Source organism: Misgurnus anguillicaudatus, chromosome 2, assembly GCF_027580225.2.
Source record: "Misgurnus anguillicaudatus chromosome 2, ASM2758022v2, whole genome shotgun sequence".
Taxonomy (NCBI): Eukaryota; Metazoa; Chordata; class Actinopteri; order Cypriniformes; family Cobitidae; genus Misgurnus; species Misgurnus anguillicaudatus.
Window position 1 is genome coordinate 44,917,656 of NC_073338.2, and position 288,358 is coordinate 45,206,013.

Consider the following 288,358-nt stretch of genomic DNA (forward strand, 5'->3'; position numbering starts at 1 on the left):
ATCTGACTTTTTCCATGTTTAAGTGCTATAATTGGGTCCCCAGTGCTTCTATCAACCTGGAAAAAGTGCAAAAGAACAACCCAGTAACTTAGTTTTGGTAAACCATTCTCTGCAAGCATGTGGAAAAATAGGTCATTGGAATTTTGCTTCTCTTGTGATGTCAGAAGGGGATAATACCACCCCGCCTTAACCTGTACTAACCACAGCACTGCCATTTAGTGCAGAAATTAGCTCATTTGCATTTTAAAGGACACACCCACGCTCGCACCTACAAACTGTCAATTTTACAATGCTATAATGAATTATCTATATGGTATTTTGAGCTAGAACTTTTCATACGTATACTCTCTCTGGGGACACCAAAGATTTACTTTACATCTTTAAAAAGTCTTGTGAAATGTCCCCTTTAAATTCCGGTCGTTTTACGCACTTCCCCGAAACAGCCACTCTCTTACTATTTTTTTTTTAATTAGCCTTAATCCAAATATTAGTATAATGCTCAGTATAATGCTTACAAACACTCTTAATCCCCACTGAGCTGCAGATGAGCGCGAGACTGGGCGGGTTTGCGTGCTCGTGTGCGCGGATTGGTGGAGCGCGCAGAGGAAGCTGCTTGCTTGACAACCAGCGAGCGGTTGGGACAACAAGAGAGACGGCTCGCTCGGATCACGCGATTAAACATCACACCGCGCTTGTCAACACACTCTCAACACCCCCACAGAGGATTTCGGCACTTCGCGTATATGTAGAGATCAGCAGGTGAGATTTAAATGGCTGTTTTGGTCGATTATCAGTGTTGTTTTGAGGAAAGGCGAGGCCGGGGAGGCTGCTGCTACTCCGCCCGGATGACTCGATCTCTCTCCCCGCGCGAGTCTCGCGATATACTGGCGGTGGATCTGGGTGGATATTCCCGTTGGTTTATTATTTAGTCAGTGAAGTAGGGGCTGGCGGGGTGTAACGGGGCTTATTTAGGACCTTGTATATGTAAGCGGCCCGTATGTACGTTTAGATGAATGCTGGGTAACGGACTCCGACGGTGGGAAAGCATGAGAAAGCAAATCTGTGTTTCCCATGGTTAAGGTTTGGGGGTGGTGCGACTCAGTGTTTAAACATCTCGGCTGGTTTAAACCCCCAAACAGAAGCTGCAATTGCACCCCTAAGCAACGCGCTTAATCGTTGCTTTGAATGGTTTTATTACAATAAAAGTGTAGTTACCACGTTTTGGTTTGATTTATCGGTCATTGATTTGATTGAACCTTTGAATTTAACCTTTCTGCTTAGCTTGGTTCAATCCCCATAGAGTTACAATTCAAGTATCTTCTAAATGATGCATTTTGTGCTTTCAGTCTTTGACAGCTTGCCACCATGACGGCTGAGGAGATCATAAATGTTAAGGAAGTGGAGATCATTAAGGTGATCTTGGACTTCCTGAACTCACGCAAGCTTCATATCAGTATGGTGGCCTTGGAGAAGGAGAGCGGTGTTATCAATGGCCTTTACTCTGATGATATGCTCTTCCTCAGGTACATACACTGCATGCACACCTGATCCTCAGATAGAGTCATGTCAGTATAACAAACAGATGAAAGAAAGATTTGGGTCTGTTTCTGGATGGCAGAACATATAGAAATATTATTAAATTTCTGATTTGTTGCTGATTTGATCCTGTTATCTTATCTTGCTTGAGCTGAATGAAGTTTTACTAGTAGCAGCTTAAAACCAAAGTAAACTGTTGTGATGTGAACCTGAGGGCTGAATCTTAAGATTTTTGATTAACCAACAGCCCACTACTCAGTTATTAGTAGATTTGGCAGTAGGCATGGGTCGGTGTGAGATTTTGGCGGTATGATAACATTAAGCATAAAATACCATGGTGTCACCGTCCTGCGCTATTGCAAAACTAAAATGTGTTATTATCAAATCTCTGCATATACAAATAACTAATTTTCAACTGGACACACATTTTTATTTTTATGCAACATACAACAGATATGCCAGGTGAAAATAAATATAAATATAATAATATTCTTTCAAAAAAATAACCGGCCCATGCCTACTTGGCCGATACCTAATCGGTGCATAAGAGTTTGAGATGAGTTTTTTTTTACCTTTTGTTTTTTAAAAATATTTGAATATATTTTGACTATGTGATGATGATGACATATTTTCTTGTAAAAGAATTTACATGGCACTCCAAAGTACTTAAAGAAAACCATGGTACTACAATTGTGTCCAAAACCCTCTAAGTGCATCTGCCATGTTTTTCTGTAAATGAGCATTTTTATCAGGCTCTTATGTTTATGTTTAATAGTTTCACTTTAATGGCAATAAAAAGATTATTGGTCAGTAACTGAAATGCTTTATATTCACAAATGTCACTTTTCTCACATATTTGATAGTCTTTCGCTGCAAAACCCTCTATGTGCATACAAGCTTCTTTGGTAAAAATCTCCAAAAAGTCTCCAGTCACTCTTCATTGTCCTTTCCAAACAAAGGTCAAAAATGCAGTCAGTATCCTAATTTATTCAGTAATCCTCCTTTTAACCAGGTAAAATAAACTCTTGCATTTATTTATCCAATTCTTCTTTCATGCACTCAGAGGATATTGCTGACTTTGCTCTGTCAACAATTATTTCTGAATGGCCTGAGGCCAGGATTAAACAGATTTGAAGTGAAAGTATTTTATCAACGTAAAATATGTGCTGAGAGAATTCGGTCATTATCAACCGGAGTTTAGCGACTTTTGCATCTGAGCTCTTCGGTTGTATTGCCATGGTTCTTTTCTTGTTGTCCTTAAATATGCTATGAGTCAAAGTGTCTGACTATACCTTCCAACTTTAGACACTCTCTCTCTCTCTCTTCTCTCTTTCTCCCCCCCAAACACAGGCAACTTATTCTAGATGGACAGTGGGACGAAGTGCTGCAGTTCATTCAGCCTCTCGAGGGTCTTGATAAATTTGACAGGAAAAGGTCAGCCCCATTTGTTAATTTAGGATCTGACAAGTTCAATGTTCTTAATAGTTTCCAAATTGAAATCATTATGCCTTTCGTCTTCATTATCACGGACGTATCACCCGACTTGTCAGTGAACTATGGCTCTGTGTAGTAAATGCCGCTCCATCTGAAAGCAGCTTAAGTGATTTACTACTAATTAAGGAATCGGCTTTACTGACGAAATGCGCATGACAATCCCACCCAATATATTGCCCAGTCCTACACTATGGTTAATAAATAGATAGGATGGGATTGGGATGTTTCTGTAATACAGCCTATGATAACCAAATTTACTTTTCTTATTATTTTGATTTCTAGAGGTTGTGAAGATATGATATTATAAATGAATAATGAATTAACTTATTTGTACTAAACCAGACACTTACAGTAGTTTACCGTGTTTTTACTGTATATGGTCTCCTCTCAGGTTTCGCTACATTGTTCTAAAGCAGAAGTTTCTAGAAGCTTTGTGTGTGAACAACGCCATGTCTGCTGAAGATGAGCCACAACACGTAAGTGATAACAGTGTCACCATGGTAACCGGTGCCGTGTAAGATGAGTTGTCACAGGTCATCTCTGATTCGTTCTGTCTGTTATGATGTGGCAGCTTGTTTTTCTTTCTTCAACTTTAAATTAATTAAATTATAGAAAATGTTAAAAATAGTTACCTACACTGAAACTATAGTACAGTGTAGGTTATACAGCACTGCTTAATAATAAATAAGGTATAATGTACATCCAGCCTGTGGTTATTGCAGAATACATCCAGACAGATGATCAGGATGACATATGTGAGGGGTCTTGTATCACCCCGAAAGGAATTTTTGCAACAACAACCAGGCTGGATGTACATTTTCTCACTTATTACGTGGCTACTTGTCACATGAGTAAGTATATGGCCACAAAATATTGATTTATTAGCTAATTTGTACAAAAACCTATAAGATGACATGCAAGTTCAAAGATGCATTTTGTTCAATCGTAAATAAAATCTCTTATATGTTATTAAAAATGGATATTTATATTAAACTACACCTGTCAGGATGTCTCGCAGTAACCGGATGAAGCATTCCAGAGCACCATGTAATAATTTTATATATACCACTATGGTATAAAAGTATTTACATGGCATTACCATGGTGCAATGTCCAAAAATCATGATAGTTTCAGTCTCTCAGTCAAGCCTCTTTCTCTATTATTTATGATACAATTCAGTTGGAGCTGACCATGCAGGAAGCCGTGAAGTGTCTTCATGCTCTGGAAGAGTTTTGTCCATCTAAAGATGACTACAGCAAGCTCTGTCTTCTCCTGACGCTGCCTCGCCTCACCAACCACTCTGAGTTTAAGGACTGGAACCCAAGCACTGCGCGCGTCCAGTGCTTCGAGGAGGCCTGCGGCATGGTGGCGGAGTTCATTCCGGCCGATCGGAAGTTGAGCGAAGCCGGGTTTCGCGCCAGCTCCAACCGTCTGTTCCAGCTTCTGATCAAAGGCGTCCTGTACGAATGTTGCGTAGAGTTCTGCCAGAGCAAAGCCACCGGAGAAGAGATCACAGAGAGCGAGGTGCTTCTGGGTATAGATATGTTGTGCGGGAACGGTTGCGACGACCTTGACCTCAGTATGCTGTCTTGGATGCAGAACCTGTCACCTAGCGTCTTCTCCTGCGCCTTTGAACAAAAAATGCTCAACATTCACGTCGATCGGCTCGTGAAACCTGCCAAGACCGGCTATGCCGACCTCCTTACTCCGCTTATCAGTAAGCTCTCTCCGTACCCCGCATCCCCTCTGCGACGACCGCAGTCGGCAGACACCTACATGTCCCGCTCTCTGAACCCGGCGTTGGATGGGTTGTCCTACGGCCTCTCTGGGCAAGAAAAGAGGGGGCAAAGGACAAATGGAGGGCAAACCTCACCCATGTCGCACTCATTTGCTAATTTTCACCACCTGAACCGTAGTGTGATGATGGACAATTCAGGATGCCATAGCATCTTTGAGGAGTCACCTGAGAGGTAACCATCACCTGAACATCTACACCACCTCATATTTCTAGGCTGATTTTGGTTTTCAAATAAGAATTAAGAATTGTGGCCTTATTTAAAACACCTTTTGAAAATATATTTTTTTGTGTGATTTGCATGGTTAAGATTCTCAGTAATGTTTTCAGGTGGGGCTGAATGCCTTCAAATTAGAATTTGTTCAGAACATATTTAGCACAATAGCTGAGGTGTGTGCTTCCCAAAATAAAGTGGACTCTCTGGTTTTGCAGCTCCAGAACTGAAACTCCATCTGATAAAATGATGAGCTCACCTGTTCTTCAAAACTCTCGCCCAGCCTCTGCCCCGGGTGAGGACGCCCCAGCACCCGGTTCTTCAGAGAAGAATGAGGTACTTATTAGACAATTTGATATTCATTGAACAACAGTATATTCCAAACTTATTTTAGACTGCACCTGCCATTTAAAAGTCACAGTAAAGATATGAGAGTTGGCCATCTGCATAAACATTGGAAATACAATACGCCCATCGGATTTTGAATGCTAAAATCACATAGTGCTACAAAATATGTGACTCTGCTTGTGATATCCTAGCTAGAGTGAAATCATCTTACATAATGTAAACAATATTCTGTGAAACTATAACCTTTATGTCTAATAATAGGTAATAATAACTAAGAATAATTGAAGTAAGGTCGTGTCAAAGATTGAAATAAATGTGAAAGCAAACTTTGAAGCTCAAAATTAGATTGAGATTTGGCCTGGATTTTACACAATGTAAAAAAGTACTTTTTTTTCAAATCAACACACATGTATGGTACTTTAACTCTTTCATTGCCATTGATGACTTAATTCATCAATTAAGGGAAAACGCTTCCCTGCCAATGACGCGTTTTTCCGTCAATACGCGTATTTTCCTATTATCCATCAGGTGGCGTCCTTACCCAACTTATAAAACCCGAAAGCAACCCCTCAGGTCAAACAGTTCAAACTCTGTGTATGTTTTGATCATCGCTCTTAATTGGATCTCTATCAGAAGTCTTAGCTTATTATTTAATTAATAAAAGAGTAAGTAACCTGGTTCGCCTTAAAATTTTGAGTTGATTCAACTTAAAAATATTAATTACAATAATTTTACTCAATTTGTTTAGTAAGCTAATATTTTTAAGTTGAATTAACTCAAAATTTTAAGGAAACCAAGTTGTTTAAATTGTTTAACCAACAAATCTTTCTTACATTGTATTTAGTGATGTCATTATTTACTTTTTTAAGTTGGACCTACAAATTGTTTTACAGTGTATTTAGTGATGTCATCATTTACTTTTTTAAGTTGGACCAACAAATTGTTTTACAGTGTATTTAGTGATGTCATTATTTACTTTTTTAAGTTAAAACCAACAAATATTTCTTACAGTGTATTTAGAGATGTCATTATTCACTTCTGTTGGTTGTTAATTAACATGCTGTGTAACTAGCTCTTAACATAATCTGTTTTAGCATTACATTTTAGCATGTTCTAAAATATTGAGCATTACAGGTTGTTTGTAAGGTTGTAGATGTTGAGATTAGAGATTGTTATTATGAGTAGGCTTGTTTTTTTGCTTATCTGGAAGTCGGATTATTCTAATGAGACGTCAAGAGGGAACCCACAGAACCAACAGTCTCATTTTTTTCATCTCTAAGGGGGCGTGCACACCAAAGCTTTTACATGCGGCTGAAAATGCCAGGTGGACGCTGAATGCCAGCTTGTTTCAACCGACTGCCAGCTTTCTTCAGCTGAGCGCTTTGGTTGCTGTGATACTTCTACGAGCTGATATTTTCACCCAAAGTGGAATTTTTTTCAAATCTCTGCGCTCAGCTGAGTGCCGGCTTTCAGTGCGGGAAAAAAGCTAGCTGCTGTCTTTTTTGAAAAACGCTGCACTTCCATTGGAAACAATTGAAAACATACGCCGGCTGTGGGCGTAAACGCTTTGGTGGACACGCTACCTAAGTGAATATTTTAAAAGATATGACTCCATCTGTGGTGAGTGGGATTTGTGTGGAACTGGTAAGTGAGTGTTGCTTTGCTTATGTTTTGGATCCCAGCTGTCACTGCTCTTCCAGTTTGCCATGAATCAATACTGACTACTGCCACCTGCTGGTATGGAAAGATATCTAATCTCACGTAGGTGCAGTACGAACATGCTACTTCGCCAATGTCCTTTTGGTGTGTCAGGGCAACTTTCACAGTCTGGGCTACTTTGTTGCCGTCGGTTTGGTGTGTCCCTTCCCTTAAATGCTGACCATTAGATATCATGAGTAGGTTTGGTTGAGTCTAATAGAAGTTGTGGTTGTTAGTAATGTTTTTAAAATGTTCACCATTAGAGATTGTTATTGTGAATAGGGTTAGGTCCATTAAAGCGTCCATAACACACGCTGTTTCTGCGTATCTGATGTTAATCTGGAGTACCTATAGAGTAGTATTACATCCTTTATATTTCCGAAGAGTCTTTAGTTTAATCAGATTTATAAAAGACAGGTCAGCTTTACAGATTCTTTCCGATAACGTACGAAAACATTTGGAAGGAGTTACTAGCTGCGGGAGGGGCAAGTCCGAGTTAACACTTTATACAACACTGACGGGATAACTTACGATTCACTACATGTTTGTGTCGTTTAAATATATTAATATGCACTTACGCACCTATTTCCAACATAACACAAGTATTACCGTATGCAAACTCATGACCCGGAAGAGACTTTTCAATGAAATCCAGCGTTAAACAAACACACACGCAAAACTTTGCTGCTACCTCGGATAAACAAATTATATCAATTGTTTCCATAATGCTGGCTTTCTTCTCCTTACATCCAAAAACACACTTCTTCTTTCGTGCCATTGTTGAGTCTTAATATAAAACAAAGCTGTAGCGTGAAGTGATGCCTGTAACTAAGCGTCCTCGGCTCTCCCCCTGATTGACATGTGGGCGTGGTGTTCCGGGGGAAGTTCCCATAAAAACAAGTGATACGTATAGCGTACCCATGAAACGTCAGCTGAACCTGTAATTGAAAAAAACTTTCAGAAACTTGTACGAACTCTGGCGAAGTGCATTTAGCACAGAAATACTCTGTAACACGTCCCACTGCTTTTATGACACTTTGCATTTATTAGGCATGAGGAAACCAAATCTTAAACTGTGTTAATAAGTCAGAATGCATAAAATACTGTTGAACCCCCCCCACCCTTAAAGGTTCTGGTTGTAAAAAGGGTATTAGAAAGTTGAGATTTAAAGATTTATTATAATTCTGACCTATTGTGGAATCCCACTTATCTTCCTTTATTCCCTGTGGACAAACACACACAGACTCATAGGATAATATGAGTTATGACATTTATTCTCCTTCCATATCCTGTGGTTTTCCTAAAATTCCTGCGGTCTATCCAGATAAGATTACGTACATTCCCTATGACTGTAGGAATCTAATTTGTACAGTTGTGTAAGTTCAGATATTTTCAACTTTATGGAAATAATTCCTAAGGGTTTAAATAAATGAAATGTAAATTACCTCAAAACATCAATTGTATTAGAAATTGTATTAGTAAAAGAAAATATGCTATTTTATTGTATAGAGAAGGGTTCACTATGCTTCAGTTAAACATCTTTGTCTCTGTGTTGTTGTTTGTGTAGCTGCGGGACTCCACAGAGCAGTTTCAAGAGTTTTATCGCCAGCGTCTGCGTGTCCAACAGCATCTCGAACAGAAGCAGCAACAGAGGGAACTTTACCAGCAGATGCTGCGAGAAGGCGGAGTCCAGCAGAATGAGACCCCGCCCACAGCTAAGCCCAATCTCACAGAGACCTTCCTCACCAGGTCAGTCAATTTCTACATTATCACCACCATAACTAAAGTCAAGAGACCTGTGTACTGAGATTGGACTGGAATCCAGCTGAAGTGAACAAACACAAAGAAAGAAAAGATTTGATATCTGTAGCTGCTAACAGCCAGAGAGAGGAAAGTTTGAATAACAAATTAAATGACAATGAAAGTGACCTCAGGGTTTTACAGATGGTGCAGCGAGCAGCCGGGACAGTTGAAGTGGGTAGAGAAATCCCTAAGGAGAACGCATCTATGCACACTGACGTTCTGAGACCTGTTTCACATCTGACACATTTGCATAGTCATTGTTTAAGTACCAGACAGCACCGTCCTTTGTATTCACGTGGCCTGGGGCTATGTTTTTATTGTTGGGCCTTTACCTCTGCAGCCCACAAGGTGCAAACCTAGCTCTGGAATATACTTTTTGTTGTTGGTGGACACCATGTTTTCGGGAATCCTCTCCGCCTCCTCTTCTGCTCAGCTCTGACGGTTCCTTGTTTTTTGTGTTACTGTGGTTACAGAGAAATCTTTAAGCAGAACCATAACAAAGAGAGGTTGTAAAACTGTGCCGTTCCACTGGTGATGTCATCATTAGAGTCGAGAAGCATAAATAATGAAGCGTGTCGAAGGGGAGGGGATGCAGAACAATCATTCATTGTTCAGTCAGGGGAATCAAAAGAATATTACTCACATTATGAGTTTAAACTAAATTTAAGATTGTATATGCCAGTTTCAGTAAACTTTTATTCTAAAGAGTTTTTGTGGTGTTATAAAAATGATTGTTTATACTGTGTGCCTATTGTGTCCTCATGTCACTTGTGTGGGTTTTAAACAAACCGCCCCCTTGACAAAAGGGAAATGACCAGTTATGGTAGTCGTGCTTTTGGGTGGTGTTTTATAGACACGGAGGAAAGGATGAAAAGTTAATAAGGCTTCTACAGATGGTGCAGCGAGGGTGGAGGAGTCCCTAAGGAAAAATTTATAAATATTTAAAGGGATAGTTCACCCAGTAATGAAAATTATTTAATCATTTACTCACCCTCACGTTGTTTTAAACCTGTGCGTTTTTTTATTTTGATGAACACAAAAGAAGATATTTTGATAAATGATGGTAAGCACACAGTTGATGGTACCCATTGAATTCCATTGTATTTGTTTTCCTACTATGGAAGTCGATGGTTACAATTAGGGATGCACGATATATCGGCCGACATAACGTTGTCGGCCGATAACTGCTTATTTTTAATATTATCGGTTATCGGTCTGATAACAAAATTAGGCCGATAAATGAAAGCCGATAAATGATGGATTATTTTGGTGTGTTGAACCACTTCACTTGCTCATTGCTGGCCATGTGGAGTTTTGATTGGTGCTTTCTGTGACATTAAGATGACACGTGTTGCGAGCTTAAGAAGAGTATGCTAGTCTAGCGCAAAGACAAGATGTCCGTGATATTTTCATTGTGAAAATAATATGAATATTTATCGGCCTATATATATATATATATATATATATATATATATATATATATATATATATATATATATATATATATATATATATATATATATATATATATATATATATATATATATATATATATATATATTGGTTATCGGCCCCCAAATATAAAGAGTTATCAGTATCGGCCAAAATTTCCATATCGGTGCATCCCTAGTTACAATCAGCTAGGGATGGGCGATATGGCCTAAAATCCATATTGCGTTATACATTGCAGCCTCTTGCGATAGCGATATGTATTGCGATATAATAATTTTAATAGACTCATTTCAGAACAGGTTATATAGACCCTTAGAAAAGCCAAACTGCTAAAACAGTAAAAGTAAACCGTTATAGCCAGATTAGTCTTGTTACCTCTCTTAGCTGGAACTTTTGCCTGACACACTCAACAGCAGGGGTGTCCAGACTTTTTTGTGTGGTGATCTACTTTTAAAATGATAAAGCCGACAAGATCTATCTGCTAAAAAACAGTTAATTATTTTTATAACACTAAACACTTTAAATGCTTGTGAGGACTATACTGCATACATATTGCATATATATATTGCATGTTTCACAATTACTAGACCATAATGCTAATTTCGCGCGTGGAGCAGCAGTTAACTTATGTGCGATCTACCAGCATTGCCGTATTGGACACCCCTTGCTCTACAGCAGGGGTTCTCAAAGTTTACATTCAAAGGTCCAAATCTGAATTCTCATCATTTACATAGGTCTGGAAAAACTTTATGTAAATCATTTGTTTATATAACAAATCAACACAAATAGTTTGGGAAAAACATAAGTGTATTTTGTATTTAAACTAAAAATAATTTTTTAAACATAAACACAAGAAATATGCCAAAAGTAACCAGGTGCAAAATACAGAGCAACCTAATTAGAGAAATGGCACAGTTTGTTCTCCATCAGATGCATAAACCATGGCAAAAAAAATGTGGTTGGTAGGCAGAGACACAGACCTAAATTAGGGGTGCACCTATAAATTGGCTGATAATGCTTACTATGCTTCTCAATAAATTACGGTGAAATGCCGCTACATCCAAAAGCCAGGGGGCGCTCTCTGGCAGAAACTTAATATGCGCTGCAGACGAAGAACCAGACACACGCAGCTCCAGGAAATGTCTTAAGGATATATTTATATTGCTGTTCTTCAAACCTTTTCAGGTATTTTCATTATAATAAAGAACGTGTATAGTGATTATGTTTGACGAGTGTTGCTTTTTCAAATGCATGTTTATTCGGCTGCAGCTCGTGGCTCTAAAGTTCGCGGGTAGATTGCGTCATCAACACGCATTATCGCGATAGTGCAATAGATTTAAAATCTCTATCGTATGCCAATTTTGTATCGTTTATATTGCATATCGTTTATATTGCCCATCCCTACAATCAGCTGTGTTCTTACCATCATCTATCAAAATATCTGCTTTTGTGTTTATCAGAAAAAAATTTCATACAGGTTTTGAACAACATGGATGAGAAAATAATGACAGAATTTTCATCCCTGTAAAGCTTTGTGTAGTTTGATTTGTGTACAAATGTAAAAATTAGCCATACAGTAAAGTAAACAACGGTCTTTCGATCAAAGTTAGTAGTCATGTAGCAAGACTTTTATCTCAGAACTTCATAGTTCACTGTGTCACTTCTGCCTCTGCGTTGTGACGTATTTCCAAGTGAAACAGAATATTACATAAGGAAAATAGTGGACATCAGTGATGCGTGGGTCAATGAATAAACAACTCGCACCCGACCAACGTTTTTAACTAATCCGCCAGCAACTCAGACCGCAAAAAATATATAAATGTTGTACCTGGCCCACATTTTTTTAAAGTAGTAATTGTTTAAAATAGTAAATTGGCATCTTTATTTCAAACGACCTGATCGACCGCGACCCGAATATCATTAAGAATATTTTTGGATGACTCGTAATCATGGGTAACCGCAGACACACGCTCATTTTGGATCAACCCAGACATCACTGGTGGACATGGCTTGTGTTTTCCACTGTACTTTGATTGGATATAAAAAGTGGTAGTTTATAAAAGAGAACCAATGAAGATAAGATAAAACTGGGGGGTAAAGAGTTAAATTGTGCAAACATAAAAAATCTGCCAAATGCATTAATGTAAATATACAGTAAACACGTCATGTAGGGTATGATGCATGAGGTCAGTGTATGGTCCATCCATGGCCATCTGAGATCAGAGATTAAGGTTGCTTCTCAATATGCGTTCTTCAGCGATCTTGCATCCTCGTGTTCTCACTCTACATCATCATTAACCGTCGAAGTTCAATTCCAATTCTCAAGAAGGCAAGTACAGAGGATGCATGAAAATACACACATCTCAATTCTCACAAGTGCGTTCTGTGTTCTCATGACCTTCTGAGTTCGTTCTTCTGAGGTCGCCTGGCAGGATCTCCACGAGAACGCAAGTCCATTCTTTGCGTTCTTGGAATTGAGAAACAGCCTAAGTTGACGCAGATGTCACGTGTCAAACTTATATTAGGTGTGAAGCTTGAAGATTGAATCCAAATCCTAAAGAAGTTATTTTGTATTTTTGCAGGTCTATTCAAAAACTGGAGGAGCTGAATGTGGGAATGGATGATTTAGGAGAAGAGGTGCAGGCTCTGTCACAGCAGTGTAATGGAGGCAGTAATGGCAACAATCTATCAAAAGAAGCTTCGGCCGCACCACACACACAGGGAGAAGATGGAGGTGTAAGTGATGTGGTTACCAGCACTCCACAGAGATCAGCAGTGCAGGCAGCCTTACCTACACCCAGCCAGTCACCTGTGCTACCCCTGAGGTGAGGCCACAGACGTTTCTATCTGGTTTTGAGGTTCTTGGTTGCCGATTGCATAATCAATCAAAACAAACACAAATTATGCATTTGATATACAGCCTTTGTTTTTGTGAATTAAGCTATTACTTATTAAAGCTGCAGCCTCTCTATCGCCATCTCTGTCTAAAACATAAAATATCAGTCATTTGCAGTGTAACTTTTTGTACATGCGTTGTGCTTCACCCTGCAATATTATAGAATATGAATCTCACTTTGCGCCATTGTGGCCACCCTGTTAGAATTTATTTTAGAGTAATAATGACCTGATAACTGAACATTATCATACCTGATCTGTAGATAGGGTGGCCATTCGTGCCAGTTCCGCCGGACACGTCCCGAACATGTTTTCTGGTTCGTTCTCCGGAAGTCGCGTTGGTCGACCGCACACGTCATCAAGGTTTAATATTTCGGGTTTAATTTCAGAAAAGCAACCGTTACATTTCAAGGTAAGAATGAAACTACAATGATTATATGTCTTAAAAGAAATAAATCTTAATTTTCTAATGTATTTTAACTGAAATCTGAGAACCTCGATGACGTATGCGATCAAGCAACGCGACCTCCGGAGAACGCACCCGAAAACATGCTCGGGACGCGTCCGGCGAAACTGGCACGAATGGCCACCCTATCTGTAGAGCTGGCAAAAAAATCGCCTGCGATTTTCATGCGTGTCTCATCAGTAAAGCCGGTTCGGTGATTAGTAGTAAATCGCCATCAGCTGCTTTCAGATGGAGCAGCATATATTACACAGAGCTGTATTTCACCAAGAAGCTAGGCAAAATCGCGTTCATAATCGAAGACGAACTTTCACGATTACGAACGGGATTTTGCATAGCTTTCGGTGAAATACGGCTCTGTGCAATAAATGCAGCTCCATCTGAAAGCAGGTGATAGCGGTCTACTACTAATCACCGAACCGGCTTTACTGATGAGACACGCATGAGAATCGGACAATCGCAGACAATTTTTTTCGCCAGCTCTACTGATCTGTAAAATTTTACATTGAAGGTTTATTGTGAACAGTTTTTAAACATAGATCATCCATCATACTGATTATCAGTCAGTACATAAAAAATAATAATTGGCTATTGGTAGATTTTTGGTAGAATTGTCAACCGGCTCTGTCCACAACTCACCCCTCACTTTCGAAATGCATAGAGAAGCTATGGTAGACGCCACAGGACAAACACGTCATCGTCTGAGACAATGGACGCGTACACACTGCAAACTTTCGGGAGCGACAACCGCATTTAAATTCGGGTACAAGACTCACTCCTGAAAATGTGATGATTGACACAGAGATGACCATAGCAAGGTTCTGCCGTCTTGCAGCGTGCTTATCACCCACAGCTTTGTAAGGAATAATTGACGACGGGCCATTGAATTATAAGAAAATAATGCACACCAAGGTGGTAATGCGGCACGACGCGAAGCGGAGTGCCGTTACACCGCAGGTGTGCATTATTTTCAAATAATTCAAAGGACCGGAGTCAATTATTCCTCTTATGCCACGGTTACCACAAACATTGCTCTGGTGCCTATTTTTAAGACATTTGAAAAGATAGGTGTGCGGTTTACAGAAAAATAATCAACACCCATAGAACATTTCTCAGCCAATCAGAATGCAGCATTCAACAGACCCGTGGTATAAGACCAAAATAATTTACTGTTACTGCGTTATGTTTTGCAGCGTTGTGTATTGTACGCATTTTTGAGGCTGCTCCACGGAGCGGTCTTGCAGTGTTGCCAGGTCCTCGTCTTTTTTGAACTTGCATACCGTTTTGGCGCTTAACCGTTTATGGTCTTTTGGCTCATCAAGTTTTTGGTGTTATTAAAGTTTGAAGGTACCGGTCACAATATTTTGCATTTTGCAATATATTGCATTTTTGTCAAGAGATCCTTCCAGCAGGTTACACAATGCACCTTCAAGTGAGGCTTAATGCTTAAAAATTAGTTCTGCCTAGTAATGTTTTTTTTGGTCAGTATTACTGGTTGAATTCACATGGGTCAGTGGATTAGGTTCTTATGAATAGTTTGTCTCTTTCTGCAGCACTTCCCCCAGAAAAAACACTGAACCCAATGACAGCAGCTTGATTCGCTCTAAAGGCCCAGAGGTACAGCGCCCCCTACAGCTCAGCATAACTAACATATATATAGTACATGTGTATCATCACACACATTTAATCTCTTACTCTCTATCTCTCTTTCAGAAAGAGAAGTCTAAAGCTAAGTTTGTGATGGTGAACACTCTGGAGGACACACAGGCGGTGCGAGCCGTGGCCTTCCACCCCACAGGAACGTTATACGCTGTCGGCTCAAACTCTAAGACGCTGCGTGTGTGTGCCTATCCTGATACACTGGACACAAGGTCAGCTGCCCACACATACTACGTTAAACCTGCTTAATCAGTAATAAATTGCTTTATGTTGTTTTTTAAACAACCACATATTCATATCTGAATAAGAAGGTGTGGAAACTCTGTAAATGACAGATTAGTGATAAACAGACATCACACTCTTGTTCCCTCTACACAAACATTTTATCTCAGCAGCCCGGGTACAAGCAAACCTCCTGTAATCCGCTTTAAGAGAAACAAGCATCACAAAGGCTCCATATATTGCGTGGCCTGGAGCCCCTGCGGTCAGTTGCTGGCCACCGGGTCCAACGACAAATACGTCAAAGTGCTGCCCTTTAACCCTGAAACCTGCAATGCTACAGGTAGGAGAGATGTATTACAAATAAAAAGAGCTTATAAATCTCAATAGAGGTTAATTTCATATTTATCTTATCAGTAGGTGCAGTACTGGTATATCTGGGATTCAAACTGTTGCCTTTGGTGTTGTTTGCATGGTCAGTGGCAGATCGTGACTGCTCATCCGAGGGGCGCAAATTCAAAATAAGTGTTCGGAGTGTCGTGTGTTGCTTGCGTTTTCAAAATATGTATTTGTTGCGTCATGTGAACCATGTGCATCACGTGTTTTGTCAAAATAAGTGCCTGCTGCACACGTGCCAAAACCGTTTATGATAAAAGAGACGCTCACAAAATACACGCAAGACACTCATTAAACTCTAATTACGCATGAGATTATGCGAGTTTCTGGCGAACGCGAGCGTCTCTTATCATAAACCCCTTATACACATCTGCAGCAGGCACTTATTCTGACAAAACACGTGATGCACATTCACACACTCAATGTGCAGAACACATATTTTGTAAGCACGCACATGACAGGCTACATACATGTTGTAAGCAACTTCGATCGAGCACCCACTAAAAAGTCACCAGCCGCCACTGGTCATGGTCAACCAATTGGCTGCAGGTATATTTGGGTGATTCTCACGAAAACTTGGTTTTAAAAATGTCAAGCATGAAAATGTAAAAATTGCTTAAATTTACTTTTTTTCACACCAGACATTGAAAAACAAAGTCTGGAGTAAATGGGAACATTACTTTAAAACCTTTTACTTATCATTTAACACTTTTTGTAACATAATTTAAAAAATTTGTCCTAAAAAATCTCATTACCGCAACAGTCAGAAAACATCAACACTGACATATTTTCAAAATGACATGACAAACCTGAAAGAACATAATTTGGAGATTCTGCACATGCATTTAAAATCAAAGTATTATGCTTCTATTAATTAAATTAACATTTAATAAGCATCTGTTGCGGTAATGATAATCAAAATGTCGTGTAAGCATTCTGACAAGACAATATTTCAAATTAATGATCTTACCTGGTAGCCATCTTGAAGTAATTGGTCCATGTGCTTGGTCACTCAAAATCAAACTTTATTAAAATTCTGTATGTGTGCTTTAACTGTTCTCAAAAAGTGTTGCGGAGGATGAGAACATCAGGCATGGACACATCATTTTCCTAATTTTTCTTCATTATTATTATACATGAATATTCAGTAAATATTTTTTCTGTCATCTAAAGTAGTCTAGCAAAACATCCATTTATTTTTTTTCCTTAATATTTTTGTGTTACTTTGATTAAATTACAACATAACGCATGTTCAAACACAGCCGGACACATTGCGGTAATGAGAATTTCAGCAGAAAATGAGATAAAATTTACAATTATAAATTCTTATGTTGAAATCACACATTGTGCAGGGTAGAACACAGTATTGTGTTAATTCTGATGCTTTTTAATGTTACAAATTTTATATTACAAATTTTAAAGCTAAAATCATTAGTGTCGTGGTGTTTCAATGGTTTCGTGACAATCACCCATTTATGCCAAATCTTACTCTCTGTGCTACAGGTCCAGATCTTGAGTTCAGTATGCATGATGGGACTATCAGAGACTTGGCGTTTATGGAAGGCCCTGAAAGCGGAGGAGCCATTTTAATCAGCGCCGGCGCTGGAGACTGTAACATCTACACAACAGACTGCCAGAGAGGACAGGGTCTGCATGCGCTGAGTGGACACACGGGTACAAAACCATACACACGCCAATATTTAAAGGGCGGTTTCCTGTACTGGGTTTAGATTAATCCAGGACTAGACCTTAGTTATTTTAGGACATTTAAGTAGTTTTTACAAAGAAACCTTACAAAAAACAATACTGGTGTGCATCTTGAGACAAAACAGTGGTACTGATATATGTTAAAATACGTCAGTGCAAGGTGTTTTGAAATTAAAGCAGCTCAAACATGCGTTTTAGTCTGGGAATAGGATAAGCTCTGACTGGGAAACCACCCCTGAAAGGGACAGTTTGCCCAAAAATGGCAAATCTAATCTTAAGCGTTCACAAACACAAACAACATCTATGTATATTATACACCTATATCAGTTTCTGTTCAAATATAAAATAGGCCTTCAAGCATCTCAAACACCTGCAAACACACCGGGTGCACTTACTGTATATTATTTGAGTCTCTAATGTGATTTGTCTGTTTTCTTAGGCCATATCTTGTCTCTGTACACGTGGGGGGGTTGGATGATAGCATCTGGATCACAGGATATGACGGTTCGTTTCTGGGACCTGCGGGTACCCAGTTGTGTAAGAGTGGTGGGGACGGCTTTCCATGGCTCAGGTGAGCTTAAATTCCTCTGTATTTACAGTCAGTTCAAAAAATGTTTGATCTGTGGTAGAGGTCTTCACGGGTCCACTTAGATACGAAAAACCCGAGGTCCGACCCAAGAGTGGGTTCAGGTCTAAAAGATAACTAAGGAAAACAAATGGAGCATGCAAGGCCAACAGGGTTTCTTTCCGTCTGATTGGTGCATGCAGGGATGCAGACTGCACACATATCGATCTTGTTTACATTCGAGTCCAGTCAAGTTAAAAAAATTGCCACTGGGCCGGGTCGGACCCATGTCTAATTTTCTTGGGTTTGTCTCAGGTCGGGTCTTTCTTTAAAAAAAATATTATATTTATATTTATAAAAAGTGATTCGGGTCATTTTGGGTAGGGTACATTTCTTTGGACTCGAGAAGACCTCTAATCTGTGGTCCTGTTTAAGTGTAAAGGCTTGTTTCTGTGAATATGTGGTTGTGTGATCTACCTTGTTGTGTATGTGTGTGATCTACAGGCAGCCCTGTGGCGTCGGTGGCGGTTGACCCGAGTGGGCGTCTACTAGCAACAGGGCAGGAGGACAGCTCCTGTATGTTGTATGACATCAGAGGCGGACGCATGGTTCAAACGTACCGGCCGCACTCCAGCGACGTCCGATCGGTGCGCTTCTCACCCGGGGCCCACTACCTGCTCACGGGATCATACGACTCCAAAGTTATCGTCAGTGATCTGCAAGGTGAGATCTCATCTGAGTGCTATTAAATTGGATTTATGAAACTAATCAGTTGAAATAATTTTACTACTGTACTGTTTATCATTTAGTTACATCCCTAGATTGCACCCGTGCAGAACTGCCTAAGATGATATTTTGTTATTTGTATTGATATTTTTGTTGCATGTATTGATGTACATAATAGACATGCAATACGCAATAGCACGCACTTAAATGGGACATTTCATGAAAATGTTCCATGTTTAAGTGCTATAATTGGGTCCCCAGTGCTTCTATCATCCTAGAAAAAGAACAACCCAGTAATTTAGTTTTGGTAAACCATTCTCTGCAATCATGTGAAAATTGAACATTTGGCATTGAAATTTGGCTCCCCTTGTGATGTCAAAAGGGGATAATACCGCCCCTTAATCTGCACTATCCAACCATGGCACTGCCATTTAGTGTAGAGAGAGAGAGAGAGAGAGAAAGAGAGATAATTAACAACACAATTGAGTTTCAATTTCATCAAACCACCATTATGGTGATCAGTGTTTGCATTTCATCAGCTCATTTGCATATTTAAGGACACACCCAAAAACGGCTCGCACCTAAAAAGTGCCAATTTTAACATGTTATAATAAATTATCTGTGGGGTATTTTGAGCTAAAACTTCACATATGTACTCTGGGGACACAAAAGACTTAATTTACATCTTTAAAAGTCTTGTAAAATGTCCCCTTTAAATTTAAGCGCATGTATGTTGATGTGCATTTAAAATATCTTAATGTCTTTGCTTTCCAGGGGACCTGACGAAACCGCTGCCGTTGACTGTAGCTGGCGAGCATGCTGATAAAGTAATTCAGTGCAGGTGGCACACACACGACCTCTCTTTCATCTCCTCTTCTGCCGACCGCACAGTTACACTTTGGACACAGGCAACATAGGGTCAGCGCCAGCCACAATGCCAACAGCACACACACAGACGCACACTGCAAGAACAAAGAGTCTGGATTATGGGAATCTAACTTGCAGAAAAGTCTGTGGAATTGGTTGAACAAATATGCGTGTTTGTGTTGCGAATCTATCTCTATGTTGCGATGGTACGTGCGTGCTTGTGTATGATTTTTATGGCGGCCATGAACCATATTGGGATTGATGTATTACAGTATACTTGGCTATATTTGTGTCATTTTATGAAATAACCTTTATGCAACACTGTACCGTTAATCCATTCAATACACTCTGATAAACACAAGACTCTGTGATGGCATGTCATCTTCTGTATACCGTGGCCTTCCTCGGATTTTATAACGTCCCTGCCTAAACGTCCACTCTTTGCGATCACAGCGCTTCTGTACAGTACCTTCTTAAATGTTTAAATCCAGCATATTTAATGTTTAGCGTCCTTCAGTATTTATTATTTAAGTTAGTCCTTTCTAATGTATAACATGCTAATTGCAACCTTGCGGATGAACGTTTGAGTGACAGGTGTCTCCATGCTTGTGTTTAGCTGAAATACTACATCAAAATTAAGCTGTGCCGATTTTAAGGGAAAGTCAACGTAAAGCGGCTGCCATTGTACATGATATTAAGTAAGTGTTATTTAAAATCTTTGTTTGAATGCTTCACTGCGTTCGCAGTCCTTGTGAGAGTCTCTTACAGTGACGGCATGGAGAAAAGTATTGCATTTGAAATTGTTGTTGTCTGTCAATAGTGCTTAAATGTGTTTGGGCATTGTTAAACTTACACAACATTTAACACGAAATATGACAGTTAATACTCTCAACTTGCACTTTTTTGTTTTTCTCATCTCTATTTTGTTTGAATTGCACTTTGTTATGGGTTGTCCATGTTGTATATGTTGTAATGATGTAGATTTTATTATTTAATCTCATTAATTTTTGTTGTTATTTATAGTTCTACATTTTAAATCAAAGCCAAACTAACATGTTGACACATTTGTGCTATGAAACGGTCACTAAAGTCATATTGTAAAATGTGTTGTTTCTGCCTCTTTTTTTTTTAAAGGGTAACTCTTTACAATAAGATTGCATTTGTTAACATTAGGAAATGCATTAGTTAACATGAGCTAACAATGTCCAATACTGCTGAAAATCTTTAGTAATTTATTTATCTTCGTTTATGCAAATGCAATATTATTCATGTTATGTATTGTTCACTGTGGATCAACTAATCTTAACACTTACAACTTTTGACTTTAAAATGTATTGGTAAATGCTGAAATTAATGTATACATTTTTTAAATAATAAATGCTGTTGAAGTATTGTTAGTTAATGTTAGCTATAATGCATTAACAAATGTAGGTTAAACAAACATTTTAAAATGTTACCTCAAGTGAATGAGAAACACGCAGTTATATAATTAAAAGCTTCCATCTCAAGTTTTCAAAAGTCTTTTGAGTCGTAGTCGTACATTTGAGAACTATATTTAAAATGCAAGTTAAATGTGTGCCGATCTGAGATCTCTTTCCCATTTGCAACAGATGTTTTCCAGATGTTTTGAAATAGTGAAGGCTTTCGTAAGCGCAGTATTCACATCTCTGGTTTGGTTTTGACAATGTCGTCCTGGCAACAAAGAAACTGTATAGCTATCCGATGAGTAAAACACATTAAATTAAGCTACTGTAGCCTATACTGTCTGTAACCTCTGATGCACAGCCTGGTTAATGTCCAACCCTCTGACGCGACGAAGTTTCGTTTTACTTGGCGGAAATCCTTCATATTTTCCTAGCTGTGAAGTCGTTTCGATCTTTTGTTAGATGCAGATCTGCGAATTAAAGTTGGGTGATTAAAATCCCGTTTTATCATCACTAAAACAATGAACGGGTACGAGGAGAGCCACTCATGCAGAGGTACGTTATCTGATCCACGTTATATGCCAACAGTCGAATACGGCTGTACGTTTTTTACATTAAGTGCTTGCGTACAATATTTAGACGTGTGCTATGACCAGTCAGTGTGACGTATTGAATGAATTAATAAAACCGTTACAAGAGCAAGATGTTTGAAAAATAAAAATGTTATCTTAAGAAAATGAAAGTTTATAGACGGTTTAAGCTAACAGCGGCTTTCGTGTAACATCCGGTAAACTTTCGCAAAGAAACCTGCTAAAAAAACAATAGATACCATCACAGAAATTCTATTGTTTTTATTGGGAACTTTATTGGTTCTAATGGAATATGGCCCAAAACACACTACAGTGTAATGTATTGGTCTTTGTTGGCCTCTACTGGTATGTATTGGTTTAAATGGAATTTGGCCCAAAACACACTACAGTGTAGTGGTTTTAATTGTAAAAGCTAATGGTTCCTATTGGTATTTTAATGGAAACCATTGGAATTTTCTGTAATGGTTTTATTGTTTTTTCAGCAGGGAATCAATAATAAAAGATTCATGGGGGTGTATTACAGAAAGCAGGGTTACAGTAATTTACCATCATACATTTGATTTACCCAAAACTTGCTTACTCGTGGTATGTCGGTTCCAAAACACAGTTTAGAGGTAGTTCAGTCAACACGTGAAAGTAACCCAAAGGAACAACATCAGAGACTGCAGGCAGGGGTAACTTCTGTCCCTTAGTAAATAATCATTTAATGTTATTATTTAGCACAGGACTGGCATCATGAGTTGATATACCCATTTAGCATTTGAACATTGTCACTTAAGTAACGTTAAAATGTCTGGCTCAATAATGTATTTGCACACACATTTATTATAAATTGAGATTCATCTCGCTAGTAGGCAAGTGAAAGACAGTGATGAGTTTATTTATGAATTGACAAAATTGATATGGAAATGTACTGTTAACATAAATAACTGATAGAATTGTGTTTGATATGTCCACTAATATTTGGAAATATTTTAATAATAGTCATAATTAAATGTATATTTAGTCCAATCACACTTGTGTACGGTACATCCCTTCATGCCCCCCCCCCCCCAAAGAACATTTATATGACATAAAACATTCCAAAACTTGAATTAAACAAAACATATGTATTGCTGTGGGTTAGTAGCCTTTTTTCTGAGGTTTAATTACACAGAATTTATGATAAATTAATTTATTTTATGATATAATGTAATTTACCTGGGGACCCCCTGGCACCACCTCACGGCCCCCAGTTTGAGAACCACTGACTTAAAAAAATCTTAAAAAGTTATCTCTGTTTTTGGAATTGAAAGCAGAGGTTATTCGCTTATTCAAAAACTTACTCGGGTGAGACACATAACCTGCTTTCTGGAATACCCCCCAGATTATTTTGATTCCAAATAAGAGTTCAATCAACATCCTAATGGTAACCGAGAGTTAATGCGCGCGCACACACACACACACACACACACACACACACACACACACACACACACATGAAATACATAAAGACTTGTTCAAATTCAAACATACCCGGGTATGTCACATAACCAGCTTTCAGGAATACCCCCCAGTTTAGCCATTAGCCAGAACAATAAATGAACAGAGACCGGAAGTTTAAGCCCCGCACTTGAAAACTAAAAAGAACGATGAAAGCCTTGTTTTTTTTAAGCTACAATGTGATATATTTTATTTATTTCCAGAAATTTCCAAGTTTGTAGATCAGAACTATGCACAGCTTGTTGCAAGGGTCAATTCAGTGATGGCAATAGCAGATGACTTAAAAAGTAAGAACATGCTACATGAAGAAACTTACTCGGATATCAAAGCAGAAAATACCAACCACAAAAAAATGAGGAAGCTTTTTGAAGCACTGAATTCTGGAGGAGATCGAGTTAAAACAGCCTTTTTTAATGCACTGCGTATGAATGAACCATTTCTCATCGAAGAGCTGGTAGGAGAATCTATTGACAATTTACACAGAACTAATAAGAACTAACAGTGAACTACATGCACAGTAGTTTATGTTAAGTTACCTTTTATAAAGTGTTACCAAATCTATAGTAGATATTAATGAAATGTGTTTATTAGTGGAAGACCTGGACCCTCGTCGATGACTAATACGCAGTGCCAGCCAAATGTGAGTAGGCATACACCCTGATTTCTGTGTATTAAAAAATACCACGCTTGTACATTAAACATGTACAACACAAACATTAAATGTTGTCAGCTCTACTGATCTTTTTTTCTAAAGACACTTTCTGCACCCAAGCAGGGATTAAGTGGCTACACTGATTAATGAATTAATTCATGCATTTTTTACCCAATCAAAGTGCACTAACAGCCTATCATTTTTCTGCTTTCAGTGTGCTGACATGGCAGGCGCCATAAGTGTCATCCCACAGACTCCGCCCCCACTGGATTGTTCTGACGGATCGAAGAGGATTTATACAGTTTTTTAAAAAAGTGGTCATATTATGAGATTTTTTAAGATGTAAAATAAGTCATTGGTGTCCCCAGAGTACATATGTAAAGTTTTAGCTCAAAATACACCACAGATAATTTATAGCATGTTAAAATTAGGGCTGTCACGATTATGAAATTTGGCTGGCAGTTAATTGTCTAAAAAATTATGACGATGAATTGTCTGTTTTATTGTTTTGACATTTGATTCTCATACATTTTTTTGGTTTGTTCATGAAATAATTTTTACATAAATATATCTTTCAAAAACTGAATTTTTTTCATGAGAAATAAACACAATAAAGTGTCTGAAAAATAACTAAAAATAAAAAGGCAATCAAAATAAACTGACTATACCAGAACAAGCCTTAAATTGTAGCCAGTCTGATAGGAGACCTCTAATACAGTCTCTTGCCTGTTTATACAGGCGCTGCAGCTCCCCCTTGTGTTTTTTAAAGAGATGTGCAATCATTGCGGTGATCTGAAATCATCTCGATGAGACGATTATTTAATCATTGTGACAGCCCTAGTAAAAATTGCTACTTTGTAGGCTTCAGCAAAAATGTGTCGTTTTGGGTGTGTCCTTTAAAATGCAAATGAGCTGATAAAATGCAAACTCTGATCGCCATGATGGTGTTTTTTTTTTATTGAAATTCAATTGTGCTGTCAATTACTTTTTCTCGCTCTCTTTCACACTACACTAAATGGCAGTGCTGTGGTTGGATAGTGCAGATTAAGTGGGTGGTATTATTGTAATAAGACTTGCTACCTACCTCACAAAACAGGCGAAATCTGAACGACCTCATTTTTCACATGCTTGCAGAGAATGGTTTACCAAAACCAAGTTTACCAAGTTACTGGGTTGTTATTTTTCATGTTTTCTAGTTTGATAGAAGCACTGGGGACCCAATTATAGCACTTAAACATGGAAAAGGTCAGATTTTCACGCTATGAACTCTTTAAATAAATGTTTCATGTTTTATAAGTTTGTTTCTGAGTATTTCTGGAAAAAAACGGAGGAATCATGAAACCAAAAAGTACACCCAAACATTGGGTGAATTGTCCTAATGTGGGACACTTTTTGAATTTCAGACTTCTGTGATTTGATGATTGCTCCACCCTCATATATGACTGGACATTTGAGAAGTCATGTTTGGTTTTTGTGATGCCATAGTTTCACTGGCATTCATGTATTTTGGGGGGGACCTACTGTACAAACACTAGACTTTAGGAGTACCACATTAGGCAGTGTCCCACTTTAGGGCAATTCACCCTACAAACTATTTACTCAAAACACTGAAAAAATTATTAATTGAATTTAATACATGTTTTAAGGTAAGTGGTTGCAATCAATTTATTTAAGCTACATTTAAACAAAAGTTTTATATTTTATTTTACTTTACTAATCTTTTTTGTTTAAATAGCTTAAATAAATTGATTGCAACATCTTACCTTAAAAAAATTATTAAATTCAATGAATCATTTTTTTTCAGTGAATGGGTCACCTTTATCTGCAATGCAAAATGCTAACTGAAGCTGGTATTTTTAGGGTATTTTTCATTTCTGCTACACAAAGGGAGACATTTAGAAGAATGGTCAAAAAACAACCGACTGAGCTGCAGAAAATATATTTAAGCTCTTATTGCTTAAAATGCAAAGAAATGAGGAATATTTAAAAGGCCAAATTGTAGAAAAGCTAACACTACATCGACAATAGGCCTAGGTCCTCGTGTTCAGAGGTGGACAATTTTCTAAGCATTTCTACTTGGAAAATTTTTACCTTACTAAAGCATAGAATATTGGATACTAAATTTTATTTAATACCTAATACCTGAAAATGTAATGCTTTTTGTACATTTACTCATATAAAAGTAAAGGAAGAAAGTACTTTTCGTCTTTTGTAATGTATTTGATTTTAGTAATGGTGGTAAACAAATGATCCTGTTTCACAGTGGCAGCCCGTGACTTCTCTTCTGGGGGGCAGGAATTCAAAATATGTGTTCGGTGCATCATGTGAACCTATATGTGCACCATGGGCCATTTCACACAATACATGCCTGCACATGCATCGAAGGGGTTTATGATAAAAAAGACACGTTCACAAAATACTCGCAAGACACTAACTTAACACTAAACTTTGATCATGCATGAGATGAAGCGGGTATCTGGAAAATGTGAGCGTCTCTTTTTTCATAAACCCCTTTTAAGCGTCTGCAGCAGGCTTGTAAGAAGTTTCAGCTTGAAATACCCCAAATATAATTTATTATAGCATGTTAAAATTGCCACTTTGTAGGTGCAAGCAAAAATGTGCATGTCTCTGCATCACAAGCTCCACAAAAAAACAACCAACAACATCTGTACCAAGCGCAATATACAACACAACAGCAATGTTATTCTCTTTCCAGCATCTTAAAATCCACTCTTGTGGTCTTGCACCTATGAAGAAGACTTGGATTAAAAATGGATGCATCACATGATCTGATAATTCTGTGTTTGGAAATGTGTTTTCTTCCCTCTAGAAATCATTTACTTATTTAGCTAATTTTTTGTTCCTTGCAAAAAATCATCCGAACGGCTACACATTCACGGCCACGTTTGAACCATCAACTGAGAAACATTTTGTTTGTTTGCATAATATTGTAGTTAGAGCACATGCCAGCAGGGGCTACAACAGCTTAATCCCACCTTCCAAAGCTTCATACCTTGACACACCTAGAACAAGGAAATTCCTCCTTTGCGAAAAAAAAGTCCTGCTTGTATGGGTTTATTAAGGGATCCAAATATCATGTCGGGTGGACACGTGTTTTTGTATGGTACCTATTACACATTCTTGGGATCAGTTGCAGACAAATCTTTTCTTAGGACCAGTATTCAAGAATAGTTTGTTTTTTTTTACAACCCAGTCTCATGTAAAAACGTACCCTGACTACGTTGGTCCAATTTGCAAAACGTAGAGGAGTTACAATAATGGCCCTAGAATTGTATGACTGTTACATTTTTTTTCGCCTATTCTTTTAATGGCCCTTGAATTGTATGACTCTTACGTTTATTTTTTCGTCCAAGTCACGTGACTTTCAAGCTACCGGCCGTGAGAACAAAAAACATGGCGGACATTCTCTCATTTTTAATGGAAAAATCTATATTTTGAGTTAGTTTCTGAATAAAAAGAAGGTTTGATTACATTTCTAGCGAGAAATATATACTTTATTTTCATAATATTCACTCAGTGAATTTACATAATCATCGCTTGCTTGATTTTACGCAGATTTTCCAGATCTCGCCAGAATAATGTGAAACTGATACGTTTTGGTTGCTATGGACACTGCCAGGGCTCGTCACATGACGTCTTTTAAAGACTTTATTAAAAACGCGTTCAGCTACAGGTAAAACAACATTCAGAGGTGATTTTAACAACGCTCCACGGCGCGTGAGAGTAAGCATTTTAAGCGTTTTCTGATCATGTAGGTAAGTGCTTTTATTAGACGTGATGCATGCTGGGTGGGAAATTATTTTTTATCAAAGACTCGTTGATGGTAATTAATATAGATATGAATATACATTTTGCAACCCTGTATCACATGAAATACGTTCTGAGGAAACTATTTTGCAAATCGCAATTACGTTACATGCCAACATATAAGCAGTGCTATTACGTTGGTCCTTAACCTAATATGACCCGTCGCCATGGACACAAGGGGTCGGATATCTAAAGTTAAATATTTTTAACTTACGCGTGAAATGGTTGATTTTAAAAAAATATATATTCTAAGTAAACAACAACAGCCCAGGTTTAGTAAACATTTTTTTATTGAAACTATAAATAAATATTCTGCATCCATTTTAGGTGTGCCACTGTGGGTGGCTCCCGCACACCCCCGTGGCTACGCCCCTGCCGTGACCCAAATCTCGTTCTCACATCATCGCGATGTTTATCATCTATTTACAAACGTAGCCAGTCGCCACATCTTTGTGAGTATACCATTAAATTTCTGTTTGTTCGATATTAAATTCATTATATGTTTTTTATTAAGCCAGATCGGCTTCTAAATGTTGTCTGAATTGTATTGGTCATCTATATTACATTCTTTTTGTTCAAAATAGTGATTAGCGCGTGATTAAAAGTCACGTTATGTTTGTTAGTCACCATTAACATAACGTGACAGATCCTAGATCATTTTATTATATTCATATTTTTGGAATTAACTACCAATGTTCTTCTACTGTGGTATTTTGTGTTTATAGTACACAAATCATACCTTGTTTCTACCGCAGTTAGTTTACTTCTACTGTGGTATTTTGTAGTACAGTAACAGCAAACCTTATGCTTTTACCACAGTAGTTCAGCCTTTTTATACATAGTAAAAAACAGTAACAACAACAACACCATGCTTTTAATACATTTGATGTACAATTCAGAAATCTTTAGACATTCAGATCCTTCTTTTTTGGTCAGTTTTAATCTATTGCCGTTTTATTTATTTATTTATCTTATTATATACGTTAGTCTTATGATAGTGGGCGGATTTTGGGGTTTGTTGTAAATAGTTATACACATACAATGTTTAGTAAATAAAGAATTTTGAAATATATATATATATATATATATATATATATATATATATATATATATGGGCTTTAACTTATTTATGTCATACTATGTTCAATCAGAAATCAGGGGAGGGCATATCACACAACATTGCCTTGGCCGTACCAGCATTTCATGTTTATGGGCACAAATTGCCCTGCCAGGTAATTCATTGACTTTATAGGGATATCAGGATAACACACATCATTCACTCCCTGTTTGGCCTCAATTTTTCCTGTCTATGCACTGCAAAGCTGAAATTAGCCAGAAAGGCCTAAAATAATCTTTAATCTAACAATTTTCCAACCTGACGTTTGTCTAAACTTGTTTCAGAGATGCAATGTATAAGACAACCCAGTGGAAACCGTTTATCTCAAATCTGTCTGGGTCAAACTAAACACTAGAAGCAGAGGATTGTTATAACCAAATTGGTTTCCTTTGTTTCTTTTTATGCAGATTACCTAATTTGTATAATAATTACAGTAATATAAAGTAATAAAAAGAACAGCTTTGCTATTTTTACAAATTAAAAGATAAAATACCTTAAGATCACTATAAGCAGTAGGGTCATGCTTTGTGTACATTATGTGATATTTTACCACTTTGCTTTAATCATAGATCAAGTACAGTACCAGATGGCTTGATGGGTTTGGGCTCACAGACGGGGAAGGAATGGAAAGGCTGGCTATGGTCTTTCCTCCAAAGATTTGCCAGAGTCACAAAGGAGATGACTCTATCTCATCGCCTTGACCTACTGACTGATGCCCTTTTGCATTAGGGACGGAGGAAATCAACTGACCTAGGTCTGTCTACTGCTGTATAAACTTTCAAAATTCTGTGCTGGTGGTTCAGTGTTTATACATTTTATATTTTCTGGAGTGAAGCCGATCACACACAAAATGGTAAGCATACTATTAGTAGGTTAAACTGTCTTTTCATAGGTGCAGCTACTGCAAAGAGTAGACAAAGCAGAGAAAATATTGATTCTTGATTAGGAAGATATCTCATGTCATCAGAGAGGCACCAGGTAAACAATAAACATAAGAAGCAGGTAACAATTAGTTGTAGATGAGAGAATATTACATTCCATTTATAAGTGCATTTTGCACAAGAGTATTTAGGATTGATGTGTGTCTTGTTTTCTGTTATTGTTGTTGTATAGTGTTGATTTCTGAAGGAGACATGGAGAGATGGAAAAAGCTAGCCCAACAGAAACCAATAAGTAAGGAACTAAAGTTAAAGTCTTAAATACTGTAAGAATGTCATGAATACTATTAACAAAGAATATTGCAAATGTAATACTTACCTTTCCGTGTACAGTAATAAAATATAATCATGTTAAGAAGTAACATGAAATTACTGACTTTATTAGAGTGGTAGTAATGTCGTCTTTTCTTCAGACACTGTCTGTAGATGGAAAAGGGACTACATCATCAGACTGATTCAGTTCTACAAGTTCAAGTAAGAGTTTAATGTTTTTATGTAAGACTTTGGTAATTACAGACGTCTTTAAAGGAAAACACCACCGTTTTTCAATATTTTACTATGTTCTTACTGTAGCTCAACTTGGATGAATTAATGCATACCTATCTTTATTCAATGCATGCACTTTTAGTCTTTGTTAAGCACTTTGTGAATGCGCTGGCATTCAGCCCAGCCCCATTCATTCCTATGGCTCCAAACAAAAGTTTTATTTTGTGCCACCATACTTACTCGTGTAAATACATGGAAGTGTTTGGTGGCTTCTAAATTCATCCCTGCCTGGAGCCATATGAACGACCGGGGCCAGGCCAAATGCCAACACACCCACAAGAGATCAAAAGATTAAAAGTGTACAAAGACCAAAAGTGCACGCACCGAAAAAGATAGGTATGTATCAATTCGTTTAAGTTGAGGTAAGAACATAGTAAAACAGGGCTATTCAAATCTTACCCTGGAGGGCTGGAGCACTACAGAGTTTATGTACCATTAAACACCTGTGATTTTGTAGTGATCATGAAGACCTTGATTAGCCTGCTCAGGTGTGTTTGATCAGGGTTGGAGCTTAACTATGCAGTGCTCTGGCCCTCCAGGGTAAGATCTGAATGGCCCTGTAGTAAAATATTGAAAAACGGTGTTGCTGATGTGCTTCAACGTGTGATTTATAGTAATGGCATAGTTTTGAAGGAAACTGTCACCGTGGTTATAAATTAAAGTATTGCAGCATTATTGCAAATTTTCATGTGGTGTAATTAGTAATCTAATACCACCAAGGCCTTACTTGTAACATATGTTTGGTCGGGTGTACCACGGTAATGCTTTCTGCTTGCTAGCTACTTAACTTTTGTGCTGTACTTTTTGTAATGTGTAGATATGGGACTCGTGAGTCACACAAAAAGGGTGAAACAGTAATCTGTCTGTTACTGTTCTCTGATCAAGTGTGTACATAACGTTTAATACTAATTATTTGCTAACCATTGTAGAATTGAGGACTCTGCTGAACATTTAGGAAAAAATACCGTATCGGGAGAAGATGGCAAGAGTCTGATTCAAACTTCCAGTCTACCCTTAAAGATGTGGACCGTGAGCTCAGAGTCCAAATGCAAGGCTAGAACTGAATCAAGGGAGAGAGCAGTCCTCCTCCACCAGAGAAGAATATATCCAGCTATAGTGCTAAAAGTGGATAAGAAGATACAATATGACATTATAGGTTTGAACTTAAAAAGGACTAGAATACAAACTAATAGATTCATTTTTTTGCATGTGTGTTTCCTAGCTTTGCTTCAGATGGGCAGGGCATTGCCATTAGACTCTCCAAGCAGGTAGCCAATTGATTTTCAGGAATCATGTGATCCCTCTTGGCATGTCTACTTCTGCTTTAATGACACTGTAAGTATAGTTACTTAACCCTAGTAACCACACAGCAGTCACTCTAGTAACCATCTGACAAACTAACTACCTGCAAATCATATTAGAAACCACCTGGTAACATAACATAGCATTTTGTTTTCTTTTGTCTTCTAGATTGAAGAAGATGATGTTTCGAGGAGTCTAAAAAGGCGAGGGATTGATGCCTTACATATGAAGACTCGGGCAGCTGAGAAAAAGTGCGTGCTTTACCAGGAAATGAGAAGTCTAAGGGGCCAGTCACACCAAAAGCGTTTATGGCAGTTGCAGGCGCCTTTTTTGAATGATATTCTATGGGCAGGGTGCGTCTGCGCGCTGTTTATGTGCGCCGAGCGCCTTGCGGTTTTTTGCCGCCTGCCGCGCACGCATTTTTGAAGGAGCGCTGAGAGCAGAGAAGCGCCCGACGTCATTCGCGTCTTTCCATTGTCCAATCGAATGAGGGGAGAGGCGGGCCTTACGTTGTGGTGAGTGAAGTTTACAGTTGCTTTGAAGAACCGGACTCCACTCGCTCACTCTCTCCTGCGTGTTTGTGCACCCCTCACCCTCAAACAAGGTCAGAGCAAGCGTCCTCTTTTTAAAGTTTCTGCTAATATGACAGTTAACAGCAAAAGAGCGCTCACGCTTCAATATTTGATTGACAAGACAGCTGACTCGGTGGTTGCTTAGCAATATGAAAAGCCGCGTCGCACTGCTCTTTTTTTAAAAAAAGGCAGTGCGTCGCGCCTTGCGTTTGCAAGCGTTTAAAGCGCTTTTGGTGTGACTGGCCCCTAACTGAACACCCCATCAGCAGCAGGCCTCTAACATTTGTGCTCTAACATCAAAGACACTGAGCAGCCTGGTGCAAAAGCTGCTCTCATTCAACACCTGGAAAAAAAACTACATCAAGCCATTGTGATGTTTCACCCACATCTATCGGACATTGTTCCTGCAGACAACCCCCACTTGTGTCAGGCCCTCCCCATGCCAAGCATACAGACACTGGTATACAATGATAAGAGTGATAATGATGAAAATGTGGATAAATATGATAACTTGCACTACAGATTTTTTGTTAATTTTTAGTCTGATATTGTATTCTGTAAAAAGAAAGATGTAAAATGGTTAGTATATGTTGCAGCATATCATAGAAACCTTTATGGTGGTGTAATATAATGTTCGCCTTACTTGTGCAAACATGATGTTTTACTAGATCTGATTTATTATTAAATGTAGGTACTGTTTTTAAGCACACATATTCACACTAGTCTGTGTGAGGACAAAATTGTGTGTTTACCATTGTGATGTTACTTATTTACAGTAATGTACAAATGTGGTCAATGTGTGTAAGGTGTTTTGTTTTTGAATCCTTTTAAACAAATACTGTAAAAGTTTGTAAAAAATAAAAAGTTTTCCACAATCAGTTATAGTCATGATTTTAGCTATTGTCACAGCATACTTTAAAGGTGAATGAATAGTGATGAACTTAATAAATGACTTATACAATGATTTTACAGTCATAATCCACAAGACAGACTGCCACATACATGTTCTTACATAACCATTATATTGGCTTAAAATTCTCCCGAACTAAATTGATGTGGATTAATACTTTTTTCTTCCCATTATATTACCTTTAGTATTATATAGTTCGTTGCTATGGTGGTTATGAGGCTGCTATCACTGAAACCACGTAGCTTGCATGACGTGTTTTCTTTTTAAATGACATTTAACATTTTCCTACAGAAAACAAAATTTGATAACTCAACAATATGATAATTTTCAACAATTTCTCATTCTCGATTTTGAGAAATTAGTTTTTTTTTTGGTAGCAGAAGGTTACGGAAGTGCATTGTGTTGAAGGCGGGGTTTGCGTGTTTTGCAGTTTCGGCGTTGTGGCTAGAAGGGATACAGCAACAGCAAAATCTCGCGGATGAGCGCTGTTATTATCCTAATCCTATCCCCAAAACCTAACCCCAAACCAAACATTTCACGCGATTTAAGACAAGTTGCATCACATCTAGACAGATCCGCTGTTTCCATCCAAATTCTACCCCAAACATAACCCTAAATTGCGTAGCTGTATCCCATCTAGCAAAAAAACACTGTTTCTGCTAAAATATCTTAAAAAAACAACTTTTTTACATTTTCTTAACGTAGATCATCTAGATGCAGCATAATTAATAGTTTGTCTGAACTAGGTGTTTATATATTCAGTAGATATATGTTTTTACAACCCTACTTTGCAAACTAGAAAAACTACAATTTTAGTGCTAATTTGTATCAAGCTGCATTAGACACATGTAGGGAATTGTAGTTTTTTAAAAACATTTGTGTTTTTCTTATAATTGGAGGTTGTAAATAGTGAGTTGAGAGTAAGGTTTTAGGGGGATTGTTAACACACTTATACAATCAGATTTTTAAATATTTAATTGTTAAATAGGTTTAAATTAATTTTAACCATATTTGACAGTGTCCCAAGTTGTTGACTATATTGACATTATAACTGAGGCCAAGAGCTCTCATTAAGAGTTTGTCCCATGTCTATAGCCCCTTTTGTTGCCTTATTATAAGCCTTCAAAAATGCACCAAAGTGATGTTTCAAAGGTCCGTATTTGAAAGCAGGAGCCATGTAGATTCTTTATACTGACATATCTTATTCTGCAGGTCAAGACCTTTCTAACGATGTATTAGGCTTAGCTCTACAACAAACTTTTCATGTTCTCATTTCAAGTACACAAGCCATCTCATGTTAGTGTCAGAGAGCACTTTGAAAGCTCAATAAGGTTAGATTTAGATAAAATAAAGCTGTTTGTTTGTTTCTGGCTGTGTAAACAGACCCCATACCTTGATCTGGTGTTGGCCACACACACAAACTGTGCATTTCTGTTTGGGCTTATATGCATATGTTAATGCTGCTATGATAATTAAATTAAAAACATACCATTAATAAATAAGACCATAGTCTGATGGGTAGTCGTCTCCGATTGTAGGCTAGTAGATGATTATTAGGCCTATTGGTTGTCAAAACCCAGATTAGCAAACATTATACACAATGTTTGCTACATAATGTACATAATGTATGCTCTCTTGCATCTTTTGTAGCTTATTTATTTTTGTTTAAATGTGTTCTTTTGAACTCAACTAAAAATGGCAAACGGGCCTATTTAGTTTATCCATTAGAGTACCATTCCCCTCCTTCCAAACCTGTCACTTTAAGAAACATTTTAGCTATGTGTGCCAAATACAGTATAGGAAGCCTATGTATTGTTTCATGTTCCTTCTTTCTAAGCAGAAAGACAGGCCTGAGCAGTATGCAAACTATATCGTGAATGTATGTGGATCAGGTGTGTCAGTCCAGTCATAAAAATTCTGCCCACATAAAAAGTACTAAAGTAATTTATAGTAAATACCCATTCTATAGTAAAGCGTTGTATACAGTTTATATTATTTCAAACTTTCTTAATGAATGCTACAGCATACTTAATAAATACACTTTAAAAACCGATGTGTTAAAACAACACAATCAGTTTGGAACACCAAATTTTGTTAATTGTGTTGTCACTTTAATTTAAAACACAAAATGACACATAATGTCAAATTACTTAATCATTTCAAAAAAGTCCTTACAACTGAGCATAGCCAGTTTTCTAACTCATGGTGGGTTTCTGGTCTCATTTTTTTTTTATTACTTTCAATTAATATATAAATATATATTTCTGTCATGATGGTTCTTTTCATAACATTAAATGTGGTAATAGAGATTTGCTTAAACTTCATCTGTATGATGGAGGAAAATCACTTTGATAAAGCAGATACACATAACATCATCATCCTCATCATCGTTCATAGCAACCATTATATTTAAATTGTACTGTTCAGTTGTATATCAAAGTATCCACAAGTATCACTACTGCTCTGACATAAACCAACTTTTCAATATCAAATTTGCCAAATACCTCTCAGTGACAACAAGACTGCGAAAAAGTTGTTAAAGTTATGTAAAGTATTTAATCATAACATGAAATCGATCTTTGACTCACTGTATTGAAAAGTATGGTGAGGTCCTTGCCAACACCCAACCATACCGAAGCATTGATAAAAGATGAAACAATAGGCTACTTATCATTTACAACATGTGGCCTAAATTCAGTACAATAGATATTAATTGGTCCCCACATGTCCCAGGTTAAGGGACCACACTTATGGTGCCAACAAATGACAACAATAAATAAAAATTAGAGTGAATTTAAAATCTGTTTTATTCTTATAAGTGTAATCATTACAATACATTTGCATGAAAAATATTAAATTGCACCTAATACATAAAAAAAAAAAAAATATGTGTGTGTGTTTGTAGGGATGGGGTCATGAACAAAATAAAAACAACTCAAAGTTAAAACATAAAACATTTTGTGTAACTAGCATGTTTTCTATCACTGATGCATCGCTACAGGCTGTTTGCATTGTGTCTTGACATGCAGTGTGTGACCATGATTGGCACACTGTGCACTGTGACCATGAACACCACTTCTCTGAAGCATTCTTCTTCCTGTCATCGAAAAGGATGCGGCAGACACAGCACAAATGGCCTCCATCTATCAAAACAAATATATTTAAGTCAAGCCAGTTAGTTGAAATGAATACTCATGAGCATATTTTAAGTAACATTTCAAAGGCAGTTTATTCATTTGTAACTATTGTCAAATTAAAATGTGGGTATTGCTGACGCTCAAGCAGGTCAACAAAGAAGAATTCCTGAGGCAAATTTCAGAAAGTGGAAACAAGGAAAACTCTGGGTTTTCCATTTCAGAAATGTATGTAAATCAAACATGATTCAGAAGTGTAACTCAATTTTAACAAATCTCACCACCACTTTATTCTTCAGTTTTAGCATTACTAACTGTAATGCCATAACTCATACAGTCGTAGGTTGGCCATCGTTTTAAAACCAATTGTTGGTGTGCTCACCTTCTATCTCTGTTTGTAATTTAAGACAATGTCCTGGACAACACCCTTTAAGATGTTTTTATACATTAGGTCCCAAATGTATGTACAGAACTCTGTTTATGTATTCTGCATGTTCTGCCTGGAAACTGCCCCTTGAAAGGGTCACAATGTGTCACTGTGTAGTGGATTGGTCTATGGTTCTGTTCCAATATCTGTTCTTGTTAAAGTATTGTAATCTGTTGAAACTACCAAACCAGGTCTACTTGGCCTGGTCTACTATGAGGAAGAGCTTATTATTCTCAATGGGACATAAAAATCAGCACAATTTGAAAAGATACCTTAATCTGCAGTCATCACGATAGCTACAGCGGTGGCTGTTTGTGAGGACTGTTCTTCCAGCTCTGTAGAACATAAAACATAATAACAACTTTCTTAATACAACGTTTGAATCTAAATTACAAATTCATAATGCAATGTGTCAACATTTATACTGTCAATAGTTAATTAGTAAATTGTAGGTTAAATACAGATACAGTACAATTCATTGTTTGCATCTAAATATCAACAGCCAATTCAAAGTGTAAAATATCAGAATACCAACCATATAGACCATTTTGCAAGATGTAAACAACACTGGTCCAGAAACACTTCCTGTTTCAGTTTGTAACTGTTTTCTTTATTTCCCACATAAAGAAAACATCTTAAAAAGGTTTCTTTAACTTTTTGATTAAATTTTCTATGTCCTGTTGGTTGTATTTTATCCCAACGTTTATGATGTGTTAAGAAACTGATACAGAAAGTGCTTCTGGACCAGTGTTGTTTACATCTTGCAAAATGGTCTATAGAAGATGTTAAATGTCACCTGAATAAATATTGTATTTATAAATTGTAATTTTCATACAAGTGAGGTTTTCTCTTTGTGTCCAATATCAATGGCAGACTTTTCAGAAGAGTAGTTTTAAGCTTGAACTTAAGCAATACCATTCAAAATGTATTACAATGAAAAGAAATACAATTTTCACACATGGCCTCTAAACTTTCTTGGCAACATCTGCTGTGTCTGTTGATTTGAAGATACTTCACACACAGTTAAACTATCACACACAGATTTCATCTTTTGATTTGATTATTGTTTTAATAATGTGTACAGTGGTAAAATGTACAGTTTAATGACCACAATTACATATCTAGTAAACTATGCTTCTTAAGTTTAATGTTATATATTTATTTAAAGATAAAATAAAAACAACTCAGCGTACCTTCTGCGTCCATCGCCTCTGACATTCCTTCTGCTTTGTCAGTGGAGTTGCATTGTGCTGCATCTAATTAATGTATAGGGAAAAAAGAAACACTTAGAAGCATAACAAATAACTGGTCTTAAATTCTGCATCACACAGCAGTATTAATGAAGAAATATTATTTTATAGATAAAATTCAACTGTTGCCAAGGTCTATCACAATCACTCGTCAAATTCAACTAAACAGCTATAGGATATTCTGGAGAGGTGCCTTTTTAGAACATGTGTCCACTGTAATGAGGAAACTGCAACTGAGAAATAGTGTTACATCCCTTACAAACTGTCATAGACACATACAGAATCTATAACCGTAATCTGTTTCAATTGAATTACATTTAATTTTTAAAGTGCCAATTCATAACAAAGTTACCTTACAGCACTTTTCAAACAGAGTAGGTCTAGACCATACTGTACTCTTTATATTATTAGGCTACAAACCCTCAGGAAAAAGGTACATGAAGATAAAAAAGTTGACATTGGGGCAGTACCTTTTCAAAAAGTACACTTTTGTACCTAAAAGGTATACATTGGTGCCGCCAAGCTACATGCTGGTATCTCATAGGTACATATCTGTACCTAAATGGTACATTTTAGGACCTTTTTAAAAGGTAGTGTACCAGTGACAAAAAGGTACAACTTTTATACCTTTTTTTTCTGAGAGTGCAATGGCAACTTCCTTTTAATATGCAGCAACCTCGAGCATGGTTTATAATGGGCAGCCATTTGCCTCGACTGGTTGAGGTGAGGGGACATGGAGAAATATAGTGGCCCAAACTTTAAAAATGTCTGGGTTCTTTCTTTTACACATGTTGTGTAAATATTGGACAGAACACCACTGGGTTAACATTGACCCAATGCTGGGTTGTTTTAACCCAACTGCTGGGTTATTATACCCCATGGTTGCATAACAACAATCCAGCATTTGATCTATCCAATATTTCCTCATTATGGGTCAAAAATTAACCCAACCAGTGCTGCACTATACAAATACTCACATGTAGGCCCGTATTATTGTTTAGTTAACTTATTTTTCCCACTTTGCATAGAGCCAAATGATCTGCCGAAACTCAGCTGGAGAAACAAAACCACTGTTAATCTCACTTACTGATTTCAAATAAAATCTCCTCAGCAGCTTGCAAAATGGCCTCCAACTGGTTCCTTCCATAATAGGATGGCTTTTTGAGGCTGTTGGGCAGTCCTGCAACTTTAACTGTCATGCCATGATTTACCAGGGATTGGTAGGGGAGCCTTCCAGTACCTCCGGCATCCTCTGAAAGACACGGGCAAACACATGCATGTACATGTTACACATTGTAACACAGTTGGACAATTGTGACTCTCCCATCCCGTTAAGAGCCAGTGTACAGGCTGTAAACAGTCGGTAATGTGTCATAATCTCATGGTTGATGGACACAAATAAGTTATTGATTTGATAATAATGCCATGAAAACATGAAGGTATATAAGGTTATCAAGACTTAAAAAGTGTTTGGACATATGCTTACTATATTTTTGGTTAAATAGATCTTGCACTTTCTCAGCAGTACATTGACTTCAACTCTGGTTCTCAGTGTTGCGGCTGAGAAGCTGGCTACAGATGTAACAACAGACAACAATCAATTTTATAAAACTATATTATTTTATAAAACTATATTATGTATATTGACACTATTACGGACCTGAGTCCATTTCTGTGGATATACAGATATTTTATATAACCAATATTACCTTTGAAATGCAGTGCAAAGTTCACTGTGTCTGTTGAGTCCAGGAAATCACTCGTTTGGTCTTTTTTTTCAGCTGAAAAAACAATTCGAAATAAACATGTTAAAATAATGCTAAAAGTGATTGAAAGTAAGGACTTGGAAATCTATGAACAGATAAAAATATACATGTATTAAAGCAACTTAAGTGTAAATAAAAAATTAACCAAATGAAGAAGAAAACTGAAATGTAATTAACTTTACCAGTGGAGGATTAAACATTTGTAGAATTTCTTCAGCCTCCCTGGTAGCTGCTTCAAGTTCAGCATTGTCAGCTTTCATTTCAAGATGCTTTGAAATAGTTGCAGCTTCCTGACATAACTGGTCGAAACCTGAAGATGCCATATTGAAAGAATGAAGAATGCAAATAGAAATAGGCAAAACAAATTGAAAGAGTGACAAACAAAGAGTGAGAGTGTGTGTGTGTGTGTGTGTGTGTGTGTGTGTGTGTGTGCGCGTGTGTGTGTGAGTGTGAAAGCGTAGGAGAGTAGGGCTGTGCAAAAAAAAATCGTCTGCAATTCCCATGCGTGTTTCATCAGTAAAGCCGGTTCCGTTTAGATTAGAAGTAAATCGCCATCAGCTGCTATCAGATGGAGCGGCATTTATTACACAGACACGCAGTTCACAGAGAAGCCAGGCAAAATCGGGTTCAAATCGAGGAAAATCGACTCCGATAATCTATGCAATTTTGCCTAGCTTTTTGGTGAACTACGTGTCTGTGTAATAAATGCCGCTCCATCTGAAAGCAGCTGATGGCGATTTACTTCTAATCACGGAACCGGCTTTACTGATGAAACACGCACGAGAACCGCAGACGACCTTCCTGCACAGCCCTATAGGAGAGTGAGTGAGTGAGTGAGTGAGTGAGTGAGTTGGAGAGTGAGTGAGTGAGTTGGAGAGTGAGTGAGTGAGTGAGTGAGTGAGTGAGTGAGTGAGTTGGAGAGTGAGTTGGAGAGTGAGTTGGAGAGTGAGTGAGCGAGTTGGAGAGTGAGTGAGTGAGTTGGAGAGTGAGTGAGTGAGTGAGTGAGTGAGTGAGTGAGTGAGTGAGTGAGGAGAGCTTTTGCAAGTGATAGCTCTTAAAAGAGCCGTTGGTTTAAATGTTGTGGAGCGTGTAGATGGAGGAGTATGAGATGTATGTGAAGAAACTGCAAGACAAAAAAATTGTGAATTACAAACTTTGGATATATTTTTTTAATTCTTTATTTACTAAACATTGTATGTGTATAACTATTTACAACAAACCCCAAGACCCGCCCACTATCATAAGACTATAAGATAAATAAATAAATAAAACGGCAATAGATTAAAACTGACCAAAAAAGAAGGATCTGAATGTCTAAAGATATAAAAAGGCTGAACTACTGTGGTAAAAGCATAAGGTTTGCTGTTACTGTACTACCACAGTAGAAGTAAACTAACTGCGGTAGAAACAAGGTATGATTTGTGTACTATAAACGCAGGGTGCCACAGTGGAGGAGCATTGGTGGTTGATTCCAAAAATATGAATATAGTAAAATGATCTAGGATCTGTCACGTTATGTTAATGGTGAATAACAAACATAACGTGGCTTTTAATCACGCGATAATCACTATTTTGAACAAAAAGAATGTAATATAGATGACCAATACAATTCAGACAACATTTAGAAGCCGATCTGGATTAATAAAAAACATATAATGAATTTAATATCGAACAAACAGAAATTTAATGGTATACTCACAAAGATGAGGCGACTGGCTACGTTTGTAAATTGATGATAAACATCGCGATTATGTGAGAACGAGATTTGGGTCACGGCGGGGCGTAGCCACGGGGTTGTGCGGGAGCCACCCACAGTGGCACACCTAAAATGGATGCAGAATATTTATTTATAGTTTCAATAAAAACATGTTTACTAAACCTGGGCTGTTGTTGTTTACTTAGAATATATATATTTTTAAAATCAACCATTTCACGCGTAAGTTAAAAATATTTAACTTTAGATATCCGACCCCTTGTGTCCATGGCGACGGGTCATATTAGGTTAAGGACCAACGTAATAGCACTGCTTATATGTTGGCATGTAACGTAATTGCGATTTGCAAAATAGTTTCCTCAGAACGTATTTCATGTGATACAGGGTTGCAAAATGTATATTCATATCTATATTAATTACCATCAACGAGTCTTTGATAAAAAATAATTTCCCACCCAGCATGCATCACGTCTAATAAAAGCACTTACCTACATGATCAGAAAACGCTTAAAATTAGGTATGTTGCTAAAATTTTTAAAATGGTTAAATGCTAAAACGAGTTGTTCAGATAGAAAGAGATTGAAAAAAGATTTTAAATGAGACCAAGATCATGTATATGGGTTAAAGAATAACAAAATACTGGCCATTTGAAACTCGAAAATCATCACTTTATTTGGTCCCATGTTTTCCATTAAAATTCAAGAAAATGTGTGACCGAATCATGAAAATTATGAAGTTTTTAGCTATAACTTTTTAAATCGTTAAGATATTGACCTGAATCTTTCAGGATAAGCTGTTTGATATATCCTCTACATATTCCACTTCTGAAAAGTCAGATATATAAAAAAACAAACCACTAATTACACCAAATAACACTCTTTATTCCGTCTATATATACAGATATCATCTACATGGCTATACGGCTGCGTCCCATTCTTTACCATTCAAGCAGATTTTGGTAGAGGTAAAACCACCTTTGGTAGTCGGTCAAATTTCTTAAAGTTTCGTTCACTTGTAGTTTAGCAATTAAACTAAATGTCTTTACAATTTCAAGAATGTCTTTACTCAACTTCAGCAAAAACAACGACTATTTTTCAAACAACCGACTTTGGCGAGCTCGCACGGCCAGTGGTTAAACATGAAAGGTGGTGACTGAAAACGAGAAGGTACCTATGGTTCTTCCGGTGGTGTTAACAATAAAAACTCAGAAATTTCGCCATCAACAAACCAACAGAAGCATTATTTTCAACAGCACCGCGCGCCGCTTGAGAAAATCTTGAGTTTCGCTGAGTGGAACCAAAACGTCAGCCGCGACAGCGGAGTTAGCAACATACCTATTAAAATGCTTACTCTCACGCGCCGTGGAGCGTTGTTAAAATCACCTCTGAATGTTGTTTTACCTGTAGCTGAACGCGGTTTTAATAAAAGGTGTGTTCGACTTCATGCGGCGCTGCGCAGACCGATCGGCGGCTGACTTGAAGCAGTGCATTTTGGTTAGTACTTTTGTCCGACTTCAGCTGGCGCTGCAGGCACGTGACTGTGTCATATGGTTTTTAAGTACCGCGAGAGCGTTTCGAGAGTAGCCGGCTAGCTCAGCCGGTGCAGCTTCTCCAGAGCGGCTGCCCGGAGTTGTGATGACGTAACAGCTTTACTTGATTGGTCGCCTCATTGACGACAACGATCACGTGCGTTTCAAGTTTAATCCAACCTTTAGTTTCACTAATAAGCATTATAATTTCATGTTTTAAAACAGGAAAAAACACTTTAATATCCTTAAATATGTTATATTGTGTCGTGTAATAAAATAAAAATGAAAATAACATACTCTATTGGTATTTTAATAATATATGCTTGTTTCCCGTTATTTTCGGGTATACAGTATAAGCAGCAATTAAAATATTCGATATAAAATGTTTCTGGTTGCAACTTTTTATTAAAAGGTTTGTTTTTATCAAATTCAGCATCTAAGTCACTTCATTTGCGATTACAAACAAGGAAACACGGCGCACACGTCACTACGGCAAGCAGCAGGTGTCCGGCTTGACGGCTCCGTCTTCAGTTCCTCCCTCGACTGCAAGCGGCAAACCTCGCCGATCGGTCTGCGCAGCGCCAGATGATCTCGAACACACCTAATGTCTTTAAAAGACGTCATGTGACGAGCCCTGGCAGTGTCCATAGCAACCAAAACGTATCAGTTTCACATTATTCTGGCGACATCTGGAAAATCTGCGTAAAATCAAGCAAGCGATGATTATGTAAATTCACTGAGTGAATATTATGAAAATAAAGTATATATTTCTCGCTAGAAATGTAATCAAAACTTCTTTTTATTCAGAAACTAACTCAAAATATAGATTTTTCCATTAAAAATGAGAGAATGTCCGCCATGTTTTTTGTTCTCACGGCCGGTAGCTTGAAAGTCACGTGACTTGGACGAAAAAATAAACGTAAGAGTCATACAATTCAAGGGCCATTAAAAGAATAGGCGAAAAAAAATGTAACAGTCATACAATTCTAGGGCCATTATTGTAACTCCTCTACGTTTTGCAAATTGGACCAACGTAGTCAGGGTACGTTTTTACATGAGACTGGGTTGTTTTTTTACCACTAGCCGAGCAAAGACAAAACTCCAATCTGTTCCTTTCTGTTATGCTGGACTTGAAGATGTGGAAAATGACATCTATACTCGGAGAAAGCACAAAACTGTCAAGTTCTTTATAGTGTCTAAACTTTCACTGCATCATCTTAAACATGAGGATAAAGACAAAAGGCACAATGTGACAAATCCAACTGGACAACTCCCGGATAGGATCTGCTATCAACGTTGAAAACTTCAAGATTTTTTGTTATACTGATCCACAGTGCAACTATTAATTTGTATACAATGGACGAAGACAAAGGCCGTCACACTGCATTTTCTGCAAAGATAAAGGGAACGGTAAAGCATGAAATAGTATTTTACTAATTTTATCACTAATTACTACAAATTCATGCAAAATTTTTAAAAATGCATGTTAAAATTGATTGCAACTTTGTAGGTGTAAACAGAAATGTGCCATTTTGGAGTGTATCCTTTAAAAAGCAAATGAGCTGATGAAATGCAAACACTGATCACAATGATTCAGATAAGCACACCAAACATTAGAAAAAAGCATAATATGCAGCCAAAGAAAATACGTTTATAAAAGTTCAAATCAGAGCATTAAAAAATGAGTGTAAGTAATTTAGTTTTTCTTACTGTTCAATCTGCAGGACACAGGGGAAATGGCGATCGACCAGCCCCAACCCAAGATGTGTGGGTTAGGTGGGGTAACACTGGCATGATTAACTCTGTCAATTAACTCCAACTATGAACCACAATTTACTCTAAATATGTTAAATTTACTCTTTAGGTATTGAATTCAACTAAGAAATGTCTAATTTCTAATCTCTAATTTTTGCTGTCTGCTTCTTCTAAATATACAGTAATAGCAATGCCCGAAAAGTATTTAATAAGGACGCCTCCTGTTGAACTAAAACCTGCTTATCAACATCAAAAGGAACAAGATAAGACGAAACACAGAGGTAAGGGTGTTTTTTTTGTATGTATGCTTATAAAATAAACGTTATTGTAAGTGTGCAATGTGATAAATTCTCATAAATCGCATAAAACCATCCAACGTTCTCTCTACAAACAAAACCATTTATTTTAATAAAGGATTTCAATATGAACTTAAAGAGCACCTATTGTCAGATTTTTCCATTTCCTTTGGTGTGTAAGTGTGCATTGGTTTATGTTGATGATATGCAAAATGTACAAACCCCAAAGTAAACTATAAGGTGAGTTATTGTTTCCAACATAAATCTATTTTTCTTGGCCTACAACAAACACACAAGTTGTAGGCAACAGTTTACTTTCTGGGCCGGTTGACGTGGACATGATGGTCATTATCATAATTCCACCCGCTTATGACTCACAGCCTGTAAGTTAACTCATGTTAGAATTGCATTATGAGCTAATGGGCTTGTTTAATGAGATGCGACTCACCTCGCCTGAAATTTAGATGAGAGCAGACGGTTAATGTGGAAAATAGTGTGTTTTTGGAACCATACACCACCAAACACATAGAATAAAATAAATAACACTTAAAATAACACTAAAAAAATTTAGACATTCCACACTGTTCAGAGTTTCAGGTTTAACAATTTAGATAGAACTAGTTTAACACAGTACAGAGCATGGGCGAGGCTAGCCCCTTTTTAGGGGTGCTTCAGCACCCCTAAAAAGGAGCTCAGCACCCCTAAAACTTGGGGCAAGAAATTTAATTATTCTAAAATGTTCGTTCGTCTTTGACCAGGTTAAATAATGTCCAAAACATACTCCGTAGTTTGTGGTTTAAAATATATAATAAGGTAGAAAATGAAAACCTCCCCGCTTAGCAAATGGTGTCATCCTGTTCTACTTCTCTGTACCTGCATCGCTTAGCCCGTCCGTCATTCAGCGTGAAACACACGCAGAGTGAGAATCAGATAGTGTTGTGATGCAACTTTTTTGTTCAAATCTTACAAAATGTTTACGTTATGTTTATAATGAGCGAGTACACCACGAATCAATCTTTCAAGTCGTGTTTTTGTCTTATAATGAATCACCATGGTACACGTATAATAAGTGTTTATTTTCGGATTATTTAAGTCCGGCGGGTACCCGCGCGCTGCGGAGTAGCACAGTACCTGGGTGACTCGTCCATAGACTTAAACGGAGAGAAGTAGCGCCGGTTACAATGTTCTTCCGCAAGACGCATGCAGTGCGTCTCAGTGGGTAGTTGCATACGTGTGTCTCCGTTGTTAAAGTTTATTGTATGATTTATCGTTAATTTGAGACTTATTTTAACAATCGGGAGTCATCTAAACATGACATCACGTGCGTCTTTTCTGGTCAGTCGTCATGAAAACATGGCGTTTGGAACAGAGTGAAAACAAACTACATATCACTGCAGGGCTCTCAAGTTTTGAAGACAGGCAAGAGTGACACCCCTCCAAATACTCACCCCCCCACCACCCAAAATATTATTTAACTATTAGGTTGTATACTACTAACCTTATTGCAATCCACTATTCCATTGTATTCCCTGTGTGTCATATATGGGACTAATTTTCATTTGGGAATGGAGATTTTTTTACAATGAAGACTTCCTGATTCATTATTCACTGTGTAAATATACACGTACACATTTCCAGTACAAACACATCATTTTACTGTTTGCATTTCTATGCTCACATAGAAACCTTAGCCAAGGATTTTTTTTGACAAAATAAACTTTTAACCAGAAAATAAGATAAATGTGTGTGTTCACATAAATGTAAACATAAACCGGATTTGCTAATCTTATAGGTTAATATTATTAGTTGATAGCCACTGTGTTAATCTGGAAATTATACAGATCTAAAATTTAGAAAAGGGGACTGACCAACAAGTGATCTACCTTAATACTGAGTTGTCAAGATGCATTATGATGTGGTTTTCAGGACAGGGTTTAGATTAAGCCAGGACAAGGCCTTAGTTATATTAGGATGTTTATGTAGTTTTTACAAGCACAAAAATAGTACAGGTGTGCATCTTGAGACAAAACAACGTGACTGATGTATGTTAAAATATGTTAGTGCAAGCTACTTTTAGTTAAGAACTAAAACTCAAACAGGCATTTTAGTCTTGAACAAGACTTAAGCCCTGTTTGGGAAACAGCCCCTATGTCTATACTGTAGGTCAGGGGTCTCCAACCTTTTTATAAGCAAGGGCTACCACAATGGATAAAACAATCTGGATGGGTACTTACTACTTTCTGATATAGTTTAATCAAATCAAAACGTTTTTCTTTTACTTGTTGTTTTATTTTACTTTACTTGTTGATACGTTTTAGTATTGTTTAAAATGTTAAGATAGGTAAACCAAGCCAAGCTAATATTAAAAATACCATGTTGAACCCTCAAAAACGTACTAGGAATACACATTATACTACCATACCAAAGACAAATACACAGGTGCCTTACACTTTTTAAAAGGAAGGAGTTCAAATGTTAAAATATTAATATTTTAAATGAAATGAAACAAACATATTTAATAAGCTATAATTTAATTATATTATTAGATTTTAAAAAAGTTATTTTACTGCAAATATAAGGTGAAATGCCTATTAAAGCTCAATTTGCACGTTTGATCCAGTTTTTCCACAAAAAAAAAAACTAGTTTTATAAAAGGATACACTTCACAATCACCTGGTGTTTCGCTGCATGAAATGATCTGCCTGATGCGTTCAGTACAACAACTGTACATAATGCAATGCATCACGCCAGCACATGACTTTTAAACCTGTTACGTTAATAAGCAATATATAGACGCGTGCTTTTAGTGGTGACTGACCTGCTCCCTTCCTGGAGAATATTTCTGTGATTGATTTTGCAGCATCTCGCTGCGTCTGTCTCTCTCTCTCTTTCACATGTCAACCTGAGATGACTGCACGGCGGGTCAGAACAGCCGCCAGGTCAACATGGCCAGTCCGCCCTGCACACACCTTGTACTACTGATGTTCGCTCTGCTCGGCCCCCTGCGGATTGATAAACGCGCTTAATCCATGCTGCTGACTCAGATCAGGGGAGGAGACGAAACTTGACGCAGCATGCCGCCTTTCATTGGTTGTTGCGTTAAATCTTACCCAGATACAATAGTGCTATTTTCTGATTGGCTATTGTGTAGCCTATTTCTTTTTTTTTGATTGGCTGATAAGTGGCAGGCTCTAGGGGATACGCGCTTGATTCCTGCCGGTTTCCATAGTGAGAACGGCGCGACCAGATAACTTTTGTGCGCTGCGGCATATATTAAATATATTATAAATAGTTTTTCTGCGTGAGAAATACAATGTGTGGCGGGAGTGCGTGACAAAAGACCGAAATGAGTGACTGTCACGCTCAATGCGTGACACTTGAGAGCCCTGTCACTGTATACCACCAGTAGGCTACCGGTAAGTTATGTGTGAAATCACTAACTGTCTGACTATCAAACTAGACAATAAATATTTTTTTTAGTTTGTCACATGTAGACTAATATGAAGGTGATAACGTCTTTAACCCTTAGTGCAGGAGTCACAAGTGTTTTGTTTTAGACATATAGTAAAGGTAATGGTTCAATTAAAGGACTGTTAAAAGAAAAGCTGCAAATTAACAAACTATTAATAAACCTACCATATGTTGTAGGCATAAAAGTTATAAATTAGGAGATTTGTCATTTCGACAAAGGCAAACAATACACTGTATATTCACATAAAGCCATACCCACACTGCTGGTGTAGCCCACCTTTTGTCCTGAGACTTTAATATGGCATTAATGGCAAAAATGTGCTAGCTCACCATTAATTAGAAATAAAAAGGTTGGCAAAAAATGCATCTGAAAACTCACCAGATTGATGCTTTAAAATATGTAATTTTAAAAAAATTCTAAGGGGGAGCATGCTCCCGGACCCTAGGGGTAATATTCTTCTCATCTTTTTCACCCCTGACCCATTTTCATGCCTGAAAGGTCTCCAAAAAATCTTTATTTTGGAGTTAGTTGAACCAATGTTAAAATGAAAGCTATTTTACAATATACATATTATTGGTTTCTGTAGGAAAAAAGAGCGGGTGGTGGCAGCGGAGCTCATTGGGTGCTCAGCACCCCTAAAGCTCTAACCCTAGAATCGCCTCTGGTACAGAGTTAAATATTTAGCACAATGCCAGAGTTTCTTTGTCTCACAAAGTATTAATGAGATTTAAAAAAAAATGTAAAGTAAGTCTTTGGTGTCCCCAGAGTGCGTATGTGAAGTTATAGCACAAAATACCCCACAAATAATTTATTACAGCATGTTAAAATTGCAACTTTGTAGGTGAGAGCAAAAATTTAAAAGGCAAATGAGCTGATGAAATGCAAACACTGATCGCAATGATTCAGATAAGGACACTGAAAATTTGAAATAAGCATAATATGCAGCCAAAGAAAACACGTTTATTATAGTTCATAAAAGTTCAAATCAGAGCATTAAAAAAATGAGTGTAGATAATTAAGTTTTACTTACCGTCCAAACGGAAGACTGAAATGTGTGGGTGGAGTGTAATTACATCTCTAAGGAGTTGGGTCAACACTGGCATGATTAATTAACTCCAAATCTTTTTTTTTTTTTTTGCAAACAGACAATTACAATATTTACAGATTAGAAGTGAAATGCAAAATACAAATACATAGACCCACAAAACATACATAACAACCAGTAAGTGTGTGTGTGTGTGTGTGTGTGTGTGTGTGTGTGTGTGTGTGTGTGTGTGTGTGTGTGTGTGTGCGTGTGCGTGTGTGCGTGTGCGTGTGTGTGTGCGTGTGTAACTGTAAATGTAATTGGATTTAAGAGTGGAAAATTTTTGAATAAAAGAGCATAAGTACAACAGACATAATTAGATGTAAAAAAAATAAACAAAATGGATAAGGAGGGTGATAATAGCAATAATAATAATAATAATAATAAAAATAATAATAATAGGAATATTATTAACAACAACAATAATAATAAAAAAAGAAATCATATAAATAATAAGTAATAGTAGTAGTAATAGCAATAATAATATAGTAATAGTAATATTGATAATGGTAATCTTAATATATCCAAAAATATTAATGATAATAGTAGTTGTAATAGGGATGATGAGTAGTAATAATATTAATAATGATAGTAGTGACAATGGTATTAATAATGCTATATTAATGATAATATTAATGCAGATATTAATAATAAGGTGTTATAAAACTGCCTCTGACTCCCTCATGGCCCTGGCCAGTTAACTCCAACTCTGAAGAACAACTTACTCTAAATACAGTATTGTTCAAAATAATAGCAGTACAATGTGACTAACCAGAATAATCAAGGTTTTTAGTATATTTTTTTATTGCTACGTGGCAAACAAGTTACCAGTAGGTTCAGTAGATTCTCAGAAAACAAATGAGACCCAGCATTCATGATATGCACGCTCTTAAGCCTGTGCAATTGGGCAATTAGTTGAATTAGTTGAAAGGGGTATGTTCAAAAAATAGCAGTGTGGCATTCAATCACTGAGGTCATCAATTTTGTGAAGAAACAGGTGTGAATCAGGTGGCCCCTATTTAAGGATGAAGCCAACACTTGTTGAACATGCATTTGAAAGCTGAGGAAAATGGGTCGTTCAAGACATTGTTCAGAAGAACAGCGTACTTTGATTAAAAAGTTGATTGGAGAGGGGAAAACCTATAAAGAGGTGCAAAAAATGATAGGCTGTTCAGCTAAAATGATCTCCAATGCCTTAAAATGGAGAGCAAAACCAGAGAGACGTGGAAGAAAACGGAAGACAACCATCAAAATGGATAGAAGAATAACCAGAATGGCAAAGGCTCAGCCAATGATCACCTCCAGGATGATCAAAGACAGTCTGGAGTTACCTGTAAGTACTGTGACAGTTAGAAGACGTCTGTGTGAAGCTAATCTATTTTCAAGAATCCCCCGCAAAGCCCCTTTGTTAAAAAAAGGCATGTGCAGAAGAGGTTACAATTTGCCATAGAACACATCAACTGGCCTAAAGAGAAATGGAGGAACATTTTGTGGACTGATGAGAGTAAAATTGTTCTTTTTGGGTCCAAGGGCCACAGGCAGTTTGTGAGACGACCCCCAAACTCTGAATTCAAGCCACAGTACACAGTGAAGACAGTGAAGCATGGATGTGCAAGCATCATGATATCTCCTACTATGGTGTTGGGCCTATTTATCGCATACCAGGGATCATGGATCAGTTTGCATATGTTAAAATACTTGAAGAGGTCATGTTGCCCTATGCTGAAGAGGACATAAAATGGTTGTTTCAACAAGACAATGACCCAAAACACACTAGTAAACGGGCAAAGTCTTGGTTCCAAACCAACAAAATTAATGTTATGGAGTGGCCAGCCCAATCTCCAGACCTTAATCCAATTGAGAACTTGTGGGGTGATATCAAAAATGCTGTTTCTGAAGCAAAACCAAGAAATGTGAATGAATTGTGGAATGTTGTTAAAGAATCATGGAGTGGAATAACAGCTGAGAGGTGCCACAAGTTGGTTGACTCCATGCCACACAGATGTCAAGCAGTTTTAAAAAACTGTGGTCATACAACTTAATATTAGTTTAGTGATTCACAGGATTGCTAAATCCCAGAAAAAAAAATGTTTGTACAAAATAGTTTTGACTTTTTACAGTCAAAGGTAGACACTGCTATTTTTTGAACACACCCCTTTCAACTAACACCCCAATTGCACAGGCTTAAGAGCGTGCATATCATGAATGCTGGGTCTTGTTTGTTTTCTGAGAATCTACTGAACCTACTGGTAACTTGTTTGCCACGTAGCAATAAAAAATATACTAAAAACCTTGATTATTCTGGTTAGTCACATTGTACTGCTATTATTTTGAACAATACTGTATGTAACTGTTGTTCCCTGAGAAGGGAACGAGACGCTGCGTCTCCTTGCCATTCTTCCTGTGTCCCTGTAACGCCGTCTTTGGCAATATTTCAGATAGTGATATACTTCCTGGCTCCCGCGTCACCCTATCTTTGTTGTTAAGCCTCACCATTGGTTGAATTTGATATACACATTCAGACGCACTTGGAGGCATCTCCAAAGTGTCACTGCAGTGACACAGCGTGAGTTCCCTTGAAAGGGAACTGTAACAATGTATCTTAAAAGGTAACACGATGTAACCTTGCTCTCACTTGAAATGTGTCCCCACATTTAGTCCTTGAATTTGAGGGTATTGGACCTGGAAAGTCCTTGAAAGGTCCTTGAGTTTAAGTTAACTAAGGTGTGGAAACCCTGTCGCACCTACAAAGTGTCAATTTTAACATGCTGTAATAAATTATCTTTGGGGTATTTTGGGTTAAAACTTCACATATGTACTCTTGGGACAGCAAAGACTTATTTTACATCTTTAAAATGTCTTTCAAATGTCCCCTTTAATTTAAGCACATGTATGTTGATGTGGATTTGACATATCTGAATGTCTTAATGTCTTTGCTTTCCAGGGGACCTGACGAAACCGCTCCCGTTGACTGTAGCTGGCGAGCATGCTGATAAAGTAATTCAGTGCAGGTGGCACACACACGACCTCTCTTTCATCTCCTCTTCTGCCGACCGCACAGTTACACTTTGGACACAGGCAACATAGGGTCAGCTCCAGCCACGATGCCAACAGCACACACACAGACGCACACTGCAAGAACAAAGAGTCTGGATTATGGGAATCTAACTTGCAGAAAAGTCTGTGGAATTGGTTGAACAAATATGCGTGTTTGTGTTGCGAATCTATCTATATGTTGCGATGGTACGTGCGTGCTTGTGTATGATTTTTATGGCGACCATGAACCATATTGGGATTGATGTATTACAGTATACTTGGCTATATTTGTGTCATTTTATGAAATAACCTTTATGCAACACTGTACCGTTAATCCATTCAATACACTCTGATAAACACAAGACTCTGTGATGGCATGTCATCTACTGTATAACGTGGCCTTCCTCGGATTTTATAACGTCCCTGCCTAAACGTCCACTCTTTGCGATCACTGCGCTTCTGTACAATACCTGCTTAAATGTTTAAATCCAGCATATTTAATGTTTAGCGTCCTTCAGTATTTATTATTTAAGTTAGTCCTTTCTAATGTATAACATGCTAATTGCAACCTTGCGGATGAACGTTTGAGTGACAGGTGTCTCCATGCTTGTGTTTAGCTGAAATACTACATCAAAATTAAGCTGTGCCGATTTTAAGGGAAAGTCAACGTAAAGCGGCTGCCATTGTTCATGATATTAAGTAAGTGTTATTTAAAATCTTTGTTTGAATGCTTCACTGCGTTCGCAGTCCTTGTGAGAGTCTCTTACAGTGACGGCATGGAGAAAAGTATTGCATTTTAAATTGTTGTTGTCTGTCAATAGTGCATACATGTGTTTGGGCATTGTTAAACTTACACAACATTTAACACGAAATATGACAGTTAATACTCTCAACTTGCACTTTTTTGTTTTTCTCATCTCTATTTTGTTTGAATTGCACTTTGTTATGGGTTGTCCATGTTGTATATGTTGTAATGATGTAGATTTTATTATTTAATCTCATTAATTTTTGTTGTTATTTATAGTTCTACATTTTAAATCAAAGCCAAACTAACATGTTGACACATTTGTGCTATGAAACGGCCACTAAAGTCATATTGTAAAATGTGTTGTTTCTGCCTCTTTTTTTAAAAGGGTAACTCTTTACAATAAGATTGCATTTGTTAACATTAGGAAATGCATTAGTTAACATGAGCTAACAATGACCAATACTGCTAAAAATCTTTAGGGATTTATTTATCTTAGTTTATGCCAATGCAATCTTATTCATGTTAGTTCACCGTGCATCAACTAATCTTAACACTTACAACTTTTGACTTTAAAATGTATTGGTAAATGCTGAAATTAATGTATGAACAAATTTAATAATAAATGCTGATGAAGTATTGTTCATTGTAAGTTCGTGTTAGCTAATGCATTAACTAATGTAGGCGAAACAAAATTTTTTAAATGTTACCTCGAGTGAAACACGTTGCAGTAATATAATTAATTGAAAGCTTCCTTCTCAAGTTGTTTTCAAAAGTCTTTTGAGTGGTAGTCGTACATTTGAGAACTATATTTAAAATGCAAGTTAGTGTGTGCCGAGATCTCCCCCATATATACTGCAACAGATGTTTTCCAGATGTTTTGAAATTTTGATGGCTTTCGTAAGCGCAGTATTCACATCTCTGGGTTGGTTTTGACAATGTCGTCCTGGCAAAAAAGAAACGGGGTAACACTTTAAAATAATGGTCAATACTTAATAGGTAGTTACACAGGAAGTAATGCAGAACAAATGATTAGCGCTGCACCAACACCGTTATCACCACTGGTAACCAACAAAGAAGAGCGATCAACCAATCAGTAGTTAATAGCACACCAATGTTTGGGTTAAGCAACAACCAGTTACCCATTACTTATTTAATAGTCATTATTAACTATTACATGTTGAATAAATCCTGGTGAACAATACATTAATTAAGACATATTTAAAAAAAACTATAAATTAACTACATATTTACAGTTGGTGTAAATTAATTATGATGTGTGTGCGTGCGTGCGCGTGCGTGCGCGTGTATAAGATATATGATCACATTTTGATCCTTTATGTTATCTATATTGATTTATGATTAAATCAAATCCAGAACGTAGAATTAACGTAAGACTAGAAACGTAAGAATTAACCCCATCTTAATTATTTAATTATTATCACTTGCTTTTATGGTAAATAGTTAATAAATCCATGTTTGATTTTGAACCCATACGCTGTCACTTTAAGGAGGAGGTGCATGACGTCATGCGGAAGTCACTCAGACAGCAAGCGCGCGCTGCGGCTAATATTAGAGTTGTTGTATGCATGGGCGAGGCTAGCCCCTTTTTAGGGGTGCTTCAGCACCCCTAAAAAGGAGCTCAGCACCCCTAAAACTTGGGGCAAGAAATTTAATTATTCTAAAATGTTCGTTCGTCTTTGACCAGGTTAAATAATGTCCAAAACATACTCCGTAGTTTGTGGTTTAAAATATATAATAAGGTAGAAAATGAAAACCTCCCCGCTTAGCAAATGGTGTCATCCTGTTCTACTTCTCTGTACCTGCATCGCTTAGCCCGTCCGTCATTCAGCGTGAAACACACGCAGAGTGAGAATCAGATAGTGTTGTGATGCAACTTTTTTGTTCAAATCTTACAAAATGTTTACGTTATGTTTATAATGAGCGAGTACACCACGAATCAATCTTTCAAGTCGTGTTTTTGTCTTATAATGAATCACCATGGTACACGTATAATAAGTGTTTATTTTCGGATTATTTAAGTCCGGCGGGTACCCGCGCGCTGCGGAGTAGCACAGTACCTGGGTGACTCGTCCATAGACTTAAACGGAGAAGTAGCGCCGGTTACAATGTTCTTCCGCAAGACGCATGCAGTGCGTCTCAGTGGGTAGTTGCATACGTGTGTCTCCGTTGTTAAAGTTTATTGTATGATTTATCGTTAATTTGAGACTTATTTTAACAATCGGGAGTCATGTAAACATGACATCACGTGCGTCTTTTCTGGTCAGTCGTCATGAAAACATGGCGTTTGGAACAGAGTGAAAACAAACTACATATCACTGCAGGGCTCTCAAGTTTTGAAGACAGGCAAGAGTGACACCCCTCCAAATACTCACCCCCCCACCACCCAAAATATTATTTAACTATTAGGTTGTATACTACTAACCTTATTGCAATCCACTATTCCATTGTATTCCCTGTGTGTCATATATGGGACTAATTTTCATTTGGGAATGGAGATTTTTTTACAATGAAGACTTCCTGATTCATTATTCACTGTGCAAATACACGTACACATTTCCAGTACAAACACATCATTTTACTGTTTGCATTTCTATGCTCACATAGAAACCTTAGCCAAGGATTTTTTTTGACAAAATAAACTTTTAACCAGAAAATAAGATAAATGTGTGTGTTCACATAAATGTAAACATAAACCGGATTTGCTAATCTTATAGGTTAATATTAATAGTTGATAGCCACAGTGATAATCTGGAAATTATCAAGATCTAAAATTTATAAAAGGGGACTGACCAACAAGTGATCTACCTTAATACTGAGTTGTCAAGATGCATAATTATGTGGTTTTCAGGACAGGGTTTAGATTAAGCCAGGACAAGGCCTTAGTTATATTAGGATGTTTATGTAGTTTTTACAAGCACAAAAATAGTACAGGTGTGCATCTTGAGACAAAACAACGTGACTGATGTATGTTAAAATATGTTAGTGCAAGCTACTTTTAGTTAAGAACTAAAACTCAAACATGCATTTTAGTCTTTAACAAGAATTAAGCCCTGTTTGGGAAACAGCCCCTATGTCTATACTGTAGGTCAGTGGTCTACAAACTTTTTATAAGCAAGGGCTACCACAATGGATAAAACAATCTGGATGGGTACTTACTACTTTCTGATATAGTTTAATCAAATCAAAACGTTTTTCTTTTACTTGTTGTTTTATTTTACTTTACTTGTTGATACGTTTTAGTATTGTTTAAAATGTTAAGATAGGTAAACCAAGCCAAGCTAATATTAAAAATACCATGTTGAACCCTCAAAAACGTACTAGGAATACACATTATACTACCATACCAAAGACAAATACACAGGTGCCTTACACTTTTTAAAAGGAAGGAGTTCAAATGTTAAAATATTAATATTTTAAATGAAATGAAACAAACATATTTAATAAGCTATAATTTAATTATATTATTAGATTTTAAAAAAGTTATTTTACTGCAAATATAAGGTGAAATGCCTATTAAAGCTCAATTTGCACGTTTGATCCAGTTTTTCCACAAAAAAAAAAACTAGTTTTATAAAAGGATACACTTCACAATCACCTGGTGTTTCGCTGCATGAAATGATCTGCCTGATGCGTTCAGTACAACAACTGTACATAATGCAATGCATCACGCCAGCACATGACTTTTAAACCTGTTACGTTAATAAGCAATATATAGACGCGTGCTTTTAGTGGTGACTGACCTGCTCCCTTCCTGGAGAATATTTCTGTGATTGATTTTGCAGCATCTCGCTGCGTCTGTCTCTCTCTCTCTTTCACATGTCAACCTGAGATGACTGCACGGCGGGTCAGAACAGCCGCCAGGTCAACATAGCCAGTCCGCCCTGCACACACCTTGTACTACTGATGTTCGCTCTGCTCGGCCCCCTGCGGATTGATAAACGCGCTAAATCCATGCTGCTGACTCAGATCAGGGGAGGAGACGAAACTTGACGCAGCATGCCGCCTTTCATTGGTTGTTGCGTTAAATCTTACCCAGATACAATAGTGCTATTTTCTGATTGGCTATTGTGTAGCCTATTTCTTTTTTTTTGATTGGCTGATAAGTGGCAGGCTCTAGGGGATACGCGCTTGATTCCTGCCGGTTTCCATAGTGAGAGCGGCGCGACCAGATAACTTTTGTGCGCTGCGGCATATATTAAATATATTATAAATAGTCTTTCTGCGTGAGAAATACAATGTGTGGCGGGAGTGCGTGACAAAAGACCGAAATGAGTGACTGTCACGCTCAATGCGTGACACTTGAGAGCCCTGTCACTGTATACCACCAGTAGGCTACCGGTAAGTTATGTGTGAAATCACTAACTGTCTGACTATCAAACTAGACAATAAATATTTTTTTTAGTTTGTCACATGTAGACTAATATGAAGGTGATAACGTCTTTAACCCTTAGTGCAGGAGTCACAAGTGTTTTGTTTTAGACATATAGTAAAGGTAATGGTTCAATTAAAGGACTGTTAAAAGAAAAGCTGCAAATTAACAAACTATTAATAAACCTACCATATGTTGTAGGCATAAAAGTTATAAATTAGGAGATTTGTCATTTCGACAAAGGCAAACAATACACTGTATATTCACATAAAGCCATACCCACACTGCTGGTGTAGCCCACCTTTTGTCCTGAGACTTTAATATGGCATTAATGGCAAAAATGTGCTAGCTCACCATTAATTAGAAATAAAAAGGTTGGCAAAAAATGCATCTGAAAACTCACCAGATTGATGCTTTAAAATATGTAATTTTAAAAAAATTCTAAGGGGGAGCATGCTCCCGGACCCTAGGGGTAATATTCTTCTCATCTTTTTCACCCCTGACCCATTTTCATGCCTGAAAGGTCTCCAAAAAATCTTTATTTTGGAGTTAGTTGAACCAATGTTAAAATGAAAGCTATTTTACAATATACATATTATTGGTTTCTGTAGGAAAAAAGAGCGGGTGGTGGCAGCGGAGCTCATTGGGTGCTCAGCACCCCTAAAGCTCTAACCCTAGAATCGCCTCTGGTTGTGTGATTAATTGAACACATCGATTCAACAAGAAATTTGAGTTATCTTTTCACAAACTGCTAAAGCTACAGAGAAGAGAAACGGAGAAGAGAAGCAAAACAGAGAAGAGATTTTGCTGCGATGCAAAGAAACAACCAAAGCCAGGCACATGGATTAACAGTTGCCATTTTGTGTTAAATAAGTAACGTTAACGTTAGCCTTTCTGAGTAAAATCTTATGTAAAATATGGCACTGACTACTCATAAATTAAATATTTAACATTTAGTAATCTGTGTAACTATTAAGTATTTTTAAAGAATTTATTAAAAATATATTAAATATGATGAGTCGTATGTTACTACATGGATGCAGACAAAGGTCCGCTCTACTGTTTGTGTTGTTTCTCGCTTCCGTTTGCATAACGTTACTTTATGCCTTTACAGTACCATTTCTTTTATTTGTAATAGTGTTGTTATTATAAAAGTACAGGATTGTGTATGTACTTTTACCTTAGAATACAATTTCTTATAATTAATTGTGCTAATTACTAGTACATTGCCGTGTTTTTCACTTTAAAATAATGGTCAAGATTTTAAGATTTATGTCTTAAGTCCTGAGTAATTACTAATAAGTTACTGTGTTTTTCACTTTAAAATAATGGTCAAGATTTTAAGTAATTTCTTAAGATTGATGTCTAAAGTCCTGAGTAATTACTAATAAGTTACCGTGTTTTTCACTTTAAAATAATGGTCAAGATTTTAAGTAATTTCTTAAGATTGATGTCTTAAGTCCTGAGTAATTACTAAGTTACTGTGTTTTTCACTTTAAAATAATGGTCAAGATTTTAAGTAATTTCTTAAGATTGATGTCTTAAGTCCTGAGTAATTACTAATAAGTTACTGTGTTTCTCACTTTAAAATAATGGTCAAGATTTTAAGTAATTTCTTAAGATTTATGTCTTAAGTCCTGAGTAATTACTAACAAGTTACCGTGTTTTTCACTTTAAAATAATGGTCAAGATTTTAAGTAATTTCTTAAGATTTATGTCTTAAGTCCTGAGTATTACTAATAAGTTACAATGATTTTCACTTTAAAATAATGGTCAAAATTTTAAGTAATTCATTAAGAATAGCGTGGTAATACTTGAATAATTACTAATGGGTTACCATGATTTTCTTAATATTAAGTCAGTCTTCCAGACTTATAAACGTCAGTAAGGAGGAATATATCTAACAGAGGTTGAAAACATGGAATCTGTATTTTGTGAGGTAAGTTAGTTAGAGATTAAGAGATGTATTCCTTAGGTTGTTTATGGTTAAATCAACAGGATAAAAAACAGAATAAAAATGCTAAAAATTAAATGTATATGGTAATATAAGAATTGAATCCTAAAGAGTTACCATATTTTACCCTTTAGTGATGATAGGTAACATGAGTAATTCAAAGTAATTAAGTAAACATATTTTTTTCGGATTGTATTATTTATAGTTACAGCAGTGGTTCTCAAACGGGCCCCCAAATTTTATAACATTTTGTAAAGTACATTATCATAAATTCTGTGTAATTAAACCTCAGAAAAAATAGCACGGAATTGTAGAATTTAATATGTTTTGTGTAATAAAAAATAAATAGATTTTACAATTTCGGTACCTTACACAAAGGGGGGCGGCACGCCGAAAAAGTTTACAGGATCAGACTTTATTTATTGGTATGTGACTGTTGATATGTATTTAATTCATAGTTACTTGAAATAAGTCTAAGTTAATGTATTGTTCACCAGGATTTTTCAACATTGGAGTAGTTAATATGTAACTAGTTGTTACTTAACCCAAACATTAGTATGCTATACCTACTGATTAGTTAATCGCTCTTCTTTATTAGTTATCAGTAGTGATTTCAGTGTTAATGCAGCACTAATCATTTGTTCTGCATTAGTTCCTGTGTAACTAACTATTAAAGAGTAACTAAACCCTTAACCAACTTTTTTTAGTTAATGATCTGTAAGAATAATGCTTTATTAGTGCTGTTCATTGATTTTAGTAAGTTTTTTTCACATTTGGATATAAAGTGTTTCAATACTTCAATATATGGTGTAAAAACGTCTGAGTGCTGCCCTCTTCAGGTTGAACGGTGGCTACTGCAGTTGAATTTTCCTATTGGATGTTGGGTCCAAAAAGTAACTCGTGACGTAAGCAGGTTCAAGCTCACCACGCCCTTTTTACGATCTCACCACATGCTTGGTACGAGCTTAGTTCGTCCCCTTTATCTCCGTTGGGATCTGCCCACTTTTCTTGCATTTTTCAAATATTGCCAGTGGGTGGAGTCAGGCTCTGACCAGGGGTTTAGTTACGCTTTAAGTATTGACCATTATTTTAAAGTGTTACCAGAAACTGTATAGCTATCCGATGAGTAAAACACATTAAATTAAGCTACTGTAGCCTATACTGTGTGTAACCTCTGCACAGCCTGGTTAATACGTCCAACCCTCTGACGCGACGAAGTTTCGTTTTACTTGGCGGAAATCCTTCATATTTTCCTAGCTGTGAAATCGTTTCGATCTTTTGTTAGATGCAGATCTGCGAATTAAAGGGAGCAAGATGGCGGAGTGAGCAGATGTAAAATCCGCAGGGTCTGACAGAAAAAGTGATTTTGACAGATAAATCAGTTAATTTTGAATAACAGTTACCCCTCAAGCCGTTGTAAGGTAGTTAACACTCTTATGAGACTATTGTGAGTCACTTTTTTGATAAGAAGCACAAAATATTACGCTTGGAGAATATGGCGAACGATCAGGATCAAGCTAGACGTGTCGAACATGACTACAGCGAGGATGGATTAGGTGAGGCATGGTTTGAAGAATGTGTAGATGAAGAGATGCAGACAAAGATGGATAAATCTTTGAGCGACCACACTCCGTTACAGAGTCCACATCCAAAGAAAATGAAAAGGAGAGGCGAAGCAAGAGAAGTAAGCATGGAAAGCATTTATGATGCTATTCACACCCTGTCACAAAGATTTGAGGAAAGACTAGACGCGTTCGAAAAAAAGTTTGAAAATTTTGAACAGCGCATCCAAAATAACGAGAAAGTGGTGTCAGAAAATAAAAATGAAATAATTCAACTCAAAGAGCGAGTTGATAGCGTGACAAAAGAAAACAAGGAGTTGAAGGAAAGATGTCGGGAAATTGAGCGATACGGAAGACGATGGAATCTCAAATTGATCGGGTTACCGGAGAAAGATAACGAGGATACTAGAGAAATAGTGATTGGTATTCTCACAAGAGTGATTCCAACGTCAGTGGAAAAACTACGAGACAAGGTTGATACTGTTCATCGACTGGGAAAGAAAGATGATCCCGCCTACAATATGAGACCACGTCCGATCATCATACAGTTTGGCATGCGAACAACAAGGGATGAGATGGAGAAGGTCGAGGGAGGCCAGAGTCTGCAAGGAGATGCATGTTCATTTCAGACAAGACTGGTCAAAAGAAGATCGGGAAGCCCGGGCAAAGCTGTATCCAAAGATACTGGAGGCCAGACGTAATGGGAAGAAAGCATACTTAAAGGAAGGATATGCTATTATTGATGGAAAGAGAGTGGAGGCACCTGTTACAGGTTAAATATACCTGGTTAAATACCAGGTTAAATATATATGTCATACCTTGATTTGAATATTCCTGATTTGAAAGTTTGATTAAGGGGACTGTTACTAAGAATGTCAAAGTTGAAATGTATGATAGATTGTTCATTCCTGCCTTAATACTATTTCTAAAGCTCATTTAAGAGCGTGCACTTTGGTTCATTAATATGTCTATTGGTTTTAGTTCTTTAAATGTTCGAGGGTTAAAGAATAACATTAAACGTAAGGCAGTTTTTTTATTTTGTAAGGATGTCAAAGCCAACCTTATTTTGTTACAAGAGACTCATTCTAATAAGGACGATGAAAAATTCTGGAAGCAACAATGGGGAGACCACATTTTGTACTCACATGGAACATCTCATTCTGCAGGAGTGATGATTTTGTTTTGTAGGTTCATAGGGAAAATTATCGATTATAAAAACGATGAAGCAGGTCACTGGTTAATGGTTGTGGTGGAAGTATTTGATTTTAAAATTATTGTAATTAATATTTATGGGCAGGGCCGTGCACAGACATTTTGAGGGGCAGTGGCCCAAACCAAAAAGGGGGCAAGGGGGGCACAATTTATATGGTTTTAACAATATGATGTGTTATAGATTAGTATCAAATAATATAAGTGATTATAATGGAAAATAGACTTTATAACAAGATTTAGAGTGTGACAAAACTTCTTAATATTCTATATGATTTACATGCTGAAGCTTTGAATCCATGTTTGCAATTTTGAAGAGTTTTGCAGCCTCCCTTCCAACTCTGTCTTTTTATTAAAAACATTGTTTTTTTTTTTTTTTGTCGACAAAGTGTGCCAACAACAGCAAATTTGGTGTTATTTATATTAGATCTCATCGGGTACTCATTAGACAATCACTGTAATTCTTAAAATGTTTGCTACGTTGGTAGTACTTTAAGAAGACAGAGAGCAAATCATCCACAGAAATACAAAAATATAGGAAAGCCGAGAGAGGTCATCCATATTTTTATTTTTGCTGCTTGTTTTCTCATGATCTCGAGATAACAAAAGTTGTTTTCTAGCTATCCAGACATAATAATCCAAATGCCATAATGTAATTTCCTGTCCATAATATTTCATTTAATTTGAAGTGGACTGCTGATGCATACGGAGTCTTCCCCGATACCATGCGTAGCTAATTGTCGATAGACTTAATAAATAAATAAAGTTTGATGTTCGTGAATTTAGGGACCATCTCTAAAGTGCACTGTACACGTTTCTATCTTCTATAGTATTTAACAGTTTACTTCAATAAATATAAAACATCTAAAAAAAAGTGTGCATTATAGTTGACAACCACGAACACTTTACAGTTGGTTTTGTGACTGTTTGTTGACTTTAAGTTATTCCATTTTAATGCTGTTTAAAGTAGAAACGTAAGTGGAGTACTTTAAAGACGGTCCCTAAATTCACCGCGCTATCAAATGGTCAATTATTGGCAAATCTGTTTCATCTTGAGCGAATCCCTGAAGTAAAATCTAATTTGTTCATCCATGCTAATTTGCTAAATATGCTTTTGCTGTCTAAAAATTATGTTCTATTGAGTACACGTAGGCTAAGCTTTGGTCACATCACAAGAATGCAATTTTTGTCATGTCGAGATCACGAGAAAACAGCAGCTTGTTTTCTCGTGATCTCGACATAACAAAGGTTGTATTCTTGTGATGTGATTAAAGCTAAAAGATAACGAGAAAATTAAGTAGTGAACAAAAGCAAGCAAAAATAAATATAGAACACAACCTCTCTCGGCTTCAAACTACCAAATTACTAATTGAGCAGCTCAACAACTGAGGTAATGTAATGAATCTACCTGTTAATACAACAAACGTCTTCGCCCTTCAAAGAGTGGACACAGAATGTGAGAGATGCTGCGGAGCGGGCGGGAAATCACGAAGTGGATTACCAGAAACAGTGGATCTTTAGACGAGCGGTAACAGAACACTTTGACTGAGGTTGGTGAGAGGGGCACCTGAGCCGATTAGGGCATAAGGGCAGTTGCTCTAGCCACCGGGCCACCCCCCTGTGCACGGCCCTGTTTATGGGTACAATAATAGGTCTCTGAATAGAAATATGATGTTAAAGTTAACTCAAGCTATTAGGGAATGGAGTGCAACTTATGGCACGGAGAACATAATAGTAGGAGGTGATTTAATTCCTGGCTTGACAGAAAACCTCCTAAAGGATTACAACCAGAGTATGATGACATGTTTAACAATTTTTGTTTATCCAATAACTTGGTTGATTATTGGAGAGTAACACACCCCACAACAAAGCAATTTACATGGATTAGCCCAGCAGATATTAACTTATGCTCAAGATTAGATTATTGGCTTGTGTCACCAAATATTACTATTCTTAAACCAAAATGTGATATTCATTCATCTCCTCTCACGTACCATTGTCTTATTGGTTTGTCATTCTCAATCGTCAAACAAAAACATAAATCAAATAATATTTGGAAATTTAACAATACCTTGTTGCTAAATGATGAATTCTGTAGCCAAATTAGATTATTATGTCTTGAAATTAATGAAATGGATTTATCAGATGTAAGTTAATGGGAGGGGTTTAAATTTCGAGCAAAGCAACAAGCTATTGAAGCTGGAAAGAAAATAATCGTGAACGTAAACAAAAGGAAATAGTTGAGAAGATTTGTTTATTAAGTGGAAAACCTAACATAACTGAAGACGAAACACAAGAGTTGCACACACTACAAAATCAACTGGATGATATATATATGAAAAAGGCAAAAGGCGCCTTTGTAAGATCAAAAGCCAAATGGATTGAGCAGGGGGGAAAAAATTCAGCATATTTTTATAGCCTTGAAAAACGGAGACAGACTAAAAAATGTATAACAACATTAAATATTAATGGAAATATCATTCAAGACAAAGAAAAAATAACAGAAGTATGTAAATTTTATAGTAATTTATATAAGAAAAAATTGCAGAGCAATGATTGTGATGCCTTTATGAAAAATGTTAACGAAAGTGTAACAAAACTAACAGATGAAGATAAATTGTTATTAGAAAAAGATATAACTTTAACAGAAATTGAAACAGCTTTGAAACAAATGAGAAACGGTAAATCACCGGGCATCGATGGTCTATCTATAGAATTTTTAAAGACCTTTTGGACTGATATTAAACATTTATTATTTAATGCGTATCTCGACTGCATAAAAAGTGGTCAGTTATCCCCAACAATGAAAACTGGTGTTATAACTTTGTTGCCCAAACCTAATAAAGACTTATTATTATTAGATAATTGGAGACCTATAAATTTACTTTGTACACTCTAAAAAATGCTGGGTTGTTTTTAACCCAGGGCTGGGTCACTATTGGACAGAACACACTGCTGGGTTAAAATGACCCAACTGCTGGGTCGTTTTAACCCAATTGCTGGGTTATTGTCAATCAACGATGTTGAAACAACCCAGCAGTTGGGTTAAAATAACCCAGCAGTCGGGTCATTTTAACCCGGCAGTGTGTTCTGTCCAATAGTGACCCAGCCCTGGGTTAAAAACAACCCAGCATTTTTTAGAGTGTAATGATTATAAACTACTAGCTTTGGTATATGCTAATAGAATAAAAAATGTCTTGAATAAATTAATAGATGATTTTCAGTCAGCGTTTATCAAAGGTAGACAAATTCATAACAATGTGAGATTTATTTTGGACATGATAGATTACCAGAGCCTTATTAACACAGAAAGCCTAATATTGTTTATTGATTTTTTCAAGGCATTTGATTCCTTAGAACACGATTTTTTACTGAAATCCCTTAAACTTTTTGGGTTTGGTAACAATTTTTGTAAGGTAATTAGAATGTTTTATGATCAAATATATAGTTATATTTCATTACAATCTGATATCACTCCTAGAATAAATGTCTCTTGTGGAATAAGGCAAGGATGCCCAATTTCACCAAAATTATTTATTATTTGTACGCAGCTTTTGGCATATTTTGTAGTAAATAATAAAGATATTGAAGGGATAAATATTGGTGACACCGAATTGAAAATAAGCCAATTTGCTGACGATACAGTGATATTTCTAAAGGACAAATCAATTCTACAGAAGGCTTTAAATGTGATTTCTGCTTTTTCCAAGGCTTCAGGCCTTTGCCTTAATTTAAAAAAATATTATGTGAAATATTACCTTTATATAATTGTATTGAAACAAACTTGGAGATGATTCCAGTTAAGAATGATGTAAAATACTTGGGCATTCATTTATCTAAAAATCTGGCAATAAGAGAATCTAAAAATATCATTGGGAAATTTGAAGAAATAAAAAGGAATTTAAATCATTGGCTAACAAGAGATTTAACTATTTTAGGACGTAACCTGTTGTCAAAATCAGAAGGGATCTCTAAATTAATTTACCCATGCTATTCTCTTTATATTAGTTCACATAATATAAGAAAAGCAAATACTATAATTTATCAATTCATCTGGCGTAATAAAACTCATTACATCAAAAAATCACAACTTGTAAAGGATTATAGTAAAGGGGGGTTGAAAACAATTGACTTTGAATCTTTGGTTGGAGTTTTTAGAGTTAACTGGATAAAAGCTTTTTTAGATAAACCTGATTCTATATGGTATCACATTTCCAAAAATATCTTTGATAAAGTGGGAGGTCTAGAATTTCTTTTAAAGTGTGATTTCGAGGTTTCCAAATTACCTGTTAAATTGTCTGAGTTTCATAAACAAGTTCTTAACTATTGGAAGATGGTATTTACTCATAATTTTACACCACATGGCTCCACCTTGTGGAATAATAGAGTGATAACAGTAAATAGGAAAACACTTTTTCTGAGAAATTGGTTTGAAAAGGGAATCATTTTTATCACAGATATATTAGATATTTTGAAATGAAATTTAATATACAAAGTTCAAAAAGAGATTATAATAAGGCATGTAAAGCAATACCAATAGCTCTATTAAATATGATACAAAACTATCTACATTTTTCAAAATGTCAAATAAATTTGCCTAAATTGCAATTAAATCAAATTCCCTTAAATAGTAAAAAATGTAACAATAATTATATTAGCAAAATATTCAAAGGTAAATTATTTTATGGTTTTGATCAAAATATAAAAATAAGGCATTATGATGACAAAATGTCAAAAAAATACATCAAATTCATGAAATGGCCTATTCACCTTATTCCGCCACGCCCCTTTTTAATTCTTCGCTCTTCCGCATTTTGTCAACCGACTTCCGCTGCTAATATGGCACAGTGCATTCGGTGGTTAGTTTGGTGGTTAGAAGATTGTTTGTAGTTCACTATAACTTTAACGAAATGACAAATATCATGCTGTAAATGTTTTAAATTAGGAGCACGGTTAAAACTTCATACGACGCTCGGATAGTCTTTTATTGTCCCATCAATCGTCTCGTGGTAGACGATATGAAGCGGCCGCGGCAAGTAACCTGGCATATTTAATTACCTCGTCCTGTCAGGAGTTGATGGAGCAGCATTGAAAATTATTAAAAGTATGTCCACCAATATTTACAGACTGATTTCGTCTTTTTTAAAGCAAATGTGCACCTTAGCCAGTCCAATAACTATTTCGTTTTTATGTGGTACCATGATATAATTCATTTGCAAACTTGCCAACACTTATTCCTTCAAATCAGGAGACTTAAAAAATCCTTTTAAGTGGAATCTACAAAGCTCACATATGGTTTAAGAAATTACTTACAGATAATATCTGATCACATTGTAAAGGTTTATATAACTGCATGACAGGTAACAGCTGATCACATAGTAAAGGTTTAATATAATTGCACAACATCTGATCACATAGTAAAGGTTTAATATAAATGCACAACATCTGATCACATTGTAAAGGTTTAATATAAATGCACAACATCTGATCACACTGTAAATGTTTAATATCACTGCATGACATCTGATCACATATGAAGGTTTAATGTAACTTTACAACAGGAAACGCAAGACCACCCTGCAATAAATTAAGACACAGCTTTATCGGAGTCATCGGGAGCTGATCCCAAGTGTTTATCTGGAAGCTGTTGGTGTATGTAAAGTGCTTGGCGACTGTGTAATGGATGCAATATCAACCCTCTGTAAAGCTGAACCAAAGATGGTTGTTTCTCAGTAGAGTTATGTACATTTGTGCCAGCTCAACACATTGAAGCAGTTTCTCGGACAGGGTTTACAGGACTAGGATTTAATTATATTAGGACATTTTAGTTTTTACAAACAAACCCTACAAAAAAACAAGACTGGTGCGCATCTTGTGACAAAACAATGGCACTTATATATGTTAAGGTATGTCAAAGGTGTTTTTATATTATTGTAGCTCAAATATGAATTTTAGCCTGGGACCAGGATAAGCCCTGTCCGGGAAACCGCACCATTGTTTTCCCATATCAGATGTAGGTTGCTTCAGGTTGAGTTGTGATTTTAAAGTGTAGTTGTGGTCAGAGACGGATGGATCCTCCCATTGTGTTTCTGCATCACAGTTTAGGAACATGTTGATTGTATCATCCTCACAGTTGTCCACTGCATCACTACACATCAATGCATCTGTGAAAACAATATAACCATAAACATTTTTATGTTAGTATTTAAAATAAACTTGCATCATGAGAATTAATAAATAAATGGTACCCATACAGAACAGTGTGTAAGAGAGAGATGCATTAAAAAGAGACAGTAACATTATACACACAACCTTTAACTTCAGTGTTAAATAATACGTTGTTTAATAGGTCATTATCAATATCTGAATGAGGAATGAACTGACATTCTAGCATCTGAAATCTCAGTAACTTGTAGGAATCACGTGGGCTACTGTAAGAATGCAATGTACTATAATATCTCGTTGTACTATCGTAAATATAAAAATATAGGTGGACAATTAAAACCATTCAAATAGTTGCATTTTATAAACTAACGTTACTGATCTTTATTGTATTTGTAGAACGTACTTCACAAATCTAACTTTAGGCGAACGAGCACAAAGTTAGCTAAGATAGCTTACCTGAAACTGGCCACCTTTTCAACACCCGGCGTGGTTTAAAGTTACCGGAACATCGTAGTCGAACCATTACTTGGGGTAAGGGTGTTCCTCAGTTGGCTTAAAATTGGTAAGAAAGAAACATAAAGGAGCTCGAGTGAGCTTTTTAAGCTTAACGCGTCGCCTTCAGTCACTGCCTCAGCTGCTCATCGTCTATGCGGCCGGAAGAACGTTGACAAAATGAGCGAAATGGCGCCGCCCTTGTTGTCGTCAAAAATAAGGTGAATACCTCCTAAAATTAAAGAAATGCAATTTAAAATTATAAATGGATATTACCCAGCAGCAGAAATGCTTAAAAAGAGATTTGGTTTTGAAGTGGAGCCATGTGTGTTCTGTTCCCAGGAAGACGAAACTATTGAACATTTGTTTTTCTCTTGTGTAGTGATAAAACATTTCTGGCAAGATGTCATGAACTGGTTGGGAACAAAAATGGAGAGAATTACACAACTACAGTTAAAACAAATTATTTTTGGTAATGAAAATCTTCCCAAAGAAATGTTTAGAATTTATAATATTATAACAATTATGGGTAAATATCATATTCACAAATGTAAATGGCAAAACAAAAATCCATCCCTAATGGTTTTTATAATTGAATTGAGAGAATACTTTGCTTCTTTGAAACTTCTAATGAATTCCAGTGATAAGATGTACTCTCTATGTGAAGATGTCTCAAAATATTTGTCATTATAATTTAATAAGCTTCCATGTAACTTTATTTTAAGGAAAATTGTAGACTGAGAACAGTATACTTATGTGAATAACTTTGACATGCCTTATGGACTGAAATGCCTTAATACCTCAATGCTTATTTTATTTCTGTTTTTTTTTATTTACTTTATTCAGTATTATAAATGTGTTCAATTTTGTTCTACACTGAAGTCTCCCAGCGAGAGTTGTTGTAAATTGTATTTGTAAAGAAATGTGAATAAAAAATAAAAAAAATAAAAAGATCTGCGAATTAAAGTTGGGTGATTAAAATCCCGTTTTATCATCACTAAAACAATGAACGGGTACGAGGAGAGCCACTCATGCAGAGGTACGTTATCTGATCCACGTTATATGCCAACAGTCGAATACGGCTGTACGTTTTTTACATTAAGTGCTTGCGTACAATATTTAGACTAGTGCTGTATGGACAGTGTGACGTATTGAATGAATTACTGTTGAAACCAAGGGCAAGATATACGTTTGAAAAATAAAAATATTAACTTAAGAAAATGAACGTTTATAAACTGTTTCAGCAGTAACAACGGCTTTCGTGTAACAAACATAACATCCGGTAAACTTTCGCAAAGAATAATAGAGTTATGGGGTGTATTCCAGAAAGCAGGGTTTTACCATCATTGACCCTGAACTTTGGTTTGATACCCCAAACTTGCTTACTCGTGGTATGTCGGTTCCAAAACACAGTTTTAAGAGGTAAGTTCAGTCAACCCGCTGAAAGTAACCGAGAGTTAACGCACGCTCAGGTAAACAACATCAGAGATTGCAAGCAGGGGTAACTTCTGTCCCTTAATAAATAATCAATTATTATTTATCACAGTCATGTGTTTCTTTTTTGTTATACCCATACTGTAGCATTTAAACATTGTCACTTAAGTAACATGTTAAAATGTCTGGCTCAATAATGTATTTGAAGACACTTTTATTATTAATTGATAATCTCGCTAGGCAAGTGAAAGACAGTGAAGAGTTTATTTATGAATTGACAAAATTGATAAGGAAATGTACTGTTAAAGGTGCAGTGTGGAATTTTTAGAATGATCTCTTGACAGAAATGCTAAATAATATACAAAACTATATTATAAGGGGTGTATAAAGGCCTTTCATAATAAACCGTTATGTGTTTATTACCTTAGAACGAGACCTTTTTATCTTCATACACCGAGGGTCCCCTTACACGGAAGTCGCCATTTTGTTCCGCCATTTTTCTACAGAAGCCCTTAGCGAACAATTTTTTTACTAAGTTGTCTCCGACGATGACATGTTTGTCCGGTGGCAGCTACTGTAGCTTCTCTATATGTTTCGAACATAGATATGTTTATAAAGGCTAGATGGCTCGTCCGCGCTGCTGGCCAATTGAGTGCAACGTCCGCATTTTGGCGGCCATCTTACGACAGGGCGCTCGCTCACTCGTAGCATTGAGTTTTAATGATGGAGGTACTTTTAAATGACCATAACTTGCTTAATTTTTTACCGATTTTCAAACGGTTTGGTTTGTTATAAACGTCAAAGATGTACCTATGACACTGCATACCTATACTAAAAATAAAAAATAAATTCATGAAACATGTTAAAGCATCCAGAATTATAGCCACGTTAATAACGTTTGTAGAAACCCAGAATCGGTAGAAAATTGAGCAAGTTATGGTCATTTAAAAGTACCTGCACCATTAAACTCAATGCTACGAGTGAGCGAGCGCCCTGTCGTAAGATGGCCGCCAGGTGATGCCATTAGGGACTCCGCCTTGAGCCATCTAGCCTTTATATACATATGGTTTCAAAAGCGAGGGGTGAGCAGTGGACTAAACCGTTGGTTGCAATTCACAACATCACCACTAGATGCCGCTAAAATTTACACACTGCACGTTTAACATAATTAACTGATAGAATTGTGTTTGATATGTCCACTAATATTTAGAGATATATTAATAATGTACATAATTAAATGTATATTTAGTCCAATCACAAATAGCAATACATATTTTTAAAAAAGAAAACATCAATGGTTTTGATGCTTTTTCAGGATGCCCCTTCCTCTTGTGTACGGTACATCACTTTATGCCCCCCAAAGAACATTTATGACATAAAACATTTCAAAACTTGAATAAAAAAAAACATATCGAAAGTAGTGCTGTGGGTTAGTAGCCTTTTTTTCTGAGGTTTAATTACACAAAATTTATTTATAATAAATGAATGTATTGTGTAATATAATGTCATTTACCTGGGCCCCCCCTGGCACCATCTCAGGGCCCCCCGTTTGAGAACCAGACTTTAGAAAATCTTAAAAAGTTATCTCCGTTTTTGGAATCGAAAGCATACTTATTCAAAAACGTACCGGGTAAGACACATAACCTGCTTTCTGGAATACCCCCCCCCCAGATTATGTTGATTCCAAAACACCTGATAAGAGTTTAATCAACATCCTACTGGTAACGGAGAGGTAATGCGCACGCACACACACATGAAATACATAAAGACATGTTCAAATTCAAACATACCCGGGTATGTCACATAACCAGCTTTCTGGAATACCCCCCAGTTTAGCCATTAGCCAGAACAATAAATGAACAGAGACCGGAAGTTTAAGATCAGAACTATGCACAGCTTGTTGCAAGGGTCAATTCAGTGATGGCAATAGCAGATGACTTAAAAAGTAAGAACATGCTACATGAAGAAACTTACTCGGATATCAAAGCAGAAAATACCAACCACAAAAAAATGAGGAAGCTTTTTGAAGCACTGAATTCTGGAGGAGATCGAGTTAAAACAGCCTTTTTTAATGCACTGCGTGTGAATGAACCATTTCTCATCGAAGAGCTGGTAGGAGAATCTATTGACAATTTACACAGAACTAATAAGAACAAACAGTGAACTACATGCTCAGTAGTTTATGTTAGTAACCTTTTATAAAGTGTTACCAAATCTATAGTAGATATTAATGAAATGTGTTTATTAGTTGAAGGCCTGGAACCACGCTGATGACTAATACGCAGTGCCAGCCAAATGTGAGTAGGCATACACCCTGATTTCTGTGTATTAAAAAATACCACGCTTGTACATTAAACATGTACAACACAAACATTAAAACGTTACAGCCTCCATGTTGTCATCTCTGATCTTTTTCTCTGAAGACACTTTCTGCACCCAAGCGGGGATTAAGTGGCTACACTGATTAATTCATTCATTCATGCATTTTTTACCCAATCAAAGTGCACTAACAGCCTATCATTTTGCTGCTTTCAGTGTGCTGACGTGGCAGGCGCCATAAGTGTCATCCCACAGACTCCGCCCCCACTGGATTGTTCTGACGGATCGAAGAGGATTTATACAGTTTTTTTAAAAAGTGGTCATATTATGAGATTTTTTAAGATGTAAAATAAGTCTTTGGTGTCCCCAGAGTACATATGTAAAGTTTTAGCTCAAAATACACCACAGATAATTTATAGCATGTTAAAATTGCCACTTTGTAGGCCTGAGAAAAAATGTTTTACGTTTTGGGTGTGTCCTTTAAAATGCAAATGAGCTGATAAAATGCAAACACTGATCGCCATGATGGTGGTTTGTTGAAATTGAAATTCAATTGTGCTGTCAATTATTTTTTTCTCTCTCTTTCACACTACATTAAAAGGCAGTGCTGTGATTGGATAGTGTAGATTAAGGGGCCAGTATTATTGTAATAAGACTTGCTACCTACCTCAAAAAACAGGCGAAATCTGAACGACCTCATTTTTCACATGCTTGCAGAGAATGGTTTACCAAAACTAATTTACTGGGTTGTTATTTTTCACGTTTTGTAGTTTGATAGAAGCACTGGGGACCCAATTATAGCACGTAAACATGGAAAAGGTCAGATTTTCACACAATGAACCCTTTTAATAAATGTTTCATGTTTTATAAGTTTGTTTCTGAGTATTTCTGAAATCATGAAAGCAAAAGGTACACCCAAACATTGGGTGAATTGTCCTAATGTGGGACACTTTTTGAATTTCAGACTTCTGTGATTTGATGATTGCTCCACCCTCATATATGACTGGACATTTGAGAAGTCATGTTTGGTTTTTGTGATGCCATAGTTTCACTGGCATTCAGGTATTTTGGGGGGGACCTACTGTACAAACACTAGACTTTAGGAGTACCACATTAGGCAGTGTCCCACTTTAGGGCAATTCACCCTACAAACTATTTACTCAAAACACTGAAAAAAATGATTAATTGAATTTGGTAATTTTTGGGGTGGGTGGTTGCGGTCAATTTATTTAGGCTACAATTAAACAAAAGTTTTATATTTTATTTTACTTTACTAATCTTTTTTGTTTAAATAGCTTAAATAAATTGATTGCAACCTCTTACCTTAAGGATTGATTGGATTCAATGAATCATTTTTTTCAGTGAATGGGTCACCTTTATCTGCAAAAAATGCCAACTGAAGCTGGTATTTTTAGGATATTTTTCATTTCTGCTACACAAAGGGAGACATTTAGAAGAATGGTCAAAAACAACCGAATGAGCTGCAGAAAATATATTTAAGCTCTTATTGCTCAAAATTCAAAGAAATTAGGAATATTTAAAAGGCCAAATTGTAGAAAAGCTAACACGGCATCGACAATAGGCCTAGGTCCTCGTGTTCAGAGGTGAACAATTTTCTAAGCATTTCTACTTGGAAAATTTTTACCTTACTAAAGCATAGAATATTGGATACTAAATTTTATTTAATACCTAATACCTGAAAATGTAATGCTTTTTGTACATTTACTCATGTAAAAGTAAAGGAAGAAAGTACTTTTCGTCTTTTGTAATGTATTTGATTTTAGTAATGGTGGTAAACAAATGATCCTGTTTTCCAGTGGCAGCCCGTGACTTCTCTTCCGGGGGGCAGGAATTCAAAATATGTGTTGCATCATGTGAACCTATATGTGCACCATGGGCCATTTCACACAATACATGCCTGCACATGCATCGAAAGGGTTTATGATAAAAAAGACACGTTCACTAAATACTCACAAGACACTAACTTAACACTAAACTTTGATTACGCATGAGATTAAGCAGGTATCTGGCAAACGTGAGCGTCTCTTTTTTCATAAACCCATTTTAAGCATCTGTAGCAGGCTTGTAAGAAGTTTCAGCTTGAAATACCCCAAATATAATTTATTATAGCATGTTAAAATTGCCACTTTGTAGGTGCAAGCAAAAATGTGCCTGTCTCTGCATCACAAGCTCCACAAAAAACAACCAACAATATCTGTACTAAGCCCAATATACAACACAACTGGACAATGTTATTCTCTTTCCAGCATCTTAAAATTCACTCTTGTGGTCTTGCACCTAAAAAGACTTTTTGGATTAAAAATGGATGCATCTCATAATCTGATCCTTCTGTGTTTGGAAATGTGTTTTCTTCCCTCTAGAAATCATTTACTCATATTTTAGCTAATTTTTTGTTCCTTTTTTGCTCATAATATTGTAGTTAGAGCACATGCCAGCAGGGGCTACAACAGCTTAATCCCACCTTCCAAACTTCATACCTTGACACACCTAGAACAAGGAAATTCCTCCTTTGTGAAAAAAGTCCTGCTTGTCTAGGTTTATTAAGGGATCCAGATATCATGTCGGGTGGACACGTGTTTCTGTATGGTATCTATTACACATTGTTGGGATCAGTTGCAGACAAATCTTTTCTTAGGACCAGTATTCAAGAATAGTTTGTTTTTTTACCACTAGCCGAGCAAAGACAAAACTCCAATCTGTTCCTTTCTGTTATGCTGGACTTGAAGATGTGGAAAATGACATCTATACTCGGAGAAAGCACAAAACTGTTGAGTTCTTTATAGTGTCTAAACTTTCACTGCATCATCTTAAACATGAGGATAAAGACAAAGGGCACAATGTGACAAATGCAACTGGACAACTCCAGGATAGGATCTGCTATCAACGTTGAAAACTTCAAGATTTTTTGTTATACTGATCCACAGTGCAACTATTAATTTGTATACAATGGACGAAGACAAAGGCCGTGGCAATGCATTTTCTGCACAGATAAAGGGAACGGTAAAGCATGAAATAGTATTTTACTAATTTTATCACTAATTACTACAAATTCATGCAAAATTTATAAAAATGCATGTTAAAATTGATTGCAACTTTGTAGGTGTAAACAGAAATGTGCCATTTTGGAGTGTATCCTTTAAAAAGCAAATGAGCTGATGAAATGCAAACACTGAACACAATGATTCAGATAAGGACACCAAACATTAGAAAAAAGCATAATATGCAGCCAAAGAAAATACGTTTATAAAAGTTCAAATCAGAGCATTAAAAAATGAGTGTAAGTAATTTAGTTTTTCTTACTGTTCAATCTGCAGGACACAGGGGAAATGGCGATCGACCAGTCCCAACCCAAGATGTGTGGGTTAGGTGGGGTAACACTGGCATGATTAACTCTGTCAATTAACTCCAACTCTGAACCACAATTTACTCTAAATATGTTAAATTTACTCTTTAGGTATTGAATTCAACTAAGAAATGTCTAATTTCTAATCTCTAATTTTTGCTGTCTGCTTCTTCTAAATATACAGTAATAGCAATGACCGAAAGGTATTTAATAAGGACGCCTCCTGTTGAACTAAAACCTGCTTATCAACATCAAAAGGAACAAGATAAGACGAAACACAGAGTAAGGGTGTTTTTTTGTATGTATGCTTATAAAATAAACGTTATTGTAAGTGTGCAATGTGATAAATTCACATAAATCTTATAAAACCATCCAACGTTCAAAGAGCACCTATTGTCAGATTTTTCCATTTCCTTTGGTGTGTAAGTGTGCATTAGTTTATGTTAATGATATGCAAAATGTACAAACCCCAAAGTAAACTATGAGGTGAGTTATCGTTTCCAATGTAAATCTATTTTTCTTGGCCTACAACAAACACACGGGTTGTAGGCAACAGTTTACTTTCTGGGCCAGTTGACGTGGACATGACGGTCATTATCATAATTCCACCCGCTTATGACTCACAGCCTGTAAGTTAACTCATGTTAGAATTGCATTATGAGCTAATGGGCTTGTTTAATGAGATGCGACTGACCTCGCCTGAAATTTAGATGAGAGCAGACGGCTGCAGTGATGTACATAATGTGGAAAATAGTGTGTTTCTGGAACCATAAACCACCAAACACATAGAATAAAATAAATAACACTTAAAATAACACTAAAAGAGATTTAGACATTCCACACTGTTCAGAGTTTCAGATTTTACAATTAAGGTAGAACTAGTTTAACACAGTACAGAGTTAAATATTTAACACAATGCCAGAGTTTCTTTGACTCACAAAGTTTTAAAGGGGTCATATTATGAGATTTAAAAAAAATGTAAAGTAAGTCTTTGGTGTCCCCAGAGTGCGTATGTGAAGTTTTAGCACAAAATACCCCACAAATAATTTATTACAGCATGTTAAAATTGCAACTTTGTAGGTGCGAGCAAAAATTTGCCATTTTGGGGTGTGTCCTTTAAAAGGCAAATGAGCTGGGCTGCGTTTCCCGATAACGTTGACTCTTAGCGCGCTACGAAGACTCTTAAGTTAAACCTTAACTACAGGTTTACCTTTCTAGGCGTGTTTCCCGAACTGTACCTTAGCAGGTTTCTTAAGGTATTCCTTCTTCATGTCCAAAAGTATAATGCATAAACTGCTCCAATTCATCCATTATTCATTAACTTTAACGGATAATTTATATTAGGGGTTCCCAATAAATGCGTTGCCAACATAATCGTTGCACAGGGGAATAAGGTGGGTCATGCAAGTCACCTGGCTTGGCTGTGCATTACACTTAAAATCAACCCATTCTCACCAAAAAGCGTACAAATGACACGCAGTGTGATTATCGTGCAATTGATACGCCAAATTCCGATTTGGAATTAGTTTGGGTCTGTAATGCCTTAGAAGCTTCCTAAAAACCTCTCTCAGATAGCTCTATTAGGGTGGGGGATTTTAAACAAGTGGTTTTGCACCTATTTGGCTCCCCCTACTGGCTTAACTTGGAATCTCATTACTGATTGGCTGACTTTGCTGCCACTCAAAAAATGTAGCCAATTATTTTACGCCAGTCCTTCCCATTCACTTATATGGCGGGTCGTTTCGTGACGTTTTGTTTGTTGTTTTCTCGTTTGTTTTCTGTTTTTTTTTTGCCATTTTCGCTTTGGTTTAGGGTTAGAACAACTTTTTGTTATATAAAAATTACATCCTAACCCAAACCCCAACTCTAACCCCAACTCCAAGCGACCATGGCTAGATAAAAACATAGAGAAACCTGTATATTAAATAACCTGCTTAAACAAATCTGAAATCTGGCCCTAGGCCCAAGCGAAAATGGTTTAAAAAACAGAAAACAAATGAGAAAACAATAAATAAAACGTCACGAAACGATTCGCCATATAAGTGAATGGGAAGGACTGGCGTATCATATGCACGCAAAATCGGAATTTGGCGTATCTATTGCACGATAATCACACTGCGTGTCATTTGTACGCATTAAAATATATAAAAACAAATTGTTGTTCATTAGTTCACGCGTTTATTGTGCTTGGACACTGGATGTTTACAATGCGGATAAAGCTTAATGGACGCATTTCTGGACTGGAGCCGCGCCTGTCTGTTTACCTTAATATAACATTAAAATATGTGATATATAAATATATATTATGATTGTTTTAGATTTTAGCCTTGATTAGTTTTAATGTGGAAAATTTGTTGACCTTATACAAGCAATAATCAAGCGGAGCAGTTTCTTTTGAGTGTTTATAAAGAATATGACATGCAGCTGCCTCAAAGTTAGAAAACATTAAAAAACTTCGATGCAAAGTCGACTTAACATCAATAATAATAGTTAGGAAAATCAACAATTATGATTTTGTGATGAATGTGGCATGCGGTTTTACTTGATTTGTTTTTTTGCAGCTAAAATAGCCGGTAAACTAAAGATTTAACGTATTTGAAATGCACAAAAGAAATATTAAGATTCGCTGTATATCTAGCTGCCACCTATAACTCCTCCAACCAAACTCTTTTTTTATAGTTTCTTAAGCTTGTAATAATAGTTCGAAGCTGATGTTCCTTTGGAAAAAATATTAATCTAACAACCATCAGTGTAATAATGTCTAATTATGTTTCATTCTTTAAATAAAAAAAGCGTAATTTAACACGCAGTGTACTTCAACTTTTTTTTTTACAGATATTTATTTATATAGACTGCAATCTACACAAGCTTTTATCACAGTCATGGCCCCTAGCGGAGTCAAGTAGGATAAGGTATAGTTAGAGTCCTCCAGACCAACCTTCCGAACGAATGACTTACAGAAGGGATACGTAACTAAGAACGTTTCGAAAAACACGTATTAACGATAAGGTACAGCTTAAGGTACAACTTAAGAACGACGTAGAGCTAATAAGGTTTCAGGGAACGCAGCCCTGATGAATGATTCAGATAAGGACACTGAACATTTGAAATAAGCATAGTATGCACCCAAAGAAAACAAGTTTATTATAGTTCATAAAAGTTCAAATCAGAGCATTAAAAATTTGTGTAAATAATTTAGTTTTACTTACCGTCCAAACTGAAGACTGAAATGTGTGGGTGGAGTGTAATTACATCTCTGAGAAGTTGGGTTAACACTGGTATGATTAACTCTGTCAATTAACTCCAACTCTAAACAACAATTTACTCTAAATAGGTTGTTGAATTCAACTAAGAAATGTCTAATTTCTAATCTTTAATTTTTGCTGTGTGCTTCTTCTAAATATACAGTAATATACACACCTGAAAGCTGTCGCATAGAAGTTCCTGGACTCTATAAGCCTTCTGAAGAAATACAGAGGTCTTCTGGTGAACTTACATCGGCCGATCAACATCAAGAGGAACAAGATAAGACGAAACACGGAGGTAAGGGTGTTTTTTTGTATATGCTTATAAAAGAAACTTTTTTGTAGGCGTGCAATGTGATAAATTCTCATAAATCTCATAAATCCATCCAACGTTCTCTCTACAATCAAAACAAATTATTTAATAAAGGATTTCAAAATAAACTTAAAGAGCACCTATTGTCAGATTTTTTTTCTTCTATTTCCTTTGGTGTGTAAGTGTGCATTAGTTCATGTTAACGATATGCAAAATCCCATAAATCATCCAACGTTCTCTCTACAATCAAAACAAATTATTTTAATGAAAGATTTCAATATGAACTTAAAGAGCACCTATTGGCAGATTTTTCCATTTCCTTTGGTGTGTAAGTGTGCATTAGTTCATGTTAACGATATGCAAAATGTACAAACCCCAAAGTAATCGATGAGGTGAGTTATCGTTTCCAACGTAAATTAATTGGCCTACAACAAACACACGGGTTGTAGGCAAGCAACAGTTTACTTTCTGGGCCGGTTGACGTGGACATGACGGTCATTATCATAATTCCACCCGCTTATGACTCACAGCCTGTAAGTTAACTCATGTTAGAATTGCATTATGAGCTAATGGGCTTGTTTAATGAGATGCGACTCACCTTGCCTGAAATTTAGATGAGAGCAGACGGCTGCAGTGATGTACATAATGTGAAAAATAATGTGTTTTTGGAACCTTAAACCACCAAACACATAGAATTATATAAATAACACTTAAAATAACACTACAAGGGATTTAGACATTCAACACTGTTCAGAGTTTCAGGTTTAACAATTAAGGTAGAACGTGCGTGCGTGCGTGTGCGCGTGTGTGCGTGTGTGCGTGCGTGCGTGCACACGTACACGTACACCTGGTAATTATCACGAATTGTCCCCACAAAGATAGGAATACCAGTGTTTTTGTGACCTTGTGGGGACATTTTGATGTCCCCATGAGGAAACAAGCTTATAAATCAAACAGAATTATGTTTCTTGAAAATGTGAAGTAGGTGAAGTGTTTCTGTGATGGTTGGGGTTAGGGAATGGGGTAGGTAAGGGGAACAGAATATACAGTTTGTATGGTATAAAATGCATTACGTCTATGGAACGTCCCCACAAAACATGGAAACCAGAGTGTGTGTGTGTGTGTGTGTGTATGACTGTAAATGTAATTGGATTTAAGAGCGGAAAATTTTTTAATAAAAGAGCATAAGTACAACAGACATAATTAGATGTAAAAAAAATAAACAACATGGATAAGGAGGGTGATAATAGCAATAATAATAATAATAAAAATAATAATAATAGGAATATTATTAACAACAACAATAATAATGAAAAATTACATTAATATGAAATTACAGATAGCAATAATAGTAATGATAAACAAATTAACAAAAAATACAAATTTCATCCGGACTTAGGTGGAGGGTGAAGGATCAGGAAGAAGATAAAAAAATAAATCATATAAATAATAAGTAATAGGAGTAGTAATAGCAATAATAATATAGTAATAGTAATATGGATAATGGTAATCTTAATACATCCAAAAATATTAATGATAAGTAGTTGTAATAGGGAAGATGAGTAGTAATAATATTAATAATGATAGTAGTGACAATGGTATTAATAATGGTATATTAATGATAATATTAATGCAGATATTAATAATAAGGTGTTATAAAACTGCCTCTGACCCCCTCATGGCCAGTTATCTCCAACTCTGAAGAACAACTTACTCTAAAAAAGTTAAATTTACTCTTTAGGTATTGAATTCAACTAAGAAATGTCTATTTTCTAATCTCTAATTTTTGCTGTGTGCGTCTTCTAAATATACAGTAATACTCGATAGCTGTCGCATAGAAGTTCCTGGACTCTATAAGCCTTCTGAAGAAATACAGAGGTCTTCTGGTGAACTAAAATCTGCTGATCAACATCAAGAGAAACAAGATAAGACGAAACACGGAGGTAAGGGTGTTGTTGTTTTTTTGTATATATGCTTATAAAATAAACATTATTGTAAGTGTGCAATGTGATAAATTCTCATAAATCTCATAAATCAATCTAATGTTCTCTCTACAAACAAAACAAATTATTTTAACAAAGGATTTCAATATAAACATAAAGAGCAATTATTGTCCGATTTACGATTTTCTATTTCCTCTGGTGTGTAAGTGTGCATTATACATGTTAACGATATGCAAAATGTACAAACCCCAAAGTAATCAATGAGGTGAGTTATTGTTTCCAACGTAAATCTATTTTTCTTGGCCTACAACAAACACACGGGTTGTATGCAACAGTTTACTTTCTGGGCCGGTTGACATGGACATGACGGTCATTATCATAATTCCACCCGCTTATGACTCACAGCCTGTAAGTTTACTCCTGTCAGCATTGCATTGTGAGCTAATGGGATTGTTTGAGGTGCGGATCACCTCACCTGAAATTTAGATGAGAGCAGATGGCTGCAGTGAGGAGAGGAGGGAAAAAAGAGCTTTTTTTAAAAGGGGACCTATTATGAAAATCTGACTTTTTGCATGTTTAAGTGTTTTACTTGGGTTCGCAGTGCTTTTATCAACCTAGAAAATGTGAAAAAATCAACCCAGTAACTTTTGGTAAACCATTCTCTACAAGCATGTGCAAAAATAGGTGATTGAAATTTGGCTCCCCCTTGTGATGTCAGAAGGGGATAATACCGCCCCTTAATCTGCACTATCCAACCAGGGCACTGCCATTTAGTGCAGAGATCAGCTCATTTGGATTTTAAAGGACACACCCAAAATGTCACATTTTTGCTCACATCTATAATAAATTAACACGCTATACTGTATGAGGTATTTTAAGCTAAAACTTCACATATGTACTCTGGGGACACCAACGATTTATTGTACATTTTTAAAAAGTCTTGTGAAATGTCCCCTTTAAGTCGGACACTTCACCAGTCTTCACTCAGTACAGTCAACCACATTCGCCAGCAGATGTCAAAAGACTGCATTCGCGTATTTTATCGCAGATGAAATAGATGCTACTGAAATACAAATAAATGCATTTACATGAAGATGTTTATAACTAGAAAAGGCTACTTAGTAAATGTTCTGATGTAGAAATCTAAGTCTAGTGGTAATACAAATTATTTTCTGATGTGTTTAATATAAACAGCTCACAGTACAAATAATTCAACATCAATACAAAAGTTTAAAGGAATTAAAATAACTAGTCAATAACAAGTCAATAACAACTACAGGAAGTGGAGTTTTAAGAATTAAGAAGTCATCAGCTGACATCCCCAGGCCAATGAGCATTAATCTGTGACTTCAGCAAATCTTTTCCCCTCGTGCTTTTCATTAAAAGCCAACTCTTCCACGTCTGGTGTGAACGCACAGTAACACTGGCATGATTAACTCTGTCAAATATTTCCAACTCTGAACAACAATTTACTCAAAATATGTCACATTTACTCTTTAGGTGTTGAATTCAACTCAGAAATGTTTAACACTGCAATTTTATCTCTCTAATTTTTGCTGTGTGCATCTTCTGAATATACATAGCAATAGCAATACCCAGAAGTGGTCGCTTGATAGTTCCTAGAGAAATACAGAGGTCTTTTGGTGAACTAAAATCTGCCTATCAACATCAAGAGAAACATGACAAGACGACACTCAGAAGAGGTAAGGTTACTGTGGGGTTTTTTTTGTATATTGGATTATAAAATAAACTTTATAGTATGCAATATGATAACTTCTAATAAATTTTGATTTGATTTGATTACTTTATTAATCCCAAAGGGAAATTTAGAATGTCACAGCAGCAAGTCTCACACAACAGTAAAAAATACATTTAAGAAAATAAAACATAATAATACATCATAGAAATAGCATTCATAACACACCATCCAATTTTTGTGAAGTATCAATTTGCAGAGCATTATTATTATTTGGACATCTACATTATTCCATAGGGTTCTTCATCTTATATACCGTTGATTGTACATTCTAATAGAAGTAGGTAAAAAAGACTTTCTAAATCTCACTTTAACACACCGGGAATGGATTAATCTTACACTGTGGGAACTCATTTGAGCTTTACCATAAAGGGGGTGGTCCTTTTGGCTCATCATAGAAACCAATTTATCACACATTCTACTCTGAGATATCTCCTCTAAAGTGGGTAACACACACCCCACAACCGATCCGGCCTTTTTTATGAGCTTATTTAATTTGTCCTTTTCCTTTTCCAACAGTCCCCCTCCCCAACAAGTAATGGCATACATAACAACAGATGATACAACAGAGTCATAAAATCCATCCAACGTTCTCTCAACATTATTTTAATAAAAGAGTTCAATTTGAACTTAAACATTTCTTACTAAATCCTTAACAGTATCAAGCTAAACTCTTAATGATAACGTTTTTTTTTTTTGGTTCTTGGCCAATGTTGATATTTGAAATCACCTAAACAAACACGCCCCTACCCCAATAGAATCTGGACCCACACATACGCAACCCGGCATTTGATTTGATTTGATTGGCTATAAGTGTGTTTTGGTAGTCGGCCCGTCTCCTTTTCGAACGCGTTTTTCAAACATCGTGGACTCCGCCTTTAACTTAAAAAAAACTTTTTTGACTTTATTATTTTCTTTGTCACCGTTTTTGAGATTCATACTCTGATTCTGTTTTGCTGCTTTAGTAATTTTTTAATTTTTTTTTTATAAGATCTTTTGAGTAATTAAACCCAGCTGTCTCCTTCAGCGTATTGTTGTTTTTCTGTGTGTTTTCCTATAGACAAGAGCAGCATGATTCAGCAGTACAAGACATCAGTCAGTAAACTATGTGAGTTCACGTGTAACCTTCCCTCAGATGAACGTGTGCACCTGGACGCTTGTTATATTGAACCAGTGATCTATCAGAGGCGAAAAGAGCACCAGCACAGTCAACATGTTCAAACTCAGTTGTTTTCAAATGACAACAATCAAATCATCCGACTCGACCAACTGTTCAGTCCTGACCGTGATGGGAACATACCAAGAACTGTGATTCTCAGTGGAGACTCTGGAAGCGGCAAATCCTTCATGTTACAAAAGATCATGTTCGACTGGGCCTCTGAAAGACTTTTCTGTGAATACTTTGAAGTCGTTTTCCTTCTGAAATTTGAAATGCTGAAATGTATGAACTTAACTGAGCTCTTGAGCGAGAGTTGCAGTTTAGCATCACAGGAGGTCACACATATACTGGAATCTTCAGGAAAAGTCCTCTTTCTTATTGATGATTTTGAGGATGAGATATTTTCTCTTCACAGTCAGATACCTGCACAAACTAGTGTCACATACAAAGTATCAAATACCTCAACTATTGATGCTTCTTTTAGGAAGCTCTTGATGGGATGCTTGCTGCCAGAATCGTATCTTCTGGTCACCACCAGATCTGCAGTTACAGCAAACAACCTTCTCAAAGGAAGACAGCGTTTCACTGAGATAATGGGCTTCTCTATGATGGGGATTGAGGAGTACTTCAGGAAGTGCTTTCACGATGAACAACTCTTCTTGGAAGCGTACGAGTGTTTGAAGTCAAATGAAACCCTTGTTAATGCCTGCTCTGTTCCTTTGCTGTGTTGGATTGTCTGTTTTTGTCTGAAGAAGCATGTTATACACAGTAAAAGAGTTATGAAGGAGTTGGAGACAACTACATCCATATACATGCATTTTGTATCTGCTGTACTAGAGGACCATTGCAGGAGTCAGTCTGTCCTCACGCTGAAGAGATTGGGTCAGCTTGCAGGGAAAGGCGTACCAGAGAAGAGAGCCCTGTTTGATGCAGGGATCGTGTCTGAGACCGGCTTAGATGCTGACGGTTGTCCATTTCTCAACAAAGAAATTTTAAACAGAAAACAAAGCTTCAAGTTTGTGCACGATAACTTTCAGGAGTTCTTCATTGCGATTAACGTTGTGTCCCCCTATGAAGAAGCATACAAAAATAAATTGAGAAAGTACCACTTGTCTTTCATTTTGCACCATAAAAGGTCAAATCCCATTTCTCTCCTGTTCCTCTGTGGACTTTGTAGTAAGGAGGTAAGCGGCTCACTTTTAACAAAGTACAGCTGGGATGTTCCTCACCCTGTAAGAGATTGTGTAGAGAACATAGTCCTGACCTTTCTTCAAAACTGTCCACATGAAGATAAGATATTTGCTCTTCAGTGCCTCTATGAGTACCAGGATGTGGGGTTTACGAGGAGAGCCCTTGAAAGTTGGGAATCTCTGGATTTGTCTTGTATTTCCCTGAAGAGACTAGACTGTTGGGTGCTGCTGTACTGTCTTCAGTGCTGTCCACACATTACACAACTGAACCTCACACAGTGTTGTTTAACAGCTGATAAACTCTGGATTCTTCAGCCAGCGCTCTCTAAGTGTAAGAGTCTAAGGTTAGTATGTGTGAGAGAGTCTCACGTTAGTATGTCTTGATAGAAAGGTTTATGTTGAAACTCATAGGTGTTTTGGATTCTTGTTACCATACTATTATTGCTCATCCACTTTAAAGTAATGCAAAAATATTATGAGACTAGTAATTTAACCATTTTAATTTTCTTTTAAAGGTTGACAGTGGATCACCTGTCAGAAGTTGAAGATTTGATCCGAGAGATTGGTGCATCAAAGATGCTGATTTGTCACAGGCAATAATCCATCTTTAGCTAAATATCTAAAATCGTGTGCCATTTTAAGTCTTTCATCTTACACTGCCATCAAAAAATGGCCCTGAGCTGTCATTGGTACCCTTTACAAATGTAGCCTACCATTTAAGTACAGATATGTTTATATTTGGTACCAATGTGTAGCATATCGAGGTACTAATATGAACTGTATAGGTCAGTGGTTCCCAATTCCAGACAGTCCTCGCCCCCCCCTCCCAGAATGTTTTAGATGTCTCCTTATATGAAACACCTGATTTCACTCATCAGGCTCCTTAATTTACACACTAACGAGCTGATGAACTGAGTTAGGTGTTTTTATATGTGGAGACATGTGGAAGGTTCTGGGAGGGGGGCCGAGGACTGGAATTGAGAACCACTGGTTTAGGTGGACTTCTGGGAAGGTTACTGTCCCAGTGACAGCTAGAGACCATTCTTTAACTTTATTTCTGACAGTGTATAGGGCTACAGTTCCTTACATATGCTCTCTGGCTCTTTGATGGTCAAACACCTTAAATAAAGAGTTTTCCCTAAAATTAAAATCACCCTCAAGACATCTTAGGTGTATATAGACCGTTTCAGCAGTAACAACAAAAACAAGCGGCTTTCGCGGTACGCACGTAATTTCCGGTAAACTCCGCTAAGAATAAATAACAACAAAGTTCTTTAAACGTAGTTTATTTATATAACAAGCAAAAAAACAACAACACATAGATTACCTATAGGAAACCAAACATTTGTTATTTTCGACGAGGCATTTGTTCAAGAGATCAGTTTAGCAACTAGTCAGACCATAAAAAAAAAGAAACCGGAAGTAAGGTTCGGATCCTGACATGTATCACGTGCGTCCGATGAAACCGTCTATACACAGCAAAATCCATAGAGTTACATGAACACTTCTGGCTGTACATGTTGTCCCAATCTTGCAGAGAGTTGAAAAGTAACACTGAAGCGAAGTTAAATGCTGCAATCTGTTACTTTATCCTCTCTGTCACCATCTCTTTTTGAAACCCAAAATTGCATTTTACATCTTACTTGTAGAGTTTGTTGGGTTTCAATGAAAGTCACCATTATGGTGATCAGTGTTTGTTTTAGCTGGGCGTTTAGCTTGTTAGTTCCTTTTTACATAACTTTATGTGTTTAAGGGATGTGTTTGTGTTTTAAATCTGCTTCAGAGTTACTTTTTGACACACTGTCAGATTGGGACAATATGTACATCAGCGGTGTTCATTTAACCCTTGTGGGTTGTTCAAATTCACTACCCTTTTGGGTTGTTCGTGTACAATATTTTTTAATATTTTTTTCATAAATCTGTTGATCAATCTCAAAACTGCCAAGTGTTTACAAAATTTCCATGATTTTAACTCTTTAATTGCCAAGTTCATAAGTGGTGTCACTGATTTGATTAAAAAAACACACAAATTGACAGATTTTCAATATAAAACGTGATTGTGGACTGGATTTTTTTCCCTTTTTCACAGTCTTGGGCATGCCGGAGATTTGTGGAAGCATTGGCTTTGATGCATTTTTGGTTTTTGTGCAGGATCAGTTTTTCTCCCTCATTTAAAGTTTTTGCCCCCATTGACTTCCATCATAACGACATTTTTTGATTGCAAAGCCATGACACCATATAATCATGCATTCTTTATTGTTGGCGGTTTTTCCTTTTGATAAGAGGTAAAATTAGTCATTTTTACTGTGGGTGCCACATGGAAGCCACAATGGAAGTCAATGGTGCAAAAAAGCCACAAACAACTAATTACAGAGAGAAACTGATGCTGCACAAAAACTAGAGATGCATCAAACCCAATGTTTTTACCTTCTTTGACAAGCCCAAGATTGTGGAAAAGGTTTAAAAAAATTAGTCCACAATCACTTTTTATATTGAAAATCTGTAATTGTTTGTGTTTTTGTCATCAAATCAGTGACAGCACTTATGAACTTGGCAATTAAAGAGTTAAAATCATGGAAATTTTTTAAGCATTTGGTGGTGTTGATCAGTACTGAGGGAGATTAACAGATTTATGGGAAAAAATTGGATAAAATGTTCATCTGATAAATTTTTACAACCGCTTAATTTAGTGGCTTTTCTGTACACGAACAACCCGAAAGGGTAGTAAATTTGCCCACGGTATATTGTTGGTTTTTTGAAAAATGTCAAAGCATTTTCTCAAAAATATGTGTCAATATAAGATTTGTCACCAAAAATCATTCCATTTGTTGAAACACAGAGAAAGTTGTGGCCAAAGAATGACAAAAATGAAACAAAAGAAAACAAAAATGGCCAAAAATGGCCTCAACAACCCTAAGGGTTAACTCTGGGGATTTGCTGTGTAACTTTCTTCTTATAACCAAACACAGAGTTATATTAAATATCCTGGCAAGGAGATGATAACTCGGGTCATCATAGACTTTGGGATTTGTAACTTTGCAGATTCTTAACATGTGAAGAGTTTTGTTGCAAAACGAGATAAATCCGTTTTTTAAATTGTTCAGAAATCTCGTTTTTTGGTTGTGCATTCCAATTTATATCAATTCAACTGCAGTTGGTTTGTTTTGATTTATACCTTCATAACTTAAAAATTACAGCTAAGTAGCACCATAAAACAAAAGAATAACATGATAACATAATAATAAACATGTTTTGACAAAAATGTAAAAAAATGGATTTATCTCGTTTTGCAACGCAACTCTTCATGTATTAACATACACTTACACGCCAAAGGAAATGTAAAATCATGAAAAGGAAAAAAGGGCTCTTTACCCCAGCTTCATTTGAAAGGAAGAAATTCATATACAGGATGGCTTGATGGTGAGCAAAATATTGGCTAATTTTCATTTTTGCGTGAACTATTGCTTTAACTTTTTAAATGCATGCAAAATGTTAAACCCTCAAACAACAAAACAAAAAATCAACCTAAGGCAACAATTTAAATTTAGCATAGTTATATTAGAAAATCGAGGCATTCCACAATTATATCACTGACACAATTTATATTTGTCTGCTGTTGACCCTGGTTACACAGACAAAGCTTAAGGCTAGCCCTAAAAGACACATATTTGAGCTGTCTCAACAGAAAAGAACTTGCACAGACAGATCTTAAAATATGCCAGTGCCATTGAATTGTCTCAGGATACACACACCATTAATGTCTTTTCGTAAAGGATGTTTAATTAAGATGCTTAAACTTCTTATTTTAACTAAGGCCTAGTCCTGGCTTTAGCTAAGCCTTGTCTGTGAAACCAGGCAATAGTGTGTTTAATCTTAAATTTTACAGTCAAAATTGTTGTTTAAGGCTGGGAACACACATGAAGGTTTTAAGCGCAATTTGCACCCTCTGGAATCGAAAGGGGGAGTGACCAGATTAGTTTTACTGCAACCGTTTTTTGTCAAAAAAATAAATAAATACTTGATCGAGCAGCTGCAATATGACAGCTGCAATAGCCAATGATACTTAGCAAGTTGTAACTGGATGTTGTGTGCTTTCATAGCTGAAAAAGACACCCACAAACATGACATTAAAGATGATTTTTGAGAAAGAATATCAACTTGTACAGCTATGGCAACAGTACATGTATTTTTATGTGTCATGCAAAAACTATCACAACATTTATTTATTTCAAGTCACGTTTGGTCTCATGTTTTTGAGAGATCTTATGTCACTTTAAAATCTTTACTAGAGTCATGGGCGTTGAAAACGGTACGTAATATAACACGTGCTCATGTTTTGTGAGTAAAAAACGCAATATTTTTCACACAATTTACTTATCTCTATACCGCAGTTTTCACGGTCCTAAAAACGGGCTGATGTCTTCCTTTGTTTATGAAGTCCCTCATTCAGAAATACGTATTGAGTTCTGATTGTGTAGTTTGTTTAGTGTGTTGTTTAGTGTGTTCGACAGCAGCTTAGCTTAGCAGAGCCATTTGAGCTAAAGCTGGTGACTGACGTATTCCTGTGAGCGGAGTTTAGTCGAAAACTTGGGCCCTGTTTACACGTACATGTTTTTTTTTTAAAAAACTGAGACATTTCCCTTCGTTTGCACCCTTCGTTTACACGCAAACAGGAAAATCGCCTCTGAAACCGATTCTTTCTAAAAACGTCCAGAGTGGAGATTTTGAAAATCTTCAGTTGCACGGTTGCATGTAAACTGAGACAAATGGATGTTTAGGCAGCCAACTTCACAGTATGCACCACAGCTCGCACCTACGCCAAAAGTGCGACCTTGTTCAAAAGAGGAACAGGAAGTGATTAGTTGCTGTTTTCAGGATTCTGATTGGCTTACGTGGGCTTTTAAAGCCGGAAAGGTTGAAATGTCTGTTTATGAAAATACCCGCCTACGTGTAAACGTAGTCTTGCTTTGATGTCATTCAACCGGGAAGTAGAGGGCTGTTGTCCAAACCGGACGTTTACTGTAGTAGGCTTTGAATCGGGGAATTCTGTTAAAGAAAATATATCGCCTGGCGGGACCTTTAAAACCAATGATATCGGCCCTTCTCACATTTTCTCCAATTTAGCGCATTTGTCTGTTCACTTGTCAGAGTGCTTTAAAATTTTCATAGCATTAAAATCTTACGTTTTCCATGTTTATAATTGGGTCCTTCTACCAACCTAGAAAATGTGAAAAAGAACAACCCAGTAACTTAGTTTTGGTAAACCATTCTCTGCAAGCATGTGAAAAATTAGGTCGTTCAGATTTCGCCTGTTTTGTGACGTAGGTTGCAAGTCCGATTACAATAATACTGCCCCCTTAATCTGCACTATCCAACCACGGCACTGCCATTAAGTGCAGAGAGAAAAAGAGAGAGGAAAGATAATTGACACAATTGAGTTTCAATTTCAACAAACCACCATCATTGTGATCAGTGTAATGGTGCATTTACACCAACCGCGCTAGAGGCGTGAAGCGCAAGTGATTTCAATGTTAAGTCAATGTGGAGACGCGTTGACGCGCGTCAGGAGGTCCCGCGGCGCGGAATAGGCGTTCGGCGCGGAGCGGAAGACGCGTTTCCGCCTCATTCGCGCGTGAGGCTCGCGCGAAAGGCGCAAATTGAGCGTTGTGCGCAGTACGCGCGAATGGTGCTTTTGTGCATTTTGCGGTTCACGCGAATTTGCGGCTGACGCCCGAGTTGAAATTTGAACTTTGGCGGAATTTCGCGCTGCGTTAACCAATCAGGAGCCTGCCTGCTGCTGTGGTGGCAGCCCCGCCCAGAGTCACTCATTCAAGCAGTCACTCGGAGCTGTATGATACAAGTTCTTATTTCTATAGGATACAGGAATAAAAAGGACCTCGCTTTGAAGAGTGTCAGTAAGGACTTTGGGCAACCTGGTAAGTTGTAATACACACTTTACTTTTGAGTTAGGTTACGTTTATCGACCCGCGCCGTTTATTTTCCCCCTATAGTAAGGTTACCCAATACAAACTGGTAACTCTCTTGATAAATGCACAATCAACATCAGTCATCTTGCAAACAGACACTCGCACAGCAGTTGCCCCTCCCACAAGAAGCGGATTTTGCCTCGGACGCGCGTCAAATGCTTGCTTTTTCCGCGCGTCAACTCCGCTCTACACGCGCGAATGCATTAAAAGTGTTCAAGCTGCAAACTAGGCGCGGTAGACGCGATTTTGACGCCCAAAACGCGTTTGGTGTAAACCCTGCATTAGCGTTTCATCACCTCATTTGCATTTTAAAGGACACATCCAAAAACTGCACATTTTTGCTCACACCTACAAAGTGGCAATTTTAAGATGTATTAATAAATTATCTATGGGGTATTGTGAGCTAGAACAATTACAATTAAAAAATAATTTTATTTAAAAAATATTCATAATATGACTCCTTTAAATTTTACTTAATGTAATTAATGAAAGTGTGTGATGAAAAGGATGATGAATTGTCTTTTATTTATTGGCAGCAAACGAGGAGATGAATACAGTGATAGCTGCTCCAAACTGGTACATAACAGATGGCCACTTGACCTGGCAGTCACAGAGAGAGATTTTCTGTAAGAAATGTCTCATTAAACTTACATCCATGAAGTGGTGAATTGAGCTGGGATGGAGGATGAGGAGTTCTGTCTTTGCTAGGTTAAGTTTTAGGTGTCGCTCCTTCATCCATGCCATGATGTCCGAAAGGCAAACTGAAATATGTGCTGAAATCATAAGATCGGCCGGCTGGAACGACAGGTGAAACTACACAATGAGCATTGTTTAGATAACCTAATAACTGTGCAGTATTTTTAGGAAATGTTTGTATTTATGGCTGTTTCAGGTTACATGTGAGCCTCTCGAAGATGAATCCACCATGTTCCTCGCTCTTAAAAATCACTCTTACGTGTCCTCACTCAGAGATATCCAGAAATGACTGGACAGTCTTCTTACAGAGACTCTGCAAGGCAGAAAATCTAGCAGAGGAGTAAGAATATTTGTCCACATATCTTATTATGCTATTGGTATGACACCAGCTATTCAGATATTGCATGTAGCAGCCTTATATAATGTCTTTTGCAGTTCTCCAGACGTCAGTTCACTCCTGTCATGGCTTCACTTTGTGGGTCTGAAGACGCTGGATGTGAAGGTGGTCAGTCTGACAGAGACATGGGCTAGAGGGATCATTTCCATCATCCAGACTTGCACAAGTCTGCAGCAGCTCAGGTTTTTATTTATATTATTAAAAAAAGAATGAAGAACAGATGGTTGACATTGCTTTAATGGAGAATGACACAATTGAATGTTTCCATTAATGACGTTTGTGTGGATGTAGTTTTGATATTTTGCATTCTTGGTGTTTTCTGTTTGCCAGTATTGAAGAACAGAGAGGCAGTCGTAACAGTCTTTTCTCATCACTCAGTTTTTTAGTTTGTGATCAAGATATCAGGTACATAACTTTACACACACACAAACTCACACACACTGGGCATTTGGTAATGTTTTTTTTTTTGCATGTTTTTAGTCTGGCTGTAAGGCTCAGATGGAAGATGGAGGCTCTCTCAAGAATCTGTCTCACTTGTCCACACTCGACGTTAAGCAGCTCAAACTGGAGAGTCTTCTTCCAGAGATTTCACAAAGTTTCTCAATACCAATCAGAGTAATTGAGCATGTCCAGTATTGCATTAAATTCCCAGGTTTGGTCAGTTTTGTCATTTTTATGTGTTTTTATTTGTTTCCGGGCAGTTCTTCTGAAGATGTGGATGCTTTGTTTGCTTTCTTGCGCTCTGTAAGTGGTTTGAAAAGGTTGGAGCTGATGATATTTAACATGAATAAATGCTGGGCCATCTGGATTCTCTCCCTCATCCAAACCTGTACCAGTCTCCAAGAAATCTGGTAAGCCTGAGACTTAAATTAGGCTACATTTATTTACATGTATGCATTTTGTATATGGGTCATTCTACAGAAAAGGTGGAATTCGGGTGATGTAAATTTGCTTAAATGAACTTCTTTTAACATACCTAAAACTTCTTTAATAGCATTAATTAACTTGTCAAATCTATTAATCCGCAAAACGGGGAGCTTAATCTATTTTTAACCTTTTAATACATTTTAATAAAGAATCCATGAGTCATTTATTTGTCATTGGTGTTACCTGTGATTTAAACAACATTGTGGCTTCACAGAGGGCGTGCTAAGGACGTCGGCAATTTGGCGGTAAGCTGTTTTAAAAAACTTTGGTGAAGAAATGTGGACGTAAACTTCAGGTGTGCTCAACTTTCAAGCAGCATGTGTGTGGAAACGTCAGTAAACAGTGCGGGGGTAAACGCGTCATCTGTATTAAAACGCTATGATTGGCCCGAAGCTGTCAGCACGGTCTGACGTCGTCCGTTCTAAATGCCGGTAATCTTATAATTTTCGTTCACACATAGCGCTTACCGGTAAATTACTGGTAATCTTACAACCTGTCTTACTGGTAAATTGGGAGCACTGATTTACCGGAAAGGTTCTGTTCACACATGATCTGTTAACTGCAATTTACCAGTAAATTACCAGTAAAGACTGTATGTGTGAACGGGACTAATGTCTTAAATCCCATATCAACAACAAAATATTACTAGAAAGTACAAGAAAATACATTCATAACACCAAAACTTGGTTTAACACCAATGACACAATGTAACACCAATGACACAATGTAACAACAATGTTAAAGGAATAGTGCTTAGGAAGTACTCATTAGAGAAGTAACACTAATGACGGTAACACCCAGTGCTTTAAGTGGGCCGGAACACGCCGGTACTCAGTACCGCCACTTCTAAATATAGCTCTTGAGCGTACCACCACCCCTCCGTGAGCCCAGAACGTGCTTTTAGCGTACCGGAACGCTCATTTGCAAATTTGTTTAAATCAGAGGTTTTGATCCCTTGGCTGCGCTGACGCTTTTCAGAGCGCTCTTCACAATGTACACTTACTAATTCGTCCCACCGAGAGCAGAGACTAGATTACCCATACACCCTTGAGTTTACAAGTTAAAAGTGCATGCGTCGCCTTTGCTGTCAGTCAGCCTCAACGTGGTGTGGAGAGGTGTGTGTTTGTGTGTGAAACGCGCAACCATAGCTGCTCGGTTAAAATGAAAATACAATGAACGCTTAATATACCCTTCTGGCTTTAGACTCTGATTAGTAAAAGAACAATGTCAGAATCAGAGGACTCGCTGGCTGACATCCCACCAAGCCAGAATGATATCACTGCAGGTCAGACGCAAGCTTTCTCTAATACCCTTCTGTAGGTACTGTACGTGTTAATCTCCGCTGTCGCGGCTGTCAGTTTGGTTCCCCTCGACGCAACTTCGGATTTCCTCAGGCGATGTGCAAAGTAAAAACATTCTTGAAATTGTAATAGACATTTAGTTTAATTGCTAAACTACAAGTGAACGAAATTTCGATGAATTTGAACGACGCGCACAGTAGTTTTACCACCCGCAAAATGGAAAACAATGGGAAAAAATAAAGCGATGACTTTCTAGTTTCAAATGGCCAGTATTTTGTTATTCTTGAACCCATAGACATGGTCTTGGTGTCATTTTAAAGTTTTTGTTTTTAAGCTCTTTCTATCTGAACAACTAGTTTTAGCATTTGACCATGCTGAAAATTTGACTTACATATCTACCTTTTGCACATTTTATGTATGTTCAAAAGCTATTTCTAGCTCAAGCAAATCCACAAACTTATATAAGGATTTATTATTTTTTACAAGGTCGTCTGTTGACTGCTGAATATAAAACCCCTTCAATATAGAAGTCCAGTCAGCCAAAAAAAACAAATAAAAAAAATATAGAGTACCGGCACTTCTTTTGGGCCACTTAAAGCACTGGTAACACCAATGATTGTAACACGAATGACAATTTACAGAAAAAAACTAATATTTTAACAAAATGGCTGCCATTAGCCATGTGTCATTTCATCAGAGATGTAACAATCACATACTTATTCAGTATATTGTATTTTGATGTAAAGATCTTAACACTCCCACACTGTAAAAAAAATCTGTAGAAATTGCAGCTGCCAACTTACCATAGATTTAAATTTATGTTATTTACTGGCAATGTTTTGTTCAAAGTTAAATGAACATTAAACATTTACAAGTCTTTGTCTTTACAGAGTAAAACTAAAAAAACTGCATCAACATTCTGGTAAACAAAATCTGAAGCAAAAAACAGAAAAAGGTTGATGATGATTTTTGGTTCCCAGAATGCTTTGCATGAGACTGTTATTGTATAGTTTTATTCTGTAAAGATAAAGACGTGTTAATATTTACATTTTTTAACTTTGAACAAACTCTTGCCAGTAAATCAGGCCCGGCTGCAGGATGAAATGACTAAGGGGGCATGTGAAATTGTTGAGGGGGCTTAACTTTATACCATCAATGATACACTGAGATCTCGCTTTGAAAAGACATTTTTAAATGCAGCGGTCCATAAAACACTCCATATGCAACTGCACAGCACAGGTAACCACATGGCCGCGGAAAAAATCTCCCTCTCGCCAACAGGGGGTGCTGCAGCACCCCCAGCACCCCCTGTTGGCGAGAGAGGAAGATTTTTTTTAAGTAAAAATATTTTGCACAATTAAATATTACTTAGGAATATTTTGGGAAATTATTTTTTACACACGTAGGTTATTAAGTGTATTTTGGATTTTAATTTCATTACTGTCTGTGCCTACCCATCTCCGTGGCCTCATCCGAGCGCACTTTCTCCACCTTGCGTCTTTTGAAGACATGGGTACGCAGCACCATGACCCAGAAAAGACTCACACACCTTTGGCTGATGCATGCCCACACAGAAATTCTGAACTCCCTGGGCATTCGTCCCCTAGCTCATGCGAGACTTTAGACTTTATTATACAACCGGGGCAATGCGCGACGCGAGTGTCTTTTGCTAGAGTAAAAATCGCGTTGATAATATGCGCAGTATTAAAGGGATAGTTCGGCCAAAGACGATATTGAACCCATGGTTTGCTCGCCCCCGGGCTGTCCGAGTTGCATGTGTCCATCGTTTTTCAGACGGACACATTTTCGGATATTTTGGAGGGTATTTTGGATATTTCTGTTCATTGGGTGTTGTGTTGCGGGGTCCAGCAATAGGCCCCGACCTACAAGCCCAAAAAAGTGCGTCCATCCTACACAAATTACATCCACACGGCTCCAGGATGATAAACAAAGGTCTTCTGTGGGTAATCCGTGCGGTGTTTTTGTAGAGATATCCATATTTGGAATGTTGTTGACTTTGTAGGCTGGCTTCCGGTAGCGCCGCCATTTTGGAGTGATGCGCATTCAGGATGAGAGCTTACGCAGCGTACAGAGTTTCTCTGCTGCTGCTCGGTGCCCCCGCCCTCCGAATTTGTCATACGTCACTAAGAAAAGTGCGTACACTACGCTAATCCTCTCTCCTGAGTCTAAGATGGCGGCGCTACCGGAAGCTAGTTTATAAAGTTAATAACATTTTAAATATGGATATTTCTACAAAAACACCGCACTGATTACCCACAGAAGACCTTTGTTTATCATCCTGGAGCCGTTTGGATTTAATTTGTGAAGGATGGACGCACTTTTTTGGACTTGAAGGTCGTGGACTATTTCTGGACCCCGTAACATAACATTTAAGAACAGAAATATATAAAATATTTTCTAAAATATACGAAAATGTGTTTGTCTGAAAAACGATGGACATATGCAACTCGGACAGCTTGGGGGTGAGTAAATCATGGGTTTAATATCGTTTTTGGCCGAACTATCCCTTTAACGGGATGACAACGCGGGTTTGCATACATGGATGCGAAGCAGCACAAAAACGCGTTTTAATATGAAATATTAAATGATTAAAATGTAAAAGATTATTATTGAGTCTCTTGGACATAAATGATGACCGATTATAAGAACGTTAGAAGGCGCAAAGAGCTGCTTCATCTGTAGCTAAGTAAAATAAATGCTTTGCTTTAAACAAATGCATCTATTTTTAAATGTTTTTTTTTAAATGCAACCCCACGAATTTATTGTAGCCTATATAATGACTCTGTACCTGTGGATATGGTGAGATAAGAACGCTTGTAAAACTTTATCTCTTGTTTGTAACAAATAAAGTATTTTTAGAGTACAAACCTTATACACTCCTGAACAAAATCTTAAGACCAGGAAACACATTACAAGTATTCGCATTTTGCGCTAGTGGATCATAACCAGGCTATAAGTACCTCTTCAAAATCTCAAAAGAAGAAACAGGAGCAAGAGACAAAAAGTATAGATTATGCCATTTATTGAAAATTGCATTTAAACTCAAATAGGCTGTTTATCAGCTGATCAAAAGTTTAAGACCATAGCTTTAAAAAGTTTAAATATGCACAAAAAATGGCTTTTATGTCATTGTCCTTCAGACAGTCAAACTGCAATGGCAAAGGCAAAAAGGTTGTCTGACTTTGAGCGTGGCAGGATTGTTGAGCTGCACAGGCAAGGGCTCTCACAGCGTGCCATTGCTGCTGAGGTTGGACGCAGTAAGACAGTAATTTTAAATTTCTTAAAAGATCCTGAGAGTTAAGGGACAAAAAAGTCAAGTGGTAGACCCAAAAAAATTTCTCCTGCACTGAGCCGGAGGATCCGACGGGCTGTTCGTGAAGACACAGGCCGATCCTCAACCCAAATTAAGACCCTTACTGATGCTGACTGCAGCCCAATAACCATTAGACGGCATCTGCGAGAGAAGGGCTTCAAAAACAAAAAGCGTCTTCAAAGACCACGTCTCCTCCCCCACCACAAACTTACTCGTTTGGAATTTGCAAGGGAGCACCAAAAATGGGACATTGAAAGGTGGAAGAAAGTTTTATTCTCTGACGAGAAAAAATTTAACCTGGATGGTCCTGATGGCTTCCAACGTTACTGGCATGACAAGGAGATCCCACTGGAGGTGTTTTCTACACGGCACAGTGGAGGAGGCTCCATCATGATCTGGGGTGCTTTTTCCTTCAATGGGAAGATGGAGCTTCAGGTTGTGCAGGGGCGTCAAACGGCGGCTGGCTATGTGGACATGTTGCAGCGGGCATCCCTCTTGACTGAGGGCCCTCGTCTGTGTGGTAATGACTGGGTCTTTCAACAGGACAACGCTACAATTCACAATGCCCGCCTGACAAAGAGCTTCTTCCAGGAGAACAACGTCACTCTTTTAGACCATCCTGCATGTTCCCCTGATCTAAATCCCATTGAGAACATTTGGGGATGGATGGCAAGGGAAGTTTACAAAAACGGACGTCAGTTCCCGACTGTAGATGCCCTTTGTGAAGCCATCTTCACCACATGGAGCAATGTTCCAACAAGCCTCCTGGAAACAGTTGCATCAAGCATGCCGAAAAGAATTTTTGAATTGATCAATAAGAATGGTGGGGCTACTCACTACTGAGTCCCTTTTGACACCTTTAGTTTTGTTATGGGGTATTTTTTGGGTTATGGTCTTAAACTTTTGATCAGCTGATAAACAGCCTGTTTGAGTTTTAATGCAGTTGACAATAAATTGCTTACTCTCTACTTGTTTTCTCTTGCTCCTGGTTTTTCTTTTGGGATTTTGAAGCAGTAGTTACTGCCTGGTTATGATCCACCAGCGTAAAATGTGAATACTTGTAATGTTTTCCCTGGTCTTAAGATTTTGTTCAGGAGTGTATAAAGCCTAATATATTCTAAAAATTTAATTATACACCATCATTATTTATTGCCATATGAGACGTCCATTGCCGTATATAGATTCTCTCGTTTAATATTCAAATAATTTGCGGAATAATGTGTGCATCTTTGAATAACTGTCAGAATACAGTTCCTTTAAAAATATATTTTTATAATAAATACATTGAGTTTCACTACTTTATTGTCATATAACCGTATATGGTGACCATGTATTTCTTTATACAATATCAGAACTAAACCCATTATTATTTTAGTTCAATTTATGAATTATTTATAAGTTTAAAAAGATAGTACTAGTACTATTTAGTAAAAAAAGAGCTATATAAAAATATACAAGGTATGTTACTGTGAGAATATTTTACCACTGTTAATCGACGTGTGATCCTAACTTAAAAACGAAAGTAAAATATGTTCGTCCGCATGGACATTGAAAATACGTTGTTATAATATTATATGTTGTATGTATATCTGAAGTTGTAATGGAAATAATTTCCCCTGGGATTTTTAAAAGTATTTCTGTTTCTGATTAATAGCGCATATATTCATCTGAGAATGGTCTGTGTGTTTCAGACCCTGCTGTGTGCACTGACTGAAGTGTATATGACAATAAAGTAGTGAAACTCAATGTATTTATTATAAAAATATATTTTTAAAGGAACTGTATTCTGACAGTTATTCAAAGATGCACACATTATTCCGCAAATTATTTGAATATTAAACGAGAGAATCTATATACGGCAATGGACGTCTCATATGGCAATAAATATCCACATAGGCTATAACTTAACATAACAGCATAATGAAATGAATAAACAAACAAGGAAGCAGGATTGACGTGTAAATCTAAATTGTATATTATTACTGGAAAAACAGCAATATTACTAAAATAAACTCTGAGGTATGTAACCGGTCCTTTGTTGACCGCCGTTACGGTAATCTGCGTTGTGTGTAAAAGAAGCCCAGGACACGTTCACTTCTATTCACCAGGAAGGGATTTATTGACAGCCACGACCAGCATAAACTTCACACTGTGGATTAACATGAATAAAGTTTATATCTCTCTCGTGGGCATTCCATAAAGAGACATTCCTCTCCCCAGCATAACCAATGCAAACTCATGTAACGTTATGTGACAGTTAAAACAAAATAACATTAACATTAAAACATAGTATTAACACAATACAAGATTATAAAATGACATAAAAGCCAATAAAGAGAGAAATACCTGTGGATTAACATGAATAAAGTTTATATCTCTCTCGTGGGCATTCCATAAAGAGACATTCCTGTATGATAAAACATGTTAGCTAATTAATGACTCAAAACCAAGCGATAAACATATCATACGGCCCACACGATATAACTTCACATTTCCAATCCACTCACAGATAAAACACACAACAGAACACTGCATATAGTCTCAGTAACGTGTAGAACAAAATACTTAGCTGATTTATACATCTTGTAACTTAATTTACTCATTTAAAATGAAGAGCTCTGAAAAAGCATACCTCTCCCCAGCATAACCAATGCAAACTGGTGAGAGGTGCGTGATCACTTCAAAATGGCGTCAGTAGCGCGCCAGGAGCAAATATCAAAATAAAAGTCTTTAAACAATGAACAGTAAAATTAACATACATTACTCAAAGAGAGTCAGAGATAATTAATACTAAATACAATAGAAAGATTTTGGTGAAAAAGCAATGCTTTACATTCAAATTGTATTTACTATAACTCGTTACATTCACCCCTTCCAAATTTCACCAAAATCTGTACTGGATTCAAACCAAATGACTGGTACAGGTCTACAATGAAATATTCATTAGTTCAACTAGTGAGTTACCCACTATTAGGGTCAAGAAAAACCTCAGGGTGATCAAACCTAAGATCATCTTGGAATATTACGATGCCTTGTACACCATAATATGACCTGCCCCTTACACTTCATATTTTATCTCTTATCAAATTGTCTCTTCACTTCATACAGAGAACACAAAGAAATTCTTTAGAACAGAGAAAGAAATGACCCAGTTCTCTTTTTCAAATTACTGCCCACACTTTGAATGTAAAAGGGTTTCTGAACCATTGACTCAATTAATCTGTTCACTTTCTTAACAACTCTACCTGCTCGTGTCTTAACACCCTGAATGTCAGGAACCGAAACTTGGGTGTCAGTATGAATGTCAGCATGAGTGTCAGCCTGAACTGTGTATGTATCTGAGTAACAATCTAAATTAACATCAAGAGATGTTGGGCTGGTTTCAACTTTACTCTTAAGAAGATTTCGGCTACTGATCTCTTGAGTCTGCAACTGATCATTAGACTCTTTTTCATTGGAATTGAGATGGTCTGTTTCCAAAGGCTCCTCAAAAGCAGAGTCTTGAACTACAAAACTTTCAGACTCTTGACCTACAGGGCTTCCGGTGTTCTCATTTACCCATCTCGTGGTCCTTTCCTCCACGTCCATCGGATCAAAGTCTTCCACACAAAACTCACTCTTGTTGCTGTGTGTCTCGCACTCTGACTCCCCAACAGGAGATAAAATGCTTCCCTTTCCATCAGGTGACTCAGCAGGTAGGAAACTAATATCCAACAGCAGGTTCCTGTGCACTATCCTCACACTTCCTTTTTCATCCTTCAGCTTGTATGTGTGCGTCTGCAGGTTTCTGTCTACCACAGTGTACACCACAGGGTCCCACTTATCAGCTAGTTTCCTCTTTCCTCTTTCTCCTTTATTCGCCACCAGCACACGGTCCCCAATATTTAGAAATGTACCTCTGACTTTCTTGTTGTAACCTTTTGACTGTTTCTGTTGCTCTTTTTCAGAATGTCGCTGCGCGATCTCAGCTGCTTCGTGGAGGTATGACAACAACGACTTCAGGTAAGTACCATGATCAACAACTACAGGGTCATGTAGTACTTGTCTGAACATCACATCCACTGGTAATCTCGGTACACGGCCAAACATAAGCTGAAAGGGAGCGTACCCAGTCGTTTCATGAACCGTAGCATTGTAGGCGAAGGTCAGTGTTTGTATTTGCTCTGGCCATTTGTGCTTTTCTTTCAAAGGCAGGGTACGGAGCATGCTCCCCAAAGTTCGATTAAATCGTTCTACTCCTCCGTTTCCCATGGGGTGGTAAGCGGTGGTGTGAGATTTAGCGACCCCTGATAGCTTCAACAACTCCGCTAGAAGAGCACTTTCGAAGTTGGCTCCCTGGTCAGTGTGGATACGACTTGGGAATCCGTACACACAGAAAACACGGTCCCACAACTTCCTCGCGACTTGTTTTGCAGACTGATTCGGACAAGGGAAGGCATGAGCTAACTTGGTGAAATGGTCTGTCACAACGAGCACATCAACTGAGCGTTTCTTCCCATCCTCCGCAGTCCAGAAATCCAGACAGACCAGCTCCATAGGCATAGAGGTCTTAATACTTGCAAGTGGGGCTCGTGCAGATGGTTCAGGAGCTTTGGCCAGGATGCATCTTTGACAGCACTTGATGTATTCACAAACCTCTTTCCCCATTCCCGGCCAGAAGAAACGTTGGCGGGCTAGATGGATAGTTCTCGCTTGCCCTTGATGACCCGCTAATTCATGCACGCCCTTCAAAGCTTGACCCTTGAGACTAGAGGGTAAGACCAGCTGATACCGCTTTTGTTTACTGTGCGGATCTTGTGTGACTCGATAGAGGATTCCATCCTTAATCCTTAGTTTGTCCCATTGTCTGAAGAGAGCTATTGCTTTGGAACTCATGTTGGCCTTTTCTCGTCTCGATGGTTGACGTTTTAAGTTCAAAAAGAATGTCAATTTTGAAATGACAGAATCGGCCTCCTGCAATTCACGAATCTCCTCTGCAGGGATTGCTGGAAGGGTATCAACACCAGCTGGGAATAGATCTTGATAAGACTGAATTAGTTGCACAGCTCTTGCTTTTGATGTCTCTTCCCATTGATCATGTAAACTTAAACAAGCTTTGACAGTGGAGCTGTCAGAAGGGAAGGTAAGACAGGACTGGGGGCAGGTCTGTAAGTTCTGAGCTCCTTGACGAAAAGCATCTTGAACTCCATTTCCATCAACCTCCTCAGCCTCCATTAGTAAATCACAATATGGCTCCTTCATCAGCCTGCTGCTCACAGTTTTAACAAAAGGGTCTCTACTTAAAGCATCAGCCACTACATTTTTTGTCCCTGCTATATGCTTCAGCTCAAAATTGTAAGCTGCCAGTTTTGACACCCAACGTTGCTCACAAGCTCCAAGTTTTGCCTTGGACATAACGTATGTGAGCGGACTGTTGTCTGTCCAGACCGTGAACGTTTGACCTTTTAACCAATGGCTAAATTTCTCGCACACGCTCCATTTGAGTGCCAGAAACTCAAGCTTATGAACTGGATAGTTCCTCTGTGATTTACCCAGGGTCTTACTCGCGAATACGATAGGACGGGCTCGCTCTTCCCCTGCTGGCACTTGGGATAATACAGCTCCCAACCCGTCCAAAGAAGCATCAATTGCAAGAATCAGAGGTCGAGTGAAGTCAGGGTGCGCTAAAACCACACTTTTAAGCAGGCTCTCCTTGAGGTTACATAACGCACGGTCACATTCTTCAGTCCAATCGGTAGGATTGAGTTTCCTGTAAGTTCCTGCTTTAATTTCTCCTTTGCTTCCTCTTTTTCTTTTCTGCCCAGCTGTGAGAGCAAAAAGTGGCTTTGCCAAAGTAGAGCATCCAGGAATGAAATGTTGGTAATACAAGATCATACCAAGGACGGATTTAATTTTCTTCACTGATGGAGTACATCTGTCATCTTCCATCAAATCAAATTTGGACAGCTTTGAGATGACTTCAACTTTAGCAGGATCTACTGAAACTCCATCTCTGTCTATGATGTGACCCAGGAACTTTACAGAAGCTCTAAGTAGGTGGCATTTCTTAGGACTCAGCTTTAGATTGTATTGCCTCAGACGACTGAACACAACCTCCAACCTTTCTAATGCTTCCTGCTCATTTGGAGCAAACACCAACAGGTCATCAAGATAACATAACAGGCTGCTGAAGTTTAAGTCTCCAAAGATGCCTACCATCATCCGCATAAAGGAGGCGGGGCTATTGCAGAGGCCCTGCGGCATGCGATTATATTCGTGTAGCCCCACCGGGGTCGTGAATGCAGTAAATTTCTTGTCCTCTTCAGCCATGGGTATGTTATAAAATCCTGATGTCAGGTCCATAGTGCTGAAAAGTGTGTTTCCGCCCAGAGCAGCCAAGCAGTCAGACTGGTGTGGAAGTGGGTGTGCATCCTTTATCGTCCTCGCATTCAACCATCTGAAGTCTGTGCATAGCCTTATACTGCCATCTTTCTTCCACACTAGGACTAACGGTGAAGCATACTCGCTTACAGACTTCCTAATTATCCCTTGTTCTTCCATCTGGGATAAAACTTGCCGCAACTTTTGGTAGTGTGCTGGCGGCACCCTACGATAAGGTAATCTGAAGGGGCGTTCATCCATTAGCCGAATGCGGTGAACAAAACCTTTTACCTCCCCACAGTCCAATGCGTGCTTGGAAAACACATCATTGTATCTCTCCAGCAACTGTATTACCTTCTCTTTTGACTCATGACTGACAGAGCAAGACTGGATGTCAAGATCAGCGAGACCAACGGTTTCCAATCTATGCTTGAAATCTGATGATGAATCAGATGAACATTGATTCTCCTCCGTAACCCCTTCAACTTGATTCAGCCCTTGGAAAAGTTCGAAGTCTTCCAAAGCAACACATGGGGACACATCTGCTAATTTGCGGTTTCTCTTTAAAGTGACTGGCTTGTCCGAGAAGTTGGTAACTTTTACAGGGACCCAGCAATCACCCCATAATGGAGTGACAACACAGCCGATCATGATGTCTCGTGATACTGACTTCGAAGTTGTTGGTTCCACTACGACGGTGCTTCCTGGGGACATTGGGACATTTTTTGGCAACTTCCCCCATACAAGATATTCCTGCTTTGCCAAGAGGGTAACACTCTGCTGTAACTTGACAGTTCCCACCTTGTCTGGCAGCTCTGATCCCTTCCACCGACTTGTGTTGGCCATAACATCCAAGAACTGCTCACATCCTGCCATCGATTCTACACTGTGATTAGAAACAAGTCTCCAGTAGTCACTGCTACCTTTCATGCGATGCGCAAGGAATTTGATGACATTAGTACCAATTATCAAATCATCACGCTGGCCGGGTACAACGAGAATGGGTACCAGACAGCTCTCTCCATAAACTTTCAACTCGACCTCATACATACACTTTGGTCTTGTAACCTTGCCGCCGCATCCTACTAAGATGACTTCCTCTCGAAGTGGTGTGGCTAATGGCAGTACATTCTCACTTAACATCCTCTTTTCTACTTTGTCACTAAAAGTGCATGCCATCGAACCTGTATCAAGCATTCCCTTCAACGAAAACACATTATTTACACTGACTGGTGCATAGAACAAATCATCGAATGCCTCAACTGCCTGGACATTTTGTGCTATCACTTTGGTTCCAAGGGGAGATTGAGCACATGCATTCTCATAAATCTGGTAAGGATCATTCTTTTCTAGGGGTTCTTCATTTACACTCACGCATCCCCCTTCCAAACGTGAGCCATCTCGTTTAAATTTGGTGGACCCCGGAGTGGTGCTGGTCCAGGCCTGGACCTGACAGTTGTACATTCCCTCTTACTATGCCCAGGCTGAAGGCATGCAAAACACAAATGTTCTCTGCGACAGTGTGCTACAGTAGAATGATCTTGGGATTTGCATACTTTGCAGAACTTGCTTTGAGGCTGATGGGATGGCATTTGGACATTTTGAGACAGTGCACGATCAAGAAGGTTGATTAAAGTCCTCATGCAATTGTCATCACTTTGTGTGGTATGTACAGGGCTGACTGTGGTACACTCACCTAACTTAATTGGAGAGCCGACATCTACTTCCTCATTTTCGTGAGAATTCTGAACATGTGAGGTGACATGTCTTGTAGCAGTGTGACGTTTAGGCTTGGTTGACATCCGTTCTTTTAACTCTGTCTGGTAACGATCAAGCTGCTCTTGGATCTCTTGTGCAGCCCATTTTTCTGGTGCTTTAAAGCGAAATACTGCAGCAAGAGTGGGATCAGGACAGTACTTTACAAACATCATGGCCGCTTCTTGACAAGGATCCTCCATTCGTCGACCAAGCCTCCTTAAAGCTTCCTCCGTAAGATCCACTGCTTTATTAAGCCTCACCCAGTATTCAACGGGATCTTCTCCTGCTAATGGAACAGTGCCGTAAAAGTCAGCCAAAGGCATGCAAGAATAAGTAACATCGCTAAAATGCTGTTTCAGGATGTCCATGATAGCTTTTGGATTCTCAACTGGGTTTAAAGCTGAATTGCAACGGAGAGTAACTTTGACGACGTCTTTTGCTCTACCCATCAGTCTGCTTAAGATCTCTTGGTGCTGCTCTGTTATGGGTATTCCCCTTTTTCTCAGATACATGTCCATTAGCTCCTCCCATTCATGCACACTAATCTTGTCTGATGCATCACCGCGGTACACGGGGGGCTCTTTTGCTTCACTCTGCATGACCAACCTCACTCCAGTCAAGTTAAGTGAAGGTATTTCTGAGAAAGTCTTGCTGGTACCTAACCCTTGTGTATATGCACCTCTATTCTCTTCTTTAACATAACTAGCCTCTTTATGAGATGCTAACAGGGTCTTCCCCACTTGTTGTGCAATGTGTGTTATCAAGCCTTGCGAGTTTGGATCTGTTATGTCTGGAACAGCTAAGGGTACAGTGTCAGCTACATCGTGATCAACTACACGTGTGGAACATAATACAGGAGATGTTGTTTTCAATTTACTTTCCCTCACAATTGGGGTAACTGGGGTTTCACCAAAAAACTTCCCCCTCCCAAGACCTAGACCTGTCATTGTTTCAAATGCATCAAAATCATCTCCTTTTAAACTGAATGCCATGTTCAATTTCACAAAAAAATACAATTGAAGATAAATTTATAATCAGAATAAACACTTTTCAAAGAGATCAGAAAATATGAGAAAAATAGTCACTTAAATGGAAGAATGCAAAAATCTGTTAATAACACTAAATGTCCATTTGTGTTCTCCCAGTTCTTTACTAATGAAAACAGTGAACCTCAATGCAGCGTCCCTCGGCGACCCAACTGACGTAGATCTGGAAGCGAATCTTCAAATCCGGGTCACGGCACCAATGTAACCGGTCCTTTGTTGACCGCCGTTACGGTAATCTGCGTTGTGTGTAAAAGAAGCCCAGGACACGTTCACTTCTATTCACCAGGAAGGGATTTATTGACAGCCACGACCAGCATAAACTTCACACTGTGGATTAACATGAATAAAGTTTATATCTCTCTCGTGGGCATTCCATAAAGAGACATTCCTCTCCCCAGCATAACCAATGCAAACTCATGTAACATTATGTGACAGTTAAAAAAAATAACATTAACATTAAAACATAGTATTAACACAATACAAGATTATAAAATGACATAAAAGCCAATAAAGAGAGAAATACCTGTGGATTAACATGAATAAAGTTTATATCTCTCTCGTGGGCATTCCATAAAGAGACATTCCTGTATGATAAAACATGTTAGCTAATTAATGACTCAAAACCAAGCGATAAACATATCATACGGCCCACACGATATAACTTCACATTTCCAATCCACTCACAGATAAAACACACAACAGAACACTGCATAGAGTCTCAGTAAATTCTAGAAAAAAATTCTTAGCTGTTTTATACATATTTTAACTTAATTTACTCATTTAAAATGAAGAGCTCTGAAAAAGCATACCTCTCCCCAGCATAACCAATGCAAACTGGTGAGAGGTGCGTGATCACTTCAAAATGGCGTCAGTAGCGCGCCAGGAGCAAATATCAAAATAAAAGTCTTTAAACAATGAACAGTAAAATTAACATACATTACTCAAAGAGAGTCAGAGATAATTAATACTAAATACAATAGAAAGATTTTGGTGAAAAAGCAATGCTTTACATTCAAATTGTATTTACTATAACTCGTTACAGGTAGACTAAATGCGCAAACACGCTGTTAACCGCAAGTTAATAAGCAATAAAAGTGGATAAAACATTATTATCTCTTAGAACTTTATATGAATAAAATGATATTTAAAGGAAATGTATTCTTACAGTTATTCAAAGATGCAAAATTATTCCATATATTATGTCCTGTTTAAGAGTGCGTTCGTCTTTGGCCTCGCTCTGTTATAATAGCTGATTGACAGATGCGCATCTCCGTCTTTCAAACAAGTATCATTGTAACCTTTATAACAGTAGAGTAAACTTTATAGTTGCTTCCACTGTGTTTGTCTGATGTGAATAACACACGTCGGCAAATTATTATTATTTGAAAATAATTTGTATTTATTATTTGCAAATTATTATCTTATTTGAATATATTTGAATTGCTGCTTCCACAGACATCAGGGTGTATTTTACAAACTATAGGCTATTGTTTTACCAGTGCTTATGTGTATTTAAATGTCTGAAATCTAAAATAAACATTATGAGGTTGAAAACACATGCATAGTGTTGATATATGACAGCGCTGAGCTCGTCCATCTGGCTCAGCGTCAACCAACGCGAAAGACATTTGAATCTGATAGTAATGTCACGTCACTGAACATTCTACCCATATGAGGATAAGGTTAAATTATTATTTAAATCAAAAGGATGAAAATTTTATTTGTAACCATGAATAGAAAAATAAAACAGAGGGGGCACAAATCAGATCTGAGGGGGCAATGCCCCCTTTTGCCCCCTCGTGGCGCCGGGCCTGCAGTAAATAACATAAATTTAAATCTACGGTAAATTACCGGCAACCCAGCTGCAATGACATTGTAATTTCTATGGAATTTTTTTACAGTGCAGCTATAAAAAAAGAGTAACACTAATGACATCCAAAAAAATCTTATCTCAAAATTCTTAGATATATCATGATATTTTAGACATATAAGGTAAGACATCTCACAAACCTTTTGCCTTCCTTCACTGCACTTCTTTCACTGACCTCTTGACCCATAAAAACTTCAAAGAGCTGATGCATTGTTTCAAAATAAAAGTGCTTTGGGTAGGGCGACACCAATGACATAAATTTGGGGGACAAATATTTATTTGATATTATTCATATTAATAGTGTATTTTTACCATTTCAGTGTTGTAGTAAATTCATACAGGATTAAAGGTAAATGTAAATTTGATTTGTTTTACAAAAAACATGGTTTTAAATAATATGTACACAGTTCAACTTCCATGTATGATCAAAGGGACAGGGCGCTTTTCAGGACCAGACATTTAAAAAAAAGAAAAAAAAAAGAAAATTACATAAATAAACTCATCATTTTAAGGACAGTCTATATTTATTAAATATATCTCATTAGGGTATTATTGGGTCAAATTAAATGATTAAGGGGTCTGCAAAAGCAAGGGACAAGCATTTCCACCTTTTTTGTAGAATGACCCAGATGCCTTTATCTAAGAGGCTGTGTACACCTTGTATTAAGATGCGCTTTGGTCGTGATGACGTAAATATAGGTGTAAATGGGGTGTAAAACATCCACTTTTAGCCACATTCAGAGGTATTCGCAAATTGCATTTGTCCGGTTGCTTTTGTGGTGTAGACGCACATGTGGTCGAATGTGTTCGAGCAGCCACAATACACTGCCTTCACTCTCCTTATTGATGTGAAGTGTATTGATCACAATGTTTTAACGTAGGATACGAGTTTTAGCGCGAACACACAGTATAAAGCGGTATCTTTAGGCATTCATTAATAAAACTGGAGCAACGATCCGCCTCTTATTTTTTTGCAGATTGCGAGTGTTGGAAAGTTGCGTGAGCTTATTTTCATAAATTGCTCTGAAATATCAGAGAAAGCTCTCATATTCACGTACAAAAATTGGAGTCATTTTAAACCCTTAATTTTTCCAGTCATGTTTAAATGTAAAAATCAACAGTCAAGAGTCCAACTAAATCAGACACTGATCACCATAATGTTGACTTCAAAGGAAACAATAAAACATCAACGTGTGCTACACTGTAAAAAAAATCCGTAGAAATTGCAGCTGGGTTGCCGGTAATTTATCGTAGATTTACATTAATGTTATTTACTGGCAAGAGTTTGTTCAAAGTTAAATGAACATTAAACATTTACAAGTCTTTGTCTTTACAGAGTAAAACTAAAAAAACAGCATCAAGCAAAACATTCTGGGAAACAAAATCTGAAGCAAAAAACAGAAAAAGGTTGCTGATTATTTCTGATTCACAGAATGCTTTGCATGAGGCTGTTTTTGTATAGTTTTATTCTGTGAAGATAAAGACTTGTTAATATTTAACATTTATTTAACTTTGAACAAACTCTTGCCAGTAAATAACAAAAATGTAAATCTACGGTAAATTACCGGCAACCCAGCTGCAATAACATTGAAATTTCTACGGAATTTCTTTACAGTGTATAGGTAAACCTTTGTTATTTCTCTGTTTTATATATTAGATCGTTTATACACATATGAAACAAACATAACATATGTTTATGTTTTCTACATAAGGTTCATTTGTGCTTATTCAAATGCTTATGCAGACAAACTTAGTGCCCATACTTCTAACCCATATGGTGCATACATTGGCTTCACCAAGAAATGTTTATTCAATTTTTTTGTAGTTGTTGTGGTTTCTAATGGTCTTTTCTCTTTTTTCTTTTCTTGTTCCACTTTACTGATTCTGTTTATTAACAGCAGATGTTTATCATTAATGGTCAATCATTACTTCTTTCATCTTTTCATTATCTCATTAACTTTATCACTTCTTCAACACAACCACACCCATACTTGGCTTTGGTTTAGTCCACATTGGCTTCGGTTTCTACATAAGGTTCATATGAGCTAAGTCAGATGGGGCCAGCATCAAACCTGTGGACAAACCCACTTAGGGCCCATACTTCAAGCCCATATGATGCCTACATTGGCCCCACCGAAAAAGTGTTGGCTGGGTTACAGGACATAATTGTTGTATTATGTGACAGCATCATATATCATTGTGGGTTCCATGTATTTACTTGTAACATTCATTTATTGTAATTTTAAAGACTATCTTCAAAATGTATTTCTAAATGTTTCTTTACGTTTCTATCACTAAATTATATTTGTATTGCAGTGTCAGTGTTACTGGGTTGCTGGTGACGGAGGCACACATGTTACTACAGAAATCACTGACGGATCCACACTGCACTGTGATCATTAAAAGGTTTGTGTGCTTGAAACTATAGCTGTGATGTTGACAGCTGTAATTTACTCTATGTCATGATAGTATTGGGAAGCTCATAACTGTGACCAAAACCACAAAAAGCATGTTTGTGTTGTGGATAGGAATTATTTTGCAGAGAAAAATTTAATTACACAATTTACATTTATGCATTTGGCAGACACTTTTATTCAAAGTGACTTACAGTGCATTGCAAATCTGTTAAGCTAAAATAAAATATTTGATTATTGAATATTTGGGATAATTTTGTATAAAATGATTTTATTTTAAATTTCCCATTTACATTTCACACGCAAGCTATGTAGCAATTTATTATTTGCAAATGGAAATTTTAAAGCATTTAAATGCATGTGATGTTATGTTTGTTTCTGATTCTTTATAAAGACTTAAGTGTAGTACACCTACCCACCAGTGTACAGAGAACTGGAGTCACATCTGTCATGAGAAAGAGGAGATTTGCTTTAAACCAAAAGTAGTAGAAAAGTGAGTATATTTTAATGCTTATAATTTCTTAGTACTGACTTAGTTTAGTGTTTATTTTAAGTCACATCTGCATTTGCATCCATATGTGTGGATTAAAAAAGCACATTTTACACAGATTTCTTTCTGTTCTCTAGGCTGATCATCCCTGAACTCACTAGTATGAATCCTCACACACATTCTGTCTGTGAGTGTTGTGTTGACATAGTTGATTCTGATCAGTGGGTTCAGGTTAATCCATCAGTCTGTAGAGATGAAGGAGAGTCAAAGTTCAGGATCAGCACTGAGCCGGGTCATTACGAGTGCATCAAAACCAGATTGCGATGGGTTTGTGATTGTGATGTGACTCTTCAGTATCATACAGTGGACGGACGTTCCCTCACTGCAGAGCTGGAAAGACTTCAGTATGAGCGAATTGGTCCTGTGATTGATGTGACGGTGATCTCTGGGAAACTGAAGGAGGCACATCTCCCTCATTACGCCTGTTTAGCAGAGTCTGACCCCTCGCTCAAAGATGCTGTGAAGGTCCTCAGCCAAAAAGATGAAGGGGTAGTTTTACGTACTGTTGAGCTGACCCGCTTTCATGCCAAAATAGTCAAACCGTCATTTTCCATCACAACTCTCGTTATAAGTTGGCTAATGCAATGGGAGGAACACTGCGATCTTCTTCTTTACATGCGATGTAAAAGTCCTCTCATACTTCATGTCTACTTCTTTCCATTGAATGATAATTGTTCAAAAAAAAAGGTTGAGCAGAATGAAAAATCAAGCCTTCAGATCAGCCATCCCAGACCTAACAGGCCTTTTCGGATGAAAACACCTCATCTTCTCGAGGTTCTTGATGCTTCTGTACATCCCATCGAGGGAATTTCATTTCAGAGAGACATCCACCCAAACTTCTTCAAGGTTAAGCAGGATCGAGATGGTGATGTAGAAATGACTCTTATTAGAGAAGAGGATCGCACTACTGTGTGGAAAGCAACAATTTGGAAAAATGAACTTCCAAGGCAAATTCAAAATGAGCCACAGTGGCATCGTAAGATTGATACAGATCAGTTTGTTCATAACCACTGGTCAAAGCTTGTTAAAGGAGTTAAATGTGTGAAGAGTATTGCAGATAAGCTGCGTGAGCAGAAAATAATTAAAGATGAACTGTACTCACAAATCACACATATGAATTTAACTAGTCAGGATAGCATGAGAAAGATCTGTTCCATTGTGGATTCAGGTAGTAGGCTTGTCAAAGACAAATTTATCTCTATTCTTCAGGAAGAGGAGCCCAACCTTTATGAAGAACTGATGTGTCCTGATTGAGCTGAATGTAAAACAGCAACTACAGAGAAGACATATGAAAGCAGGTTCTTCAATAAATAAGAAAACATTTCATAAAGTAATGTATAAATAATTTTTCCCTTTTGGTTTTAATTTTGTGACATTTGAAAAAATGAAACGGTTGTCTTATAGTTCCACATTTCATACAAACTAATGTGTTCTGAATGATGATTTTATTGCGTTACAAAAGAAAGATAAACATAGGAAACCGGCTCTATGGGTTACTCATATTACTATACTGTATTGTATAAAAAAACTTTTAAATAATGTTTATTATTGAATCATGTTTGAGTTGGAAAAATATACAGAAATTTAAACAAAAACTACAGCAAAACATTTTATGGTCTGATTAAGTCTTGTCCTAGTTTTTTTCTTATAGTTTCTGCATGGTTGTAAATTAATTTTTTGACATTACAAAAAGAAAAGACTTCTTATAGGTACAAACCTTATACTAAAAGGTAAATCAAATATTGTTAAAATGTTAAATTCATATAAACAAACCTGCAATTTGTATAATACATTTGTGATTAATTGCAGTGTTCATAAATACAAATGGCAGCACATCCATAAATTGTGGGGGAGAGAAAAACATAATAATCTTCTTTTCACAGAAATGGTAAAAAAGATAATTGAAATGGGCATATTTGTGTGTGTGTGTGTGTTTTGCAGCAGTATGACAATGTGATGCTCTGCTGTTGAGGTCTACAGCACAATCCAAACCTACATTTTACTACTGTGTGTATCCCTGTCATGCGTAAATACGCCCAACCATTCAAACGGCTTTCGTTTTCAAAAGCAGAAATCCTTTAGATCTTAATGTGAAACTGTTCAGACAAATCCGTCATATGTGATAAAGATAAAGTTCTAATTTGTTGGACAATTTATTTGTTTGTTGGCCATAAGTTTGTTACAGCAAAATTTGTGAATTTTTGTTGTTTGTTTGTTTCATCCATTAGTTCATGTTAGGGAACATTTTGTAAAGTGTTACCAAATTATGAAAGAAATATATTTATATAATCTAAATCGTGCAATTTTAACTCACACACAGAGACCGCTGGTAAAAACCTGACAATCCAGAAACTGGACAGCTAAACAATAAACTTTTGACAGCAATAAACATGACAACATTCGTGTGACAAAAAACATACACGCACAGAGGAAAAAAACAACGCTTTGATTGACACGTCGTAAAACAAGCTCCGGACAGCCGCTGTCCTAAAGCTATAAAATATGACAGTCCAGAAACTGGACAGCATTTGCAGCTTTTGATTGATAGTCCCGCCCCCTGTCAAAGAGGGTCATAAATCAATCAAATTTGACAGATGGTGGGTTACTACTTACTACTGTCCAAAGCACAGCCCAGCCCAGCAAACAGTTAGTGAGTCCAGGACCTATGAATGCTCACCCTTAACGGCAGGAGTGTGGGCAGGGCTCTCCTCGACATCCTCGAGGACTCCCACTCCCACGCCGGCTCATGCACCTGGCCAGGGGAGAGGACTTCCGGGATCTCTGCCTGTGGTGGGCACAAGCTCCGCGGTGCTTGATGGTGGATGACTGATGTCTGGTTGTGGAGTTGGCTGGCGATGTCCTCCAGGATGGCATTAGAGTTCGCGCAAGCCATCACTCACTCCACAAAGGCAGTTAAGTTTCCTTCCAAACTCATTCAAGCTTACTCTGTAGAACACACAGAGTGTGCTATCCAGATAATGTGTCTGGCGTACCACGTTGATGAAGTTGATGAACAATCCCTCTGCTCCAGGCAGAGGAGGATAACGTCAGGAAGGTCCATGTGTAGGGGGAAATTAACTAAACAATGAAACAAACGGAAAAAATAAACACTGCATTGGAAACTAGGACGCCATTAAACTTGATCGGTTTGGTATTCTGCCACAGTATTACTCACACAAAGGACAACGAGATATTAAAAACTCCCCTCCAAAAAATACCTGGGTCCGTAAGGACTAGGCCCAATAGACCTCTAACAGATGGTGGTTTGTTGAAATTGAAACTCAATTGTGATGTCAATTGGTTTTTTCTCTCTAAGTGCTATAAATGGGTCCCCAATGCTTCTATCAACCTAGAAAACATGAAAAAGAACAACCCAGTAACTGTTTTGTTGAACCATTCTCTGCAAGCATATGAAACATTAGGTTGTTAATATTTCACCTGTTTGTGACATAGGTAGCGAATCTTATTACAATAATACCACCCCAGAAATGCATTATCCAACCACGGCACTGTCATTTAGTGCAGAGAGAAAGAGAGAGAGAGAGAAAATTATTGAAAGCACAATTCAGTTCCAATTTCAACAAACCACCATCATTGTGATCAGTGTTCGCATTTCATCAGCTCATTTGTATTTTAAAGGATACACCGCAAAATGGCACATTTTAACACGCTATAATAAATCATTTGTGAAGTATTTTGAGCTAGAACTCTACATACGCACTCTGGGACCAAAGTTTAATTTTAAATCTTTAAAAAAATCTCATAATATGACCCCTTTAACACTCTGATCTCCTGGAAAGAGCTGTGGGAGATGGAGGCATTCAGGGCAAGCTTTACCTTCAGGGCTGCCTACAATGTCCTGTCTTCTCCTGCAAACCTAAGCCAGTGGTATGCCGAGGACCCTGTGTGCCCTCTATGCCCAAGTTTAGCAACACTGAAGCACATTTTAGTGGGATGCAAGATCAGCCTCACCCAAGGCCGTTACACCTGGCAGCACAACCAGGTGCTGAAATGTCTTGCTGCAGTGTTGGAAAGTCGATGGACAAGTGTGAATGCCCTTCCTCCCCCATCATCCCAGTGGCAGCTAACACCATTTGTTCGGGACGGTGAGGGTCAAGCCAACCTCACCACCATAAGATCACACTCTGGTCAGCTGGGCAGAGCACGGGACTGGAAGCTGTTAGCAGACTTGAACAAGAAACTCTGCTTCCCATCTGAAATTGCAGCCACCAACCTGTGACCAGACCTTGTTTGTGGTCAGCCTCGCTCAAGCTTGTCTACATCATCGAGCTCACCAGCCCTGAGAGGGTGTAGTGGAGGAGGCCTATGAACGGAAAAGGTTGAGGTACGCTGAACTTGCAACTGATGTACAACAACAAGGCTGGAAAATGAAGGTACGCCCAGTGGAAGTAGGTTGCAGAGGCTTCATAGCCACCTCAACATCCAGCCTACTCAGGGAGATGGGAGTGCGAGGAAAGGCCCACCGGCAGGCAGTTAAAGCCGGTGGCTGTGGGTGAAGAGAAAAGACTCTGCCTGGGTCTCACTTCAAGTGAGTTGATGGGACCTAGAGAGTGGCCTAGGAAACTGGGATTCACTGCTGAACCCTCTGGAGGTGTTGTGGGCCTATCAGTGAAACATCCAGGAAGGAGGGCACCCACTTCCTGCTGAAAAAAACAGCATACCAGCAAGACCAGCATATGTTGTGTTTTGGTGCTGGTTTGCTAGTGAACACCAGCTAAGCCAGCATCAAACCAGCATCAGCACCACCATTAGCACCAGCTAAACCAGCACCAAACCAGCATTAGCACCAGCTAAACCAGCATTAGCACCAGCTAAACCAGCATTAGCACCAGCATCCCATGCTGGTCATATATGTTGTGTTTTGGTGCTGGTATGTTGGTGACCACCAGCTAAACCAGCATAGACCAGCATAATTCCCATGCTGGTCCATGCTGGTTTGATGCTGTTTTTTTCAGCAGGGTTGACAACCCAAAGTGTGTCATCACTCAACTGACCAGCCCACGGAGTCTCAACGATGCCTCAGGTAAGTATTAAGGAATATCAACATCAAGTCTGTCACGGCCGGGGCGGACCCGAATTTACCAAAGGTCACGCCCCTCTCAAATTTTCCACCTCGAGGAGGTTCCCAAGACCACCCCAATGACCAGACAGACGAGTAAACTACAATTTAAAACAAACTTTATTTAAATATTTAAAAGAGGAAAGGGGAAAGGGCAATTAAAACTAATGTGGCTTCTTCTCGCCTTCAGGGCCGCTTGGGACAGGGACTAGGGACAGGGGCTCCTTTATGGCTTTGTCCTAGTATCCGTGGCGCCCTCCGCTTCTTCCTGGAGGCAGAATCAAGAAAATACAGTTGGTTATTTGCTTCGGTGCGGTACACTACTGGTCTAATCTCTGTTCGTCTCTCTCCTCTGCTTTAGGTTTTTCCCGAGGCCTACTATGTCTCCCGACTCTGAACCAGAGGCCCGAACGAAGTGGTCGGTACTGCTGTGAACAAGGGTAGGTTACACACTACCAAGGTGAGTTACTCACGGAACTTGAGGTCCCCGCCCTCCTCAGGACGTTCACTGAAACTCAGAGGAGTGGTTGGCCAGATCGACTCCGTTCGTTCTTTTTTCTTCTTCAGACGATACTGGAAGCAGAGATAGTTAGCATGACACTAAGTTACTTACAGCACTAGGGGTCTTTGTTCACGGTGGAGCATTCGCTGGGGCACAGGTAAGGGGTTGCTGTCAACACAGGTAGGTATCACTACACAACGGTAAGTTACTCACACGGCCTGGGCGTTGCACTCACTTCGGACATTCACTGGTACACGGGGAGGTGACTCACACAATTCACACACTTCGCTCTTCCTCAAAGCTTTGTCTTAGACAAGGGAAAGTGTCGCAACACACAGGTAAGTTACTCACAGCACTGGGGGTCTTCGTTCACGGTGGAGCATTCGCTGGGCCACAGGTAAGGGGTTGCTATCAACACAGGTAGGTATCACTACACAAAGGTAAGTTACTCACACGGCTTGGGCGTTGCACTCGCTTCGGGCATTCACTGGTACACGGGGAGGTGGCTCACACAATTCACACTGTTCGCCACTGTCCGCTCTCTAGGGGAGTGGAGCTCTCGCTGACACACCGGGGCAAATAGCTTTATTTCCTTCTCTGTAGGGCTCGGGCCACAACGTGTGTTATCGTCTCACGACTCGTCCGGAGCCGGGCAGTCTGGTCGCTACAAGCACAGCATACACACAGCAAGCATAGCGTAAACACCAATGATAAGTGAAACTCACCCACAGCACTCTTATACACACTTCACGTGATTTTCAATGGACTTGGCCGCCTGGCCTCGGATCCCTCGTGAGGGTAGTTGGGCGATGTTCTTGCCACCGAGGAGAATAGGTTGATTCACAATGATAATACTCACAGCCCCGATATGTTCTTTATTACTTCTCTGGCTCATCCACGCTCTCTGTACCCGCAGGGCCAGCTGACCTGATGGCAGACGGTTTTCCCAACCGAAGTGTCTCGTCCGTGCTTCCGGTCGATCCGCGGCTCGCCCACGCTTTCCTCTTCGGTGGGGCCAAGGACCTTAAACACACATAAAACATACACCAAGCAACTCCTTTTCTGGGTACTTCACATAACACACAACGGTGGTTACTCACTCTTCGTTGTCAATATATTCCTACATCAATGGACTCAATGACTCTGTATCTGCCCACTCACGAGTGAAATCGCCCAATAACTCTTCGCCCGGTCGCCTTCCGTCTCTTATTTCCCCAAGGGACTCGATCAAGGCCAGCACAAAGCGTCTGCACAGCAGTAACACAGCGCACACAAAGTACACCAAAAGCACCCCGTTTGATGTCTTCAAAGGTCTTTTTATACTCTGCCTCTCTTCCTTATTGGCCTATCAGCAACCCCTGCGTAAATCACTCTCACCTGTGCGTAATCGGGCTTGATTTCGTGATCGGGGAAACCCCGGAAATTCCGGTGTTCAGAGTAATCGTCCGGGCGGAACCCCCGTCGGGCGGAACCCGTCTTCCACACTTTTGGTTCCGCCCTCACAGATCGTCACCTGTGACAAGTCCTATACAATAGACCAGTGTTGTTGGGTAATTGCGGTAGATAGTTTGCCACTGTATGCCACTGAACCTGCATTAACAACCTGGCCTTCGTCAAACGGTTGGTGTGTATGGTCAGGTTGTGGTGCGATTGTGGTGTTAGAGATTGAGGTTAGGTAATGTCAAGGGTTTATGTACTGAGTTACAAGAAAGGAGAAACCTCAGGAGATGAAAGGGCTGAGGAGTAGTGTGGCAGAGGGTCACTCAAATGACCATTCCACAGAGTCTCATCGGTGCCTCAAGTATGCATTAATTTTGATTTGATAATTTGATTTGATAAACTTTATTAATCCCAAAGGGAAATTTTAGGGCTGCACGATTAATCGTTTTTAAACCGAAATCGCGATGTGAATGGATGCGATTTTCGAATCGCAAGAAATGCGATTATTTCGATTCAAAACTATTAAAAATAACAATCATCTAGTACGCAGTTTTTGACAGTTCGCTTCATGCGCATTTTACGTTTGATGCAGTTTAGACCAATAGAGTGCATGAACACTGAGGTGCTGACTACACGTCATCACACCATTTGGAAAACATGAGCGCGAGCAGCAGTTCAACTCCTCAATAAAGTGTACGGCCATATGATTTCCGCGATGCGGAAAACACGGACAGAATCGCGAAATGCATACAAATGGAATTAACTGCACAACGCGGAATGTCATGAAGTTGGCAGATTTTGGATTCAGTCATTTTAAAAACGCATTATAACTCATTAACCGGCAAATGAAAGGACAGAAATGCGCGAAAACATTTCGGTCAGGGGATCTCTGGATAATCCGTAATTCGTTTGTAATTAAAAAACGAAAATACCGCTTTTCTGTTTTTTGTTTCAAAACGAAAAACCAAATAACCGTTTTTGGTGTCAGAATAAAAAAACGAAAAACCAATTAAAAACGTCCCGTTTTTCGTTTTTTGGCGATCATTTTATCGTTATTCTTTTTTGAACAAAAAATGAAGAGTGTCTTTGAACTTCAGTCAATTCGTTTTTCGTTTATTGCAAGTGGTGCCCGCTGCATAGCCAAATGGGCGGAGCTGGAGCTCTAGCGAGGCGTGGCACCCTCGCTGGATCTAGTGGGCGTGGCAGCATCAAGTGCGCAGGCGCAGATAGAGTTTGTTTAAACTTCCTGTACAGCCTGTATCAAGTACTCCGGAGTATTGCACGGGAAGAAAACGGTAATTTAAAGATAAACTGAGCTTTAATATGTATATTAAATCTTAATCTTACAATTATCGCTGTCTCGACGTGATTTTCGGGAGGAGTTTCGCGTTAAACACTAGATAGCTAATGTGCTAACATTCTCCCGTCCACCACAAGTGGTACGTAGTGTTTTTATTGTAGTTTTTATTTTTTGTATTCAAATATTTGTTGAACCTGCACTGGTGCACCAGACAATACTTATGCGAGGACAGGATCTTCTGCTGTCTATATCACGGTGCCTACTGTAAATAAACATTTACACGAGCTCTGAAATCATGCAGTTCAACAAAAAGGTATGTGTGTGAATTAAATATTTTAATTATACTGTGTGTGATAAACATCATGTTTGTTGAACCTTTCTGTTTGTGCACGTCATAGTAATATCTTTCTTGCATTTAAAACTAAAAACATACTGTTCATTTAATATTTTCTTGTGTTGTGAAACCTTTGGGATGTCTGAATTTAAACTACTTTATTTCAGTTGTTATAATAGTTTTTCTACGTAGCATTACTTATGACAAGTTAAAAACATGTATATAAATACTCTTTATGTTGTGCTCTTGAGCAAGGTGATTCATCACGAAAGCTGTTTATATGCAATGCACTGTACAAAACATGTAAACAAGACAATGATGCTAATTTATTCTTTCTATGTTTTAGATTTTATCATCATCAAGCGTGTTCTCAAGTCCAGACGATCCCACACTTTCACTGCTGTTACCGTACATCAACATTTTTAAATGTGTAAAAATCCAGCCTCTGGACAACCTTCCATTGGCTGCAGCACCACCTTCATCCCCAGCATCAGCATCCCCGTCTTTATTTCCCCTCGACATTGGAACATGTCTGTACTGATTTTGAGGTACAGCTTTTTAACTTCTTGCTGCTTGTAAACTTGTTTAAATATCTTTAGTGGAGTATTAAGAAAGAACAAAGTACACAATTGTCACAAATAACCCACTGAGGGTCAGTTAAGTAAACCAAGTACACGTTTTTAACAAAACTGTAAACAAACAGAAAGACTTAACTTAAAAAAAAAAAAAATCCCTAGATGTGACAGCTATATACTGTATTAATTGTATATAGTCTAATTCTATAGTTAACAGTGTGCCCCTCTACAGCTAGGAGGAATTGATTGTGGGGTATTTATGTTGATGGTAAGTGGTCTTTTATTTGCTGTACACCTGTCTCTGTGTACTAAACACAGCATTTGTTAATATTGTTTTGTTTTTTGTATGCACTCTATGTTATGACTGTGAGTAAACATAAAAAAAGAACGATTAAGATTTTCGATTGCTATCTTTTGCCAGTCTGACACACCAATAATCATGAAGTGGTGGTGCTCAGTTAATTTAGACATTTCCTCTGACAAAGTATGATATTAATAACTATACTTATGATAAAACCTCCATTCTGTGCATTTCCAGTATGCAGACAATATATATAAATAAAGCAATGCATGCCTAAAAACATTCTAATGTTTGTCTCTTCGTACAGTCAAGTCCCACAACAGTCTCACCCAGAAAGTAACACATGCAGATAACATGAAATTCACTCCACCTGAGTCAGATGTCATGGAGATCACCCAGACACCAGAGGAAGATGTATGTAGCAGGAATGTTTATGTACTGATTGACTTGTTTAACTTGTTAATGTGTGTATTAACCTTTCCTCTTTCATGAATTTGTTTATGAGCAGTACATCATTTTTAATTATATTATTATTGGAATTCTTATATAGCACACAGGACTCAGCGATGATGAGAAACATTCAGCTGACCTGTGAGTGGCTAAAGGAGACCACTTGCTGGGAAGATGAGCTGCAAAAGATCTAAAGGATGATGCCCTGTTGGCTATAACAATGTTGGACTTGTTTATAAACACCATGTTTTATGAGGGTGAAAGGAATGAAGAAAAAATGTTGACTCCCTTCCCTTTAATATTTTAGAGAAGAGCAGGAAATATATGAGACAAAAGAGTTATTCGTGGGTTTTGTTTACACAAAAAACCCTGTCTTGTGAATCTACTAGTGGGGATAGACTAATGTAAATATTGATTTTTTTGATTGGTTCTGTAAAATACCATTTAACGTTTGTGTGAACTGTAAAGTGTTGTGTTCTTAAAATAAATGTATAATATTTATTATTGTATCTTATTATACCATTAAAGTCTTGTGTTCTTGAAATATTCATGATATTATTTTATATCTTCTTATTATAACATTTTATATAGATTTCTTTTATGTTAGATGCATATTTTGCTAAATTTGGGTTAATAGAAACCAATAAATACACTTGTAGGACAGTGGAGTACAACACTTGTACACCTGAGTATGTGACTATTAAATTACATTTATCTTCTACAAAAATGTAGTTGAAGCGAATGCTTCACTAATGTCAAAGCACATTGTATATCCTCTACTGTGGTAAGTCACATGTTTGGTTTTAGACTACTTGTCTGTTTATTCATTAAAAATAGCATAATGCATAGCCTATCACATAAAGGTTGAATCTTTTCAAAGTTACAGTCAAAATTTCATTTAAATTTGCAATATCATTTTTACACCATATGCTTTCACATTTACATACAATAAGGGCAGGTAACCTAGTCTTATTTATTATTATTATTATTATTATATGTATTTATTTATTTATTTATTGAATTAATCAGATGATTTCGTAATACAACAAGGTCGTATTAAACATTGGTCTTTCTGTTTGTTTACAGTTTTGTTAAAAATGTGTACTTGGTTTACTTAACTGACCCTCAGTGGGTTATTTGTGACAATTGTGTACTTTGTTCTTTCTTAATACTCCACTAAAGATATTTAAACAAGTTTACAAGCAGCAAGAAGTTAAAAAGCTGTACCTCAAAATCAGTACTGACATGTTCCAATGTCGAGGGGAAATAAAGGTGGGGATGCTGATGCTGGGGATGAAGGTGGTGCTGCAGCCAATGGAAGGTTGTCCAGAGGCTGGATTTTTACACATTTAAAAATGTTGATGTACGGTAACAGCAGTGAAAGTGTGGGATCGTCTGGACTTGAGAACACGCTTGATGATGATAAAATCTAAAACATAGAAAGAATAAATTAGCATCATTGTCTTGTTTACATGTTTTGTACAGTGCATTGCATATAAACAGCTTTCGTGATGAATCACCTTGCTCAAGAGCACAACATAAAGAGTATTTATATACATGTTTTTAACTTGTCATAAGTAATGCTACGTAGAAAAACTATTATAACAACTGAAATAAAGTAGTTTAAATTCAGACATCCCAAAGGTTTCACAACACAAGAAAATATTAAATGAACAGTATGTTTTTAGTTTTAAATGCAAGAAAGATATTACTATGACGTGCACAAACAGAAAGGTTCAACAAACATGATGTTTATCACACACAGTATAATTAAAATATTTAATTCACACACATACCTTTTTGTTGAACTGCATGATTTCAGAGCTCGTGTAAATGTTTATTTACAGTAGGCACCGTGATATAGACAGCAGAAGATCCTGTCCTCGCATAAGTATTGTCTGGTGCACCTGTGCAGGTTCAACAAATATTTGAATACAAAAAATAAAAACTACAATAAAAACACTACGTACCACTTGTGGTGGACGGGAGAATGTTAGCACATTAGCTATCTAGTGTTTAACGCGAAACTCCTCCCGAAAATCACGTCGAGACAGCGATAATTGTAAGATTAAGATTTAATATACATATTAAAGCTCAGTTTATCTTTAAATTACCGTTTTCTTCCCGTGCAATACTCCGGAGTACTTGATACAGGCTGTACAGGAAGTTTAAACAAACTCTATCTGCGCCTGCGCACTTGATGCTGCCACGCCCACTAGATCCAGCGAGGGTGCCACGCCTCGCTAGAGCTCCAGCTCCGCCCATTTGGCTATGCAGCGGGCACCACTTGCAATAAACGAAAAACGAATTGACTGAAGTTCAAAGACACTCTTAATTTTTTGTTCAAAAAGGAATAACGATAAAATGATCGCCAAAAAACGAAAAACGGGACGTTTTTGATTGGTTTTTCGTTTTTTTGTTCTGGCACCGGGGACGGTTGTTTGGTGTTTCGTTTTGAAACGGGGAGCAGAGGAGCGGTATTTTCGTTTTTTAATTGCAGGCGAGTTGCGGATTATCCAGAGATCCCCTGACCCATTTCCCTTTTGTGTAATGTTGGACTTAAAGAAAGGTGTATATACGTCAGTTTCTCGTCATGCATCGCAAACAATGACAAGCGCCTCTTCAGACTATAAGCAGGTTTCATTAAAGCCCGGAACACAGCAGACGAAAGAGGTACATTATACTTTCTTGCATGTGCACATCTGCACCGCTTTGAATATTTACAGGCATGAGGGTTCATGAAGCGCACACACACAGAGCAGTTAGCACACGCGTGATCACTAAGTTTTCTTTCTTGTCTAAGTGAACATAAACAGCTGGATGTTTATCAGTACATTAAAGCAGAGCAGTTTTAAAGCTGTCTTGTGTCTTAAAGTGACAGTAACCTGGTGCTTTCTGTGTCAGAAATGTTTATTACACACCAAAAATTTAAATCACTCCTTACTCTTAACTGAACAAGCTTCTGCAGCTCCACATTTAAAATCCTACAGTGAGGACTGTGCAGTCTTTTATTTGTATTTTTTGCTTATGTTAAATCATAGATTCTAATAACTAATATATTTACATTTATTACAGATGCCTGAAAAGTAAAACAAGATGAGTATAATCTTATGATTAAAAGAAAAACTAAACATTTGCTTGTCAGATGCATTGTTGTAGTGACAGCCAAAATACATTGGCCTATATGTTATTTTAAATAAAACTTTCAAAAAAAAAAATTTAAATTGTATTTTTTTTTTATGTTCTTAGATTTAAAAAAAAGTTTATCTGCAGAATAGCAAAGTCCTGCAGACAACTTGGTACAATGTTTAAGAGGTTTTAAATAAACAGTAGCACAGCATCTTTCTTTGGTGCTATTAAAACCACCACAACAAACCTGGATGTACCTCTTTTATTATATACTAATGAATCGCACTTTAAATCGCGAATCGCAATTTTGATCAGAAAAATCGCAATTAGATTTTTTCTCCGAATCGTGCAGCCCTAGGAAATTTAGCATGTCACAGCAGCAAAAACAGTAAAAGTCAGCCAAACAGTTTAGAAATAAAACATAATAATACATCATAAGAAAGAACATTCATAACACACCATCTGTTGTATAGGACTCGATGTTGATAACCCAAAGGGATATCAACATCAAGTCCTATACAACAAATTTGTAATATTGGGACAATATATACAACCAGCCGTGTTCTTTAACTCTGGGGATTTTGCTGTGGGGTTCAGATAACCGAACATTAGAAATAAGCATAATAAGAAGCCACAGAAAACAAGCATAGAAAAGTGTATATAAATTCATAAAAGTTCAAATCAGAGCATTAAAAAAAGTGTAAATAATTTAGTTTTACTTCCCATTCAATCTGCAGGAAACATGGAAAATGGCGGGCGACCAGGCCAAACAGAAGACTGAAATGTGTGGGTGGAGTGTAATTACATCTCTAAGATTTGGGTTAAAACTGGCACTCTGTTAATTAACTCCAACTCTGAACAACAATTTACTCTAAATATGTTACATTTACTCTTTAGGTGTTGAATTAATCTCAGAAATGTTTACCAATGAAATGTTAACTCTACAATTTGCAGTCTCCAATTTTAAATAACATTTAAAGAGCACCTATTGTCCAGTTCACGTTTTTAAATTTCCTTTGGTGTGTATTAGTACATGCAGTGGTGGACAGTAACGAAGTAAATGTAATTTTTCACGTATCTGTACTTTACTCAAGTACTTTTATTTTGGGAGACTTTTACTTTTGCTTTACTACATTTTAAAGTCAAATATCTTACTTTTAAGTCTGCTACATTTTGAAAAATCTGTCAATCCATTTCATAAAAAAACTTAACTGGACAAACTAAGATAAATGCGTGACACGTCAAGCCACCAATCAGGGTACAGTATGTGCTTTGTTTTGAACTTGTTTTTGGTTGCCCTGCAATGTTATACACAGTTAAGCGACACGTCAGTCCTATACGGGGAGGCTGCAGACCTGGAGCAAGGCAGATTTACGGCCTCAGGGAGATATACGGCCCAGGCAGTTTTACGCTACTGTTGTTCCTGCTGCGTCCAGTAGGGGGAGAACAACATACGTATGTACGGCAAAACAACAACACATTTAAATAAACAGTCAAATTTGACCATATTGTCCATTGAAATGGATTTATTTAGGATTTAAGTGAATTTAAAAATAAAAAAATTACATTGACATATAAGATTAATGACCAAATAGTAAAATAAATGTAGATATCAGGGTTTGGAGTGAGATTACAATTCTCAAGTTTTTGCTAACAGTTTAATTTTACCTAATGTTTTGTAAACAGATAATGAGAAAAAGAATACTATGGAAGTCAATGGGGCGTATTGAAGTTGGTTACAAACATTCCTCAAAATAACTTCCTTCGTGTTCTTCAGAACAAAGAAATTTATACAGGCTTGTAACAACATTAGAGTGAGAACATGATGACAGAATTTTTATTTTTGGGTGAACTATCCCTTTAAATTGCCTTGCTCTAGGCCAGGTGTCTCCAACCTTTTTGTGAGCAAGGGCTACACAATGGATAAAACTATTTGGAGGGCTACTTTTTGATATAGTCTACTCAAAACGTTTTTCTTACTTGTCGATTTTATTTTATTTTACTTGTCGATATGTTTTAGTATTCTTTACAATGTAAACATATGTTAACCAAGCCAAGCTTATATAAAAAATATGAAATAAATCAATATTACAATTGAGACAGACTCTGTGCGGCCTACCTAGTGCTTATATTGACAAGAAGTGAAAGTCAATAGAACGTTCAATTGCAACACCAGCGCCCAGCAGCATCCCTACAAATCCGCCATTTTGGAATGAAAGCGACTCGGGAGTCAACTAGAAGTAATGGCATTACTTTGTACATTAAAAGATCAAATTCAAACTGAATGATGATAACACAGAATAACATACAAACAGACCAGTGATCATTAATCCCTTTTTACAACTTATTTTCAGATATTTAGACAAGTCTTCCACTTTTATATAGGCTAAACATACAAACATACCGACACAAACTCATCCACACAAAATATTTTGGCTCCCTATACATACACGGATATAGGGGATAAATATGTACAAAATATATTTCATACCTAGTTGTATGAAAGTTGGTAACTAATAATAATAGTAAATGTGTAAAGTAGCATAAAATAGAATTACATAGCAAAGCAAGAAAAAAACTACCTCAAATGTGTATCTATTTAATGATTGGATTCCACAACTGATAACAACACAACACATACATACAAGACAATACAGCATTTCGTGTAGGTGTAGCAGCAAGTGAACAAAATTTTTATTTAAGAAACTTACTATTGCGCTTCTGATTTGGCTGTGAGATTCGCTGAGACTGAATTGAGAATGAATTGGCTGTGAGAATTTTCATTCCAAAATGGCGGCCGCGCTACTTTTTTGTTGCCAAAAAAGAAAGAGAGTTTCCCCTCTTGTGCTTCTATACTCTTTGCTCTAGGTCTGCTGCAGCCTTCTACTTCTCCGTCAGTGCTGCATGATCAGCGTATTTTTGGAGAGTGAAACTATAAACAAAGGAGGAAATAACGGTCTCGCCACAACACCCAATGCCTTTTCACGACTTTTTTTAAGTCGTTGAAAAGAAGAACGAGTCCTTTGTGTATTCTCTGCCTGCCTTGAATCTGTGTCTTTTTTTTTTACAAGAATTCTTATTCAAATCTAAGGTAAGCAATTTTCATTATTTTGCTAAAATATATACAACGTTATCATTAATGAACAACGCGACAGCAAGTTAGCAAGAGCTATTTTAGTTGTATAGTTAGCTGTTTCACTAAAGTTCATTGTATTTAATACTCAATGCTCTGATATTGTGAAATGACAATTCATCGCTATCAACACTGTTGTAAAATATAAATTACATTTTGAAGTGTATGATGCTTAAACCATAGACTGTAACAAAAACAGGCTTAAACAGGCGAAATATATCCAGCTGCAGCGCCACGATCCACAGGGCGGAAGTCGAACCATATATGGTTTGGCGGAACCGCTCTTACTAGAGTCGTGAAAACCAAAATTTCTTTGCGTAATTTTTAATTGTCTCATGGATTTTGATATAAATACTAAACATTTAAATTAAATGTATGGTAGTTAAAAACAATACATGGAAATTCACTAAAATATATAGCCAAATATAAATATTTCTTATTAACATACATTTGAATGTAGATAATTAAATAATGGCACTACATACCTTTTCATTTGATATAAAGAAATTACAAAATAAACATTGACACAGAGCATAATTTTTAAATGTCCAATACACTTTATACCACATAAAATTATATTCTGTAAGGCTTATTTTTTGTCAAAGAAAAGGAGATTTCTAGATATTAATTTAATGTTTTTAATCTTTTCGTTTGCAGAGAAAGCATGGTAGCCAACATTAAAAGGGATGTTGTGTAAGAGCATCAAGGAAAAGAAACCTGAAAGTGAAGAGGCCCCATCAACCTCCAGATTTTAAAAGAAAACTCCTGTGAACCCGTGCTTAATTCAAGTTTTTATTACACTTAAACTGTTAAACTATTTAACAAATAAATCTTGAAATGAGACTTACTGCTCTCAAATCCTGTTATTTCATTTGGTGCTAAAGGACATTTTTTGGCTTTAAGGTTTTAGGCTTATAAACATTTTAATAGACATCCGTGTTTGATTAATATCCAGTTCTATTAATAGATTGGTGAGCCAAGAAAGTTTTTTTTTTTTTTTACATAATTTGAGTTTCGTGACTAAAGTGACATAATAAATCACAGTACTTTTGTACCTTTAGTACATTTTAAGGGCTAAAAGCTTAAGCAAGTACTTACCCTGGGTATCTTCACTTTTACTCAAGTACATGATTTGTGTACTTGGTCCATAGTTAACGATATGCAAAAGGTACATATAAACAATGATGTAAGTTATTGTCTCCAACGTAAATCTCTTTTCTTGGACTACAACAAACACACGGATTGTAGGCAACAGTTTACTTCCTGGGCGGGTTGACATGGACAATACCGACATTATCATAATTCCTTCTGCTTGGACTCACAGTTTGTAAGTTAACTCCTGTCCGCATTGCATTGTGAGCGAATCTTTCAAACATGGAAAGGAGCGTCACATTTCCGGCTGACGTCAGAGGTGTTCAGGCCAATGACAACGTACAGATTAGCCGGTCAATCAGAAACACAGAGCGTTTCAAATCAGTCCGTTTAAGGAAGAGAGTGAAATCTGCTACAAAAATGTATGGTATGTGGAAAATAATGTGTTTTTAACCATAAACCACGCGGACACATTGTATTATACCAAATAATAACTTTGTTTTTTAGCAATGAAATAGGTGCACTTTAACTTTATTGTTATTAGTACAAGTACAGAGTTAATGAAATGCAGTTATCGTCTAATCAGAAGTGCAAATAACAATTTACTCTCTTTCTTAGATGCTGGTAGGACTTCTTTATCACGTGTAATGAGACAAAGTAGGCGGTCTACAAGCCTTCGCTGTAAGTATTAATTCACAATGGCTCCTAATTGTCGTTTTGCATATGTCTAATTTTCTGTTTACATACATCTAATTGTCTGTTTACATACGTCTGAGCAGACTGATGTCCAATATAAAATAATGTTTTTTTTTTGTTTAAATGCATACATTTTATATGTTCTCATATACATATTTTCAGAACAAAATTGGTTACACGGGTAAAACAGGAGGATCTATACTGTCAGGAATTATTAACGTCAATAAAAAAGTGTATTTTGCGTAAACGTGTAAATGTATTCATTTAATTACAGTTTTAGCCAATGTATTAATTTTAATTCATTTAACTTCAGTTATGATTTTGTTTTCTGAATGCAATCTTGAATAAATCAATCGGAACTCAAATGTAAGTGTGGGAAATGTAAACTAGGAAATGATTTAATATGAATGCAGCAATCACAAAATATTGGGTGTTTGATTTATTCATTCTAAAAGTTCAAACGACACCATAATCCACTGTGTAAATCACATGAGATTAGATTAAATGTAACTTTATTGTTATTGTACAAGTACAGAGCTAATAACATGCAGTAGCTATCTAACCAGACGTGCAAATAGCATTTCCTCTTTTTATTAGATTCTGGAGCTTCTTCAAAAAGTCAGAGCTCTTCAATATGTGCAATGTTGGAAGAGCTGGACATATCCATTGACAGTAAGTATAGATTCACAATGGCATTAATATATATATCTGTATCCATTATTGGAGATCTTGAGTTACCAACCAAAACAATTCAATGACTATTTATTATCCCTGATCAAATCACATTTCTGTGGCACAATTTCTCATAAAATGAAGCCTTTAACATACTGTAGTGTGGACCTATATAAACACTGAGCAGTATTTATTTAAAACTGAGCAGTATTAATTTTGCTGTGTGCCCATTCTGCTCTAAAACCTTAATAGTAAAACCGTAAGTTTAATTCACAATGGCTTTGCAATGGCAATAATACAGGTCATGTCCTGTTCTCATGCAGTTCCCCTATTTAGGATTAAAGATGACTTTTTGTCTTCTTTGTGGTTTCATTTGTGTTGATTAAAAGTTTGTGTTCAACATTTGTGTTGATTGAAAAACTTTGTTACACACTATCAAGTTTGCATGTACTTTTATGAATACATTACACATACACAGCTACAGTAATATAAACTGACATAAAATATAGAATGCATTAATGGCTATTCTTGTCATACTGTCTGTGAAATAGTAATCTCTCTTTCTCTTTAGGACCTGCTGGTTTGAGAAGGTATACTGAAACAAAAAGAAGAGGATACCACTCACACCATAACCTGACTGTCAGTAAGTTCAAATTTATGATGGCTTTATAATTACTACAACATTGGCAGATTTTAAAACTAACAAGGAATGCTTTGTGCTTTCATAGTAATTCATGTATTCATAGTAATTTGTTTGCGTTGATGATGAGTTCCTTTAATGTATTTGTACTTAAACAACCCATATTATGCTCATTTTCAAGTTCATAATTAAATTTTTTGGATTTATATCATAACATTTAAAAAAACATGATTTTTCTCAAACTTTAAATTAACGCTTTTTACATTCTGCCTGAAATGCACTCTTTAACATGCCAACAATGGTTCATTTAACTGGAAAGTGAGACTTCAGAGCAGCCATGTTGAGCGTTGCAATGCCCCCCCTTTTCATAGTAATAGCAGTAATCAATCTTGTTATATCCAGAATCTTGGGTATAGATTTTTAAATCCTAATTGTTTATTTTCAGACACCTGCGCACATAGTCAAATATTTAAACAACATTGCCACCTTGGAGTAAAAAATGTAAAAAATATAATATTAAAAAAGCACCATCAGTTATGTAAAAGTTAACCAATTTGTTAATTTTCTTCCTTCAAAGTACAAATGATAACTTTCCCAAAACTAGACACTGTTCATATCTGTTTGCAAACCATATTTGCCATAATGTTTAAATTGACTATATGTTTTCTGTTTTCTGTAGATCAAAAATCTGTGATTCTACAGTATAAGAAGTCTATCAATTTTAACTGCCAATATGTGACAGAGTGTGACCCTTTACGTGATGAACGTGTGCTACTGGTCAAACGTTATGTTGAACCAGTGATCATTCAAAGGAGTACAGAGCGGAGTAGGATACACTTTTACAAACACGTGATGTCTGATTACTTTAGAACAAAGCCATTACCTCAGGTTTTTAAGAATCACAACATTAGGATGAACAACCTCTTCAGTCATGATCAGTCAATGTCTAGTCATTGCTCATTCAATGATGAAGAAATACCAAAAACTGTGATTCTCAGTGGAGACTCTGGAAGTGGAAAATCCTTCATGTTGCAGAAGATCATGTTGGACTGGGCATCTGGAAAATTTTACCATTATTTCTTTGACGTTGTCTTTCTTCTAAAGTGTGAAGAACTGAAGTGTGTCTCTGAGGATATGAGCCTGACTGAGCTCTTAAGCTGGAGTTGTGGTTTAACGTCAGATCAGATCTCACAGATGTTACAGTGCTCACCACAGAGCTTGCTCCTTATTGATGGGCTTGATGAGCTTATGTTTCATCCACACATTAGAGATAGATCACAACCTGCTGATCCATATCAAAGAGCCCCACCTGTGGAAATTCTTAGAAACCTTCTGAATGGACACATCCTGCCCACTTCCTTCCTTCTGGTCACCACTAGAACTGCAGCTACTCATACAGTAAAGAATCTCCTCAAGGGACCACAGCGTTTCATTGAGATCATTGGCTTCTCTGAAAGCGGAGTGGAAGAGTACTTCAGGAAGATTTTTCAGGATGAGTCACTCTTCAAGAAAGCATATGAGTGTGTGAAGGCAAATGAATACCTTCAGATTGCCTGCTCGGTACCTTTGATGTGTTGGATTGTTTGTTTCTGTCTGAAATATTTACCAAATGGTGAGAATGTGATGGGAGAACTAGAGACGACCACCTCCATATATGCACACTTTGTGTCTGTTCTAGTGGAGCATCATTGTGAGAAACCGTTTGTTCCCAAACTGCTGAAAAAATACGGTCAGCTGGCAGAGAAATGCATGTTGAATCAGGAATCTCTGTTTGATGAAAGGACTATGTCTGAAACAGGATTAGATGTTGATGGTAGTTTGTTTCTGCACAAAGAACTTTTGAACAAAGAAGGTGTCCATAAAATGTTGGTCTTTAAGTTTATGCACCTTTGCTTTCAGGAGCTCTTTTGTGCTCTTCATTATATCCTAATTAATGAAGCAGACAAGAAACATCACCCCTTTTTTGAGAGAGATGAATTATTTTATCCAGCTATACTGTTCCTCTGTGGTCTTTCAAATAATCAGATGAGCAGCTCTTTAGAGCTCTTTCAACCTAACTTGACTTTTCCTCAGTCCATAAGAGAAGACCTAAAGAACATAATCCTTCATGTTCTAAGGAAAAATTTGTATCTTACAAGGATATTTGCACTCCGCTGTCTCTTTGAGCTCCATGATGATGAGTTTGTAAGGAAGGCTCTGGAGGCTTACAGATCCATGGACTTCTCTTACGCATCCCTGAAGATGACTGACTGTTGGGTGCTTTTGTACTGTCTTCAGTGTTGTACACAGATCACAGAACTGAACATCACACACTGTGATTTAACAGCCGACAAACTCCGGATTCTTCAGCCAGCACTCTGTGTGTGTGAGAGTATGAGGTCAGTACATGTGTGAGAGTCTGAGGACTGTACGCGTGCGAGAGTGCGAGGTCTGTACGCGTGCGAGGTCTGTACGCGTGCGAGGTCTGTACGCGTGCGAGGTCTGTACGCGTGGTCCGAGGTCTGTACGCGTGAGTCCGAGGTCTGTACGCGAGTGCGAGGTCTGTACGCGTGCGAGAGTGCGAGGTCTGTACGCGTGCGAGAGTGCGAGGTCTGTACGCGTGCGAGAGTGCGAGGTCTGTACGCGTGCGAGAGTCCGAGGTCTGTACGCGTGCGAGAGTGCGAGGTCTGTACGCGTGCGAGAGTGCGAGGTCTGTACGCGTGCGAGAGTCCGAGGTCTGTACGCGTGCGAGAGTGCGAGTTCTGTACGCGTGCGAGAGTGCGAGGTCTGTGCGCGTGCGAGAGTGCGAGGTCTGTGCGCGTGCGAGAGTCCGATGTCTGTACGCGTGCGAGAGTCCGAGGTCTGTACGCGTGCGAGAGTCCGAGGTCTGTACGCGTGCGAGAGTCCGTGGTCTGTACGCGTGAGTGTCTGTGAGAGTGTTTATAATTTTTATTACTTAAAATAATCAAAAGTTCAGTTCAATGGTAATGATTCTTATTTTTGACTCAAGGTTGACAATGGATCACCTGTCTGATATTGGAGATTTTATCAAAGCACTCAGTGAATCAAAAACCTTGAGAGAACTAAAGTAATTCACACACATATTGCTATGTTTTGTGTGGATGCAGTCTGTGGATCAACAATTATATTTGACATGTTAATTCTTATCTTTGTTTCTTATATTTGCCAGTATTGTAGAAGAAAGTGACAAACATAACACTCTCTTCTCAACTCCCAGTGTGTCCATTTTGAATGGAGAAATGAGGTATTGATTTTAATATTTTGTGTTTTCAGTATTTATATGGCACACTAAGCATAAAGAATAATTGATGACGGGCCATTGAATTATAAGAACATAATATACACCCAAGGTGGTAATGTGGCACCACGCGAAGCCCCAAACATATCAACACCTGAAGCAATAAAGCTCTTCTGATTTGATTGTGTTTTGTATATAATTTTTGACAGAGGTGGCATTTAGCGACTTTTGTATCTGAACTTTTTATATGTAACCTGCATATTTTAGACTGGATGTGAAGTACAATTGGAGGTTTGCATCTCTCTCAAGAGTCTGTTTCACTTGTCTACACTCAGCGATAAGCAGCTCTGACTGGATAATCATCTTCCAGAGATTCCAGAAACTTTCTCAATATCAACAAAATTCACAGGAGTGTAATGAGCATGTAGATGCTCTGTTCTCTGTCCTGCTCTCTCTTTGTGGTTTAAAGACGTTGGAGCTGATGATACTCTGTCTGAATAAAACCTGGTCTCTCAGGATTCTCTCAATCATCCAAACCTGTAGCAGTCTGAAGGACATCTGGTAAAAAATGGCTGGTTTTAGTCAATGTTAAGAGAATATGGTAGAGGCAGTAAATTAAATAGATTTTTTTTGTGTTTGTATAGTATCAGTGTCACAGGTTTGGTGCTGGAAGCGGGACTCGCATTACTACAAGAATCACTGACAGATCCACACTGCACTGTGACTATTGAAGGGTGCGTACAGCTCAATAGCCATACATTTTATTTAACGTTTGAGGATTCTAAGTACATCTGACATGTTTTCTTGTTGATGAGCATTTTTTATCAGGCTCTTATGATTAGGTTTAGTAATTTCACTAATATGAATGTATTTCCCTGCAAAACCTTTTTTGGCAAAAAAAAAAAAACACTTCTTAGTAAAGATATAGTAAAGAGTTACAAAACACTAAAGATCCAACTAGAAACATTGCAATTAATACTAGTTAGAATGCAAAACAAGAAACTGAACTACATTTTGATTCTAAGAAAGCATCAGTTTTACAAACAAATGAGAATCCTAATCTGGAAATGATAAAAATTATGCTGCATAAAAATGCTGAACATTTTCATGGCTGAAAAAATGCTTAATGTAAATGAATTAAATTAAATAAATAATGAATTAAATTAAATAACTAGTTAAAAATAATTGTTTTTGCATGAAAGTTGTTTTAAAACAAGCTAGAATGCAGGTTAAATATTTGGTTACACTAACTCGTTGTGGTGATCTTATTGCTTAATAAAAGCCCAAATTTCTTCATATTATGATTGATGTTTTTTGATCTGACGTGTTTTGCATTTCTGGTATCTGTTCAAAGGAAAAAGTGCAATAAACCCACTAAACCGTGCACTGAGGATTGGCATTTGACTTGGAGTCACAGCTGTAATGAAGAAGTTAAGATTCACTTCAAACCAAATGTTCTGGAAGAACTGAAAGCGTAAGATCATTTTTTTTTTATTTTGCATGTTTTATTATATACACTGGAATCAAAGGAATATTCCACTTTTATAAGAAAATCCTGATAATTTACTTACCCCCATGTCATCCAAGTTGTTTATGTCTTTATTTGATCAGTTGAGAATTTTTCTCAATAGACTTTATTGGACCCCAACAGTTCACAGTTCCAATGCAGTTAATAAACCAATGAGAGTCTCAGCTCTCGTCCCCTTTAAAAGACAGTTGCGCTGGCGCTATGTCTAATCCCTATTTAGATGACGGACTTTAAACTAAGCGGAGGAAGAAGACCACCAGTTTAAGATTAATGTTAAATAATTGTGTTGTTTTTCACTTGTATTGAAATTGTTATTTGTTAGATTAAAACCTTTAAAACGCATTTTCTTTTAGTTATGGAAATAAAAATAGCAGGCTTTTAATTGCTTTAAATGTATGGCTATCCAATATCATCAAAAAATTATTTACAAGTATGTAAGAAAAGGTTTGTACTCTAAAAATACTTTATTTATTTACTTACCAGGCTGCAGATGAAGCTGCTCTTTACCCCTTCTAACATCTCATAATCGGTCCTCATTAATGTCCAAGAGATTTAATAATAATCTTTTATATTTGAATGCTTTACTTTTTCATATTTAAAAGTTTTTTTGTACTGCTGCGCATCCATGTGTGTGATAAGCAAAACCGCGTTGTCGTCCCGTTTATAGGCGCATAAGCATATTACTAATGCGCTCTTTAAATAACAAAAAACACTATTGCGCCATAGACTTTAGACCAGGTTTTACTTGGTCAATGGCGTAGTCTATTTTAGTTGCCTCAAAATAGCAACGTGCCAACAATGCGCCTGAACACACGATCAGAAAAATGGGCGCAAATGCATTTGCTATTTAAGCAATGTGGCACTAAACTTGACCTTTTGATGTGATTACTTAATACGTCAGGTCGCGCTGGCGCGTCACACAGCTAGTGCAAGATGAAAAGTTGTGGTTAAAACGTGCATACTTTTTATTTTTCTTGCCGAAAATGACTGTCGTTTTGCTAGATACCGGTAAGACCCTTATGCCTTGTTTGGGATTATTTAGAGCTCTTTGAAGCTGTGTTTAAACTGCAATTTTAAACTGCATGGAAAATGTAAACTTTTGAGGTCCAATAAAGTCTATTAAATTGGATAAAATCCTGAAATGCTTTCCTAAAAAAACTTTATTTCTTCTCGACTGAACAAAGAAAAATAAAAACATCTTGGGTTTTTATGAAAGTGAAGTATTCATTTAACATCTTTCTGCATTTTGTGTCTGTATATATTGCATGATATCAGTGTAATATATCTAATAAAAATTGAGGGGTTCTTTTATAATCCTTGCAATCACTAGTCCATCACCATGATTTTGCATTTTGAATTATCACATCAAAAACGAGTGATGAAAATGCCAAGTTTCTAAAAAAATCCCTTAATTCGCAAACATGTTTTTACGCTCACTTGAAGTGTTTTTTTACATATGCGAAAAAGACTAAATGGGAATAATGGTAGATAGAAACGCATTTGCCAAATAAATTCCAATAGTAGTGAACATTAAACCCACTGGAATGACTGTCTAGCTGTTTCCACTGTCATTGTCTTTACCATATATGGGGCTTGACCTCATTTTAATGCCCTTGCTGCTAGTGCCTGCATCAAAAATGCAGCTTGTGTAATTAACCATAAATAGAACTTATTAACTAAAATAACCCCTCTCAAAAAGGTAAATTAGTAGTCACCCCTATCTCAAAAGTAATGAATTTTATAAATATCCATTATTTCATATTGATTTATCTCTGTCCAACAGGCTAAAGGTTTCTGACTCTGAATCTTCTGAATTGAGTCTAGAATTCTCTGAACTGAATCTCGATTCACATCCTGTCTGTGAATCTTGTGTTGACATAGTTGATTCTGATCAGTGGGTTCAGGTTAATCCATCAGTCTGTAAAGATGAAGGAGAGTCAAAGTTCAGGATCAGCACTGAGCCGGGTCATTACGAGTGCACCAAAACCAGAATGCGATGGGTTTGTGATTGTGATGTGACTCTTCAGTATCATACAGTGGACGGACGTTCCCTCATTGCAGAGCTGGAGAGACTTCAGTATGAGCGAATCGGTCCTGTGATTGATGTGACGGTGATCTCTGGGAAACTCAAGGAGGCGCATCTCCCTCATTACGCCTGTTTAGCAGAGTCTGACCCCTCGCTCAAAGATGCTGTGAAGGTCCTCAGCCAAAAAGATGAAGGGGTAGTTTTACATCCTGTTGAGCTGACCCGCTTTCATGCCAAAATAGTCCAACCGTCATTTTCCATCACAACTCTGATTATAAGTTGGTTAATGCAATGGGAGGAACACTGTGATCTTCTTCTCTACATGCGATGTAAAAGTCCTCTCATACTTCATGTCTACTTCTTTCCATTGAATGATACTTGTTCAAAAGAAAAGGTTGAGCAGAATGAAAAATCAAGCCTTCAGATCAGCCATCCCAGACCTAACAGGCCTTTTCGGATGAAAACACCTCACCTTCTCGAGGTTCTTGATGCTTCTGTACATCCCATCGAGGGAATTTCATTTCGGAGAGACATCCACCCAAACTTCTTCAAGGTTAAGCAGGATCGAGATGGTGATGTAGAAATGACTCTTATTAGAGAAGAGGATCGCACTACTGTGTGGAAAGCAACAATTTGGAAAAATGAACTTCCAAGGCAAATTAAAAATGAGCCACAGCGACATTGTGACATTGATACAGATCAGTTTGTTCTTAACCACTGGTCAAATCTTGTTCAAGGAGTTAAATGTGTGAAGAGTATTGCAGATAAACTGCGTGAACAGAAAATAATTAAAGATGAACTGTACTCACAAATCACACATATGAATTTAACTAGTCAGGATAGCATGAGAAAGATCTGTTCTGTTGTGGATTCAGGTAGTAGGCTTGTCAAAGACAAATTCATTTCCATTCTTCAGGAAGAGGAGCCTGACCTTTATAAAGAACTGATGTCCTGATTCAACGCCTTGAATTGAATATAAAGCAGATTCTTTAATAAATGAGAAAACATATTATAAAGTCTTGTAAAATATTTTTTCCTTTTATATTTTAACATTGAGACATTTCAAAAAGTTAAACGGTTGTATTATAGTTCCAAATTTCATACAAAACTAATGTGTTCTAAATCATGATTGCTTTACAAAAGAAAGATAAAAAGATAGGAAACAGACTCTCTAAATAGTTACTATATATTATTATACTGTATTGAATAGAAAAAAATCATGTTGTCATCTTAATTGTAAAACTCTGAGTTGGAAAAATACACGAAAACATTTTATGGTCTGATCAAGTCTTGTCGGTGTCTGTACATATTGTCCTGAATAGTTTTTTCTTTTCAGCATGGTTGTAAATTAATTTTGTGACATTACAAAAAGAGTTTTCATAGTTACAAACCTTATATTAAAATAAAATGTTAAAATTAAATAAAAAACAAGCAATTTTGTATCATACATTTGTGGTTATTGTAGTGTTCATAAATACAAAATGGCAGCACATCCTAAACACAGAACCAAAAAATAAATGCAACACTTTTGTTTTTGCCTCCATTTTTCATGAGCTGAACTCAAAGAAGACTTTTTCTATTTACACAAAAGGCCTTTTTCTCGCAAATATTGTTTACAAATCTTTCTAAATCTGTTAGTGAGCACTTCTCATTTGCCGAGATAATCCATCCACCACAACAGGCTGTCATATATGCCGATCCACAGCATCCCAAACATGCTCAATGGTTGACATGTACGGTGAGTATGCTGGCCATGCAAAAACTGGGATGTTTTCGGCTTCCAGGAATTGTGTCAAGATCTTTGCAACATGGGGCCGTGCATTATCATACTACAACATGAGGTGATGGTCGTGGATGAATGGCACAACAATGGGCCTCAGGATTTAGTCACGGTATCTCTGTGCATTCAAAATGCCATCAATAAAATGCACATGTGTTTGTTGTCCATAACATATGCCTGCCTATACCATAACGCCACCATCGGCCACTCGAACCCAGATCATCAAGCAAACCACTCACCCTCACAACGCTATACACGTTGTCTGTCATCTGCCCTGTATAGTGAAAACCGTGAGGAGAACACCTCTCCAAAGTGCCAGATGCCATCGCCTGTGAACATTTGCCCACTCAAGTTGGTTACAATGATGAACTGCTGTCTGGTCGAGACCTCGATGAGGACGAAGAGTATGCAGATGAGCTTCCCTGAGACGGTCACTGACAGTTTGTGCATAAATTCTTTGGTTATGGAAACCGGTTGTTGCAACAGCTGCCCGGGTGGCTGGTCGGACAATCTTGGAGGTGTAGATGCTGGATGTGTAGGTCTGGTTACACATGGTTTGGAGACAGCTTATAGTAGAGACATGAACATTCAATTAACAGGCAACAGCTCTGGTGGACATTCCTGCTGTCAGCATACCAATTGCACACTCCCTCAAAACTTGCTACAATGTAGCATTGTGATGTGGGATAAAACTAGGGTGACCATACGTGCCATTCTTCCCGGACACGTCCTGGCCAGGATTTCAAGTGCGTCTTCCGGAAGGCGGATTGTCGACCGCATAGGTCATAGAGGATTATTATTATTATTACAGAAAAGCAACCGTTACATTTTAAGGTAAGAATAAAACTACGATTGTATGTCTTATGTTTTTAACTGAATGGGTTATGCAGTCAACAAACATGAGAACCGAAATCTTGGCCAGGACGCGTCCGGGAAGAATGGCACGTATGGTCACCCTAGATAAAACTGTACATTTTAGAGTGGCCTTAATTGTGGCCAGCCTAGGACTACCTTTACACGTGGGCGGCTATTTTCATAAACGGCCCTTTCAACCTCTCGGGTTTCAAAAATAACTTTGTGCACACATGTCAGTTTTCCAAAAAGTGTTAATTGACACGTACCCATGTATATATGCCGTCAAAAGCATGCCAAACCTCTAGGTGGCGGTGTAACGCCCACGTAAGCAAATCAGAATCCTTAAAACAGCAACAAATCACTTCCTGGTCACACTTTTAGTGTAGATGCCAGCTCTGGTGCATACTGTGACATTGGCTGCCTAAACATCGTTTGTCTCAGTTTACATGCAACCGTGCAAACAAAGATTTTTCAAATCTCCACTCTGGACTGATTTTTTAGAAAGAATTGGTTTCAGAGGCGAGATCTCCGTTTGCGTGTAAAGGAAGGGCGCAAACGAATAATAATGTCTCAGTTGTTCAAAATAACCATGTAAATGTAAACAGGGCCTAAGGCACAGCTGTGCAATAATGATTCTGTCTAATCTGCATCTTGACATGCTACACCTATGAGGTGGATGGATTATCTCGGCAAAGAAAAAGTGCTCACTAACACAGATTTAGACAGATTTGTAAACAATATTTGAGAGAAATAGGTCTTTGAGTATAAGAGCTGAACCCATTTAGGAGGACAATGTGACGCTCTGCTATTAGGCCTACAGCACATGCAAAAAACCTTTACTACTACGGTGTATATCCCTGTCGTGCGTAAACACGCCCAACCATTCAAACTTTCGTTTTCAAAGGCGGAAGTCCTTTAGATCTTTACGTGAAACTGTTCAAACATATCCATTGTATGTTACATGAAGTATATGCACTAAACATTTCTGGACTGTATAATTATATTTCGAAGCTCGTACTTGAAAAATGAGCGAGGACAAGCCAGAGGCGCAGGAGCAGGACTCTTACAAAGGTACAGCATCTTTGATCCAGGTTGATGCAATGTTAAAAGTTCAAATATTTGCAAGAGTCATTGATATTAAAACTTTTAAATGATATCAATTCTTTCTAAAGGTATACCGAAATTTAATTTACAATTATTTATGTTGAGCCCTAAATGAAAGTTTAATGAAAGTACAATAAAAGTTTACATCTACGATACTTTTAACTTCAAAGGTACCCTGACTTTGAAGACTTGGATGCTATAATACTTTATATTTGCCTTTAAGTACAAAAAATTAATAATAGAAACACATTAAATATTTTCATTATTTCAAAAAAAAACAAACAAAAAAAAAACATGTAGCCTAATACTCATTTTAACCTATGGAGGATGCCATTATGTTTCATTTTCTGAAATTTTTGATGTGAAATGGTTGTTGTGAAATATTACTACAGTTTACTATTGTAAATACTATGGCATCTTATATAGTAATATATAGTTTTTCATATGATAATTTTTTTATTTCCCACTCACACATTCTTACCTCTCAGATCGTCTTTATTTTGATCTTTTATTAGTATGTATTATTCTTCACGTATGTTACTCTCAGTGAAAGGGCTGAGCAGAAGACCTGATGCTGTATTTTTAATAAAATTACTTGTTTATCATGTTACCTAGCTGTAAGGTTAATAGAACGGGTTTAATTGCAACCATTTGACATCATTATGTATAGTGATACTAAACATGGCAGCCTCTGATAATTTTCTTTAAGTTTATAAAACCTGTGACATTTATACTGTTTTATTTTCACATTCTTTCCCAATCCCAGTGTATATCAGACTAAAATGCATGTTTCCGTGAGCTGCCTTAATTCAAAAACATCTTTCACTGACGTATTTTAACATATATCAGTGTCATCTGTCTCAATTTGCACACCTGTACCCTAATGTTTTTTGTAGTTCTTAAATGTTCTACTATAACTAAGGCCTGGTCCTGAATTAATTAAAAACCTGTCAGGGAACAAACCCCTTTGGATAATTTTATTTTTTCCAGAGGCTCAGTTTCTACAAGAAAACTATGCAAAGCTTGTTGCAGGGGTTGAGGTAGTGATTTAAAAAATAAGATACATGAAGAAACTTACTCAGAGATCACAGCAGAAAAGACCAGTGAAGGGAAAATGAGGAAGCTTTTAATATCAGTCCGCAAAGGAGGAGACAAAGTTATAAAAGCCTTTTATAATGCACTACATGAACATGAAAAGAGCCTGTTCGAAGAGCTGGGTAAAAGAGTCTACAGTAAGTTTTAATAGTAAAGTTTTGTATGAGCTCAGTATTCAATACAGAGAGCATGACCTGTCCTATGGTTGTTATTTACAGTCCCTAGAAAACGCAAGCTTTCTGATACCGAATGCCAAGTACAAGCCAAAAATAAAAGTGAGTACACTCTCTTTTCATTTGTCTCAATGGTTAGCATCTTACTGGGGGTTACAAATAATCATGTATTACTACTGTACAGGATCTGGTAAAGCCATGGACTGATCAGAAAATGATCAAATAGCTTTCTAAACGTTAATAGTATGCTAAAGATGACTGTTCTTTCCAGTTGCTAGGGTTATTCATTCCATTTGTGGTTAAAGTTTTTAATTAATTCCTGCCTAGTCAATTCCATTCCAATCATTACTTTATGTTTAAGCATTCATGTATACATATCAATAGAATATGTACTGTATGTCACTATGCCATAATTAAATACTGTTTATGTGTTTTCCGAAGAACCTAATACTGAAAAGATCCCCACTGCACCCAAGAAAGCATTGAAGCCCGCTGCCACCAAGAAAGCATTGAAGCCCACTGCCCCCAAGAAAGCACTGAAGCCCGCTGCCCCCAAGAAAGCACTGAAGCCCGCTGCCCCAAAGAAAGCACTGAAGCCCGCTGCCCCCAAGAAAGCACTGAAGCCCGCTGCCCCCAAGAAAGCATTGAAGCCCACTGCCCCCAAGAAAGCACTGAAGCCCGCTGCCCCCAAGAAAGCACTGAAGCCCGCTGCCCCCAAGAAAGCACTGAAGCCCGCTGCCCCCAAGAAAGCACTGAAGCCCGCTGCCCCCAAGAAAGCATTGAAGCCCGCTGCCCCCAAGAAAGCACTGAAGCCCGCTGCCCCCAAGAAAGCACTGAAGCCCGCTGTCCCCAAGAAAGCACTGAAGCCCGGTGCCCCCAAGAAAGCATTGAAGCCCGCTGCCCCCAAGAAAGCACTGAAGCCCGCTGCCCCCAAGAAAGCACTGAAGCCCGCTGCCCCCAAGAAAGCATTGAAGCCTGCTGCCCCCCAGAAAGCATTGAAGCCCACTGCCCCCAAGAAAGCACTGAAGCCCGCTGCCCCCAAGAAAGCATTGAAGCCCGCTGCCCCCAAGAAAGCACTGAAGCCCGCTGCCCCCAAAAAAGCACTGAAGCCCGCTGCCACCAAGAAAGCACTGAAGCCCGCTGCCCCCAAGAAAGCACTGAAGCCCGCTGCCCCCAAGAAAGCACTGAAGCCCGCTGCCCCCAAGATAGCACTGAAGCCCGCTGCCCCCAAGAAAGCACTGAAGCCCGCTGCCCCCAAGAAAGCATTGAAGCCCGCTGCCCCCAAGAAAGCACTGAAGCCCGCTGCCCCCAATAAAGCACTGAAGCCCGCTGCCCCCAAGAAAGCATTGAAGCCCGCTGCACCCAAGAAAGCATTGAAGCCCGCTGCCCCCAAGAAAGCACTGAAGCCCGCTGCCCCCAAGAAAGCATTGAAGCCCGCTGCACCCAAGAAAGCACTGAAGCCCGCTGCCCCCAATAAAGCACTGAAGCCCGCTGCCCCCAAGAAAGCATTGAAGCCCGCTGCACCCAAGAAAGCATTGAAGCCCGCTGCCCCCAAGAAAGCACTGAAGCCCGCTGCCCCCAAGAAAGCATTGAAGCCCGCTGCCCCCAAGAAAGCATTGAAGCCCACTGCCCCCAAGAAAGCATTGAAGCCCACTCCCCCCAAGAAAGCAAAGAAGCCTGCTGGACCCAAGAAACTGAGTTGCGACTTTGATAAAGTTAAATTTTTTGGTGAAAATTGGCATAACTTTATTAAAAGGGTAACAAAAGTAAAGGCTATTGCAGATGAACTGCTTCAGAAGAACATAATTTATGAGGAAATATATTCTGAAATCACACATTTAACCAATGAGGAAGGCATGAGAAAGATATGTGGCTTAGTTCGTAAAAGTAGTGATGCTGTGAAGGAAGCTTTCATCTCTATTTTGCTGAAAGAGGAACCCAGTCTTTTTTAATAATCTGCAGTCATTCTTACACGAGTAGTACAAAAAAAAAAAAAACATTTTGCATTTGGCATTGCACTGTTGTGAGTTTTGGAACAAAACAACTAATTCAAAAAAGTATATGCTACGGCCACATGTATTTAAGTAAATTACTGTACATGACTCAAAATTATGCTTATGTTGGATTTTGCATTTATTCCTCAAATGTGCCTGCAGGGTACTGTAAGGTGGGCTAGATTAACCAATACCAATTTAGGAATGGCTTCAAGGAAGCTTAATTAAAGTCCGAAACGTGTTGACAATAAATATATGTATAAACATTTAGGGGGTGTGCACACCAAAGCTTTTACGCCCGCGGCCGGCACATGTTTTCAATTGTTTCCAATGGAAGCTCAGCGTTTTTCAAAAAAGCAAGCAGCTAGCGGTTTTCTTCCATGCTGAAAACCGGCGCTCTGTGTTTTTTCCACGTCAGCGCTGAGCACTGAGATTTGAAAAACATTCAACTTTGGGTGAAAAGCTCCGCTCGTTAATGTCAGTTGTCACACGGCCGTCCAATCAAAGTGGAGGAGGGAAAGACATTACCACAGCAACCAACCGGCTCACAGCTAAAGTATCACAGCTACCCAGTGGTGTAGTGGTGCCTAGAGAAGTGGGTATACTCTTAATTTTGCCCCCATTTTTTTTTAAAGCGTCCCAGCAATAGATAAATGCCCTTTGTTATAAACGGCATGTAAATATTCTTGCAAGTAGATCACCACAAATGGGCTAGTAGTATTTTCACATTGTCACTTTTTTCTGATGCTTGACTTCTTAGAGTAAGGATCATTATGAAATTAAAGCCACAAAGAGGTGCAGATTTTTCAGAAAATAGGCTCACAGACTATAGGAATAGACAACTAATTATAAATTGTGAGTATACTTTTTTTAGTCTGTTCACATAGTCTGGTCTAGTAGTTTCTCTTGTAAACTATCTTTTGGAACAGCTGATTTGCAACAGATAGTGTAGGCCAGAGTATGCCAACATTATATATTTAGGGGGACATTTTGCAAATATTACAGGTAAAGCATTGTGTTTTAAGAGATTAGTTCATTGTAATTAGTTTATTCGTTTTTTTTAACAAACTTTAATATACTGTATATTTTGTAATGTCATGGTGTAAAATGTTGTTTGTTCTGAACAAAAAAAGTTTCAGTAGTTCGCTTCATCTTTACTATTAATGATGGTATGCGTGAACCAGGTAGTGATTGACAGTTCTCTAATCCAATTGCGTTGGGCATTGTCAGATTGACGGCAACCTAGCCCAATGGCGTTCAAAAATTGAATTGAAAATTGAATTGAATTTAGGGGAATCATATTTAAAAAAATATCCGGTGCCTTGGTCCTCCTCGCATAAGTAACTCATTTTACTGAGTGTTTCAGGGTATATTTGCGTTTATTCACATCATGCGATTGGATTAGCTACAAGAGAAGTGGAAATACAGCGTATACCTGCATATACCCTCACTAAATCTCTGTTTAGAAGTGGGTATACGCAAATCCGACTGAAAAAGAAGTGGGTATACGCCGTGTATACCCTGGACTACAGCACTGCAGCTACCAAAGCACCCAGCTGAAAAACAGCTGTCATTTGGTGTCCTCCAGGCGTTTTCAACCGTGTTTGGTGTGCATGCCCCCTTATGGTAACAATTTACAATAGTTAATTACATTAGTTAACATAAATTAAAACTGAACAATACTTCTCGGAAAGCTTAATTTCTTTCTTTTTAATGCATTTCCAAATGTCCATGGTGAAATTAGTTAATGCAATATACAACCTTGAAATTATGAAATGTTCGTAGCCTTTGTGTTTGCTTTTAGTAATACAAGATATTTTACGTAATGGTGGGGGACAGTGTTGCCAGATAGCGTTGATAGTTTCCAGCGCAAAAACAGTCCAAACACAACATTTCAGTTTAATTTGATCACTTAACGTAGTTATTTAAACTGCCACAATTAATGCACTATAATATAGCTAGCGATTAAACACCAGGGGCCCGTACCATGAAAATGGTTAAACAAACTCAGGGTTACAGGATTAGTTTCAGGTTGACAAAACCAAGCCAATGTGCAGGCCTTGTTGGTAAAAGCTATTTTCATGGTACCCAAAACCCAGGATTTGCACAAACTAATCCTAAACAAAGCTGGCTAACCAACTAAACCAGCTTCATGGTATAGGCCCCAGCAGCTAGAGAACCACAATAGCAAAATGACAACATAACTCGTTTACACAGGGCTCTCAAGTTTTACCAAAAGTTTGGAGTGAGATTATCTGTCAGGAGAGGGGGTATTTGCAGCAGCGTACCCCTCGGCCCCACCCAATTCTCAAGTTTTTGCTAACAGTTTAATTGTATCAATTGTTTTGTAAACAAACAACCGTTAATGAGCCCCATTCACTTCCATAGTATTATTTTTCCTATACTATGGAAGTGAATGGGGCTCATTAAAGGTCTGATTAAAAAATTCCTCAAAATATCTTAATTCCTGAAAATGATGACAGAATTTATATTTTTGGGTGAACTATCCCTTTAAAGTGCTCTATTTTCACACACTAGTTTTGTACATAATATACCAAAAATTCTTTAGTACTTACAGTGGTGGACAGTAACGAAGTAAATGTAATTCGTTACTGTACTTAAGTAGTTTTTTCGCGTATCTGTACTTTACTCAAGTACTTTTATTTTGGGAGACTTTTACTTTTACTTTACTTCATTTTAAAGTCAAATATCTTACTTTTTACTCCACTACATTTTAAAAAATCGGTCGTTCCTTTTTATTTATCAGTGGATAAAAAACGTAACTGGGCAAAATTAAAGCTGCACAAAAAAACTAAGATGCACACGTGATGCGTCAAACCACCAATCAGGGTACAGCATGCGCTTAGTTTCAAACTTGTTTTGGTTGCCGCGCTGTTTCACGTAAGCTACGCGAGTCACGCGAGTGCAGCAGCCAGCCAATGCATCGTTTGGAGAATGAAACTGCTTTCAAAAACAACGGAGGAGATAACTGACCCGTCACAACAACAATGGCCTTATTTACGCGCGTTTTTTAAAGTCCTTGAATAAAAGAACGAGTCCTTCGTGTCTTCTCTGCCTGCCTTGAAACTGTGCTATTTCGTTTTAAAAGAATACTCTTTCAAATCTAAGGGAACGCGTAGAGGTAAGCCATTTTTATTCTGGTTATATTTTTAAATGAGCAATCTTAACAGTAGCTTGCAGAAAACTGTTAATTGTGTTGCTAAAATATATACGACGTTATCATGAATGAACTTTAAGCTATGCAGACTGAAGCTATTTTTAGCCGTATAGTTAACTGTTAGCTGTTTCACTTAAGTTCATTGTATTTGAAGCTCAGTGCTCTGTTATTTTGAAATGACAATTAATCACTATCAACATTGTTGTAAAATATAAATGACATTTTGACTATGCAGTGTATGATGCTTAAACAGGCAGGTGGATTAGAGTGCTCCCTATTAACTGAGATTGTTATTAATATTTTCATATAATAGTTTTGCTTCCAAAATATATAAATACATTTAATTATGTATTACAATATACATATGACATGCTAAAGCACATGAAACGTTTCTGAAATTATATTCTGTAAGGCTTGTTTTATTTGTCAAAGAAAGGGAGACTGATTTCTAGATAACGTTATGTATTTAATGTTTTGAAAACTATTGTGAACCTGTGCTTAAGTCAAGTTTTTATTACACTTAAACTGTTAAATTATTTAACAAATAAATCTTGAAATGAGAATTACTGCTCTTAAATCCTGTTATTTCATTTGATGCTCAAGGAAATTTTTTGTTTTTAAGGTTTTAGGATTATGATAATTTTAATAGACATCAGTGTCTGATTTATTAATGTCCTTCTATTAATTGATTGGTTAGCCAAGAGAGTTACAGTATTTCACATTATTTGAGTTTTGTGACAAAAATGATACGGCCATAATAAATCACAGTACTTTTGTACTTAAGTACATTTTGAGGCAGATACTTTTGTACTTTTACTCAAGTAAAAATTTTAAGCAAGTACTTCTACTTTCACTTGAGTGATATTTTACCCTGGGTATTTTACTTTTACTCAAGTACACGATTTGTGTAATTCGTCCACCACTGAGTACTTAAGATAATCTTAAAATACATACAATCTCTGTAGTATTACAAAAATGTACCACTTGTAGTAAACTCCTTTGTATGAAAGATGGGTTCAAATTTACATTATAGAGTTTTTTGTAAATTGAAGCTTTAAAAATGTTAAATGAAAAAATAAGAATTACAATTCATGTTCTGGATTTAATAATCTTGTAAAATATATAAAAGTTCATAAATAGTAAAATACTTTCTGTTTGTTATGTTAAAGAAATGTGTTTTATAAATAATTAACTTTGAAACTTGTTTTACTTTTATACTTTTGCACCACTTCTGCAAATGCTTTGGAAATACAAATGTAGTTTTTGTCATGCCAATAAAGCACACTAAAATTGAAAATGAGATCCATATCTATATAAAATATAGTATGGTATTCTTCATATGGGTGCTTTTATGTTATTTAGAATGATAAATAAGTGGTTAACGTGTTGGCACGTACGTCCCCTGTGGGAATATACTATTGATCCCTGATAACTGATCCTAAATCAGCGCTGTCCCATCATCCGGGTGGCTGTTTCTCAATCCGAAGGCTGCAACCTCAGTAGGATACTGCATGCATTAAGACTATCTTATTTCAGAATATTAACAATTTTAAAGTTGACTATTATTCTTAATTAATCGTAAATTCTTGTAATATGCTTATGACTTGCAAATGTAATACTCATAGCTGCCAACTCTCACGCATTCACCGTGAGACTCACGCAATTGACCCCATTCTCACGCTCTCACGCCACACATCCATTTTTTCACGCAGGCTCGTGCCCACCATTGAGATTCCCATTGAGTTTAATAAAAGACATTAAATAATTGCCTAATATACCTAACTGTAAATACTGTAAAACGCCTATCTCTATCTGGCGTGCCTCAAACAGCATAAAACGCTCGTCAAAGTCAAAATGATGCGAAGGCCAATCAAATCAAAGAAGGTGAAGTTACTGTTTACAGATGCCGAAGCGCCAGCTACAAACCAAAGAGAGCGAGTGCGCGGCTTTGCTGCAAAGAGTCAAAGAGCATTTCACTTTATGTGGCGCTGCGCAGGAAGTTCGGCAGCGAGGACATCAGAGTACCGCGAGAGCAAGTCGAAATGTTACAAAAGGGTCGGCATTTAGCTTTGCTCTCGCGTTACTCTGATGTCATACGCCGATCAATCAGCTCCGCACCAGTCGAACACACAAAGCGTCAAGGTCTGGATGAAAAGCAGAGAATTGCCCGGATTCCACGCACGCAGAGACCCTCAGAAAACAGCAATTTTAATCAACCATCACTCGCGTCACGTGTGCATGTTTGCAAGCAGTACAAGCCTGCGTGATGTTTGCTGTGACAGGTTTTAATAAAAGAGAAAAAAGTCAATTGATATTTGACATCTATAAACAATAATATATACGAAATATAATTATATGGTCTTGACATGCACATTATCTGTTGCTTTAGTTTAATATAAACTACTCATTTGGTTTATTTGTTTGTGACAGTCTCTTTATCAGAAATCATCACTTTACGCTTCTCTTTCTCAATGGATAAACTGAATCAAAGCTGCTGTTATCTGCAGTTATACATTTTACAGAGACCTATTCATTAGATTTTAAGAACTTTTTTGGAAGGAACTTTTATCAGAAGGAAAGCATAATAGAATTGTATAAAATAATGGTAAAGACTCTAATCTAAGGCATTTAAACTCAGTAAAAGCTTTTTTCAATTTAATTTCTAAAATATGATTCGATTTGTATTGTGAACCATTTTAACGCAGTCCTTTCCAACTATTTAACACAGAAATAGCTCAAATCCACACTATTATCTATTGGCAAATGGTTAGGACTTATATAAAAAAATTACCCCCCCCCAAAAAAAAAAAATCTCACTCCAACATGAACTCAGAAGTATGCAGCTCTGGATTACTTAAATAAACCAGGCTTGATCCCGTATGCAGCCGGCATATGCAACCTCCGCAGGCTGCAGCTTTCGTATTTAGAAACGGCTAGTGAGTCGCCCGTTCATTCACATTTGTGCAAACCGATCGAAGAACAGCGCAGGCGGCGGATACAGTATCCGGTTGTGGGGGTGATCCGTGCACATCGTGGTCTCTTGTGATTGGTCGAACGCGTCAGGCTGTCGACCAATGAGAGGCAGACATCTGTGCAGCCACGCGCTTCTACTGAGCTGCGGATAGACAGAAGTGGAGCGCGAGCACGGGAGAGGGAGTTCGTGCAGGGTTTATTTGTAAAATTAACAAAAATGCAGATTAAGATGTTGTGTCAAATTGTTTCTGTTGCATTGTTGGCGCTTTCTGTCAATGCAGCCGTCTATTTTCAAGAGCAGTTTCTTGATGGAGGTGAGTGGATTATTAACTTGCGTGTTGTAGTTGATTTGTATGTCACAGCATTAATGAATCACATTAAACGTTATATTATTATTTTTGTATAAATGCTCTGGGTTGCCTAATAACACTTTTGTAGTTTATCAACTAATCCTATAACTTTAAAGCAATATTAGGTATTACATTGAAATTACAGCATAGTTTCTTTTTTATTTGCAATATGGCTGAATAATGCAATGCATTGATAGTATAGTTTACCTTTAGTTTAAGACCAAATATAGTTGCACTTTTTTGCCATATTTTAGGTAATTTTTACACCATAAAAATCAAATGTGTCTTAGCAGGACACTTGAAACTATGAAAAATGTAATGACAGCCACCCATATACATTCTATAACTATAAGTCAGATGAAATCTTTATTTTTTGTGACTTTTATTATGTTTAAAGTTATAACTATATATACAACAAAGTCCAAGATCTGCCTGGGATCATGAAAGGATAAAGATAAATAATTACAATCAACAAAATTAGTAACAAACCTAATCAAAAGTTACAGAGCAGCCTTTCTGACTGGTTGTGCGTGTGTTTAAAAGTTACTTTGAAGATGTAATTGTATCAAAATGGTAAATGTTTTAAGACAGGTGAGCAAAATGAAACCAAATCCTGCCAGTTCCTCAAGTTTTGCCAGAACAGGAAGTTTTGGCCTAATTTAAGTGGTAGTCAAGAAGGCATTCCAAAAACTTCCTTAATCATTAAATAAGTGTTGAATGTGATCAGACTTGTTACTCACAAAAATTTATTTCATTACATTTAAAAAGTTCTTATAATGGGGCCTTGTATGATTTGGTTGAGGAAATCCAAATGCTACTTTATATAGTTTTTTGTCTCTAATTTTATTATCTGAATTTTTAGATGCCTGGAAAAGTCGGTGGGTGAATTCTGAACACAAATCTGATTACGGCGAGTTTAAACTGACTGCTGGGAACTTCTATGGGGATGCGGAGAAAGATAAAGGTAAGTACATGGCAGATGCTTTTTATACATGGCAGATGCTTTTATCCAAAACGTCTTACAGTGCATTACAAAGTATATTTATCAGTATATATATATATAGTCCCTACAGTTGCATGCCTTTGTTTCACTGTTGTTATGCTTCTGATCACCAACAGGTCTGCAAACCAGTCAGGATGCCCGTTTCTATGCCACCTCTGCCCGCTTCGAGCCCTTCAGCAATGAAGGCAAATCCCTGGTGATCCAGTTTACCGTCAAACACGAGCAGAAGATTGACTGTGGTGGTGGATATGTTAAAGTCTTTCCTGCTGATCTCAACCAGGTTGAAATGCATGGAGACTCCCAGTATTACATCATGTTCGGTCAGTCTATCAAAAGTTCATAGCTAATGCAAGTGGAAATGGATTAATCGTAGTTTATGTGTCTTTAAGTGAAAATATATGTAGTATTTATTACAGTAAATGGGAATTGAGGCGTTTTTTGTCACATTTATCTAAACAGGACCTGATATCTGCGGCTACAGCACTAAGAAGGTTCATGTTATCTTCAACTACAAAGGGAAGAATCACCTTATCAAAAAAGAAATCAAATGCAAGGATGAGTTCCTGTTTAACCATTCATAATAAAACCAGTTTCATGGTAATAGTTGACCCAAAAAACTATTAGAAGATTATGTCATTGAATCATCTATTTGACCACAGAATACCAAAGTTGCATAATGTAGTGTTAAATACATTATTTTACCCAAATAACACTATTTGAATATTACATAAGATATACATTTATTCTATCGAATTAATATTTTTCTTCCGTCTGTCCAGGATGATGAACTGACTCACTTGTACACACTGATCCTGAATCCAGATCAGACTTATGAGGTAAAGATCGACAATGAAAAAGTGGAATCCGGATCTCTGGAGGAGGATTGGGACATCCTGCCCCCAAAAACGATCAAGGACCCCAACGCTAAGAAACCCGAAGATTGGGACGATCGTGCAAAGATCGATGATGAGACTGACACCAAACCTGAGGACGATTTGGTATCATCATTCTGCACACCTGTTGGTATCTATCAGCTGCATGTTTTAATCTGGTCTCTAATGTGTTCAGGACTGGGATCAGCCTGAGAATATTCCTGATCCTGATGCCAAGAAGCCAGAAGACTGGGATGAGGATATGGATGGCGAGTGGGAACCTGCCGTGATCCCGAACCCAGAGTATAAGGTAAAGATAAGCATGCTTCTCTGCATAAGTTATGTGCAGACTGTTGTTATTTTAATGTTTTTTTTTATTCTTCTATGCTTAACATATTTCCCTTGATTTGCAGGGTGAGTGGAAACCAAAACAAATCGATAACCCAAACTACAAAGGAGTTTGGGTGCACCCCGAGATCGACAACCCCGAGTACACCGCCGATGCCGAGATCTACAAATTTGACAACATTGGAGTACTTGGGTTGGATCTCTGGCAGGTACTTTAAGAAGTTTGCATAACTTTCTTCAGCAAAACAAGGGTTTTGTCAAGCTTCAAAACTGACAAAAGAATCATACGTTGACCATAAGTGTTAATGTGACTGTTTGTCAGTAAATGTGTCAAGAATGCGGTTGACTGAGGCATGCGTAAAGTTGCTTATCTGACTTCATGCAGGGTATGCACATGATTAACCCATCACTAAGAGGTGCAATTGTCACCCCGGCCACAACCTATTTACACTCTTTCCCTCAGGCAGACGTTGCAGATCTCTGTACACAAGAACGTCTAGGCATAAAAACTGTTTCCCCCATGCTATCTCCACTTGAACAATTAACACAGCATTGCCATCTGTCCCTAAAGCATTATCATCCCTGTCCTGAATACTACTGAATGAGCCAATAACACTTTTGATGTAAATAAATACATATTCACACATTTATTTATACAGCTGTATATACACAATAATGCAAGTTCACAGATATATAACACTACTATTAAATTTTTTCCCTTACTTATTTAAATGTTCTTCTGTATGCATGTATATACCCAGAGCTTCTGTAAAAAACACATCAAAATTTCATAAGTCAGGATGCATGTAAACGCACAGACAAAAATGTATATTCATTATATGTTAGGATTGACAAAATAGGAACCTATGAGGAACTGTGTGTACTATAAACCACTTAACATGTTTTGATTTTTTGTTTTACATTCCAGGTGAAGTCTGGCACTATTTTCGACAACTTCCTGATCACAGATGATGTGAAGGCGGCTGAAGAGTTTGGAAATGAAACGTGGGGTGCTACTAAGGTACAAACTGCTTGTACAAACTTAAATAAAACCTACCATTATAAGAATTAAATGTCAAATTTTTAAACTAAATGCTGCTGTCAGTAAAAAAACTTTTTTTTGCACTTTCCATTGGCCTCCTAAGGCAGTCATTGAGTGCGTTTACATGCACAGTCTTACGCCGATTATGCTTAATAAACTGATAACACGTTGGGTCATGTGAACGCGTAAAACGGTTTTCTTTAATCGGGGGAAGCCCATAAACGGCGTAAGCAAAAACCGATCGGCACAGGAAGTTTTTCGCTCATTACCCAGATTTTGCGTGGCATGTAAACACCTTAACCGGCTTTCTCACGGTTTTGTCCATGTGTGCATGTCTCCGCGTGTGAAAGACGCGGAAGTAAGTGTAAAGTAACGCATAAAAGTCTCTGCTCTACTAAAGCAGTTGGCAGAGAAACTTGAAAATAAAAACTGATGTTATATTTACAGATTCTAGAGACACGAAATGAGAGAAAACAATATAGCTTAAGACAGATATGCCGTCTGCGTTTTGATCGACAATTATGTACTATACGTCACTACCTACGAAAAAACCTGACAAATCTCCAAGTCCCATGTAAACGCATTTGTCTGCATAGCCGGTTTATTGATTTGCATGTAAACGCATAAAAAACGTTTTTTATAATAAGCAGATTTTTAATAGTTATCTGCTTATTCTGTGCATGTAAACATACTCATTTTCAATCTGTTCCCAGAGGACCCACTGCTCTGCACATTTTGCATGTCTCCCTTATCTAACACACCTGATTCAGATCATTAAGAGAGAGATCCATGAACAGAACTGGGTGCGTCAGTTAAGGGAGACAAAATATGTAGATGGTCCCCTGGGACAAGATTGAAAACCACTCTCCTAAGGAATAATACTAACCCATTTGGAATCTGATATGAAATTGTTTTGATGCACACAATCATCCATGCAAGGCTTGCCTGAAGACATGCTATATATCACACACAAATATTAAGTAAAATAATCAGTTTTTATTCAGATTGACCCATTTTTTTTTTCAGAATTGAATAAAGTATAGTTTGGATTTCCTGTGACCTTGTCTGTCATCTTAGGGCGCACTCACACTATCCAAACCAAACTATGCCACAGCACGATTGTCCCCCCACCTTACTGCCCTAGACGCAGGCCCTCTCACTGTACTTTTATCACTTTTATCGATCCAAGCCTGGGCGTGCTTTTATCATCAGGATGTAATTGTTTTGAACAAAGCGGGAAGTAAAGCACTCTTTTAACACTGGAACCTATCGTAATGTTAAGTTCCGTGCCTGAGCCCAAGTGAACCGTGCACCAGCCCACCTCTGCAAGTGTGAGTGCGCCCTTAAACGTTTAGGGGTAGGGACCGACTCCAATGAAGTATCACATACTTTGGCTTTGCCTCACATTGCCAACATTTTGGTTGTGCCTGGGTCCAAAGTTGCCTTGAAACGCCATACAGATGACAGCCAAGTGGCACGTCCGTTCTGCACCTGCATTAGATATCTTTCTGTACCAGTAGGTGGCAGTAGTCACAGTATTTCCCATACATTCATTTATTTGTGGTGAGATCCATAGACTGTAAAAAATGGACGTAGTGTCCGTGACGTCACCCAGAGGTTTCTGAAGATCGTTTTTGAAGCCAATAGTAGGCGGTGTCAGTCGTCGCCATCTTGGCCGCGCATCACTCGCGGATATTTGAAAATGGGTAAAGAGGCGGGACATGGGTGAAGCTGAGGTGGCTGGTTGCTGAAACCTCGGCCCCTAGCTCAACTCTAGTGACATCAGTGGCTGTTCAACCATCACTCAAGTGGCCACGCCCTTAATTATGCAGAACTTTTAAAAAAAATCTGCTTTTCAGACCAAAAAAATGTTTTGTACCAGGCTGTAAACATAGTATTTACTGCTGTAAAGTTGGGCATTTTAACATGGAGGTCTATGGGAATTGACTCCCTTTTGGAGCCTGCCTCTAGCGGCCAGTCAATGAATTGCAGTTTAAATCACTTCCGCATTGGCTTCATCAGCTCCGCACCCGAAAATGACTGGCAATAATCAAAGTACTGTGTGTGTTGTGTGAAATTAACCATCTTCTTGCCTTCTCCCTAGGGTCCTGAGAAGAAGATGAAAGAAGAACAGGATGAGAAGAAAAGGAAAGAGGAAGAGGAGAAAAACAAGGAGCAGAGCACAGAAGCTGATGATGATGAAGAAGAGGAAGGAGGAGAGGAAGAGGAGGAAGATGAGACAGACGAGCTTCCAGAAGAGGAAGGAGATGATGAGACAATTCCCAAGGATGAACTATAAAGCATGAAGGGATTAGTCGGCTTCGGTGGTCGCCATGAAATCATGCAGTGCATTCATTCAAAATGTGATGTCCTTTGAAATGGGACTCGACCCCACTCATGATGTCACAGGGGGACCAAAGGCAGTCCTCAACCCATAAGATTAATTTAATTTAAATGGCATAATTTCACGTTTTTATCTCTTGCGTCCAGCCGCTTAAAGAGTCAGATTTTTTTTATTCTCTCTAGTACCAGAAGTCTGATGTTAGTGACCTACGTGAGTAATCACCTAAAATCATTTTTTGTGCCTTACGTAGTTAAAGTAGATGATTTTAAAAGGTGGGGATTTCTCATGTATTGTCAGTCTTTCTGTACGTCTACATTAAGGGTGATGGTCTCTGTTGTGTTAAGCTGGAATGAAGGAACTAGTCTAAATTACTAAAGTTTACATTTGTGCTTGTAAAAAAGATTACTGGACAGATTTTACACAACTCACAGCCTGCGTAGTTGTTCCTCCACATTACAAAGTTGTTGCAGCTACAATGAAATGGAATTGGGGAAATTTTTCCCCCTGTTATTTACAAGACAGGAAATTCATTCTGCTTGTATTTCATGAATGGACCCAGTAAGTGTTTATACTGTAGTGCAAATGTAATTTAATTTAATTTAATTACATCATGTTTTTTTGGCACTGATTTTTTTATTGTTTTTTTTTTACTGGATGCTGTGGTTATTAATTTCCTAAACAAGATGTTCAGTAAGATTCCTTTTATTTTCCAGCTCTATTTATTACATTAGACACATAGTTTTGCGTTACAAATGGTTCTAGGAGTAACATTAAGTAGCTGATGCAGTTTTTTTAAATACATTATTTAACTTTGTGTTACTTGAAAGTCAAATCATATGTATAAAAGGGAAGTGGTAAGACACTTTTAGAGATTAAGACCACAACAAAATAATCTAGTACTCTACACACTGTGAACTCAAAATGTTAATATTGAAACGATACTGAAAATCCTGTTTAGTGACATTAAACTGCCTTTTTTACACATTAAGAGTTGTAATTAATGCCAAAGGTTTAATAAAGAAATTTATTGAAAAATCAATTGCAATATTTTCTAACTTTAAATAGTCAAAAAAGCATAATACTCCACAATTCTCACTTTGGGTTTCTTATGATTGTTTGAGTGTCCTTATATTTTATAAAAAAATCATTAAATTACGTTTTATTAAATTATTTTAACATCATGTGCAACTGAACCTGTAGATCAGCGTTGCCCCTAGTGGTTCGCCGAGGAACTGCAGGGGTCCGTGACTTGACGAAAATAATCAATTATAATTAAATAATAAAATATAAGTAATTATTTTTCAATTAAAAATCTAAATAAAACAATAACAAAATATATATTATATTTTAATATGCATATCATGTGACAATTACGCAACGCATTAATAAGTGGGAACTCATGCAAAATTGAGAAGTAAAGCAAAGAAAAATACTTTAACTTTTTGAAGTTAAACATGTAAATGTGCTATTAAATTATTGAAATATTAACTACAATCTCAGGAGATACTTCAAGTAAATAATTTAGGTCAAGGCGGTTCGGTTGACAAAAAGTTTGAACACCATCTGGTTTGTCCCGTTCGTTTTTAGTCGCCATGCATTTTCCAGACTTGCTCACGAGGTGGAGACATTTCATATCACATAATTTGTGAATTTACTGTGCCAGATATTTTATTTCTTAGTTTTTCTAATTGTTGAAACTATTTATGCATGTTGAAACAAAGTTCAGTATGTTTTGCACTAGTAAACAGCTGCATATTATTTATGTTATATTATATTATGTAAGTTATATCATAACATTGCAAACACTGCTAAACGAATTATTTTCATCTTAAACCAAAGTATTCTACATTTTAATACAATTTGGCCTATTGTACCTATTTGGCCTATCGTACAATTTGGACTTATATCGAGGTTCAAATGTATTAGGTTTAGTAAACATTTAATTCATTTAAGTAAAATGCTAATAGCTTGCTATTAAATGCTATTTTGCCAAATCATAAAATACACAACTGGTAAAATGATTTGTGAGTTTGTAAGGTCATTATTTCAGGTATAACAGGTCTACACGTTGGCGACGCGCGCTCACGAGAGATGAGACAAGGCAGTGCGCGTTCCAGCGAATCAGGAAATATGGCGGCGCTCACGCCACTGAGTCAGGTAATGTTCTTAAAAGTTTACTTTACATTGATTTCTTCATGTTTCTTTAACGGATACCGCAGTCCAATGCACACTGAATACAGAGAATGCCAACATGTGTTTTTTTTAGTTATAAAAGCAGTTCATAAAGGCTTTTCTTTTCCGATGGGTTCCCTTGTTAAATGTTGTGCGCAATTTAACAATGTTTTTAGCAAACACTTTTAAATGATTTGCATTTTCGTCCCGTTACTCGTTTGCATATGTCCAGTAACATAGCAGAGGAGGATTTGGGTGTCGCTGGTCGCAGTTTTGCAACTTTTTAATTCACTTTTTATCTCAATGACAGCTGTTGCTGACATGTATTATCATTATTATTGAATGACAAGCACGAGCCCCTATAATAAAGCTGTCCTTAATAGCAGTGTATTTTGTGGAATCCGTCAACATTTATCTGGTTGTATTTGATTTATTTTGCGATCAGTCAGTTTGTTTATAGTTTCACTAACCGGGTGTTGTCACTGCCCATAGCATTAAACCTCCCACATCAAGCGCAGTTTCCATTTAACGTTACATTGTCAGTCACCCACGGTACTGTTTAAATTTATACTAATTTTAATACATGAATTAACGATTTGAATAATGTAATAAATAAGCGAATTAAATGAGAATCACCACTGAGTCTAATTAATTATTAGTGAATCTCAGAAATACAACATGAGGTCATTATAATGTTAAGAATTTGCATGAGGTCACAATGCAACAAATAATTTAAATAGACTACACTGTCTTTATGTAAAATATCCATAATATTCTTTGCATAGTGTTCATAGTGTTATTTACATGGCATATTGATATTCATCATTATCTAATTTACTTTCACTTCTGTTTGTGCAGCTATCCAGTGAAAACCCTGCATATGAGAACTAATACAGACAGGTAAAGCTTTACTTTCTGCTTTTGGTTGCACCAATATGTGCATAGTCCATGCTGAAAATTTAAAATGTGCAAACACTGGCATGCATTTGCCAGACACTTTTATCCAATGCAACTTACAGTGCATTGCGAGTTATACATTTTTATCACCATGTGTGTTCCCTGGGTTCGAGCCATGACCTTTTGCGCTGCTAACGAAATGCTTTACCATTGAGCTATACATGAGCAAATGCGTGCTGATATATCATGGTTCTCCCTGTTAGCAGTATTTCATATTAGATCTCTTATGAGTGTGATGGTTTGTCCTGTTTGATGCAGGTGGATCCTGGAAACACGGGGAAAGTTGGCGCTGCCGAAGCCGCTCAGTTCCTGAAGAAAACTGGGCTTTCAGACAGCACGCTTGGCCAGGTGAGACAAACCACTAAAATCGTATATTAAGCTTCAGTGCTAGAAATATATAGAAACTGATTTTTAGTACTTTTCTCTCTCAACAGATTTGGGATTTGTCAGATCCGGAGAGGAAAGGTTACCTGGATAAACGGGTAAATACTGTTGCTGCTTTGTCTCATTTCACACAATGTGCTGTTTGATTTCACTCTGTATAGCTACTAGATAAGAACTAACTGATACTGGTTTCACCCAAGATCCTTTTAATATGCAAACACCACCTTATAGAGTGTTTTGTTCCTGTCAACATTGCCTTTAGGTGCTTACCGGGTGTTTACACACAAATAAGCACAATGTTCTTGAAGTTTTATTAACGGTACCGTACCGACCTGTCTATCTATCTATCTATCTACCGCATCGACCTGTCTATCTATCCATCTACTGTGTCACCTGTCTATCTATCCCCATCTAACGTATCAGCCTGTCTATCCATCTATCTTGTTTATGATGAAATATAGGGCCCTATAAAATCCGTTTTATTTTTTCCCAAATTCCGTTTTATTTTTTCCCAAATTCCGTTTTCTCCGTTTTAATTTTTGCAAATTCCGTTTTATCCGTTTTAATTTTTGGAAATTAGATTTTTTACCCTTTACTTTTATTTTAGTGATAAAAAGAGTGTGCCTTTAATGTTAATGATTAAAATGTAAATGATTTGGGGGAAAAACTGGATAACAGAATTACTTAATGACTATAAAATATGCATTTACACACGCACATACACACGCACACGCGCGCGCGCGCGCACACACACAACTCAATTCAATGCATTGTTTAGTGTTGTTGCAGGAGGCTACAACAAGGTGTCAAAGCAGTGGTGCCTTCAGAAGTGCCTTAAACACATCAATCCAGCGGATCGCGATCCATATTTTATACACAATCGCTTGAAATGCATATAACTTTACAAACATACACAGGATAGTGATCTGACTTAGGACAACATGAGCACGCAGTAATGAATTTTTATTCAAAAAATGTAAAATTCCGCAAAATTCCGCGTTAATACTAGATTCCGTGTTAATTAGCCAATTCCGCAATTCCGTCCGCGATTCCGTGATCGCGGAAATTATAGGGCCCTAGAAATAGAACGGTTTTGGCTGAAATTTGGACGTGTGATGCTGGCCCGAGAGTTTTCGGGTGTTTGTTGTATCACCAACTATCTCTACAGTGGCTGCATAGGTGCACTGGAACAAACATTCCTAAAATGCATTAAACTTTTGTTTACAAAGACGTGTAACTCACCGAGTGGTCAGTCTACCGTATCGACCTGTCTATTAATCTACCGTATCGACCTGTCCATCAATCGACCTGTCTATCTATCCATCTACCGTATCGACCTGTCTATCTATCCATCTACAGTATCGACCTGTCTATCAATCCATCTACTGTACCAACCTGTCTATCTACCATACCAGCATATCTGTCTACCGTACCGACCTGTCTATCTACCATACCAGCACATCTGTTCTACCGCACCAACCTATCTATCAATCTACCGTATCGACCTATCTATCCGTCTATCTACCGTATCGACCTATCTATCCATCTATCCACCGTGTCGACCTATCTATCTACCATACCAGCATATCTGTCTACCGTACCGACCTATCTATCCATCTACCGTACCGACCTATATATCCATCTACCGTACCGACATATCCATCTACCGTATCGACCTATCTATCCATCTATCCACCGTATCGACCCATCTATCTACCATACCAGCATATCTGTCTACCGTACTGATCTATCCATCTACCGTATCGTCCTATCTATCCATCTACCGTATCGTCCTATCTCTATCCATCTATCTGTCGAATCGGCCTATCTATCCATCTATCGTATCGACCTATCTGTCGTATCGTCCTATCTATCCATCTATCTGTCGTATCGGCCTATCTAGCCATCTATCTGTCGTATCGGCCTATCTAGCCATCTATCTGTCGTATCGGCCTATCTAGCCATCTATCTGTCGTATCGGCCTATCTAGCCATCTATCTGTCGTATCGGCCTATCTAGCCATCTGTCTGTCGTATCGGCCTATCTAGCCATCTATCTGTCGTATCGGCCTATCTAGCCATCTATCTGTCGTATCGGCCTATCTAGCCATCTATCTGTCGTATCGGCCTATCTAGCCATCTATCTGTCGTATCGGCCTATCTAGCCATCTATCTGTCGTATCGGCCTATCTAGCCATCTATCTGTCGTATCGGCCTATCTAGCCATCTATCTGTCGTATCGGCCTATCTGTCCATCTATCTAGCGTATCGGCCTATCTGTCCATCTATCTAGCGTATCGGCCTATCTGTCCATCTATCTAGCGTATCGGCCTATCTGTCCATCTATCTAGCGTATCGGCCTATCTGTCCATCTATCTAGCGTATCGGCCTATCTGTCCATCTAGCGTATCGGCCTATCTGTCCATCTAGCGTATCGGCCTATCTGTCCATCTAGCGTATCGGCCTATCTGTCCATCTATCTAGCGTATCGGCCTATCTGTCCATCTATCTAGCGTATCGGCCTATCTGTCCATCTATCTAGCGTATCGGCCTATCTGTCCATCTATCTAGCGTATCGGCCTATCTGTCCATCTATCTAGCGTATCGGCCTATCTGTCCATCTATCTAGCGTATCGGCCTATCTGTCCATCTATCTAGCGTATCGGCCTATCTGTCCATCTATCTAGCGTATCGGCCTATCTGTCCATCTATCTAGCGTATCGGCCTATCTGTCCATCTATCTAGCGTATCGGCCTATCTGTCCATCTATCTAGCGTATCGGCCTATCTGTCCATCTATCTAGCGTATCGGCCTATCTGTCCATCTATCTAGCGTATCGGCCTATCTGTCCATCTATCTAGCGTATCGGCCTATCTGTCCATCTATCTAGCGTATCGGCCTATCTGTCCATCTATCTAGCGTATCGGCCTATCTGTCCATCTATCTAGCGTATCGGCCTATCTGTCCATCTATCTAGCGTATCGGCCTATCTGTCCATCTATCTAGCGTATCGGCCTATCTGTCCATCTATCTAGCGTATCGGCCTATCTGTCCATCTATCTAGCGTATCGGCCTATCTGTCCATCTATCTAGCGTATCGGCCTATCTGTCCATCTATCTAGCGTATCGGCCTATCTGTCCATCTATCTAGCGTATCGGCCTATCTGTCCATCTATCTAGCGTATCGGCCTATCTGTCCATCTATCTAGCGTATCGGCCTATCTGTCCATCTATCTAGCGTATCGGCCTATCTGTCCATCTATCTAGCGTATCGGCCTATCTGTCCATCTATCTAGCGTATCGGCCTATCTGTCCATCTATCTAGCGTATCGGCCTATCTGTCCATCTATCTAGCGTATCGGCCTATCTGTCCATCTATCTAGCGTATCGGCCTATCTGTCCATCTATCTAGCGTATCGGCCTATCTGTCCATCTATCTAGCGTATCGGCCTATCTGTCCATCTATCTAGCGTATCGGCCTATCTGTCCATCTATCTAGCGTATCGGCCTATCTGTCCATCTATCTAGCGTATCGGCCTATCTGTCCATCTATCTAGCGTATCGGCCTATCTGTCCATCTATCTAGCGTATCGGCCTATCTGTCCATCTATCTAGCGTATCGGCCTATCTGTCCATCTATCTAGCGTATCGGCCTATCTGTCCATCTATCTAGCGTATCGGCCTATCTGTCCATCTATCTAGCGTATCGGCCTATCTGTCCATCTATCTAGCGTATCGGCCTATCTGTCCATCTATCTAGCGTATCGGCCTATCTGTCCATCTATCTAGCGTATCGGCCTATCTGTCCATCTATCTAGCGTATCGGCCTATCTGTCCATCTATCTAGCGTATCGGCCTATCTGTCCATCTAGCGTATCGGCCTATCTGTCCATCTAGCGTATCGGCCTATCTGTCCATCTAGCGTATCGGCCTATCTGTCCATCTAGCGTATCGGCCTATCTGTCCATCTAGCGTATCGGCCTATCTGTCCATCTAGCGTATCGGCCTATCTGTCCATCTAGCGTATCGGCCTATCTGTCCATCTAGCGTATCGGCCTATCTGTCCATCTAGCGTATCGGCCTATCTGTCCATCTAGCGTATCGGCCTATCTGTCCATCTAGCGTATCGGCCTATCTGTCCATCTAGCGTATCGGCCTATCTGTCCATCTAGCGTATCGGCCTATCTGTCCATTAGGGATCCGATATTCTGGATCGTATCGGGGCCGATCCGGCCTTTTTTGCTGGATCGGATATCGGACTAACAGGACTGATCTAGGGCTGAAACGATTCATCGAGTTACTCGATTTACTCGATTCAAAAAATCCCTCGAGGCAAAAATTCTGCCTCGAAGCCTCGTTAAATTCCTATGACGCGCACTACACGCGCCGAGATCTGATTCACACGGACCGTTGTTCAATGTTCAGGAAGCACATCATAGCGCGTGATACATTTTGAATTTAGTTGGCGCGATGGCGGAGAGTAAATATGTCCATAAACGGCAGAGAGAGAACGTCTTAAGTTTGGGATCATTACATTATCATTACATTCAGCATCTGAACCGAAAACATCCACTGCTGTTACACCAAGCGTCTCTGAAACAACTGTATTTGTAGCTACTGTATTTGTAGCGATGTCGTTATGCGGTTTGACTAGATATGATGTTTAGCGTTTATGTTTTTAAGTAGTAAACGTATTAACATTCAATAGCAGGAGAGTATATAGCTTTAAATAGAACCCCTTCACACACGCATGCACTTTACAGGTGTGTGTACCAAAAAACGGCACCACAGTGCAATCATATATGGGCAACTTGTAATCTGACATATTTTGTTCAATAATAATAATGTTTGTCTTATTGGAGTTTAGCATAAGTTATTCTCTCTCACGCGAGTCAGACCGATCGCGCAATGCATCACATATGCTTAAACTTTTATGTAGCCACGCAACAATAATTTCAGCATGCATTCACTGTATTCACCGGGACGTGATGTTGTGATTTTTCAAACGGATTCTTAACCTAAAATGCACCGCAATGCAAGTGATGCAAACCAAATGCAGCGTTCTATTGCAATGAAGCAACTGGTCTGACTGGGGTATCTTCTTCCTCATGCACAGAAGAACGCGTGCACACATACAAACACAGGTGTCACGTGCGCGGACACACACAGGTTGTTACCATAGCAAAAAGGGTCACCCCAGAAATGATATATTATATGTTAGTAGCCTAATGGTAAATGCTGCAGGTGTAGAAATGTACATAAACCAGATATTTACTTTGATGTCAGGGCTAGATTACAGCATGAAACCTGTTGTGCATATTAATAAATGAAAGTGTTAAATTGTTGGCACTGGCACTTATAAACAATAAATGGGTAAAATTGAAATAAATAGGCTTATTGTTTGGAGCCAAATACCTCTGTTTTTTTAAGAAATAAAAGCCAAATGCTTGAACATTTTACAGCCAAGTCATTTTCGTGATGCATTATTTGTTTTGGTTGTTTAAAAACACACACAAAATTTTATCCGATTACTCGATTAATCAATCGATTCAGTGCTAGATTAATCGATTACAAAAAGAATCGATAGCTGCAGCCCTAGACTGATCCAATTCCGATACTGCACGTTACCCATGGTGTCACTGACAAGCGATTAAAACGACAAAGTATTATAAAAGCAACATAAACTTTTTTATGCACTATAATCAAAGTCATCTTACACTCAGTAGCTTCATGTGAAGGAACAACCGCACATTTAAAGATATTAATGTTCACAGAAACACTGTAACTTACTTGCAAACTGAGTTAATCCACTGATGAGAAGCGGACGGATGAAAACGCGTCATTCAACACACGCACACACACAATAACTGTAACGTTAGGCTTTATTAAAGATCTGATTTTATAAAGTCTCAGTAAGCTGTTGGATGGATGCAATTCACTGTGCTGAGTTAATTCACAGGTGAAGCGGATGGATGAAACGCGTCATTCAACACATGAACACTCAATAACTGTAGGCTGTTTTAAAGATCTTATTTTATAAAGTCTCAGAAAGCTGTTGGATGGATGCAATTCAGTATGTGCTGAGCACACGATGCATCTAATCTCTTTGTGTTTTAATAGTTATGAACGTAACTTTCCATTGCGGAGCGAGGATTCCCATGTGAGGATGCTTCTAGAGCATCAATGCTGCACCCAGGAAGCACAGTATTGCGCACTAAATAGGATTTAGGTGCATCAATTCTGTACCCGAAATGTGCATAAAAGGTCCGGTTAAGCGCATAATTCTCAAAATAACCATCTGCACACTAAAGCTTTTTTACTGTGACTTTTTGCGCAATTAAGGAAAATGTATTTAGCATACTTATTTGATCAAACGTGCCTATTTTATTTTCTCCTAAACACTGCCATGGTTAATAATTACTAATGTTCTTGTAACTTGTAAATCATTTTAAATTATTGGTTTTTACTTTAAAATTATAATTATATATAATATAATTATATTATGCTAGATTTAGCAGAAAGCACTATACACATTTATATATATATAGTGTGTGCGTGTGTGTCTTTCTGTCTGTGTCTGTGTGTAATTTAAATTGGTCAAGAAAAATACAGTAGTATCGGATCAGCAGATATCGGAATCGGCCGATACTCAGAATTCGGGTATCGGATCGGAGATAGAAAAAGTGGTATCGGTGCATCCCTACTATCCATCTACTGTATCGACATATCTATCCATCTACCGTATCGACATATCTATCTACCCTACCAGCATATATGTCTACCGTATCGACCTGTCTATCCATCTATCTACCGTATCAACCTATCTATCTACCATACCAGCATATCTGTCTACCGTACCGACCTATCTATCAATCTACCGTATCGACCTGTCTACCCATCTACCGTATCAACCTATCTATCTGTTGTATCGGCCTATCTATCCATCTACCGTATCGACCTATCTATCCATCTATCTGTTGTATCGACCTATCTATCCATCTATCTGTTGTATCGACCTATCTATCCATCTATCTGTTGTATCGACCTATCTATCCATCTATTTGTTGTATCGACCTATCTATCCATCTACCGTATTGACCTATCTATCCATCTACCGTATTGACCTATCTATCCATCTACCGTATTGACCTATCTATCCATCTACCGTACCGACCTATCTATCCATCTACCATATCGACCTATCTATCCATCTACCATATCGACCTATCTATCCATCTACCATATCGACCTATCTATCCATCTATCTGTCGTATCGGCCTATCCATCCATCTACCGTATCGACCTATCTATCCATCCATCTACCGTATCGACCTATCTATCCATCCATCTACCGTATCGACCTATCTATCCATCCATCTACCGTATCGACCTATCTATCCATCCATCTACCGTATCGACCTATTTATCCGTCTACCATGTCGCCCTATCTATCAATCTACCGTATCAACCTATCTATCTGTCTGTCTGTCTATGTATCCCACCGACCTGTCTATCTACCGCACCGACCCGTCTATCCGTCTACCGCACCGACCCGTCTATCCGTCTACCGCACCGACCCGTCTATCCGTCTACCGCACCGACCCGTCTACCGCACCGACCTGTCTATCCGTCTACCGCACCGACCTGTCTATCCGTCTACCGCACCGACCTGTCTATCCGTCTACCGCACCGACCTGTCTATCCGTCTACCGCACCGACCTGTCTATCCGTCTACCGCACCGACCTGTCTTTCTACCTTTTTCGACCTATCTATTTATCATATCTATTAGGGATGTAACGGTATTTAAAAATTTACGATACGGTAGTACCCCGGTATGCTGCCCACGGTACTGTATCTATCTATCTATCTATCTATCTATCTATCTATCTATCTATCTATCTATCTATCTATCTATCTATCTATCTATCTATCTATCTATCTATCTATCTATCTATCTATCTATCTATCTATCTATCTATCTATCTATCTATCTATCTATCTATCTATCTATCTATCTATCTATCTATCTATCTATCTATCTATCTATCTATCTATCTATCTATCTATCTATCTATCTATCTATCTATCTATCTATCTATCTATCTATCTATCTATCTATCTATCTATCTATCTATCTATCTATCTATCTATCTATCTATCTATCTATCTATCTATCTATCTATCTATCTATCTATCTATCTATCTATTTATAATTGAATTTGAATAGCATATTTTAGTCAGCACATCTGTAAGACTGAGACTACAAGTTTACAAACCACCCATTTTTCTCTATTATGCCTTTTTAATATTGTGTTAAGTGATTTATTTGATCGGTCTAAGTGGCATTTTGAGTGGTTTAACAAACTGGTCTCTCTCTCTCTCTCTCTCTCTTTCTCTTTCTTTATTTAAGGGTTTCTTTAATGCTTTGAGGCTGGTGGCATCAGCTCAAGGTGGAAGTGAAGTGAATCTGAACAGTTTGAACAGGAACATCTCACCACCTGTTCCTACTTTTGTGAGTATCAACAATACATAAAGAACAATTCAAGCATCTGAATGTGTCATATAAGATAAAAGATGCTTTGTAAACAACACACCTGTGCATTTTATCCATCACTGTCAACTAGCTGAATGGTGTTGCGCTGATGTTTACACATGGACATATTGGCATTTCTTGTGTTGTATTGTTCTGCATTTTGTAAATCACTTTGTATGAAAGATATACATGTACATGTTATGATAAATGGGTTTGTGTGTTGCTTAGAGAGAAACTGGCAGCCCTTCTCTGAACATCACGTCATCTGTTGGTGACTCTAGCTGGGCAGTAAAGGTACAGAACTGGATTAAAACCATTTCAAAAGATAAACGCAATACAAGAAACATGTTTCAATATTTCAAATGGTCCTTGGCTTCACTAGTTGGAAGATAAAGCGAAGTATGATGGGATATTTGAGAGCCTCTCTCCAGTTGGTGGGCTGTTGGCAGGGGATAAAGTTAAACCAGTCCTCATGAACTCAAATCTGCCTCTCGATGTGCTTGGAAAGGTAAGCATTTTTATTTTGCAATGCTATTTAGTAATGTATTTTAAATTGACTTGACATTGAACACGTCATTTCATTTGACAGATTTGGGACCTTAGTGATATTGACAGAAATGGACACTTGGATAAAGACGAGTTTGCAGTGGTGAGCATTATGTTAAATAAAAAAAAAAACATCTATTTATCCAGTCTGGGCTCTGGGTAGTTGTGACGTGAATTCATTTAGGCACAGTAATAACTGATGTTTGTTTTAAGATCTGACAACATCTTCTTCTCAGGCGATGCACCTGGTATATGCAGCCAGAGAGAAGGAACCCATGCCATCCGCTCTTCCCCCCTCCCTTATCCCTCCATCCAAGCGGAAGAAAATTCCAGGTGGCCTCCCGGGATCAGTTCCTGTTCTTCCCTCCAGTCCCTTCCTCCTAAAAGAGAGCCTGCGGCCCACAACTCCCCTCTCTCGGAGTTCCCTAGGCAGCAGCTCAAGTCTCTCTCCATCAAACTCATTCAGGAGGTCCACTGCAACTCCACCACTGCAGTCACAAATACAATCACAGGTGCGTAGCAGAGTGCAATGCAGACAGTCGGGTTAAAACCTGCACATCCTGATGTAAAAGTCAGGATACGAGTCTGACGAGATTCCTCGGAGGAATTGATGCCACAATGACTACATGTTTTTTATTGCGATGTTCCACGTAGTCCTTATTAGAGTTAACTACAAATTACATGATCTGATTTTAATAGGAATCTTCGTTTGCATAGCTAGGTATGGGACGGTATGAAAATTTCATATCATGATTATAGTGACCAAAGTTATCATGGTTATCAATATTATTAGCGATGCTCCGATCAATGCCGATCTCCACTAAAAATACGTGGCCGATCACTATTCTGAATCGGACAGCCGATCTTATTCACAGTAGAGATGCGCGGATGGGCTATTATTTTTCGCAACCGCATCACAAAACTCATCATCCGTCCGCCATCCATCCGCACCAACGTTTCTGACCAGTTTTCAAAACCGCACCCGGCCGCCATCCGCTGACTGGGCGATGCAAGGCGCTGCTGATGACAGCCCTGCTGATGACAGCCCTGCTGATGACAGCCGCGAGACTAGAAAGCTCTAGAATATCTGCAGTGAACTCAGTCTCCGATCAGCGCACATGGGACAAAAATAAATAAATAAATAGCCTAAATTAAACGCACAAATGACATAGTCTGCACTGGTGTCATCCTGATTTACCACTTTGTAAAACTTATTCCAGGCAACCCTTTTCTGACCTTCTATTTCCTTTGTTTTTAATTCTCATTTTTTGAGTTTGCCACGTACCTCCTTCAACGGCGTTGATAAGAGCTGTGTCAAAATGTGTCCTCATTTCTCCGCGCTGTTAATGATAGAACGAATGGATCCTTAACAGCCGAGGCTATCCCAAACAATTAAAACCTTTATTAAACAAAAGTGTATTAGAAAACTTTTTCTTGTCACTGTTTTAGTATTATAAGTTATATTTTGTGTTAATATTATTCGGTTTATGTTGCATATATTTTTAAGGTTGATTATTTGATATACTGTTGAATAGTTTAATCTACATCAATGTGTCATATTTTCTAAAATAAATTAATATCTTATTAATATTAATTATTTTCTGATTACATATACATAAGTCAGAAATGTCTCCGCTGTTTATTGCTGACAGGCGCGGTGGGCGCTACTGGGGGCGCGTGCAACAGGTGACGCAAATTATGGGTCCTCAGAAGGCTCGACCGTCTCATTTCAGTTCTCTTCGCGAACTTCTGAGCCTGCCACCTTGAAAGACAGAGTGCTCACCTTTTAAGGTCGCATGCTTAGAAGGACACAGCTAATAACAAGCAGTCGATCCGCCACCCGCCCGAATTTAATTAAAATATTATTTTTCGTCACGTCATCTGCCCGATCCGCGGTTTATCCGCGGAGTCCGCGGCTGTAACCGCCAACCGCACATCTCTAATTCACAGCTATTTCATGTAATACGGCTTTTGATCAGTAAGTCCCTATCGATCTAAAATCACTGTTAGGTTGAGTCGTTTATAACATGCATTTGAAAAGCGAACATAATTATTAAACGTATTCTTTATTATCATGAAAATACCTGAAAAGGTTTTAATAACAGAAATATTAATATATCCTTAATACATTTACTGGAGCTGTGTGTGTATTGTTCTTCGTCTACGCGCATTTTGAGTTTCTGCACGAGTGCGCCCCCTGGCTTTTGGATGTAGAGGCATATCGCCGTAATTCATTGAGAAGCATAGCAAGCATTATCGGCCGATCGGTCGGAGCATCCCTAAATATTATTGTGGTTTTGTTAAAATAAGATGGAAATGTTCAAAAAGAACTGATACACACTGATACATTTGAACAAGTTTTATTTTTGAAAATCACAATTTAATATTTCATGTCCCTGAAATTATTTCTGTGGTAAAAAATAAAAATAATCTCTTTAATAAGTTTATCGTGAATGAATACAATACATTATCCCTTAAATGCCTTCTTGTTTAAAAAACTGTGTTGCATGTGCGCGTCTGCGTCAAACTGATTCTGGCTGGACAGGATTTACTGCAAGTTTTCAAAATCACGGTAATTAAACACGGTTATAATGATGATTACATTTTAAACGATAATTCTAACCATCAGGACATTTTATCGTGGTTAATCGGAAACCGGTAATTGTCCCATCCCAATTCCATACTCATAAGTGGGTTTTTGTTAGATTGTGATATTGCTTTTTCGAGAAATTGGGAATTTTGCACATAAAAAAATTAAAACTGTGCCAACTTGTCATTAGACACTTCACTTTTATTGAAAATATACTCATTTTCCAGCTCCACTAGAGTTTTGGAATTCATTCAGCCGATCTTCGGGTCTGGTGCTACCACTTTTAGCATAGCTTAGCACAATCCATTGAATCTGATTAGACCATTAGCATCGCTTCTATAAATAATAACCAAAGAGTTTCGATATTTTTCCTATTTAAAACTTGACTCTTCTGTAGTTACATTGTGCTAAGACAGACGGAAAATTAAAAGTTGCGATTTTCTAGGCAGATATGCAGCAGGCACAATGATATTACGCAGTGCCCCAAAATAGTCCCCTGCTTTTGAAAGTTACTAAGGGGACTATTTTCGGCTGCTGAGTAATATCATTGCGCCTCTTGCAGCCATGTTACAGCAGCAAAGTCATTGATTATTACGCCAGAATGAGAGTATAGTTCCTAGACATATCTGCCTAGAAAGTCACAAATTTTAATTTTTCGTCTGTCTTAGCACACAAAGTAACTACAGAAGAGTCAAGTTTTAAATAGGAAAAATATCCGAACTCTTCAGTTATTTTTAGCGCGATGTTAATGGTCTAATCAGATTCAATGGATTATGCTAAGCTATGCTAAAAGTGCTAGGGCCAGACCCGGAGATCAACTGAATGGATTCCAAAACGGTAAAAATCAAATGTTTAACTCAAGGGGAGCTGGAAAATAAGCATATTTTCAAAAAAAGTTGAGTGTCCCTTTATAGCAGATGTGTGTGTTGCAGGTCTCTTCTGAGCACTGGGTGGTGCCAGCGGAGGACAGAGATCAATATGAAGAAATCTTTGAACTGGCAGACTCCGATTTTGATGGCCGTGTTGGAGGAGGTGAAGTGAAGGATATCTTCATTAACTCCGGCCTGCCACAGAGCGTCCTGGCGCATATATGGTGAGACACCAGCAGTCCGTAACTAGATTTAAGATGAAAATAATTATATTTACTAAGTTGTCTTAAATGGATCACATGGCCTGTTGTGTGTGTGCAGGTCTCTGGCTGACACTAAGAGTACAGGCAAACTCACCAAAGAGCAGTTCTGTCTAGCCATGTTTCTCATACAAGAGAAGGTGAAGGGAGTCGATCCTCCACAGAGTCTGACCCCTGATATGATCCCACCTTCAGAACGAGGCGCTGCAAGCACACCTGTGAGTGAACGAGACACAAAACACATACAGAAATCTAATCGGAAATGTATGGGTGTCAGAAAGTGCTCGATGACTTGTGACTGAATTAAAGAGCACCTATTATGACAGATGTGTATTGGCATTGTGTGAACACAACCACCCTACTATGAAAAAAATCCACCCACTCTTTTTTTATTTATTATTTTTAAACCAAAGAACCATGCTGTTTTGATTCTCTTGTTAATGTGACATCACATTGATAAAGCCCCGCCCACAGTAACTGACTGACAATCCTTCAATACCATAGTTTCAGCCCTCAGCGAGTTGTACACTGCCATATCTCAATAGTGAGATACTGTTGCCTCAAACTTTATTTACAGGAATCACATTTATTTAAACTGATAGCGCTCATTTTCTGTTGATAAGGGAGTGAGGAACTGTATCTCATTTGCATTTAAAGGACAAGTTCGGTATTTTACACTTAAAGCCCTGTTTTCAGATTGTTTATGATGAAATAGAACGGTTTTGACTGAAATTTGGACATATTATGCTGGCCCGAGAATTTTCGGGTGTTTCTTGTTTCACCCCACCTCTATAATGGCTGCATAGGTGCACAGGAATCCTTCCTAAAATGCATTAAACTTTCGTTTACAAAGACGTGAAACTCACCGAGTGGTCAGGGGTGTTCACTGATCTGCTCACACCAAAATCGCTGCAAAAGACGCATTCCAACAGGTTTTATCGTAGTTTTTGTCCAAATCCATTGACTTGTATTAGATGTGCTGTGAGGTACGGTATTACTCCTCGTACGGGACGTTGTTTGTATTCTTACAATTGGCAAAGGTGGATTATCTCCAACAACTGGGCTGGAGTGTCTATTATTCAAGCTCTCAGCGGAAGAATATACGGGTGTGAGGTGTTTAGAAAAATAGGTCCACAAGTTTACAACCAATGCTAAAACACCTGTTGGAAATCATCTTTTGCGGCGATTTGTGTGTGGGCATACCGGTGAGCGCCCCTGGCCGCTCGGTGAGTTTCATGTCTTTGTGAGCGAAAGTTTAATGCATTTTAGGAAGGATTGTTCCTGTGCACCTACACACATTGTAGAGGTGGGAGGTGAAACAACAAACACCCGAAAATTCTCGGGGCAGCATCATATGTCCAAATTTCAGTCAAAATCGTTCTATTTCATCATAAACAATCTGAAAACAGGGCTTTAAGTGTAAAATACCAAACTTGTCCTTAAAAGGCACAGACACGAAAACAGCGGGTTTTTGCTCCCACCCAAATAGGGGCATTTTTGACATGCTATAATAATTTTTTTTTTGGGGGGGTTTTAAGCCAAAATGTCACAGACACATTCTGGTCACACCTGAGACTTAATATTATATCTTGTAAAAATTGTCATTATAGGTGCCCTTTAATGGACATGGATGTTAGTAGCAGGTGTACACAGGGTCTTTCAGTGGGCGCTGTGGCTATAGTTTAGTAACTATAAGCAGTTAAAGGGCTAGTTCACATAAAAATGAAAATTCTGTCATCATTTACTCACTCACATAAACCCACATAATTTTTTTTGTTCTGATGAACACAAAGGAAGATATTTTTAGAAATGTTTGTAACCAGACTGTTTGTATACCCCATTCACTTCCATAGTAGGGAAAAAGAATACTATGGAAGTAAATGGGGTCCACAAACGTTTTGGTTACAAACATTTCTCACAAATATCTTCCTTTGTGTTCATTAGAGATGTTTATATAGATTTGTAACAACATAAGAGTGAGTAAATGATGACAGTATTTTCATTTTTGGGTGAACTATCCCTTTAAGCGTCGAAAAAATATCATGTTTGAGTATTCAGTTCATCACTGTGTTGTTAATACTGTAACCCACTTGCTTTTTTGCATTGAGTTATTACTTCCTACATTTTTGTGACATTGATCTTTATTCTTTCCTCGCCTTGGTAATATTTCTCTGCTTAAACTCTGTTTTTTTCTCTCTTCTCTGGTCTGCTTTAGGCACTGTCTGGATTCACATCATCAGTCGGATCTGAATTGGGTTCTTTTACCAATCTGAACAGGGTAAGAGATTGTGGAAAGTATCTTTTTTGATTTAGATCCTGCATGAACTTCTTTAAAAATAGTTTGATTAGTTATTTTCTTTTGATAAAATCTGGACTGACAACTCATTTAACTTATAAAGAGCTACATATGTTTTTTTTAAATATTCAGTGTGAAATGATGTAGTTCAGGACTTGATGTCATCACTAAAGAAAAGCCATTTCAGAAGCAAAATTTTTACAGTTTGATAGGATTATAATAATATTGTTGTCTTTAAAATGCACAGTTTGAGACAGAAAATCTATTAAATAGATAAATATTATACATTGATTTCAGGTTGCCACTTGCCAGGTAGTAATGTCGCCCCCTAGTGTCCATAGAGGGACATTACATAGTTAAATGCATCTAGATAGGTGCTTGATAGTTCACTTAAAAATGAAAGTTATGTAATTTACTCACTCTCAAGATCTTACACACGTGTATTAATTTATTTGTTCTGTTATTATGATATTTTGAGCACTGTTTGTAACCATATTTTTGAGCACCATTGACTTCCATAATATTTTCTGTTTCCTGCTTGATTACAAATATTTTAAGTTGTGTTCAGCAAAACAAGAAAATTCATGCAGGTTGTAACAACTTAAGGGGGTGACTAAATAATGACAGAATTTTCATTTTTGGTTAACAATCCCATGGGCCTCCACAGACTTCTGAGGCCTCAAGATGACTTACAATTATTTAAGAAAAATTAAGAACTTATATAACCAAAGCAACTAGATCAGTGTATTTTGTAGGTACTAAAGATTAAGTAAATATATAGATATAAATATAAATATACAGCTTTATTGTTATGCCAAGCTTTAAACTATTTAAAGTGGTTGAAGTTGTGAATTGGGGGCCTTCAAATATTGTTGTGGACAATCGGGGGCTTGAAGTCAAAAGGTTGGGATTTTCTTAGTTGAATCATCTCTGACACAATGTGGTATTTTTCCAGGACAGCAGCAGTTCTGTTGGGTTAATAGAGCTGACAGGAATCAAGGATATCGATGACATCCAACAAGAGATCTCAAAGCTGCAGAGTGAAAGAGAGAGAGTTTGATGGAGCTTTGTTGACACGATATAATGCACTTAACTTAAACCACTTGCTTTTATTTCACTACGGGTTGCATTTACTTTTATATCAATATTTACTTAATATTTCATTTTTATTGAATCAAAGTGAGAAACGCACTTTAGAGAATGAAATCAGACTGAAGGAAGACAGCCTGCGACAGAAGAATGGTGAAGTCCAGGTGAGGATGTCGGTCTATTCGTACAGTATGAAGTTGAATCCTGTCATGTGTCACCCTGATAGACTTTATTTAATGTAATGGCTGGTGTTATGGTTGTTTTTGACAGGAGGCACAGAGAGATTTGGAGCGGCAAAACATTGGTGTTCAGGAGCTGGAGCACCAGAAGCTTGATGCTCAGGATCGACTTAATGAGATGGAGCAGCAGAGAGCAAAGTTGGAGAGCACGCTGGATGACACCAAGAACAAATGGCAAGAAGAAAATGCCAAGGTTAGAGATTCCCATTTAATCCAGGATATACGATTGACCTTCCTGAAACCACTTCATATCATTGTCTAAGTAGATGTTTCCCGTGACCTGTTACAGTTGTGCATTAGACAGATGCTTTTATTTAAAGCAACTTAAGCCCTTTTCACACACAGATTACTGAAAATGCACGTAAAATGCGTCCGGCATTTGATTTAAATTCATTCGCACTGCCAATGATTTTTTTAGAATCTGTGCGTGCATTTACACAGATCCCGTAAAGACATATTTAAAGTCCTGCAGCCTCTTTTATGAACTTTGATCTTCAGTTCTCTCCATAGATTTTCTATGGGATTTAGGTAAGGTGGTTGAGAAACCTCTCCACTGTATAATCTTTATGTTCGGCAATTTTAAAGGTGACATAGAATGATTGAACGGAGTATTTATCCTTGTTCTGTGATGTGACATGTAGACAAAAATGTTTTTGTTTGGGTCTGTAATGCCTTAGAAGCTTCCTAAAAACCTCTCTCAGATAGCTCTATTAGCGTGGGGGATTTTAAACAAGTGGTTTTGCACCTATTTGGCTCCCCCTACTGGCTTACCTTGCAATCTCATTACTGATTGGCTGACTTTGCTGCCACTCAAAAAATGTAGCCAATTATTTTAAAGTGGATGGGCAGTTAGATGCCTGTGATGTCATAAGCATCAGTTTTTTAGATTGGGCTGTTTTCTGGCTAACATTTCTAAAAGAGGAATTTCTATGAGACTGAGATGTTTAGCATGTTTAGCACTTTTTGTATGTTTGTGAATGTGGGTAGACTACAATTATTCAACAAAGACAAGGTAAAAATGGTTTTTCATTCTCTGTCCCCTTTAATGACTATAAAGAGGAGCACCAGCCTGAGAGGAGTTTTTGAAACAAGATCAGAGATACTTTTATAGGTGTGCCTGACACATTTTGATTCAGTCTGCTTTTGTTTGTGCAGATCTCATCACTGCAGACTCAGGTGTCATCTAAGGAGTCAGATATGCAGGTGCAGGAGAAGGAGGTGAACCGGACGAAGATGGACCTCTACTGTATGGAACAGGAGGAGAAACGGTTGGAAGACAGTCTGCATGCTGGCAAAGCTAAATTAGAGAGCATCCTTAAACTTCTCAAAACATCACAGGACGAGGTGGACCAGGTCAACATGCACCACACAGTTAACTATTGATTTAATCGAAATGGTTATGTTCAGTGTTTCTATAAAAATGCATCCAGCATCACAAAAATGGCATCACGTAGTCACCAGCTACAGAAAATACACTATCACTGCACTCATGTCAATCTTGGGTACCTATAGAGTAGTATTTCATTCTTCACGTCCAAAAAGTCTTTTGTGTGGTCAGATTTATAAAAGACAGAACAGCCTTTCCATTTTTTACAAAAAGGTCCAACTCTTGGAAGCGTATGAAGGAAATAAAGAGCTACGAGTACAGCACAGCTATATGTTTGTGTTGTTTATATTATTTGCACTTATGCGCTGATTGCAAACAAAACACTTGAGATTAGATTTTAAACTGCCTATGGTTCCGACTCCTGAACGAGGTCTTTTAAAAGAACACGCCGACTTTTGATTTTAGCTTATTCACCGTATCCTCCAGAGTTAGATAAGTCCATACATACCCTTTTCATCTCTGTGCGTCCCGTAACTTTGTCTGAGGCACCTACTGCTAGCCTAGCTTAGCACAAAACTGAAAGTACTGGGAACTATATTCTCAGAAGGTGAAGCACTGCTACTTTGGCGGATATTTGCTTCAAGTCTTTGTGCTAAGCTAGGCTAGCGGTGGGTGCGTCAGACGGGGCGCACGAAGATGAAAAGTGTATGTATGCACTTTTCTAATTCTGGGAGACACGGTGAATAAGCTCAAATTTCCTTTAACGCTGGAACCGCTCTATCATTCAGTTGTAAACGACTGGCAAATCCGGTGTCGAACTGGGCCTTGTTTGTTAAGCAATCGTCTCCGAAATGCAGGTAACAAACATAAACCCATTCGCAATTATCTTACTGTCCAGGAAAAAAACAAAGTGCATTCACTGTTGTCTTAAAACAGGGTTACTTGGAAAGCTAAATAAGTTTTTTTTCTCCTTACTTCCAAAAACAAACTTCTTTCATTGTGCTATTGTTGATTCTTGATATATAACAAAGTTATACTCCATCACACGCTCAACTAGGGTTGTGCCGATAGATGATAGTATCGTGTATCGACGATTGTCAGACATACCACTAATAGCGGGCTTTCATGAAGATAGTTGGCAATGGGTATTATTATCATCGTCATAGTTTTACATTAACATGCGCATTGTGTGTCTTTCCTCGCATGAGAGCGTTTGTGGGCTTCACTTTGCGCCAGGGAGCTTTCTCGCAGGCACATGGACTCCATGCTTGCGTCTTGGACTCTTGCAAGGACTTGAATGCGCATGGACCTAAATTGACTCCTCCTAGCACCTGAACTTGTAATATGTGTGGCTCTGACATTTCCTTGCACTAGATAGGTTGTTAGGCAAGCAAAGTGTTAAAACCAGCGAGTTTGTTGTTCTCACTCCCTGGCACGCAGGAACTTGTAGAGCACCTGGACTTAATGACGCGGATGGATTAATGGCATACGTTTTACGAAGGTTGAGGTTATGACACTGTTGCTCTTGCTTCTTTTTGTCCACCAATCAAGTGACTTGTCATAAATAAGTAAATTAACAAGTCAATAAATGTGCAAACTACTGCCCTGGCCCCCCGACTCTATCGCGTTTTGTCGATCTCACAGGCTGATGATAGGATAGATCTCAAAATGGGGCAAATCGCCCAACACTACGCTCAACTGCTTTTTTAACACTGTGCCTTTGTTTAGCATGAGAATTACAACTCTTTAGCCGTTTATTATTCAGAATGTATACCGTTAACCCCCAAAAAGTACATATATATTAGATATATGGGTGATTCTCACGAAATCCAGACTTAAAAGGTGTCCAGCATCAGATTTTTATAAAAAGACATTGAAGTCATTTTTTTTGCACATTTAGGAGTGTCTGAACTTACTATAACCATTATTTTTAGAGGATTTAAAAAATATTTCCTATAGAATTATTTACATTTTTTAGATTATCATTATAAAAAATATCATTACCGCAACATGATATTACAATAAATATATGCATTTACAAACTCGTGGTTCGGTAATGAGAACTAAAAAGTTGTCTAGATACTATAACAAGCAAAATTTCAACTTTTATCTGGAGAGAAAAAAGAACTGTTTACCTGGTAGCCATCTTGAGTGTCACAGTCAATTATGTCCCTTCCAACAATTTTTTTTTTGAAAATGTTAGTTCCTTGAGGGCTTAAACAATGATTGAAAATTGTTGCGGAGGATGAGAACATTTTTCTTGTACACATTCATATTTCTTATTATTGTCTTTACATTTACCAATGATCACCAAATACCACATGTTTCTTTACTGTGAATGTTTATAGTATAACATGCACTGAAGATTTTTATCTTTTTAGATTTTTTAATTATAAATATTTCCATGTCAAAATCCAGTCATGGACACATTGCGGTAATGAAAAATGTGGAAAAAAACTAAATTGGTTCGTATGATGTCATTTGAAATCATGTGCAAAATAGTACGTGAGGAGATGTTTGTAACTGTTTGCTTTTTATTTTGATACTCTTACTTTGCATTTACTTTTTTTATCAAATTGTTTCATGACACCTCATAAGTCTAATTTCGCCAGAATCACCCATATGGCATTTTGTATAGTACATTTATTCCTGTTATAAACATTATAGATCACAGAAACACTGATCTGTTAATTTACATGATATATTACTATGCATTAAAAACATGTATAGTGATGTTTGTATCGTGACCTTGTTCCTACAGACGCGCACTGACCTCAGTGACATACAGATCGCACAACGAGAACTCAATGAAACCATCGAGCGCTACAGCAAAGCCCTGAATGATAGCATGACAAGCCTGGCCGAGCTGGACCGACTTATTGGCGACGAGAGCCCCAGCACAGATGTCCCGGTGGGTTTTTAAAAAGTACTGTAGTGTGATTTAACAATTCAAGTTTTTCTGATTTAAAGAGATGACTATGAAACTCAAGTCCATAAAATCAAACTATGTGCATGCATGCACTATTAATACGTTTTAGACTTTCCATCAAAATTAAATAAGTATTTCATACTTTTTTACATTTGAAAGTTCCCTAATCCAGGTTTATTGGCTATTAAATTTTCTTTTGCTCAGTCATCCATTGACGGGTTAAGAAAAAACATCACGTAACATTGACGTGAGGGTGACTTAACATTTGTTATCGTGATGGTAATTACACCACACACACTGGCTTACTGTCAAACAGCTCACTTTTTCCTCGAAAGACTCACCTCTGACATCAGAAGGTCCCGTTGCCCCAGCACAGGAAATGAGGATGCGGCCCGTCGACCCGTAGAGCTTTACGTTGCCCTCCTCGTTCTCATTACAGTGATAATATTTTCCCAGCACTCAGAAGAGCAGAGCAAACATGAGCTGAATGCTGTGTGTGTTTCAGGAGTCGTCTTTGGTTAAGTCCAGGATGGCCATGTTTAACAGCAGCAGCTCTAAAGGCCTCAACGCAGACCCGTTTCAAAGTGAAGACCCCTTCAAAAGTGACCCTTTCAATAAAGGTGGGCTTTTAATGACTAGGAGATCTGTGCCCCAGTCCCTGCATTTAATTCATGTGAAATTGATACAAACTATCCAGCTGTGTGTACTTGTGAACTGTGTTTATTAATACATTTTATTCTAGTTATTTTATTTTTTTTATTATTAATGTGCTGCTGTATAAGTAATGACTTCGAAATATTGATTACCTTTATTTTTTTTTATTTTCTAGCTGATCCATTTGGAGGAGATCCGTTTCAGCAAAGTGACCCATTCAGCGATCCGTTTGCTAACTCGGATCCATTTGGTGAAAATTCCTCCAGCAACGTTAAGGTAATAAACATTCAGAAATCTACAGGATGTGTTATAGTTGGGTGATTCTCACGAAACCATTGAAACACCACGGCACTAATAATTTTATCTTTAAAATGTGTAATATAGTAACATTAAAAAGCATCAGAATTAACACAATACTGTGTTCTACCTTGCACAATGTGTGATTTCAACATAAGAATTTATCATTGTAAATTTTATCTCATTTTCTGCTGAAATTCTCATTACCGCAATGTGTCCGGCTGTGTTTGAACATGCGTTATGTTGTAATTTAATCAAATTAACACAAAAATATTAAGAAAAAAAATAAATGGATGTTTTGCTAGACTACTTTAGATGACAGAAAAAATATTTACTGAATATTCATGTATAATAATAATGAAGAAAAATTAGGAAAATGATGTGTCCATGCCTGATGTTCTCATCCTCCGCAACACTTTTTGAGAACAGTTTAAGCACACATACAGAATTTTAATAAAGTTTGATTTTGAGTGACCAAGCACATGGACCAGTTACTTCAAGATGGCTACCAGGTAAGATTATGTTTTTACAGTTAATTTGAAATATTGTCTTGTCAGAATGCTTACACGACATTTTGATTATCATTACCGCAACAGATGCTTATTAAATGTTAATTTAATTAATAGAAGCATAATACTTTGATTTTAAATGCATGCGCAGAATCTCCAAATTATGTTCTTTCAGGTTTGTCATGTCATTTTGAAAATATGTCAGTGTTGATGTTTTCTGACTGTTGCGGTAATGAGATTTTTGAAGACTAATTTTTTTAATTATGTTACAAAAAGTGTTAAATGATAAGTAAAAGTTTTTAAATTAATGTTCCCATTTACTCCAGACTTTGTTTTTCAATGTCTGGTGCGAAAAAAAGTGAATTTAAGCAATTTTTACATTTTCATGCTTGACATTTTTAAAACCAAGTTTTCGTGAGAATCAACCAGTTATACATCTCCTGGTCCTAACAATTAGAATATCATCAAAAAGTTGATTTATTTCCCTAATTCCATTCAAAAAGTGAAACTTGTATATTATATGCATTTATTATACACAGACTGATATATTTCAAATGTTTATTACTTTTAACTTTTGATGATTATAAGTGACAACTAAGGAAAATCCCAAAATCAGTATCTCAGAAAATTAGAACATTACTTAAGACCAATACAATAAAAGGTTTTTAAGAAATCTTGGCCAACTGAAAAGTATGAATATGAAAAGTATGAGCATGTACAGGCTAAGCACTCAATAGTTGGGGATCCTTTTGCCTGAATTACTGCAATGTGTTGTGTCATGGAGTCGATCAGTCTGTGGCACTGCTCAGATGTTATGAGAGCCCAGATTGCTCTGATAGTGGCCTTCAGATCTTCTGCATTGTTGGCAGGATGTCTGGCATATCACATCTTCCTCTTCACAATACCCCATAGATTTTCTATGGGGTTAAGGTCAGGCGAGTTTGCCTACCAATTCAGGGATATCATGGTCTTTAAACCAGGTACTGGTAGCTTTGGCACTGTGTGCAGGTGCCAAGTCCGGTTTGAAAATGAAATCTGTATCTCCTTAAAGTTGGTCAGCAGCAGGAAGCATGAAGTGCTGTAAAACTTCCTGGTATACGGCTGCGTTGACCTTGGACCTCAGAAACACAGTGGACCAACACCAGCAGATAACATGGCACCCAAAAGCATGACTGTGGAAACTTTACACTAGACCTCAAGCAACGTGGATTGTATGATTCTCCTCTCTTCCTCCGGACACTGAGACCCTGATTTCCAAAGGAAATGCAAAATTGACTTTCATCAGAGAACATAACTTTGAACGAGACGCTGTTGTTCAAGAGTGGCTAGGCGCAAGGAATGCGACAGCTGAAACCCATGTCTTGCATACGTCTGTGCGTAGTGGTTCTTAAAGCACTGCCTTCAGCTGCAGTCCACTCTTTTTAAAATGTTGCTTGTACACTTTTTTCGACCACATCTTTTCCTTCCCTTCGCCTCTGTATTAATGTGCTTGGACACAGAGCTCTGTGAACAGCCAGTCTCTTTTGCAATGACCTTTTGTGTCTTGCCCTCCTTGTGCAAAGTGTCAGTGGTCGTCTTTTGGACAACTGTCAAGTCAGCAGTCTTCCCCATGATTGTGTAGCCTACAGAACTAGACCGAGAGACCATTTAAAGTCGCCATGAAACAGAAGTAGCGACTGCCTTATTTTCCCCGTGGTGACGTATATCCGAATGAAACGGCTTCTGGAATGAAATAAGGCAGGGCTGGATTTGAATCTGTCTATCGAGATCTGATTGGATCGTTTGAAGTTGGGTCGTGTTGCTAATTGCTAATTGCTAATCGCTGCGATCTTCTCCCGGACCCCAATCACCTGCCATACCATATGACCGGAAGTGAAGAGAGATCGTTTTGAGGAGGGTTGGAGATATGCATTTTTGATTAAAGTCATTTGTTAATAATACCACAATATTAAAAAAATATATATATTGTTTTTCATTTCAATTTCATTGCGACTTTAAAGGCCTTTGCAAGTGTTTTGAGTTAATAAGCTGATTAGAGTGTGGCACCAGGTGTCTTCCATGTTGAACCTTTTCACAATATTCTAATTTTCTGAGATACTGAATTTGGGATTTTCCTTAGTTGTCAGTTATAATCATCAAAATTAAAAGTAATAATCATTTGAAATATATCAGTCTGTGTGTAATGAATAAATATAATATAATATACAAGTTTCACTTTTTGAATCGAATTAGTGAAATAAATCAACTTTTTGATGATATTGTTTTAATTATATGACATGTATATTGACAGAAGGTTTTCTATATTATGTAGGATGATTTTATGCCGAAAATGGTGAATTACAAATCAGATCACAAATTATGTTTCTGTCAGTTTGGTTGTGGATCCAACTTCAGCTTTTCAAATTATAGTTGCATTTCAACTTAAAACCGTAAATTAAACTGAAGTGCCTGAGTAACTTTTTCTCAAGAGAACTTCTTCCGTGTGGCCACATGTGAACTGATGTTTTGGGTGGCGGTGTGGTTTGAGTCTCGCTGTACATAGGGAAATACTTCAGGAGTTACTCTTACTCTGTCATTCCCCTGATACCCTGAGAGAATGTGGTTGTTTGTTTATCTCATTCTTTCTCACACTTTCTCTATCCCTCACAGGCCATCTCTTTCAGAAGAAGACCCAGCCAGACGTCTACGAGTCCCAAACCTAAAGACTCAGGTATGATGTTTGTTGGGTTGGTTCTGTTCTCACTTTTCAGCATGCACCCCTCTTGTGTAGGGTGCACCGCCCCCAAAGAAAACTCATGACATATTACAATCCTAATACTTAAATTAAACAAAACATATTAAAGGTGACATAGAATGATTGAACAGAGTATTTATCCTTGTTCTGTGATGTGACATATAGACAAAAAATTTTTTGTTTGGGTCTGTAATGCCTTAGAAGCTACCTAAAAACCTCTCTCAGATAGCTCTATTAGGGTGGGGGATTTTAAACAAGTGGTTTTGCACCTATTTGGCTCCCCCTACTGGCTTAACTTGCAATCTCATTACTGATTGGCTGACTTTGCTGCCACTCAAAAAATGTAGCCTGTGATGTCATAAGCATCAGTTTTTCAGATTGGGCTGTTTTCTGGCTGACATTTCTAAAAGAGGAATTTCTATGAGACTGAGATGTTTAGCATGTTTAGCACTTTTTGTATGTTTGTGAATGTGGGTAGACTACCATTATTCAACAAAGACAAGGTAAAAATGGTTTTTCATTCTCTGTCCCCTTTAAAGGTCCCATTTTCCTGTGTTTTTGATGCTTTGATTGTGCTTACGTTGCGCAATATAACAAGGGTTCATGTTTCGTGTTGTGATTTGATAGCAGCTTAGCTTAGCCAGAGCCGTTTGAGCTTAGCCATTTGGCGATAAGTGTATTCTTGCGGGCAAAGGTTAGATAAAACTCTTATATTGACGTAATTTTTCCGGGAATTAGAGGGCTGTAGTCCAAACCGGCCATTCTCTGTAGTCCTTGAAAAGCGAATTCTGTTAAAGAAAAAATATCGCTTGGCATATTTTTGTTTTGTTTTGCTGAGGCCAGAGTATTTTTACAGTCTTTTGCAATGAGAGCCGTGTTAAAAAACTCCTGCAGCGAGCGAGTCATTGAGTCCCTGGTGGCCAAGATTTGAAAATTAAATTTTGGGTAAGGGGCTGCGCTTGGCAATTTCACTTTTTACTCAGCAGCCAATCACAGTGGATGAGGGGCGGGACAAATACCACACCAACCAGTTGGCTCATCGTAAATCTACTGATAAACAAAACAGAAGTATCATAGCAACCAAAGCTAAAACACTGCCAAGCGCTGGTGTTTTCAAAACAGCGCCTGACGTTTTAAACATTTCGGTGTACACAAGGCCTAATCCCAATAATGAGTGTTAACATTGTTTTGCATTAGCAAATACAACTGAACATTGTTTTTAAACAGGTTTTACTAGCACTGTGTTTTTTTAGAAAAACAAATCCCACCCCAAACCCATTGCTCGAGTAAGACGTTTACATATCGGACCGCTTAACAAAACAAAGCAGTGTTTTGAAAGTGCCACAGTGTTGATACTGCTCAAAATGGTCTTCTCAGTACTGTTGTGATGCTCGTTTCAAAGAGTAGATCAAAGATTGAGCCAGAAGAGCTTACACAATCCAGGCTAACGTCTTCATGAGCACTTTAACCACAAGAGTCAAGCACAATGACCAAACAAGCTGTACAACATGAGCCGACAGAGTTTGTGTTCAGAATCCGTGCAGAGTAAATCAAAGTCCAAACTCTCCTCGCATCTGTAAAACCACCAAAAGCGCATCTTTCCTTATTCTTCACGACATTCCAACATCTACGGCTATATTAATGGTGAGAACTGGTTGATCCAGACAAGTTTATCCATACACAGGTTGGGGGAGGGACAATTTGGTATTTCCAATTCACCTAACTTGAATGTTTTGGCCTTGTGTGAGAAAACCAGTGTACCCAGAGTAAAGCCACATTCACACAGGGAAAACATGCAAACTAGCCGGGGCTCGAACCAGGGACCTTTTTGCTGTGAGGAAAACGTGCTACCCATTGAGCCACTGTGCTGCCAACAACTTGCAATTTTAGTACTTTTTTTATTTCTGCAACTATTGTTTCTTTTGTTAACCAAAACTATCATGGAGGAGGCTGCAGGAGGTGCAAAAGTCCTTGATTATTATGCCAGAATGAGAGTATAGTTTTTAGCCATATCTGCCTAGAAAATTGCAGCTTTTAATTTTCCGTCTGTCTTAGTACACGGTGTAAATACAGAATAGGCAAGTTTTAAATAGGAAAAATATCGAAACTCTTTGGTTATTTTTGGGAGTGATTCTAATGGATTAATCCGATTTAATGGATTATGCTAAAAGTGGTAGCGCCAGACCCGGAGATCAGCTGAATGGATACCAAAATGGTAAAAATCAAATGTTTAAATCAAGGGGAGCTGGAAAATAAGCAATTTTTTTTTTTTAAAGTGGAGCATACTAGAATGTAGGGATGTAACGGTATCAAAAATTCACGGTACGGTAGTGTTTCGATATGATGCCCACGGTACGGTAATTATTGAAACATTTGCAGGAAGGAAAAAACAAATGAAGACTTGGAAAAACTGCCATAAGTGTTTATTAAACAAGCCTGAACATTACAATGTACAAAGTGTAGTGAAGTGTTTACAATTTTCATAAAAAGGACAAAAAAAATTAAGTTTCAGTTTAGTTTGTCGACTTTAAACAACTCCCAATCAGTCAGGTTTTAAGAATTGAGTGACTGCCTCAATTGACACAGTTTTTATTATTATTAAAATTAATGCTAATGCTTGGTACTCCTATGAAAGCAACGGTTGTGATTGTAGAATCAAGAAAAGATGATGGGTTTTAAGATGGGTCAAATCCTGAAAACATAAACAACCCAGTAAAAAATGAAAATTGCTTACTTATTGTAGCTGGACCTAGAGCTGAGGTCAGCTCACTTAATACAGGGGCGCGTTTCCCAATCGGAAGTCTGCAGCCTCTATGGGTCGCATTTGTAGGCTGCATACGTACTGAAGACCGTCTTATTTCAAAATATTAAAATTTTTCAAGTTGACTATTATTCTTATTTAATCGTGTATTATTGTAACACGCTTATGACTTGCGAATGTAATACTCAGTTAACTTAAATACACCAGGCGTGTAATGACGGATGCGGCCTGCATATGCGACCTAAGGAGGCTGCAACCTTCTAATTGAGAAACGGCATACACACTCTGCTCATTCACGGATTTACTCACTCGTTTTTTGAATGTCCATCACATTTTGTCCTTTCTCAATTCTTGTCACAGCGAATGCGAACTTTTTCGACACATCAGATTTAAAATTCGTGTTTCTTTTGCTTCCGCCATTGCCACTCCACTTGTAGAGAGGCGTCAGAGTAGCACGCATGGGATTATGGGAATTGTAGTTCCCGCGTCCCTCCATTCGCTCCACTTGGCCGGAAAAAAACTACACGTGTTGCCCGGAAGACCTGACGTTTTACCGATCATGTGACCACGGTGGTACCAGGAAAATTTTCTACCGCAATACCACGAAATTTATAATACCGTTACATCCCTACTAGAATGGTGCTTCACACGCTCCTTTTTATTCTTATCATAAACAAAAATGCATGCGAGTGATTTCTGAATAGAGAAATAACGGAAAATAAGCAAACTTCAGACGCTGCGGAAAACAAAACTACCAAGTGCAGAACTTTAACCATGTCTTGTCTTTCACAGGATTTTTGATCTGTGTAAATGCACACATAGATTCCGGAAAATAATTGGCAATGTAAATGAACCACAAATCAAACCATCCTGGACAATTCCGGGATGCATTTTCAGTGTATGTCTGTGTGAAAAGGGCTAAAGAGTATTTACCACAGAAATACTTGAACAAACGTTTTTTTGAAACTCTGAATGAATCGGAATGCATGAAATTAACTAGTGTTAATATCAGCTAGGCTTTTCCTCATCTTAAGGGATTAAATGCTGATGCAGAGATTACTTCCCCCTTAAAGGATTAGTCCATTTTCTTAAAAAAACTGATAATTTACTCACCACCATGTCATCCAAAATGTTGATGTCTTTTTTTGTTCAGTCGAGAAGAAATTATGTTTGTTGAGGAAAACATTCCAGGATTTTTCTTATTTTAGTGGACTTTAATGGAACCCAACACTTAGCAGTTTTAATGCAGTTTAAAATTGCAGTTTCAAAGGACTCCAAACGATCCCAAACGAGGCAAAAGGGTCTTATCTAGCGAAACAATTGTCATTTTTGGAAAGAAAAATAAAAAATATGCACTTTTAAACCACAACTTCTTGTCTTCCTCCTGTCCTGTGACACGCCAGCGCGACCTCACAAAATACGTTATCTCGTCAAGAGGTCACGAATGATGTATCAAAACTACACCCCAGTGTTTACAAGTGTGAAGAAAGAGGACCGTTCCGACGTTGTTGTATGTCGAATTATACAAATTAATGTGTTTGTGTCAGTTTGTTTAAAATGGTCCGCAAATGTGCGTTTCATATATGTAACACGTGACCTTTCCACGGCATTACGCAATTACGTGAGGTACGTGACACAGCTAGAGGAAAAAGACAAGTTGTGTTTTAAAAGTGCATATTTTTCTTGCCAAAAATGACAATCGTTTTGCTAGATAAGACCCTTATGCCTCGTTTGGGATCGTTTAGAGTCCTTTGAATCGACAGTTTTAATGCAGTTTAAGTGTTGGGGTCCATTGAAGTCCATAAAAAACTTAATTTCTTCTCGACTGATCAAAAAAAGGCATCAACATTTTGGATGACATGGTGGAGAGTAAATTATCTGGATTTTTTTTAAGAAAATTGACTAATTCTTTAAAAGATTGGTTGAAACCTTTGGGTTTTTATTTAGTCAAAACAAATGCGATTTTATGTTTCAAATAGAGATGGCGATAGAGAAGGTCACGGATTGTAGCTTTAACTAAAAAAACTAAAACTGAAATAAAATAAATGTATAAAATGATAAAAGTTTATAGCAGAATTACTACACATTAAACAAAATTATCATGAAAACTAAAAAATATAAATTAAAAGTTAATTAAATATATATTTACTATAGTAACTCTGAAAACTCCAATAACAAATCAAACTAAAATAACTCACATTTAGGGAAACTTGGCTGTTAAAAACCTCTGTGCCATACAAAAACACATTATCTGTTTAATTTTAAGACAGGTACCTGTTTCATAACTTTATTTTTAATATTTGGCGGTCACAATTTCCTGTGGCGTGATTCTATTAATAGTGCCTCTACGTACACGTTTAGCTACAGGTTTTCCAAAAATAATCCTGTGAAAACAGGGAACGCTTTGTGGCTCAACGCAACGGAAAAGTCCGAATGTCAGTTCTGAAGCGGAGGAGTGTAGCTGGATCCCAGACAGCTCTTTTTCACTCTCGTTTTTTCTCACATCACGTCCACCGTACAAGGTAAACAGGTATGTTGTTTTTGCCCGTAACGTCACAGGAAGCGCGGTTCATTTATGAGAAACACGCACACTGATGTTCTCCCTAAATAACACATTTTACTGGAACACAAGAGTGTGTGTTCAGAACTGTTAGCGGTCTCACACTTAAAGCATGCATGGGGGAAACTCGCACACGTTTCACTAGCTCAGCTTTCCTAGTGTCACAACAAACACACTGACTTTTAATAATTGGCCTTCGTAGGTTTTTTTACTGTATTTATTGGGTCATTCCTGCTATAAATCTTTCCAATTCTTTAACCTTAAAATAAGTATGCTTATGTTACATTGTGAAGAATTATTTTTATGTAATGGTACACCAGGCTTTCAGAAATATACTATGGTCAAACTCAGGCACTCGGGCCACTTATTATTTACACAGTGGAAAGAAAAACGAACAGGATGCCCAACATGACGTTAAAAAAAGAATTTGTCAGTGCTTAGTGAGGGACTGAAATGTAGCTTACATGAGCGTGTCAACTTTAAAAGGTTAAATGATTTAACGTGAGACCATACTGGTAATTTATACAGATTAATATTACATTAAACCAGTTATTTTCAACTTGGGGGTGTGTGACCTCCCAGGGGGCATGTTTTATGAAATTTTATTAAATGCATACATTTTGTGTAATTAAAGATCAGGAAAATAAGGCTACTAACCAACAGCACTACAAAAAGCGGGGTGGACACCAGAGCCGGCACCAGACCATAACTAACAGGGGGGCACGTGGCTTCCAACGGGGGGCACGCAATTAGCAACAATAACTTGCAAAAACAAGGCATTAAAACAACAAATACAGTTCAAGCACACACTCATATGATAGAACTAGTACAGACTGTCAGCTCATTTCCCGTATAAAGTGCAGAAGATCACAAACTTTAAGTTGTTAGTTGAACTATTTTGAAATTTGACTGCGGCGTGAGCGCCAGCTGCGCTCGCATAAGCTGCGCTCGCACTTTGCTCGACGAAGCAACAAACTGCCCTCGCGCGGTGCAAGCCATTGAAATGAATGGGTTTCATAGCGCAGCGCACACCGCGTCCTGATTTAAAAAAGCCGCTTTACGATAATCACGTTGTAATGCTGTTAACGGTCTATAGCCACACTTCACATTTAAGCTTACGTAAATAAAAACAACGCTAACTTGCCTTTAAAAAAGCTGAAGCCGGCGTGTATGAACATTAAACTTCCTTAAAACAGTGTCCTGTACATTTGAAAATTCCACTTTGACCTCTAATCTCCGAGTTTGAGCCAATCGGTGTTTGCATGAAGTCAGATGGTCCAGGCGGTGCTGGTTCGTTCTAAGTGTTCTAATATCCATATTTTACATGATCCATAAAATGCCACAAAAAACACGTTGCTAGTATCAAGTCACAAATATGCTAAAGACGTAAGACGCATGAGACGCCGCAATACAACCAATCAGAGAAACTGGTCTATTTTAATTAAAGAAAACATACATCAACTATATTTTCCACATTTGATTACATTAAAAGTCATGAAACATTTAATGTTTCATTTATTTAAATTATTCTTGATATATATTAAATTATTAAAAAACTGTGTAGGGGCCCCCACAACAACCTGTTTGGGGGGCACGGCCCGCGAACGCCCCCCCTTGACGCCGGCCCTGGTGGACAACAAAAAGTTTGAGAACCACTGAATTAAACCAATAGGGGATTATCACGCTTTTGGGTTTTGTGGGCGGGACTTGTTAACTTTGTGCATGTCCACTTCCGACGCAGTTAGGTTAGGTATCCTGTTAGGCAGTGGTAGAAAGTAAGTATAAATACTTTGCTGAAAGCGGAAGTACTACGTTTCAGCGTGATAATCCCCTATAAGTTATTGAATTTTCAAAGTCATATTGATAAAACCAGTTTCATCCACTTACCCGCTTCCTATCCCTACCGTGTTTATATTTATAAATATATATTAATCTCTCCCAAGGGTTTTTGTCCTTCTAGGAGTTTTTCCCACTGGGTTTTTTCCTAGGGTTTTTTTGTCCCCGGGAGAGTCGGCCAACTTTGGCTTAACTTAGCACTTTACTGTATACGTTACATTATTACTACGCTCGCTTGTACGGTATATTCTACTTCTTATATTATCTATTGATTTTCTGTGTTTTCCCCTACATCTATTCATGTAAAGCTGCTTTGAAACAATTAACAATTGTGAAAAGCGCTATATAAATAAAATTGAATTGAATTTAATAACTGATTGCTGGTTATAACCATTTTTCCAATTCATACCTCAACTACACAATTCATATACAACCATATTCAATTCAAATTTATACATATAGCACATTTCACAGTTTTGCAAACTTCTAGCAAAGCAGATTTACAGTAAATACAAAGTAGTACTTGCGTATACAATGTATATCGTATACAATATTAACAAGCAATGTGATCTTTAAAAATTTATGCGGCAGTTTCCCGGACAAGGTTTAGATTAATTCATGACTAAAGTAGTTTATACAAACATTCCTTAAAAAAAAAAACATTACTGGTGTGCATTTAGAGACAAAACAATGGCACTGATATATGTTAAGATATGCAGTGCAAGATGATTCTAAATTAAGACAGCTCAAACATGTGTTTTAGTCTTGGACTAAGATAAACCCTGTCTGGGAAATGGCCTCTAAATGTATTATATTAAGACAAGGTCACGAAACTTGATTGAGCCAAATATACACGAGCACAAGCAGTCTTTCACAAACTGTGAACGCTCAGAGCGATGTAATCACCTCATCAGAAACACACGTCACACTGCATATGGAAAACAAAAACGTGTGCTTTTCCGAAGCTCGGAAAGTCATGGAAAAGAAAACGAGAAACACTAGCCACATAGAGGCCACTCGCTTAAAATAGCCACCTGTGTTTGTGCCGATTCGTTCAATATACTGACATAACTAAATGTTGGCTGTGGGTTGAAATGTTTGGGGGTTATTTTTACTGTTGTGTTACTACATGTTTCCATACAATCGTTTGCTTGTTCCCTCTCATGAACAGACCCGTTTGCTGCGGCAGATCCTTTTAGTAGCAACGCTTTTGGAGGGAAAAGTGGCTTTGCAGATTTTTCCCACATGTCAAAGGTGAAACTTTAAAAAAAGTTGTTTTTAAAGTGTTACCAAGAGGATACACAGAAAATTAAGTGATTAAGAAATTTGTAGTGTGTAGATACAGATGATCTGTGTTTTTCCTCAAGGGCTCTGAGCCGATTGGCCGAAAGCCGACTTACCCTCTGCCCCCACCGAAGAAACCTGGGCCGCAGAGACCAGCGCCACCCCCTTACGGTGAGTAAAATCCCTTGCCAAGCATGCATCTGCATGCTTGTGATGTCATGATTTTATTATTTAGTTAAAATCTTGTGGTTGTATTTTCTAAACATTGAGAATTTTAACATTTTTCCACATACAGTATGTTACCCTGGAACACAAAACCAGTCATAATAAGCTGAATAAATAAGCTTTCAATTGATGTATAGACCCTTTTACAGCCCATGTGATCAAATAGCCTGCGCACGCATTTGAGCAACATAAGTGGTGTTATTCCCAATTGGTTCTAACGTGTTAGCAACTCAGAAAGTTTATTAAAACAAGTTCCAAGCATAAAAATGTCTGGTTGTTGCGTTTGGTTGCACTAATATAATATACGTATATATGTATCTAGACACTTTATATTTGGCCATCTGCTAACGTCTTCTATCCACTCCAGTATTGTACACGGATCTGGTAGCTGTGTTGAAAAAGTTGAAAAGTCAACTTTTTAAAATAACTTTCTCTGTCTGTGTTGCTTCACTGCTGATTCTTGCCATACTTCCGTTGCAAAACTGCGCGCGCATACGTTGCCACGTCATCATTGTGTACAAACAGTAAAAGGGTCTATGGTTTGTCAATATTTGGCAGAGATGCAACTACAGCTAGTGTTGTTTTTGGCAGCCTGTTTTAATTTTAGTTTTAGTCTAGTCTTTGTGTCAAGCTGTCATTTTAGTTTTTATAAGTTTTAGTCACGTTCATAGTCTTTTTAGTCTAGTCAAGTTTTAGTCGACTAAAAGTCTGGGCATTTTAGTCAGACTTATCCATGACGAAAACTGATGACATTTTAGTCTATTTTTAGTCAGTTAAATTGTATTTTAGTCTCTTTTTAGTAATGCAATTCTATTTAACCCATATAGTATAATGACCTAGTACACTGTAAACCCAAATTAGTAAGCAGAACTCAAAAAAATTAAGGCAACTCGTTGCCTCAAATTTTTTAAGTTCATGAACTTAAAACACAATTTCTTTTAGAGGTTAAATATTTTGATTACTTGTTACATAAACCTTTTGATTACAATTAAATTAAAAGTTCTTATTAAGTCTACTCAATAATTTTCAGTTACATTGACTCATGGCATTAAGTTAACATTACTAAAAAAAATAAGTACACAAAGAAGCACTTTTAAGTTATGTAAACTCAATGTTTTTATTTTTCTTTTGATTTTTGTTTTGTTTGATTCAGAATCGATTCTCAAAGAGCAGAATTGATTTTTTCCCCCATATTTTTTCTGCAAACATTGAACGTAAGATTAACGTTAATCTAATTACTAGTCTTCTTCACTAGACGTCACACTCTTTTTTGCCTTGCGCAATGTTACAAGGAGCGAGAGGCGAGCCTGTCATTCTTTTATTCAGTGCTTAAAATGGCGGTTTTAGGTGCTTCATCAACGTTGATGCCAACTTCACATAAAAAGTAAGAAGTATGGAAGCATTTTATATTTCGCAAGCAAGACGACAACGATAGTGTTGTGGCTTTGTACCCACTTGTAAACTTATGTTCACTGTTATTTTTTATTAATATAGTATTTGTATTAAATCTTTATTCATTGAGTTGAATCGAGAATCGAGTATTAAAACTAACCCAAGAACCGAAATCGAAAAGTGAATCGAGAATCGAAATTGAATCGATTCGATAGCTTGAGAATCGAAATTGAATCGATCTGGAACATCTGAATCGATATCCAGCCCTACTAGTGATTTGACTGTTCATAAAAGTCTACATAATCAAAAAAAGAAGTAGTCTAAGCAAGCACGCACACACGCACGCACGCACGCACGCACACACACGCACGCACACACACATACAGGGTCAAATGGGTCACACACAACTATAGTATGTGTGAGAATAGAAATATACTATTGTTATCATTTATAATTGTATTTTGACAGCAGCACAAACTACAATCATACAAATATGCAATTATATATTATAGTTTATATTTCTGCATCTGTACCTGTGTAGCTAATGGATTTTGGCTTAATCTAATGTGACAAAGCTGATCTTACATATCAGTATAAATCCAAGCAATTTTGGAGAATTACTAAATGTTTTTCTTGTAAGTAAATTAAAAGTCAGCTTTAAGAAAACAGCAGATGTCTTTTAAGAAAAGCAAAAGTTGGTATATATGGTTATGTTCTCAATAGTACAGGTGTTTGATTGATTTAATACTCAAGTATTTAGCTAAGTAGGTTTGTTCATTCAAATAATGAATAAGTGTAGTTATTAGCATGTACAAAACAACGAATGTCTTTAGCATAGATATCTTTGCAATGCTTCAAAACGCAACGCAGCACAATTTCATTTAAACAACTGTTACATGATATAAATTTGTACATTGTTATACTATTTAAATCACGCAGAAGATTTGGTGGTGTCAGCAATCAAAGTTATACATTTAAACAGGCTTGTTGAACTGACCTGAAAGTGATGCACAGGAGTTATTTTGGACTTTTATTTTACATTTGGAGCCAGAATGCTGCGTCTTCCCGGTTGGAATTGCCGCGCGGCTACAGCTTTTCTCCACATGCTTTCTACTCGCTCTCGCTGTACTTTTACGTTTTGATTGATATGAGCAGCGCCAATAACACACGTGATCATCTGGAGTCAGGTGGCGGGGCGCGGAGATGCATGGATGGCTAAAAAGACGAAATTATGAATTTGGTCAACGAAAACGAAGAGACATTTTAGCTTAATTTTTATTTTGTAAACCACTTTTAGTCTTGTTTTTATTCGTCAACAATATTGCATTATACATTTTATGATAGTCATCAGCACATGACCAGCATTTTCATTGCGTCTCGTCTCGTTTTCGTCACGTGAAAAAGGTTCGTTGACAACTATATTTAGTCATACTTTTCGTTGACGAAAGCAACACTAACTACAGCCACGCAAAAAATTAAGAGAACCACTCCAGTTTTTTATTTAATCATCATTTCTAGATGTATTATGAACATTTCAGTCCAGTGTCTGTTTAATTTTAACAATAGTAAACCTTGGGAGTGACATAAAGTCACCCAACAGCAAATGTAAAAGACTGAGAGCATGACAAGACCCATGAAAGATGTGACTAAAATAAAAATAAATATATTTTTTAAAAATTTCCTGAAATACATGTAAAAACATTAGTATTTTGTTGTTAAGAAATTAATTTAAACTTGTTTTCTTTGCAGTATTGAAGATAGGAAAAAAAATATTTTTTACCATGTTTTCCACATTTCAATTTTCAGTAAATGAATGCAAATAAAAACGTAATTTTTAATAAAATTTGTCAGAAATGTTGTCAGTAGATGACAGGATGAAACAAAAATTATCATTTTACTTCCACACATACCTATAAATTGTCAATAAAAAAAACTAAAAGGGACCATTAAAATGGTCTCTTGATTTTTTCCACTGCTGTATATCAAAATCTGGAATCTAATACTGCAAAAAAATTTTAATAATGAATAAATTGCCTTTGAAGTTGTCCACATGAAGTCCTTAGCAACTGCATCCACTCACAACAATAAAATTTAGATATATTTACAGTAGGAAATTTACAAAATATCTTCATGGAACAAGATCTTTACTTAATATACAAATGATTTTTGCCATAAAAGAAAAAATTATAATTTTGACCCATATGGTGTATTGTTGGCTATTGCAACAAATATACCCGTGACTCTCAAGACTAGTCTTAGACTAAAATAAATTTAAGGCTGTCCAAACTGAAAACAGCTTGCACTGACATATCTTAAAATACATCAATGCCCTTTTTCTTGCCTTTAAATCCACACAAGGAATGATTTTAGTAAGGCATGTTTGTTAAAACTAGATATATTTTCTAATTAAACTAAAGTCTAGTACTGGCTTAAGCTAAACCCTGTCTGGGAAACAACCCCGTAGTGTTTAACCCCATAGACTAAGATTGTAATTGCTTTACTGCAAACAACATTTTTGTGGTTACAATAAGATTATTTTCTTTAGTAGTGGCACAGAGACAATCAGAATCACGATCACAGAACATAACTTTTAACTAGTAACTTTTAAAGGGTATAGTTATAAACATCTTGAGGCTTCTTCCTCATTTCCCAACCATCTTGTACACCATCACGTTTCACAAGGTGCCAACAAACACAATGATATACCAGATCATGCAAAGTGAATCTGATAATAGAAAGTAAATTCACTTCTCTGTTTTCGAGATATCGAAACGCACCAGTGTGCTGTGAGCTCATCGCAGGACCGCTGTTAGAGGGAAGATAAGCGACATCTGATAGATTCACTGCTGCGTCATGCACTCAGCGCTTTCACACTTTTATTAATTTACCCGACATAAATGTTGTCATGTTGGATCCAAATTCACTTACATTCTTGAGCATTATTGATTCTTGTAGCCAACTGTTGGGCACCAAGTTTATATGCAAAATTTCTTCTTTTGTGTTTCCGAAATAAACTGTACAGGTTTGGAATTATTTGAATGTAAATGCAAACGCAAATGTCATTTTTTGGTGTTCAAAGCTAAAGTAAATAACTTCTACTGGGCCATATATATCTTTTAAAGTGTGTATACAAGCAAGTATTTAAGTATTTCCCAGAAGAAAGGCTTTGTTGATATGTGTGTGAACACGCAAGCTCGCGTTCACGTGTGATCGTCTGTTTTCGTGAGAAAGCTGTTTGTGTTTTCTCACACGTGCCTATGTATACACATAGCTGTGTGTGCAGGGATAACTACACACATCCCTCACAGCCCTTATTAACTTGACCCTATTTACCCGAAGCCACATCCAGAATGAACGTTGAATGACTACTGCAAACGTTCGCCTTCCTGAATCGCATCATCACAGTTGTGTGTATGTTATAGTCAAAACTGTGAATCAGTGTTTCCTGCAGTGTTATCAGTGGTGTGGAGGTTACCCAGAATCTACTGTGACTTGCGGCCAAGCGGAGTTGCCCTCTACACCCAGGAAATAAGCAACAACTCGACGTCAATTCATATTTTTGGCATGTTTTTCTGGCCAAGAGGTGCCTGCGACCATCTGTATAGATTTACCTGATAATTGGAGTGTTTAATGCCAAAACGGATATTGAAAACCTTCAAATTTACCCAACTTGCCCAGATATTGGTTCCAAAACCTGACCTGGGTGTAAAATGGGTTGCACTCTGCGTGAAAGGTGAAGCCCAGTGTGGTGTCGCGTTGCACCACATATTTAAAATTGGTACACATTATTTTCTATGAGTGTGTGCCTGCTGTGCGACAGTCTTAAGGCTTCACACAAGCACGCAAAGACGGACGTGAATGCTTTGCCAACTTGTTACAAGCATGGATGCCCAATGTTCACACTTCGAGGCTTTTTATACCTGTTACTGAGACGAGGTGTGAAACGTTTTGAGCTTGTCCACTTTTGACCACATTCAGAGCTAGTCGAAAATGCATTCGACCGGATTGCTTTTGTGGTTTACACGCTTATGTGGTCAAATGTGTTCGAGCAGCCAGAAAAGATCACATACTCCATTTATCTAATGTGATGTACCGAGCACAATGTTTTTACATTGGATATACCTAATAGCGCAAACTCACAGTGGTCAGCGCTGTCTTTAGGCTTTCATTAAAAAAAACTAAAGTGACTAAGCTCTTTTGTTTCATCAATTGCTCTGAAATATGAGAGAAAGCTCCTACATATACATGTACAAAGATATACATGGTTCTTTACAACTGCTTTGACATTATACTAGTGCAGGTCAATGTAAAGGGATAGTTCACCCAAAAATTAAAATAATGTCATTAATGACTCACCCTCGTGTCGTTCCAAACTCGGAAGACGTCCGTTCATCTGCAGAACACAGTTTAAGATGTTTTAGATTTAGTCTGAGAGCTTATTGATCCTTCATTAAAAATCTATGTATGGTATACTGTCCATGTCCAGAAAGGTAATAAAAACATCATCAAAGTAGTCCATGTGACATCAGTGGGTCAGTTAGAATGTGTTGAAGCATCAAAAATAAATTTTGGTCCAAAAATAACGACTGTATTCAGCATTGTCTTCTCTTCCGCGTCTGTTGTGAAGTGCATGCGCGAGACTAAAGTCACGTGACTGCAGTGACACGGCTGACGTGTTATATGGTGCACCCCAGCTGTTTTATTTTGTTTGTTATTTGTGCACCCGGGCTTCGTTTACAGACTGAGAAAAAACTTTACAAACATGTCTAAGGATAACACGTCAGCTGTGTCATTGCAGTCACGTGACTTTAGTCATTTCACCCTGTCGCATTTAAACAAAAGCAGAGAGTTTCGCCCGCAGACTGTCCCCTCAGATTAATCAGGACAGAAGCAGTCGAAAGTGGACAAAAGAGACGGATTAAAACACCAGGTCTGTGTCTCAATCAGGTCCCTTGTTCAGTAGTCAGGGCACTGATCAGAGAGTCGGCTATTTTAAAGGCTGTGTCAATCGCAAAATCTTTTCAGTGCACTGGAACGTTCATTCCCTAAAAATTCCCACAATGCAACGCAAAACCACTGAGCACTGATGGTCCCTAAGTTCCCTTACCAGAAATCACGTGACCTTTCTAAAGCTCTCCAACCGAAAATCACGCAAGCCAACTCAAGAAACTATATGAAATGCGAAATTGTCTTTTATAAAGACAAATGAAGGTTTTAGTTTTAATATAAACACACATTGCTAAGCAGAAAGAGACCAAAATCGACTTAAAATTTAAATGTAATATTCCTTTAAATGTATGCACGGATATGCCAGACAATAATGAAAGTTTTTTTCATAATATACTTTAACACGTGTTTTAAAATTAAGTCCGAGCGATGTTGGTTTTGCCGGTTGTTGCTTTTTTGCATAGTTGTGTTTCACACATGAAAACGTCTTGGGTTATGTATGTAACTTTTGTTCCCTGAGAAGGGAACGAGACGCTGCGTCTCCCTTGCCATACTTCCCTGTAACGCCATCTTTGGCAATATATCAGATAGCATTATACTTCCTGGCTCCTGCGTCACCATGTATTTGTCGTTAAGCCTCACCATTGGTTGAATTTGATACACATTCAGACACCTTTACCCATGGAGGTGTCCCCAAAGTGTCACTGCAGTGACGCAGCGCGAGTTCCCTCGAAAGGGAACTGTAACAATGTATCTTAAAAGGTAACACGATGTAACCTTGCTCTCACTTGAAAAGTGTTCCCACATTTAGTCCTTGAATTTGAGGGTATTGGACCTGGAAAGTCCTTGAAAGGTCCTTGAAGTTATCTAAGGTGATGGAACCCTGTAGAAGTTGCAAATGTTTGTTTGATCTACTTTGCTCGGCAAGCAAATTGTTGCTTCATCTATACATTTTATCCGAAAGGGAAAACTTGCCTCATACTGTCAATTTAGCAATGCGAGAGTGTTTTTGAAATCATGCTTGCATTACTAGAGAGTTTACTCAAGAGTATATGTAAAGCTTTAAAACTAATACCTGAATTGTCACAATCATTCACATTGCATTATAAGATTAAGATCTGAATTCAAAACACTTTCAAAATAAAAAGGCGCTCCAGGCACAGTTTGTCTAAAGTCACCTTTAATGTTCTTGTGTATATACATTGGGTATTCACAACTTTTATCCCTTTACCATGAGTTGTTTACACTACTAATTCATTCTTGTGCAGGGCATTGTTTTGTGTTTTTTGTGATGTGTTTATGACTATAACAGGCAGTACGAGGGCATGGGTGGGGTGCTGCTGGTTTCACTACTCTCTCTGAGTTAAGAAAAAACACTCTTCCTCTCTATGGCACAAGAAGACCGTGCAGTAGTGAGAGAGAGAGATAGAGAGAGTTCCTCTAAAGTTTGTGGTTCACACCCTCGAACTGAGCACCAGAGTTCCCACGGTTGGCTAAATGTGTTCATGCCAGGTTGCTGCTGTCACTAAATACAGAACTTACTAATCTCTCTCTTTTCTTTTTTACAATCTTTAATCTGAACGTCTTTGTTTTTGCATCCTAAATTGTTGGACATCTCTATATTTATTTCACTAATTAGTGGTTCTCACGTGATAATGATGGTCTTTGCAATATGCTTCATTTCCTTTTTGATGCAAAATAATTTCTTCATTTTCATTTTTCGGGAAGAAATCATTTCAGGTTTTTTGAGGTTAACCCTTTCATAATGTTTCAGCTGCTCCTCGGAATTTCATATAAGCTGCTTTAAATAGATTGTATGTTTTAAATTGTTTGTTAATATTGCTCAGTTGATCTAAAGATTAAAATGTTCAGTCTTAATAGCTCCAGCACAAAACCTTTTAAGTTGCCTTCCCGGGTATGTTAGAGCCTTAAAGATGTAGTGCTGAAGGAAAGCCTGCTTCATCACATTTACATTTATGCATTTGGCAGACGCTTTTATACGATTTCTAGTGATTCAAGATATATGTTTTTAACAGTATGTGGTTTAACCGGCACTGTTTCTTTCACTGGGGTGGTACACTAAGGCAGTGGTTTTCAAACTTTTTCAGCATGCGGCCCCCCTTGTGTACGGAGCATTTCTTTGCGGGCCCCCCAAAGAAAATTTAGGACAGACAGTACATTTTAATTAAACCAAACGTATTAAATTATACAAAGTAGTGTTGTTGGTTAGTAGGCTTATTTTTTTGTTTAATTACACAGAATTCATAATAAATTAATGTGTTTTAGAAAATGTCATAAAACTGGGGCCCCCCGGCACCATTTCGCAGCCCCCAGTTTGAGAACCGCTGCACTAAGGCAGGGGTTTAAATGGGGTCCCCAGAAAATGTCAAATTTTTTAAAGTCTGTGTTGCAAATTATTTAAGTTGGTAAACAATTTATAAATCAATTTGGTGTCTATATAATATAATAATTACTATTTATCTTACACAGTTTAAATGTTTCTTCATACAAAATGTGGAGATATACAGTACTGTGCAAAAGTCTTAGGCCACCACCACCAGACTTGTTATTTTAGAAGTTTTAATGTTCATCCATATTTATTTTTCAGTCTATTTTATTAAGATACAAACAGAAAATACAGGAAATATGTACAAATAATAAAAAATGAAATTTTAAGGACTTTTAAGAATGTCGTCTTTAGGCTTTGTCTGTGTTTAGTGTGACCTCTCTTGGCACTAAACACATCTTGAGCGTTTTTAATTTTAATTTATTATTATTATTAATTATTAATTATTATTATTTGAGCGTTTTTAAGCAGAATGAAATAAAAAGACTTATTTCTTTCAAATTAGAAATTAGGATTTAATTTTATTTAGGTCTAAGAGATCCTGCAGATCCCTGCTATTGCTCAAGTGAAAAGGGAGTTTACCCTAATAATTTGAGCCATCAGTTTACATTTTATACAGTTTTTAATACTATATACATTTCTTGTATTTTCTGGATGTATTTTATTAAAGAGACTGAGAAATAAATATATATGATCACTATAACATTGCAAAAACAACAAATCTAATTGTGGCATGGTGACATGAGACTTACTGCACAGTACTGTACATACATATACATTATTTTAGGAAAGGGATACCTCGCTAAACTTTATCATATCATAAAGTTTGAAGACACCTAAAGTTCTGTTTTGTACCTTTATAGGTATACAAAGCATAACACAATAGTATACCTATAAAGGTACAGTTAAATGTTTTGTACCCATAACATTTAACAGGTACAAAATTGGTCCTTAAAGATACCCAAAAGGTGCAATATTCCAATGTGTTGCATACCCATAAAGGTACAAAATGAGAGCACCACCCCAGTAACAGAAAAGGTACAGTCTTTTTACCTTATTTTCTGACAGTGTGGGATCGAACCCAGTGGTGTAGTCTACGTGATACGCAGGTATACGCCGTATACCCACTAGAAATTGTCAAGGATTTCCGTATACCCACTAAAAATAGCTTGAGGATGCGTAACAGCATGGTTTTCTGACATTTCAAATTTTAGGCATAATTCAGATGTAAAGCACTGACCAGTAGCATGCTATACTTGCTATTTTAGCGGGTTGAACTGCATATATAAGGCTATATATTTGGTGTGTTTGAATTCCTGCTGAACTGCGCGATCCGATTCGCGTATGAAATCAAATTACCATAGCGGCGCGAAAGTGACTGGGGAGCAGACTGTGTGGCACCAGAAGAACCCACATGCGAGTGACAGCAAAGTACCGCGAGAGCGATTGCATTTATCACATGGAGAAATCTGCTTTGAATCGCTCTCGCGGTACTTTGACATCACCAAAGGGTCTGCTTAGCGCCAAATAAAGTCGAACCTGCAGTGTAGCTGCTCACGCGACACTGTAAACAAACAATCCATGTGAAGTGAACGAGCTGCTGCAATATAAAATCCGGAGAGTTAACAACGCACATGTGAGTAAACAACATTTAAAACATCAGTCCAGTTTATTACTTTATCTGGAGGTAAGGCTCCAAATGCAATAAAATAAGCCCGTAATTATATCCTGATGGTTTTAGCTTTCAGCATGTTTGCTTGTGCTTCATAGTGTTAAACTTTCCTTCTCTGTGTTAATTTATATATCTACGTTCAAGATGTATATGATCTTAAACTTTTGTGAGGAAAATCATGTCTGCGTTGATGTTCAGTTCAGACTTGCAAATTAAAGATAATTTTCTTCACTTTGGTTTAGGTGTCTAATATTAGGCTACATGATGGTATTGTAATAATAATTAAGTAAAAGCCTATTTTCATTTTAGACACTGCTTGTATTATATGCATAAAATAAGCTTTTATTTCAATGACTATGCAAATTAGAGTTAATTCATGGTCATCTTAAATGTGTATTAATTAAAAACATTTACACCATTAAATTACACATGGTAATGTTATCACTAGGTGTCATATAATAACTATTGAAAGAGTGGATATTTTTTTCTCCTTCAATGCATGTTGTAGCCACGGATTGAAGATTGTAAACAGTTTATTTAATTTTAATTAACAGTTGAGTAACTTTTGGCCCTGAGTTAGATGTTGATTAACACTAAACCAGTCTAAAAATCCATCCAGTTTCCTCAGCTGTAAACCCATTGACTGTTAAAGTCTTTTTTTCTTATAATAAACTGACATGTTGATAACACATTCAGTTTATGTGTTTATGAGTACACTTTCAGAATGCTCTCGATTACATGAAGATCCATACTGTATGCATCTGTGAGGGTGGTGGTGCTTATGGGGTGTCACTCGGACGAGTGAGCATAAGGGTGAGAGGGAAAAATCACAGTATACTCACTACAAAAATCTAGACTACACCACTGATCGAACCTATGACCTTTATGTGGTTAACGCAGTGATCTATCAGTGTGTAAATTTTAGCAGCATCTAGTGGTGAGGTTGTGAATTGCAACCAACGGCTCAGTCCACTGCTCACCCCTCACTTTTGAAACGCATAGAGAAGCTACAGTAGCCACCACCGGTAAAACATGTCATCGTCAGAGACAACTTAGTAAAAAAAGTTTGTTCGTTAAGGGCTTCTGTAGAAACATGGCCGCACAAAATGGCGACCTCCACGTAAGGGGACCCCTGTATGTAGCAAAAAACGTCTCATTCTAAGGTAATAAAAACATAACGGTTCATTATAAAAAAAAAGGTCTTTATACACCCCTGATAATATAGTTTTGTATATTAGTTTGCATTTCTGTCAAGAGATCCTTTTAAAAATTACACACTGCACCTTTAAGCTACAGGCCTGTTTAACCATGCAGCCTTATTGGAGTTTAAGGGCACGCTCACATTATCCCAACTAAACCGTGCCCAAGTGTGTTTTACCCTCAAAGCGTGTTTTTTTATTTGTGTGATTGCTCTGTACCATTATGTATAATATGAGTGCACTCTAATACGAGCACTCCAATCAAGTAATGGTGCCACAGTGATATTGTTATCCAGACCTAAAAATAAAGGTACTTCACGATGCCATTGAAGAACCATTTTTTTGTCTTAATGGTTCCATAAAGAACTTTTTTACATCCAAATTTTCTTTGTTTAAAAAAGCTTCTTTGTAGTAAAAGGTATGAGAGAAATGTTTCTTTTAAGGACCTTTGACTGAAAGGTTCTTTAAGGAACCAAGAATGGTTCTTCTATGGCACCGCTGTGAAGAACCTTTCAAACACCTTTATTTTTAAGAGTGTAGCTGGGAAGCTAGCTTAGTAAGGTTTGGAGCAAAGAAAATGTGTTGAAAGTAACAAATATGATGTTATAAAACAGATATAACCTTTTTCTGTGTTCTGATGGAGCGGTTGAAACTTGCACACCTGATTCTTCTGAATCTGACTGTTAAATCATGCTGTTGTGTTTTTTTGATTTGTTTCCGTTCATTCGGATCACTCTGGAATTTAGATGAAAGTTACTGAACCTTATTAACTCAACTTACTTTAGTTGTTTTGACGTCATACATTTATTACATTGCTTTTATCCAGCGACTTCATTCAAGCTGTACATTTAACACTATCCTGGGATTGAACCCATGACCCGCGTTGCTAATGCAATGCTCTACCTATTGAGCTACAGGATCAGTATTTATCTGATTTAGGGGCATCCCAAAAATCAACCGTGTTAAACTAATAATTAGTGTTGTTTGTGCTAAAACAAGCATCACTTTCACTAACATTTTAACTTTTGGTTTGAATGCCACTTACATCTGTAGGGTTAGAAACTTTATGTATACTGTTTGCTACCAAGTGTGAAATAAAATCTTTTTTTTTTTGGGGGGGGGGGGGGGTTTCAAACTTTATGATGTCAAGGACCCCAAATATATATCTAAAATATAGATCAATTTATATATGTAGAGTTTCGTTGCAAAACGAGATAACCACCGTTTTTTTGAATTGTTCAGAAATCTCGTTTTTTGGTTGTGCATTCCAATTAATTTCAATTAAACTGCAGTTGGTTTGTTTTGATTTAAACCTTCATAACTTAAAAATACAGCTAAGTAGCACCATAAAACAAAATAATAACATGATAACATAATAATAAACATGTTTTGACAAAAATGTAAAAAAATGGATTTATCTCGTTTTGCAACGAAACTCTTCATATTTTTATGTATAACGAATATACAGTTTGCTACACTTATTCTGCGTTCACACCAAATGCGAAGCATCTTGTTCCTCGCTCTAGATTATTTGCAAGATATAACTTCGTGTCACATGAATTTTTCACTTGAGTACAATATTTTTAACTTGCGCGAAGACGCATTTAAGGCGAATAGGCTGAGTTTTCACGGCAATCGCATCGCCATATTGCCATCATTCGCGTCACCCTGCGCGAGTTCGCATTTATTTGCGTTTCTAACTCTTTCCTTCTATTTTTTTCCCTGGATTTTTTGGGGGACCCCTTAGAACCTCCTAAATGTCCCCTAAGTTTGAAAACCCCTAATCTAGATTGCATAACAACATATAAATTGGGATTGTCTGGGCCTGTAAGTAACTGCCTTACACAGTGCAAACTGCTTACGTTTTATTACAAAAATGTAATGGGTACATAAAGTTCAGTTGCTCTCAGCTAAATTCTGACTTTAATCCACTGTTTCTTTGATTATCAGGGGTGATATTCTTAAATCTGAATGTTCTGTTGGATATCACTTGACTTTCTTCGCAACTATTACAGGGCCAAATTCAGCTGTTGCGTCTAGCAGTTCAATTGCTCATAGTCGGTCGAATGCTGGTTCGGCTGCTCGAAAGACGCATGCAGACAGAGGACATGGTTCCTCCTCCACATCAGTCGGGTCTGAGGTTAACACATCCACAGCATTAAAAGACTTTAGAGCCGTAAGTCCAGTATCGATTCATCTCTCCGTCCATGCTTTAGCTTCTCTTACTTCTGTGTCTCGTCGTTGTAGTTTTAGCTCCGCCTGTTACCTGCTGCTTCTCCTTGTAGTTGTATCTCTTGCTTTCTTTTGTTAGCTGTTGTAGTTTGATCATGCTGACACATTTTTTAAGGAGCTGCATTCTCCACTGGTCATTTCCACATCATTTGTCTGTATTGTCTCGCCCAGCACACCAAAGCTAATGTTTTGCGCTTTGCTTTATACAGCTTTGCATCCTTGGCTGCCTTAAAGGGACAAAGAGGGAAACAATCTGCCCTGTTTCACACACAACCATATGTGCTACTTTTAAAGGTGTCATGGTGTGAAAATCGAGCTATAATTGGGTTCCCAAGCGCTTTTATCAACCTAGAAAATGTGAAAAGATTAACCCAGTAAGTTAGTGGTAAACCATTCTCCGCAAGCACTTGAAAAATTAGGTTATTGAAATATGGCTTCCCATGTGATGTCAAAAGGTGATCTTATTTTATATTAATTCCATCCCTTAATCTGCACTATCCAACCACGGCACTGCCATTTAGTGCAAAGAGAGAGAAAATGTAAAAAAGCAAGTGTGTGAGAGAGAAAATAATTGACAGCACAATCGAGTTACAATTTCATCAAACCACCATTATGGTGATCAGTGTTTGCATTTGATCAGCTCAGTGTTTGCCATTTTAACACGCTATAATCAATTATAAAAAGATGATAATTCAATTTTACATCTTTAAAGGGTCTTGTAAAATGTCCCCTTTAAGATATTTGATCTTGTTTTTAACAATGTGAGTAAAATCTAAAGTTGAACAAACCTCAGTTTTATATATATAGCGCTGAACTTTTGATGGTTCACCATGCGTTTGTTCACACTGGTTTCACTCAAACCATCGATTTCCAGCTTGTTGGTTTTAAACACACAAATTAGTCATGCTTGCTCTTTGATAATATTTAAGTTCCTTTAAAGTATTGCATACTAGTTTTTTATTAACAAATATTGTGACATTTCTGACAAATTTATAGCTTCAGCATAAGATTATGAGATGTGCATTATTTCATTTAAACATGCAATTGTTTTTTTTAACATAAAAGTCTAACTTTGGTTTTGTTTGCACCATTTTAAAATGAAAATTGGTACTATTCAAACTTTGTAATTGTTTTGTTTATTCAGATCTACCCAGATATTTCAACACGACACAAAATTTTTGCATCAGTTTTAGCACAGTCACGTGTTGCTTTCCTGTGCAATATTACTCGCTTTGTCCCAATCAATGATTTCTTAATTCAGATATGCTCAACTATTTCAGAATTAATTTTGGACCAAAAGCTTGAATATCGTAAACTTACGCTAAAGAAGTACTATTTCAGATCATTTAAAGGCTGAAGTTCACTGCCGTGACCTTACTGACACTGCACGGTAATATGACCTCGAAATGACATGTTGGTTTTATGAAAGTGAGAAGCATTTACCAAGGCACTTCCTGTTTTCTGACATGAAGTGGAAAGTAACTGGTTTTACCCACAGTGCCATGGTTAAATTACATTCTGCTTGTACATGCTTATAGCAAAACAAATTTAGTGAATTTTCTATTATATTCATTTATATTTCTTAAGTATAACCATTTGAATTTAGCACATCTCACATGCCATTGTGCAACCTACTTGGTAACATAATAAACTTAAATAAATACTTAAATAAATCTTCTGTTAAACACTTAAAAATGACTTATTTCTTGTATACACATATTTAATGTCAAAAGTAGCCCAATGACCTATATTCACGGTGTTTGCTCAATTAGCATCTCCGCATGGCATCACGTCGTGCCGTGCCATGCACTTTAGCTGCAGTTTTGCATGTGTTGTGCATTTTTGCATGAACTTTGTGTAGTGTATGCTGTGCTGTCTTGTGTCTTGAGAACTTTGCTGTAATTTGTCTTTCTCCCAGGGTCAGAAAACATAAAGGTAAGGTGATACAAAGGTCTGAAGACCACATCTGAGCACACTGCATGTGTTTGTGTTAACCATATAACACCTACTCCACCCTCCCAGCATGCGCACAAATCCTTGTCACAAATCACTCTGAGAAATCAGACAAAATATTGAAGCGCTTCAAAACATTGTCAGCAAATGTAAACACAGATACTTCGACCACAGTGTGAGGAAAGTCTTGGAGACAGTTCAGCTTATTGTGTATGTTAAGATTATGGCAAAGATATGCTGCATACATTATTTAATAAAATGCACAATGCCAAAAAGCATTTGGAGATTGTAGAAATAAAAAAGTTTGTTTTTTGTATCCGATAATAATTATTAAAGCAAGTGTCATTTTAAGGATGCACAAGCACACTTTTAAAACAAAACAATTGCGAGATAAAAACATTTTAGATATAGTTTATCTGGACACGCAGGTAAGATTTAAAAGAGGATAAATTTTATTGCATAAGCAAACCAAGTGCATCTGCACACAGATGCTTTTCTCAGATATAACTTCACTTTGCTGAGAAGTTTTTCGCAGTGACGTTAATTAGATGGTGTCAAGATGATGTTGATGAAGTCAGTTAACACCAGATTATAATCGCAGGTGGACTTCACAACGAACTGTGGACATTACATATAACATATAAACCCCAAAATACGTTAAATTAAAGGCGCCCATGGAAAGGCAGTACATTCGTAAAAGATAATAATAAAATGGCTTAATAAATTGATCCCTTCTAACACAAAACTTAGATAAATGCAAGAAAACTACTCTGTAAAAAAAATCCGTAGAAATTGCAGCTGAGTTGCCGGTAATTTACCGTAGATTTAAATTTATGTTATTTACTGGCAACATTTTGTTCAAAGTTAAATGAACATTAAACATTTACAAGTCTTTGTCTTTACAGAGTAAAACTAAAAAACAGCATCAAGCAAAACATTCTGGGAAACAAAATCTGAAGCAAAAAACAGAAAAAGGTTGATGATGATTTTTGGTTCCCAGAATGCTTTGCATGAGGCTGTTATTGTATAGTTTTATTCTGTAAAGATAAAGACTTGTTAATATTTAAAATTTATTTAACTTTGAACAAACTCTTGCCAGTAAATAACATAAATGTAAATCTACGGTAAATTACCGGCAACCCAGCTGCAATAACATTGACATTTTTACGGACTTTTTTTACTGTTTTTAACGTGATAGACAACAACCTGTACAATCTGTCACCCGACAACTGAGACAGAGAAGCGCGCAAATGACTAATCGTCTGTTATATTTTAGAATTAAACAACTTAACATTTCCGTTCATGATGATATGAACAAGTTAAATAAAAACTTACTCGTAGCTCAACAAATCGTGGTTCTCCTGCCGCGTCAATGACATGGAAAATGCTGATTCCAGTCCCGCCTGGATGTTGACATGCGCACGTTGCGGTGCCAAAGCCAATAATTCGGGGTATATTTTAGTGTTGCTGTTATTACTGTTAAAAATAGTTAGGGTAGGTAGAATGTACCAATTATGTTGTATTTTACTTGCTAGCTCATAGAGTTTAGTAAACTTTTTTTAAACTTACTTGAAAAAATGTACACTGTAAAAAATCATAACATATTTTAACTTAACAAATTAAGTTAAGCAATTTTAACTTGTTTATCAACTTATCACAAGTCAAAACTTAAAAAGTATGTTGAATTGACTTGCAAAATTAAGTTAAAAAAGTTACAGTAAGTAAACTAGAAACACTTCTAAGTAGTAAGGGACTACCAATGAAAACTAGCTCTAGGGCTAATTTGGGTACATTTACATTTACGAATGTTAATTAATGTACACTGTCCCTTTTATAAATAAATAAATACAAAATAAAAAAACATAACTACTGTCCACCTCTGATTGATCAATTATTTAAAACCTCATAAAAGCATTTATATTGTTTAGCTGTTAACAGGTTTGCTTTAAAAGTGTGCTTGGCTATATTTTATACATTAACATTTACACTTAACATTTTGTTTTAAAGTACCTAAAGTGCTTTTTGGGGCTGTTATATATTTTGATATAATTCCTCTATTATATATTTAATGTATTTAGGCAGTGTATTTATATAAGATCTCATATTGGAGATTTTCAATCATTTCACTGTGTGTCGTGTCACTGGTGTGTTACATTTGACTGTCGCATCAAAGCCTTTTTGCTTTAAATCACAGATTGTGCAGCAGATGAAGTAAATGTGATTTTGAGTTTTAGACCAATGATAAAGAAAAACAATCAGATTAAATGTTTGTTCAAATTTACTTTTATTGGTATGAATGTTCAATTGATGTGATCAAATGTACCCAAGCAATCTATATAGTCATGATTTTATCACGATTATTTTGCTGCATCACGCAAATCTCCATGTCTGTGTGTGGCATTATTTATGTGTTCAAATGTAAATGTATAGATGGGTACATTTTAAATTTTTTGTCATTTTTAAATGTATTGCTATAAAAGTAAAACATCTTTGTTCATCAGAAAAAAGGTACACAATCTGTCACTAGGGTGGTACCCATTAAAAAGTACATATTTTTAGCTTAAAGGAAAACACCACCGTTTTTTAATATTGGACTATGTTCTTACCTCAATTTAGACGAAATAATACATACCTATCTTTTTTCAATGCGTGCACTTAATCTTTGTACAGCGTGTCTTGAATGTGTTAGCATTTAGCCTAGCCCCATTCATTCCTTAGGATCCAAACAGATCGAAGTGCTGCAAACTAAGTGCTCTTCTGCCATACAAAATAGTTGTCATTTTTATTGGATTAAAAATTAAAAACATTTTATTTTGTGCCGTGTAACTACTCATGTAACAGTCTTTAAATATGGAAGACATTGAAGTGTTTGGTGGCTTCTAAATTCATCCCTGTTTGGATCCTAAGGAATGAATGGGGGCTAGGCTAAATGCTAACACAATCATGACCTGCTGTACAAAGATTAAGTGCACGCTTTGGAAGAAGATAGATATTTATTAATTCGTCTAAGCTAAGGTAAGTACATAGTAAAATATTAAAAAACGGTCGTGTCCCAGTGACTACTTTGTGTGTTTTTTCTGAGAGTGTAATTCTTGTTGTTAAGCCATCTCAGTGCAAGCATAAACATCCTGAGTTATTCATTGACTTACTATTAAAAGGTGACATTTTTAATTTTATATTTTTAGCTATATCACCTAGCTCTACAAGTAATATTTCACTGCATGGGTGTTTATGATGTTTATTTCTGGTTTAGCACGGAAGTGAATCGCAGCAGCTCGAGTGGGCCAAGCGTGAGAGCCAGAGAGAAGAGGCGGAGCGTATTCGGAGACTCCGCCTACAGGAACAGCAAGACCTGGAATTGGCTCTCGCCCTCAGCCGAGCTGAACTGCCCAGATCGTGAAGCTGTTACGCTTTGGACCCTAAATGAGACGAGGTTCCCGAGCAGAGATTTTCTTCTGCACGTCATTCAGGTTTACTGTCACCCATGAAGCCATTCAAACAAACAGAAACACCAACCAATCAGCACTTTAGAGGTCGTGCGCTAATAAAAAGTCACCAAAATACTAAGAATATGTATATGGCGTCCTTGTGCCCCATGACAGGTTCAGTAAGACATGAAAGACATGCTTTTTAGTGCCTATTCATATACAGACAGATTTGTTCACCTGAGGCACGGTTAAAGAATTCCTTTGTTGTCAGTCCACTATGTGATTATAGTACAAATGTGTCTTCATATCTTCTAGCGTTTGGATTTAGTTTGTAATACCGTGCAATCAATTCATTAAACTGTACTTTTAGCTATAGAGATAACACTAAACCACACACATCACAGTTAAATGTCTCTGCTCACTTTGTTTTACCGTTTAACTATTGGCTTAAATTCATTCTGTTTTGCTGCTCCCAAACTAATTTTATTTGACATTTTAAAATAGTTTGGAAAGCTTATTTTACCTTGAAATGAAGGCTTAAACTGTATATCGTTCTTTTTATATATTTAAATATTTATTGCAATACTAAACAATAATCTATAGGGTATGAATTGTTTATATGGTGAAGTAAATTTGGGTTCATACAGTTTTAATTTTTCTCTTTTGTTGTGTGACGATTCTGCGAAACTTTAATGATTTATGTGTTTCCCACGGGAAAGATTGTAATGTTACATGAGCTTCAAAGTTGTATTAAATTTCATGCATATTTATCTCAGTCCAGTGGAGATTTGTTTCAATTTTCAGGTGCAGTGTGATCTGGATTTCTTTTTTCTTGATATTCAACCTGGTAGTTAAAAATATTGACCGTTAGTACATTTTTGTGACCATTAAAAGGCACCTATTATGCAAAATCCACATTTTTACAAGGTGTTTGGTCATAAATGTGTGTTGTCAGTGTGTGAACGCAACAACTTTATAATAAAAAAATCCTTCTTTTTTAATACCCATCAAACCAAAGCAGTCTCATTAGACATGCTGTTTTTATTCTCTTGTTAATGTGACATCACACAAACAAAGCACCGCCCAGGGCCAATGACTAACTGGTTAATTTTACCCAAAAAGCTTTAATAAACGTATTTATTACACTGAAAAAAATTATTCATTGAATTTAATCAATTTTTTAAGGTAAGTGGTTGCAATCAATTTATTTAAGCTACATTTAAACAAAAATGATTAGTAAAGTAACATCAAATATAAAACTTTTGTTTAAATGTAGCTTAAATAAATTGATTGCAACCACTTACCTTAAAAAATTGATTAAATTCAATGAATCATTTTTTTCATGCTGTATCGAGAAATTTTTACCCGAAAGTGCTCACTGTCTGTTGGTAAGGGAGTGAGGAGCAGTAACTCATTTGCATTTAAAGGTACACGCATGAAAACAACGCATTTTTGCTCTCACTCAAATACGGGCGTTTTGGACATGTTATAATAAATAATTTGTGGGAAATTTTAGCTGAAACTTCACAGACACATTCTTGGCACACTGGGTGTGCCTCATACATCTTGAAAAGTGAAGCCTCTGGCTCTTTGATCGCCCCCTGGTGGCTGGCTGCAGTACAGGTCATAAACCCCGCCCTCTCCATGCAAACAAATTTTTTACACTTCCAATAAAATTTTCCGAAAGATGGTTTTGGTCATTTAAGGTAGTTGTTATCACGCTGATATATGTTCAGTTATTTTTAGCGAGTAATTTGATAGTATAGAAATGGGGCGTGTCATTATGATTGGCATAGTTGAATTGGGCGCGCGAGTGTTTGGGCAGAAGTTTGATACCGCGGCTCCGCCTCTGGCTGCACGGACGATTCCTTCTGCGTATGCCTTGGCTCCAAACTGACGTTTTTACGTAACATGGCGGTAACCATGGTCGGACATTTTTGGCTTTAATTCATTACAATGGAAGGAGGCGACATCACGTCATCCATCTTTTTACAGTCTATGGGGCACACCTGAGACTTATTTTACATCTTGTAAAAATAGGAATATATTAACCCATTAACTGGCGCACAGGACACAAAGGGTTAACTTTAGTATTTTTCATGTAAATGTTAATCTATCACGACAAACTATATATTGTTGGAAAGATCTAAGAATGTAGTTTTCATATTTCACAACCTTTTAGCAGTAATAATAATGCAGTAACTGTAATTTATTAATTTGTGACAAGAGTATGCAACAAACAACACAAACATCAGTTTTTTTATAGTTAGATAATTTTATGTATTAAAAATTATACTATATTCCATTTTTATTACAAATACGTGTAAACGGTTTTAAAAAATTATATTTTCACCTCCAGACACTTCTGTAAAAAATGTTAAAGTGTCGTCTTTAAAACAAGGCCAAAATTAGGCTTCTAGACCAAAAAAATTCCAGAGTTATATTAATTTAAAGATGTAAATCACCTTTTCATTACCCCTCCACTCAAAAAAGGCTGCACCAGTTAAAGGGTTAAAGATATTTAGTTTTTTATATGTTTTTATAAATGTATTGTATATTTTTTATACCCTCTCGATCTCTGCGCTCTGTCACCGAGCGACTGCTGGTGGTGTCATCTCAAAAAGGGGAAAAAAAACATTATCGCGTACCTTCTCTGGAGATGTTCCACAACTGTGGACACGATCTGCTCACTCTGTAGCTGCCTTTAAGAATCGGCTAAAAACCCATCTCTTTCGCCATCACCTCACTTTCTAATATAAGACTTACTATCTTTTATTTTCCTTTTATTCTTGATCTCTATCTATACATTCTTACAAAAAAAAAACGAACCCTTGGCTATGTATACTGTGTTGGACTTGATGAGACTATTTCCGGTGCACTTATGTTTTGCTATTCTTGTGTTGCTATAATTGCTTCTATTGTTAACCTCACTTGCCTCAAAAGCGTCTGCTAAATTACTAAATGTAAATGTTTTTTTTTTTTTGAGACAATGAGGCATTTCCCACTCATTTGTTCCTTAATGTAAAGTATTTATACGTCATGATAGCATTTTTTTAATACTTTTTATACTCTGCCAGGACACGTTGATTCCCAGTACCATAAAATATTGCATTACGGTTATAAATAATCAGGAGGGTTGTACTCTATATGCTTAACTATCATTAACATTATGTCTTCATTTTATTTATGCTTTACGGCAAAGTCATTATTTCCACCAAACTGATTTAAAAGAAGTGATCCAGAAGTTTCTGCCAAATGCACATCTGGGTGATTCTCACGAAAACTTGGTTTTAAAAATGTCAAACATGAAAATGTAAAAATTGCTTAATTTTACTTTTTTTCCCACCAGACATTGAAAAACAAAGTCTGGAGTAAATGGGAAAATTAATTTAAAAACTTTTAATTATCATTTAACACTTTTTGTAACATCATTTAAAAAATTTGTCCTAAAAAATCTCATTACCGAACAGTCAGAAAACATCAACACTGACATATTTTCAAAATGACATGACAAACCTGAAAGAACATAATTTGGAGATTCTGCACATGCATTTAAAATCAAAGTATTATGCTTCTATTAATTAAATTAACATTTAATAAGCATCTGTTGCAGTAATGATAATCAAAATGTCGTGTAAGCATTCTGACAAGGCAATATTTCAAATTAACTGTAAAAAAATGATCTTACCTGGTAGCCATCTTGAAGTAACTGGTCCATGTGCTTGGTCACTCAAAATCAAACTTTATTAAAATTCTGTATGTGTGCTTAAACTGTTCTCAAAAAGTGTTGCGGAGGATGAGAACATCAGGCATGGGCACATCATTTTCCTAATTTTTCTTCATTATTATTATACATGAATATTCAGTAAATATTTTTTCTGTCATCTAAAGTAGTCTAGCAAAACATCCATTTATTTTTTTTCTTAATATTTTTGTGTTAATTTAATTAAATTACAACATAACGCATGTTCAAACACAGCTGGACACATTGCGGTAATGAGACTTTCAGCAGAAAATGAGATAAAATTTACAATTATAAATTCTTATGTTGAAATCACACATTGTGCAAGGTAGAACACAGTATTGTGTTAATTCTGATGCTTTTTAATGTTACTATATTACACATTTTAAAGCTAAAATCATTAGTGCCGTGGTGTTTCAATGGTTTCGTGAGAATCACCCATCTACTTTTTAAAATCGCTATAGATCAACAGTGAGTTTCTGGCCGTTTGCCCTGATTATCATTGGTTGTCAAAACAATCAGTTGACCGTATACAGAACACACTTCAATAGGATGTTTTTTTGCACCTGTTCCACCACTATTATATTTAAATACAACATTTACTTGTTAGTGGCATCAGGATAGTTCAGGATTAGACGCGTAGTTTTAAAGGTGCAGTGTGTAAATTTTAGCGGCATCTATTGGTGAGGTTGCGAATTGCAACCAACGGCTCAGCCCACTGCTCACCCCTCGCTTAGAGAAGCTACAGTAACCGCCACCAGAAAAAAACATGTCATTGTCGGAGACAAAAAAGTTTGACAGTTAAGTAGAAACATGGTGGCACAAAACGGCGACTTCCACATAAGGGACCCTCGTGCATGTAGATAAAAACATCTCATTCTAAGGTAATAAAAACATAATGATTCATTATAAAAAAGGTATTTATACATCCATGATAATGTAGTTTTGGATATTATATTGCATTTCTGTCAAGAGATCCTTCTAAAAATTACACACTGCACCTTTAAAGAGTCTTCGACATCAGATGTACAGTTTTCACTTGGCATACAATGAAACAAGAGAAACTTTACATAGATTTACATGGAAGGAGGGATTTGACTGAGACAGTGAGCGGTGAAAAAGATGCTCACTAGGTCGGGTACCACTACGGTACATTTGTAGTCCTGTTCAGTCTCTAGCCTCACCATGCATCTGTACGGCGCTCCTGTATCTTGTTACAGTCACCGTCAATGAGCTCTTTTTGGGATTGACCATCAGCTGTTTGTCTTTTACACTGAGCAGAGCTTAAGCACATTACTGTTTTTTCTGGATCCATTCGCTCATACAAACTGCATTTTTTTTCCGCTGCGAGTCCTTGTAAAGATTGAGATCTAAGTGTGAAAATAATTTAACAGCTGCACGAATTTCGCTTTTTGGTATGTTAATTAGTGCCATTTGGAATAACAGGAAATTCCTTTGCGAGTTTTTATTTACCGACGGCCGGTGAAAGAGCCGATTTTAAGATGGACAAATGAGAACAGCTCAGGTGACCGAAATATAAAGCCGGGGATCTGTCTCACTTGTGTTTATTTTCTACATTCGATCGCTCGACTACTTTTAACCATCCACACGTGCGGTTCATTCAACCGATGTTTGCCAGACATTCTTGTCTAGTTGGATGTAGTTTTAGGTTTAGCTGTTTACTAGCAAACTTTATGCCTGTCACTGAAAAAAATGATTCATTGAATTTAATCTAATTTTTTAAGATAAGTGGTTGCAATCAATTTATTTAAGCTACATTTAAACAAAAGTTTTATATTTTATTTTACTTATCTTTTTTGTTTAAATGTAGCTTAAATAAATTGATCGCAACCACTTATCTTAAAAAAAATTATTAAATTCAATGAATGATTTTTTTCAGTGACTTGATCTGCAGTATGTAGTGTATCTGTGCACATTATTTAGTATTTAGTATTTTTCTTGCCATGTATAGATTGGTATACAAATGCTGGGTTATTTTAAACCCACTGTTGGGTCAAAAGTAGTCAAACCCAATCAGTTGGGTTGTAATTTAATTTACTGTATGCTGGGTTGTTTTAACCCATTGTTAGGTCAGAGTTTAATGCAACACTAGGTTGTAAATAACCCAGTGCATGGTATTGTGTATGTAATATGTATGTATGCATTGCATTGTGGGGTGCAGTATTACATGAAGTGTGTTTTGTTTAATACAAAAAAGGTGTACACATTTTGGCGAAAGCAATAAATCATCTGGGTATCCCATGCATGCATGTAGAAAATGCATACTGTGCATACAGGCCAACACAATACAGAAAAGTATGGTTATGTGCCTTTGTGTATTCGTACAATACTTAAATGATTTATATCTGAGATGACACTAGTAACTGGTAACACTAGTTTGTTTGCAGATGCTGACCTCATTTGAGGTCTTCAACTTCACTGTAAGTACAATAAACACAAGCCCTTTCTATGTATTTTGCCTTGAGGGGAAAAAAGGAGAAGCTTGTATTTCTGTATTTCTGTCAGATAGTAAATGTTACTATCATCAGCACACAAAAGTGAAATGAGATTTGTAGTTTTCGCCTCACTGATTCGAATTCTGAAGAGAATTTGCGTAAACGGGAGGACGGTCCTGTTTTCACACATTATTTACAAAAGCGGAACAAGTGAAACTATTTGCCAACAAATATTTTACCCTTGCATTGTTTAGAGTCCCTTTGACGGTTTGTACACACTTGAATGAATTTGTGTGTAATAACATTTGGATCTCATGATGAAAGGCTTTGAATAAATATTGTATAAAATATCTCATTTAAATGTATTGATTACTAATCCTGACAATACAGTTAGAGCAAAGAATAGATGTTAGTACTATATGAAAAAATATTTGCTTCGTATAGTAATAATATTATTTTGAGATGTTTAAATGTTTTGCACCCCAGAGCAAAAATAAGGCACTGTTAAACAAATATTTTTAATGCCTATCCAATGAGATATCCAAATTTTGAATTTATCTTCAGTTAGATATGCTATGTTATGAAACGACATCAAAGCGTGGCTAAACATCGGAGTCTCTTTGATGTCCGTGTCTGCGTTCTGTCCCCGGAGTCTGGGATCTTCAGCAGAGAGTCAAGCGCCCCTCCGTCCAGACGTATCTAAATTCTCTCTCTGTAATTATGTAAATGTGGTGTTTGTATTTATAGTCAGAAGCCACAGACTGCTGGACTCAACCTGACACAGCTGGAAAGCATCTTGGCCTAAACTATAATCCCCAACTCGAGTCTGGGGGGGTTCAGGAATAGCACAAGTGCACCCTCGACTTAACTGAACGCCATAGGCTCTCTGTTACCATAAATGTCGGCCACTTTATAACTTGATTAAAAGAAGCCCACACTTTAAAGACTTAAGTAGTAATTTCTAAATGACTGTTTCAACATATGCATGACATACAACAGTGATTATATTCAAATTTAGTTTAATATTTACAATAAATACAGTACTTACAATATAAAATGTATGTACACAATCTTATAAAAACCCAGGACATCTAGCCCGAGAGTATACTGTGCTAATGTACAAAGGGCACTGACCGTGTGCCTTCATTACAATAAATTTGCCACTTTTTTCAATACAAATTCCAACGAGAGAGTGTATTAAAAACTTTAAATCGTGAACACAGTTCTGTTTGCATGGCAGGAAGGCAGTTTCAAGAGCAAAACATTGTCATCATGCATTTCTTCACATGCATGTCATTATATCAGGAAACCGGAGGTTTGCTAGTCTCAGGCATTACACTCTTCAGGCAGTATGTGGATATTAAAAAGGCACGTTTAGACATACATACTGTTTCCATGGACACAGATTTTAGGACCAGCCCTTAAGGTCACTGTCCCCCTCCCAAAAATACAATAAACAAAAAATTCACTCTTGATTGGCATTTTAAAAAGAGCTCTGCGTAATCTATGTAGTACCAGCTACTTTGTTACAAAAGAATAATAATATATTTCTTTATCGACAAAGGATTGTCATCTGGTCATGTACAAAGTCATTAAATAAGGCAGTTGTGTGATTGTGGATCCAGTCCTCACAGGTGTCTCTTCATATGCAGCGCCAGGTGGTCAGACCTGGAGAAGGCGCGCTCGCACAGGTGGCACTGGAAAGGTCGGTGGCCGGTGTGCTTGCGGAAATGACGTGTCAGCTCATCCGAACGGGCGAATTTCCATCCGCACCCCTCCCAGTTGCAATGGTAAGGCTTTTCACCTGATAAATCAAAGGGAAGAGAGGATCGTTTAGTCACAGAGTTTGTTAAAACGCGCAGAAATAAAAGCTACTGCATGTTTCACTCTTACTGAAGCGCACGCTTCAAAAATGCGTAAAAAGTTATATGTGGTTGAAAATCTTACCAGTGTGGGTTCTGTGGTGTGCTTTCAGATGTGAACTCTTGGTATACGTCTTGCCGCAGCCAGCATAAGTGCAGGTGTGAGTCGCCGTGCGCTTCCTCGGCCAGGTGCGTCTTCCTCGTTTGGGTTTAGACTCCATTAGTTCCAGTGGGGAGGATGGGGGTGTTAAAAGAGTCCTTTGCATGTTAGGTTGCACACTCATGCCGTCCTCGAACACGCCGTACTGGTGCTGCGCCGTGTAGGGGAGCTGCATCTGGGGGTAAGCCGGCGGCGAGTGATGGTAACCCTGAGAGAACACGGTGTGGTGCATCTGGGTCGGACACCCGGAGCTGCCTTGGTCGTCCGGACTCAGTGGAGGTGTCATATTCCCATTCGCCTGCGGAGACACTGCGAGTCTGGGCTGCTCAAAAGCCATCATGCACGAGATGTTGCCCTCTTGTTTGATTTTTTGGCAACTTTGGGGTACCATGCCCATAACAGGTCCATAACCGTCCATGGGGGGCTCGATTTTAATGTCAATAAAGTCATGTCTAGGGAAACCCGTCGAGTTGACAATAAATCTTCCTTGAATCGCGTTGCTGTTATTCATGTCATACGAGTTGTCCACCTCGGATCTCAGAAGTTCAGCCATGAGGCTGTTGTTGTAAGGCGGTGGCGGTGCGCACTGCTCCTGGGAAGGATACGCGCCGGTGCTCGCCGTGTACATGGCGCACGGTTCCGCGGGCGAAATGTACTCAACGCCTGCTTCAAGAGGTCCCGTTGTGTTGGCTAGGATAAACTCCAGATCCAAATAGTTACTCAGATCCTCGTCGTCCTTGCGGGCACGGTAAATGTCCATGTTTTGCGCCACGTTGAGCGAAGCGCAGCTTACACTCGTTGGTTTCTCCACCTCACATTTCCACCTCTGGAAAAAAATTGAAACGTTTTAGAATTAAAGAAAATGCTTTATGCTTTGCAATATCCATACTAAAATTATTCCGTGTTTAATGCGTACGAACAAATAAGAGTTTACTAACACTTTTAACTTTACTAACACTTTAAGACATCTTTACAATAATGTATTTTTGTCTTCTGTTTGCTAATGTTTAAAACAATTTGCATTTTTTGATCACTCTTTGCATTATCGCAGGTGGATGTTTAAAGGATCTTTAAAGCTGGAAAAAGTTGTTTAAATAGCAGCAATACTTACATCCTCCCAAAGTTTTTCCTTCTGGTTTGCGAATGTTGAAATCGAAGGCAAAATGGTCCCGGGTAAGGCCATTTTTCCAAGTGTCAAAGTGTTTATTCTTTTGAATGCTCCGTGTTGCACTTGCTGCTGGAGAGACGTCAAGTGTCGGTTCGAGTTTACGCCGAGTGAACTTCCAGAGTCATGAACAAACTTGTAGGCAGGAGCACCTCCTACCTAATAAATATTGTCCCTGGACCAATTGTGTGAGCAAAGGAAACAACGCTCAGAGTTCCCAAATATAGTCGGTATATAAAGCACAGTGCGCACTCCAGACAAGTATAAGTTGCTTCAGTGCCGATTGTGCCCTTTTGAGTGAATTTAATACTCCGGTGACGTTGTAGCCCCGCCTCTTTCGAAGGTGCGGCCGCCCTGAAGGCGGGCACTTCACAACTATCATCATGTGTAATACATATACAAACTGTTACCAAGGCGTTGAAACAAAAGCTCTAATTGATCCAAGTGTAATTCCAGTCTCTGATGCGTAATTTAGATGTCTCCAAATATACACGCTTTCCAATGCAACCGAGTAAATCCACAATAAGGGTGCATTTTTGAGCGAAAATAACTCGCGTCATGATGATATGGTAGTTTTCTGTACAATAGATTAGAAGGTGATCCAAGAGTCATACGCGCGCAGAAGGCTTTATGTCATTTTATATGTAAACACATGGGTGGACATTAAAGCAACACTAAATTTTAACCAAAATACACAGTGTGTTTACAAAGAAAAATAGCATAATTCCAAACACAACATTCACAGAAATAGTTGGAATTGCGAGCCATTTAAAACAAAGGCAAGTACACTTTATGGTTGCCTATCTTTAGTAAACCATGCCAGTCAGGGCACCTGTGTGAACTTGAATGGAGCTGTCTGATCAACCAAAAATACATTGGTTGCTTAAAAGTATTTATGGTTCAAAAAGTTATCACATTGTAAGACATCTTAAGTGTCCAAATTACTTTTTATATTGATTGGCGTAAAGCACGTTGTAGAGATGTCGTTTCACTGTTTTTATACATTATCTGGTTTCAGTGAAACCTATTATGCGCCGTTAGACTGCATTTAGGTAAAAGCGCGATTAATGTGAAAGCGTGGAGACATTCGCACCCTCTCAAAGGCGCTTTATCATGATGATTGTGTGCGCGCAGCGGGTTTGTCCAAACGCGGACAGCAGGCGCCAGTCTCACCTGATCTCCAGGCTCTCAGATGTTCGCGTTAGTTTTTGCCTCATTCAGGTGTAAATGGAGGGGGGATTAAACGACTGGAATGCTGGTGGGAATTATTGGCTTTGGTTTACCAACCATTAGTTGCGCTAATGATGACCCGGGGACGCGAGACATCACACGCATAAGCTCCATCATTGCAGGCACTGACAGCAGAGGAAGAACTGGACGGGTTGCTTTATTTTACATCAGTACACTCTTACACGAGAACAAACTGGCAATAATAATTACCATATTTATATACCACGTTATTTACATGGCAAGTTTGTTACATCATGGTAATGCCCATACAATTAAAAGTTTTACTATGGTACTTTTACTGAATAATTTAAGACAAATTTTTAAGAAAAATTGCATAGACACCATGGTCCAACCATCTGATAGCATGACTGTACCATAGTTCTCCCAACATAATTTTTTTTAATGAGAAGTACTTCATGGTCCAGTTTTAAAGAATATATGGTAATACTGGGGTATGACTTGATGGGGTTGTTTTTAAGACACATTGGGTAAATTTTAGACAGAACATGTGCTGGGTTAAAAATGACCCCATGCTGGGTTAAATGACCCAATGTTGGGTTGTTGTTGTTATGCACCATGGTTTATACTAACCAGCATTGAGTCAATTTGAACCCAGTGGTGTGTTCTGTCACAATATTTATCCAACATCTCTTAAAACAACCCAGCCATTTTTAGAGTGTGGTAAATGGCAAAACCATGGTATTTGTGTCTCCAACTGCACCAATATCATGGTACCACCATATCCAAACTTCCATGGTAGGACATTATTGAAATAGATTTGACAAAAAACAATGGCATTACCGCAGGTTGAAATATTTCTTATTGGTTCACTATCAACACAGGCTTTGTAGGTTTCCCATAATTCTTATTTGCAATCTAGATTGTTTTTGCGAACCAGAGTTTCTTGTGTTTCTAGTTTGATTAGAGAGTAATGCATAAAAAAACGTACAGATTCAAACACCTTATGAATCAATTGTGACGTAAATATCTGTACCTTTGTCCCTATCGCCTTCATCCATGGTGACGTTCAAGACACTGACCCTGCCTTGTAAGCTGCTTTGGGAATGCGCTGGCCAAAATGCATAAATGTAAATGTATAATATATATATAAAGATATAAAAGTATAAATATATATATAAAGATTTTATTAGGGATTTTTCTTCTTTAAAGTTTAAGTGCACTGTAAAAAATGCAGTATAAAGTTCAAACAACTGTGATAAGTTGTGATATACCTGTGATAAGTTGACATAACTTATAAAAACAAGTTGAAATTGGTTTTAAAGTAAAACACCACTGTTTTTCTATATTTTACTATGTTCTTGCCTCAACTTGGATGAATTAATACATGCCTATCTTTTTTCAAGTGCGTGCACTTTGGGTCTTTGTGCAGCGCCTCGTGGATGTGTTGGCGTTTGGCCTGGCCCCGTTCATTCCTATGGCTCCAAAAAAAAGTTTTATTTTGTGCCACGATACTTACTCGTGTAACTACTCATGTAACAGTCTTTAAAAAGGGAAAACATGGAAGTGTTTGGTGGCTTCTAAATTCGTCTCTGTTTGGAGCCATAGGAATGAATGGGGCTAGGCTAAATGCTAACACATTCACAAGGCGCTGTACAAAGATTAATAGTGCATGCATTGAAAAAAGATAGGTATGTATTATTTCGTTGAGGTAAAATTTTGGAAAACTGTGGTTTTCCTTTAAGCTAAAGTAACATAAAAATATGTTGATTTGACATAAATACTGCATTTTTTTATAGAGTGTCCAAGTGTTGTGCAAGTAGTCCAAATATCTTCCCAAAATGAAATCGTGTCCCTAAATTGCTTCGATGGTCTGACGGTGCTCCCCCTTCAAGGTGTGAATCACCTCACAACAGACCTAATGCATGTAACCCCCTCCAAAATCCAAATTAGTGGTCAATGCACATGGAAGTGTTAACGGATCGTTCCATTAGGTAGGTTTTCAATCGTCGAAATTACATTAGGCTTCCCCAGTCTTGACAGCGTGGTTGCGTGTTTAGCTTTGTGACACGTGTTTGTTCGTACATGCACTGAACTGTAAACTATAAAAAATTTGTACACTACGTCTTAACCCCCGGGCAAAATGTAAAGTGAAAATGCCGTGTCACACGATACAGTCACATATCTGGCATTTTAGCAAGCGAAGTACAGAATGTTCTGTTGATTAATGTGGTTGCAAGCGCCTCCTTAAACCACTAAATCCTAATAAAAGAAATCATTTACAGTCACTATTATTTACCGCATATCACAATGTGCACAAACAGCACAGAAAAAATCTACTTGTGCTTTATTGTGTAAAAGCGATCGTTTACCCAAAATTGAAATTTATTTATTTTATAACACAAATGAAGATATTTTGAGCTATATATATATATATATTTTAGGCACCATTGACTTCCATAGTATTTTCTTTCCTACTATGGAAGTCAACAGTGCTCCTGTTTTCTGCTTGATTGCAAATATCTTCCTTTAAGTTTATACAGGTTTGAATCAACCTAAGTGCTGAATAAATGATGTAAGAATTTTCATTGTGGGGTGAACTATCCCTTTAACAATCAAATACTCTTACCTAAAACTTTTCTTGAATGCAAACAATACGTAACAGCACGTGTTTTTGGTAACAGTCGCATGTTTTTGGTTACTGTCGCTGGGTAGTCAGGCGGAAATCAAATATTCATTCAGGTAATTTTTTCCATTGCGACAAATGAGACCAACGGCTGACGTCATACAGTGCCGTTGTGTTGGACATGTGTTCATACTGTTGTGGCAATATTCCAACCTGTTTTCAGCCCACATTACAAGCATCATTTCTAAATGATGTGTCAGTCTACAAGTGTGTTCTTGTTGTGTGTGTGTAGTATACAACGTGCCATCCCCATGTGCGTGTACATGCATGCATATGTTTACACATCACGTGGTATAAAATGAATATTTGAATGATCTCAGCTGGCATCCCAAACAATTTGACAAGCGGCTTTGTGATGGTTGTCTTTCGCTTTTTATGTAACAGCCAAACTTTCTTTGTTTGGGTTAGTCACCATCTATCGTTTTTATATTAGGGTTGAAATCAAATCTCATTATGTTTAAATGATTCATGTTCAAGTTATTATGTGATGAATGATCATTTAACATTGTCTGATTTAGCACAACTGAAATCTATTCTCATAGAATGAGCAATTATTTCTGAGAAACGTAAGCTTTCAAAATCATTTAGTTTTTTTTGCACAATATTGTAATGATTGAGAAACATGTACAAGTTTCTCAACATGTTCATGTTTAAAAAAAGTTGTACGTTTGTACAGAAAATGACAGAATATCAGTAGCATCTGAGTGATTAATGAATGACTGTAATTACGGTCATGTACAGCGGTGGTTCCCAAACTTTTTCAGCGTGCGGCCCCCGTTGGTGCATTCTTTCGCGGCCCCCCAAAGAAAATTTGTGACAAAAAACTGTTCCAAACTCAACATTTTACTAAAACACATATTAAATTATACAAAAAAAGTAGTGCTTTTGGTTAGTAGCCTTATTTTTTTTGTTTAATTACACAGGATTCATGATAAATTAATGTATTTTATAAAATGTCATAAAACTGGGGTCCCCCTGGCACCATCTCGCAGCCCCCCTGGGGGCCCCGCCCCCCAGTTTGAAAACCCCTGATGTACAGTTTGACTGGTATAAGAGTTCAGATGCAAAACCCTCTATGTGCATGTTTTCTCATAAATGAGCATTTTTTCTCGACTCTTAATGCTGCCAAAAAACCGGTATTTCAACCCCAAGGGAATCCTACACAGATTTGAAGCTGAAGTATTTAATGAACGTATAATATGCGTCGAGAGCATTCGGTCAATTTCCTCAGTATTGAATAGACATACTGCTGGTTTTCAAGCATTCTTCACCACGCATTTCTTAAACGGCCGCATGTCTGTCACGATCAGCTACTGTAGAGATCATTCTCATGTCAATCTCATGTCAGTCTTGCATCACATAATTTATGCTTTGTTTGAGATTCACGCCTACTTGATGTTTTTTTTTGTAATTATGATTTATGGCCCCATATTTAAAATTCTTACCCAGAATGCAGGCACATGTAATCAATCATGTGCCTTTTTTGGATGCATTTTGTTATGCGTCTTGCGTTAAGTGTTTTTGTCTCAAATATATAGGCCCTTGAGACAACCCAAGCAAAGACATTAAGAGAGTTGTTTTGCGTTTAAAGGTAATTCAGAGATTAATAAAAAGTACCACTGTAGTTTCATGTTGCTCTGGGCATGTACCATTTTAAAATTTAAATGGTACTAGGTAACTTGTTTCATGGTAATATACTTTAAAATGGCTGTTTTTGAACCCATAACAGATACATATTGGACAGAACACTTGCTTGGTTAAAATGACCCAATGTTGGTTTGTTGTTATGCAACCATGAGTTATAATAACCCAGCTGTTGGGTTAAAACAACCCAGCATTGGGTCAATTCTCACCCAGCTCTGTCCAATATTTACCCAACATGACTTAAAAATAACCCAGCCATTTTTAGAGTATACCATACCTTGCTGTAGTTATGCAGATGTTTTCCAGTAACTTACTGTAGATTTCAATTGATGCTATTTACTGACAACAGTTTGTTCAAAATTAAATAGACATCAAACATTAAGTCTGTGTCTTTACAGAATGAAACTATAAAATAAGAGCCTCTTGCAAAGCATTCTGGGAACCAGCAACCTGTTTTTTCCTTCAGATGTTGGTTCCCAGAATGCTTTGCATGAGGCTGTTATTTTATAGTTTCATTCTGTAAAGAGACAGACTTAATGTTTGATGTTAAGATCAAGACTTTAAACATTAAACACATGTTCAATTAACTTTGAACAAACTTTTGCCAGCAAATAACATAAATTTAAATCTACAGTAAGTTACTGGCAAAATGTTTACAGTGTACTATCACATATTACCAAGATACTGAATGATTACTATATTCCATGCATCAGTATTTTGAACAGGGAGTCTAGCTATTGCATAACAATTACATAAATGTGACCCTGGACCACAAAACGAGTCATAAGGGACTTTTTTGAAATTGAGATTTATACATAACCGGAAAGCTGAATAAGCTTTCCATTGTTGTATGGTTTTATGGGAAAGGCAATATTTGAAGAGTTTTTGGTTCCAAAACGCAATAAACGCCATTTTGAAAAAAAAAAAGAGTTACCGCCAAAATCAGTATTGTATATTGTATAAAATCGATTTTTCGATTAATCGGTTTTTTTACGTGGTCGATTCAGAATCGATTCTCAAAGAGCAGAATCGATTTTTTTTTCATATTTTTTCCTGCAAGCATTGAATGTAAGATTAACCTTAATCAAATTACTAGTCTTCTTCACTAGATGTTACCCTCTTTTTTGCCTTGCGCAATGTTACCAAGGAGCGAGAGGCGAGCCTGTCATTCTTTCATTCAGTGCTTAAAATGGCGGTTTTAGGTGCTTCATCAACGTTGATGACACAATCACATAAAAAGTAAGAGGTATGGAAGCATTTTAGATTTCGCAAGCAAGACGACAATGATAGTGTTGTGGCTTTTAATTTCTTTTTATTGATTACCCACTTGTAAACTTATGTGAACTGTTATTTTTTATTAATATAGTATTTATAATAAATCTATATTCTTTGAGTTGAATTGAGAATCGAGTATAAAAAACGATTCGAGAACCGGAATCGAAAATTGAATCGAAATCGAATCGATTTGATAGCTTGTGAATTAAAATTGAATCGATCTGGAACATCTGAATCGATACCCAGCCCTAGTATCAGGTATTAAAAAGTTAATACCTAATTTTACGCAAAATCCGACATCCGCCATGTTATTCTGTCATCTTTTCTCCCTTTTTTCCCAAAACGCAATAAACGCTAGTCCTCCTTCTATGCTGAATGCAATAAATCCGCTCAACAAATCACAGCGCACCATTCCACGCATTTTAAACAACAATGGCGGTGTGTTGAATACACACAGAATCTTAGTTTTCCTCATCTACTTTGTACTTCATGATCAACAAACCAACAAAAACAAAATACTACTTTGATGGCATTGCTAAACCTGTGGTGGTTTTCTGTGACGGGGAAGAAATGTAAGCCATCAAAGTCTAATAATTTACATGAGAGGCACTCAGGCGAAGGAAAAATGCCGGCTGTTGCTTGTTCTTACATGACAGCATCAAGCTTCTAACCTCAGGGGATCTTATGAAAACTTTCCATTATTTTACTTGAATTCAACGAAAATCGAGCAGGACCAAAACATTTTACAGCTGATCGCTGTCAAAAAAGTTCAACGATGACGTCTCAAGTATAACAGCAGCAATGAGTGTTTTTAATATAACAAAGTTTTGTGATTAATGCCATTAATGTTTATTTTTTCATCATTGTATACCACTAGTCAACTAAATGTATACAACATGGCAAAGATGAATGCACATTTATATATTGATTCAATAGATTTATAGCATTTTGAAAAAAAAACGTCATGGATTTATTGCATTTTATGGAAAAAATAATCAGTTTTTATAATAAATCTTTGAAAATTAAATTATGGATTTGAACTTTTTATGTTTATATAACCTAAAGATGCTATGTGAAAGCATCTTAAAATAGGCCTAGTGGTTTTCATCTCGTCACTTTCTTGGTATAGAGAACACATTTTTACCCAAATTAGTCCAAATGGATTTACTGCGTTGTGGAACCAAACTATTCATTTGTCTGAGATACAACTATTTAAAAATCTGAAATTTAAGGATGCAAAAAATAAAACTATTGAGAAATCGCCTTTAAATTTGTCCAATTGAAGTTCTAAGCAACTATATCATCACAAAATATCTCCATTGAACATGATCTTTAATGATATTTGACATGATAATAGATAATTTTGACCTATACAATGTATTGTTGGTTTTTGCTACAAATATCCCCTTGCTACCCAACACTGGTTTTGTGGTCCAGGGTCACAAAGTTTATTCTCTTTTTCTGTGTTAAAGGCTTTAATTTAGATGTGTGCTTGTACTGAAGGAAAAGTTCCCGTAGCGTGACTCCAGTGAGGTCTGCGTGTCTGCAGCCGTGAGCAGGAATCCTTTCTGCATGGAGCGCCGGAGAAACATCCCGGCAGTGAGTGTGAGTCTGAGATTGAGCGGGATTCTGTCTGGTCCTTTTATACCAGAGTTATTTTTAAACGCACACCCCTTCCTTATTTCCGCGTTTCCTCTCCGAGTCACTCAGGAAGCCGCTTTGGCCCCATTTCCTGCACACGCGCGAACGGATTTGCGAGGAATCAAAGAATGCTCGCATTGAGCAGCACGGCCTCCGTAAGGAAAACACGAGACGACGTAGAATCCAGGGTGAAAAATGAAAACCAGAGATTGTCTGGCACGTGCGACCCGCTCGTCGGAATTCAAAGGCCTGGAGAAAGTCCAGCTCTAATTTGGGTGCGCTTCAAATATTTGTGGAAAATTCTGGAACAAGAACTCAGTTTCTCCACTCTGTGCACCTGAGAACAGCACTGTTCACTGTGTGCGGCATTCAGTCCTGGGAACTAAAACAAAATATCAAGACACAAAACATTACAAACTAAGTTATAATGTGCCTGATGGCTGTTTGTTTATTACATTGCGTGTCTATAAAACTAGTTTGCCTAGTGTTACATAAGATTAAGTAAGTACATAAATCTACAGTAACTTGTCTTGATACTGTTTTCAAATTATGTAATACACCTATTTATAGGATTGCACATATTTACTGTGATATAAACAGCATGCATTTATATTGTTTAACCCTAGTGAGCTGTCTACCAAATCAGTATTTCCTGTGAATTGAACCCCACAACCTTTGTGTTGCTAATGCAACGCTTTGCCAGTTGAGCTTCAGGAACACCTGAAGTTAAAGGATTACCCCACTTTCATAAAAATAAACTCACCCCATGTCATCCAAGATGTTTTTTTTTTGTTCAGTCGAAAATAAATTAATTTAGTTGAGAAGCAAATTATTATTTTTTGGACCTCAAAGGTTTAGTTTCAATGCAGTTTAAAATTGCAGTTTTAACGCAGCTCAAAGGGCTCTAAACGATCCCAACCGAGGCATAAGGGTCTTATCTAGCGAAACAATCATCATTTCCGCAAAAAAGTACTTTTAAACTTCTCATCTTGTACTAGCCTTTTGATGCGCCAATGCAACTTTACGTATTACGTAATCACGCCGAAAGGTCACATATGTGAAACACACATTTGCGGACCATTTTTAACAATAAACTGACACAAAGACATTAGTTAGTATCATTTCGGAACGATCCTCTTTCTCACTTGTAAACACTGGAGTTGAAGTTTTGGATACGTTATGCGTGACCTTTCAATGTGATTACGTAATACAAGTACAAGATGAGAAGACGTGTTTTTTTTTTGGCGAAATTGATGATCGTCTCGCTAGATAAGACCTTTATGCCTCGGTTGGGATGGTTTAGAGCCATTTGAAGCTTCATTGAAACTGCAATTTTAAACTGCATTGAAACTGTAAACTGTTGAGGTCCTAAAGTCCGTTATATGGAAAAAATCCTGGAATGTTTTCCTAAAAAAACGAATTTTTCTCAGTTGAAAAAGAAAAACATCGACATCTTTTTTGACATGGGGTTGAGTAAATTATCAGATCTTTTTATGAAAGTGAAGTAATCCTTTAAGAAATTGAGGAGTTAAGTTTTAAAACGACACATTAGTTAAACAATAAAGGGCTCATTATTAGGGCTGGGTAAAAAAACGATTTTTCGATTAATCGTTTTTTTAAATGGTCGATTCAAAATCGACTCTTAAAGCCCGCGAATTTTTTTTTCCATATTTATTTCCGCAAACACTGAACGCAAGATTAACGTTAATCTAATTAATAGTCTTCTCCACTAGATGTCACCCTCTTTTTTTCCCTTGCACGATGTTACCAAGGAACGAGAGGCGAGCCTGTCATTCATTCATTCAGTCTTTATTATAATATATTCTAATATAATATAATATAATATTCTATATAATCTATATTCATTAAGTTGAATCGAAAATCAAGTATAAAAATCGGCACGAGAATCGAAATTGAATCGAGAATAGAAATCGAATCAATTTGATAGCTTGTGAATCAAAATCAAATCGATCTGGAACATCTGAATCGATACCCAGCCCTACTCATTATATATAGACGTTTCACCAGTAACAACATAAACGCGTGGCTTTCGTGGTCATCATGTAACTTCCGGTAAACTCTGCGAAGAATAAATAACAACAAAGTCCTTTTAAAGTAGTTTATTTATATAATAAGCGAAATAAACAACATGTAGATTACACAGGAATCCAAAACATTTGTTATTTTCGATGAGGTATTTGTTTAAGAGATCAGTTTGAGCAACTAGTCACACCATTAAACAAACAGAAACCGGAAGTAAAGTTTGGACCAGACGCTTATCGCGTCACTGCATGTGCGCCCGATGAAACGGTCTGTAGTTGTGCATACATCCTATGACGTAGCCGTGGCGTTGTAGGCTACGTGTTGGTGTTCATATATACTTGTGCATCGTCGTCCGCGTCGACATGCAAACACACATGCTGACCGCTGGTTCGCGTAGAACTGACGCGCTAAAAATTTTGGCAAGGTGTACGACAGGCTATGGATAACCTACGGCATTGCTTCGGCATAGACCTTACGCATGACTATAACTTGGGTTTAAGGGGCGGTTTCTCGGACAGAGTTTTAAATTACTCAAGGTCTAAGCCTTAATATTTTGGATTTTTTTAAGTTATATTTTTTTCGAGCCTTTTATTTGGGTAGTGTTGTAGTAGAGAGTTGACAGGAAAGTGTTGGGTGGAAAGGATCACAGAGACGGGAATCGAACTCGGGTCACCGTGAACGCACTGGCACTATATGTCGCGCACTAACCACAGGGCTATCGGCGCCAATAAAATTTTGGACATTTAAGTAGTTTTTACAAACATATCTTACAAAAAACAATTACTGGTGTGCATCTCAAGACAATAAAATAGCCCCGATATATTTTCAGATACGTCAGTGCAAGCTAATTTCAGTTAGGAAAACTCAAACAAGCATTTTAGTCTGGACTAGACCAGAAAACTGCCCGCTAAATGTTACACGCAAGCATACAGGTGCATTGATGTTCTGGATAATGCATGCACAGAAGCACGCATCAACACTTGCAGCGTATCAAAACATTTATCGCTTTCTGTTCTCTATTAAACTGAACCGAACTAAAAGGCGTTTGTGCCAAACAGACCGTCATGTTAAGCACCTTACATTCCTCTAACACCTCTCTATGAGTGCCCTGAAATCCTGGCTTTCAAAACTCTATGACAGAGTATTGGCTAACAGCGGGTCTCGGGTTGTCTGAAGCCATAAGGATTTAATTGGGACTCGAGCGTGGAGTGTGGTTCCCATTTATGAGCTGTTAACACCTAATCACGCCTGTACTCAGCCGGCACTAGAAACCACAGCAGCGCAGGCTCTCAAAATGTTTTCATTGTCAAAAAATGAGACGTGAAAGGTGCTTTCTGTTTGATTAATGGAAACCGAACGATAGTTACGTGACATTTAACGTTGTGACCGTGGGTTGTGTCAACAGTAAAAGAGAGAGACAGCGCTCTGCTATCAGTTTCATTGCTGGAGATTGTGTTTTGTGTTGTTTCGGTTCTGGCTGATACGTTTTGGCAGTTGTTTTTTTTTTTTGTTTAATGTGAACGATAATGAATTACAGTAAAAAACGAAATTCGACAAATGAACGTTTCTTTCATTGAACAAATATTTATTTTTTCTCTCTGAGCCATAAAAATGATTCACAGGCCTGACAGCTCTGCAGGTTCTCCAAAGTCCTTCGTGTTCATCAGCTTCTCGTATGTTTTTGAAATGTTTTGGGTAATTCGATAATACTTGCAGAGTAGTTCCAGCTCCGTTTAACATATTTAACTATATTTAGATGTTTCTTAAACAGAGCAATTTTTCAGGGCTTGGCATAACATTTTCCGGGTAGTTCTGAGGATAAACATTTAAATGTTTTCAAGTCTGTACTGTTTTATACTGTTGTAGTGTTTAAACGGGATATATCAGTGAAGATTTCACATTAACATATCGAGTTATATCCCGTGACTATCAAATATTTGAATGAGGTTGTTCGCTGTGTGTTTTGTGCTTTGTAAATGCATCACTTTGTTGGTATTTAGCGCAGATACAGACGCAAGTCCATTTGTACATTAAGACTTCCACAGCTGAGAAACACTGTAAGCCTACACCAAAGTCTCTTTATTAAATACTCTCTCTCTAAATCTAACATACACTCCATCAGTATCTGCCCATATATCGGATTCATAGGACAAAGAGATGCGTTTCTGTATAACCTCTTGACCCAACCCATTCTCATGAATTGGGTATAAATAGCATGCAGTGTAAAAAGCCGTGCAATACATACGCCAAATTCCAATTTTGCCTGCCAGTCCTTCCCGCTCATCTGTTTGTGTCGTTTTATGTATTGTTTTTTCTTTTTTAACCATGGTCGCTTGGAATTAGGGTTAGTATCAAGAATGCTTGTTGTAATTGACTAGATTTTTTGGTTTAGGTTTCGTAGTTTTCACTAATAAAACACTAAACAAGGAAAATAAAAAAGAGGGTTATTGGGTTATTTTCAATCCAGCATTGGGTCAAAATGGGAAAAACCCAACCTGTGGGATGTAATTCAACCTATTTTCAACCCAAAATGCTTGTTTATGTTTGACCCAACAATGGATTAAAACAACCATTTTCTGGGTTAATTCCCTGTTTGACCCAATGCTGGGTTGAAAATAGCCCAGCATTTTTTAGAGTATACATTGCACACAAAAACCAATTGACACATAACCGGTTGTACCTTACAACAATTTATAAAAGTTTATTATTGGTTCCAGCACTTTCTGAGGAAGACTACAAAGTAATCTACAAACTTGTTTTTTTAATACAGTACAATCAAGATTGCTAATGCAAGCATTAATATTATTATTGTCTATCGGCTCTTTACATACTTGGGTCGGACGCACTTTCGGTGACCTGAGTTCGATTCCCGGCTTAAGGTCTTTTGCCGATCCCGTACCCGTCTCTTCACCCTGTACTTTCCTGTCCTCTCCTTAGTATTTCTATCAAAAAATGGCCCCAAAAATTAAAAACTTTACATACTTAGGATGTGAATGGTCCTCAAATTGTCCAGTTTTTGAGAAGAGATGTTTTCTAGTTTTTCCTAAGGGAATAGACAATATTTGCCTTGCATACAATACAACAGGCACCATCATATTTGGGACCTATCTGTGAAAACCCAGCTAAAGTCAACAAAGAAAGTAGATTTGGGGGTATGATTAGGATGAAAACAGAGGTTCTGGCTAGATGGAATACAGCTACGGCCTAAATTTCGTAAAATGTTGGGTTAAGTTTGCAGGTAGGATTAGGATTAAAAAAGTGGTTCTGGCTAGATAGTATATAGCTACGGACTAAGTCTCGCAAGATGATGGGTTTGGGTTTGGGGGTTTGATTAGGATGAAAACAGCAGTTCTAGTTAGATGGGATACAGCTACAGCCTAAATCTGGCGAGATGTTGGGTTAAGGGTTAGGTTTGCGGGTTAGGTTTGCGGGTAGGATTAGGATGAAATCATTGGTTCTGACTAGATAGTATACAGCTACATCCGTAGTCTCGCGAGATGTTGGATTTAGGTTTAGGTTTAGGTTTGGGGGTAGGATTAGGATAAAAACAGTGATTCTGGCTATATGGGATACAGGTATGGCCTAAATCTTGCAAGAAGTTGAGTTTAGGCTTAGGTTTGGGGGTAGGATTAGGATGAAAACAGTGGTTCTGGCTAGATGGTATACAGCTACAGCCGGAGTCTCGTGAGATGTTGGGTTTAGGCTTAGGTTTGGGGGTAGGATTAGGATGAAAACAGCAGTTCTGGTTAGATGGGATACAGCTACGTCCTAAATCTCACAAGATGTTGGATTTAGGTTTAGGTTTGGGGGTTTGATTAGGATGAAAACAGCGTTTCTGGCTAGATAGTATACAGCTACGGCCTAAATCTCACGAGAGGTTGAGTTTAGGTTTGGGGTTAGGATTAGGATGAAAACAGCAGTTCTGGTTAGATGGGATACAGCTACGGCCTAAATCTCACGAGAGGTTGAGTTTAGGTTTGCGGGTAGGATTAGGATGAAAACATGGTTTCTACCTAGATAGTATACAGCTACGGCCTAAGTCTTGTGTTTGGGGGTAGGATTAGGACAGGGGTGGGCAACTCCTGGTCCTGAGGGCCAGTGTCCCTGCAGAGTTTAGCTCCAACCCTAATCAAACACAGCTGAAAAATCTAATTGAAGTCTTCAGGACTGTTTGGAAATGGCATTCAGGTGTGTTTGATTAAGGTTGAAGCTAAACTCTGCAGGACTGTGGCCCTCGATGCCCACCCCTGGATTAGGATGAAAACACTTGGTTTGGCTAGATAGTATACAGCTACGGCCTAAGTCTTGTGAGATGTTGGTCTTGGGTTTGGGGGTAGGATTAGGATGAAAACAGTGATTCTGGCTAGATGGGATACAGCCACGGCCTAAATCTCGCAAAATGATTAGGATCAGGTTTGGTGCTAGGATTAGGATGAAAACAGCAGTTCTGGTTTGATGGGATAAAGCTACGGCCTTAGGGCGCACTCACACTATCCAAACCAAACCGTGCCCCAGCACGAATGTCCCCTTCCCTACTCCCCCAGAAGCATGCACTTACACTGTACTTTTATCGATCCGAGCCCCGGGTGCACTTTCGTCTTTAGGATGCGATTGTAGGAAGCAAAGCGCTCTCCTTACACTGGAACAGTAATGGCCAAAATCTCGTGAAATATTGGCGGATACTGTATGTGCTGTTTTTATCCTAATCCTAGCCCCAAACCTAACCCTAAACCCAACATCTCATGAGACTAAGGCCGTAGATATATCCCATCTAGCCAGAACCAATGTTTCCTAACCCAACATCTCATGAGAATAAGCCAGACCAACTTGCTAGTAATTATATTTCAATATACCATAGTTAGTCTGACAAAAAAGATCTAAAACCACTGAGGCAGCAGACTTTGTGAAAATTAATATTTGTGTCATTCCTAAACCTTCTGCCCATGGCTGTACAAAGCAACGACATAGCAACATGCTAAAATCTATCAGAACACCTCAACTGCGTAGCATTCTTTCATTGTTTGTAAATCTCATCCAGGTTTGTGTTTCAGTTTCTTCAAAAACAAATCCTTTTACTAGGAGTTCGTGACCCTTAAAACCTTTGCTTGAACTCCCTAAGGCATGGGTCAGCGCTTAGTGACACAGTCATTCTCTTAAGCAATCTGCCATCAGTGTTCCTCTGTTTCTTATGGAAATTACACATAATCTTTCGTTCCTATGAATCAAGCAAGAGACATTCAGAATATTTTCCGGCCTCAGGTACAAACAATCCACGCATGAACGAGAAAGACTTAAAATTCCTAAAACAGGTGGTTGCGGCTATTGTTTTACCTTCGACTAATCCTCACCGTCCCACATGGGAATATGAAGACAGGTTTCTAAACTCATTACCACCTCCAGTTTTGCTATAGCTTGCACGGTTAAAACTGCAAATTTGACACCTGCCATCTCTGTTATTCCTGCATTAGCAGAGGAAACCCAGTAAAAATGTGCAGCTCGCATCACTGTCCTGTTCTGACTCTTATCCGTCATCATAAACCCCAGGGGCCATTTTAGTTTCGGACTGTTTCCTGAGCACACGGTGAATTCCGTCACCGAGGTCACGAGGGTCGGGAGCTACCGACTGGACGAATGGGTTTCAAAGTGATGATTCAGGTAAACTGGCTTTGGTTGGTACATGTGACTCTTCCAATCCATTAATATGTGTCATTTAAAGGATGTTTTACTTTTCGGTGAGGATACACCATGATGAAAAATACCAGCTTAGACCAGCACAAATTTCTAGAGTGGTTTATGCTGGTTGGAGCCGGAGTTAAGAATGTTAACCAGTCTACTAGAGACACAACTGAAAAAAGAAAGGTCACAAATGAGATAATCTTGTTTTTTTTTAGAGAGCATTGAGATTTAAGTGTTACACCCCCAGTTTTTCACACCACACGTCTCTGAGGTTTCAAGATCTCAATCATGTTTCAATAAAGCCTCAGATTTGCCAAAACCTGCAATCTCAGACATTGTTGGGATCTTTTCTCATGAGAAATTTCTGAATCGCTGGAGACCCAAGAAAAATCTATTTGATCTCATTGCTGCAAGGAAAATTTTTAAGATGTTTCAGCTGATTTTGTTCTTATTAAGATATACGGCTGTCATGTTTGATACACTGCAAATCGTATTATTAGTAACAAGCATGTCTCTGCTTGTGCTGAACATGCCATCCGTTCTCTGAGGATCAAGACCAGGTATTGAATCGATTGTTAAGTCAGCTGTTAAACAGTTTAACAGTCATGAGTAAGTTAGTAAACCTGTTTAAGGGTGTAACCCCCACTGACTAATAAAAAGTTTGGGTTTGGCTCTAGTGATGGCCACAGAACAGTTAGAAAGTCGCTAAATTCGAACGAGAGCTTGAGGTGCCGTCTAGGTGTGGGGACCGTATATGTGCCCCTGACTCGCTCTGAAGGGAAGTGTTTTTAACAAACCTGTGATTTCCACAGGCCTTGTGTTCCTGTGGTCATGCGGTTTGATCGCTACTCTTAATGTAGTTTTTCACTTTCTCGATAAGCTTTGGGTTCACATCGACAGGAAGCGGCTGTTAGCTGTGGGTACGATTGCTCTCAGCTGTCACACCCTTAACTGTACCACCTACGAGATGCAAGGGCATCTTATTAAATTTGTGCATGAGGTTTTTCGACCAAATCACTGTTATCAGTCTGTCAGTTACATAAAATGAAAAACATGCTTTCATGTTTACTCATAATGCACAGTTAATAATAGTACCGTGCTTTTGACCAAATAAAATAGAGTTTTATTGTGTCATAATATTTTATTTTTTATTTTGTAAATAAATTGCATTTCTCTTTACTTTGCAATATATTTTTTTGTCTTAGTTTGCCAAACCTCATGAAAAAAACGCTTGGAAAAGCTGGATAGGCAAGATTTGCTAGTGCTGCATGGTTTTACTTAAACCCACGGAAAACCAAGTAAGGTGTTTCTGTCCTTTCTTTTATAGTTTGTGAATAATAGTTCACACCATGAGATTATTGTAAAATTAGGTTTTTGATTGCATGCCGTTTGTTTTTGTCGATAGAAACCAGGAATCATCTTGCTGTGTAGGAAAGCACTTAAAAGAGACCGTTGGGGCGGTTACTCTGCACAAAAGTCAAAAAAAGACAGTCAACCAAAACAGCTAAAGTTGAGTGGGAGTTTTTATTTTTGAAAGTGAAGATTCCCAGTTTGGAAATAGATTGATTTGGGTACAGTCAACTATTTCGAAGCACAAGAAAGCAAAACATGGGCCGACTTCAAAGCCTGTCCAAGATACTCATCTGATGTGTTTCATGAGTGTTTGGGTAATACTATAATTGCCTCGTGGTATTTTCAGGACTGTCTTTTCTCACAAACGCCAGACTGTAATAGCCCTTAAACGTAAGAAATGAGAGCATGAAGCGAGATAGCGCTCGGATAATTAAGATGTATTGCATTTCAAGCGAACATTTCAACAGTAGGTGTATAGTTATGGACTCGGCTCTGTCAGAATGTGTTAAATGCATACGTCTGTCATGAATGCAGGTTGGAATGAGCTCAAATGGCTTTTGTGCAGCTGGTCGGGTGTTTAGGCAGGCTTGACCCAATGCGATTAAGTGATTTACGTTGATCTCTCTTTGACAGAGTGGGTTCGAATTTCATCTGCGGTTTCTGAAAGTATAGAAGAATTTTTTTTCTATATCATGAGACTTTGTACTGTTGTTCATATACAGGAACTTTATTAAGCTGTACATCTGTGCGCTTGGCAAAGGCTTTTATACAAACAACTTACAGTGCATTCAATCTATTTATTTTATCAGCATGTGTTTTCCCTGAGATCAAATCCATAATCTTTGTGTTGCTTACACAATGCTTCACCAATTAAGCAATAGGTTATAAAGTAAATCTATTTTGTCCATGCACAATAGTAAGAATATTGAGTTATAAATTAAAGCTCATTTGTTTGTCTATCTGTTGCTTATTTAATCTGTCTGTCTGTCTGTCTGTCTGTCTGTCTGTTGCTCATCTGTTTGTCTGTCTGTCTATCTGTTGCTTATTTAAGATGTCTGTCTATCTGTTGCTTATTTAATTTGTCTGTCTGTTGGTATGTCTGTCTGTCTATGTGTCTGTCTGTTGCTTATTCAATCCGTCTATGTTTCTATCTGTCGCTTATTCAGTCTGCCTGACTGTCTGTTGGTTATTTACTCTGTCTGTCTATTGCTTAATTAGTCTGTCTGTCTATTGCTTATTTAGTATGTCTGTCTGTCTGTCTGTCTGTTTGTCTGTTGCTTATTCAATCTGTCTGTCTGTCGCTTATTCAGTCTGTCTTTCTGTTTCTCGTCTGTCTGTCTGTTGCTCGTCTGTCTGTTCCTTATTTTGTCTGCCTGTTTCTTATTTTGTCTGCCTGTTGCTTATTTTGTCTGCCTGTTGCTTATTCAATCTGTCTGTCTATGTGTCTGTATGTTGCTTATTCAATCTGCCTGTCTGTCTGTTGCTTATTTAGTCTGTCTGTCTGTCTGTCGCTTATTTAGTCTGTCTGTCTGTCTGTCTGTCTGTCGCTCATTCAATCTGTCTCTCTGTCTGTCGCTCATTCAATCTGTCTGTTTGTCACTTATTCAGTCTGTCTTTCTGTTTCTCGTCTGTCTGTCTGTTGCTCGTCTGTTGCTTATTTAAGCTGTCTGTCTGTCTGTCGCTCACATTTGTTTATCTGTCTGTCTGTCTGTCTGTCTGTCTGTCTGTCTGTTCCTTATTTAATCTGTCTGTTGCTCACCTGTCAGTCTGTCTGTTGCTCATCTATTTGTCTGCCTGTTGCTTATTCAAATTGTCTGTATATGTGTCTGTATGTTGCTTATTCAATCTGTCTATGGTTCTGTCTGTCGCTTATTTAGTCTGCCTGACTGTCTGTTGCTTATTTAGTCTGTCTGTCTGTCTGTCACTTATTCAGCCTGTCTGTCTGTCAGTTGCTCACCTGTCTGACTGTCTGTTGCTTATTCTGTCTGTCTGTCTGTTGCTTATTGTGTCTGTCTGTCTGTCTGTCTGTCTGTCTGTCGGTTGGTTGCTTATTATGTCTGTCTGTTTGTTGCTTATTCTGTCTGTCTGTTGCTTATTCTGTCTCTCTGTCTGTTGCTTTTTCTGTCTGTTGCTTATTCTGTCTGTCTGTCGGTTATTGTGTCTGCCTGCCTGTCTGTCTGTCAGTTGCTTATTCTGTCTGTTCTGTCTGTCTGTCTCTGTCTGTCTGTCTGTCTGTCAGTTGCTTATTCTGTCTGTCTGTCTGTCTGTTGCTTATTCTGTCTGTCTGTCGCTTATTGTGTCTGCCTGCCTGTCTGTCTGTCAGTTGCTTATTCTGTCTGTTCTGTCTGTCTGTCGGTTGCTTATTCTGTCTGTCTGTTTCTTATTCTGTCTCTCTGTCTGTTGCTTATTCTTTCTGTCTGTCGCTTATTGTGTCTGCCTGCCTGTCTGTCTGTCGGTTGCTCACAATCTGCCTGTCTGTTGCTTATGTATTTGTCTCTCTGTTGCTTATTCATTCTTGTCTGTCTGTTGCTTATTCAATCTGTCTGTCTGTCTGTTGCTTATCTATTTGTATGTCTGCATCTCTGTCTGTTGCTTATTCAATCTGTCTGTCTGTCTATTGCTTATTTCGTCTGTCTTTCTTTATGTAGCTTATTCAAACTGTCTGTCTGTTACTTATTCAATCTGTCTGTTGCTTATTCAATCTGTCTGTCTGTTGCTTATCTATTTGTATGTCTGTCTGTCTGTCTGCCTGTCTGCCTCTCTGTCTGTTGCTTATTTAGTCTATCAATCAGTTGCTCATTCAATCTGTATGTCTGTCTGTTGCTTATCTATTTGTCTGTCTGGCTCTCTGCCTTTCTGCCTTTCTGTCTGTTGCTTATTTAGTCTATCAGTCAGTTGCTCATTCAATCTGTATGTCTGTCTGTTGCTTATCTATTTGTCTGTCTGTCTGTCTATCTGCCTCTCTGTCTGTTACTTATATAATCTGTCTGTTGGTTATTTAGTTTATCCATCAGTTGTGTATTCAATCTATTTCTCTCTCTGTCTGCCTCTCTGTCTGTAGCTTATTCAATCTGTCTGTCTGTCTTTTGCTTATTTCGTCTATCCGTCTTTCTGTAGCTTATTCAAACTGTCTGTCTGTTGCTTGTCTGTCTATTTGTATGTAGCTTATTCAAACTGTCTGTCTGCCTTTTGCTCATCTATTTGTCTGCCTGTCTTTTTATAGCATTTCTCTCTCTCTCTCTCTCTCTCTCTCTCTCTCTCTCTCTCTCTCTCTCTCTCTCTCTCTCTCTCTCTCTCTCTCTCTCTCTCTCTCTCTCTGAAATGATTTTTGCAGTTTACTGATTGGTCACTCTTCCTTCCCCCCTCAATAGTAATGTAGTCATCTAATATTGTTTGTTTGTTACACATTTTAAGGCCTGTTTCCCAGCAACATCATGCCTTGGGGACAAAACATATCCACTCCAAAATGTGGCCATACCTCTTTATTCTGATGGAGTGGTTTTGTGGTGAAAGACAGCATGAACTCTTGAGCGAAAGGTCAAGCAGGCTATTGGTCAGTCTGAGAAGTACACAGAGCCTCAAGGGGTCACGCAATAACCTCTGTGCTCCTTAACCTTGACTGTCCACCTTCTTCTATCTCTCCAGAGTGACCTTTCATCACCTCCAGGTTATCTTCTAATCAGCGGAGCTGTCGAACCCTGACCCCAGCCCCGGGCGAGAGTGTGTCTCAAGCACCAGGCACTCGTCCTTATTAAGCATTTCTTTTCTGTTGTTTAAGTGGAGCGACAGTGCAGGTCTAAACAACTCTTTTCGGCTTAGGCTACGATTTTGTGCAATCAACGGATAAGAACGTCTGATCCCTGCTGCTTTTAAAGTGAACCATGTGTTCCCTCCAGTTACAAGACACACTTAAAGACACCAGCTGTCTGAAAAGACCTGAAGCACAATATACAGTACCAATTCTATTGTAACATAACCAGAAGAAAGATAACAAACATTATTTCTTGAATTTCTTCATAATTAGATGAGTGCAAAGACCCCCCAACAAAATCTCAAACTATGGTCACAGTTTCAATGATGATCTGCAATCAAAAGTCACAGATTATACAATTTTCTTGACAAATTCCTCCAAGACCAATTCATCTGCACTATGCTGCTCACATTTAATACCATTTTATATCACATTTTATAGCTATATGCTCCATATCAACAACCTTTCCATTTAAATAATTTATTTATTAATCGTTTTAGGTTTTTATTTGGAAACACTTCAGCAGATTTTAACTCGTCCTCTGATTTGTTAAATTATACAGGATTTCGGAGAAACATGTGTGTCGCGATCTTTATCGCTCCGCTTGGAAACAACACAAAGCCGTCTGATCGAAGAAGAAAGCTGGTATGTTTACATCATTGACAATATTGTATGCTTCATCAAGCTTTATTGAATAAATGTTGCATTTTATGCAAGTTTCATGACATATTGGGTTGGTTTCCCAGACAGGGATTAGCTTAAACCAGGAGTAGGCCTTAGTTAAATTAGGATATTTAATTAATTTTTAAAAGCATAATTTATAAATAAACACAACTGGTGTGCATCTTGAGACCCGACTCGCACTTATATATTTTGTCAGAGCAAGTTTCCTTATCCTTGTTTTTTGCAATTAGGGGAATCTAAAAGAGATATTTTAACGTAAAACCAATTTAGAGTATGATGCAGTAAGAGTTATGTCAATTTTATCACAAAATAATATAGTTTCTGAACTATTACTGTAAAATATGCAATAATATAGATTTTTGATCGAATACTTGGTTGAGCTCACAGATTTACAGACATTGGGTCTAATTCACTAAGCATGCGTACGTACAAAGTTGTTCGTAAAATGTGGACGTTTTAACTTACAAATTATGATTCAACAAAAACTTACATGATTATTGCATACATTTAAAATAAATTTTAGTATGAAAGTTTTTGTTGAATCATGATTTGTAAGTTGAAACGTCTGTGCACACATTTTATGAACAAATTTGTGCGTACGCATGCTTAGTGAATGAGACCCATTGTCTCAGGATAATTTTTTGAGGGAGACTTAAGCAAAAGTTAATGTCTCATTGATGTGTAGAGAAACTAATAAGATTTTAAAAAATTATTATTGAAAGAACGAACTTTATGCAAGACTTTTCAGGTTTTAGTAAAATTGATAACATCAACCACTGCCTCAGCTGTATGCCACTATACATTCAGAATAACATTTATAAAGAAAGGATGGATGGTTACCGTAGTTTCGTATCTTAACCACTTCCTGTTCCAACCTGAGCACTTCATTTGCTTTCAAACGACTTAGTTACGCTCAGTTTGGAAAAAGTCCCATGAGACACGCTTCAGTGCTTTCATTTTGACTATGTGGAACTCCTTTATCTCCTCAAGATGTTTTTCAATATCTTATGCTATTCAGCCTGTACGTGTGTTTAATGTTATATTGAAATAACCAACCAAATCTCCAACCACCTGGGTTGATCCATGGTGACAGTTAAACAATTGTTTGCCTTTGTCACCTTTAATTTCAGAATGAACACCTGTGTATCTCTGTTCCACCTGAGGGGCCTTGCAGGTCACGACTCCAACTCTGCTGCAATCCAGTGTGAGTTTAAGTCATGTCTAATGAATTACTAACTAGTCTACTAACCATTTATATTTACACTTTTGACAGATACTTTTATTAAAGCAACTTACAGTGCATGCATACTTTAATTAGTATGTGTATTCCCTTGAACCCACAACCTTTTGCACTGCCAAAGCAATTTTCCATTTTTGAGTTGGGACCTGATATAATAACTAAAGTTAGTTTTATCATTTGAGCTCATTTGGTTAGAATGATTGTTTCTGGGTGTTTTTAAGGGTAGAGAGGCGTAAACAGGAGGCACAATGGTTATTGTTGAGGTGCAGTAGTGGGTGATGTGGTGAGTAGGGTTCGGATAGAAAGGAAGCTCTCAGAACACATTCAGGTTTTCATATCTCACTGTACATTATGAAGTACATAAACATCACTGTCTAAAACATTTTCTTAACCTTTCCATCTGATTGGCTGGCTATAAGTGATGATTTTCGAGGAGGCCATTTTTGTCTGCATTTTGCATTTTTTATGCATTTATCAGATGCTTCCAGCCAAAGTGACTTACTGTGCATCCAAGTATACATAACCTGTGCAGCACTATTGTAGAGGAAACAGTCTTTGGGCTAGTTAAAGTTTACAGGTTAGCGGCATCAAATCTGCAAAACGAGTATCTGAAAAATTTGTGACTGGTTACTTTACATGTCAGTCAGGTCACTTCTTCCTGACTAAATGCACTCTTAAAAATAAAGGTGCTGTGAAGGTTTACAGTGATGTCATAGAAGAACCAATGTGCTTCCTCCAATAACCATTTAGTCAAATGTTCTTCAAAGAACCATTTCTTATTATAATGCTGATGTTAAACGTTCGCATGTTAAAGGTTCTCAATGCAACCATTTAGCCAATAATGGTTCTTCTATGACATCATGAAGCACCTCTATTTTTAAGAGTGTGGGCGGTTCAGTTACAGTAAGCTGTAGTATGGACCAGACTTTCATATAGATCTGCTGTGAAATCATTGAAGCCTTGAAAATGCATCATGGGAAAAACCCTATACCATTCACCATACATGTCTGTTCAACATCATGCCTACAGAACCCATGAGGACATCTCTTCCCACACATGAATACATGCAAACACACATGAACATATGGAAAGCTATGCAGAGTTTTCCACTCTGGTTGCCATAGTTTGCAGACGTGTGTTTTCTTTAACATCACTGTCTTTAACCTGATGCTTTATTTACACTCTCACTTTCCCCAGTTGACCATAATATGTTTATAGCATGTATAAGTGTGTTGTTTATCAAGTTTTGTATTTGAGGTAATAAATAGAAGCTGCAAACATCCGGAGAAACTCTATATTTAATCTGAAAAGTGTCTTGTTTAACACTAGCTGCGTTTCCACTGCAGATTTGCGCAAAACTTTACACTTGACAGTGTTTCCATTAACCAATGAAATGCAACTAAAATTGTAGTTTTTCCTCATACAATAAGTCATTCCAAACATCACGTCGATTTTGTTTACTAATATCACATCCACCACACTAGGCATTATTTTTAACTGAAGCAGACATAAGAGTGTTATACAAACATCACTGCCAAGGAAAGCGCCTTATACTTTATAAGTATACTTTATAGACCCCTTCACGGTTCACGTCACAGGCGGTTCCCACTGCGCATGTCGGGGTCAGAAAAGTCATTACAGCAGATTGAGTTGCGTATTATTCGGTATCGTAAAAAATGCCTTACGTCGTGGGCTGTGAAAATCGCACCAGGTCTTCTGTTAAGTTTTGGCGATTCATGCAGAATCTCAAAAACAAAAAAATACAACATCTGCGGCTGCAAGCAATTAACGTGCAGACTGGAACAATGCAAATATCAAAGAGGCTTGTGTTTGTAGTGCTCACTTCATTTGAGGTAAGTCATCATTTTTCAGCCCTGTTTGATATTCCTCGATGGAAAAAGCCTCGATGGTATGAACAGTTTGACCCCATGCTGCGCGCGCACATGATAGTCATTCAATGTTTACAAACCTTGAACGGGTCTATAAGTAAAGCAAAGTATTATACAAAGTACAATATAGACCCCGATTTTAAAATGCCCAACTTTACAGTAGAAAATAATATGTTTTTTAGCCTGGTAAAAAAAGTGTTTTTGGTCTATATACCTAATTTTACCCTTCATGACAACTGTGAGAGGGTGAATTTTTTTTGTAACTCATCCGTTTAAATTATATTAAGCTTTAAAGTTCTGCATGATTAAGGGCGTGGCCACTTGAGTGACAGTTGAATAGCCATTTCTGTCACTAGAGTCGAGCTAGGGAGAGTGGTTTCACCAACCAGCCACCTCAGCTTCACCCACGTCCGCCTCTTTACCTGTTTTCGGATATCCGCAATGATGCGCGGTGACGTGCCCAAGATGGCGAGGGCAGGCACCGCCTACTTTAAGCTTCAAAAACGATCTTCAGAAACCTATGGGTGACCTCACGGACACTACGTCCATCTTTTTTATATAGTTTATGGGTATAACTCATATTTTTGTGATGTATAAGAGTTTTTGAGAAATTGGCATGTTTCCATTTGCAATTTCCAATGTCAATTTGCGCAATTTAAAGTTAGTTATTACTGCTAGGGATGAACCGATGTATCGGCCTATAATCTGTATTGGCAGATAAAAGCAAATTTTCCCACTGCTGGACATCGGCCGATTGTTTAAAAACAGCTGATGATCAGGGCAGATTATATAAAGAGATGCACCGATATATCAGCAAATAATCGGTATCGGTCCATGAAAGCAATTTTTAACACTCGGCTATCTGGGGATAGTTTAAAAACAACCGATATATCCTGTCAATCAAAAGAGAAAAGGAAAATGCAATGAATTTGAGCTTTGTGTAAAAAATGTAAAGAAACATCACCAGTTTAATGTTCAATATGAATGGAATGAATAGCATTAAATTTAATTAACAGAATTTAGTTAATGCAAATTAATATGACCACCAAACTATCTGTATATATCAGTGCATCTCTAATCAGAACTCATGCTGTGAGATTATTTAAAATTGGGTGACAATGTCAACAGAATTGCAGTTTGTACGCTCCGCACTTCTAGAATTTTACTTCATATCAGTTTAAAATGCAAAACTATCGGTATCAGTATCATTATAAGAGATTGAATATCAGAAATTTTGCATTGGTGCATCCCTAATTATAGCACACACTTTTCTAAAGTTTGTCCTTGTTTTGTTTTCAATGAAAAAGTGAGCTAAAACCTGCATGCATATTTATCACAGTATTGTTTGCATTTGAATCAAACACGACATCTGACTCTAAAATGATGAGTTTTATAATTTATGTAGTTACAGTCTGAGTGGTTATTACAGTGTTGCGTGTGGCTGCCAAGGTTTTCTTGGTGGTTGATTGATTCGTGGCCCAAAAAGTCAAAAGAGTCCACCTCTATGTCACTATGATATTCAGGTCTCTAGATATGACTCTGCACCTTCATCATGTAAATCTGAAGGACCTTTGGCCCATTATTTGTCCACAAGGTTGATAATCGGCAAGGTTTTCTGAGTATGAATCATAGTCAAACTCGCAAGAAAAACTGTTTGCTTGTCAGGTTGAACCATATTTTGGCAACTTTTGTTTATGTGTTTGTGGTTTAACGGTGGACTCACTCATACTTTCATAAGTTTCCTCCAGAGAAAATGTGCTATATAGGCAGCAGCTGCTATATCCTTTGCACACATGCTTATTTATCTCAGATGACTTGATAAGTTTTATTTTTTAGCTGAAACTTATTAAAAATTCAATAACAGGAAGGTGCTACCTGTTTTATCAGCTCTATCATATCTCACGGTATCTCCAGCAACAGTTATAAACTTCTGAATTGCTCATTTTCTCAGTTTTTCTCATTGTTGAGATCTCTTGTAAAATCGTAGCTCAATTGGTAGTTCATTGTGTTTGCAGTGCAAAGGGCATATGTTTGACCCCAGGAAACACATACAGTATAGCAATGATATAAATGCATTTGTGCCGATGCTTTTATCCAAAGCTTCTTTACAGTGCATGTAAACACATGGTGACTTTCTCACCAGAGATAAATCTGAGTATCTGGAGACTTGTGTAGCTTCAGGGCCCACTTTTGGATCCACATATTTGGCATCTGTATCGAGGGTAACTCTGTGGCTCTATGTGGGAGTTGAGTGCGGCCCGGGACATTTTTGCAGCACGTGTAAAAACGTTGCAGTTGAATGAATCCACCGATGTCGCCACAAACACAAGCGTGTGATTCACTTTCCAATGCGCATGTGGCTTAATAAACATCTGAATAGCAGAACACAAGGTACCCCTCGCTTATTCTACACCGACCCCATCATCAGGCGGCCATTTTTAGAGCGAGCCGGAAACATCTTGCTTGGGTGTGGCGCGCTACTACAATCCCACTAATGACGGGTTGGTGGGGGATTGTTCTAATCTAGCAAACCCAACGTTTTAGGAAGTTTTACTTTTAACTTTAAAATGGAAAAGACTGGAAGAGACGTTTCCCAAGCACAAATACGCTCTGACATTGCGACCACCAGGAGAGGAATGGAGGTAAAACGAGCATACGGTCCTTTAAATATCAGACCACCCACTCCAAGACTAACAGAATAACATCCTGACGGTGTGTATTTAAAGATGATCTTTCTGTCGTCTGTTTGCTTAAATCTATAATAGACCAGAAGTACTTCACAATTCTCAAAGGAATATTCTTGCACTGTAAAAAAAATGCAGCATGAAGTAAAAAAAAACTTGGTTTTGCAAGTTAATTTAACCTGCTATTTTAAAGGGGTCATATTATGAGATTTTTTTTAAAATTTAAAATAAATATTTAGTGTCCCCAGAGTGCATATGTGAAGTTTTAGCTCAAAATACGCCACAGATAATTTATTATAGCATGTTAAAATTGTCGAAAATGTGCTGTTTTTAGGTGTGATCTTTTATATGCAAATGAGCTGATGAAATGAAAAAGAACAATCCAGGAACTTAGTTTTGGGAACCATTCTCTGCAAGCCTGTAAAAAAATATGGCTCCCTTTGTGATGTCAGAAGGGGATAATACCGCCCCTTAATCTGCACTATCCAACCATGGCCCTGCCATTTAGTGCAGTGAGCAGCTCATTTGCATTTAAAAGGACACACCCAAAAACGGCACAAAAAATGCCAATTTAAACATGCTATAATAAATGATCTATATTGTATTATGAGGTAGAACTTCACATACGCACACTGGGGACACCAAAGATTTATTTTACATCTTAAAAAACTCTTATGAAATGTCCCCTTTAAGTTAAAGTAAAATTATAAGTAAAGACTTATAAGTCTAAGTGCACCAAATTGCAGTAATATAACTTTGAGGGGGTGGTCTTTTGGCGAGTCCCTCTGCTTTCGTTTAAACGCGAGAAATGATGGGTTTAAATTGACGTGCACTAATATTAGGTCAGAGTTCACTGCTTCTGTTGTTAGTTTACAAGCTGCACAACGTTTTGTACATGCATATGCAAGAGCTTTCTCAGATAGAAATCACTGAAATAAGCTCACGTAACTTTCACTCGCAAAATGAAACAAAAATGAAACAACTCGCATCCAGTGGAAAAACATTGTGCTTGCTGCATCACATTAGATCAATAGACAGAGAGTATAGGCGGTATTTTGTGGCTGCTCAAACACATTCGACCACATGAGCGTCTACACCACAAAAGATATCCGGTCGAATGAGTTTTCGACCACCTCTGAATGTGGTCGAAAGTGGACGAGCTTAAAACGTTTTACACCTGTATTTAGCATCATCCACTTGTGATCCGATCAACCAAAACTCATCTTAATACCAGGTGTAAACAGCGTCTTAGTGATTAACAGTCAGTGCTCCTGGTTTGAGGTGGACATACTCTTGATGTGACCGTGCAGTTTCCAAACACAAAGTTTATGTCATCTTCCTCTTTTAGCCGAGGTGACTCACAGCGTGGCGGTCTGAAGGAGTCGCGAGTCCTACACGCTGGGCTTTTCTTGGAATGTTCTCGGCTCTGTAGGATCGTAATCTTTCCTGACCCTCAGCAGTTCTTTTGTCTAGAGCGCCGTGTGCTAATTACAGAAATCCGCCAGCGTGCCGAGGCTCCTCGAGCCCTTGTGCTCTCATAAAGGAACGGACGGGGGATATTTTGGGATATGTACTCAAGCATTGGCCTTGTCTAAAATGCCAGGAAGACGTGTGATATGTAATTGTACCATTCTGACATGCCTCACATACTGGATGTCTAAAAAAAAATTATGAGTCAGTTATATGCTTATTTCACTAAATAAAAAATAAATATGTTATTACTTCAATATGCAGTCAGATAAGTTTAAAAAATTTATTTCTTCTGAAGACTTTAAAGGAGTGGTTTATCTAAAATGATAAGTCTTTAATCATTTACTCAGCCTCATGACATCTAAAATCCCACATGAATGCTTTCTTTCATGGATCATTGGCATGGAAAGAACATTTCACACATTTGAATAAAGAGAACAGATAGAGACATTACAAACTTCTTAAACAGGGCTTATCCTTGTCCCAGACTAAAATGCATGTTTGAGGTGCCTTCATTTAAAAACATCTTGCAATGACATATATCAGTGCCCTTTTTGTCTCAAGATGCCCACCAGTGTTGTTTTTTGTAAGTTATGATTGTAAAAACTACTTAAATGTCCTAAAATAACTAAGGCCTAGTCCTAACATCAACCCTGTCTGGGAAACCGCCCCGATAAGTCATATTAGCTCTATAGCTTTCTGTAAGGAAAACAATGATGTCATTATTTACTGACAAAATCGTCACTGCAATAGGCAATGATTTAAACGTCAATCTGTTCCTCACACAAAGCTGTCACATCCCTTATGAAAATGAATCAGGGTTTTATTGAAGTAAAAGTGAGGTTAGGCAAACTGATTGCCAACAATAAAACAATGTTTTTTTACAACAAAACACAGTTAAACTGTGGTTACTGTTGCAAAACAATGATTCATTTGTGGTATGGTTTAACCATGCACTGTAAAACATTTCTGTAGAAATTACAGTATTACTGGCGGTGGTTTGCCAGTAACTTACTGTAGATTTAAATTTATGTTATTGTAAAAATATTCCGTAGAAATTACAGTGTTACTTGCAGCTGGTTGCTGGTAACTTGCCGTAGATTTGCTGGCAAGAGTTTGTTCAAAGTTAAATAAATTTTAAATATTAACAAGTCTTTATCTTTACAGAATAAAACTATACAATAACAGCCTCATGCATTCTGGCAACCAGAAATCATCATCAACCTTTTCTGTTTTGCTTCAGATTTTGTTTCCCAGAATGTTTTGCTTGATGCTGTTATTTTAGTTTTACTCTGTAAAGACAAAGATTTGTAAATGTTTAATGTTTATTTAACTTTGAACAAAATGTTGCCAGTAAATAACATAAATTTAAATCTACGGTAAGTTACTGGCAACCAGCTGCTAGCAACACTGTAATTTTTACAGAATTTTTTTACAGTTAAAGTTAAATGAACATTAAACATTAACAAGTCTTTAACTTTACAGAGTGGAACAAAAATAACAGCCTCATGCAAAGCATTCTGAGAACCAAAATCTGAAGAAAAAACAGAAAAGGTTGATGATGATTTTTGGTTCCCAAAATGCTTTGCATGAGGCTGTGATTTTATAGTTTGATTCTGTAAAGATTAAGATTTGTTATTGTTTAATGTTTATTTAACTTTGAACAAACCAAGAAATAACACATTTAAATATACAGTAAGTTACTGGCAAACAGATGCATAATTATAAACAAAAAGACAAATTTGCTGTAATTATGCAGCGTTTTGCCAGTAACTTACTGTAGTTTTAAATTTATGTTATTTCTTGGCAACAGTTTGTTCAAAGTTAAATCAACATTAAACATTAACAAGTCTTTATCTTTACAGAGTAAAACTAAAATAAAAGCCTCATGCAAAGCATTCTGGGAACCAAAATATCATAAATTTAAATCTACAGTAAGTTACTAGCAAACAGCTGCATAATTACAGCAATTTGTCTTTTTGTATATCTGTAGTAAAACCAGGTTAATTTAGTAAACGATGACAAGCGAGAGTCCTTGAATTATTTTTATGTCATTTATATTGTGTCAATTTAATGAGACACTTTTTTACTATATTTATAGAAGAGTAAAATCAGGAGAACTGAATGTGAGAGGAGGAGTGACTTTGAAACAACATTATTGCAAGTAAATCGTAGCAAAATTTCAGTTTTTAAAAAACATATTGTGTTGGTATACATTGTTCATCCTCTTAAAGGGATAGTTCGGCCAAAAATCACATTAAACCCATGATTCACTCACCCCCAAGCCATCCAAGATGCACATGCCCATCATCAGACGAACACATTTTTAGTTATTTTAGAAAATGTCTTATCTTCCAGCTGCTAAACAGTAAAGTTACGGGGTCCACATCCTCCAAGTCCCAAAAATTTGCATATCCTTCCCCAAAAAAATCCAAACGGCTCCAGGATGATAAACAAAGGTTTTCTGATGATAATCTGCGCGGTGTTGTTGTAGAAATGTCCACATTTAAAACTTTATAAACCAAAATAACTAGCTTCTGATAATGCCGACTCCTCTGTATTCAGGAGAGAGCATAAGCGTAGTGTACGCACTTTTCTTAGCGACATATGCGGATGGCGGGGGCACAGAGCAGCAGCAGAGAAACCTCCGTAAACTGCCTAAGCTCTCATCTTGAATGCGGACGCGACTAAGATGGCGGCGCTACCGGAAGCTAGTTATTTTCGTTTATAAAGTTTTAAAAGTGGATATTTCTACAACAAAACAGCGCAGATTACCCTCAGAAGGCCTTTGTTTATCATCGTGGAGCCATTTGGATTTATTTTATGAAGGATGGATGGACATTTTTCGACTTGAAGGAGTGGACCCCGTAACTTTACATTTGATTAAGGGAAAGATCTAAAACATTTTCTAAAATAACTGAAAATGTGTTGGTCTGAAAAATGATGGACATATGCATCTCAGACGGCTTCAGGGTGAGTAAATCATGGGTTTAATATTTTAATATTTTCCCAAAAAGACACACTAATCGTATAGAACGATGACATCGGCCCATGAGGGCATCTGTGTGTTTTGTGAGTCAGTTTTTCCTGTCCTGCATTTACAGCAAATGTTGGAATGCTTGTGAAGTCAGACACACAGCGTAAGTCTGACTGACAATCTTCTGACCTCACCGTTGTCTTGTGGTGTGAAATGTGTGAATGTCTTGCCTTTTATACCTCCCTCAAAATAACCGCCTGCCCATTGGCTGAGAAAACCTCACTTGTTGAATCACACCAAGCCAATTAGACAGCGACACTTCCTGGTCAGTGAAAAGATGTTTCCTGTTGATAGAAGGTGAGTGAGAGAGAGAGAGAGAGAGAGAGAGAGAACCAACCTCCTGCCATTTTCCTGGACCTCGCTCTATTTGTACAAACATTGACATGACTCTTTGAACGCAGTGTATATATTCTGCGAACACTGACCCAAGATCAGTGCGTAAAAGCAGTTTATAAAGTTTTCAGGATTATTAAAAACCACGTTTTCATTGTTCATATTTAGCATCTGGAAAGCATTGAATATAATATAAAAATTGTGACTATAACCACAGGTCAAAATTGTATCGATTTTGTGACGCAAGTGTAGTTAAGTAAACACACGCACACATTAGGAATGTCAGGACTGGAACATGTAGTCTGAAATCAGCACAGTGCCGGAAACGACACACAAACACACACACACAATGCTAATGTGCGTTTGTGTGTGTGAAACTGTGACATGTTTGTGCTTCACATGCATGTAAAGAAACTGAGAAAAATAACATGGCACACAGACGTTTCCTCTGTTTGTACAGGACTGTGAATCAAACACACGTCCTGTCAACCTCACAGAACATGTTTAATGGATCTTTACTTCTCGCTGGGACAGATATCCAGTAAATACACTGCAGAATATGAATTATGACTTTATTACATAATTAAATAAAGTAATACATTATACATTCTCAATTAAATTCTAAATAATTTTTCTATACGTTAAAAAGTGCTGGGCTATTTCAATATGTTTGGGTAAAAAACTGAGCATATCCATGCTGTAAAATCATCCATAAATGACACAACAGGCAACCCAGCATAGCTTAAAGGTGTTTTTTCAGAATTGTGTTGTTGTAAAGCAACTTTATATTTGAAAAAAGCAAAACTGCTGGGTTGTTTTATCCCATTGTTGGGTCAAATCTAAACATTTTCTGAGCTAATTTAACCCAGCAACTGTGTTCATTTCTTTTTGACAGTGGCGGTTCTAGGGAGGGGCCAGCGGGGCCAGTGCCCCTGTGACAACAAGTTTGGACCCCCTTGTGGCCCCCCTAAATGTGGGGTGTGAAATTATTTTTACAAATTGTTTTGCAATCGTTGTTTTTTACATCCGTAATTAGACAGTGGCATAAACATGGTATTTGGCCTGTTAATGCCTTGAGGGCAGTGCAGAAAATTATATGACAAGAATAAGGTCTAAATGTAACTGGCCCTTCTAAAAGTACAACTGGCCCCATATTGCCCCCCCCCCCAGTTGAAATGGTCTAGATCTGCCACTGCTTTTTAATCCAACACTAGGTTGAAAATAACCCTGCATTTTCTTCAGTCTTTCGGTTCTTTCGTTAGGTTTTTTCATTGGGTTCTTTCTTTCGTTCGTTCTTTCGTTTGTTCTTTCGTTTGTTCTTTCGTTCAGCCTTTCGTTAGGTTCTTTCTTTCATTAGGTTCGTTTGTTTGTTCGTCCATCCTTCCGTCCTTTCCTTCATCCTTTCGTTTGTCCGTTCGTGCTTTCATTAGGTTCTTTCTTTAGTTAGGTTCGTTTGTTTGTTCATCCATCTGTCTGTCCTTTCCTTCATCCTTTTGTTTGTCCGTTCATTTGTTCTTTCGACCGATCGCTCTGTCTTTCGACCGATCGCTCTGTCTTTCGACCGATCGCTCTGTCTTTCGACCGATCGCTCTGTCTTTCGACCGATCGCTCTGTCTTTCGACCGATCGCTCTGTCTTTCGACCGATCGTTCTGTCTTTCGACCGATCGCTCTGTCTTTCGACCGATCGTTCTGCCTTTCGACCGATCGTTCTGCCTTTCGACCGATCGCTCTGTCTTTCGACCGATCGTTCTGCCTTTCGACCGATCGTTCTGCCTTTCGACCGATCGTTCTGCCTTTCGACCGATCGTTCTGTCTTTCGACCGATCGTTCTGCCTTTCGACCGATCGTTCTGCCTTTCGACCGATCGTTCTGTCTTTCTTTCTTTTCCCTAAGAGCAATTGATTTTACACCAAGACTCGCACATAAAAAGACAATTACAATACATTCAAAATTAAATTTAAAATAAAGATAAAAATACACAGGACAAAACAAGACCAAACAACTACCTCCCTCCATCTACTCTCCACCTGCCAAAATTTAGCAAAGAGATAGAAGTAGGAATAAATTAATGTTTATACCATTACTCCTAACAGAAGGAAATCTTAAAATTTTTACCAATGCAGTCTTTGCCTTCACACTAAGGCCCGTCCCAATACTTTCCCTTTCCCTAAATTTTTGCCCCAAACCCTCGTGTGCATGTGTGGGGTAGGGCGTCCCATTACTTTAGGGAGCAAGACGGAGTGCTATTTTCCCCTTAGAATCAACTCTCAAAATGTAGTCAGGGCCGATGCAGGCTTTAAACGAAGTGGGAGATGAAATTACCCAGGATACCTTGTGAGCCCAGCGAGCTGGTCAAACCTTTCGACCAAGATGGCGGACGCTGCTGGAAAAGAACAACTATATTTTCGCAAATAAGCACGTTCAAATTTTGGAAATTATTAGAATATGTTAGTTTGAAAACGAGTTTATGTTTGTGAAGTTTTGAACACTAATGTTTCGCGAAGCTATCTGACGATGTCTCCCGACTGCTTCGAGAGAGTCTGTTCATCATATACATTTGATCTGGGAAGTTTTAATATTCAGGATGTGTGTTCTGGCGTTCAAATGAACATGTATAACCGGGCTTATCGAGAGTTCAGTCATATTAATAACAATGATGCTGCACGTGATGTAGGTGATGTAGCTACGCTACTTTTCATATAGTGGTGTCCCATTTCATAGGGAAAGATTTGAACCCCCACTTCCCTCATTGAGGGGACTCAAAACCAAGTGGAAGTTTTAAGGGGGTAGAAATGGGATGGGGCCTAAGACTGCCATACCAGTGTAGCAAATGTTATAACTGACTTAATATAAATAGTGTATAAATAAAGAAAAAGAAAATGTATTACGCTAGGAATGTTGTGGTGATGGAATTTTCCCACCTGTTGTGTCAGACCTAGTGATACCGGTATCACCGGGTGGGAGAGACTTATAAATGCGCATGCAGCGTGCAAATTTTTACTTTCACCTTTGAAGTAGAAATCTGCGTGCAATGCGAGGGCAACAACGTTTTTAATTAAGTGCTTGAGCCAGTATGCAGGTACTTCTGATGGAAGGTTAAAGCACCGTGTATTACCGGTTACACCGACTATTGCAACACATAGTACACGCTAAAAAATGTTGGATTGATCACAGGGGCAAAAGCAAATAGTTTAAAAAAGTACCAATGTGAACATAGGAATTTATTCAAATTAGCCATCTTGTAAAATATGTACAAATTGCCATGAGATAGTGTTGTTATATGATCACATAGTGAATGCAAATCTTTTTACCATCTCATAAAAAATATCAGTCACATTGTAACTCAAATCATCAATCTCTGTGTTGGCATAAAGTGTAAACATGTAATGTTAGAATAGACTGATCTCACGTAAAGTCGTGTTATAGTCATGCAATTCCATCCATGGCATGAAATGCAGCTTTTATCAGCCTTGAGCACAAATGTCTTTTTCGTGACACTCGCAGGAATTTCTATAAATAGTTTTTCGTGTCTGTGGCATGACTTTCTTTTCATGTCATTTTATGTATTTTTTTCTCATTGTTTTTTTTTCCTATTTTCTTATCATTGTCGCTTGGGGTTGAGGTTAGAATCACTTTCTGTTACATTTTTAAACATCCTAACCCAAACCCCAACTCTAACCCCAACTCCAGGCGAGAATGTAGAAACCAATACATAAAAGTACATCCTAAGCCCAAACCCCAAATCTAACCCCAAGCGACAATGATTTAAAAATAGAAAAAAAGAGAAAACAATATGACATGAAAAAGAAAGTCGTGCAACGGGCACTAGAAACTATTTATAGAAATTTGTGCAAGTGTCACGAAAAAGACATTTAAAAAATTTTTTATTTCATGCCATGGACACAAATGAATTGATCAAATTTTGCATGACTACAACAATTCAATTCAATTCAATTTTATTTATATAGCGCTTTTCACAATTTGGTAATTGTATCAAAGCAGCTTTACATAATAGATGCAGTGAAAAGCACAGAAAATCGACAGATAGCACAACATAATACACGACAGCACAAGCAGCTAAATTTGCTGCGGCTTTAAATCAACATTATAAGCGAACATATTACTAATGTGACGTATAGAAGTTAAGCCCAAGAGGGCTGCCTCCCCGGGTTGAAAAACGCCTAGGAGAAAAAAACCCCGGATTATTAGCCGGGGAAGTAAAAAAAAGTCCTAGGAGGAAAAAACCCTTGGGAGATATATATATATATATATATATGAAGAGTTTGGTTCCAAAACGCAATAAACGCCATTTTTGAAAAAAATGAGTTACTGCCAGAATCAGTATTATATCAGGTCAGTATTATAAAGTAAATTCTTAATTTTATGCAAAATCCAATTTCCGCAGTGTTATTCTGTCATCTTTTCTCCCTTTTTTCCCAAAATGCAATAAACGCCACTCCCCCTTTTCTACAGAATGCCATAAATCCACTCCTCCACAGATTACAGCGTACCTCACGCAATGTAAACAAAGAATGGCGGCGCGTGGAGTACACGGAATCCTAGTTTTCCTCATCTACTATGTACTTCGTGATCACCAAACAAACAAAAACAAAATAATACTTTGATAGCATTGATAAACCTGTGATAGTTTTCTGTGACGGGAAAGAAACGTAAGCCATCAACATCTAATAATTTACGCAGAGGAACTCGGGAGACCGGTGCTTGTTTGGCCGGGCCGACAGCATCAAGTTACTGTCATGATAACACATTGACCCCAGGGGATCTTATGAAAAACTTCCATAATTTTACTCAAAGTCAACGAAAATCGAGCAGGACCAAAACATTTTACAGCTGATCGCTTTGAAAAACGTTAAGCGACGACGTCAAGTTTAACCGATGACTTCTTAATATCACAAAGTAAGTGTTTTGATTAATGACATTAATGTTTATATTTTTAATTAGTGTGTACAACTAGTCAACTAAATGAATATAACATGGCAAAGATGAATGCACATTTATATAGGCGCTTGATTCAATAGATTTATAGCATTTTTAATAAAAACTTGTCATGGATTTATTGCATTTTGTGGAAAAAATAATCCGTTTTTATAATAAATCTTTGAAAATCAAGTTATGGATTTGAATTTTTTATGTTTTTATAACCTAAAGATGCTATGTGAAAGTTTGTAACAGAAAATAGTGGTTTTCATCTTGTCACTTTCTTGGTATAGAAAACACGTTTTTACCGAAATTTGTCAAAATGGATTTATTGCGTTTTGGAACCAAACTCTTCATATATATATATATATACATTGAAACGGATAAGGAGATTAAGCGGATATTAAGCGGGTTCTGCCGGTGGTCATTGGTCAGGCATCGGCTGGACATCACATTGAAGAACAGCCAGTAGATCAGAGGTGTGCCGACTTTCACATTTACCGGAACTGGATCTGTTTGTCTCATTGTCCTCGGGATCGAGGACGAGACAGGAAGAGATAAACAAAATCTTATTAGCGTAGGGGCCGTTCACATGAAAAGCAAGTGTCATACAGTGATGTGATTTTAGTCAGCTTGGTTCCGGACAGGCTAACTATTGCTGGTTAAATGAATTACACACAACTTTCCATGAGATCATAACTACTTAAAAAATTACTTCAATAGGTCAACCCCAAAAAATAAGCTTTTTCAACATACATTTTAACTTAAAATGAAAAAGTTGTTGAAAAATTTTACCAATTGAACTAATTTTTAAAGCGGATCTAACTTTCACTTTTTACAGTTACTAATTTCAGCAGTATGTTATACTTTGGCTCTTTATACAATCACTGGCATTTGTTATATAAGTCTGATATTTGTTGCTTTGGCATTTACAAGTCTACACTACATAAAAGTAGTGTGCAGTATACAGTCTGCAAAGTTCAGTGTTTATATAGCTCCACTGGTTGCTTTTGCAACACAACTGTTATGGGTTCGGCTTTCAGGGAACGCACATATTAATAAAAGTACATACCTTGAATGTACCATATGTCGTGTTTGGATTAAAGCATCTGTCAAATACATAAATGCAGTAAGCAGTACTAGTATTTCAATAAAGATATATACATAGATTAAAATACATCAAGTTAGGGACAGTAACACCAATTGACATGTATGCATTTGGCAGACGCTTTCATCTAAAGTGTCTTACAGTGCATTCAAGCTATGCATTTTAATCAGTACGTGTGTTCCCTTCGAATCAACCCTATGACCTTAGCGCTGTAAACTTAATGCTAACCAATGTGTATATTACAGTAACAATTGTATTCTAAAGAATGATTGCAAGTTCATGATTGCATGTTCATCCGCAAAAAACACTTATGTGTATTGAGTCAACTTCCACTCCATGTATTTTCGCAACACATGGGAGCTGATGATGTTTACAGTAAACTGAGACGTTAGTCACTGAGAGCATGGCGCTCCTACGCCGCTTGCATTTTCTCTCGAATTCTGTGGTTTTATTAACGGAAACGGTGGGACATATTAGACATTTTATTGAGATTTGATTGTTATGTACGTTGTCATGGAATGGTGTTTTGCATTACTGCATACTGTGATGCAAGAATTGTGTGAAATCTGCTTTAATCATAGTACGTAATTCTTATACAACAAAAACGTGATCAAATATACGATTACAGGGTTTATGTGGAATCTCACCTCAGCCACAAAATAATTACAGTGAGCAATCATCAATAAAACATCCTTACACCCTTTACCATTTACAACAGGACCTATTATGGTTTTAACAGTCATGATGATGTGAAGATAAAATGAGGTAAACTACACTACAGGTCAAAAGTTTAGGGTTAATGGACTGAAATGTTTCTAATGATCTTAAAACGGATAGTTCACCATCCCAGTCATCATTTACTCATCCTCAAGCTGTTTTAATCTTGTATACGTTTCGTTACTCGGTAAATCACAGAAGTTTTTGATAAATAATGGTAAGCACACATTTGATGGCACCCATTGCCTTCCATAGTATTTGTTTTTTCCACTATGGAAGTCATTGAGTACTACTAACTGTGATTGAAATTGTTTTTGTAGATAAAATGATAATAGTGCTAATGTTTCGTTTCTAAATTTAGAATACTTAAAAGTAGATTTTTGAATAGGATGACTAAATGTGACATAATCTGTAAATGGTTTTGCGTGATTTATTGTTTTCTACATAAAATCACCTTACATAATGTGAAGAATATTCTGTGAAAATATACCCTTGATATCTTTAATATTCACTGAGTGAGGCCATGACAAAGATTGAAATCAATGTGAAATTATTGACTTAAATCAAACGTTGATGCTCCTCATCTCATAATTAGATTATAAGACTGCATTTCACAGACAGGATTACACATAATGAAGTAAAGCAGCCAGTAAGAGACCAGCATAACCTTCAATACCTCATATAGATGGTTTTAGCAGTAACAACATAAACAAGCGGCGTCCGTGGTCAACTCGTAACTTCCGGTAAACTCCGTTAAGAATAAATTGAACAAAGTACTTTAAACATAGTTTATTTATATAATAAGCAAAATAAACAACAAATAGATTACATAGGAAACCAAAACATTTGTTCTTTTCAAGAGTTCAGTTTAGCAAATAGACCATTAAAAAAATGGAAACCGGAAGTAAACTTCGGCCCAGACGCGTATCGGTATTTGATGAAACGGTCTATAGCTGCTTGATAAAATGCTAAGATTGTATTTTTACAAATTCTAGTAGTGACATCATTATAAAATAATGATAAAATATAAAAATGTCTGCGAATTATCTTTAGTCACAACATTCTTTCTTAGTTTTGATGAGTTTATGATCATTCTTAAGTTCTATAATAAGATTTTTACCAGTCCTTCCAGAAAAAAACGTCCAGAGTGATTGTTGTGGGCAAAAATCATTGATATTGCGGCACGTTTTCTTAAAAAATGTGATGGAATATGCGGGATATTTATGCAATTTTATGTGATGAAATTGCGGGAACTTGCCAAAACTCTTTGCAGCTTTTGTAGCTTTCAATGATGTTTATGTCAAATAATCATGTCACTTCATAATGTTCCCATGGCAACAGGGGACATGGCTGCGCTTCTGAAATCATGCAAGCCCCGCATATTTTGCGCAATGAAATTATGCGGCAAAAAAAATGCCCCCGCATAAATATGCGGACTTTGGCTAATTATGCGTTAAATCATGCACTGTAAAAATACTTTGCTGCCTTACATTTTATTGTTGAATCAACTCGGATTTACAAGTCATTTCAACTTACTATTATTTATCTTGACTAGAGATGAGTTGTTATAACTTATAAAATAAAGTTCAGAAAAGTCAACTTAATTTTATAAGTTGTGACAACTCATCTCTGTTGACATGACTTGACTTGACTTGTATTCATTTTTCAAAATTAAAAAAAAGGCAGCAAAGTATTTTTTACAGTGTGCGATCACATAATCGCGTTTTTCTGGAGGGACTGTAACATTGCCTTTGGTTTGCATTTATAAAATATTTTTATATTTATTCATATTTTATTTATATTTATTTATATTTTATTTTTTAAATATTTTATATTTTATCCTAGTTTTATTTATTTTTTATTTTTTGAAAAGTCTAATTTTAAAGTCAAAGCAATGTTCATTTTTTAATTTTGTTGAATAATAGCGGTCAACCAGTGTATCTACTTAAACTGCAACATAAGTCTCAATGAAATTAAAATTAAAAACTTTAACATATTGGTATTTTTTTTTACAAATGACTTATCTGTGAGCTTCATTATTTTTTATAACTCATATGCCCTCATAATCTTTAATCAACGGATCAGCAAAAAATAACATGATCCAACTTCCAACTATTCAATCAATTCTCGAGGGACGAATTCAAATCACGTCCTACCCTTTTTCATTTCAGAAGCCGTTTCACTCTGATATATAAAATTAGACAAATGGCTACCTCGGTTTCATTGTGACTTTAACCACATCTTTCAACAGTGTGAAAGTCCCTTAACGTGATGTGATCACTCAACTTATAACTCAAATCATCAGTTAAACTAGCTACTTAAACTGCAATGCAACTAACTTACATCTTTCAACAGTGTGAGAGTTGCTCAACTTTGCTCAAACTAGCATAACTTTGCTGTTTTTCCTCATATTGTATTGCACGTGTCTTACATTATAATGCTGTTTTCTAGTTTCTGTATTACTGTCACCATATATTTTTAAAAATATACTGCTAGGTTTCATTGAAAACTTTCTGTTGTGGAAGAAACGTCCTACAAACAATATAAATAAATAAAAAGAAAAAGTTTTTTAGAGAACAACAAATGGTTATTCAATGGCATCCCTGCTAGGAACCCTTTTAGTATGCTTTTAATATATTTAACTGTACAGTATATTAACTCCTTTAAATCATGAGTATGAAGTTTAGTCAATATGAATCACTGTAAACTTTGTGAAATCAGAAGCCGCAGCACATCATCGTCCCTACAATCTTCATGCATTATCCTGAGAATAAAACACGCTACCTTTGGAAAGTGTTTGACAGGAAATAGTTACTATAGGTCAAACAGTGTGCTCTCTGTCAAACCCTTCCCAGCAATGAAAAAAAGCACTTCTTTCTCAGCAGAAATTGCTTAAGACACTTCATTTTAGGAAAAGAAAGTATGTCCTTGTTCCAAATATAGGTTTTTGGTCAGAAATGTTTCTCCTGGTTGCGCGTCTGGGAAAGGAGTCTTTTGATCTGGGTCAGGCCCTGTGTATGTTGTTTACTTAGTGCTTGAGGTATCTGAGGGCCCCTCCATATTCTCCATAATCACCATCAGTACAAACTACAGCCATGCGTATTCAAGGCCAAGAGAGCGGCCACAGAATGACCAGAAGGGACGAAAGCGAGGGCTTACAGCATTCCAGAAAACTTTGCTTGATTTTTGTACATGATTTTAGAAACACTTTACAGTAAGGTTGTATTGGTTTACATTAGTTAATGTATTGGCACACCTACTATGGATAAATACTTAAGCAGTATTATTCATTAATCTTAATTCAGGTTAGTTTCAGCATTTAAGAATATATTTTTTCAAATCAAAAGTTGTAACTTGATCGATACGAGTAGAAACATTCTTGTAAATGTATAGTACTGTGCAAAAGTCTTAGGCCACCACCACCACCAGACTTGTTGTTTAAGAAGTTTTAATGTTTATCCATAGATTGAAAAATAAATTTTATTCAGATACAAACATAAAATACAGGAAATATGCACAAAAAATAATAATAATTTTGAGGACTAAATGTCGTCTTTAGGCATCGTCTGTGTATAGTGTGACCTCTCTTGGCACTAAACACATCTTGAGCGTTTTTGATCAGAATGAAGTAAAAAGACAAATTTCTTTCAAATTGGAAATTAGGTTTTAATTTTATTTAAGTTGAAGAGATCCTACAGTTTAGTAAGGGGAGTGTACCCTAAAAACTTGACACGTCAGTTTACATTTTTATACAGTTTTTAATACTAAATACACATTTCTTAAATTTTCTGGATGTATTCTATTAAACAGACTGAGAAACAATTATATATGATCACCAAAACATTGCAAAAACAACTAATCTAATTCTGGCATAGAGGCCTAAAACTTTTGCACAGTACTGTATATATATAAAGAGACCATTGAAGACTCATATCAGTATTAAAAGACAATACAGCGCCAACATTTCGATAGAATAACATAATATGTTATATATATATATATATATTATATATATATAATGTTATTCTATTGAAATGTTGGCGCTGTATTGTCTTTTTATACTGATATGAGTCTCCAATGGTCTCTATCTCAAGGTTTTTATTTACGTCACGAGAATGTTGTGAAACAACAATACATTTCCACTGTCTGTGTTTGGTATAAAAACACCTGCTAAATCTGCTTCTAGTCAGACAAAGTCATCTGACCATGGACAAAGTTAGTCAGACCATTGAGAATGTAAATAAGGTTAATCAATAAACCATCTTTATTATATTTACATCACCCGCTGTCTTCCCCTTCATCTTCCTTTATCTCTGTATCTGCCTTGTGGTGGATTTGAAGTATTAACTCACAACAGAGTTGATATTTAAGTTCAGATTTAATAACCCTTACTTTAATTTCCTAACAGAGAGAGATCTGAAACTAGGGCCTTGTTTATAAAATGCTGGGTAGAAACCATTCTACATTTGATCTTACGATCAATTATCAAAAATGTGTTCAGGGGCGTAGCAAGAATTTAATTTTTGGGGGGCCTATCTTAAAATAAGGGGGCAACTAATATCTATATATATGTAGATGATGTAGATATGTAGATAAGATGTAGATGGTGCATTGTCACCACATATTAATGAACTCTCATGCGAAGATGACAGTGTAAATTACGCTCAACAACGCGTGACATGGGCTAATCCAATCAAGTTTGAAAATAGCTGCATTTTACCGCGCAGCATTTTCATTTGTCAATCTATCAATCAGACTAAGAAATCAACATTTTCTTATTTTATTTTAAGCAATTGGAAACTGAGGGAGCCGGACATGTAAATGAGGGGGCCATGGCCCACCCAGGCCCCCTCGTGGCTACGCCCCTGGTGTGATTCATAAATCGTACATATGCACAGAAAACGCGTGTACCCCTTTCTTTCAAATGTGAAATCTATCAATTGCAAATGAACTTGTGCGCAGCTGAGCAGTTTTAGATCTCCGCCTTTAACTGATGCCTAATTAATGTCATAGACATACAAAAGAGTGCTTGTCAATGTTTTAACCCTTTTCGAGCAGCAATAATTGCTTATATTTCCAAATACCTACAGCAATCGGACAAACAAAAGTGCGTACGTCTGCTCAGACCCAAACACTTTTCCACGTCAAAGACCGTTTTTATAAATATGGACTTCGCTGTGGATTATTGCGTATGCACACTTTACAATCAAATCTGTACGCATGCTTTAGAAAAGAGGCTCCTGGACTAATTGGATCTACAACATCTGCAATCTGCTATTAAACTGTTAACATTAGTTAATGCACAATGAACTAACATGAACAGTTGAATTAACATTAACAAAGATGAAAAAAATACTGAAATCTTGTTTGCATTTGTTAACATTAGTAAAGAGTTTTTGTTTTTACAGTGCTTTTATAGCTTCATTTAATAATAAAAAAACAGTAATAACAATTGAAGGGGAAAATCGTAAATGCTTTATTGTCAATAATATTTTGCGTAAGTGATCTTAAAAATAAAAATCTTAAAAAAATGTTATTTCTTCATTTATGTTGTTTCTTCTAAAGTTGACTCAATACAGTTCGGTATGTCAGTAAAAGAAGCACATGGTGTCACATGTATTTTGAAATTTTCCCATACTCAGACATCCCTGTAATTACCATAAACACAGAATATAGAGCCAACTTGTTCATTGCTTTCAAGCCCATATGTGTTGCAGCTGCACGTTACATTTAATTTCTAAGTTTATTTTATAGACTCAGCAGTGAAAGCTTTCCAAGTTTATTAAAAATGTCAGTTGTTCTGTATTTAGGAATTTTACAGGTGAAGGCTGGTGTACACCTGGATCACATCTCTATATCTCTAAATCTTGATAGCATCTGTATAACAATAGATAGCATAACACCACAAACATTATCTAAATACATATCAAAGCATTAGCGTTATACTGTAGTACAATATACATGTAGGGTTAATTCTTTCACTTACATCATTAAAAAACGTAATGCGTTTTGAGTCAGTTACTGCGATAAACAATGTGTTAGCATTTCCTGCAAACAGCGTGATGATGACGATGAACTTACTGATTACTGATCAAGGTTAAAAATAGAAAGATTTAGTCGCACTGCATACTTAAATTATGAAAGGGTTTGTGGTTAATCGTTTGAGATGGGAGGATTTACTGCGTGTGATGAAAAGGGTTCAGAAGGTCACAGAAAAGTTTGCGCCGTTTCCGAGTGAAGCTCGAGTTCTCCCGGGAGACGGCAGAGAGCATTAAGGAATTCTGTGTAAGATCTTACATGATGGTGTGTGTAGCGGTGATGCCATAGAAGGACCATTTCTTTTAAAGCGTTTTATAATCTAAAGAACCATTTTCAACATTTATGAAAGGTACTTCAGATGTTAAAGGGTTCCTTATGGAACCATTCAGCCAAAAATGGTTCTTCTATGGCATCGCGAGGCACCTTTATTTTTAATAATGTATGAGTGGACCATAACAAGTAACACTTAAATATAATGTTACGTAAATTGTCCCCAATATTGCTGGAGGTGGCAGATTTGCATACCCAAGATTACTTCTTAGATACAATCATGTTGATAATAGAGATGAAGACATACAGTAACATCTGAAGGCTTCATTTGTATGCGGAACAACTGAAGTTTCTTTCGTGTGAAAGTTCCTTCCAAGAAATGTAAATGTAAATGTAAACAACAGCAGATAGCATTAGTTAAGTCTGTCTATTGTGCAGCCATTACCCTGAGGGATCTCAGCTTGAGTTGTAACACAAGTCCAGCAGGCCTGGCTTACTCTCCACAATCCGCTTTTGTGCGAGAAGCATGAGGAAACCTTCCTAAACAAAGGTGAGGAACGGATATTTCTATGCTTGGCCTCCGTATTGTGAGTTGATGTGTGAGTCATGCCTGTTTGGGATGGGAACCGCAAAGAATGAGATGAACTCTTCCTTTGTGTTGTATTTATAGTATGAATCACCTTACAGTACGGCCATGCGAAATACTGTATGACAACAGAGTAACGTGCTATGTGAGTGCATTGTACCTGGTAAATAAAACTTACTGCTTCCGTTCATGCTGTTAAATGCAAAAAGATCTAGACATTAAAGTAAATAGAAACAAATGTGAATAGTGAAATGTGAAAAGGTTTTCCAAATAATCCTTATTAAAAAGACTTTTTCAATTTTCAACCCAGCGTCAAAAAGGGACAAATCCAGCCGCTGGGTTAAATTAACCTGGAAAATGTTTATATTTGACTCATGTGTTAAAACAACCCAGCATAGCTTAAATTACACCCCAACGTGTTGGGTTCGACTCTTTATGACCTAACGTGGAGTCAAAAAAAAGAAATCTTTATTTACATTTTTATAAATAATTGAAGATAAGGTTTTCACATATGTATAAGTTTCTCAGGTGCAGTGAATCGTTGGGTGCAGCGGGCATAACCCAGCAAGCAAAAACTGAGACAATAAATGACGGTTGACTATCATTAGTGACTGCATTAGTGATATTAGGGACTGGATGGCACAAAACTTTCTTATGCTAAACTCCAATAAGACAGAGATACTTATTATTGAACCGAATCGCTACAAACATAATATGTCAGATTACAAGTTGCCCATAGATTGCTGCACGGTGGTGCCATCTTCCACGGTTAAGAATTTAGGCGTAATGTTCGACAGCAATCTATCTTTTGATAGTCATATCGCCAACATCTGCCGCACAGCATTCTTCCAGCTTAGAAATATCTCAAAAATACGCCATATGCTGTCTGCATCAGACGCACAAAAGCTTATACATGCTTTTATGACCTCTAGAATAGACTATTGTAACTCGTTACTCGGGGGATGCCATGCAAATCAGGTAAACAAGCTACAGCTGGTTCAAAACGCCGCCGCAAGAGTGCTTACTCGATCTAAAAAGTACGACCACATCAGTCCAATTCTGGCATCTTTACACTGGCTACCAGTTAAATATCGCATACAATTTAAAATATTACTAATCACCTACAAAGCCTTAAATGGCCTAGCGCCCTCGTATATTAAAGAACTACTATCAGAATACAATCCATCACGTAAACTGCGCTCACAAAATTCTGGTCACTTAATTATCCCTAGAATATCAAAAGTGTCTAAAGGTGGTAGATCCTTTTCCTACTTAGCCCCTAAGCTCTGGAATGATTTACCAAATAATGTTCGAGTATCAGACACAGTCGATCAATTTAAATCTAAACTTAAGACATTCTTCTTTAACAAAGCATTCACATAACATGTCCAGTAAATGTACATTTCCCGCAGTAGTTAGTTTGTCTAGAACAAAGCACTCACATACCTCATATGGGTAATATACTATTGCCGCAATAGTTAGCCTGTCTAGAACCGAGCCGACTTGAACCACTATAATGTTTGACACTTGCATTGCATGCGAACGGCCCCTACGCTAATAGAATTCTGTTTTTCTCCCTGTCTCGTCCTCGACCACGAGGACCATGAGACAAACAGACCCAGTTCCGGTTGCTGTGAAGATCATTGCATCACTGATCCACTGGCTGTCCTTCAACGTGATGACCAGCCGATGCCCGGCCAACGACCACCGGCTAAACCAGTTTAATCCGCTTACCCGCCTCCTATCCCTACCGTTTCTATATATATATATAAATATATATTAATTCCTCCTAAGGGTTTTTGTCCTTCTAGGACTTTTTCCCATTGGGTTTTTTTTCCTAGAGGGTTTTTAGTCCCAGGGAGAGTCAGCCAACTTTGGCTTAACTTAGCACTTTACTGTATACGTTACATTATTAATATGCTCACTTGTACGGTTTAACCGCTTTCTCTACTTCTTATATTATCTATTGATTTTCTGTGTTCTCCTCTACATCTTCTCATGTAAAGCTGCTTTGCAACAATTAACACTTGTGAAAAGCGCTATATAAATAAAATTGAATTGAATTGAATTGAACTATAGACCCAATATAGTCCAGCTATGAGGAACCCACTTCTACCCTAAAAAACCTTGAATTTGGTTACATGCCTACATAACTTAAAGATGAATCTGATATTACATAAGCAAAGTCAACAGGTGTTCAAGATGTTTGCTTTCATTTCTCTTACATGTTCTAAAAGTAAATGCATCATCTATTCTTGGGCTTTGGTTAGACGTCTATCAGACTTTTACTGGTAGCCCAAATTTTATCTTGTTTTAGCCAAAATTGATTGCTAGGAAATGTGTTTTATCATTAATGAAAAACAGCTATTAACCAATCAGAATCAAGGACTAGAATTAACTGATTTATTACACGTTACAGGGGCAGTTTCCTGGACAGGGATTAGACTAGTCCTAGACCGAAATAAATGTAAGAGGTGTCCAAACTGAAAACAGCTTGCACTGATAAATCTTAAAATACATCACTGCACTTTTTTTGGCTCAAAATGCACAGAAGTAATGTTTTTAGTAAGGCATGTTTGTAAAATTGAGTTATATTTTCTAATTAAACTTAGGCCTAGTCCTGGTTTAAGCTAATCCCTGTTCGGGAAACCGCCCCACACAAGGTTTCAATAATTGCAAAAGTTTATACCTGCTTGACCTTTTTTTGGTTTTTGATTTAGTATTCAACAGATGCATGAAAAATGTGTGTTCCACCAGCTGGAAAGAAGTGAGTAAAGATAAATTAGTTTTTTTTTTTTGCCTTTTTGAGGTTACCACGTGGTTAATGTGGTTCTTTACACTAGCAATCAGTTTTAGTCTTAAAGGATTACTCCATTTTCATAAAAAATCTTAATAATTTACTTACGCCCCATGTCATCAAATATGTTTGTCTTTCTTACTTAAGTCAAGTTTTTTAATAAAAAAAATCCAGGATTTTTCTCCATATAGTGGACTTTAGTAGACCTCAATGGTTTGCAGTTTCAATGCAGCTTCAAATGGCTCTAAATGATCCCAACCAATGCATAAGAGTATTATCTAGCGAAACAATCGTCATTTCCACCAATTTTTTTTTAAAATATTTCATTTTAAACCACAAGTTCTCATCTTCACTAGCCGTGTGATGCGCCAAAGCGACCTTATGTATTATGTAATCACGTCAAAAGGTCACGCATTACCATTACCAACACTTGCAGACCACTTTAAACAATACATTTAAACAAAGACATTAATAGTATCATCCCACATACAACAACATTTGAATGGTCCTCTTTCTCCACACTTGTAAACACTGGAGCGGTAGTTTCGCATACGGGTGATTCTCGCGAAATTCAGATTTAGAAGGTGTCCAGCATCAGAATTTTTAAAAAGCCCTTGAAGCCAATTCTTTTTGCATAAGGTCTGAACTTACTATAACCATTATATTTAGAGGATTTAAAAAATATTTCCTATAGAATTATTTACATTTTTTAGATTATCATTATCAAAAATTTCAACTTTTATTTGGAGAGAAAAAATAAGAACTGCTTACCTGGTAGCCATCTTGAGTGTCACAGTAAATTATGTCCCTTCCAACAAATCTTTTTTGAAAATGTTCCTTGAGGGATTAAACAATGATTGAAAATTGTTGCGGAGGATGAGAAATTTGGTCTTGGACACATTTATATTCCTTATTATTGTCTCTACATTTACCAATGATCACCAAACACCACATGTTTATTTACTGTAAATGTTTATAGTATAACATGCACCGAAGCTTTTTATTAATTTTTAGATTTTTTAATTATAAATTTTCCATGTCAAAGAACCCAAATCCAGTCATGGACACGTTGCGATAATAAAATTTCCCCCCTTAAATGTGGAAAAAAAAAACTAAATTGGTTTGTATGATGTCATTTAAAATCATGTGCAAAATAGTACATGAAGAGATTTTTGTAACCGTATGCTTCTTATTTTGATACTCTTACTTTGCATTTACATTTTTTTATCAAAATGTTTCATGACACCTCATGAGTCTAATTTTGCGAGAATCACCACATGTCATGCGTGACCTTTCCACGTGATTATGTAATATGAAAGGCTGCACTGGCGCATCACACAGCTGGTGCAAGACGAAAAGTTGTGATTTAAAAGTATTTTTTGGTGAAAATGATGATCATTTCGCTATATAAGACCCTTATGCCTTGGTTGGGATCATTTAGAAATGTTTAAACTGCATTGAAAGTGTAAACTGTCCACTAAAATCCTGAAATGTTTTCTTCAAAAAATTAATTTCTTTCTTTCTTCAGTCAAATTGCAGAGATGCTCCCTTTAAAGAAATTTAAAAGCAATAGACAGCAAAGCACTTCATTCGTTTCTGGGACTGATAACAACAAACGGTTTAGTGTTTAATTCTGGCACAGTATGTGATGTTGTGTGCTTTAGGTGTGCTTGTCCTCATTTGACCTATAGCGTGTGTGTGTGTGTGTGTGTGTGTGTGTGTGTGTGTGTGTGTTTTACTGATTCATGCGGACTCTATAGCAGTCATCCTGGCTAAGCACTGACCGTCTTATCACTGAGTTTATATAAAAAACAATTAGTTTTATTGTTGTGAGTTTATTGTGCTATAAAATAATGTTGAGTCAGTTTTATTTTTGTTCTTGGAAAATTGAATTCAAACTTCAAGATCTCTTCTGAAACTGAAGAGGAGGCGTGTGTGGGGTTAACTAAAGAATTTTATTACGATCAAGGGGAACTTTTAATACTACAGAGATTTCGCATGTGATTTGTTTCGGAAAAGGATTCCTTATCTGCACCGTAAAAAATCCTTGATGCACTTTACAGTGCATGAATTTACAATTTGTTTCAACTTGCCTGACTAGTGACGAGTTGCTTAAAATTATACAAATAAAGTTGAATTTTAAGTTATTTCAACTTTATTTTTATAATTTATAGCAACTTCTCGCTAGTCAAGAAAGGTGAAATTAATTGTAACTTCAATAGAACGGTTTTGACTGAAATTTCGACATATGCGGCTGCCCCGAGAATTTTCGGGTGTTTGTTGTTTCACCTCCTACCTCTACAATAGCTATATGTGCACTGAAACAATCCTTCCTAAAATGCATTAAACTTTCGTTTACAAAGACATGAAACTCACCGAGAGGTCAGGGGTGTTCACTGATGTAAAATACGCTTTCCAACAGGTTTTATCGTAGTTTTTGCCAACTCCAGTGACTTGTATTAGATGTGCTGTGAGGTACGGTATTACTCCGCGTCGGGAACCTTGTTTGTATTCTTGCATTGGCAAAGGTGGATTATCGCCACCAACTGGGCTGGAGTGTCTATAATTCAAGCTCTAAACGGAAGAATATACGGGTGTGAGGCGTTTGGAAAAATAGGTCCACAAGTTTACAACGAATGCTAAAACACCTGTTGGAAGGCATCTTTTGCAGCAGTTTTTGTGTGGGCATATCAGTGAACACCCCTGACCACTCGGTGAGTTTCATGTCTTTGTAAACGAAAGTTTAATGCATTGTAGGAAGGACTGTTCCTGTGCACCTATACACCCGAAAATTCTCGCATATGTCGAAATTTCAGTCAAAACCGTTCTATTTCACCATAAACAATCTGAAAACAGGGCTGTAAAATACAGAACTTGTCCTTTAAACATTTAAGGAATTTTTACAGTGCGAGTAATAAAACATTGCTATAATATCACCACCATAATCATGTTGGGTTTACAATATCTACCCAATGACAACACCTGCATCTTTAACTGCATACTATTACATTGATATTGCGGGTCGAATGCATATCCAAGTCTAAGAGTCAATCCACTTGAGGTACCTGTGTGCAGGTGAGTCACGGCACAGGGTGAGGTTCATCCAATCGATTCAGTCTGTTATCACTGTATACACACAAGTGATTGTGGCCCGATTTGACCATGCTGAATAAAGATAACATACTAGATTGTGATACAAACAAATAAAGGTACGGTATCAGCATTAATAGCTTCAAAGATTACTATATCTGACAGCTCAAATACCTGCACACATTATTGTCAAAGTGCTATAGCCAGTAAAATACATGCTGAGATGATTGACATTGTGAGTCAGCAGGGTAAACACGTTACAATAAGGTTTGTATTCGTTAACATGAGTTAATGCACCAGCTGACATTAACTAACAATGAACAATACTTCTACAGCATTTAGTTAATGTTAATTTCAACGTTTGCTAATACATTATTAGAAATGAGTTAATGCTAACATAAACTAACATGAGCAGTGAACAAATAAATGGTCAAACATTAACAATTCAATTCAATTATATTTATATAGCGCTTTTCAGAATTGTTTAATGTTTCAAAGCAGCTTTACATTGATAAAATCAGTCGACATATGAACATATGAAGCAGAATACAGTGACTATGATTAAACCATACTAGCGAGCGTAGTAATAATGTGACGTATAGAAGAGGGTGCTAAAGCCAATGTCAGCTGACTCCTGGGGGTTGAAAAAACTCCTAGGAGAAAACAAACTGGCTATTTAGTCAGGAGGAAAAAGTCCTAGAAAGAAAAAAAACCTTGAAAGAGATCCAGACATATAATAAATACTATTTATACAATTTTATGGGAATTAAACATTTAAAATAATATATATCGTATTTTCTGGACTATAAGTTGCACCGGAGTATAAGTCGCACCAATTAAAAATGCGACAGTCAGACTAAATAACATATATAAGTCGCAGTGGACTATACGTAGCATTTATTTATTAACATAACTGAGGAGGATAAATTAACCGTACAAGCCACCGAGCATCAAGTTCGCGGACTCATCATTCAACATCACTGAATCCACTAAATTGCATAAATACTGGAGCAGCATATAGCAGACCCTCGCGGCTGTAGACGGTAATGGTCTCTCTTGCCTCATAAATGTCAAAATTAATTCATAGAGACTGAGAATAAGACGCAGCACCAGCCAAAATATGAAAAAAATGTGACTTATAGTCCGAAAAATACGGTATATTAAGGTAGGGGCCGTTCGCATGTAATGCAAGTGTCATACAGTATTGTGGACAGCTCGGATCCAAATAGGCTAACTATTGCGGCATAAGTATATTACCCAGATGAATTATGTGAATGCTTTGTTCCGGACAAGCTAACTATTGCGAGATAAGTACATTTACTAGACCAGTGGTTCTCAAACTTTTTCAGCTTGCGGCCCCCCCTTGGGTACGGTGCATTCCTTCGCGGACCCCCCAAAGAAAATTTATTACAAATTTGTTCTAAAATGTAACATTTTGATTAGACAAAACATAGTAAAGTATAAAGATTAGTGTTGTTGGTTAGTAGCCTTAATTTGTTTAGGTTTAATTACACAGAATTTATGATTTGAATTAATAAATGTTATAAAATGCCATAAACCTGGGGCCCCCCTGGCACCATCTCGCGGCCCCCCTGGGGGCCCCGGCCCCCAGTTTGAGAACCACTGTACTAGACAAATTATGTGAATGCTTACGTGATCGACTGTGTCTGATGGTTGAACATTGTCACAGATTAATAATTGCTGATGAACTATATTGTATTAAACAAATACAACCATTCTGCAAAGGGTTATAGACAAATTAAACATAAAGGCGCTCTAAGCGAATCTGTGTGACTTCATTTCTTGTTGACGTTCAAAGTGTTGTCAAACAAAACGGAGTGTAGCTAACTCCTCCCCATCCCCCTTCCTTCAGTGATTTTTGAAAGAGTCATGAACGCGCCCAACCCCCACTTCCAAATGCTTCTTGTCGTTTATTGGCTGGAACACTTTGTTATGTTTCGTGGTGGTAGGTTTGACACACTTTTTTTTTACAGTGTGTTCAGGGGACAGGCAGCTAGCAGATGTGAGGAGATGTTTAGTGTATGAAACAAAAAATGTTTTATAGCCTAAAACGAGTGAATTTGCTTAGAGCACCTTTAAAGGGACAGTTTACGCGACATTTGAGTCGTTTTTACAAACGTACCTTACATCTTGAGACAAAAAATGGCACTGATATGTCAGTGCAAGCTGTTTTAAAGCTCACATAACACACGCTGTTTCTGCCTATCTCCTGTTGAGCAAAAATGGTGCAAAAATACACTTCTTCAGTGACGTTGATTTTGTGTTAGCTCTTAGTTGGTGTGGATGTGTGCTAATCTGGTTAAAGTGCCCATATAAGGACTTCCACTGTACTTCCTGCACTGAAATTGCCCATAAAAGAAATAAAGCAAGATTGTTGCATATTAATCTTCAGCCCAGTCTTACGAAATTTCGTATATAGTCACGTAATTTTTTGATTCTTTTTTCGTGATATTATCACGAATTTCCACGTTTTTTCATGATCGTATAACGAATTCTTGTTTTCCTGTGATTATCACGTATTGGTTACTCAACTGTTTTGTCCTATCTTCTTACCATTGTCGCTTTGGTTAGATTAACATAAAATGACATCCCTACCCAAACCCAACCCTAACGCCAAAAAACAAATAGTAAAAACCAATATAGGCTATAAAGTGACATTCTAATGCAAGCACCAAATCTAACCCTAAACCGAAGCGACAAGGACAAAGCAGTTGAGTAACCAATATGTGATAATCACACGAAAACAGAAATTCGTTATACGATCACAAAAAAGGCTTATATTTTGTGATAATATCATGAAAAAAGAATTTAAAAAATGACGTGGCTATATCACGAAACCTCGTGAGACTGAGTAGGAATCTTTCATGTTTAGCATGAGGAATCCAACTCTTAAAAGGAATTAATAACAGTGTTAATTACACAACCCCCCTTCCCCCGCCTAAACTTAAGACAGCACAAACATCCCTTTTAGACCGGGACTACACTTAATACCTATCTGGGAAACCACCCCAAAGGTATTTGTAAAGTATTTGTAAACACTTCATCTGTTATCTAATACAGTAACACGTGTCTTTGTTTTTACTAAATTTTATTAAATTGTTTAACTTAATTTGTTATGTTAAAGTAACATAAAATATATGTTTATTTGCCAGTTTTTTTATACTTTTGTTTACAGTGTAGAAAATTGCATTAACAGCGCATTATGAATGTGTAGCTTAAATGGACTGTCATTTTGGATAAAAGCTCTCTCGAATGCATAAATATAAAAGTGACTTATTGTAAATATATGGGCCATTCTACCGAATTGGTGCAAATTGACACTTCAAAACTTCTTGAAAAAAGTGTGTTTTTTCCTGCAAGCTTTGTAGTCATAAACATAGTAGAACATCTAAGGAACACTAATCTACTGATTGGACACTTTAGTTTTCTAGCATGTTTTTATACCGTTTCGAAATGTTTTCTCTCTCCCAAAATTTGTCACTACGGAAACACAACAACATTTGATATAAAAATTAGGTTTTAAATAGCCTATTCTAATTTTCTTTACATTAACCTTCTAAATATATTTTTTACATTTTTTTAAAGACAGTGTCATGTATATATTGATTAGAAATATTATTTTAACAAAAATATAAGAGTGGTTCATCAAATTAAATGCATTTTGAAAGCAATATTTCTCTGTAATTGCCATACATGCACTGATACAGTTTTCAAATTCAAGGATTCATTAGTTTAAATTTTTATCAAACTAAATAAAATTATGTCATCTTTTCTCATAACAAAACCTATTTTATTTTTCCAGAACATTATTTGTTTCGGTCGTGACATCAAATGTTCGGTAGTGACGACCATATTGGATTGTCCATATTTTGTGTAAAAAATAGTAATTAGTTAGTCAAAAATGGTTGGCATTATGCAGTCAAAACATACAGCACAAAGAATATCTAACGCAACACCACATAAAAGCACTTTGCACTGAAATTACGCTGAAGAGATGGCAGATAGTTCAGACCTTGAAGGGATGCAAGATGCTGTGTTGATTTTCACATTTCTTGAGAAAAAGATGACAATGTATGTCCATACTAAACTTCAGGCCCACAGTATAAACTACAGAATTTGGTGTGTGTGCACCCATGTCCATCTGTAATGTTGGTGAACACATGTGTGCCTGTTTTTCCATTACACATTCTAACTTCTCTAAGCCTCCTTAACTGATTCTCTTGTTGCTGAGTTTGACTTTTTTGAGTTTGAAATCAACTTAATTTTTTATTTGATTTGAGGTAGGTTGAATACATTTTCATATAAAAGAACTAGTGATAGACCGATATATCGGCCGATTTTTGCGAGTTTTATGTGTATTTGCATTGGCCGATTTGTGGCTGCTGTGTTCACAGAGTTTTTCCGGCATTTTTTACAGACAGAAATATATTTTTTTAAGTTCAATAAATTTTACTTTTTTAAATTGAGACTTATAAAAATGACACGATGATGCCAAATGTTATAAGTAAACTAAGTGAGCAAAAGAAGTATCGGCTCAAGAAAATAGGCTCTCTCAGTCTGTCCGCTCTACTTTCATCTTTCCGTCTATGCATGTTGGTGATTCCTCTCTCTCTGTAGCTATCTCTACAAATTAACCAAAGATATTTACATTTACATTATTAGTGTGAGCCTGCCCTGTCTACACTTAACAATGACATGTCAATTTACAATGATACTGATAAGTGCTATCTGTTATGTCATTTATATAAAGCAATCAGTCAAAGTCCCGCTAAATTAGCGCAGAAAGTTTTCCTAGAGACCAGAGGTAGAATCATATAGCCTTCATTTATATCAATAATGAGTCAAGCTTCTACTGTATGAATTAATTAAATTAATCTGGCCTAGTTCATTTTATCTTAGTTTGTAGTCCTAGTCAAATCACGTACAACATTACAGAAATATGACTAACAAATTATTTGTACTGAAAAAGAATATATGTGCACATGAAAGTTTCTATTTATTTATTAAAATAAAGAAATAAGTGTAATTTTGTCACTACCGAAACAATCACGTCACAACCGAAATGTCAACAAATGTTTCGGTTGTGACTGTTTCGGTAGTGACGATTTAAGCTAACTTTGATCCTACTGCTAAGATACTAATCAGTACGTAGTTAGCTAGCACAGTTCTCAACATTGAAACATAAGTAAAACCTAAATGACCAGTAGAAAAAATAAAAAAAACTTAATTAATCATTGAAAACGTGTGATCGGTAGTGACATTCATAAATGTCACACACTGATTTCCAAACTTTTGATCACATTTACTTCAAAACCATGGGACTGATCTACTCACCATGTCACCACAAGGGAGAGAGGCACAGACAAAGTTTCTGGTTCAAAATGGAGGGGAGTGGCTTAAAGCATTATTGTATTATTGACCAAACTATGCAATGTTTCGGTAGTGACGTGAAAATGCGGGACAGTGTTTTTTTACATGAGTTTACATGATTTTTACTGAAAATATCCAATAAATATATTTTTGGTTTTAATTAACAAAAGTATTCAAAATGATACTTCTTAAAACAATGATAAAAAAAATTACAAAAATTATTTCATATTTTTTTTCCTATGTTGAAATTCAGACCTTGGGGTTTGGGACAACCACCTCTCAATTGAAAGCACCATATAAATGATGATATTTTATATATAAAGCCTGCCGCTACCTCAAATATTACTTTGGGTTTTGATTGGTATTTGCTTATATTTTTTAATTATCAAACATTTTCCTACATTAATGCTTTTTAAATTAGTTTTTTGGTTCCGGGACAGCAATTTGCACGAATTCGGTAGAATGGCCCATATATCCTTGCACAATATATTATACTTTTAAGATTAAAGAGTGGTTCTGATCTATACAGGATAATGAGGAAATATTTTATTTAGCAATGGCTTTTACATTTACAATCACACACACACATATACAGACAAATATGGGTGTGTGATGTCTTTGTAGATATGAAAACATTGCAAAACCCTTTTTCCTATTCACACATCACTGGACCTGTCAAAACCACCTCCAGTTTTTCAACGCTTGACATGAGATTTCAGGAAAAGCCATAATGCACTATTGCGTAGATCATTTTCCAATGCATGTTACAAATCATGGCCATTACATTATTCATCTTTTGTGACCCTGTGGCTTTGTGTGCTAAACCATTTCATCCGTCAGATTAGGCGTGCCATACGTCCATCTGAGAGTCAAGCGTTTATATAAGGAAATATTTTTAAAAGATTGCTTTCATAACTCAGGAGGTTTCTTAAACATTTTTAAGGTTCGATTGCATCACGTCAGCTCCTCATCTCTTTTTGCTTATTGAATTATGAACACATGCACATGCAGTTTCCGCTCTTGACATCACAAAAGACCCCATTGAACCCGTTTACAAGGGTGGAGAGGAATTTTGTGTTGAAATACTTTAGCTTTTGTGACGATCCAGTTTTAAAACTGTTTTTTAAGACGACATTCCACTGACTTTATTTACGTCTTGCAGTTCAGAGAGGAATGATAAGATTTGAATGACAGGTACACTTCGTTACAGTAAAACTGTAAAGCTGTCAGTCTGAAGCTGTTTGTAGACTCATCTGTCTGTATTGACGTCTAATAGATGTCACATGGCTCTACATGCTTAGCATTTTTAGAAGATTTTTTATAAACCTTTGAGATTCTGTGCATATTTAAGCATTTAAGAGACCTTTACAGGAAATTGCTACTATAATCATTTTCCAGTTTCAGCCAATATACTTTACACTGTTCCTATATAGCTCAGTGGTAGAGCATTGCAGTAACAGCGCAAAAGGTCATGGGTTTGAACCCAAAAAACACACGTTGATAAAATGTATGTCTTGTAATGTACTGTAAGTTCCTTTGGATCAAAGCATCTACCAATTGCATAAATGTAGATGACACTAAAAAAATAGCTCTTTGGCTAAACATGATTCAATCATGGACAGTAGAGTCCCATCTTGTTTCTCAACATTAAATTAGCACTACTTAAATACTTCATGTAGACTCAACATGACTAAATTATGTAAACCCAATACAATTTTCCAAAAAAATATTTATCCAACTTTTTTCAAACAATGCTCACTGGCAGAATCAAAAGCAGGCTTTAATCAATATAATGCATGCAGATCAAGCAACATTCAAAATATCACAATGGTAACCTTCTAAAAAACACAAACATAACACAAACTCTTTTACCAACACAACAGAACACTAAACATTAATATGTCTCCTCCTTATTTCATCTCGATTAAAAATGCAAAACATAGTACAATTTCACTTTAGTTTAAAATGATGCAATTATGTTTGAAACAAAAACAGCATCAATCATGTTAAAAAAAAGTGTAGTTACCACTGTACATCTATATATTTTTCATTGCACTTAAAATGCTTGGTTGTTTTAGCCCATGCTTGGCTAAAATATGGACAAAGCCAACCTCTGGTTTAAATATAAACTAAAATATCCATATTTGACCCAGTCATGCATTGAAACAACAACCCATTGGGATGCATCTCAGCTATTTCCACGGGTCAAAACTCTTCAAACCTTAAAATTTAAGTGATGTTAACTTAGCAAACACCACAAGTAGGGGTGTCACGAATCTCCAAATCCTCGATTCGATTACATTTTCGATTCTCAGGACACGGTTCGATTCTCGATTTTTACTCTTTTTTTTTTGAAAGACAAAAAATGCTATGCCATTAATATTTATTATTATTATTATTATTATAGTTTCACATTAACATGCACATTGCATGCTTTTCCTCGCATGGGGGTTTGTTGGCTTCACTTTACATGAGAGAGCTTGAAGAGAGAGGATTCCTTCTTGCACGCACATGGACTTAATGCGCGCGTCTTAGACTAGCATCTGAAATAAATCCAGCGCGTCATAAGCAGCTGCGCTTCTCTCTGTTTCACCTGCACGCGGTCTCGCATCTGTCCAAAGTCTAAACATAAACTAAAGTAGTAATCCTTAGGTATTTGTTTAGTTTTATGCATTTCATGCGAGCGGAGGCAAACAATCCCTTTTGCTTAAAATATAACCCGCTGCATCTTGGCACCTCACTCTCGCGCACGTGCAGAGAGCTGCGCTCTGTCCGAAGGCAGACCAGTAGGTAGTAATCCTGTTTATGATATGCATTTCAAGGAGTTGTAGCAATACATCCCTCGTGTTTAAAATATAAATATCTGAGAGTTTTTTCCCCGCTTGGCAAGCCGACCAGATGTGGCAGCATCGACGATCCCATTTTTTTATTCGAAGTTCAAGGTTGTGACTTAATTTCGATCAATTTCGATTTAAAATCGTGACACCCTTAACCACAAGTTGAATGACTATTGTGTCATGGTCATCGTGTTTATTTTTTTAATTATTTATATAGTTGTATTTTTGTAAGACAATCCAACTAAGGACAAAAAGAGTACATTGAGGACTTTTTAGCCAGTCCTCACTTTCTGGCACCCTAAGACTTGGTTTAGGGGTACTGTTTGAACTGGGTTATGGTTGGGGTTAAGGTAAGGAGGAGGGGATTTTGTGTGTGTGTATGTGTGTGTGTGTGGGTGTGTGTGTGTGTGTGTGTGTGTGTGTGTGTGTGTGTGTGTGTGTGTGTGTGTGTGTGTTTGTGCGTGTGTGTTGACATTTGTACCGTACAAAATGGATTTAATGGGTAACCAGTAAAGGAATCTTAAATTTAGTATCTGACACCCCTCAACACACAATCACACCACATTTGGTCAGTAGGTCCTTTGCACTTTGTAATTTATTTCATTCATTGTAACTGCAAATGTATCACTCCTCTATGACTGTTGATTTTGAGTCAGCACTTCCAGGTAAACATGTTCTCAGGTGAAAAGCAGCAGGCCAACGTTTCACCCACCCCCGACTAGTGAAAAGTCTGATATTGGTAATGAATCACTCATGGTCATAGTGTGTAGGTGATCTCGCTCACGTAGTGCAGCCGACCAATGTCCAATGTGGGAGTCTGAGACGCCAGACCTGTGATAAAGATCTGTGAAGACACAGTGACCTGGATAATAATTAAAGATCCCCTATGACGTTGCTAAAAAGAACGTTATTTTGTGTACTTGGTGTAATTCAATCTGTTTGCGTGGATTATGGTTAAAAAACACATACTTTTTAAACATACTATACATCATTGTTGCTCCTCCATGCCCTGCCTTTCTAAAACACGTCAATTTTTACAAAGCTCATCATTCTGAATGCATGGTGTGCTCTTAATGGCCAGCTATCCAGTGTGTTGTGATTGGCCAAATACCTTAAAGAGCACCAATGGTCCGATTCACGATTTTACATTTCCTTTGGTGTGTAAGTGTGTATTAGTACATGTTAACGATATGCAGAAGGTACAAACCCCAAAGTAAACGATGACATGACTTATCTTCTCCAACGTAAATCTCTTTTCTTGGACTACAACAAACACACAAATTGTAAGCAACAGTTTACTTCCTGGGATTGGTTATGTAGAGAAGACCGACATTATCATAATTTCTCCCGCTTCGGACTCACAGCCTGTAAATTAACTCCTGTTAGCATTACATTGTGCGTGAATCGTTCAAACCTGGTAAGGAGTGTCACATTTACAGCTGATGTCAGAGCTATTCAGGCCAATCACCTAGTTTTTTAAATCTGTGCGTTTCAGGAAGACAATGAAATCTGGAGCTACAAAAATGTACGGTATAATGTGTTTTTTTAACCATAAACCACCCAAACGCATTGTATTATACCAAATACACAAAATAACATTGTTTTAAAGTAATGAAATAGGTGTTCTTTATGTTTGTAATGGAAATGTGACTTTCCCTACCATACCTTATCATATTTGGAAGATCAGCTCTCAACAGGAGTTAATATCGTCTTTACTACTTTATCAGTACGAGCCGAATCCAGAAAATGCAGATGACCAAGCTGATTGATCAACTTTACCAGCAGAATGTAACGAATTGGTAAGGTAAGTATACTAAAACATAAAACCATGTCTGCATTTGTGATCATAGATACAAAAAGTGCTGCTTGACACTGCTTTAAACTTGCATTTGAAAACATAGACAACTTGCGTCATTGTAGACTTTGGGATTTGTAACTCTGCAGATGGTTAACATGTACTAACACACACCTACACACCAAAAGAAATGTAAAATGATGAAAAGGAAAATCGGGGCTCTTTAAAACAATATTCCAGGTTACTTCCACACTTATAACACAGGTCTGTTGAATGCTGTATTCTGAATGGTTGAGAAATGTTCAATGGGTGTGCATTATTTTTCGATAACTGCACACCTAATTTTTCAAATGTCTTAAAAATAGGCACCAGAGCAATGTTTGTGGTAACCGTGGTATAAGTGGAATAATTGACTCCGGTCCTTTGAATTATTTGAAAATAATGCACACCCGCGGTGTAACAGCACTCCGCGAACCACCTTGTGTGTGCATTATTTCAGCAGAAACATCAAAAAATTCCCAAATCAAGATGCTCTATCTTGATGTGCAAAATGACCTTAGTAAATAAGTCTAGTTTTAAGACAAACAATACACAATTCAAGTAAAACTGTCCCCAAAACAAGCAAAACCATCTGCCAATTGGGTGAGAAAAAATTGTGAAATAAGATTTCTTTTTTCTTAAACACTTAATTCAAGTAAAATTTTCTCACCCCATTGCCAGATATCTTTGCCTGTTCCAAGCACAAATTCACCCAAAGTGCATATTCCCTGTCAAAAAACTAGTATTATTCTCCCAGGTCACTTTGCTCATCAAGAAAATACATCTTGATTTAAGATATTTCTACTGAAAACAAGACAAAAACACTAAGCAAGAAAGTCATTTTTTGCAGTGTACACTCTCAGTAAAAGGTACAAGAAGGTACAAAAGTTGTCACTGGGGCGGTACCTTTTCAAGAAAATTATGGTACACTTTTGTATCTAAAAGGTGCATATTGGTACCTCAAAGATACACGCTGGTACCTCAAAGGTACCAAAATGGTACATATTAGGACCTTTTTGAAAGTACCGTCCCAGTGACAACTTTTGTACCTTTTTTCTGGGAGTGTACGATGTGAATCATACAAAATCATACAGTTATAAAAGAAAGTCAGTAGTGATGCCTCACCCTTAAAGAGCACCTATTTCATTGCTAAAAACAGTGTTATTTTGTGTGTATAATACAATGTGTTTGTGAGGTTTATGGTTAAAAACACATTATTTTCCACATACCGTACATTTTTATAGCTCCAGATTTCACTCTTCTCCTAAAAAGCACGGATCTGAAAAGCGCTGTGTCCCTGATTGGCCAGCTAATCTGTACGTTGTGATTGGCCTGAATACCTCTGATGTCAGCAGGAAATGTGACACTCCTTACCATGTTTGAAAGATTTGCGCACAACGCAATGCTGACAGGAGTTAACTTACAGACTGTGAGTCTGAAGCAGGAGGAATTATGATAATGTCTGTCTTTACTACATCTACATCATAAATCCCAGGAAGTAAACTGTTGCCTACAATCCGTGTGTTTGTTGTACTCCAAGAAAAGAGATTTACGTTGGAGACGATAACTCGCGTCATCGTTTCCTTTGGGGTTTGTACCTTTTGCAAATAATTAACATGTACTAATACACACTCACACACCAAAAGTAATGTAAAACCGTGAATCGGACCATTGGTGCTCTTTAACCTTCAACATCAATGGAATAAAAGCAGATCGTACAAATGTATGAATGTAATCATATCAACGATCATATCATTCGCCACGAATCAGCCATCCGAGTCAGAATTATTTTATGCAGTGATCAACAACATGCAGTACATAAAGCTCATGCTGAATGCTCTTTTATGATTGAGGTTTAGTCCTGAATAACATTAGGATCAAACCCTTGGCATTGCGAGACACAGCATCTTCACTCTCTCTATAGTCTGTATCTCTCACCAGGTAACACAGTGCCTTCAGGTAAAGCCCTCCAGGCCCAGACGTCTGTCCTGGCCTGCCGTGGTCCTCTCGGAGCCCAGCACAGGTGTCCCTGCTGGGCTCTTAAACAGGACAATAGGTGCTGGATCTGAATGGGTTCAGACTTTACACACACAGACTTCGAGAGTCATTCCCCACTGAGGTATTGTGCCGCACAACAACAACATCACAACACAATGCACTCTCTTTCTCTCTCACTCAACCCCTTTCTCTTGTTTCTATGCCTGTCCAAGGACTCTTTACTGTACCTGGCAGACAACAACAAAAAAAAAGAAAATTAAATCCCCTGTATTTACATTAAAGGAGGGAACTGTGGTTTATTGGTTATAGCTGGTCACCAAGCCGGTCTAGTGTGATGGTTTAAGAGGGGTTTTGGGAAAGCTCAATAATAACAAAACTGATTGTTGCAGGCGGTTCACACACATCTGTTTGTGTGTTTTGGCATTGAGTCTGATTGAGAAGCAGGTCTGTTCAAATGAAGTCAAATGCACTTTTCAGGATTAACGTCTTTAGCTTGTTTGCCTCTGTTCCTTTTTAAAGTAAATCTATGGGATTTTTCTTCCAATTTATCATCTTACCGCGTGTGCGTGTGTTGAATCTTTCTGCTCATGTGACACATGGATTATAATTGTACAGAACAGAAAGACAAAAGTAGAGCAACATTTGACGCTGGGCATTGTATTACATGGGAATGAGGGCGCAGGAAGATGATCTTGTACGGGACGCTCTGTTTCTAGAGATGAATTTTACATTAAACTCATGGGACTCATCCAACCTCGGTTT

At 37.4% G+C, this 288,358-nt stretch overlaps 8 protein-coding genes and 4 long non-coding RNA genes across 18 annotated transcripts; 9 read left to right on the forward strand and 3 right to left on the reverse strand.

Annotated features, from left to right (window-relative positions):
• The first annotated feature begins 546 nt into the window (after window positions 1-546).
• Window positions 547-54,057, forward strand: wdr47a (WD repeat domain 47a). Of its 3 annotated transcripts, none has more exons than XM_073856457.1 (15): window positions 547-759; window positions 1,347-1,523; window positions 2,887-2,970; window positions 3,422-3,506; window positions 4,210-5,000; window positions 5,258-5,375; window positions 8,653-8,834; window positions 12,923-13,165; window positions 15,252-15,315; window positions 15,412-15,569; window positions 15,750-15,919; window positions 17,476-17,646; window positions 18,119-18,250; window positions 18,749-18,967; window positions 52,569-54,057. In XM_073856457.1, exons 2-15 carry the CDS (start codon window positions 1,366-1,368, stop codon window positions 52,709-52,711), a joined length of 2,718 nt encoding a protein of 905 aa, XP_073712558.1. In that variant the 5' UTR covers window positions 547-759; window positions 1,347-1,365; the 3' UTR covers window positions 52,712-54,057. The 3 variants fall into 3 exon arrangements, with proteins under 3 accessions (XP_073712558.1, XP_055059410.2, XP_055059411.2); XM_055203435.2 differs by lacking the exon at window positions 52,569-54,057 and adding an exon at window positions 19,745-20,940 and having other exon boundaries at window positions 548-759; XM_055203436.2 differs by lacking the exon at window positions 52,569-54,057 and adding an exon at window positions 19,745-20,940 and having other exon boundaries at window positions 549-759; window positions 15,753-15,919.
• On the forward strand, window positions 28,962-31,521 carry LOC141350631 (uncharacterized). 4 transcript variants are annotated; one of them, XR_012358765.1, is made up of 6 exons: window positions 28,962-29,045; window positions 29,500-29,684; window positions 29,823-29,908; window positions 30,044-30,103; window positions 30,282-30,342; window positions 31,344-31,521. It is a non-coding gene; the product is annotated as an uncharacterized lncRNA (long non-coding RNA). The 4 variants fall into 4 exon arrangements; XR_012358764.1 differs by lacking the exon at window positions 28,962-29,045 and having other exon boundaries at window positions 29,080-29,684; XR_012358767.1 differs by lacking the exon at window positions 28,962-29,045 and having other exon boundaries at window positions 29,080-29,684; window positions 29,877-29,932.
• An 18,440-nt stretch (window positions 54,058-72,497) lies between the features above and the next one.
• LOC141350637 (uncharacterized) lies at window positions 72,498-73,359 on the forward strand. Its single transcript, XR_012358777.1, has 3 exons — window positions 72,498-72,726; window positions 72,863-72,911; window positions 73,150-73,359. It is a non-coding gene; the product is annotated as an uncharacterized lncRNA (long non-coding RNA).
• Window positions 73,360-81,673: 8,314 nt separating this feature from the next.
• LOC129443418 (NACHT, LRR and PYD domains-containing protein 1 homolog) lies at window positions 81,674-114,164 on the forward strand. Its single transcript, XM_055203889.2, has 14 exons — window positions 81,674-81,798; window positions 83,382-83,501; window positions 84,615-86,247; window positions 86,419-86,496; window positions 92,397-92,516; window positions 92,599-92,697; window positions 92,783-92,926; window positions 93,022-93,165; window positions 93,314-93,388; window positions 93,464-93,598; window positions 93,685-93,834; window positions 111,896-111,985; window positions 112,388-112,486; window positions 112,621-114,164. The coding sequence occupies exons 3-14, from the start codon at window positions 84,626-84,628 to the stop codon at window positions 113,795-113,797; spliced, it is 3,933 nt and encodes a 1,310-aa protein (XP_055059864.2). The 5' UTR covers window positions 81,674-81,798; window positions 83,382-83,501; window positions 84,615-84,625; the 3' UTR covers window positions 113,798-114,164.
• Window positions 106,379-108,415, reverse strand: LOC141366182 (uncharacterized). Its single transcript, XM_073871646.1, has 3 exons — window positions 108,233-108,415; window positions 106,425-108,036; window positions 106,379-106,389 (listed from the first exon to the last, which is right to left on the reverse strand). The coding sequence occupies exons 2-3, from the start codon at window positions 107,653-107,655 to the stop codon at window positions 106,379-106,381; spliced, it is 1,242 nt and encodes a 413-aa protein (XP_073727747.1). The 5' UTR covers window positions 107,656-108,036; window positions 108,233-108,415.
• A 6,272-nt stretch (window positions 114,165-120,436) lies between the features above and the next one.
• Window positions 120,437-123,288, forward strand: LOC141350638 (uncharacterized). The gene is made up of 5 exons (XR_012358778.1): window positions 120,437-121,178; window positions 121,546-121,747; window positions 121,992-122,042; window positions 122,383-122,489; window positions 122,626-123,288. It is a non-coding gene; the product is annotated as an uncharacterized lncRNA (long non-coding RNA).
• Window positions 123,289-123,733: 445 nt separating this feature from the next.
• On the reverse strand, window positions 123,734-124,854 carry LOC141366131 (uncharacterized). Its single transcript, XR_012371195.1, has 3 exons — window positions 124,640-124,854; window positions 124,322-124,432; window positions 123,734-123,954 (listed from the first exon to the last, which is right to left on the reverse strand). It is a non-coding gene; the product is annotated as an uncharacterized lncRNA (long non-coding RNA).
• A 3,600-nt stretch (window positions 124,855-128,454) lies between these two features.
• Window positions 128,455-139,748, forward strand: LOC129443052 (NACHT, LRR and PYD domains-containing protein 1 homolog). 2 transcript variants are annotated; one of them, XM_073856469.1, is made up of 12 exons: window positions 128,455-128,745; window positions 129,445-130,306; window positions 130,498-130,560; window positions 131,173-131,247; window positions 131,819-131,890; window positions 132,567-134,265; window positions 134,877-134,954; window positions 135,057-135,131; window positions 135,393-135,686; window positions 135,770-135,859; window positions 136,480-136,599; window positions 138,437-139,748. In XM_073856469.1, the coding sequence occupies exons 2-12, from the start codon at window positions 130,162-130,164 to the stop codon at window positions 139,632-139,634; spliced, it is 3,909 nt and encodes a 1,302-aa protein (XP_073712570.1). In that variant the 5' UTR covers window positions 128,455-128,745; window positions 129,445-130,161; the 3' UTR covers window positions 139,635-139,748. The 2 variants fall into 2 exon arrangements, with proteins under 2 accessions (XP_073712570.1, XP_055059415.2); XM_055203440.2 differs by lacking the exon at window positions 128,455-128,745 and having other exon boundaries at window positions 130,169-130,560; window positions 131,819-131,886.
• A 4,912-nt stretch (window positions 139,749-144,660) lies between these two features.
• On the forward strand, window positions 144,661-145,638 carry LOC141351475 (uncharacterized; the record flags this gene model as incomplete). The annotated part of the gene is made up of 1 exon (XM_073858358.1): window positions 144,661-145,638. A coding segment is annotated over one exon (978 nt), but the record flags the coding sequence as incomplete, so codon positions are not given.
• Window positions 145,639-151,952: 6,314 nt separating this feature from the next.
• calr3b (calreticulin 3b) lies at window positions 151,953-158,829 on the forward strand. The gene is made up of 9 exons (XM_073856476.1): window positions 151,953-152,145; window positions 153,044-153,145; window positions 153,301-153,504; window positions 153,644-153,736; window positions 153,962-154,171; window positions 154,251-154,366; window positions 154,470-154,613; window positions 155,333-155,425; window positions 157,551-158,829. The coding sequence occupies exons 1-9, from the start codon at window positions 152,049-152,051 to the stop codon at window positions 157,743-157,745; spliced, it is 1,254 nt and encodes a 417-aa protein (XP_073712577.1). The 5' UTR covers window positions 151,953-152,048; the 3' UTR covers window positions 157,746-158,829.
• Window positions 158,830-159,920: 1,091 nt separating this feature from the next.
• On the forward strand, window positions 159,921-214,786 carry eps15l1b (epidermal growth factor receptor pathway substrate 15-like 1b). Its single transcript, XM_073858366.1, has 23 exons — window positions 159,921-159,947; window positions 161,178-161,267; window positions 161,354-161,401; window positions 169,714-169,815; window positions 170,065-170,130; window positions 170,219-170,344; window positions 170,426-170,485; window positions 170,619-170,894; window positions 173,905-174,065; window positions 174,163-174,319; window positions 176,317-176,379; window positions 177,353-177,436; window positions 177,576-177,650; window positions 177,757-177,918; window positions 178,881-179,078; window positions 181,814-181,963; window positions 182,487-182,601; window positions 182,811-182,911; window positions 186,091-186,151; window positions 194,504-194,586; window positions 194,700-194,787; window positions 208,414-208,574; window positions 213,837-214,786. The coding sequence occupies exons 1-23, from the start codon at window positions 159,921-159,923 to the stop codon at window positions 213,981-213,983; spliced, it is 2,601 nt and encodes an 866-aa protein (XP_073714467.1). The 3' UTR covers window positions 213,984-214,786.
• A 6,624-nt stretch (window positions 214,787-221,410) lies between these two features.
• klf2b (Kruppel like factor 2b) lies at window positions 221,411-223,685 on the reverse strand. The gene is made up of 3 exons (XM_055203447.2): window positions 223,343-223,685; window positions 222,157-223,057; window positions 221,411-222,013 (listed from the first exon to the last, which is right to left on the reverse strand). The coding sequence occupies exons 1-3, from the start codon at window positions 223,412-223,414 to the stop codon at window positions 221,838-221,840; spliced, it is 1,149 nt and encodes a 382-aa protein (XP_055059422.2). The 5' UTR covers window positions 223,415-223,685; the 3' UTR covers window positions 221,411-221,837.
• Between the last annotated feature and the right edge of the window lie 64,673 nt (window positions 223,686-288,358).

What these genes read in the sequence shown, in the direction of transcription:
- LOC129443052 (XM_073856469.1), top strand. Translation starts at nt 130,162, where the DNA reads ATGGAAAGGAGCGTCACATTTCCGGCTGACGTCAGAGGTGTTCAGGCC. An exon ending in TGTGTGTGTGAGAGTATGAG is followed by an intron (nt 134,266 to 134,876) that starts GTCAGTACATGT and finishes TTTTGACTCAAG; the next exon opens with GTTGACAATGGATCACCTGT. An exon ending in AGCAGTCTGAAGGACATCTG is followed by an intron (nt 135,687 to 135,769) that starts GTAAAAAATGGC and finishes GTGTTTGTATAG; the next exon opens with TATCAGTGTCACAGGTTTGG.
- wdr47a (XM_073856457.1), top strand. Translation starts at nt 1,366, where the DNA reads ATGACGGCTGAGGAGATCATAAATGTTAAGGAAGTGGAGATCATTAAG. An exon ending in CCTGATACACTGGACACAAG is followed by an intron (nt 15,570 to 15,749) that starts GTCAGCTGCCCA and finishes ATTTTATCTCAG; the next exon opens with CAGCCCGGGTACAAGCAAAC. An exon ending in TATCGTCAGTGATCTGCAAG is followed by an intron (nt 18,968 to 52,568) that starts GTGAGATCTCAT and finishes TTTGCTTTCCAG; the next exon opens with GGGACCTGACGAAACCGCTC.
- eps15l1b (XM_073858366.1), top strand. Translation starts at nt 159,921, where the DNA reads ATGGCGGCGCTCACGCCACTGAGTCAG. An exon ending in ATAAAGACGAGTTTGCAGTG is followed by an intron (nt 170,486 to 170,618) that starts GTGAGCATTATG and finishes TCTTCTTCTCAG; the next exon opens with GCGATGCACCTGGTATATGC. An exon ending in TCCCAAACCTAAAGACTCAG is followed by an intron (nt 186,152 to 194,503) that starts GTATGATGTTTG and finishes TCTCATGAACAG; the next exon opens with ACCCGTTTGCTGCGGCAGAT.
- LOC129443418 (XM_055203889.2), top strand. Translation starts at nt 84,626, where the DNA reads ATGATTCAGCAGTACAAGACATCAGTCAGTAAACTATGTGAGTTCACG. An exon ending in GCAGAAAATCTAGCAGAGGA is followed by an intron (nt 92,927 to 93,021) that starts GTAAGAATATTT and finishes TGTCTTTTGCAG; the next exon opens with TTCTCCAGACGTCAGTTCAC. An exon ending in ACCAGTCTCCAAGAAATCTG is followed by an intron (nt 93,835 to 111,895) that starts GTAAGCCTGAGA and finishes TTTGTATTGCAG; the next exon opens with TGTCAGTGTTACTGGGTTGC.
- calr3b (XM_073856476.1), top strand. Translation starts at nt 152,049, where the DNA reads ATGCAGATTAAGATGTTGTGTCAAATTGTTTCTGTTGCATTGTTGGCG. An exon ending in AGAGCAGTTTCTTGATGGAG is followed by an intron (nt 152,146 to 153,043) that starts GTGAGTGGATTA and finishes CTGAATTTTTAG; the next exon opens with ATGCCTGGAAAAGTCGGTGG. An exon ending in AAACGTGGGGTGCTACTAAG is followed by an intron (nt 155,426 to 157,550) that starts GTACAAACTGCT and finishes CCTTCTCCCTAG; the next exon opens with GGTCCTGAGAAGAAGATGAA.
- LOC141366182 (XM_073871646.1), bottom strand. Translation starts at nt 107,655, where the DNA reads ATGGCATTCAGTTTAAAAGGAGATGATTTTGATGCATTTGAAACAATG.
- klf2b (XM_055203447.2), bottom strand. Translation starts at nt 223,414, where the DNA reads ATGGCCTTACCCGGGACCATTTTGCCTTCGATTTCAACATTCGCAAAC. An exon ending in AGGAAAAACTTTGGGAGGAT is followed by an intron (nt 223,058 to 223,342) that starts GTAAGTATTGCT and finishes ATTTTTTTCCAG; the next exon opens with AGGTGGAAATGTGAGGTGGA. An exon ending in ACACCACAGAACCCACACTG is followed by an intron (nt 222,014 to 222,156) that starts GTAAGATTTTCA and finishes TTGATTTATCAG; the next exon opens with GTGAAAAGCCTTACCATTGC.